The sequence below is a fragment of the Triturus cristatus genome, chromosome 3_2, assembly GCF_964204655.1.
Source record: "Triturus cristatus chromosome 3_2, aTriCri1.1, whole genome shotgun sequence".
Taxonomy (NCBI): Eukaryota; Metazoa; Chordata; class Amphibia; order Caudata; family Salamandridae; genus Triturus; species Triturus cristatus.
Window position 1 is genome coordinate 166,735,013 of NC_140584.1, and position 228,585 is coordinate 166,963,597.

General features: G+C 45.2%; 1 protein-coding gene across 1 annotated transcript; it reads left to right on the forward strand.

Annotated features, from left to right (window-relative positions):
- Positions 1 to 28,936: 28,936 nt before the first annotated feature.
- LOC146856963 (palmitoyl-protein thioesterase ABHD10, mitochondrial-like) lies at positions 28,937 to 207,170 on the forward strand. The gene is made up of 5 exons (XM_085647451.1): positions 28,937 to 29,033; positions 80,442 to 80,636; positions 95,827 to 95,938; positions 98,008 to 98,145; positions 206,800 to 207,170. Exons 1-5 carry the CDS (start codon positions 28,969 to 28,971, stop codon positions 207,154 to 207,156), a joined length of 867 nt encoding a protein of 288 aa, XP_085503577.1. The 5' UTR covers positions 28,937 to 28,968; the 3' UTR covers positions 207,157 to 207,170.
- Positions 207,171 to 228,585: the final 21,415 nt, after the last annotated feature.

Here is a 228,585-nt window from a genome sequence, read left to right on the forward strand (position 1 = left end):
ACCCCCCGTGTACGTTCGAGTCGAACCCCCCCGTGTACGTTCGAGTCGAACCCCCCGTGTACGTTCGAGTCGTACCCCCACCCGTGTACGTTCGAGTCGAACCCCCCGTGTACGTTCGAGTCGTACCCCCACCCGTGTATGTACGGTGCGTACCCCCCCGTGTACGTTCGAGTCGAACCCCCACCCGTGTATGTACGGTGCGTACCCCCCCGTGTACGTTCGAGTCGAACCCCCCGTGTACGTTCGAGTCGAACCCCCCCGTGTACGTTCGAGTCGTACCCCCACCCGTGTATGTACGGTGCATACCCCCCCGTGTACGTTCGAGTCGTACCCCCACCCGTGTATGTACGGTGCGTACCCCCCCGTGTACGTTCGAGTCGTACCCCCACCCGTGTATGTACGGTGCGTACCCCCCGTGTACGTTCGAGTCGAACCCCCCGTGTACGTTCGAGTCGAACCCCCCCGTGTACGTTCGAGTCGTACCCCCACCCGTGTATGTACGGTGCGTACCCCCCCGTGTACGTTCGAGTCGTACCCCCACCCGTGTATGTACGGTGCGTACCCCCCCGTGTATGTTCGAGTCGTACCCCCACCCGTGTATGTACGGTGCGTACCCCCCGTGTACGTTCGAGTCGAACCCCCCCGTGTACGTTCGAGTCGAACCTCCCCGTGTACGTTCGAGTCGTACCCCCACCCGTGTATGTACGGTGCGTACGCGCTGGGGGTACGCACCGTACATACACGGGTGGGGGTACGACTCGAACGTACACGGGGGGGTTCGACTCGAACGTACACGGGGGGGTTCGACTCGAACGTACACGGGGGGGTTCGACTCGAACGTACACGGGGGGTACGACTCGAACGTACACGGGGGGGGTACGACTCGAACGTACACGGGGGGGTACGCACCGTACATACACGGGGGGGGGTACGACTCGAACGTACACGGGGGGGTACGCACCGTACATACACGGGGGGGGTACGACTCGAACGTACACGGGGGGGGTACGACTCGAACGTACACGGGGGGGTACGACTCGAACGTACACGGGGGGGTACGCACCGTACATACACGGGGGGGGTACGACTCGAACGTACACGGGGGGGTTCGACTCGAACGTACACGGGGGGGTTCGACTCGAACGTACATGGGGGGTACGCACCTTACATACACGGGGGGTTCGACGCGTACAAGGGTGTACACACAGGGGGGGTCGGTGCGTACCTACGGGGGCTGGGGGGGGTTCGGCGCGTACAAGGGTGTACACACAGGGGGGGTCGGCGCGTACCTACGGGGGCTGGGGGGGGGGTCGGCGCGTACCTACGGGGGCTGGGGGGGGGTCGGCGCGTACCTACGGGGGCTGGGGGGGGTCGGCGCGTACCTACGGGGGCTGGGGGGGGTCGGCGCGTACCTACGGGGGCTGGGGGGGGGGTACAGCACGTACCGGGCACCTGTTTGGACGTCTCCGTGGTCGTTATGGGAGTTCGGTGCGGACGGTCTTTTCACCATACGGTTGTGCATTCGGACGCCCGGGATGGATCGTGATTCCCCGGTCGGACTTCACCTTTCACGTTTGTACGGTGAATCGTACGAGGACGTGTCGGACACATTTTCCGACCCGAGGACGTGTGCGGAAATATTCCGAATGCGGTTCGTATGGACTTTTTCCCATGCGAATCGTGATTGCCAGTTCGTACGGCACTTGTACAATTCGTACGGTAAAAAGACCGGATACGAGTCGCACGGGGATATTTTTTACCGGATCGTGATCGGCACCTAAGACTTTCGGTATTCACAGAAGTCATTTAGGAGTCCTAAAGTTAGGAGTCCTAACTTTACTACTCCTAAAATGAGAAAAATCCTAACTTTAAGACTTTCGGTATTCACAGAAGGCATTTAGGAGTCCTAAAGTTAGGACTCCTAACTTCTGTGAATACCGAAATGAGTAAGTGCATTCTGTGAATACCAAAATGAGTAAGTGCCTTCTGTGAATACCAAAATGGTAGTAAGTTTAGGATTTTGTCTTAAGTTAGTTCTGTGGATCGGGCCCATAGACTTTAGGGAATACTATTCTGAAATAGCAACTCCCATACTAGTGATCAGGCAACCTAAAATAGGCTTTGTTTCCACAAATATAATAAACTCCAGGAAATACTGGATCAGTTCCTCCTTTTAGTCCCCAACCCCCAATTACTAAGAATTTGTGTTCGCATTCACTGGAACCATTAAATACGTGGTTATACTCTGTTTTAAGCCTGTGGAGACAGATTTTCTCTTTCTTTTCAAAGTCCCGAGACATAGCAGCATGAGTCCTGCCAGTTGCTTAAAGGTCTTCCCTTTCAGCCCATTTGGGTATCTGAGGTTTCGGTTCAGAGGCTTTTCTTTGGAAATCCTGTCTCCTATTTTCTACTAGATTCAAAAATATCTTTTCTTCTTCGTGCAATTTACAGGTTAAGTTGCGATTATGTGCATCAGCTATATCTATTGCCTTCATTGTTAGGAAATATTCACCCTTGAATTGTGAGTCTCTAGTACTAAGGACAGGGTTCATGCTCTTTCGCATAGGAACTTTTGAAAATATTACATCTACATTTGAATAGTAATACGGCAACTTTCCAGTTCTATAAAATAAACTAGCCAGTAAACTACATGAAATTCCATATGTCAAGGGTAAATGATGATAGGTCACCCTTTCAGCTACTGAGCTTGGCAATTTCATACAAACGTAATAATCAGTAACTTCCATGGTTTCTACATAATGTACTAAGAGATTTGCAAATACATTTAAATCAGTTTCATTCTTTTCTACAGTGTGATGTAAATCTAGCTCATCTGGTGTTTCTAAATCTACTCTATCGCCTTTAGTGTTTGCAACTTCTGTATGTGTGTTAGTACTATTTTGTTTGTCAATAACCATCAGGTAGGCAACAGCTATTGCTAATATCACCCATATTATGAGGACTAATATTAAACTACATATACACATCCTACAACACTTCTTTATACAGCTTTGTTTTGGTTTTCCGGCAACATTATTATCAGATATCTTGGGCAAGAAGATTATATCTTCTTTAATTCAGGAGCTGATAAGAGATAACACCTTGAGTGTCTTCTCCCTTTCAAGTCGGTCTCACTTCTATTCAATTTGCTCAACATTCAACTCTTCGTCACTGTCTTCATTTAAATCGAGGTTTTTAAAGTCTTCAAGAATGACATATGTCCACTCAGGACCCTTGAATTTGTTATTCAATGTCTTCAATCTTTGACTCCTTCTCTTTGGTATTACTTTGGAAGGTTCAGATTGACTAGTTAATTTATTTACTTGATCAGGTTCTTCATTAATTGTCTTAAATCGATATCTCAGTCTCTTGATAATTCTTGGCCAATTATCACCTTTTTGACTTCTCTTAAATTTCACTGCACTGCCAGGTTCTTCAAGACTCCTTTTATTTTCTTTAAATCTTGGCACAACTTGATCAGCTTCGTCTTCAGATTCCCTTGCTATCTGACCTTGTCCAGGGCTTATTATTTCAGCCTGGATGGGTTCATCTACCTCAATCTGACCCTGTTCAGGATTAGTGATGTCTGGTTTTTCTTCTGTATCCTGAACTTGCGTTTCTATGCCTGTCTGGTCCTGTTCAGGTCTTTTTACCTCTTTACCTTCTTCTGCCTGAACGATGTCTCAAATTCCTGACTGTCCTTCCTCAGACTCTGGAACAGTGCTTTGGGTTTCTTCTGTCTGAGTATATTGTTCTCTCCTTATCTGTTCCTGCTCAGGCTCCCTAATAATCGAGTCCCTATTTTCCTGAGCGACTTCTTCTATTCCTGTCTGGTCCTCACTCTCTTCCTGTCTATCTAACTGTGTTTGACTTCAGTTCTTATAAGTACTTCGGGTATGTCCACCACTGGGATCCAGTCGTCCTGTTAAGTGCTTGGTTGATCTTGGGCAGCTACTTCAGGATCTTCTGTAGGAAGTTCTTCAGCTGCACAACCTTCAGCACCACCGATTTCTTGTTTCAATTGTAACTCTTCTTCTTTAGGAGCTGGCACCCTTTTGGTATGGCTTGCATGAATCCAATTAGGCAACCCTGCACACTTTACAGCTGTTGAGGAAGTCAGAATAACTTGATGCGGTTTATCCCACCTTGGTGCTAGGCACGATTCTCGAATGTGACTCTTCACAACTACCCAATCACTGGGATTCAGATCATGTGAGTGGCTCAGCTGTCTGTTGAAAGTATCTCCCCCAACCTGATAAGAGATAGAACGCACTCTGTCAGCCAACTCTTTGCAATACTCCAAAACCAAGTCATCAGTTATATCAACAGCTTGTGTCCTGGTACACATGCTTGTCTCATTGCTCTTCCCATGAGTATTTCATGGGGACTCAATCCAGTATTTCTGTCTGGGATACTTCTGAGTCCCATCAGAACAAGAGGCATAGCATCAGGCCATTCCAGTGGGGTGGATGCACACATCTTTCCGAGTCTTGACTTGATTGTGCCATTCAATTGTTCTTCCACTCCAGAAGTCTCTGGACGGTAAGCGCAGTGCAATTTCTGTTCGACTTTGAATGGTTCACAGATTAGTCGAATTATTTCATTATTAAAATGAGACCCTCTACCTGATTCAATCGTTACTGGAAAACCAAATCTAGGAATGAGTTCCCCTAATAAAAGTTTGGCCACTGTCAAGCTGTCATTTCTTTGGGTCGGGTATGCTTCCACCCACTTTGAAAATAAACAAACTATGACGAGTACATATTTCAACCCTCGACAAGCAGGCAGTTGAATGAAATCTAGCTGGAGTCTCACAAAAGGTCCCTCTGCCTTCCCAATCTTTCCCATACAGACCACGGTATTCCTGCTAGGGTTCATTTGTTGACATATTAAACATCTCTGGCAAAAGCTCTCTGCTACATTCCTGAACTTCGCGTTAAACCAATCTTGTCTAAAGAGTCGAATCATTGCATCCCTGCCCACGTGTATATCTCCATGGTACATTCTAGCCATTGGTGCAAGCATACTGTCTGGCATGACTGGTCTGCCATCATAACAAACCCACACCCCATCTTCTGCCCTTCTTTGACATCCTATTTTCACCCACTCTTCCTTCTCTCTCATGTCTACTGCATCCTGCAGACCTTTCACCTCCTCCCAAGTTCCCAGTCCTGCAAGTAGTATAAGTTGGCAGCTGATTCCACAAGTTTCAATTTTCTTATTTAAGGCAATTTTATGCCTTGCACAATGTTGGGCAACCTGGTCAGCATATCTGTTACCAGCTGTCACATAGTCATTTCCTGATTGGTGAGCAGCACATTTAACCACAGCTACCTCTATTGGTAATTGAATTGCTTCTAGTAATTCCTTCACTAATATTCCATTTTTAAAAGGAGTCCCTGAAGAAGTCAGGAAGTCCCTATGCATCCACAGTTGGCCAAAATCATACACAACCCCATAACCATATTGACTGTCCATAAATATGGTTACTCTCCAATTTTTCCCAATTTAGCATGCCTTAATTAAGGCGATCAATTCAGCAATTTGTGCGGATTTGACTTCTGGTAAATAGGATGCTTTGACTAGTCCAGTTAATGTACATACAGCATAAGCAGCACTTCATCGTCCTTCCTCGTGTCTTATGCAGGAGCCGTCTACAAACAGCTCATGTTCTGCATTTTTCAAAGGTTCTTCTTGTATGTCAGGACGTGGTTTGGTGCTAAGTTCAGTCACATCAAGACATTCATGCTCGACCTCATCTCTCACTTCCTCTTCATGTGGATCAGGTAGTAAGGTAGCTGGGTTAAGAACAGTACACCTCACAATTGTCACATTTTCAGCTCTAAGTATTATTCTTTCATATTTTGTCAGCCTACTAGGAGTTAGGTACTGTGTTCGGGTCCTGGTCAGTAGAATCCCCACTGCATGAGGAACATATACCTTGACAGGGTGTCCCATCACAATTGACTCACTCTGCTCTATGCTTACACAGGTTGCAGCCACAGCTTTCAGGAAACCTGGTAATGCACGAGCCACAGGATCCAAGGTAGCAGAAAAATAGGCCACTGGCCTTCTCATTAATCCGTGTCTCTGTGTTAGGACTGAAAGTGCACAATTACCCCGCTCATAGCAGAATAATGCAAATTCCTTCGAATCGTCGGGCCTTCCTAAATCAGAAGCTTCACACAAGCATTACCGCAATTTTCTAAAGGCTCCCATGCTTTTGTTATCCCACTCTATGGGATCTTTCATCCTTTTTCTGGTCAGCTGTATCAAAGGTTTAGCTAGTAACGCAAACCCCACAATCCACTGCCTACAATACCCTACAACTCCAAGGAACATTCTTATTTCTTTTTGAGTTCGTGGCAACTGCATTTGATTTATTATTCTGATTCTTTCAGAAGTCACCCTTCTAATTCCTTTCTCTATTTGATGTCCCAGATTTTTTACTGAATTTTTACAAAACTGAAGATTTTTAGGAGACACTTCATGTCCACCTTTTGCCAAATGATTTAACATTACAATTGAAACAGTAACACAGTCCCACCAATAGGTCGTCAATATACTGAACCAGGACTGACTCTCTGGGCAATACAAGAGATTCAAGGCTTCTTTTGAGAATCTGATTAAATATTGATGGGCTTTCTGTGTACCCTTGAGGCCCACGATTCCAAACATAAACATGCTCTTCAAATTTAAACGAAAATAAAAACTGGCTATCTGGATGCAGTGGAGTGGAAAAGAATGTATGACATACATCAGTCACTGTGAACCATCCTCCTTTCCATAGTATTTGATAAAGAATCACAGCTGGATTAGGCACCACTGGACAACATGGTACAACAATCTTGTTAATTTTCCTGAGGTCTTGAACCACCCTATATTTTCCATTAGGTTTCTTAATACCAATTATGGGTGAGTTACAAGGGCTACTCATTATTTCCTTTAGAATACCTTGTTTAACCAATCACTCTATTTCTGCTGCGACACCTGCCTTTACTTCTGGACTCATTTTGTATTGTCGGGTGTTTGGGTAAACAGCACCTTCTTTTACAGTCACTTTTATGGGATCTACATTTGCCATTAATTCTATCTCTTTTCCAGTAAAATCCCATATTTCTACATTTACAGTCAGTTTGACTTCTGCAGGCAATTCATTTTGTGTCATCATTGAATATAATTAATTCACTTCTGTTCCCTGTTTAGCTAACATGAACTTGTAAACTCCATCTTCATCTGGGGTTTGTATTGCAACACCATTCGGTGTGCAAAATATAGTGCAATTCATTTTGCACAACAGGTCCCTTCCAAGCAAGTTTACAGGGCTTGAATCGCAGACCACAAACTTTTGCATTTCTTTAAATTTGCTATTTCGCACCTCCATGGGGTCTGTGATTGGAGTGCTAACCCGTTTATTTGAAACACCTACTACTTGTATTTCTTCTCCCGAGAGGGGCAGGTTGGGAATATCTGCTGTTCTCACAGTAGACCTGGTAGCGCCAGTATCTAACAAGAAGGTAATATCATTTCCCTTTACTTTACCCTCTATGTAAGGCCCTGACTGATCTACCGGTAGGGATGCGCCAAGTACGCACTCCCCTTCCTCCCCCCTCGGGCACCGTCATTCTTGATCATAATCAATCAGTGGGTTCTGCAAAACAAACTGAGGTGTTACAAAAATGTTCTTACCACTTCCTTCTGGAAATCCGGCATCCACACTGTACTTGGCTTGACTCACAAATTTGATTTAGAGGCAGGTGGCAATTGACTCTGAAGATCTATACCCTGTTGCTGATGACTCATTAACACTTCATTCTGTGTCTGTGGATTAAAATGTTGATTCGGGCATTATTAACTTGTATGGCTTTACACTCGTTCTTCCAATGTCCCAACTTTCCACACCCGTGACAAGAGAATCGTTTCTTTGCCTCTTCCCGATTTAATCTTCCCCGTGGCTTTCCCCCATTATTATTATTTTGACCTTGTGCTCTTCCCTGATTGTTTACTTAATTGGAGCTCCTGCTGTTCGGCTAATTTCACTTGGGCCCACATTACCTTTTCTTATAATGCTTTTCGTTTGCTATCAATTTAATCCCCCACAATATTTTGCATATTTTAAAATGTCATCAATGGGCTTCGACTGCCAGCACAGCATGTGCTGCTTAATCATTTGAGATATATCCAATCTCAGCCCAGACACAAATCGGTACACAAAATGAGTTATGTCTTTATTTTCTAAACTTTCAAACCCACTATACTGTTTGAACACCTGTAAAAGACGTTTATAGTAGGCATGTACAGACTCATCCTTTTCTTGAGTTGTTCTGTCTATCTTTACCCAATCAGTTTCTTTCGGGGGAATTTTACTTTTCAGAAATGTGATTACCTGATGATACTTTTTCATTACATCTTCTGATGGGGCTCCTGTTTTTGCGTCTCTTGGACATTCCTCACTAGGCCAATCCACAGTAATATTACATTCTGTCCACAAATCTGCAGGTACTACAATGTCAAACAGACCATCCAGATCCTTCAATAAAACTTTTGAAACTTTCACAAACCTCTCAACTTGTCTGTACCATTCTACTGGTTTTTCTCTCAATTTTGGGAAATCATTCGTAAAACCTCTCAGCCTTTTCTGTTTCTTTCATGACATATTCAGATGTCGTTCAATTTACCTGTGTTTCTTCCTTTTTCTTTGCCCATCTAATGCTCCATCTTTCAAGATCTCCCCACTTTTGTAGCAGAAATAACAATTCCCTGATCTGCAACTTTCTTCCAGACACACTCATATTTTCTAAATCTTTATCAGAGAATTCTGCTCTACATGGTTTCTGCAACACCTTTGATTTCCCTATGTCAATTCCCATTTCCGATGCCAAACTAGTCATCTTTTCTTGGAATACCTTGGTATTTCGTGTAATACTTCTACAGATAAACAGTAATTCTTCTTCACTCTATGTGTTTAGCCTGTCCAGACCCACATTTCCAGCAACCATTTCTTCCAATTCTACTCTCAATTTAAAAATGTCTAATATTTTTGGCTGCGACTTTGGCTTCTCTATTTCTTGAGACCATCTGTCTATATCTTCTGGGGTTACTATTGTGGCACTTCTAGTTCCTGATGATGTTTCTAGTCTAACTTCCTTTGAACAACTAGGCAAATTTATTTTCGGGGTTTCCATTATTGGCTCTCTTACAGGCAAATCCATCAATGATATTACTGATTCACATTCACTGGCTTGATCATCTATTATTACATTTTCTTTTCTAGGTTCTAGGCTTAGAGTAGGCATTACAGGAATTTTAGGACAATTTGATTTTTCTCCCTATAATGGAACTACCGGACCTATTGTAACTGGTATGGTCAATGCTTCAGGATGTGCGTTTAGCTGAGCTATCCTCTGAATCAATTCATCTCAGTTTTTATTTATTGCTTCCTTTTCTTTCTCTTGAAGTACCCTGTCTGCGGTGTCATGTACTATCTGTGGAACCAAGGGTGTTCCTATCATCGGGGCACTAGGGGTCATTCTATTAAATCCATCATTATAGGGTGGAGGACTTTTCATCAATACATCCTCTAAATACCCTTCTTCTGATTCCCCGCTCTCTATCATGGTCAAGTGCTTAGTATTCTCTGTACATTTACCTCCCATCTGCTCTTCTGATGTTAACACAGGATATAAACCTTCTGCCACCATGGCCTGTCTCCATTGTTTCATTTGACTATCTCTAGTCTCTCGGGGAAATTTCGGGTAATTTTTGCTTAAATGTCTGTCACTTCGGGGCCTGTCACGTTCAAATGCTTCCATTTCCCATTCTTCTAAAGCCTCATATTGAGTCAATCAAGGTCTGGGCTCTAACTCATTCATTCGTGTTCTTAAATTGTACAGTATTCCTCCATTAAAACTTCCGTACTCAGGAAATGCTAATATACCATCATCCTTTGTGTATTCTACCCAATTTTCTAGACACACACAAGTATGATAACCTCTCTCCACCATCATGTATGATGCAGGCGTATTTGGAGGTGGAATGAGAATCCCCTCTCTACTCTTAATGGGTATGTCCTTTTTGAAATAATTTGTAACCTTTTTCTCTTTTCTCCGTACATTGCGTGTGTGGAAATTCAGTTTTTGCTGGACGAAAAGCTCCTCCATTTTGTGTTTCTCAGTCTCCATTTTCACATAGTCCTTTTCAGCCTGCCACCTCAGCACACATAAATCTGCACCGTCTGCACAAAGAAATGCTGGTATATTAAATGACCCCATAGCACATGTTTGTCTGATGATAGCGTGCAAGTAGAGCAGGGCATTGACATCAGGTCAATGACTCATTTGTGTAACTTTCCTACAGATTGAGATCATATGTATTATAGCTAACAAAAGACTGCTGATGATAACAAATTATTGTTGACACAAGAAATGTGACCTTTTTGTTCCAAGTAGATGATTAATGAAGTGAGCGCCTGACTTTTGTAACCAAAGGCGTGTCTATGTTTTATTTCTGGCACAAGTTATACTCAGTTCTGCTTTATTCCTGTTGACCATGGAATTTCTGATGATTGATGGAACTTAGTGAGCAATCTTATATTAGTGTTCTGTATGCCACATATACACATCTGCAGAGGAACTGGTCCAGACCAGTTCATCATATCGTCTGGAGATCATTAATCATCCTTGGCAGTTACTAATCTTTCCTACCTACTCCCACCTACTCGTTTTCCAGCACAACCATATATAAGGCCTCTTGTGACTGTGTAAGTTGTCCACTTCTCTCATAGCCACATGGAGCTGTGAGGTGGTGTACCCGCTTGAGCGCAATAAATCTTTTTATATTTCAGTTACCTCCGACTGCTGGTCTTCCTTGTTGTAAGCGTACCTGGGCGAGGTAGGAAAAGTTCCACTTCCTCAAATTGGCGACTCTGGTGGGACCTCTCCGTGGGACATCCAACGGCTAGTTGAGTCCGTGGTTGGAAGGTGCGACAGAGGACCGAATGATCGTGGGGGCCCCTGCACGAAGGAGACAGAGTTTCTCTACAGCAGCTGCCATCTGAAGTCCCGACAGGCCTTTTGACACAGGATTTCCCCGGCAGAGGTCCACGAGCTGATCCCTTCTGAAACAGACGTGTTGTCCGAAGACCAACAGTCGGACGATCCAAGGACTGCAAGGAACACCACAGATTGGTGAGATTGTTCTGTTGCATGTTTTTGGTTAAAAGATAAGGGTTAATTGAGTCCATTGAGGACTGCGGTAAAGGAATAGTTATAACTAAAAGAATAGGAACAATGAAGAAATGCATTTCTAAAACGTTCTGTTGTATGCGTTCAGGTTATCGGTTAGACAAAAGTGTCCCCACTCCCGTTGAAGATAGTCCTGGTTGGATATTAATGATAAAGAAAGGAGTGAATGTGAACTTATACAACAAAATATGGCATGAGTACACAAAAAAGGATAAGGAATTACAGTTTCCTATTGATGGTACCTTTGATTTAGCTAAATTACAGTATTTACAACAATGTATGATGGAACGAAAGGTCCGACCTGCTATGTTCGAAGTATTTCAAACATGGGAAAAATCTGCCAGAACACGAAATATGAAACAGAAAAGAGATAGGGAAAAAGAGCAGAATAAAACACCTATGGCCAAGGTAGCAGAATATAATAATATGAAGATAAATGAAAATATCGAACAGCATGACAGAGAATTTAGAATGAAAACAGACAAATGCTTCGTTGCAAAGGAGAAAAGAGAGCGTTCCCCGGTTGATGAAGTATTGGATGATGTGTTAGACAAGCCACCCCCATATAATATTGTTCAACTACCTGCACCTCCAGGTCTAGGGCCTGCCGGTCAACAAGTTAATATTGTTGCACAGCCAGCCCAACAGGTAAACCCACCCCCTGTTGTACCTGCTCAACAGATCATTCCTGTTATGCACCTACAACAGATAGCCCCTGCGGCTACACAAACTCAACAGGTAGTTCCTCCCGTTACTAATTTTCAGGGTACCCCACCACTACCTTCCGCTCCAGCATCCTCTAGTATAACGTCTCCTGTGTTGTTGACCCCATTTCCCACACTGTCTTATGCACAGGGTGCCTCTGGAGCAGTGGTTTATCAAACCCCAGTATCCTTGAGTACAATGACACCATGTGCTGCGCAGAGTGATTCTCCAGCCATAAACACAAGACAAAAGAGAAATTGGATGGATTCCCCTTCGGCACTTAGGGATAGTACGCCATCAGATAGATTGGTCAGACAACCTCGACTAGGCCGCACAGAAAAAGACACCATAAAAGTAATGACAACAAAATGGATGGATCTAGGAGAAATAACTAGAAGAGGAGCTAGGGAGACATTTGAAGGAATGCAACAGTTAAGGGCTAAAAATTTCGTCATTAATACTATGGTGCATCGACTGCTTGACCACTGTCAACTCTTGTCAGAGCACTGTGACATCAGTTGTAACATGACAGACAGATTGAATAGAATGTGGAGAGACAGTGACAGTTCCATATTAACTCTCGCACAGTGTGAGACAGCGTTTGAAAACTGTTATCATTTTCAAAGAGAATTGGATGCTCTTTCCTGTGGCGCCACTAACAGACACCTCCACCAAAACTATGGCCCAGAAGACAATTATGATAGCTCAGCTTACCCTATGAGAGAAATACATCCAATTCCGAATCCTCGAGGTGCAAATCACCCAGCTATTCCCCAGTATGTTCATACTCCTTGGAATAGAGCTGATTTGCTGGCAATGAAAAAGGAGTTGCCTGACCCTAGAAAGAATCCCAAAGTTTTTTATGAGCAACTTGAATCCGCCATTAACTTAACACCTATGATATTGAAAGACATTGATTTTTTGTTTGATTTTTTGGTACCTCAAGATGTGTGGCGTCAAGTAAGGGATCACGATTGCGCGACCATTAACTGGCAAAATATGATAAATGATGACGCTGGTAGATTACCGGGAGACCCAGTACCACAAACTATAAGGAACTTACCAGGGCTTATTATAACACGCATGCAGGAAATATTGCCCAGGGAAAAGGTGGATTGGGATAAATTGACTGCATGTCGACAGAAGGAGGGCGAGGAAGTTACTGATTTTTTTAGCAGAATAGAAGAGGTCTTTAAAGGACATAGTGGACAAGACATACAGACTGTACAGGGAAAGCGCATTTTTGCTAACCAGTTTGTGCATAATCTCTTATCTGACCTGTCAGACAGTATAAAAACTTACGAAAGTACCTGGACCGCTAAGGATCCAGCTGAATTATTGACAATGGCCTGCTATTATGAGAATAAGAGAAATTCAGAGAAGGGGAAAAAGGATAAGCAAATGAAGGAATTAAAAACAAAGGCATTAATGCAGCAAGCTTTTCCTGACAGAGGAAGGCCAAGAGGACGTACAAATTTTCAGAGGGGAGGTGGACGTAGTAGAGGGGCTGGTCGAGCTGCTTCAGCTCCGACGCAGCAGAGAGCAGGGATAGGGTACAATACATGTGCCAATTGCTATCGGGAAGGTCATTGGAGAAACGAGTGTCCGTTGCTACAGGGCCAGGGCCAGGATATGAGAAATAATGCAAATACTTACAGAGGGAATACAACACCCCATGCTGACAGAGGGAGAGGTAGGGGACAGCAAAGAAATTATAGCAACGACAACCAGGCAAATTATTTTGATCAAAGGAATAATGCGTATTTCACACAAGATTACTCACAAGATGATGACGGCCAAGATTGGACACAATAGGGGTGCCCAAGAGAGGACAGGGAGCGAGTGCAGATACCAGTGGATTCCTCAGGACCATATGTAAAAATGGTAATTGAAGGTGAAGAGAGGGTATTTCTTCTAGATACTGGTGCCACTAATACATCCATTTCCCACCGCCTGCTCCCCCATGTTCCTCTCTCGGGAAAATTAGATAAGTCGGTGGGATTTTCTAATGCCGTTGTCACAAGCCCCATCTCACGACCATTGGACTTCACAATTGGTCCCATAACAGGGAGTATGCCATTTGTATTAACAGAAAAATGTTCACTTAACTTATTAGGTTTGAAGGCATTGAAAATGATGCATGCCACTATATACTGTACACCGGATGGTGTCTACCTCACTTGCAAGAAAATACCACTCCCTAAACAAAAAAACCTATCTCGACAATATATGGTTACAGACGAAAATAACATTCCACCTGAACTTCATGATATAGATTCAAATTTGTGGGCACATGGACCAAATGATGTAGGGAAAATGGATATAGACCCAGTACGTATTAAAGTAAAAGAAAATGTTAGATTGCCTCGTATTCCCCAATATAAGACATCAAAAGAAGGTGAGGAGGGATTGAAAATTGTCATATCAGACTTGCTACAACGACAAATAATAAAAGAAGTCACAAGAAGCCCATGTAATAGCCCTATTTTACCTGTGATTAAACGAAATGATGGTACAGGAGAGATCAAATATAGGATGGTGGTTGATTTGCGAGCCATTAACAAAATAGTGGAACCCCAATACCCTGTTGTACCAGATATCACTGCAATGTTTTCATCTGTACCACCTTCAGCCCAGTGGTTTACTGTAATTGACCTCAAAAATGCCTTCTTTAGTATTCCAATACATCCAGATAGTCAATATTTATTCAGTTTCAGTTTCCAAGGAAGATCGTACCAATTCTGTCGCGCTCCCCAGGGTTATACAGAAAGTCCTAGCATCTATAGCCAAGCATTAAAAAGGCAACTCGATAATTGTGTTATGCCACCAGGTACAGTGTTGTTACAATATGTGGACGACTTGCTCATAACAGCTGAGACAGAGGACATCTGTAAGCAGGCTACGCATGCTGTTCTAACATTTCTTGCTTTGCATGGACATAAGGTTTCGCCAGCTAAACTACAGTATTGTCGACAGGAGGTGACTTATTTAGGTCATCTCCTGTCGAAAGGAGGGAGAAGATTATCATCTGACAGAATACAAACAGTACAGAACATTCCCAGACCTCGAACTCAAAGAGACGTACGTGCATTTCTGGGAATGGTCTCCTTTTGTAGGCAATGGGTACCAAATTTCTCTTATCTGGCCAAACCATTACTGTCCTTAACTCACAAAGATGTGACAGATCCCGTCCCTTGGGAGAAAGAGCATCAAGATAGCTTTATGGCTCTAAAAACTGCCTTATGCAATGCACCTGCTTTGGGCACACCGGACTACACTAAAGACTTTGCATTATTCGTATATGAAAGGGAAGGGTGCGCAATGGCGGTACTAACTCAGAAAAATGGAGAGAAGAATAGACCATGTGCCTATTTTTCCTCAACATTGGATCCGGTAGCAAGAGGCCTACCGAACTGCCTCAAAAATATTGCTGCTGCGGCTGCTGCAGTCAATCAGGCAGATTCTATTATCCTTGGACATCCAGTCATGGTTTATGTACCTCATTCAGTAGACATACTATTAAACAAAACAAAAACTCAGCATTTAACTAATGCTAGGTTAACTCATTATGAACTGATACTAATGGCCACCAACGTGACCTTACAACGATGTAACACAATAAACCCAGCTACTCTGATGCCTCTCCCTTCGGAGCAGGATGAAGTACAACATGATTGCGTGATTGTTACTGAAACTGAAACGAAAGGTCGAGTAGATTTGGTAGATGTACCTATGGCTACAGTTGATGGTACATTATTTGTGGATGGCTCTTGTCTAAAGAGACCAGATGGAACCACCTCTGCAGCCTATGCAATTACAACCAACAAAACAGTGGTTGAGACATGTAAAATACAACAGATGTCTGCTCAGGCGGCCGAGCTAATTGCTCTCACTAGAGCATGTGAGCTTTCAGATAAGTTAGTAGTAAACATTTACACCGACAGCCAGTACGCCTGGGGGGTGGCCCACAACTTTGGAAGATTATGGGCTGAGAGAGGGTTCATTACATCTGGCGGTGCTAAAATACAGCATGGCACCTTGATTACGAGACTACTAAATTCTCTTGCCTTTCCAACTAAGTTAGCCATTATGAAGTGTAGTGCACACAAGAAAATCACAGACCATGTAGGTCAGGGAAATGCCTTTGCCGATGAAACAGCCAGACATACTGCATTAAATGAGTACACCTTAACATATGTAGTGTCCAGTGTAGATGAGGAGAAAAATGAAATTGATCCTTACAAAGAGATAAAAGAGATTCAGGGGTTGGCAGATGAAGAGGAAAGAAAGAAATGGTTAAAGGAAGGATATCACTTTAACACACACTTTGGGGGATGGACGAATACACTTGGAACAAAATGGATTTTGCCCGATAGTTTTCTTCTACCAATGCTCCAGATGGTTCATGGTCCGGCACACCTGGGGGCTGATGGAATGACAAATACAATTGAAAAGATATGGGAAAACAAAAATATAAGAAAGACAGCTGTGAAACTTTCTAAGAATTGTATGACCTGTGCTCTTCATAATGTGGGGAAAGGGATACAAGTACCACCTGGTCATTTCAGATTACCAGAATACCCCTTCGAATGCCTTCAGATGGATTACATTGAAATGCCCCCCTCCAATGGCAAAAGATATGTTCTAGTTATTATATGCAGTTTTAGTAATTGGGTGGAGGCATTCCCTTTGAAGGATAACACTGCATTAAGCACAGCTAAGATGTTGTTAAAAGAGTACTTCCCCCGCTATGGTTTACCCAGAAGTCTGTGGAGTGATAACGGGGTACACTTTTCCAATAAAATAATGGACCTGGTCTGCCAAGGACTGGGTTTTAAACAAAAATTTCATTCAGTTTATCATCCAAAGGCAGCAGGACTTGTAGAACGCTGCAACGCTACATTAAAAAATAAACTGCAAAAAGTATGTGCATCAAGCACTCTCAGTTGGGTGGATGCTTTACCCTTAGCATTGTTCTCTATGAGGACAACTGTTACGTCCAAAAACAGGCTCTCTCCATATGAGCTTGTTATGGGGAAACCTGCAAATGTATATGGGTTTGCCTCTCCACCGAAGCTGCAGGAATTGACACATTCTGCTTTATTGGATTATTGTAAGGAATTAACTTCTGCTCTGTCTACCATTCGCCAACAGGTCAGAGACACTTGGTCCCCGCCGCTGGAAGGTGAAGTACATGACATCAAGCCAGGGGACTGGGTCCTGACCAAGAACTTTGTGAGAAAGAACTGTCTACAACCCAGATGGAAGAAGCCTTCCCAGGTTTTGTTAGTTACACAAACAGCAGTTCGATGTGATGGACACAAAAACTGGATTCATCTGTCAAATGTGAAGAGAGCACCACCGTTCTGGCCACAATTGCCCCCGGAAGAGGAACATTCTGACCGAAGGACTGCTGACTGCACTCCTGCAAACATTGACAATAAAGGAACTGTATCAGGATACAATCTACGCCCAAGGAAATTGAAGAGTGCTTAGGACGGAGCAAGCACCAACTGCCGTGCACTGAACAGTGCCATCTTTAAAGGACTAACTTGTGCAGTGAGGTTAGTAAAATAAGGACACTGCTGATAAGAATTTGACAAAAGAAGAAAGGAACACCTCCCAAGCCCAAAGACCCATAGGAGGAGAGGGTGTGAGGTTGAAGTTTTGTCAAAACTAATACTACCTGTAGAGCCTGTAACAGTGAGGCCTATAACGAACACTGTTGAACTGATTGTATATGACTAATGGTATTTTTATTTGGAAGACCAACAAGACACGTACCTTTGCGAGACATGGATGATACATATTCCACCCTTAAATTGAAGAAAGGCCATTGGTACACCAGATTAGGAATATTATGTCTGCTATTCTGTGTAATGTCTTTGGTCATTGGCTTACTATATCTTTTGGAGCTTTATCATCCTATAGCGCAAACAGCCCCGCTTCCCTCTGAGCTTCCATCTGACATTGTCCCCTCAGTTACAGTAGCACCTGAGGATATGGATCACAGGGAGGAAATGCGTCATAACTCCTTTCTTACCCTACTTCATCAGACCCATCAAATAATAGATAAAAATAATTGCTGGATATGCATGCAATTTCCCGCCTATGTAGATGAAGGAATACCCCTTCTACAAGTACCCCTGCCATTTGAAGCATCCTGCTATGCCTTACACATTGTAGTGCTGAAAATAGAGCTAATAGGAGTCCTTGACAAACTGGTCGCAGCCCGTTCTTCAACTAGAACGACAACGACCTCCCTGTACAACCGTTATGACAAAGACATCCTCCAGCCAGGGAATTGCACTGCAGTTATCTCGGACAATGCTACATTCCCCTTTTCCAATATATTTACCCCATTGTTTTTGGTAAACAATGCTAGTAGACCTCCACTTGATAGAGACACCATGAGAATACCTTTTTTGAAAATAAGGCAGCGTGGTGTGCTTGGGAGTATATGCATTCGAAGCAACGGTACTGCCAATATGGGAAATAGCACAAACTGCAATATGACTTTTGAGGTGACCTCTCAGGAAATGTCTGTTCCACTTTATGTCGGTGACTCCGTTTATTTCATTTGTGGTACTAAGGCCTATACTTGGCTACCAGTGAATTGGGGTGGTTGTTGTCACCTAGGACTGGTTACACCAGCTGTGTCTGTCAAAAGTACACGAGAAGTAAATAAAGCCTCTAAGACTATAAGGGGTAGACGGAGTGTTGATCAAGGGGATACGGTGTCTGAGATAGCTGGTGATGTGCTGACAGCGTTTGTCCCATGGTATGGCCCTGCCATAAATTCCAGAAACATTCGCAGATTGTCCCGTCTCTTGGAAGCCACAATAGAGGAGACTGCAGGGATTATTGAGAACATCACAGTGGAGCTCAAAGCCGTACGATTGGTCTCGCTCCAGAACCGGATGGTTCTAGACATGATGTTGGCAGAACGGGGTGGAGTCTGTAGGGTGATCGGAGCCTCCTGCTGCACGTATATACCTGACTCTTCCTCGTCAGTTAGGGAAGCTGTCAAGAGACTGTATGACATAAGAACCCAGGTCCATAGTGATGTTGGCCCATGGGATCCTGCAGGTTCCTTTTGGACAACTTTATCTGGCTGGGGCTGGAAAATAGGTATGTTCCTAGTGGCTATCTTCCTTATAGTGGTTGGGTGCTGTATTTTCATCAATTGCCTGCCCATATGTTGTCAGTGTATGGGGCGCTTATTGAAACCACCCCCAATGCCCCCTGTGACAGTAACTAATGCTCTCATCATGAGGGATGTGGTAGCACAGGAATTGATGGACATTGACATCTCGGATAACGCCCCATCAAGCGCCAATACAGTTGATTATGTGAATGAGCGCAATGCGGCCCACTATAGTAACAGCCGGCCTATTTATGAACATGTGCGTTAACATCGCAACAAAATGTTGGACCTTGCGTCCAAAGGGTCGATTGTGGAAATTCAGTTTTTGCTGGACGAAAAGCTCCTCCATTTTGTGTTTCTCAGTCTCCATTTTCACATAGTCCTTTTCAGCCTGCCACCTCAGCACACATAAATCTGCACCGTCTGCACAAAGAAATGCTGGTATATTAAATGACCCCATAGCACATGTTTGTCTGATGATAGCGTGCAAGTAGAGCAGGGCATTGACATCAGGTCAATGACTCATTTGTGTAACTTTCCTACAGATTGAGATCATATGTATTATAGCTAACAAAAGACTGCTGATGATAACAAATTATTGTTGACACAAGAAATGTGACCTTTTTGTTCCAAGTAGATGATTAATGAAGTGAGCGCCTGACTTTTGTAACCAAAGGCGTGTCTATGTTTTATTTCTGGCACAAGTTATACTCAGTTCTGCTTTATTCCTGTTGACCATGGAATTTCTGATGATTGATGGAACTTAGTGAGCAATCTTATATTAGTGTTCTGTATGCCACATATACACATCTGCAGAGGAACTGGTCCAGACCAGTTCATCATATCGTCTGGAGATCATTAATCATCCTTGGCAGTTACTAATCTTTCCTACCTACTCCCACCTACTCGTTTTCCAGCACAACCATATATAAGGCCTCTTGTGACTGTGTAAGTTGTCCACTTCTCTCATAGCCACATGGAGCTGTGAGGTGGTGTACCCGCTTGAGCGCAATAAATCTTTTTATATTTCAGTTACCTCCGACTGCTGGTCTTCCTTGTTGTAAGCGTACCTGGGCGAGGTAGGAAAAGTTCCACTTCCTCACGTGCTTGTGCTGGTTTAGGTACTGCTCGTAAGCAAACCCTACAAATCTTCCATCTGGTCGAGTCCCTGTTAAGGTTGGATCGTACATACAAACTCCACTATCTATTATTATCCTCGAGAGTTCTATTTTGATGACCAATTAAATGCTTGGTTTAATTCTAATAATTCTCCAATACCAGCGCGTTTTCAATTCTGAGTACCAATCAACTTTTACTCTGCTCGCTCGCTCAGCCAATGCTTGCGCGATTTTTCTGTGACGTCAGTTTCACTCCTTACTACTGACCCCTCTTTTACAATTTCGCATCAACTACACGCCCGCCGTTTCAACCAATCCCAGCGCGGCTTCAGTGACGTCAGTGCAGCACCCGCAACTGACCCCTCCTTCACAAGGTAATGCGAAAACTTATTTTCTCACAAACTTTTCACACAGTTTCATTAATTAACAACGTATAAACATTCGCTATTGTGTCTGATCCACTAATTCAAAGAATAGTAAGATTTCTTTCACTGCGAGTAAAACCTTTCTGCTTACTCTTCACACAAGCATCAGAGAAACTGCTACTCCTTCAGTATTACCCTCTCTAGGTGATATAATACCAAACTTTCACCAGCGAACTCCTCGCTATCAATTATTCTCACTAGCATACAATAAATTTTCCCTAGATTAGTGCTTCCGGTCCTGCATAACTTTCAGCACTTTCTCGATCCAGACCAATAACCTCACTGCAGTGTGGCTTCCATTCACCACCCGCTATTCAATATTCCTGGGAATTTCCAGACAACATAAAACATCACATAACGGGTTTTGGTTAAAACATAAATCAATAATTCAAAATTTTAAACACAATCCTCACCTAACTAACTATACTAACCATGCCTCTGCTATCAAGTAAAACTGATGCAGTGGAGTTTACCAGCTCTACACATTCATACACACAACACTCATTTGGGCCCATATACATTCATACACACAATGAGCTGGTAAATATCCACTGGACATCAATTTTATTTACCCTAGGAAACACCAGTATTCTTACCATTCCTGTCTCCTGAGTAAATGGAGGTTCGATAAGGTCTAGTAGTAGATTAGAATAGGGAGGAAAGACAATAATGCATTTGTTTTATTCTAAAGAACCACAGACTCAGGGGGAGTTTTAAAAGTTTATCTGAATTAATAATTTTGTGAGTCAAATCAAAATACACATGAATAGACCAGAAATCTCCATCAGGAATATAGTACAGTTAGCTTATAATTCAGTTTGCATTAATACATTCTTGCAATGACAGCACCTGAGGAGAGAAAGGGCAGAGAGCAAGTACGGAGCATTTATCCTATAGATATATTTACTTAGAATGGTGTGAGGACTCTGACATCAGAGAGTCTAGGAATCAGGACAGGGAAAGGTGACCTCTTATAGTGCAACGCCAGTGTTACACCCCTCTCTGGTGCTATTCTCTCTGGCTCGGGCGTGTCCGGACCCTTCCCTAGATGTGCCTCCTCGGTTGTTCTGCAAATTTTCCCTAGTGTTGGATTCTTCAGTCAGATTGCAGCAAAATCGGGCAGCATCTCAGCATAGCATCAGCATCTCAGCATCAAGTGTGTCTAACTATCTATACCTACCTCTTGTTATACCAAATTCAAGTGTTTGTTCCACCCCAAATGTTTCAATTCCATGTTCACCCGTAATTTGATTGGGTTAAGCAGTGGGGAGAGGACATCACACCATACCAAGTGCAATATTTTTCTTAAGTCTATTGTCTAATTCCCCGCCCTTTAATTTTAATACCCACAAGCTTTATTCCCATAAGCATTTCGTATTATGATCTATAATTTTAAGGTACAATGTTGGGGGGTCTTCCTCTCGTAGGGTCAGGAGTTTACGTTCTCATGTGCTTGCTGGGTTTGGGTTTTGGCAGTCCGTCAAATGACTTCATTGACTTGAGAGCAGAGATGTAGGGCGCATGCGTGGGTGCCACAAAGTATGAGGACATCAGTCACCCTCCAAGGCCCAAATGCGAACTATTAATAAAGTCAGAGAGAAACATGTTAGAATACAAAATTAAATGAGTTCACTGTATACCACTTACTTCTACTCTAACCCCATTTATTTAATAAATCTTTTGCATTAACAGCTTAGTAGTACATGCATAGGTTAGTTTCATGCGCATTAGTGTGTTGCTTTTGAAGCGGCCATATTAAAAGTTACTGCGCAGCTGCAAAGTTTCCCCCAAGCAACAGAAGAACGTCACACCACGTGATGTGGTAGACACATGCGCAAAAGAATTCCCGCCTTTTAGCGGCCCTTTTTAGGACACTCGAGTTACTTATTAAGACAGCACATAGACAAGCTTCCCCTGGATATGGTTATATGAAATGTGGTGCAAAATTAGTACTCATGGACAAATTGGTTATGGTATTTCAGGTTATTCGAGAGGACTGCATATAAGCAAGTTCTTTTGATGTGAAACCTTGCTCCATCACAATGGACAATCACCTAAGCAATCAGTAAGTTGATTGGTTCTCCCTCTTGTTTTGAGTACAATGGTCAACAGCGGCTCTTTGCTCTTTGTCGAGGGGAAGAGGGGAGAGTGGTGGGGGTAGAAGAAATAGTACCTCAAACACGTTGGAAGCAGTGGACAGCCACTGATTAAGTTGACTAATCCGTGCTTGGCCCCAGCTCCACTGAGGCAAACAGAACTGAAATTTGGCCTGTGCTGGCCAATTAGGAGGCAGCAAAGAAGACTGAAGCTGAAACTAGCAAATGGTAAGCAAGTCTGGGCTGCAAGTGCTTTAGTGAACATAAAAGTGGTGCAAGCAAGTGCATGCTCTCGCAGGCTTGACCCTAAAAAGCACATTTCTTTGACACAGAGGGTCATTTTACCTTAGTGCATGGGATTATAACACTGCATTGAGATCTATTAAGTAAAAGTGAGAGTGTTTAAACATGAACTGAAAAGCCTTGCTGCTCCTGCCCTGATGATAATGGTATAAGAGATCTAAGAGCTAGGTCACTGGATTTTTGTGGTAAGAAAGGGCCAAATTAGGTGGTAGGAGGATTTACTAATTTATACAGCAAGAAAAGTCAAATTATGTGGCATATTGCAGCACATTTTATGATAGTATTACCTCATTCTTTTTTTATTCACCCAAATACAGCAATAAGTAACAGAAAGGTGACCAGTTAACCTTTGCGAAGGACTTTACTTTGTGCAGCATCACATTTTGCTGCATTTTTAGTCATGTTTGATCCATTTGAGCTAGATAGAAACAAAATTATTTTTTGGTTAAAAACTGCAGACTTTGAAGCAGATGGCTTATGTGAAAAATGTAGCAAATCTTTAATTAAGAGACATGTCAGGGTTCATGTATACCTTATAAGTGGGCTACATTCTTATTAAACACGTAGCTAAATTATAGTCTATTACATCAAACACAATAGGTGTTGTACGGCAGACACCCTCACTGCACGTATTTGAATGTGCTCTGATGTGTAATAATGAACAAAATGGAAGTTAATGAAATAAAGCATTTCTTTAGGATCACACAATTTGGTCAAGCAGGGAAGACAGGATTGATCCTAGATTTTCCAATTTCTCACTGTGCAATTCAGCCACTACATGGGTATCTATCTCTTTATTGATCTATAACTTAACACTTCATCTTTAATTCTTGGAGGATGAGACTAGAATATGGGTGACAGGCAGGGTCCACATTGTATTTTTTGGCAGTTTTACATAGCATGAACATTGGCCATGGACATAAGAGCACTTCACAACAGACACAGACTACAGCATAGAGATTTTCCTGGATTCACAGGATGCTCAGCCAGGACTGGGATTGAAGCCGGGCTCCCCTTGATGCATGGGGAACAGCTGTAGAGACTAGGCAACATCGCCTCCTGTGAAAACTCAGCTCATTTTGAGCTTGGGGTTCCAGCAGGATCTGAAGCTGAGCAGAGCCAGGCTTCTGAATCAAGTTTTCAGTGGCTTGTTCCCCTATAATAGCACTCACAAGAGAGTAATTTTAGGAGTGGCAGAATCCATGCAAAAATGTAAACAACATTCAGAAAGTGTGAGTCTGGAAGGGGAGAGATGGATAAAAGGAAGAGAATGGCTGAAATAAGGTAAGAGGCTAGGGGGAGAAGAGTTGTAAAGAGCAACATATGGAGGGAAGATGTGGATGTAAGAGGGGCAGAACCAGCAAGAAGAGGCTGGGGAAAAAGAGAGATTGATGTAAAGGGGGTAGAACCAGCCAAAAAGTTGAGACAAGAGAAGGTGTGAGGCTGGTTGGAAAGACGAGAGGGAAGAAGTAGAACATTGAGGGGGAAGATGGATGTAAGAGTGGCAGAATCAGAGAGAAGGTAAGATGCTTGGGGAGAGATAATTGAACAGGAGATAATGCAGGGGTGAAGTGGATATAAGAGGGGGCTCAAGCAGCAATAGTAGGTATTAGGTTGGGCAAAAGATTAGGTGAAAAGTAGAGAAGGGTTGAAGTGAGGTAGAAATAAGTGGGCAGAATCAGCAAAAAAGTAAGAGGTTGGAAAAGAGATACAAAATGTTGTTGACCCAGTGCGTTCTGCTTACTCTGTTGAGCCTTCTGCCGAAATTTGCTTTTCCATATTTCTTTATTTTCCTGTAAAAGACGTTTAAAAAATGTTAAAAAATTGTCTTAGTTTTGAGATGCATGTGTCATCCTTCACTAAGTGTTGTGATCTTGAACCATCCTCAATGTGTCTGCTGAATTTCAGCCTACTCTCTGTGTACTCTATTACTGTTTGTGGACTTTCTATTAAATCTCACTTCATGTCGGACCCTTTCCTACACATGTCCTGACTGGAGATCCAGAGATCATAGATCCTGCCCTGAACTCCCTTTGCAATATGTTGCTTGCTTCATCATATGCTCCTATCAATGTAAAAACTAAACAGGCTGTGGTTGTTTCTCTGCTCAAAAAACTTTTAGCAGGCTCATAACGTCTCCGCATCTCCTGACATCTCTTTGCTACCTTTTTCTCAAATGTCCCAGACTATTTTTCTATAAAAGGAAAAAAGCTCAAGTATATTGTGAGATCTTTTCTTTTGGTCAGTGGCAATAGGTGATTAATTGGCTGCATCTGTGGAGGGTACCATTATTTACGATTGCTGTTTCAGATGACTATATCACTTCATTTGTTTAAGAGTTATTCCTTTTAGAAACTTGTCTCTCCAACTGTGCAATATTGAGCAGTCAAAGCTTACTCCAGACGGTGATAAAGGGTATTGGAACTCAAATACAGTATGTCACATTAATCATACCCGATCAGGACCTTATCCAGCCAGCCTATTTAGGCCTTTTAAAAGGGAATGATTTAGATGACAAGGTAATGGAATAAACCAACAAAAAATGTTCTCTGTGATTAATAGTCCCCCAAAACCCAACAAACGTCTTACAATATCTCTGTGTGTGCAGAGTGTCCTGCAAAATGATAATTGGCAGTAGTCCACCCTGGAAGACTTAAGTACTGCGAGGCCCAAAAAAGGGGCAAGATTCAAGTACGAAAGGCAGAGAATCCATAGTTGAATGATGGGCCTAAGGCCAGGCCACTTAGTGAGATGATCTTTGTCTTACTGTGGATAAACTGCTCTCCTTGCTTGTGCTGACTTGGCCGCTGGTGCACAACCCAAAAGTCATTCTGACTGCGCTCACACACAGCACGGTGCGAAGTGCACCTTCTCAAACAACAAATAATCCCAAACCTCAGGCAGTGACATCGAAGCCTGGGGACATGGCTGCTTTTCAGGGTTAGTATTGGCATCCTGTGGGAGGTGGGGGAATGAAGGGGCAGTGTACGGGAGATGGGACTGCGGTGGAGGAGGGGAGCTGAGTAGCAAGGGGGCATTCCGTAGAGCACATTAATGCACTTGGAGTGATCTGCCAAATACTGAGCCTATGCGAGAAGGTAGCCAGTAAGTTCAGGGAGAGAGATCTTGCATTGGAGGTTGGAAGATCTAAAGGGTTTGGTTGAGAACCTGAGCAGTGACTGAATTGACTTGTGGATAATAGAAATGGTCTTGCATTCATTTATCTCTTTAACGAAGATCCCACATATTTCCCCGAGGCCAGGCACAATTTGGTTATTACTTCTTACATTAAATATGAGTTGAGCTGCATGGTTATGGTCCCTTTGCAATTTGGCGAGTGTCTTCTCAGGTATTAATGACCTGTGACGTAAACATTTTCAAAAGGCGAGTCTCTAGTATTACTTTAGTGTTATTTTGCAACTCAAGCACTACCTCCCTCAACCTACCTATTCCACATTGCTGCATTACCTTTCGATATAGCTGTAAACTGCACGAATTGTATGAGCCTCTGCTAAATATTCCTGTCTGCCCAGGGTGCTATCCCAGCAAGCTACAGATCTAATTAACAATACGGATGTCTCAACCCCGCCTCCGCTTTCGAGTAGCAATTATTTCTTATTCTCCATTGTCTCCCTCCCTTTGCAAAATTAAATGTTTCGAACACAACACAATGAACTATTTGTCTTAACAAAGCATAGATTGCAATGCCATGCTTTCTCAGAATTTTAGAGACGGTCACGTTTTCTTATGAGTTTGAAAGTCAGGGGTCTTTTGATCTTACCACTAGTGGTTAATAATAAGAGGTTGGCTGTCCAATGTTTGTCACTTTATCAACCCTTTATACTGAAATGTTTGGCCAGTGGCAGAATGGCATGCATTGCAATTATTTCATGCACAAGCGTAATTATATTTGGTATTGTGTTTGAGAACACTACTTACCTCTTCCAATCATTCTGACACTGTTAGGCTAATTATTAGCGCATAGGCCTAACTCTCCAAAGCAATAGTGTTTACTTAATGTCAATTGCATTGACCATATGGTTAGGTTGGAAGAAGCCGATTTTCAGATTTCTCCAAACAGTAGAGCTGAACGGTAAAAAAACACCTTTCACCCATGTGACATCGAGGTAAGTGACATCACATGAAATTTTCAATTTTTGCCCTACCCTGGTACCGTACCCCTTTGACCCCATCACAATTGAACCTCCTCTGACTGCTCTTCAGAAGCACTGCACAAGAGTGGCACTGACCCAGCAAGACAGCAGCACTCTTAGCTATGCAAAGCTGTCAGGGGTGGGTCTGGGGTTGGGACTTTTCTGCATATTAAGGGCTCTATATGGGGCACTTCAGGCTCAGTGGGTGCTGGGCCTTAGGGGGTCTCTGCTCTTTGGAGCATATCTCACCATTAACGATACCAGGCATTGAAAACGCACTCGTCCAGGAGCTACAGGCCGATTTATAATACGGCGGATAAAGGTTTGGCAGTTAAGGCAAAGAAGTAATTTACTCCGTTGCTTTGACGGTACTTCCACCGCCAAATCATGAAATGACCGCCAAGCGGACAGTCGTTTCTTAAAGCATCGACAGGAAACGTCTTTGTGGTGGTTCTTTGAATGCTTTTTGCAGTTTGCTGTATGGATCCGCCAAGTATGATGGAGCTGTATGGCAAACTGGTTTTTTTGTAGTTTCAAAAAGAAAATACTGAAGTAATAATAATAATAATAATAATAATAATAATAATAATAATAATAATAATAATAATAATAAGCAAGCTTGTAAAGCGCATGGTTACACCCATTTAAAAAATGCACAATGCCCCCTTACCATAGGAGTCCTCTCCCATGGCAAGGGGAGCATTTTGTAATTTTCAATGCCCCTTACCACCGCAGTATTCCTGGAGGTAGCGTGCAGTGAAAATGGAGTTCTAATTCCGCCCATCTAAATTAGGTGAACAGAACTAAGGGTAAACCTCCGATGGCCCTTACTCAGGGCCGGACTGGGAACCACAACCGACCCTGGCAACGTGCTCGGCCGGCCCCCTCCACCCCCGGGAGGGGGGGGGGGGGCGGTGGTGCCGCCGAGCTCTTTGCCAGGGCCGGTTTTCGGCTGATTTTGTTACAGGGTCGATTTTGCAGCTATGCTGCAAAAACGGCCCTGTAACAAAAAACGGCCCCAGGGGTCAAAAACCGGCCCCCACCAGTGCGGCGCACCGAGGGATTGCCCGGTGCCCGCTAGTGCCAGTCCGGCTCCGCCCTTACTCTGTTGGGCCATCAGAGGGGTTTAATCATGGCTGAGACGGAGTAGTCTCTGCCGTAACTGAACCAAATGTCCACTTGCATTTAAATCGGGTCTTGGAACTATGGCTACTCGGTTGCCATTGCGACTGAATATCTATACCGCTAAGATATGAACCAGGCCCTACGTTTTCCACTTCCCTTCTATTAGAAAGAGTGAGAGCTCCTGTCCATCCCTAAGACTTCAGCACTCTTGACCTGAAGTTGGTATTTAATTCAAAACTTACATTACAGCAAAAATAATAACTGCAGTTTAGAAGCCCAGGAAATCGAACCGCACAGGGACTGTGTGAACACTGGGTACTACTAGAGTCGTATCTGATATCTATTTAACTATAAGGACATAATTACTTCTTTTTGCGTAAATGTGTCACTCACAGGGGAACATGGAAAGCACTGAAGTGGCACACACAATCACAATGTACACATGGAAATGTTACACATATGCAAGGTCAAAACTTGGCAGCAATGTAAAATAAAGTGTTATTCATTTTAGGCTTATGATTTTATGATTTCCTCTCCCTAAAAGTGGGTGTCTCCAACACACAGATTACTTGGGTTAATATTCAACTGCTGGCTCTGCGTCAGAGTGCATGGGCCATGCGTGTGTCAAGGTTCAGGGTGCGACATTCTCCCCATGTCACTGCACAATCACACTCATCCCTCTGCACATTGCTTTGAAAAGCAGAAATCCGTTCTGAGGTGAGTCAGCGAGCTTCAAACTGGGCCAGGTCTGGGGCAGGGTCTTGGTGGTTCAACGATGGACCAACCCCGATTTGGATGATCCTTTCACTGCCTCCGTAAAGGATTCCATATTGATCTGTGGGTGGGAGCAGTGCTTAATTTGTAAAATATGAAGTGCCAGGGCTCTGACAAGGAGGCCACTGCAGCTTGCACCACCCATCGCCCTTGTCATCGCTGCCAAAGCAACTACTAACCATCTCTCTTGCATGTAAATACAACAGTTCTGATAATTCCAGGTCCCCAAAGCTAAAGAAATGGCTGGGGAGGCAGGTATTAGCAATTGCAATGTATATTGTATTCCTAAACAACCCTTGTTCTGCTCATCCCCAAATTAGATGAGCAGCGCCACCATGTGGTAGACTGTTGTAAGTAAGGTGTTGACAATAAGGTTTAACAAGCATTGGCATAGCCAATAGGTCTCGCCTTTGGAATGTTATAAGTGTTTAGCCAGAGCTTTTGGCTTTGCAATTGTTTTTAAGCTATGCTGTAAAGCAGCATGAGTGTTCATGTTTTTGTTTAGTCTGTGATATGTGACTGTAAGTGTTTTTGAGGTCTTGGGCCCGATTCACAGAACTAACTTAAGACAAAATCCTAAACTTACTACCATTTTGGTATTCACAGAAGGCACTTACTCATTTTGGTATTCACAGAAGGCACTTACTCATTTCGGTATTCACAGAAGTTAGGAGTCCTAACTTTAGGACTCCTAAATGCCTTCTTTGAGTACCAAAAGTCTTAAAATTAGGATTTTTCTCAATTTAGTAGTAGTAAAGTTAGGACTCCTAACTTTAGGACTCCTAAATGCCTTCTGTGAATACCGAAAGCCCTAAAATTAGGATTTTTCTCAGATTAGTAGTAGTATAGTTAGGACTCCTAACTTTAGGACTCCTAAATGCCTTCTGTGAATACCAAAAGTCTTAAAATTAGGATTTTTCTCAATTTAGTGGTAGTAAAGTTAGGACTCCTAACTTTAGGACTCCTACATGCCTTCTGTGACTACCGAAAGCCTTAAAATTAGGATTTTTCTCAGTTTAGTAGTAGTAAAGTTAGGAGTCCTAACTTTAGGACTCCTAAACTGGGAAAATTCCTAATTTTAAGACTTTCGGTATTCACAGAAGGCATTTAGGAGTCCTAAAGTTAGGACTACTAACTTCACTAGTTAGTTCACTAAGTGTCTTCTGTGAATACCAAAATGAGTAAGTGCCTTCTGTGAATACGAAAATGGTAGTAAGTTTAGGATTTTGTCTTAAGTTAGTTCTGTGAATCGGGCCCGTTGTGTTTATCAACTGATCTCCATACCTAGTCTGTTTGAATTGTGGTGAATTGATGTAATTTTGCCTTCTCCTGCCACATAATTTACTTAGCCGTGCCGTATAATTCCAGTGGCCCTGGTCTTAGCCTTTGTACGTTATTGTGTGAATATGAAAGTATACTTCAATGTGTCTATTGTAGTGTCTATCTATCTATCTATCTATCTATCTATCTATCTATCTATCTATCTATCTATCTATCTATCTATCTATCTATCTATCTATCTATCTATCTATCTATCTATCTATCTATCTATCTATCTATCTATCTATCTATCTATCTATCTATCTATCTATCTATCTATCTATCTATCTATCTATCTATCTATCTATCTATCTATCTATCTATCTATCTATCTATTCTGGTAAATTCACATAATCTCCCCTTGCCTACCAAAAATAAATGTGCACTTGTGCAATGTAACTGGTGCTCACCTTTGGGTCAGAGTTTGTGCTATATAAAAATGCAAAAAAAGAGGCAATTTGCAAGCACAAAACCATTTTCTCCCAATTTTGAAAGCGTTTTGCAATTGTGAGCATACCTATTTGCGCTTGTGAGTTTCACTTATACATACATGCAAGGAGATTTAACAATGACCCCCTCCCCCCCCCAGGGAGTACCATGGAAGACTAAAAATACGTTTTTCCATCATATGAGGAAGGTTACTGGTATTACTAATGTCTAAAGTGTGACACCGGAAGTTATAAACAGGTAAAGAGAAGTACTTGTAACATTTGAAAAAATAATACTTTTAATTCCACTTCTTCTCAATAAGCATTGCAAGAACAAGAAAACTAGAAGACATTTTTTAAGTGAATTCTTTTTTTAATAGGGTCGTGCAGTTCTAAATAATGTCTTATTGGTTGCATATAAGGTAACAAAAATACTTATAAGACTTTTTTTATTATAACTTTTCAACATGCTGCACAGCAGCCATACTACTTTACAGCATAGCTTAAAGACATTGGCAAAGCCAATAGCTCTGGCTAAACACATAAGGTTCCAAAGGACTTAAGCCCTGACAGAGAGAAAGGATCTTTTGATGTTCCTCAGTGTACTTCACCAGAAACCCCATGTTCCAGTTCTGGCCTTCACTTTGACAAACTATAGAACTCTGGGAAATGTATTTACGCTTTAGTTCACCTGAACCCATTGCAGCAACACACCTGAAAACAATGTAAAAGGAAAGTCCAAGACAGAAATATGGTGTCCCTGATAACATGGGTGTCATCTGGTTACCACAGGGGAGTGTTAGCCAGTAGGTGAGGAGGGCAGAGGAGACAGCAAGGGGTCACCTCTCCTTGATGGAGATGTGCTGAACACGAGGCCTCCGATTGCACACTTCCTTCCCCAACGTCGTGCCTGTGGCCCGCAGGGGCTGTTTACATGTGGGCCACATGTTTTCCAAATTAATCAGATAGGTGTAATCCATCAAGGCTCTGGTGTGAAATCCCTTCAGACTCCGTTCTCCCCCACCCCACTCCCACCATGCCTTCACCATGGCACTCTCCACACGCCCCCCTGTGCACCTAGGGGACAAGGCACCGTTCCTGGGCTGTAGGGAAGCACCGTGACGGAGGCCGTGTTTTCTCTGGGCACCAAATGAGATTTTTCCCTTTGCCTGCCTTCGGACAAAGCGGGCCTGACGTTTGTAATTATGGCGGGTAAAGCGGAAATGGCCGTGCCGCTGCTCGGCAGGGGAAGGAGACAGGGGGCCTGCCCTGCATTGATTAGCTGGGCCTCCCCTGAAGCTTTTAAGGCTGTGATAATTCCACTCAGAGCTTCCAGGGAGAAGCAGGAAGGAGGGAGCAGGGCAACGAGGCAAGGAGCGACAGAGAGGAAAACAAAAGGAAGAGAGTGGGGGCAGGAGCGAGAGAGCGTGAGAGGAGAGAGAAAGCGAAAGAAGGGTGAGACAAAGGCAGAGGGAGAGAGAGGGGGAAATGAAAAGAGGGAGAAAATAAGAATGTGAAGAAGCGAGAGAAAAGAGAATAAGAGAAAAAACGGACACAGGAAGAGGAGAGAGGTAAAAGGGAGAGAGAAGGAAGGAGAGAAAGCGGAGAGAGCGAGTGGGAGATAAGAAGATGGCATGAAGCAGATGGGGTGATAGAGAAAATGACAAGAGGAAGATCAAAGGCAAGGGAGAGCGGTGGCTGGTAAAACAAGCGCTTGTCACACGCCGCTCCCGCACACCGAGCACGGCAGCACGGCTAACGCGCTAATTAACATTCGCGCGCAGGGGGCCATCTGTTTTGAATTAGCGTGATGAAAGCGACCACGCTAATTCAAGCTTTTCAAGCACTCATGCTTGTGTTCCACCTTGTGGGAGCGAGCAGCAGCGCGCGGGCCATCTGGTTTCAATTAGCACATGTGCCGCTGCTCACTCCCGCAAGGTGGATGCCAGCACAAGCACTTAAAAAGAGCTGACCAATTTCTAAAAGTCATCTCCTAGGTGAGCGCATGCACGCTGCCTAGGCAAGACCTAAAAATGGTTACATTAAAAACTCCTAATTAGTCACTGTCAAAGTGTGCAAGTATACATTTTCATTAGTTTGGATGTTAAAGGTCAGGTCTGCCTATAATGGCATATTAAGCAATTTTATTACTGCAGCCTATGTTAACTAACCGATTAGTCCAAGCTTCACCTTTCACTCACAATTTAACTGTTACATTTTCTTCTTCTTTGCAATAGATTGATTTTATGTTTGTTAGGGGATACATATGGGGTTCCGAGTAGTACACATATTAATAGTGTTTGGAGTATTATTTGAACAAAAATGACAGGAAAGCAGTAACACAAAATTCGCAGCAGTGCCTGAACGGAGGCTGCGATTGGGAAGATAGAGTTTAGCAAGGTCCTGTAGATATTTAGGGGCGATACCAGCTTTGATTTTAAATAGGTAAATCACCGAACCGAATCCGGTTTTCGACCCTGAGCCAGTGCAGGTCCCTAAGATGCTTGGTGATCCCAGCGGATCTGGGGATTCTGCAAAGCAGTCTGGCAGCGGCGTTTTGCACCAGTTGCAGCGTTTGAACCCAGGTACAAGATGTTTCCGTAGTCAAGCCGAGATGTCACTAAGGCATTGACTACGATCTTCTGGGTGGAAGGGGGTAACATCCAGGCAATTTTGCGAAGCCATTTAAGAATGGCAAAACATATGCCAGCCACTTTGTTGGCTTGCTGCGTCATAGATAAACTATCATCTATGATGACTCCAAGGTTTCTGACCTGAGAGGCAGGAGGAGGAAGTTTACCAAACGATGATGGCCAGTGGGGATCGCTCCAAAGATCTTTGCTATTTCCCAAAAGGAGGACCTCCGTTTTTTCCCCGTTTAATTTAAGTTGGTTAACTGACATCCAATTAAATATTTCCTGGAGGCCTATTTTCAGTGCAGATGGAGCAGATGAATCGGATTTTGAAAGAGAGAACAGAATTTGAGAGTCATCTGCATAAGTCATTAAGACAAGGCCAAATTTTTCAGCAAGATCTGCTAATGGACGAAGGTACAAATTAAAAAACAGCGGGCTCAGTATCGATCCCTGTGGCACGCCGTGAGGAGAGTGGAATATCTCAGAGCATGCCTCCGAGGAAGAGATCTGAAAAGTGCGGAGGGATAAGTATGATCTAATCCATTCAAGTGCCTTGCCCTCGACACCATTCTCCCCCAGCCTGTCAAGCAGTATGGAGTGAGAAATGGTGTCGAAGGCCGCACTTAAGCCCAACAGGACCAGTGCTACCATTTGGCCATCGTCCATGAGCTCCCTGATTTTTTCCGTGACCCCAAGTAGGGCCGTCTCAGTGGAATAACCACTCCTAAAGCCAGATTGGGACGAGTGAAGAAGCTCGTTTTTTTCCACATAGCATGAGAGTGCTTTGTGGATGTGCCTCTCAAGGATTTTTGAGAAGGCAGGCAGCAATGAAATTGGGCGGTAGTTGGCCAGTATCAAAGGGTCTGCGGCCGGCTTTTTAAGTAGAGGAGTGACCATAGCATGTTTCCATAGTGCAGGAACTGAGGCCTGCTCAATGGAGGCGTTCAGTATTTCCGCTATGGGAACCATAGCCGAGTCCTCTAGTTTACTTAGAATACTTATAGGAATGATGTCACGTGGGGAACCTGATTTGATCGATTTTAAGAGTTCCTTCAGTATATTCAGATTAATAGGAGGCCAGGCCCCGAGATGACAATTTCCTCTGACAACTTGAGGGATGTTGAAATGTTTATGCGTGGTTATGCTGTCTTTTTTGATGTTAGAGACAATATTATCAATTTTGTCAGTAAAAAATGAAGCCAAGTCTTGACATTGCTGGGTGTTAAGAGGGGTAGGTCCCGCTCTTGAATTTTCACCAGCCAGCTCTCTTACGGTATTGAAGAGAGTCTGAGATTTATTTACGGCCATGTTAATGCTGGTGGTAACATAGCATGCTTTAGCTTTCATGCATGCTGAATGATAGCTATTTCTGGCTTTACGGTAGACTTCTTTTTGATGGAGTTCATATTGGATTCATACAGTTTCTTTACACTTATTTGACAAATACCTTGTCTCAATCCTACAACCACACTGCAGTTTTAAAGGAGACACTTCCCAGACCACAGAGCACAGAAATGAAATATGCTTCCTCAATTAGAATTTTACAACAAAAGCAAACAATTTCTTAGTAAATAAAAAAAAGTTATCAAATTTCACCTTCTCTTAATACTGCACCCACTCCTCCTCCAGGAATCACATTTATGTGATCTGGCACAGAATTCGACCATACAGAGAGAGTCTACAGTCCCTGAAGTCACGTTGTCTGTCAAAATGAAAGTCAGGACAACATGTGCGTCTTAACTCACTCTGTTCTTTAATTCAACACAGCTAGGAATAAGATGTATGCAATATAAACCACAAAGATGTACAACTTCGGATAGCTAGATATTTCAGACTACAATGTTCTTTACAGCAGTCGTACTAATGATTCAGATCAAAATAGCAGATTTTTTATTCAGAAAGTAAATTGGCATTGCCCATCCTCTGTGAACCTTTGTACTGTCCCCCTAAATCAATTTATTTTCTAACGTACTACAGCGGTAAAACAGAATTTGGCAGGGGGAACACCAACACACACAGAGTAAAATGAAATCCAACTACACCTTCTGTTCCACCATGAACATGACAACTTCCCTTGGATCAGCATCTCAGGACCAGTGGGGACCTGATTAAATCTAACAGGCAAAATGTATGCACCTTCAAATGAGAGTATCCTGTTAAATTCTTGTATTAAAGCTGTGATTTGTCTTATCTGGGACAATATGGCAGATGGACATTACTATGCAGCTTGAATACATGTCTCTAAAACTTAGACGTTCCTAGCTTCACTTATAACTTGGCCAGCTGGAATTACAATTGAGAAGGAGTTACCCAAAACAATGTAAAGCCTCTTATCATATGCAATGAAATAATTTGGTTCAACATTACAAAGTATCCAAATCCATCTTGCTTGACTCCAATGTGGCTTCCGCTGTAATTATTTCTAAGATCCAGACTTTTCCCTTGAACACAGATACAAGTCTGCACATGATTCCACTACTAGACTTCACAGAAGCTTAGAAGAGCTCAATGACCACATTCTGACATTAATACCCACATGCATACAATCTGTTGTTTATGTTTTGTTTCTTTGTGAGCATGAACTCATAAAAAATTTTCTTGCCTCATGGGCAAATATTTCATATTAAAACTTTTTGAGCATGCTTGTGTTATTTTTAAATCTGGACATACCTTTTCGCCCATTAGTCTGTTCAAGAGTGAATTACATTTTGGTTACACAGGTCATAGCGTACATCACAGTGGCAGCCCACTTCATCCACTGGCTCTATTGGACTGTGAATGATAGCAATTTCATTGTGCACAACTGCCTGACAAAGAGTGCATTTTAGTACCATGTCTGGTGTGCCTGTGCTGCTGGGACACCTTTGAGTCTATATGTTTATACTGTATTCAAATATTTGTGCGTATTGCATACATTGACAAAAAAAAATAAACCATTGCACACTTGCCATGTCCAAGCCTACTAGCATTACCGATGTGTGTTTCCTAATGTTGACCATATCATACATGACAGCACTTGGAACAATGAATTAAGGTATATTGTCTTTCTTAAAAGGTGATATCGTTTACAGCATATGAGGACAACTAGAGGGTATTTTGCAGCAGAATCTTACAAGTGTTCATATTCTTTGGACTTTTAGAAGAAAAATATAGGTCCTACTCAGGCCTCGACAAATCTCTCGCTCACTACGTATGGCGAGCCAGATTTTATCAGGGCAAGCTATATTTAGGGCCTACTCGACCCTTCTGGCAAGCTCAGTGCTTAATTTGTAAAATATTAAGTGCAGGTGCTCACATTCTTTAGGTGACCACACCCACTTTACCTGACTCCAACCACTTCCTCCACTGGCTCCACCCACTTATTTGTCACCACCCACTTTCTCAACTGGCACTGCTGAAATCCCGGTGTAATACCCGATCAGAATTTCAGCAAAGGTGTGATAGGAGGTTCCCCCCGCCTGAGAAAACTTTGAGAAAAATGAATTCAAAACGTGCATTTAAAACACAATTTCATAAGAAATTGGCTGAAATGACTAATGCCCTGAAGGGGACACCTATAATTACTACCTCAAGGCTCCCGTCTTCCTATTGTTCATGCCTACGCTCATAAATAAAATGCCATTAAAATGCCATGCCAGAGATAATAGGGAGGGCTGAGTGCTGGCAGTTTAGTAGTAGCCATGTAGACAGAGGCAGAGAAAGGACTAACACTGTGAAGAAAGGAGAGAGAATGTCAGGCAGATGGTACAGGGCAGTGAAGTGTTTGAGTCACAGATGGTGCTAATTTTGAACAACAAAAAATCCAGGAGTTTGTCACAATATTGTTGTGATGCGCATGGGTTGTTCTTCTGGCAATCTGGGTTAGACAGTTCTTGAAAGATGCTGAAGGTTTCTCTTATTCGGTCAGACCTGCTAGATGAATTTTGTAAATTAAGACTTTTTGACTTTCTTTATGGCACTATGGAGGCCTTACAGGTAGCCCATAAAAACTTGCATTACAGGTTGAGACTGGTTTGTTTCAGTTCCACGGTCACCGCATTGGACCATTTTTAGTGGATTTAATGGCAAATGCATTGTTTCTTGTTTTGGCTGGGGCCAACCCCGCAGGGAGAACAGTGATGTATTGTGGTATAGATTGTCCAGTAAGTCTTCAGTGTCATCCTAGTTGAGAAAGTTAGTTGTCACACATTCTATGTTTTCTCAAGGTCCTCTGTGCTGACATATCTGTAACACCTGGATGGCATAATTGCATATCTTTTTCTTTCAAAGAAATGCAAGCAATTCTACAAACCTGTGTCCTAGTCCATTTGTGTATATCATATGGAAAAATCTGGCATGAATGGTGCAGGTGTCATCAGGTCAAACCTAAAAGGTAGCTGACTTAAGATGTGCTTAATGCTAATCGTTTTGTATGCGACATTTATGTTTTTGAAAGGCATCAAGGAGCTTGGTGGATTGAAGTTAATGATGACAAATGTAAAAAAAAAAAATGTACTTACTGGCTCCCTCTATGGCCATTATTTTCAGCCCAACACAAGGCATGTGTTGTTTACTCTGTATCAAAGTTTGATTGCGCTAAAATATGTAATCCAATGTAACTTCAATACATAGTGTTTGAATCAATGTAAATGTTCCCTGGCAATACATCGAGTGTTACAGCATCAGCATTGGTTTTTATTAGTACTCCAGACTCTATATTTACCCACATAAGCCTGATTTATGAAGGAGTTTTGCAGTCAAAAAGGCTGGAATTTTCAAAAAGGATGGAGGTGAGAAAAGGAAAAAGAATTCTTGAAAGGACAAGTGGAGAAAGAGTGACAAAGGGAAGGAAACCCCATTTATATCAGCCTCAGCAAATTGGAAATAAGTTTTGTGTTATTTCACGGGCACACATTCAGAAGCCATTTTTTGTTTGGGGAATCTCTTCAAAACCCTATTTTATCATTTGTTATATAAAAAAAGGGGTTTCTTGAGCATTAACTCCCCTTTAAACCTCCAGGGACGGTGTCCTGTTTTGTTCACTGGCGCCTTAAAGGGATGGTCAAAGAGGGAGATATTTTCATTTTCTGAATACTCCCTTGTCTGGCATTGATAAGCAGTGCGACAGGTTATCACAGGTGGGTTGTGATAGGATGGCACCAGAGGGAACCACAAGGAGCTTGCACCAGGGAAGTGCAAGGACCAGTCCTCATGAAACAAGCTTCCTAGGACCGGTTTCTGGCATTTCAGTGTCACTGGATTCAAGCAAGCCTGGCTGAAGATGGCTGAAATGCCAGAAACCGGTCCTAGGAAGCTTGTTTCCGGTCCAGGGAAGGCATGGCTTGGCAGTTCGGGCTGGACTGTTCCCATGAGGCACAGGGTCAGACTGATTTGCATATGGCCATGTCTGAACTGGGGTGGCAGAGTGGGCTAAAGAACGGTGATGGATTAAACCCAGATCTGTTGACTGGGTGTGAGTGTTTCATTGGTTCTGATACTCCGTCCATCACCACCCCCTTTTGTACCGCTTTGCTCGCCATAAGTTGGCAGGGTATGCTCAGACGTGAGTCCCTTGCTCACTTTGCCACTGGATTCAAGCAAGCGTGGCTGAAGACGGCTGAAATGCCAGAAACCGGTCCTAGGAAGCTTGTTTCCGGTCCAGGGAAGGCTTGGCTTGGCAGTTCGGGCTGGACGGTTCCCATGAGGCACAGGGTCAGACTGATTTGCATATGGCCATGTCTGAACTGGGGTGGCAGAGTGGGCTAAAGAACGGTGATGGATTAAACCCAGATCTGTTGACTGGGTGTGAGTGTTTGATTGGTTCTGATACTCCGTCCATCACCACCCCCTTTTGTACCGCTTTGTTCGCCATAAGTTGGCAGGGTATGCTCAGACGTGAGTCCCTTGCACACTTTGCCACTGGATTCAAGCAAGCCTGGCTGAAGACGGCTGAAATGCCAGAAACCGGTCCTAGGAAGCTTGTTTCCGGTCCAGGGAAGGCATGGCTTGGCAGTTCGGGCTGGACTGTTCCCATGAGGCACAGGGTCAGACTGATTTGCATATGGCCATGTCTGAGCTGGGGTGGCAGAGTGGGCTAAAGAACGGTGATGGATTAAACCCAGATCTGTTGACTGGGTGTGAGTGTTTGATTGGTTCTGATACTCCGTCCATCACCACCCCCTTTTGTACCGCTGCACAATACACAACATGCTGCTACTTCAGTTAATTGTTTCGGACTGCTGGTGCGTAATGCGTGTGTGCCTCCTCACGATAAGGCGACCCGTGGCAAATGAATTTGAAAGGTTACGTACGCTGCTGTGGCTCCTGCACAGAACCAAATCCAGCCTAATCAGTAGTCCGCCCACTGGCAACACTGATGGAAGTCATGGATTTATTTTTGGTCTCAGTTCTTCAGCGAAAAGAGAGTTTCAACAGTCCCTAACATTGTCTGACACTACCCACATTGTGCAGTCATTTATATGAGTTCGCCCTGGCATCTAGACCCGGCCCTGACAAATAAGTGCCGGTGCTAAGCACCGGAAAGCACCGGCACAAATTAAGCACTGGGCAAGCTGACAAACAGGTGGTGTTCTATTCACTCACAAAGTAAAGGAGCATTAAAGATGCCCTTAAATCTTGTCGTTAGCTTGTCACATTTATTCTTCGCTAAGAGCCAAAGGTCAAAAGTCAATTTAATCTACAATTACTTTTCTTTCTGATTGCAAAGTTCAAGGATTTTTTTAAGTGCACTGTCTGACAATCGTGCTGCACAAAACGTGTGAAATGAAAGGCTGTAGGATATCATGTTTTAGTCTAACACACAAATAGCTCAGAAGTGAACTGTACAAACATTTCAAAACAGATTTCAGCAGTAATGAATGAAATTGTTTTGTAATTCTGTGTGATTAAAAATATATTTTAATAGTATGAAAACAAATCATAACACTTACTTGGTGATGTGCACATGATAAATATGTTTTCTGAAACAATTTCCACAGATTATTGTTTATACACTATATAGTTTTATAAGTAAAACTGCATGCGGGTGGGACCGTTTTTGCCCATTTCAATGGAAATTGTACTGTCTGTAAATGGCAGTGCACTGCCACCTCATGCTTCAGTAATATATATTTTTTGAGTATTTTCAAGATGAACTGAAAAAGATTCCTGCCCCTGCCCTAACGGCAATGCTATTTGTGAACTAAGAGGCAAGTCAGGGGTCATGCATACCCCCTATATGTAGGCTAGATTCTTATTACACATAGAGCAAACGCTATTAAATCACCCCAACCGGATTGTTTTGTACAGCAGGAATGCTAATCTGCATATTGGAAGATGCTCTCATATGTGATAAAAAAAAGGTGGCTCTGCAAAATGAAACATTTGCCTAGGATGACATAATGAGACGAGTATCTGGGGCAAGTACATTTCAGTTTTTCGAGTAGATTATTGAAGTTACTAGACCTACAGGCCTAGTAACATTTTTATGATTTTTTGAGACCTGCTACTTAAGTGGCATGTATGCAATCCGCGTCCTACGTTATGAATGACTACATTTGTTATTCAACGGTTTAGTTCCATTTCCTTTTATATCACGTGTGGACTAACCACCACTCAGTTACCTGATAGTTCGAATAGTTGAGGATCCCGCTATATATCCAGAAGCCTTACTGCAAGCACTAAGACTAGAGAACATAAACCTAGTGCAAAAAGTTACGTTTTAAAAATCTGCAGATCATAAGCACAAGCGGAAGGCAAGGTTCAAGCGAAAAAGTCAGACATGTCATATGATGCAGACTTAATCCTAACAAACAACCAAATTCAGCACAAAATTGTTTGTGTAAAAAAGGACAGCGCTAACGTCAGTGACACGGCCACAAGTGAGCTGTTGGCAAATTGCTGCCAGGGTGGGGTATGCCCTGGGCTTGCTCAGCAATTCGGAAACAAGAGCTATTATAGTACACAGCGGAATGGAAACATACTGAGACCCAAAGTGGCAGCGAACGTGATACACAGATGACAAAACAAGATATGTAACACTAAAGTGCAGATCATGGGGTACATAATAAAAGCATTGATAGTGATGTTACCGGGGTCCTGGTGAACACCTGAAAACTGTCAAGTCTCAGGTTGGAGTGAAAAGTCCTAGAACTATGACAGCGCCATAAACTCGCAATTCCTTGCTACTCAACCCCTATTCCTTCAGCCGAAGCCGAAATAATGATGTCCGTATTCGGTATGGTTAGGCATAGTGTTTATTATAGGGTACGTACAGGTTACAACCACAAAAATCCAGGTATCCGCAAACACCACAGTGAACCCAGCCCAGGGCACTCACCAGTATGCGATTAAACAGCGCGTTCTCCTTGGGCGGCAGGTTAACGCTCGGCATCTCTGCTGCTCCACTTCCCACTTGGGTCGTGTGGCTCCAGCCTCTGCCCACCTCGCTCAGCACCCGAGGCCGCTGGCGGCGCTTCACGTGCTCGCTAAACAGAGCGACAGCAAGAACCAAAATGGCAGACACCCAGAGCTTCCCCTACCGGGTCACAGCAAGCCACACCGCGCCTGCTCGCTGGCCCCGCGTCACTCTGCGGCACTGGCGCATGGAAGCCTGGGGACGCAGCATAGCCGCCTTAGATGCGCGTACATGGAGAGTGGGTGCGGTGCGCGTATGAACATTAGCAGTTGACCGCCTGAGGTTTCTGGGCATTTTGTACGGGAACAGTTAGCTGGTATATGTTGTACTTTTTGTTGCCCTGCTAGAGGTGATTTTTTGCTGGAGGTCCTTTTCGGTGGCACAGCGTGTTGTCTCGACTACTCAAACCAGAAACAAATAATCCCTTTAGTGGAATGTACGTGTATGTTTGTAAGAGAAATGAAGGAAGCCTGTTAGATATGCTCTGATTACAAACTGACAACTGTAGTAATGAAGATGTTTTGCTAAAACGTAACAGCACAAGTACAAGCACGCGCGCCTCACGCTGCAGTAGGGGGGGAGAAAGGAGGGATCCTGTGCGATTCCCTTGCGAGAGCGAGCAGCAAGGCACGATAATTGCTACCATATGGCGCCAGCTGCTCGCTCCCGCAAGTGAATCTTCAGACGTGCACGCGTTGCCATTGGAAGCAATGCAACGCATGCATGTTTTTGCAGGGAAAGCTGTGCCGATGACTAAAGGTCTCTTTCCTAAGCAGCGCATGCGTGCTGCGTAGGCGGGACCTAAAAATGGGATGCTATTTTGCTGTGGGATATTGGCGCCTCCTAAGTAAGCGTAATTAAATACTGGTTTTCTATGAGCGGTGCAGTAGATGAGGGAAAACACCCTGAGCCCTCTAGATGGACCCAAAGAGACCACACTTTTAATCTAAACATTAAACTACGCACACGCTAATTATATTTCCATTTGCACTTAGTATACATTCTTTTGTTAATATACACAATCATAGGACATGGTCATATGGGTGCTCGTGAAGACAGAATGGCAACAGAGCGTACTCGCTAGGAGTCCGAGAATTGTGGCACCCACTGGATTTAAAATTTGATTATAAAGGGATAATCACCAAAATGAAGAGAAGCGTCTCGACTCGGAGACACAGAGCGAAGACTGATCAACTTACGGAAAATATTAATATTGATGTGAGGAAGAGAGAACTATTTATCAGCCGGAACGGAAGTAGAACCGGCGGAGAGAACTCATGTCAGGGCCATCAAACCACGAGTACTTAGGAAATCATCATTCAGGGTTAGGATATTACGAAATAATGTCCTAAAGAAGCGCAGTCCTCTCAGTTCACACAGAGATCAAAGGATTCCCAAGATGGCTGCCGAGATTAGATCGCCAGAACAGCAGGTTAGCGCTCTAGCAGCGCTTGACAATCACGATGTTACAGGTGCGCAGCCGTTACAACGGCGCACTTCACCAAGTTACTGAGGAGATTAGGTCGTGCCTCAGAGACGCGTCGCGAAGTTAGTCAGGGAATTAATTCGTCGCGTTCTAGCACTAGCAAGAGTCGAAGCTGAATCCTGAGAGAAGAAGTTATCGAGCATTAGAAGTTTCCAAGTAAGACTGTTCCTTTTTTGCACATTAATTGCTATTGAAGAAAAGAAGTACTTAGTTTTTGGTTCCAGTATATCATCTCATGCTACAGAATATTAAGCTTAACATCCAAGAGAAACTCAGCTCCTGCCCCGGAAAATATAGCGCTAAAATATAAGACTGAAGAAGCATATTAGGGCTGAGAGTTCAGAGTAGACAAGGAGTTTTCCCAGTAGAAGGAGTGTTATAGATACATTGTTCGATAGACACACAGAGCAACAACGTCCTTATCAAAACAGAATCCAGTTGAAGTGTGCAACCAGGGTCAAGAGGGTAAGGAGCTCACCTCCCCTAGAAGAAGGTTACAAGAGCTTAGAAAGGTAGTTGGGGGGAAGGTCAGAATTGCAGTAACATTGTTCCATATTTAGTTGCAGCAACAACTAAGAGATTGCAAGATAGAAAAAGCAAAAGAAAGAAGAGGAGCATTGGTCACAAAAGGATAGGGTAGGTACTCTGAGGGAGAATTCATAGTACACACACAAGACACCAGAGAAAAGAGGCACCAAGAGTATAACATTCCTTTTCTTTTTTTAGAGACGATAACACCTATCCTGTCCACCAGAAAATTAGATGGGCGATCAACCGAAGAATCGAGAAGGTTGAAAAGTGGCTGTCTCTTCTCTGTCCAATTCCCCTTTCCCCCTCCAGAGTTCCTCGGAGTCATCGCGTACTAAAGGCGTTGAGCACTGGGAAGGCTGGGAGTGGCATTGGGAACTTTCGACATTCTGCTCCCGAGCGTGAAGAATTTGGCATTCCTGACAGAGTGAAGTGCCCACGTAATTGTTCGCACCTGAGCAGAATGGCGGAAGGATTAGACCTAAAAAAGTTAGGAGATATCCTGGAAGGTATTCAGAGGGAGTTGGGTTTAGTGAGAGAAGAGAATAGGGAGTTGAAGAAAGAAACTACCGATTTAACATTTAAGATGAATAGTATAGCGTCTGGTCCTAGATTTTCCGCATTTTCAGAAGAGAGTTCCAGAGATGCACCAGACTCCCAACCAAAGGTCACCACGCAAGTCATTCACTCCCTGTCCCCTGTAATACCTCTCGCGTCGCCAGAGCGTTTCAGTGGAGACCCCCAAAAGGCGCAGGTGTTTTTGACACAATGTACGTTACACTTTATGTGTCGTCCAGCACTTTTCCCCGATGCGCAGTCTCGTGTGGCCTTTATCCTGTCTTATTTGAGTGGAGACGCCGCGTCATGGTCTATGCCCTTGGTGACCAGCAATGCTCCGATCTTGTATGATATAGATGAATTTAAAAAAGAATTCCTCCGAATTTTCGACAGAAGAAGAGTCTCCCAGGCCACAGATAACGAATTATTGGAAATAAAACAAGGCAATCGAGATTTGGTGGCATATTTAGCTCAGTTCAACAAATTGGTGGTGGAGACAGATTGGCCGGAGAACAAGAGAGCAGCGGTGTTCTACCGTGGGTTGAGAGATGAATTAAAGGATGCCTTAGCACAAGTACCAAACAGGCCTGCAGAGATTTCAGCATTAATAGACCTAGTCTTAGAAATCGATTTTCGCCAGAGTGAGAGGAGAGGAGAGAGAAGACGAGATTATCGCCCCAGTGTGGCCAGATTCGATCGTGTGAGAACTGAAGGTAGTAAAGATAATGATTCAACTCGTGGGAGTGAACCAATGCAAATAGGAACCATCCGAGGTCCGCTCTCTAAAGAGGAGAAGGAAAAACGGAGGGCAAACAAGCAGTGTCTTTATTGCGGCGCTTCTGGACATTTTGTCCGGGATTGTCCTAAGAGGCCAAAACTGAAGACGTCGGAAAACGCCTTGCACCACCAGTAAGTGGAGTTGGACTGGTGGTTGCTAATTCAGAAACAGCTCCAACCAAACACACCTTGGCAAACACCTTACAGTCGGCTGCCCCACATATGGTAATGATGATGACGTTAAGGTTTCGAGGAAGAACTTTAAAGCAAGTGACGGTCATGATGGATTCGGGGGCGACAGGCAACTTCTGTGATTTAAAATTTGCTGAGAAGATTGGATTAAAGGCAATCATGAAGGAAAAAAGCGAGGCAGTCAGAGCGGTCGATGGAACTAATCTTTCGTCAGGGCCCATAGTGAGTCATACGGAACCAGTGGAATTGGAATCTGAGGAAGGTCATCGAGAAAGTTTACAATTTAATTTAATTGATGCTCCACAATTCCAATTGATTCTGGGGCTACCATGGCTCACTGAACACAACCCTACCATCGATTGGGCTGCGCGTACAGTAACTCTAAACTCTAAATACTGTCAAGAAAACTGTTATCACGACCCTCAACTTCATCAAGTAAAGACGCCGGCTTTTCATTTGAGTGAAAGAGAATCCGCACTCTGTGTGATAAACACCATAGAACTGCCTGAGGAATACATTGAATTTGAGAAGGTTTTCAGTGAAGCAGAGGCTGAGAAGCTACCCCCACATAGGGGCTATGATTGTAAAATTGAACTAGAGCCAGGAAGCAATCTCCCTTGCAGCAGAATTTATGCTTTGACTGAGCGGGAAGATGAACACTTGAAGAAATATTTACAGAAGTATTTAGAAAATGGATTTGTCAGACCATCACAATCTCCAGTCTCTTCTCCACTTTTTTTTATCCCGAAGAAGAATGGAGAATTGAGAACGTGTATAGACTACAGGGCAATAAATCGGATAACTGTTAAGAATCGTTACCCATTGCCATTAATCTCTGTGCTGTTGGACCAGGTAAAGGAAGCTAAGATCTACACCAAACTAGACTTACGAGGGGCGTATCATTTGGTCCGAATACGTGAAGGAGATGAATGGAAAACAGCATTTAGAACCAAGCACGGGCTTTTTGAATATCAAGTAATGCCCTATGGATTGTGTAACGCCCCAGCTGCCTTCCAGCATTTCATTAATGATGTACTAAAAGAATTCATAGATCGAAACGCCATCGTGTACATTGATGACATTCTCATCTACTCGAACACAGTAGAAGAACACACAGAGCATGTGAAGAAGATCTTGCAGAAACTACAGGAAAACAGTTTGTTTGTCAAATTGGAGAAATGCGCCTTCAGTGTTTACTCGGTGGAGTTTTTGGGGTTTGTGCTAGCACCCAGCGGAGTGACCATGGATGAGAACAAGATTAAGGCAGTGTTGGAATGGGAGTCTCCTAAAAATGTAAAGGATGTGCAGAGCTTCATTGGATTTGCGAATTTTTATAGGAGATTCATTCCAAACTTTTCTCAGAAATTGATTCCAATGACTAGATTACTCAAGAAGGGAGTTGATTTTGAATGGACCTTGGAAGCAGATGAAGCATTTAATCAGCTAAAAGAAGACTTCACCACAGCACCAATATTACTTCATCCAGATCCATCTGAGCCATTTTTTGTGGAAACTGATGCCTCCAATTGGGCATTGGGAGGAGTGTTGTCGCAAAGACACAAAAGCACAGGACAACTGCATCCAGTAGCCTATCGCTCCAGGAAATTAACAGCAGCGGAAGCCAACTACACCATTACCGAGAAAGAGCTGTTAGCTATTAAGGATGCGTTCAAGGAATGGAGGCATTACCTGATGGGGGCAAGGCATGTTGTGACCGTATATACTGACCATCGAAACCTAAAGTTTTTGAAGTCAGCCAGAACTTTAACCCCCAGACAATTACGCTGGTCCTTATACTTTGCGGATTATGATTTTGTCATTACCTATCGTCCTGGTTCACAAAATGGTAAGGCCGATGCCTTGTCCCGAAGGGGAACAGGAGAGTTTTCAGAAGAAGTCAAGGTACAGACCATCCTACCAGCAGAAAAGATAATTGGGGCTGTTTTGAGTGAGTCACCAGAAGAACAAGATTCGGTATCAATGACTATGGTAGAAATGGAGAGTTGGGTCGCAGAAGATCCTGAGCGGGAGATACGAGGAGGTTTACCATATCATCAAGGAGCTCTTTACCTGCCAACCCGTGAAATGCAGCAGAAAGCTTTGAAAGAAAGTCATGATGACATATTGGCTGGGCATAAGGGCATTGCAAAAACTGAAGACTTGGTGAGACGGCGTTTCTGGTGGCCCAGTGTCGCCAAAGATGTGAGACAGTATCTAACCACTTGTGAGACTTGCGCTAGGGGAAAGTCGGAGCGGCTTGCGCCTAAAGGGTTTCTTCACCCATTGCCAACCCCCCCTCACCCGTGGCACACAATAACTTTCGATCTCATAGTTGATTTACCATCTAGTAAGGGGTATGACACAATTTTGGTGTGTGTAGACGCATTTACTAAGATGGCTCACTTCATACCTCTAAAAGGGGTTCCCACATCCGCAACCTTGGCACAGGCTTTTAGTCAGAACATAGTTCGGGCCCATGGTATCCCTAAAGTTTTGATATCAGACAGAGGTTCCCAATTTTTATCCCACTTCTGGAGAGCCTTTACACAAAAGTTGGGTATTGATACTAGGTATACCACCAGCTACCACCCAGAAACCGATGGCCAAACCGAGCGAACCAATCAGGAATTAGAGCAGTACCTAAGGTTGTGTTTGTTAGACCAGGAAGGTGATTGGCCGGATTACCTGTGGGCAGCAGAGTTTGCTCATAACAATGCAAAAAATATGTCCACCGGTTACTCACCTTTCTATTTGAACACGGGTAGGCATCCCCATAAATCTCTAAGCTTTCAAGATGTAGACGTTCCCGCAGTAACTGATTTGGTAGAACATCTAACACGAGTACATAAATCAGCCACAGATAATCTAACCAAAGCAAAGGCCAGTTATAAATTCTATGCAGATAGGAAAAGACGAAAGGAACCAGATTTACAGGCTGGGGATAAGGTTTGGTTAAATACGAAGAACCTTAGACTCAAGGGAGTAAGGAAATTTCAGCCTAGATTTGTAGGCCCTTATTTGATTGAGAAGAAGCTAAGCTCGGTTAATTATCAGCTTCAATTGCCTAAAGGCTTACGGGTTCACCCCGTATTTCATGTATCTCTATTAAAAAAGGTTTCAGATGCCTTAAGAGTAAAAAGACCCCCGAAACCCATCCAAACCGAGCAGGGAGAAGAATTTGAGGTACATCAGGTATTAGATGCTAAGGTACGAAAGGGTCAATTGTATTATTTGTTGGATTGGAAGAACTATGGGCCTGAGGAAAGATCCTGGGAGCCATCCTCTAATGTTCATGCACCTCATTTGATTAAGGAGTTTCATAGAAGATTTCCAAATAAACCCAAGCAGGGAGGAAGCTCTTTGAGAGGGGGTACTGTCAGGGCCATCAAACCACGAGTACTTAGGAAATCATCATTCAGGGTTAGGATATTACGAAATAATGTCCTAAAGAAGCGCAGTCCTCTCAGTTCACACAGAGATCAAAGGATTCCCAAGATGGCTGCCGAGATTAGATCGCCAGAACAGCAGGTTAGCGCTCTAGCAGCGCTTGACAATCACGATGTTACAGGTGCGCAGCCGTTACAACGGCGCACTTCACCAAGTTACTGAGGAGATTAGGTCGTGCTTCAGAGACGCGTCGCGAAGTTAGTCAGGGAATTAATTCGTCGCGTTCTAGCACTAGCAAGAGTCGAAGCTGAATCCTGAGAGAAGAAGTTATCGAGCATTAGAAGTTTCCAAGTAAGACTGTTCCTTTTTTGCACATTAATTGCTATTGAAGAAAAGAAGTACTTAGTTTTTGGTTCCAGTATATCATCTCATGCTACAGAATATTAAGCTTGACATCCAAGAGAAACTCAGCTCCTGCCCCGGAAAATATAGCGCTAAAATATAAGACTGAAGAAGCATATTAGGGCTGAGAGTTCAGAGTAGACAAGGAGTTTTCCCAGTAGAAGGAGTGTTATAGATACATTGTTCGATAGACACACAGAGCAACAACGTCCTTATCAAAACAGAATCCAGTTGAAGTGTGCAACCAGGGTCAAGAGGGTAAGGAGCTCACCTCCCCTAGAAGAAGGTTACAAGAGCTTAGAAAGGTAGTTGGGGGGAAGGTCAGAATTGCAGTAACATTGTTCCATATTTAGTTGCAGCAACAACTAAGAGATTGCAAGATAGAAAAAGCAAAAGAAAGAAGAGGAGCATTGGTCACAAAAGGATAGGGTAGGTACTCTGAGGGAGAATTCATAGTACACACACAAGACACCAGAGAAAAGAGGCACCAAGAGTATAACATTCCTTTTCTTTTTTTAGAGACGATAACACCTATCCTGTCCACCAGAAAATTAGATGGGCGATCAACCGAAGAATCGAGAAGGTTGAAAAGTGGCTGTCTCTTCTCTGTCCAATTCCCCTTTCCCCCTCCAGAGTTCCTCGGAGTCATCGCGTACTAAAGGCGTTGAGCACTGGGAAGGCTGGGAGTGGCATTGGGAACTTTCGACATTCTGCTCCTGAGCGTGAAGAATTTGGCATTCCTGACAACTCACCCAACTTGCTATTTTGAGGACAGCCCTGAAGAAGTCAAATAAGACCATTCCCCATGACGAAACACGTGTTGGCTGGGCAAATTCCTAAAAATTAAAGAACACGAGAACAACATAAAACACAACTATATTTATTTGAAGAGCTCAAGATACCATGTCCTATGAAAGTGTGTTGACAATTAGGTGCTGGTGCCGAGCACCGGAAACCATTTAAGTGCCTGTGCTGAGCACTGGAGAGCACCAGCTCAAATTAAGCACTGGGTGGGAGTGTTTTTGTGGATGAGCAAGCCCTGCCTCCAGACCAAACAAAGCAATTTACTGTTTTTTATGTTATGTTGTCCTATTAAGAGTAGTTTCTGGGCTAAGCAGATATGAGGGTGGGCATGCCCCAGGTGAGGCGCAGTAAAGTATTGTTGCATTGTGGTGTATGGAGATGGACTAACAGCCACATTCATAGGGATAGCCGAGCCAGAGGCCAGCAGGGGGTCTGGCTCAGCCCTCACTGCCAAAGCACAAGTCGAGACATCACAAATGTAATGTAAAAAATTATACAAAAATGCTTTCAAATTAAAGAAAGATTCTTTCTTTAACCTTTTAAGATTTTCAATTTAAATAGTGTCCTGCGTTACATTTGTTAAAAATATTTGTTTCTAAACGCAAATTTAGAAATCTTCAAGAAAACCTCTGTTCTCCCATACCACTGCTATCAATTAGCTAAGATAGATATTAATTTGTCACGTGTACTGTATTTAAGGTCAGTTCTGTTGTTATACATGAAACAACTTTATTGCCTAGTAAACTTTACAGGAGTGTTGTTTTTTGCTATAGCACATGTCTTATTTGCTTTGTGATACTGTCAAATTGTTTGCTCAAGCAAAACAAGCATTTGCAAAGCCATCAGGTCTCTCCTCTGTAAAGCAGTGCCAAACTATTGGCGTTGAAAGTGCTTGTTTTCTAAGGTTTGTTTAAAAAATGTGAAAGACTTATTGCCAGCAGCCTGCCATCACCCTTTGTGTGTTTGATGTACTGCCTTCCCTAAGTGGCATGGGTATGCCCACACATGAGTCCCATGCTGTGTCACTGCAACCAAGCTGTACCCACCTGATGAGCCCATAACTAGGGCGAAACCAGTCCTAAATTGCTTGTGTTCTGGTTTGCCAGTTCGGGCTGGACTTTTCCTATGAGGAGCAGGGTCGAGATTGATTTGCATATAACTGGGTCCAAACTGAGGTGGCTTGGTGCGCAAAGGAACAATGGGTTAGAGTGCTACCCTAAGCTATCGCCTTATAGACTTATTGCAATCAGCCTCCCATCACCTTTTGTGTGTTTCATGTACCACCCTGAGTAGCATGGGTATTCCCAGGTGTGGGCCCATGCTCACTATGTCACTGGACCAAGCTATACACATAACTAGGGTGAAACCGGTACTGGGGTGCTTGTGTTCCGGTTCAGGGAAGATCTAGCTTGGCATTTCTGGCTGGATTGTTTCCCTAAGGAGCAGTTTGCATATGGCTGGTCCAAACTGAGATGTCATGGTGAGCAAAAGAACAATGGGTTGGAGTGCTACCTCGGGATATTGCCTGTGGGTAGACTTATTGCAAGCAGCCTTTCATCACCTTTTGTGTGTTTCATTGCATTGATATGCCCAGGCGTGGGTCCCATGCTCACTGTGTCACTGGAACATAGCTGTACCCGGCTGATGAGCCCCTAACTTAGGCGAAACTGGTCTTGCATTGCTTGTGTTCCAGTTCAGGGAGGACCTGACTTGGCCGTTCGTGCTGGACTGCTTCCTTGAAGAGCAGGGTCTGGACTGATTTGCATATGGCTACTTCCAAACAGAGGTGGCATGGTGAGCAAAAGACTGGTGGGTTGAAGTGGTACCCCGAGCTATTGGCAGTGTTTAGACTTATTGCAAGCAGCCACTCGTCACATTTTGTGTGTTTCGAACTACCAAGGGAGATACATATTGAGGCACCAGCACTTGCACATGAGTGATGAATGGGGAACTATGACTAGGGATACTGACACTGGGGCATTGATACAAAAATTTCAATATAGATACATTGACACAAAAACACAGGGTTATCCATACTGACACAGGGACACTAACATTTACATTGTACATTTAAAAGTCCATTGCTGCCACTGCCACACTACCCAAGGTACTGTGACACCAGTGACACCAGTGACTGAGGGTGAACTCTGAAACTGGTGGGGCGTAAATCGGTGACCCTAACTAACAAGCATTGGCATATCCAATAGGTCTCGCTTTTGGGACCTTCTAAGTATTTAGTTATGCAGCACAATAACCTTGGTGCAACCGCATCAACAGTTGCATGGCTAAACACTTATAAGGTCCCAAAGGTGAGACCTATTGGCTATGCCAATGCTAGGTGTGGTTGTGTGTGTGGTTGTGTGTGGTTGTGTGTGTGTGTGTGTGGTTGTGTGTGAGTGTGTGCGGTTGTGTGTGTGGATGTGTGTGTGTGTGGTTGTGTGTGTGTGTGTGGTTGTGTGTGTGTGTGTGGTTGTGTGTGTGTGTGTGGTTGTGGGTGTGGGTGCGGTTGTGGGTGTGGGTGCGGTTGCGGGTGGGGGTGTGGGTGTGGTTGTGTGTGTGTGTGTAGATGTGTGGTTGTGTGTGGTTGTGTGTGTGGTTGTGTGTGTGTGGTTGTGTGTGGTTGTTTGTGTTGTGTGTGCGGTTGTGTGTGTGCGGTTGTGTGTGTGCGGTTGTGTGTGGTTGTGTGTGTGTGTGGTTGTGGTTGTGTGTGTGTGGTTGTGTGTGTGGCTGTGTGTGTGGTTGTATGTGTGGTTGTGGTTGTGTGTGGGTGCGGTTGTGGGTGTGTGTGTGGATGTGTGTGTGTGATTGTGTGTGTGGTTGTGTGTGTGTGGTTGTGTGTGTGTGTGGTTGTGTGTGTGTGTGGTTGTATGTGTGGTTGTGTGTGTGTGGTTGTGTGTGTGTTTGTGTGTGTGTGGTTGTGGGTGGTTGTGTGGGTGTGGTTGTGTGTGTGTGGTGTGTGTGGTTGTGTGTGTCTTTGTGTGGTTGTGTGTGTGTGTGGTTGTGTGTGGTTGTGTGTGTGGTTGTGTGTGTGTGGTTGTGGTTGTGGTTATGTGTGTGGTTGTGTGTGTGTGGTTGTGTGTGTGATTGTGTGTGTTGTGTGTGTGGTTGTGGGTGTGTGTGTGGTTGTGTGTGTGTGGTTGTGCATGTGTGTGTGGTTGTGTGTGTGTGGTTGTGTGCATGTGTGTTTGTGTGGTTGTGGGTGTGGCTGTGTGTGGTTGTGGTTGTGTGTGTGTGGTTGTGTGTGTGTGGTTGTGGGTGTGGTTGTGTGTGTGTGGTTGTTTGTGCGGTTGTGTGTGTATGGTTGTGGTTGTGTGTGTGGTTGTGTATGTGGTCGTGTGTGGGTGTGGTTGTGTGTGGTTGTGTGTGGTTGTGTGGTTGTGTGTGTGGTTGTGTGTGTGGTTGTGGTTGTGTGGTTGGGTGTGGTTGTGTGGTTGGGTGTGGTTGTGTGGTTGGGTGTGGTTGTGGGTGTGGTTGTGTGGTTGTGGGTGTGGTTGAGTGTGTGGTTGTGTGTGTGGTTGTGTGTGTGTGTGGTTGTGTGTGGGGTCGTGTGTGGGATTGTGTGGTTGTGTGTGTGGTTGTGGGTGTGTGGTTGTGGGTGTGTGTGTGTGGTTGTGTGTATGTGTTTGGTTGTGTGTGTGTGTGGTTGTGTGTGTGTGTTTGTATGTGTGGTTGTGTGTGGTTATGGTTGTGTGTGTGTGTGGTGTGGTTGTGCGTGTGGTTGTGGTTGTGTGTGTGGTTGTGTGTATGGTTGTGGTTGTGTGTGTGACAGTAATACTAAAAGCATCTCAAAATAAAGGAACACAAACATCGAGTTTGTGGAAAGAGAAAGCACGTTGTAAGTCAAACGGGCGCAGCAAAGCATTAACACAACAACAAAACAAACAAGATCAATTCGCGAAGACTGAGTGCTGATAATGGATACACACAGCCCATCATCTTAAGAGTTCGATTGCAGCCAATGTGCACTCAAACCTGCCCCCTCCTTGCAAGTTGCACCCGATATTTCATGAGTTGTAACTGCTGCACCCACCATGGCGCTTTGAGATCTAAAGCGCTACACAGGTCTAATCGATTAACCGGTCGCCAACATGCTGTGCTTTTAAAGAGAATGTGCCAAAAGTTTCCAGCTTCCTCATCATGTCCTCATGAAAGCACCAACGAAAGGACTCCCTGAATGGTGCAACGGACATGAAGCAGCCGCTGCGATCAGAAATAAACACTGTGAACGTTGTCCAGTTTCACAGTAACATTTCCTTAATGTTCTTTAAGTCACAAAACAGTAATTCTAAAAGCATCTCAAAATAAAGGAACACAAACATCGAGTTTGTGGAAAGAGAAAGCACATTGTAAGTCAAACGGGGGCAGCAAAGCATTAACACAACAACATGTTCTTTGATGTTTGATGTTCTTTCAACGAGAACATCAAAGGGGTGCCACGAAAGTGATCGCGGGCGAAAGTGAAAGTGATCGCGGGCGCTTAATGAGCATGACGAGGTTTGCCAGCCTCTGCTCCTAAGCGTGCACCCGCGCACATGCACTATAGCTCTAGGCTGGCCATGGTAGCATTTTTTGAGCCCACACAAAAAGTCTCGCCAAACCAGCGCATGCGCTGGGTCAGGCGAGACCTAAAAAGGAGTGAGCAGACCAATGCCTGCATTCCCCACCAAATGTAGAAGGCTAATTACATATAAAACATACACATAGTGAGGTTCGAAGTAAAATAATTTATGAGATGCAGCGGTGTGGGGATACTCTCCCTAGGTGACTGACACAAAATAGAATTATTTGTAAGGGTTTTATACCTTCTGATTCATCTTGTCTATTTAAGACAGCCAATTGGGCACCACGCAGTGTTGGGACAATTCCAAACATTTATCCAATCATTATTCAACAGATATTTAGCTATATTTGGGTACTGACTTATGAAATGTTCTGCAACTGAAGCAAAGTGGCAGTACACTCAGTCTCGTTATTTCCCTTATTTCTCAAGAACACAGCAAGCTCAGCACAGGACATTGGGCCTCTAGATGTTCTGCAAGCTCCACAAAATGGAAACTGGTATAAAATGGCTTCCACAAGCATAGCTGCCACTAAGTGGGTGTGGGAGGTCGCCTCTTTCTCCCAGGAAAAGTTTGTAAAAAATGAGTCCTCACAGTGCATTTTAAATTAAACATTTTAATGAATCTGACAAAGTGTCACAGGTTTTAGAGAGGCACTTCTAAAAATATTCCAATATATTTATGGTTTGGAGAAAAACTCATCCTCCACGCAAGTAATGGTGGGGATGGGGTGGAGGGAACAAGTTCCCACACAATAGAACTTTCAAACCCTTATGGCAATACAATAAACAAAAATTGTATAATACACCTTTTTAAACAGTGCTTAGTTTGTAAAAGCAAAACAAAAATATTACACAAAAAACCATGAGTGTAGAGTATCAGAGCTTTTTGGAAGGCACATACAACCGAAGCTGCCGAATGCCGGGTTTGCTGAATAACAAAGTTCTCTACCTTGATTCCACCTCATACCTCTTTCTACTGCCAGCCTATACTTCCTTCGCTTTGCCTCAACTGGAAAGGATGTTTTTCATCCCTGCTTTCTTCTTTTGTGACTATTTCCCTGTCTTTCTCTTCCTCCATTTTTTTTTGTCTTTCTGCCTTTCTCTTACTCTGGCCAAGCACTGATGATGAAAAATAATATCTCAGGTCCCAAGAATGAATGCTAATGCCTACTACCTACAACGGCCCACATAAATTAAGCACGGTTATTATGGGAAAATCCATTACTGTAACTATTCAACTTGGCACAGCCTGAGGTCATTTTTGAAAATGTATAAAACATTTTTGCCCCTTCTGTGGTCCAGTGTCTTACATAATTCCGAGCCATCACACAAAGAGACACACACCAGGAACACAAAGACAATCCTTTATTCATAAAGACACAAAAGTTCCAACCAGCCAAATTCATCTGACATTTCATGGGCCAGCTGCATTATTTTTCTTAAGAGTACCTCTTAATGTAATCCCATTAGAGACCGTCCAGAACGCCACAGCCAGACTCATCCTCGACATCCCATGACACAACCACATCACCCAACACCTCCACGACCTCCACTGGCTACCCGTCGAAAGAAGAATAAAATTCAAGCTGCTCACACATGCCTACAAAGCCTTCCACAATATCGGACCCCAATACTTCAATGAACAAATCTACTTCCACGTCCCCAAGAGAAACCTCCGCTCAGCCGACCTCGCCCTAGCCACCTTCCCTCATTTCGACAGGACCAGAGCAGGTAGAAGATCCTTCTCCTACCTCGCAGCCAAGACCTGGAACAAACTACCCCTTAACCTCCTACGAAGCCCGACATTGCACCGATTCAGAAAGGACCTCAAAACCTGCTCTTCGAATTACCCTAATGGAGCTGCTCACAACCGCCCCCTAGCATCTTGCGACCCCCACGAGTGAGTAGTGCACTCTACAAAACTCTGATTGATTGATTGATTGAGTGATTGATCACATAAAAGCAGTGTCACAAAAAATGTCAACCAATGACACGTCTCAAACGTTTTTACCAGTCAAAGATGTGTTGCACATTGAACTCTTCTTGTGCGTGTGATATAGGTGTTATGATCTAAAAGTTAAGAAGCTGGGGTGGTCCCTAATACCAACCCTTTCATATCTGATGAGAAATGTTTAAGAAAATAAATCCACACTAAAACAATCTTCTAAAAGCTTTAAGACAATCTGATAACGCACATAGGAAATATGTCAATCTGGAATTTCACATTAGCCTTCCCTGCTTTATGTGGATATCTCTTAAAACTATGGGTCAACCTTTGAGCAAGTGCTACAATTATGACTGCTACAAGAATTGGGGGCAAGGATGCAATGTGCTTTGCCTAGACCACACAACCTGATAATCAGGACCGGCATTAGGGCGGTACGACCAGTGCCACCGCACCAGGTATTGAGTTTGGAGGGGGGGGAGGGAATTTTCAAGTTTATTATGGTTTTACAGAACCTGCTGCCGCATTCTTTGTCTCCAGCAAATTTCCAGGCAACAGTAAAAATGCCAAGATCACTCCTGTGATTAATGTTCTTACTGAAGAGAGATATGAGTTTTGTCTAGTTAAGGTTTTGACTCACTGTAAGGTAGCACAGAAGGTTAATATGTCTGCTGCAAAGAATGTGTACCATGTAGAACAAAAAGGGCCTTATTTATGAAGCCCTGCGTCACATTTATGCCGCTGTTGCCCCATTTGAAAATACACATTGCTGTTTGTTGTTTTCAGACTCACCCCAGCAATGAGCTACTTTTGCACATACAGATATGTCAGTAATACTGATGTATCTGTAACCCCTTGCGACATGATGTGCCGTACTGTGAATCCAGCGCATCCATGGTGTCACAAGGAGGGCGCACTGAGAAGTGTTGCCTTGCTGCTTTGTCGCAGCGATGCAACACTTCTCATAAATGAGGCCCAAAGTGCATATTTGTAAATACGTCAGTCGGTGACTGCTTTTAAAATAGATATCCTTTTGTTACTTGCAATTTATAAGTAAAAATCCTAATATAGAATAGTGAGCTATTAGCTTTCACCAAAGAACTGCATGCACACTGCATAGTATAGATTAGAACATAGATTAATGTTGCAAAAAGGGTTAATTTGGGTATAAACTGATTCTTAATATTAAAGAGATGCCCCAACTACAGTTTTCCTTTTTCAATTCTGAGTTTGTGCTTCTCGAGAGTTTAGACCAAGCACTCTTGAACTATCCTGCGTACCAGTATGAATGACATGTCAATCCTACACCTTGCAGCCCTCTGGCTTATGCAACATTTCCTATCCGCTGATTTACAAATGTATGATTGATTGTCTCTCTGTAATGTATGTGTGATGCAAAGTGCTTTGACACCCTACACCGGTACGAGGGGTGCTATATAACTAATTAAATGCATCTACGAGGGCGTGGTTATGGAGATTTGAGGAGCACTGTTATAGGGTGGGAGTGAGGAAATCAGTAGTGGAGATCGCCATTGGGGGGGGCGCCAACAAACATTGTCGCACCGGGTGCCACCAGCGCTAAAGTCAGCCCTGCACATCATGCTTTGGAGGCTTGACTAGAGCACAAATCCTATCTCACCATGGACAACATGTCAAACAAACGTCCACTAGAGGACTTTGCCTGCAGGTGGTTGCCACCCTCTGCCTGACTACCACTGCCACACTCCTCCTCGCCTCTATCTCGCTCTCTCTCTCCCTGTCTCCCTTTCACCTCTCACCATGGCTTTCCCTCCATCCTGTCTTTCTTTTACCCTCTCTATCTGGGGTGAACTACCTCTTTCTCATCACTCACTTGTTCATGTTTCTTTTCTCGCTGTATCTACCACATGCTCTCCCCTGTAGCTTCTACTCGTTTAAATCCCTCATGCTTTCACACTCAAGCTCTTGCTTCCCTTCTCTCATCATCAACCTCTCAATCTCACCATCTATTTTCCTGTTTCTTAGTACACTTTCCCTTTATTTCCGCCTACGCTCTCTCTTCTGTTAATATGACCTTTTCCATTTCTCCCAAATTACTGTCTCAACTTTTCTGTCATTGTTTAATTTCCCCTCGGAGGGCTTCTTTCTTCTTATCCCTTCTCGCTTACATCAAGTGTCTATCCTTTCCTCTCTGTCTTGAGTACATTTTCTTCCACCCTTATTCACACTCCCTCATCATCTGGATGGGCTAAATGCCACCGGCTCCTATTCAGAGCTGATTAAAATTAGAAGGGAGCAAAGTGCAGGGAGCTGTGTTGCTATTGACTGCCTTTGTTTTCCAGAAGTTTAAAGTAAAACAGAGACAAAGGTTGCTTGTCTCGGCCACTGCAGGTAAGAGCGGTGGGACCGGCTGGGGGAGATTTCGAGAGACGACTACAAGGGAAAATTAATTATTCATTTAATTTGCCCTTGTGGTCATCTCTCGAAATACACCCACACAACGTTGTGTATAATTCAATACACATAAAAAAATGACCAATACCTGCCACCCAGACCATTCTCATAGCTTTGGAGGTCTGTTATATTCTGAATTGTAACACTTGTAGGAGTGCAATGGCTAGTGGTTGTGCTGGTACTTTTGTTGGCAGTGCTGGCAGGGGCATCACGTCCACCACCACCACCACATCCACAACCACCACGTCCACCACCACCACATCCACCACCACCATGTCCCCCCGTCCACCACCACGTCCACCACCACCACCACGTCCACCACTACGTCCACCACCACCACCACGTCCACCACCACCATGTCCACCACCACCACGACCACCACCATGTTCACCACCACATCCACCACCACTTCGTCCACCACTACCACCACCATGTCCACCACCACATCCACCACCACCACGTCCACCACCACCACATCCACCACGACCACCACATCCACCACCACCATCACGTCCACCACCATGTCCACCACCACGTCCACCACCACCACATCCACCACCACCACATCCACCACCAGCACCACCACCATGTCCAACACCACCATGTCCACCAACACCACATCCACCACCACATCCACCACCACCATGTCCACCACCACCATGTCCACCACCACCACTACGTCCTCCACCATGTCCACCACCACCACATCCACCACCACCCCATTCACCACGTCCACCACCACCACATCCACCACCACCATGTCCACCACCACCATGTCCACCACCACCATGTCCACCACCACCACGTCCACCACCAGCACCACCACCACGTCCAACACCACCACATCCACCACCACCACATCCACCACCACCACGTCCACCACCACGTCCACCACCACATCCACCACCACCACCACATCCACCACTACATCCACCACCACCACATCCTCCACCACTACGTCCACCCCCACCATGTCCACCACCACTACGTCCACCACCACTATGTCCACCACCACTACGTCCACCACCACCACGTCCACCACCACCACGTTTACCACCACCACATCCACACCACCACATCCTCCACCATCACCACATCCACCACCACCACGTCCACCACCACCACATCCACCACATCCACCACCACGTTCACCACCACCATGTCCACCACCACCACGTCCACAACCACCTTGTCCACCACCACATCCACCTCCATGTCCACCACCACGTCCACCACATCCACTACCACATTCCCCACCACCATGTCCACCACCATGTCCACCAGCACCACATTCACCACCACATCCACCACTACCACAACGTCCACCACCACCATGTCCACCACCACCACATCCGCCACCATGTCCACCACGTCCACCAGCACCACATCCACCACCACCATGTCCACCACCACCATGTCCACCACCACCACATCCACCACCACCACAATGTTCACGTCCACCACCACCACCACGTCCACCACCAACACGTCCACCACCAACACGTCCACAACCATGTCCACCACATCCACCACCATGACCATGACCATGTCCACCACCACCACGTCCACCACCACATCCACCACCACCACGTCCATAACCACCACCACATCCACCACCACGTCTACCACCATTTCCACCACCACCACATCCACCAGCACCACCATGTCCACCAGCACCACCACATCCAGCACCACCACGTCCACCACCACATCCACTTTCTGTCTCAACTTTTCTGTCATTGTTTAATTTCCCCTCAGGGGGCTTCTTTCTTCTTATCCCTTCTCGCTTACATCAAGTGTCTATCCTTTCCTATCTGTCCTGAGTACATTTTCTTCCACCCTTATTCACACTCCCTCATCACCTGGATAGGCTGAATGCCACCGGCTCCTATTCAGAGCTGATTAAAATTAGAAAGGAGCAAAGTGCAGGGAGCTGTGTTGCTACTGACTGCCTTTGTTTTCCAGAAGTTTAAAGTAAAACAGAGACAAAGGTTGCTTGTCTCGGCCGCTGCAGGTAAGAGCAGTCGGACCAGCTGGGGGGGATTTCGAGAGACGACTACAAGGGAAAATTAGTTATTTATTTAATTTGCCCTCATCGTCATCTCTCGAAATACACACCCACAACGTTGTGTATAATTCAATACACATTAAAAATGACCAATACCTGCCGCCCAGACCATTCTCATAGCTTTGGAGGTCTGTTATATTCTGAATTGTAACACTTGTAGGAGTGCAATGGCTAGTGGTTGTGCTGGTGCTTTTGTTGGCAGTACTGGCAGGGGCATCACGTCCACCACCACCACCACGTCCACAACCACCCCGTCCACCACCACCACCATGTCCCCACGTCCACCCCAACATCCACCACCACCACCACGTCCACCACCATGTCCACCACCACCACCATGTCCACCACCACCACCACTTCCACCACCACATCCACCACCACCATGTTCACAACCACCTCATCCACCACCACCATGTCCACCACCACATCCACCACCACCGTTGTCCACCACCACCACATCCACCACCACCACATCCACCACCCCCACCGCATCCACCACCACATCCGCCACCACCGCCATGTCCACCACATCCACCACCACCACGTCCACCACCACCATGTCCACCACCACGTCCACCACCACCACCACATCCACCACCAGCACCACCACCATGTCCAACACCACCACGTCCACCACCACCATGTCCACCACCACATCCACCACCACCACATCCACCATGTCCACCACCACCATGTCCACCACCACCACCACATACTCCACCACATCCACCACCACCACCATGTCCACCACCACCCCATTCACCACATCCACCACCACCACGTCTGCCACCACCATGTCCACCACCACGTCCACCACCACCATGTCCACCACCACCATGTCCACCACCACCAAATCCACCACCACCACGTCCACCACCAGCACCACCACCACGTCCAACACCACCACATCCACCACCACCACGTCCACCACCACCATGTCCACCACCACATCCGCCACCAGCACCTCGTCCACCACCACATCCACCACCACCACATCAACCACCACTATGTCCACCACCACCACGTCCACCACCACCATGTCCACCACCACTACATCCACCACCACTACGTCCACCACCACCCTGTCCACCACCACCACGTTTACCACCACCATATCCACCACCACCACGTCCTCCACATCACCACATCCACCACCACCATGTCCACCACCACCACGTCCACCACATCCACCACCACGTTCACCACCACCATGTCCACCACCACCACGTCCACCACCACCATGTCCACCACCACATCCACCACCAAGTCCACCACCATGTCCACCATGTCCACCACATCCACCACCACATTCACCACCACCATGTCCACCACCATGTCCACCACCACCACCACATCCACGACCACATCCACGACCACCACCACGTCCACCACCACCATGTCCACCACATCCACCAAATCTGCCACCACCACCATGTCCACCACGTCCACCAGCACCACGTCCACCACCACCATGTCCACCACGTCCACCACCACCACATCCACCACCACCACCACCATGTCCATGTCCACCACCACCACCACGTCCACCACCAACATGTCCACAACCACATCCACCACATCCACCACCACGACCACCACCACGTCCACCACCACCACATCCACCACCACATCCACCACCACGTCCACAACCACCACCACGTCCACCACCACGTCCACCACCATTTCCACCACCACGTCCAACCCCACCACCATGTCCACCAGCACCACCACGTCCAGCACCACCACGTCCACCACCACGTCCACCACCACCACCACGTCCACCACCACCACTACGTCCACCACAACCACCACCACTCGTGACAGGTAAAGTGTCACTGGAGGGCAGGGGTATTAGGAGTGTCAACCCTGGCTGTACATGGGACATTTAAGGATGGATTGGGTGCAAGAAGATGAGAATAGGGGCTAGAAGTATTACACCAGACCCAAGATAAATTTTGAAGAGGCGCAATGCCACAGGGGCTCCTGTAAAAGCACTCGCAGCATCTCTACCTCACAGTGGCATGCCTGCACGAGACACTCACTCAAAACAAGCATTGGCATAGCCAATAGGTCTCGCCTTTGGGACCTTATAAGTGTTTAGCCATGCAACACTTGATGTTGTTGCACCAAGGATATTGTGCTGGATAACTAAACACTTATAAGGCCCCGAAGGCGAGACCTATTGGGTATGCCAATGCTTGTTTAGAAGGTCATTACAGTGTTACTGAATGCCAGCAGTACCAAATACCTAGACTGCTTATTTTTGATTCCAACTCATGCCCCTTCCTTCCACTACCATACATTTCCTGTCTCTTTTCTTACTCTTTCAGATAATTTTTATCCCTGCCATCCGCTTTGTCACTGTTTGCCTATTTTCTCTATTGGCTTTGGTGTCCCTTGACCTCTTTTGGATTGGGTCAAAGTTTGATGATGAAAATTAAGTGTAGATACCAACAAACGAGTGCTTGTGCCTGCCATCTCCATCCACCTCCAACCACCCACAAAAATTACACACACGCCCAAGGCTCTGGAATGATGGATGGCGGCTGTCTGGCTTGTTCTAGCTCCTTTTGAATAGTTGAAGTTGTCACTTTACAACAGTTACTCCCTCAGCTATGCACACGTTCCCCAAATAACCTGTGCCTACCTTGTCTTTCGGTCATGCTGACTGTTCCATTAAGGTCTCCCCCAAAGGAGCCAGGTACCGTCATCACAGCACTGACAGACAGCGGAACCATATCTTTGTATACATCATGTCTGTGTACTCCAGTGCTTAATTTGTAAAATATTAAGTGCCAGGGCTCTGACCAGGAGGCCACTGCAGCTTGCACCACCCGTCACCCTTTTCATCGCTGCAAAAACAACTACCAACCATTTCTCTTGTATGTAAATGTGACAGTTCAGATTATTCCAGGTCCCAAAAGCTAAAGGAATGGCTGGGGAGGCAGGTATTAGCAATTTGAATGTATTTTGTAGTCCTAAACTACCGATGTTCTGCTCATCTTAAAATTAGAAGTGCAGCGCCACCATGTGGTGGACTGTTCTAAGTATGGTCTTGACAATTAGGTGCCGTGCCAAGCACCGGAAACCAATTAAGTGCCAGTGCTGAGCACTGGCTCAAATTAAGCACTGGTGTACTCACAAATGTTCCAATGTGTTTAGAACTGCCTTTAAAAGCTGTTCAATTATTATCAATGGCTGTTATTAAAATGTACCAAGAAATGTACTATATATAATAGGGCATCCCAATAATCCCCTAGGAGACTGGGTATACACTTAAACACAAAACACAAAGGACTCCTGAAGAAGTAATTTACAAAACAGTTGAGCCTGTAGGGTGGTCGGTATTAAAAGAATTCAATCACTGATAGCAATGAAAATGTGCAACATCAAATTCATCCATAACATATCGTATATATGGGGCATACTCTGCTTGAAAGGTAAATAAAACCAGTATTTTTTCATTCTATATTGGCAGTCCGTCATTTATTCATTGAATTTGATTTCAAATATGTTAGTGTAAATAAAACACACACACCTGCTGAGAATAACACAGAATGAATCAGCCGCCCAAAGCATGAACAAATATTAAGTTTAAGGTCAGAGAGAGAGAGATTCCTAAATAAGTGTGTCACAGTCTTCATCTTTAAATTGGGCAGAAACCTGGCTCTGAATAATGTGATGGGAGCAACCATCTTGAAACTGAAAAATCACAAGGAAACGCATTATTATACTTGAGTGTCTAGGTGAATAAACCAAATCAATATAAGTTTTAGTACACAAACAAATAGTGTGTACTGTGGTCGCCATTTTGAGCGAGGCTAACGCCTATCACAGGAAGGATGAGGAGAGGATGTGGTCTGACGGCTAGATTGCCGACTTTGGTGCTGGAAACCAAGGTTCGAGCCTCGGGGTCGCGTCCACATCTTGTGATTCTGGGCAAATCACTTAATCTCCCTGTGCCTGAATGTGTCCTTGTGTAAAGTAACCCGTGCTTATGTAAAGCGCTCCAATACCGTCGGGTCGAGCTCGCGCTACATAAATCTGCATTAAATATTTTATTTCTTTATTATTTATTTAATGCGATTTTATATAGCGCGAACATTACCCGAAGGTGTCAGAGCACTTTACAAAAGAACCAGTTGCATTACATAATGACTTTGGATTACATGAGTTACATAAGATATTCAAACAGAAAAAATTGAAAATGTACAAGTTGCAAAGTCACTCAAGGAAGAGACACAAACAGAAGAGAAAAAAAATTGCAAATGTACAAGTTGTAAAGTCACACAAGGAAGAGATACATACAGATAAACTCTAAAATCACATAGGAATGGTAGTAAATACAAAGGTCTACTACATATACTAGCGATTAGAGTTCTAAATATACAAACAGTAAAATCACTCAGGGTTATATTTTAACAGCAATTACGCTTGGACAATTATACATTACATATTTACATATATATATATTTATGAGTTACAGAAGCATGGCTCAGGCATAGGGAAAAAAAGGAAGGCGGTGGATAATGACCTCTTCAAAACATCATAAAGATCCAGGAATAATCGTGGATACACAAACCTGCTAAGTACACCTAAATATGATGTAAGAATATGATGTAATACAGATGCTATGTGAGTGTTTTACAGGATGCTGGGAAAATGAAAACGGCGACCGCCATCTTAAAGAGACTGATAGCAATAAGCAAAAAGCATCTAAAAAACATCTAATGAAATACAGCCTGAATTCCCATCCTAAAAAGTGTCTGAATAACATTCACTGTATTATTGCCACACACATGAAAACAGAACGAGTCTGACATCTCACTGCCACCTGTCAGCGCTACTATTAAGGAAATAAGTATTATAACATGGAAAATAAATGCCTTAGAGAAAGGTTTCTTTTCTCGCTGTATCTACCACATGCTCTCCCCTGTAGCTTCTACTCGTTTAAATCCCTCATGCTTTCACACTCAAGCTCTTGCTTCCCTTCTCTCATCATCAACCTCTCAATCTCACCATCTATTTTCCTGGTTCTTAGTACACTTTCCCTTTATTTCCGCCTACGCTCTCTCTTCTGTTAATATGACCTTTTCCATTTCTCCCAAATTACTGTCTCAACTTTTCTGTCATTGTTTAATTTCCCCTCGGAGGGCTTCTTTCTTCTTATCCCTTCTCGCTTACATCAAGTGTCTATCCTTTCCTCTCTGTCTTGAGTACATTTTCTTCCACCCTTATTCACACTCCCTCATCATCTGGATGGGCTAAATGCCACCGGCTCCTATTCAGAGCTGATTAAAATTAGAAGGGAGCAAAGTGCAGGGAGCTGTGTTGCTATTGACTGCCTTTGTTTTCCAGAAGTTTAAAGTAAAACAGAGACAAAGGTTGCTTGTCTCGGCCACTGCAGGTAAGAGCAGCCACGTCCACCACCACATCCACCACCACCACGTCCATAACCACCACCACATCCACCACCACGTCCACCACCATTTCCACCACCACCACATCCACCAGCACCACCATGTCCACCAGCACCACCACATCCAGCACCACCACGTCCACCACCACATCCACTTTCTGTCTCAACTTTTCTGTCATTGTTTAATTTCCCCTCAGGGGGCTTCTTTCTTCTTATCCCTTCTCGCTTACATCAAGTGTCTATCCTTTCCTATCTGTCCCGAGTACATTTTCTTCCACCCTTATTCACACTCCCTCATCACCTGGATAGGCTGAATGCCACCGGCTCCTATTCAGAGCTGATTAAAATTAGAAAGGAGCAAAGTGCAGGGAGCTGTGTTGCTACTGACTGCCTTTGTTTTCCAGAAGTTTAAAGTAAAACAGAGACAAAGGTTGCTTGTCTCGGCCGCTGCAGGTAAGAGCAGTCAGACCAGCTGGGGGGGATTTCGAGAGACGACTACAAGGGAAAATTAATTATTTATTTAATTTGCCCTCATCGTCATCTCTCGAAATACACACCCACAACGTTGTGTATAATTCAATACACATTAAAAATGACCAATACCTGCCGCCCAGACCATTCTCATAGCTTTGGAGGTCTGTTATATTCTGAATTTTAACACTTGTAGGAGTGCAATGGCTAGTGGTTGTGCTGGTGCTTTTGTTGGCAGTACTGGCAGGGGCATCACGTCCACCACCACCACCACGTCCACAACCACCCCGTCCACCACCACCACCATGTCCCCACGTCCACCCCAACATCCACCACCACCACCACGTCCACCACCATGTCCACCACCACCACCATGTCCACCACCACCACCACGTCCACCACCACATCCACCACCACCATGTTCACAACCACCTCATCCACCACCACCATGTCCACCACCACATCCACCACCACCGTTGTCCACCACCACCACATCCACCACCACCACATCCACCACCCCCACCGCATCCACCACCACATCCACCACCACCGCCATGTCCACCACGTCCACCACCACCACGTCCACCACCACCATGTCCACCACCACGTCCACCACCACCACCACATCCACCACCAGCACCACCACCATGTCCAACACCACCACGTCCACCACCACCACGTCCACCACCACATCCACCACCACCACATCCACCATGTCCACCACCACCATGTCCACCACCACCACCACATACTCCACCACATCCACCACCACCACCATGTCCACCACCACCCCATTCACCACATCCACCACCACCACGTCTGCCACCACCATGTCCACCACCACGTCCACCACCACCATGTCCACCACCACCATGTCCACCACCACCAAATCCACCACCACCACCACGTCCACCACCAGCACCACCACCACGTCCAACACCACCACATCCACCACCACCACGTCCACCACCACCATGTCCACCACCACATCCGCCACCAGCACCTCGTCCACCACCACATCCACCACCACCACATCAACCACCACTATGTCCACCACCACCACGTCCACCACCACCATGTCCACCACCACTACATCCACCACCACTCCGTCCACCACCACCCTGTCCACCACCACCACGTTTACCACCACCACATCCACCACCACCACGTCCTCCACATCACCACATCCACCACCACCATGTCCACCACCACCACGTCCACCACATCCACCACCACGTTCACCACCACCATGTCCACCACCACATCCACCACCAAGTCCACCACCATGTCCACCATGTCCACCACATCCACCACCACATTCACCACCACCATGTCCACCACCATGTCCACCACCACCACCACATCCACCACCACATCCACGACCACCACCACGTCCACCACCACCATGTCCACCACATCCACCAAATCTGCCACCACCACCATGTCCACCACGTCCACCAGCACCACGTCCACCACCACCATGTCCACCACGTCCACCACCACCACATCCACCACCACCACCACCATGTCCATGTCCACCACCACCACTACGTCCACCACCAACATGTCCACAACCACATCCACCACATCCACCACCACGACCACCACCACGCCCACCACCACCACATCCACCACCACATCCACCACCACGTCCACAACCACCACCACGTCCACCACCACGTCCACCACCATTTCCACCACCACGTCCAACCCCACCACCATGTCCACCAGCACCACCACGTCCAGCACCACCACGTCCACCACCACGTCCACCACCACCACCACGTCCACCACCACCACTACGTCCACCACAACCACCACCACTCGTGACAGGTAAAGTGTCACTGGAGGGCAGGGGTATTAGGAGTGTCAACCCTGGCTGTACATGGGACATTTAAGGATGGATTGGGTGCAAGAAGATGAGAATAGGGGCTAGAAGTATTACACCAGACCCAAGATAAATTTTGAAGAGGCGCAATGCCACAGGGGCTCCTGTAAAAGCACTCGCAGCATCTCTACCTCACAGTGGCATGCCTGCACGAGACACTCACTCAAAACAAGCATTGGCATAGCCAATAGGTCTCGCCTTTGGGACCTTATAAGTGTTTAGCCATGCAACACTTGATGTTGTTGCACCAAGGATATTGTGCTGGATAACTAAACACTTATAAGGCCCCGAAGGCGAGACCTATTGGGTATGCCAATGCTTGTTTAGAAGGTCATTACAGTGTTACTGAATGCCAGCAGTACCAAATACCTAGACTGCTTATTTTTGATTCCAACTCATGCCCCTTCCTTCCACTACCATACATTTCCTGTCTCTTTTCTTACTCTTTCAGATAATTTTTATCCCTGCCATCCGCTTTGTCACTGTTTGCCTATTTTCTCTATTGGCTTTGGTGTCCCTTGACCTCTTTTGGATTGGGTCAAAGTTTGATGATGAAAATTAAGTGTAGATACCAACAAACGAGTGCTTGTGCCTGCCATCTCCATCCACCTCCAACCACCCACAAAAATTACACACACGCCCAAGGCTCTGGAATGATGGATGGCGGCTGTCTGGCTTGTTCTAGCTCCTTTTGAATAGTTGAAGTTGTCACTTTACAACAGTTACTCCCTCAGCTATGCACACGTTCCCCAAATAACCTGTGCCTACCTTGTCTTTCGGTCATGCTGACTGTTCCATTAAGGTCTCCCCCAAAGGAGCCAGGTACCGTCATCACAGCACTGACAGACAGCGGAACCATATCTTTGTATACATCATGTCTGTGCACTCCAGTGCTTAATTTGTAAAATATTAAGTGCCAGGGCTCTGACCAGGAGGCCACTGCAGCTTGCACCACCCGTCACCCTTTTCATCGCTGCAAAAACAACTACCAACCATTTCTCTTGTATGTAAATGTGACAGTTCAGATTATTCCAGGTCCCAAAAGCTAAAGGAATGGCTGGGGAGGCAGGTATTAGCAATTTGAATGTATTTTGTAGTCCTAAACTACCGATGTTCTGCTCATCTTAAAATTAGAAGTGCAGCGCCACCATGTGGTGGACTGTTCTAAGTATGGTCTTGACAATTAGGTGCCGTGCCAAGCACCGGAAACCAATTAAGTGCCAGTGCTGAGCACCGGCTCAAATTAAGCACTGGTGTACTCACAAATGTTCCAATGTGTTTAGAACTGCCTTTAAAAGCTGTTCAATTATTATCAATGGCTGTTATTAAAATGTACCAAGAAATGTACTATATATAATAGGGCATCCCAATAATCCCCTAGGAGACTGGGTATACACTTAAACACAAAACACAAAGGACTCCTGAAGAAGTAATTTACAAAACAGTTGAGCCTGTAGGGTGGTCGGTATTAAAAGAATTCAATCACTGATAGCAATGAAAATGTGCAACATCAAATTCATCCATAACATATCGTATATATGGGGCATACTCTGCTTGAAAGGTAAATAAAACCAGTATTTTTTCATTCTATATTGGCAGTCCGTCATTTATTCATTGAATTTGATTTCAAATATGTTAGTGTAAATAAAACACACACACCTGCTGAGAATAACACAGAATGAATCAGCCGCCCAAAGCATGAACAAATATTAAGTTTAAGGTCAGAGAGAGAGAGATTCCTAAATAAGTGTGTCACAGTCTTCATCTTTAAATTGGGCAGAAACCTGGCTCTGAATAATGTGATGGGAGCAACCATCTTGAAACTGAAAAATCACAAGGAAACGCATTATTATACTTGAGTGTCTAGGTGAATAAACCAAATCAATATAAGTTTTAGTACACAAACAAATAGTGTGTACTGTGGTCGCCATTTTGAGCGAGGCTAACGCCTATCACAGGAAGGATGAGGAGAGGATGTGGTCTGACGGCTAGATTGCCGACTTTGGTGCTGGAAACCAAGGTTCGAGCCTCGGGGTCGCGTCCACATCTTGTGATTCTGGGCAAATCACTTAATCTCCCTGTGCCTGAATGTGTCCTTGTGTAAAGTAACCCGTGCTTATGTAAAGCGCTCCAATACCGTCGGGTCGAGCTCGCGCTACATAAATCTGCATTAAATATTTTATTTCTTTATTATTTATTTAATGCGATTTTATATAGCGCGAACATTACCCGAAGGTGTCAGAGCACTTTACAAAAGAACCAGTTGCATTACATAATGACTTTGGATTACATGAGTTACATAAGATATTCAAACAGAAAAAATTGAAAATGTACAAGTTGCAAAGTCACTCAAGGAAGAGACACAAACAGAAGAGAAAAAAAATTGCAAATGTACAAGTTGTAAAGTCACACAAGGAAGAGATACATACAGATAAACTCTAAAATCACATAGGAATGGTAGTAAATACAAAGGTCTACTACATATACTAGCGATTAGAGTTCTAAATATACAAACAGTAAAATCACTCAGGGTTATATTTTAACAGCAATTACGCTTGGACAATTATACATTACATATTTACATATATATATATTTATGAGTTACAGAAGCATGGCTCAGGCATAGGGAAAAAAAGGAAGGCGGTGGATAATGACCTCTTCAAAACATCATAAAGATCCAGGAATAATCGTGGATACACAAACCTGCTAAGTACACCTAAATATGATGTAAGAATATGATGTAATACAGATGCTATGTGAGTGTTTTACAGGATGCTGGGAAAATGAAAACGGCGACCGCCATCTTAAAGAGACTGATAGCAATAAGCAAAAAGCATCTAAAAAACATCTAATGAAATACAGCCTGAATTCCCATCCTAAAAAGTGTCTGAATAACATTCACTGTATTATTGCCACACACATGAAAACAGAACGAGTCTGACATCTCACTGCCACCTGTCAGCGCTACTATTAAGGAAATAAGTATTATAACATGGAAAATAAATGCCTTAGAGAAAGGTTTCTTTTCTCGCTGTATCTACCACATGCTCTCCCCTGTAGCTTCTACTCGTTTAAATCCCTCATGCTTTCACACTCAAGCTCTTGCTTCCCTTCTCTCATCATCAACCTCTCAATCTCACCATCTATTTTCCTGTTTCTTAGTACACTTTCCCTTTATTTCCGCCTACGCTCTCTCTTCTGTTAATATGACCTTTTCCATTTCTCCCAAATTACTGTCTCAACTTTTCTGTCATTGTTTAATTTCCCCTCGGAGGGCTTCTTTCTTCTTATCCCTTCTCGCTTACATCAAGTGTCTATCCTTTCCTCTCTGTCTTGAGTACATTTTCTTCCACCCTTATTCACACTCCCTCATCATCTGGATGGGCTAAATGCCACCGGCTCCTATTCAGAGCTGATTAAAATTAGAAGGGAGCAAAGTGCAGGGAGCTGTGTTGCTATTGACTGCCTTTGTTTTCCAGAAGTTTAAAGTAAAACAGAGACAAAGGTTGCTTGTCTCGGCCACTGCAGGTAAGAGCAGCCACGTCCACCACCACATCCACCACCACCACGTCCATAACCACCACCACATCCACCACCACGTCCACCACCATTTCCACCACCACCACATCCACCAGCACCACCATGTCCACCAGCACCACCACATCCAGCACCACCACGTCCACCACCACATCCACTTTCTGTCTCAACTTTTCTGTCATTGTTTAATTTCCCCTCAGGGGGCTTCTTTCTTCTTATCCCTTCTCGCTTACATCAAGTGTCTATCCTTTCCTATCTGTCCCGAGTACATTTTCTTCCACCCTTATTCACACTCCCTCATCACCTGGATAGGCTGAATGCCACCGGCTCCTATTCAGAGCTGATTAAAATTAGAAAGGAGCAAAGTGCAGGGAGCTGTGTTGCTACTGACTGCCTTTGTTTTCCAGAAGTTTAAAGTAAAACAGAGACAAAGGTTGCTTGTCTCGGCCGCTGCAGGTAAGAGCAGTCAGACCAGCTGGGGGGGATTTCGAGAGACGACTACAAGGGAAAATTAATTATTTATTTAATTTGCCCTCATCGTCATCTCTCGAAATACACACCCACAACGTTGTGTATAATTCAATACACATTAAAAATGACCAATACCTGCCGCCCAGACCATTCTCATAGCTTTGGAGGTCTGTTATATTCTGAATTTTAACACTTGTAGGAGTGCAATGGCTAGTGGTTGTGCTGGTGCTTTTGTTGGCAGTACTGGCAGGGGCATCACGTCCACCACCACCACCACGTCCACAACCACCCCGTCCACCACCACCACCATGTCCCCACGTCCACCCCAACATCCACCACCACCACCACGTCCACCACCATGTCCACCACCACCACCATGTCCACCACCACCACCAAGTCCACCACCACATCCACCACCACCATGTTCACAACCACCTCATCCACCACCACCATGTCCACCACCACATCCACCACCACCGTTGTCCACCACCACCACATCCACCACCACCACATCCACCACCCCCACCGCATCCACCACCACATCCACCACCACCGCCATGTCCACCACGTCCACCACCACCACGTCCACCACCACCATGTCCACCACCATGTCCACCACCACCACCACATCCACCACCAGCACCACCACCATGTCCAACACCACCACGTCCACCACCACCACATCCACCACCACATCCACCACCACCACATCCACCATGTCCACCACCACCATGTCCACCACCACCACCACATACTCCACCACATCCACCACCACCACCATGTCCACCACCACCCCATTCACCACATCCACCACCACCACGTCTGCCACCACCATGTCCACCACCACGTCCACCACCACCATGTCCACCACCACCATGTCCACCACCACCAAATCCACCACCACCACCACGTCCACCACCAGCACCACCACCACGTCCAACACCACCACATCCACCACCACCACGTCCACCACCACCATGTCCACCACCACATCCGCCACCAGCACCTCGTCCACCACCACATCCACCACCACCACATCAACCACCACTATGTCCACCACCACCACGTCCACCACCACCATGTCCACCACCACTACATCCACCACCACTACGTCCACCACCACCCTGTCCACCACCACCACGTTTACCACCACCACATCCACCACCACCACGTCCTCCACATCACCACATCCACCACCACCATGTCCACCACCACCACGTCCACCACATCCACCACCACGTTCACCACCACCATGTCCACCACCACATCCACCACCAAGTCCACCACCATGTCCACCATGTCCACCACATCCACCACCACATTCACCACCACCATGTCCACCACCATGTCCACCACCACCACCACATCCACCACCACATCCACGACCACCACCACGTCCACCACCACCATGTCCACCACATCCACCAAATCTGCCACCACCACCATGTCCACCACGTCCACCAGCACCACGTCCACCACCACCATGTCCACCACGTCCACCACCACCACATCCACCACCACCACCACCATGTCCATGTCCACCACCACCACCACGTCCACCACCAACATGTCCACAACCACATCCACCACATCCACCACCACGACCACCACCACGCCCACCACCACCACATCCACCACCACATCCACCACCACGTCCACAACCACCACCACGTCCACCACCACGTCCACCACCATTTCCACCACCACGTCCAACCCCACCACCATGTCCACCAGCACCACCACGTCCAGCACCACCACGTCCACCACCACGTCCACCACCACCACCACGTCCAGCACCACCACTACGTCCACCACAACCACCACCACTCGTGACAGGTAAAGTGTCACTGGAGGGCAGGGGTATTAGGAGTGTCAACCCTGGCTGTACATGGGACATTTAAGGATGGATTGGGTGCAAGAAGATGAGAATAGGGGCTAGAAGTATTACACCAGACCCAAGATAAATTTTGAAGAGGCGCAATGCCACAGGGGCTCCTGTAAAAGCACTCGCAGCATCTCTACCTCACAGTGGCATGCCTGCACGAGACACTCACTCAAAACAAGCATTGGCATAGCCAATAGGTCTCGCCTTTGGGACCTTATAAGTGTTTAGCCATGCAACACTTGATGTTGTTGCACCAAGGATATTGTGCTGGATAACTAAACACTTATAAGGCCCCGAAGGCGAGACCTATTGGGTATGCCAATGCTTGTTTAGAAGGTCATTACAGTGTTACTGAATGCCAGCAGTACCAAATACCTAGACTGCTTATTTTTGATTCCAACTCATGCCCCTTCCTTCCACTACCATACATTTCCTGTCTCTTTTCTTACTCTTTCAGATAATTTTTATCCCTGCCATCCGCTTTGTCACTGTTTGCCTATTTTCTCTATTGGCTTTGGTGTCCCTTGACCTCTTTTGGATTGGGTCAAAGTTTGATGATGAAAATTAAGTGTAGATACCAACAAACGAGTGCTTGTGCCTGCCATCTCCATCCACCTCCAACCACCCACAAAAATTACACACACGCCCAAGGCTCTGGAATGATGGATGGCGGCTGTCTGGCTTGTTCTAGCTCCTTTTGAATAGTTGAAGTTGTCACTTTACAACAGTTACTCCCTCAGCTATGCACACGTTCCCCAAATAACCTGTGCCTACCTTGTCTTTCGGTCATGCTGACTGTTCCATTAAGGTCTCCCCCAAAGGAGCCAGGTACCGTCATCACAGCACTGACAGACAGCGGAACCATATCTTTGTATACATCATGTCTGTGTACTCCAGTGCTTAATTTGTAAAATATTAAGTGCCAGGGCTCTGACCAGGAGGCCACTGCAGCTTGCACCACCCGTCACCCTTTTCATCGCTGCAAAAACAACTACCAACCATTTCTCTTGTATGTAAATGTGACAGTTCAGATTATTCCAGGTCCCAAAAGCTAAAGGAATGGCTGGGGAGGCAGGTATTAGCAATTTGAATGTATTTTGTAGTCCTAAACTACCGATGTTCTGCTCATCTTAAAATTAGAAGTGCAGCGCCACCATGTGGTGGACTGTTCTAAGTATGGTCTTGACAATTAGGTGCCGTGCCAAGCACCGGAAACCAATTAAGTGCCAGTGCTGAGCACCGGCTCAAATTAAGCACTGGTGTACTCACAAATGTTCCAATGTGTTTAGAACTGCCTTTAAAAGCTGTTCAATTATTATCAATGGCTGTTATTAAAATGTACCAAGAAATGTACTATATATAATAGGGCATCCCAATAATCCCCTAGGAGACTGGGTATACACTTAAACACAAAACACAAAGGACTCCTGAAGAAGTAATTTACAAAACAGTTGAGCCTGTAGGGTGGTCGGTATTAAAAGAATTCAATCACTGATAGCAATGAAAATGTGCAACATCAAATTCATCCATAACATATCGTATATATGGGGCATACTCTGCTTGAAAGGTAAATAAAACCAGTATTTTTTCATTCTATATTGGCAGTCCGTCATTTATTCATTGAATTTGATTTCAAATATGTTAGTGTAAATAAAACACACACACCTGCTGAGAATAACACAGAATGAATCAGCCGCCCAAAGCATGAACAAATATTAAGTTTAAGGTCAGAGAGAGAGAGATTCCTAAATAAGTGTGTCACAGTCTTCATCTTTAAATTGGGCAGAAACCTGGCTCTGAATAATGTGATGGGAGCAACCATCTTGAAACTGAAAAATCACAAGGAAACGCATTATTATACTTGAGTGTCTAGGTGAATAAACCAAATCAATATAAGTTTTAGTACACAAACAAATAGTGTGTACTGTGGTCGCCATTTTGAGCGAGGCTAACGCCTATCACAGGAAGGATGAGGAGAGGATGTGGTCTGACGGCTAGATTGCCGACTTTGGTGCTGGAAACCAAGGTTCGAGCCTCGGGGTCGCGTCCACATCTTGTGATTCTGGGCAAATCACTTAATCTCCCTGTGCCTGAATGTGTCCTTGTGTAAAGTAACCCGTGCTTATGTAAAGCGCTCCAATACCGTCGGGTCGAGCTCGCGCTACATAAATCTGCATTAAATATTTTATTTCTTTATTATTTATTTAATGCGATTTTATATAGCGCGAACATTACCCGAAGGTGTCAGAGCACTTTACAAAAGAACCAGTTGCATTACATAATGACTTTGGATTACATGAGTTACATAAGATATTCAAACAGAAAAAATTGAAAATGTACAAGTTGCAAAGTCACTCAAGGAAGAGACACAAACAGAAGAGAAAAAAAATTGCAAATGTACAAGTTGTAAAGTCACACAAGGAAGAGATACATACAGATAAACTCTAAAATCACATAGGAATGGTAGTAAATACAAAGGTCTACTACATATACTAGCGATTAGAGTTCTAAATATACAAACAGTAAAATCACTCAGGGTTATATTTTAACAGCAATTACGCTTGGACAATTATACATTACATATTTACATATATATATATTTATGAGTTACAGAAGCATGGCTCAGGCATAGGGAAAAAAAGGAAGGCGGTGGATAATGACCTCTTCAAAACATCATAAAGATCCAGGAATAATCGTGGATACACAAACCTGCTAAGTACACCTAAATATGATGTAAGAATATGATGTAATACAGATGCTATGTGAGTGTTTTACAGGATGCTGGGAAAATGAAAACGGCGACCGCCATCTTAAAGAGACTGATAGCAATAAGCAAAAAGCATCTAAAAAACATCTAATGAAATACAGCCTGAATTCCCATCCTAAAAAGTGTCTGAATAACATTCACTGTATTATTGCCACACACATGAAAACAGAACGAGTCTGACATCTCACTGCCACCTGTCAGCGCTACTATTAAGGAAATAAGTATTATAACATGGAAAATAAATGCCTTAGAGAAAGGTAACATCATATTGAAGTATGTGGGACCATCACAGAAAAAACACCACGCAGGCGACACAGTAGGGGAATAATCTGCTAAAAAGCTACAGATGTCCTATTGCAAGTGTAGAAAAACAGGGGTATAATGTAGCTAATAAATACGGGAAACAACGTTTACATCGCGGATTTTACTCCGCGATGCAAACTCAACGTGGTCATTACAACGACCGCATTGTTACAACGCACTACGTTTACAACGCAAGTCATTACAGCGACTTGCGCTAGATGGCGCTCTAGGATAAGGAATAGTATGATTTACTATTCTAACACTTTCCCTAGTGTTGCACACACTGGAGTTGGAATAGTAAATCATACTATTCTTAAGACCAGCGCGCCATCTAGCGCAAGTCATTGTAACGACTTGTGTTGTAAAGGTAGTGCATTGTCACAACGCGGTCATTGTAACAACCGCGTTGATGTAAAGAGATATATTCAATTAGTACCTTTCAACTTGTTACTTTAGGCCTTTTCTAACAGCGTCAGTTTGCCATATTCATCTGTTTCCTTTCATTGCAAGTAACCGATCCACACCATGTCTTATAGTAGAACTTATAGCTAATTTGAACCAGCGGGGTAGCGTGGGCTGCCAGCGCCCGGGGCAAGGCAAGTATCCTTCCACTTTTCTTTTAAAATTTTGTGCCCATATTAAAATTTTGCCCGCAAGAATTTTGCACCCAGGGCAACCGCCCCTGCGCAAACCCCACACTATGCCACTGATTTGAACATGAACCATTGAATTTCATTTCCAGAGTGATTTAAAGTTTTATATTGTTTCACTAAGGGTGCATTTTGTACATTACATCAAATTCTAGATTGTGGCATTGTCCCTCTTGTTATGTTATTCCAATGTATTTGGGGTTATACAGATATTCAGTGTAATATATCACATTTTTAGAAGCACAGGTTGAGTTTCCATTCTCTGCCATTGAGATTAGATGTTTTTACAGTTTGCATAATACTGCATACCAAATTGTTGTGTACTTGAAGGTTGCCATATATAAATTTGTTATGTTGGGAGCAAAAATTGCACCGATTGCCATATTTTTTATCTGTGCTCCAGCAACAAATGATGGATGAAATGCTGAATAAATTAAATATTCACCCCCAGTCAAGAGATCTAGGTTAAATCCATCGTTCTTTTGCTCACTACACCATTCCAGTTTGGACTCAGCCATATGCACATCAGTCTTGACCCTGCTCCTCATGGGAACAGTCCAGCCCGAACTGCCAAGCTGGGTCCTCTCTGGACCGGAAACAAGCATCTTGGGACCAGTTTTGAGGTATCACCCCTCGTCAGCCAGGCTAGCTTGAATCCAGTGGCACAGCGAGCAAGGGACAACGTCTGGGCATACCCATCCCACTTAGGGCGAAAAGTGGTGCAGCATCAAATGATGGATGGAATGCCGGATAAATCATTCACCCCCAGTCAAGAGATCTGGGTTAAATCAATTGTTCTTTTGCTTTTTCTTTCTAAGAAATCCAGCATTTGCACACATTTCCACAGAGGTGCCTTGATGGAGAATACACACCCCATGTATAATTGCATTTCTATTCTCTTCAGTTTCCATCAATTTTATTGTTCAGAAATGTTTTTTAAAAATAACAAACATTTCAGTAAAAAGTCCCAATGTTATTTTTTTACTGGCACAATTTCCTGCTATTTATCACAAATAGCTGTTATGGGAGAATACTGTAAAAACAATCCACCAAATGTATTGTGTTCTGTAAAATCTCACTCTATTGACCTTTTTAAAAATAAAAAGACATGGTGGGGAGAGCCATGCTCTTGCTCCACCCCCCCCCCCCACCCCCCCCAGAGACACCTTGTTATGCTACAGGTATCCTTAGATGGCCAGGCTCCCCAGAACATGTACCCGTGGCTGTGGGCCTGAACCCAGGTTTACTAGTAAAACACTTCAATTCAGCCTTTGGCAACAAACTCTCCTTTGGCAACACACTCCTTCGTTCTTCTATCAGCGAAATGCATACACTATGTTTAAAAAATCCATCCATCCATGTCTTTCTACTATAAAGTTAAGCATATAAGTGAAGGCAGGATATTTTTTTATGTTACTACTACTGACTTCCCACTTTAAAAAAACAGACCGATTTTAGGTGGGATTCAACACCTCAATGACAGCAGTTACACCAATTAGCAAAAGCAAAGAATCCTCAGAGATACAACACTGGGTGCTCTTTGTTATTGGTAGGTAAAGTTGTAATCCCTGGAAGGGAGTGGATCTGTGGGTGGGTTTGCCACAGTCCCCATTGGTTAGAGTACTTTTAAAGGCAACACCATGAGCCAGCCTCCGTAGGACCTCCCTCTTGATTTTAACTCGTAATATGGTTGGCGGTAGGTGGTGTGAGCGCGGTTTTCCGGTCCTTCAGCGGGGCTGAGGTATGGCGAAAATCCTAGCTGTAAGGGGCAGTAAAAAAAAAAATGCTCACCCTTGCCATGAGAGATGACGCCCCTGGCGATGGGGGCATTGTTTTATTTATTTTCAAAAACAAAATCCCACTTTTGGGTTTTGGTTTTGAAAATAAAAAACATCAAAAAAATCTGTGCAACTTTGCTGTATGGCTCTGCCACCTTTGACCGAGCAATATGTTAAAGTTACCAGACATTCATCTCAGCTGCTTTTGGTAAATAATCCAGTCTATATTCTAAAGCCTGCTTTCTTTCTTAATCTCATGCAGCCCAGCCGAATCCTGTTCAGCCATGTCTAAGATGCAGTTCCTCTCTAGGGATGGACTACCTCGAGTGGCCTATCACAAGCTTACAGGATGGGGCCCTGGCATCATGTACCTCCCTGGGTACAAGTCTGATATGAACAACGAGAAATGTCTGGCATTAGAGAAATACTGCTGCTCAATTGGGCGTGCCTTTGTCAGGTATTTATGCTTCCCAAGGTTATTATAATTTCTATTTCTTTCATTTTGGGCGATCCTAAGGTATTACACTTTCTTTAATTGATTGATAAAAATTACCCATACTTTTATTCCTAGAATTTCTCTATTTATATTCTATTGCCTTTCTTTTATTTGGAGCATTTCACTCGAATTACCCTTCCTTTCCCCAAACTGTTTCTAAAGTATCAATAGTTTTTCCTTTTTCAAATTGTTTATGGGAATTCACACTTCCTCCTTAGACTGGCTGTAAGGTTTTACAATTCATTCGTTAAGAGTGTCCTCTTTCATTGTGTTAGTGCTCTTAAGGCATGGAGAAGGGGGTACAGTGAAACCTAACTAACATCAAAATATACCAAAGAGATTGTGAGCCTGTTTTAGATGTTGGCGGAGGGGTTACTACGTCACAACAGTGATGGTAATCCCGTCTGCCGACATATAAATTCCATTATATCCTATGGGATTTATATTTCAGCGAATAGGATATTCATCACCCTTATTATTTGTTTATTTATTTGTAGGTTTATATAGCGCTAGAATCGACTCCAACTGGAGTATCTCTGAGCTTTATGGAGCCGGTAAAACAGAGGAAATGAAAGGTGCTAGATCTCATTTCTGAACAACACAGTTTTCAGGAGTTTTCTAAAAGTGAGATGTTCTTTACACTGTCTCAGATAAAGGGGAAGTCTATTCCACAGAGTAGGCCCTAAGATTGATAGTGCTTTACTATCGTGTCTAGATTTTTTTGGACGGGGAGTCACCAAAAGAAGATAGTTACTGGACCTAAGTGAACGAATTGGAACATAAGGAACAAATTTATTCTGAAGATAAGTAGGCCCTTGTCCATTTAAACATTTATGAATCAAGCAGCATATCTTGAATTTTGATCTCTGGCGAATAGAAAGCCAGTGTAATTGCTCCAGAAGAGGTTTGGACGCAGTTCTCGGAGGGGCATTAAGAACAAGACGCGCTGCAGTGTTTTGAATGACCTGAAGCTTAGCCAGCACTCCTTCGTTGGCGGAAAGCAACAGGCCATTACAATAGTCAATACGACTCAAAACCAATGTTTGGACCAGAGTTCTCCTAAAAGAGTCTGGTAGTAAAGGAAAAACTCTGCGTAGTAGGCTAATAGTATGGAAGCAGATTCCAGCAGTGTGGTTGACATGCTGTCCAAATAACAGGTCTTGATCCAGACGAATCCCTAAACTCTTCACAACCTGTTTGGGTTCCGGAGCTACTCCCAAATCGGGAGGCCACCAATCAGGGGTCCATAATAATTTGGCTTCTCCAAACAACATTAGTTCCGTTTTACTGACATTGCACTGAAGGAAGTTGGAAGACATCCAATGAGCCACCGCCTTCATGCCCGCAGAAAAGGAGCCTTTAATTTCAGCGGACATGGTCTTAAAAGGGAAGAGGAGCTGAGTATCATCAGCATATGATACTGGGATGAATCCATAACTGCGCATCACTCTTGCCAGGGGTGCCACATAGATGTTAAATAATGTTGGGCTTAAGCAAGAGCCCTGTGGCACCCCTTTAGTTATCTCCACCTCCGCTGATCGGTACATGTCCATGATGACTCTCTGGGAACGACCAGATAAGAAGCTCTTTAGCCAATCAATGGCTTTATCCTCAATGCCAGCGTTCGACAACCGGTCAATAAGAATGGTATGTGACACGGTGTCGAACGCTGCTGAAAGATCTAAAAGGACTAGGATTACTGAAAAGCCCTTATCCTGGTACATATGTAAGTCATCCATAACAGACAGCAGGGTAGACTCCGTGCTGTGTTTCGGCCTGAACCCTGACTGCGAGTAGTCCAGGCCGCCAACAAGTTCAATGTGATTGGACAGATGACAGTTAACATGTTTTTCGATCAGTTTCCCTAAGAATGGTAATAGGGATATGGGTCTGAGATTTGTTAAATCGGACCACGGGGTAGCAGTATTCTTCCTAATAGGCCTGATAAGAGCACGTTTCCACTCTCTTGGGACAGTGCCTGAGCCCAGAGAGAGATTCACCAACCTTTGGATCATGGGGCAGAGCTGTTCAGTCAGGACAGGCATAATCCTGGCTGGGATGATATCATCAGGACTGCCACTTTTAATCCGTGATATTAGTGCAGATGTCTCTTGTAAAGAGATGGGTGGAAAAGAGTTTAACATATATTTATGCAGTTTGGGATCAGGATCTGTTTTCAGAGGTGCCATATCTGTGGTCAATTTATTATTAGTGCAAACTATTTTATCATAGATTATATCTATTTTATTCGTAAAAAAGCATGAGATGTCGTCACACAGCTGTTGGGAGGCAAGTTCCGAGGATTCACATGCTGTCGGTTTAACAAAGGTTTGTAAAACTTGATACAAAACCCTTGAAAAATTCCCTGCAGCTGTAATTTGCGTTGCAATGTAGGTTTTACGGGCGACACGAATGGCTTTATGGTATGTAGATAGTGAGTCCCAATATTTATTTTTATCCTCGACCGAATGGGAGACTCTCCATCTCTTTTCTAGTTTCCTGGCATGTAGTTTTAACGTCCTAAGTTGATCAGTAAACCAAATTTCTTGTTTCTTTGCTGGTCTGGGTTTAAATTGTTTGAGAGGGGCAATCTTGTCAATACTTTTCATAATGGCTTTTTCAAAATTTTTAACGACCATATCAATATTTTCGTGAGGAACGAAAGGTGGACAATAAAAATTATTTTTAAAAATAGTGTCGGTAATTTTGTGCCACTGTCTACGTATCCTCGGTAATTGCTTAGATCGTGAGGAGATACGTTTAGAGTAGGGAGTAAGGAATTCCACAACATAGTGGTCTGTCCAATTAACCTGCCTTGCGGGCGGACAGGAGACCAGCATAAAATTAGAAAATATCAAGTCAAGGGTATGACCTGCCTGATGTGTGGGCCCAGAGTTACGTTTCATAAGGCCTAATGAGGACAGGTCAAGTAATAAGGATTGAGCCTCGCAACAATCCGGTTTATCACTGTGTACATTAAAATCTCCGACTAAAATAAAGTCACTGTCACTGTTGACATATGGGGCAAGTAGCTCAATCAGTAAGCTAGAGAAGTTATTGCACGGTCCAGGGAGTCGATATACTAATGCACCCTTTTGGTTATCATTAGAGGGCAGTATTATTTTAAAAATTAATAATTCAATTTCTGGGGAACTTATTTCTTCTATAACAGATATACTAATTTCCTGTTTATGTACTATAGCGATCCCACCACCAGTCTTAGTGGGGCGATCCAGTCTAACTATTTTGTAGTCACTAGGAACTCCCAAGGTTATAGCAGGAGTGGAATGTGGTTTTAACCACGTTTCCGTGAGGTAGCACAGATCGGGTTGTTTAGAAGAGATTAAGTCCCAAACTTCAGCACTGTGTTTAGAGAGCGACCTAATGTTACACAGGATGTTCTTCCTCCCTAAAAGGGTATGGTTACTTCCCGAAGTCAAACTGATATCTGGGTCGACTATCATGGAACGATCAATATCAGTCGCATCTCGGGAAAATATGGTGCTCTCAGTGCGTCGTTGTTGGCATGGAAGAGGCCCTTCTACCTCAGGGTGTTCAATTGCCCTGCCACCCTTTAACGATTGTAAATTATATCCCTTCAGTACCTGAGAGCTATAAGTAAGCCTCACCGGTGGAGGCCTTTGCGTGTAGGTCTTAACAGTCCCCATGGCCCCTGGCCCCGTCCTGTCGCGGACGGGCGCAGACGGGCAGGTCTTTGGCTTGTCTTCGGCGCTGACAATGGCGCCCTTCTGCGCGCAACCGCTGCGCGCTTTGGCCGACGAGGGCTAAATAGCCTGTGTGTAGTGCTGTTAGAGCGCTAACCGCTCAACTGTTCCGGGGTTAGTGGGCGTGTCTTGCTCTTGTCCACCCGCCTTCCGCTCAATGGTATTGGATACCGAGTCGGACCGGGGCGGGTAGGCTGAAACACTGAGCAGAGACAGAACCTGGCCCCTAAAACCCCTACAGTAGAGGTAAGATCGTCAGTGTGCTAACAATTAAAAGTTACAGATAGGCAGTTGATTGTCAATGCAATACAACACACAGTGAGGAAGATTATGCTTCAATGTGCAATTTTTAAATTTCGCCGCAAGTGATTATAAAATCTCCAATTATAATCCACAGTGAACACTCCATATGCTAGTTGCTCTGAATGCTCCGCTCTGGAAGTTACCTGACACCAAGCGGGGTCGGGAGACACTGCCACTGTCCTCCCCTTACCGCCTTTGTGATGAATTAACCTGTCCGCACACCTCTAAATCGAGCCTTGTGTTTGTACACAGTTCATATTGGCTGATTGCTATTGAAGAAAACTTTGCATTCTGTGCTTGGATGAATCTGCAAAATAATTGTATTTAAAAAACAGCATAAATCATAAATTTCAGGTAGAACAGCTCCTCTGACTTTTGCCCAAGAGAGGAGCTCCACCGTGGAGGAACATCACACACATTTAGAATCAAATCTAAGAGTTTCTATAGTAAGATCAAGCGGGTCTAGGTTTCATGCTTCCTGTGAGCAGGTGCGATTGTTACATTGTAGGAAACCGATAAACTCGGAGTAAGTGGTCCTCAAAATTATTTGTGCAGGAACAAGGTTTTTACATGCGCTGTACTTTAGGGCACCCCAATAAGGAAACAAATAGATGACATAGCAAAAATGTCCATGAACTATACTATTAGGAGCTGTTGAAAACTATAAATCACCCCATGAGATACTTAGCAAGTCGTGACAGCCACAAAGCAAGATACGACTTGCCAGTGGAAGGGCAGCTAGGCTCCCAAGTACACAGAGCTCCAAAGGAAATAGTGATAGCTTCATTACATAAACTCCTAGGGCCAGATGTATGAAAGGATTTAGAATTTCTTAACAGACCAAATTAAAATTTCGGCCCGCTAATAAATACTAAATTGCCTTTCCCTATGTACAAAGGCAGATAGGAAATCGCAAATAGGGATATCCTATTTGCTACTTCCCAAGAACATGTACAAAGCATTTCCTAAATGCAAAATGGGCATTTTGGAAATGCTATTACCATCGACGCCAAGCCGATGGTAACCATGTGCAATTTGAAAAAAGCATCCCAAACTGCTTTTTTTTTAAGTGCCATAAAGTGCACACTTGCCCCTAGGGCATTTATGCGCTTTACATATGCACCACTTTTTGTTGGGCATACCAATGGGTATGAATGATGTTACATTTCCAAATGTGCGATTTCCTAATAGCGATTCACTATTAGGAAATCTCTATTTTTGTCCATTCCATTTTGTATTTCCTAAATAGCGATTTCCTAGGATTCGCTATTTTGGAAATGCAAAAACTGAATTTTGTACATCTGGCCCCTGGTGTACAAGCATAATGAACAGGAAGCAACATGCGATAATAAGAGCAAAAGGAATAGAACATGATGAGTAGGCATAGGGCCAAGTGGATGCCGATCAAGGACACCAGAGAGAGGGGATAGAGGCGAAAGCCAGAGAGAATTTGGAAGAGTTAGTGAGAAACAGAAATTATGATTAATATGAATGACAACAGCAGGACAGTTGTGGTACACCCTAAAAAGGAAAGGTGCGATTTTTAAAAAGTAAATGTGTCTGAAGTAATGGGGCATAATATACCAATAAAAAGATAGAAAAAGACCTGCTTGACAATGCTCTTCATGCCTTGAGTTCTCCTCTTATTTTATTTGATGATGATAGGGGTTAGCACTGCTCCCAGAGGAGAGAGTATGAGACAGGTATAAGAGAAGCAATGGTGTGGGATAACTCAGAGAGAATGAGAGAGGAGGATACATGTTAAAGAGAGAGAGAGAGGAGTAATGAGATAAACAGGATAGAACTGAGAGGTCGGGGATTGGACAAATGGGCATTGATTAGGGGTTGCCACTGGTAACAGCTGCGCCTCCCAGACTGCCCTGTGCAACTCCTGGCACAGCTTTTGCCATTCCTTGGCCTCGGAAGTGGTAACATTTGTGGCAAGAACGCAGAGCAGTCACCCTTGTGGGCGGCAGGGCTCCTCTCTTCTTGTTTTCTGTCCATTTGTATTATTATATCAATAATGTATAATAGATTAATACTCACTATCTGTGTAAATAGAGCACAGGAGCTGTAACAGGACATTCACTGACAGCTGAGGTGAGTTAAGTAACATGAGTTTAAATGCATGTTGTGTCCATTGGGGCAGGTGAGAGTGTGTTTGTGAGAGAGAGAGAGAGAGCGCCTGTCAGTATGGGAGTGTTTGTTTCTATATATGAGCATGCTTGTGTTTGTGAGCGTGAAAGTGAGTGTAAGTGAGGATGAATAAGAATGAGTGTGAAGCGTGTTGGAGAGTGTGAGGGAATGTGAATGAGAATGAATGTGAGTGAGGATACATGAAAGAGAGTGGCAGTAAATGAACGTACCTATAAGTGAGAATGAAGGTGTTTGAATCAGCGAGAACAAGTGAAAATGAGTGACAACAAATTAGTACTAATAATTGTGACAGAGAATGTATTAGTGAGGGAGAGTAAGAGAGAGAGTGAGTGCGTACAAATGAGGAAGAACAAGTGAGTCAGAATGAGTGATATTAAGTGAGACGACTGAGTGAGAAAGAAGATGTGAGTTAGATGGAAGAGTGTGAGTGCCAATTTATGAGTGAGTTTGAATGAGTGAGTAAAAATGCGAGTGAGTAGGAGTGAATACAAGTAATTGAGAAGGAAGGAGTTTGAGTGAGTAAATGTATGTGAGCTTGAGAAAGAATGTTATGTTTGAGAGTCTGCAGTTGGCCGTGGCATACAGAAGGCAATTCTTGGCATACAGAGGGAACTACTACAAAAGGCCAGCACTGGTATACTAAATACAATTCTTAGCATGCCAGGAGCCTGTGACAAAATACTGGCATTACCATTCTAGAGGTAAAACCTGGCATCTCTGGACACCCAGGGAAACATTCTGGCATACTGGAGCAAATTCTTTGGCACAGGAGGCACCCATGGCACAATGCTAGGACAGGCACATTGGCAATAATTCTTGGGCACAGGGTGGCGCAATTGTGGCTTATTGGGGAGGAGGCAACCAAAATGCTGGCCCTGACGTACTAGAGGTAATGTTTAACATATGATCCACCCATGATATATGGAGAGCACTAATGGCAAAACACTGGCACTGTCATATTGTATGTCATTGTTTGCATAAGGGGGCACCCATGATGAGAAGCATATTTTTTTAACAAATTGTCGCTTAGTTTCATTATTGTGAATACACGAAAATTTATGTTTTTGGATAAAACCTTAAAATAATTTAGGCTCCCAGTACAGTTCTGTTTTTTGAGGCACTATATATTCTTGCAATGAACATACCAACCACGTAATATGTTATTATAATACAGAGAGAAAGGAGTATGGTTCCCCTGGCATAGCTGATCCACAACCTAATATAGGTGGTATCTAAAATAGAAATTTGTATTGTTATATTATTCATGAGGCTATTATGGAACTTCAGAGATGTCAATTATTGTAATCTAATCAAGATCATGTGACATAGCTTCGTGGGAAGATTTAGGTCACAATTATGTCACTTCTGTGATGTCATTCAGTTCAAGGAGTATGTGATGTCACTTCCGCTACTTCTGATAATTTGTTGATCGACGTCCATGAGTAAGCTCCTCAAGAATCAATTTTACAATATCTGCAAGACAGGAGAATTCCACGCACTCCAAAGACAGGCACCATAAGTTTCAATTGGAAGGCTTTTAGCTTGGTCTACTGCTATCAGCTCATTTGATGGTTTGATCTCCAGCTTGGAGGCAAAACCGAAAAGTGCCACAATGCTCCTTCCAAACTCAGAACTCCCAATCCGTTCGTGTGCTTTCCAGTTACAAGCTTCATCGAACGAAACCACCAAATAAAGAAAAGTGGGCACTGATCCAATCTTAGCATTGTTCAAATAGTAACCATTATTTTTCGCTCTAGTGGAATCATGGGTCATGATATGTGTTTTATTATAATTAATGCAGAGATCTAGATCCGTTATAAGCCTAGTAAAATGATTAAGTAACCTGTGAAGCCTTACTGAGGTTCTGACAACAAGTGCTGGAAATGGACCGGAGCGGACTCAAAGGGAATCTACATCCAACCTGACCAACTGTTTCTCAAGGCCGTTAATATAAGGAGAGAGAACAAAAAGAGGGCAGGTACACACCTCTGGTGAACTCTTTTTTTCTCTCTTTATATTAATGGCCTTGAGAACAAGTGTTATTGCCTCAGTCATTTCACCGTTCAGCCCATATCTCACAGTGGCAGTGACATCATTATGCAATTGCCTTAGAAAGCCAACAATATGTTTGTCCACCCCTGTGCTGGATATCATTTGCCCCTACATTGATCTATTTACATGGTCAAATGCAGAGCTCAAATCCATAAACGCAAGGTACAAATTGCCCAGCTTGGATTTGGAATACTTGCTAATCATTAAGTACAGGTTAAGACATTTTTCAATAGTACAGAGACCCAAACGCATACCATATAATAGGGCTGAAAGACCATGATTATACTGGGCCCATGTTTCAAGGCGATCGACTATTCTGTCAATAATTTTAGCTGTACTATCAATCAAAGATACGGGCTGGTAATACTTAGGGTCAGATTTACCCCCCTTCTTGAAAATTGGTACGATTGTAGCATAGGACCAAGATCATGGAAGGTCTTGCCTAGAAATTGCATTAGATACATTGGTCAGCAAAGGGGTCTAGAGATCAATGTCACCCTTAAATAGATCCACCCACCCTGTCTGGGTCTGGTGCCGTACCACTAGGGCACCTGAGCCTCAATAACATCTCATAATTCAATAACCATACTTCCAGCATCTCTATCCATATCCTGCCACTTGACATCAGAAAGATATGTATTGGTAGAGGAAACAGAATATAAGTTGGAGAAATAGATCACTCATTTACTAGGGGGCCCGGGGGGATAATGGTGTCAATTCCCAGCTCCTGGGAATCCCTGAAAAAGGCACGGGTGTCTCTGCACAAGCTGGCTGCCAATAGAAATTTGCATGCTTTCATTCTAATAGCCTTTTGCCTGCGATCATCTTCCTTATTTAAACCTGCATTGACGCACATCATCAATACTACAAGATACTGCTTGTAATGCCCCGAACCATGTGTTTGACCTACCCTTAGAACCCAGGAAAGTGACAGTCAGTATCTCCCTAATGGAGCTTGACAGTCTAGCATACAACCTCAGATTACAGTTCAGGCAATCAAGGAGTGCATCCTGATTCCTTGACACCAACTCAGCAAACAAGTTGGTCTTCTCAGCACATTCCCATTGCAGCAGAAATCCCTTGTCTCCCTCTACCATCAGGTGAGGTGGATTAACACTGGGCTGAGAAACCTTTAAAACATAAGAGATCGTTATGAGATTATGATCACTAAACGATCAATCAATCAGTGTTCTAAGTCGTGAGAAAATCATATGGAATCAATAATGCTACAGTTAGCACTCCTTAAAAAAGTTTTTAAGAACTGGGAAATCCCAATAAGAATCAAAAGATAACTTCAAACAGTGAGTTGTCAATAATAAATTTATGACGTCACCATAAGAAGTGTGCTGGAAGTCAGTAAACGTTTGACCGATATTATCTAAAACACCACTTGTGTTCCTGTTTGATAATTTACAATGTTGAATATTAAAACCACCCATCCAGACTACTGAGGGCTGGCCGGTCCATACATTAGGAAGCTTCTCCAGCTCAGCCCTCAACTATTTAATAATATCAATGTTGTTGGGATCAAAATTATTGTGGTAAAAATTACCTAGATCTATAATCAAATTTAAATATTTGAAAATGAGGTGAGTACCATCTGAAACCAGGGTAAGCAGCCTCCCTTTGGCTCTACCTGAGTTAGAGTAAATGTTAGGATTGAAATAAGAAGTAAAGCCATCCAAGGTGTAATGGGGCAGTAGCCCAGGTGTTCTGGCAGCAAATTACATTAAAATTGCCCTGCTATTCTGGCTTCCTACACTTGGTCCCCAATCCTGACACGTTCCATCAAACACATTTATATGCAATAGAGGGTCGGAAAAGTCATAATTTGATGATGGCACAGAAGAGTAGGCCATGCTCTTACGATCATAACTAGTCTGAGAGTTTATAGGGGTCACCAAACAATGGGTACCAACGCGAGTAAATCGCTTGTTGTAATTGGGTGAAGGGGAGAACCCTGTTGGTATGTTCCCTGTAACCAGTCAACAGCTATATCCTGTGCCAATACTGCATATCCAGCCGCGTCCCGTGCAGGTAAGAGTGGTGAGGCTGGGCGTGGGGAGTATTTCAACAGACGACAATGAGGAAAAATTGAAAAAATCATTAATTTTCCCTCGTCGCCGTCTGTCAAAATCCCCCCTACCCTGCCCCACCGCTCTTACCTGCATGGGCCGCGACTGTGCGTATCTGTTAGTTACTGGGGCTGAATAAGTTAATGAAGGAGGCTCTGCCTCGAGAAACCACAATTAGAGAAGGAACAAATTAGTGGAACAGGTCCGGGCCTATAAAAATAACCTAGGGGACCACCTCAATCCTACTGGGACCAAGGAAACTGAAAAGATATTATTGAAAATAAAGGAAATACCACCAGGATTCCTGAAGCTAATTACAAAACAATCAATACCACCAGACATCAGATTGTTCCCAATCCATGGGACCCGCCGAACCGTATTAATCTGTTTGTGTACTGAATAACCAATACCAGCTCGCCACTTAAACCTATGAGCTCTTTTATAATCTGTTTGCTTGTGACGCTCTGATTGTTGACGTCTAAGCAATGGAGCACCTTTAAAAATTAGAACATACAGGTGGCTTCTGGTGGTGACTGGAGTGAAAAGGCTTCCCAATTGTTTGAGTAGAGTTTATTTCTCCTTGTGCTGCCCGGGGGCCTGGAGGAAGAGGGGGCTGAAAGACCAAGCAATACCTGGGTTCTCAAAAGATTGGCTGCTAAGCATAGTGTTATCTAGTGTAGCTCCAGATCAAGTGGATGGAGCAGTAACTATCCAGTCCTTTTGAATACAAAGTGAAAGTAGTAGTAGGGTCAGCATTGGCGTTGCTTCCAATGACCTCAGACGCCTCTCATTTGGTATTGCCCAGTCTTTCTCCCACAGAGTCAATCTCTTGGTTAATTGCTCCCATTGCGGTAGTTATGAAGATAGCAATAGAGCTAGTTAAAGGTCGCTCCTTACTGGTGAAAGCTGTAGATTTCTTCTTCACCATTGTGCAAAGTATAGACACAAATCAATGCCGGGGGTCTGGCAGCGAAACCAAGATGGGTGGCATGGCTTGGACTCTTTTGGGCTGTGAGAGGCCTGATCTTGGCCCGGGCACAGCCTGTGTGTGTCCTGCGCCGCGAGGAAACAAGATGCACTATACGAGCTCAAGCCCTCCTACAGTAGGGCTCCTCCCATTTATTTTGTTCTGATTATATATATTTTTTTAATGTAGAACTTAAAAAGTTGCTACAGCACTATTAACTTAATTTTCAAATACATTTTCTATCAATGGTAATATATTAAAGTTAAAAAAAAATTCTGACGTTTAAATGAAAAAATGAAACCCCAACAAATGAAAACATATTTTATTATGCATTATTAATTCCTAATATGATGCACATAAATAATACAATAAATTTAGTAATAATTTAATAAAAATATAACTAAATTCATTTTTAATTCAAAATATGGTATTAAAATATTTTACAATTAATTAACAAATAGGTACTATCTGTATATATTTGATAACATTAAACTATATTTATTTACATTTTTAACTACTTTAAATAATTTAATTTAATTTGATTATATTTCCTATGGGGTTTTATTTTAATCCCTTACCACCATTGTTTTTTGTGGGAGAGTGTTTCAGTATCAGTGATTGGCCATATGTGACGCTGGACTTAGTACTGTTGTTTTTGTAGAAACTTAGACACAGATATTTTAAATTATCAAAAAGTAGTAAACTTACTCTAAATTGTAAATTGCTCGAAAGTGTAAGTTACCTTTGTGAATCTGGCCTCTAGTCTAGTGCCTGGAGAGGATTCACAAGGATTCTATGAGTAGATGTATCAATCATAACCTGATTTAATGATTAATTGAACTCAACACAAACGTTCACAGAGAAAATGTGTCAACTGTGTTTTGGCTCACAAAAACACATTTCATTTATGGTGTCTTCTCAAAGGCTAGGAACAAAGGGCCTCAATTACAAGAATATGACGCTGTGCGGCACTGCAAGCCTTTTTAGCTGTGCCGTGCAGCGTCATTTTCAAAACACAGGGAAGCATTAACAACACCATGATACATCCTTGAGCTTTCTGCTGCGCTGGCTCACAATTGCCTGCCATGTGCAAGCACAAGCACCCTTGCGTCATTTTGCAAGGGTGCCTGCGCTGCGGGGATGATTGTTTTTATGCAGGTAGGCACACCTTGCTGCACAAAAACAATAGTTAATGGCATTTTCCTCTTTCTATGCATGCTACACAAATGCACTATGCATAGATAGAGGAAAACACTAGGAGAAATTCAAGTATTTCTCCTCGTTTCGCCATTCCTACACCTCCCCTGGGGAACACCCACAGCAACACCCATGGAAAGCCCTTTTCATGTAGTGCTCTGCGTGAAAGGTACCCATATTTAAAAGGCTGTGAAAAGCCATGCAAAGTGGGTTTGCGTGACCTTGTAAATATGCTACGCTACACTGCGCCACCCGAGCATCAGAAAAGTGATGCCCTGGCGGCACAAAAGTGCAGCTAGGGCCTGGGTAATGTGGCCCAAAGTTGTCACTCTGGACTGACCATTAAGTTACTTGTTTTCCATTGACACCATGGAGAGAAAATAGTCCTGTTTTCAGACTATATCTTCGCCTCAAACGGATTATGACGACACATTTTCTGTTGCCTAGATGGCTGATATATGTTCTTGCGCTGAAAAAGGAGATATGTCACATTTGAATAATAGAGTAATTCTATGTAGTGGTGGCAAGCTATCTGACAGCCGAAAAAAGTCAGAAAATATTTTCAATGTAGTTTGCAAATTTTGAAGTTTGTTCTGAAATGTATACATGTGATAGAATGAGGAGTAATTCTAAATCAAATAGGTTATCTATGAAATCATTGTTAAAATGTCATAGTCTCGAAATTCATTCGTCATGAGGATGCACTAAAATGCACAGCAGTTATGTTAAAGTATGGTCGCCTAGGTAAGAGACTGAAATGTCACACAATCACTGGGCACAAGATTGCCCAAATTTGGTGTGAGGACGTAATTTTTCATATGTCTTTATATCTTTTTGTTTGAATTAGAAAATGTGAATTTGTTGTTATACCTGATTAAAGCACACAAACGCCTTAGCATTATTGCATACTTTAACACATTTTAAATGCATTGCCATTTTGTTAACCCATCATATACAATGCACATTCAGGCTAACTGTTCTAGTTAGCATAGCCTCGTTCTGAAGTTGGTAACAAAGCAAGAACTGAAGATTTTACCCTAGCATACTTTATCCCTGGTCAAGATCTTCTTGCATTCTTCCCAGGAGAAGAGCCAGACACCTGCTCTTTATGTCCATCTGTAGTTTTAGTTGTATTACATGTTCTTTCCTCCACTCATTGCACTGGGAGACAAGTGTATTAATGTAAAGCCAAAATGTACAGACCTTATCATGACATGCTCAAACTGACCGGTTGAAATAGCAATGTGCCTTTAGAAAATGTGGTGCCTGCTGGCTATTTTCGCATTAAACACGTGTAGGACTGCTATGCGCTTTCTTAAGTGTCTGTTTTCTTTCCTGGGTGTGTTAATGCTTGCTAGAAATGACTGACCAGGAATTCCCTCAGCGGGACCTACTACCATGCAAAATGATATTGTCTACCACACACTGGACTTAGGAAAGCACAAGACCTTCAGCCAGAGGGAGGAGGGATGTTGTGCCATGAGATTCAGAAAATCATAGGGAACACGGTGGACACCCATAGAGTGGAAGAGAGTTTTGGGATATTTATTTAATGTTTAAAACACATCAACGTCACTTCACAATTCAGTTATTGCTATGAAACAATGCTGCCTAGTCTTGCTTTTTGTGACTTCCATTTGTGCCATTCTACAACTGCAAACAAACTACAAGTGTAGAGCACAGATCAGGAAAACATTTACTAAACAATAGAATAGTCACACAAGCTCTACCCATTTGCTTGCTGTGGGTTTGCCTCCCGGGGCACCCTTTGACTACCTTGCTGCTCTCACCTCAAAGCTGCCACTGAAAACAACAAAAGGCTAAGCAACCTCAGTGGCGGCCAATACAGATAAGGAGTGATGAGGTGGATGGAGGGGGCCGGAGGGAGCACGTGGGAGGAGGAGAGCGTGCTGCGGGGAGGGTCGGGGGGGGGATACATTAAATTAAAACAAATAGGACTTAGCAACCTGGTGCTGCCGGCCACATTGCACTCCTCTATTCCTGGTCCCAGCAGTCCCTGGCACAGCATCCCGACTTCCCATTCAATCTCTGTGCTGCTCTCAAGCATGAGAGCTGCGTGGGGATTGGCCTGAGGTGCTGGAGCAATGCTTGCTCGGGCACAGGTAGTCTGTGCTGTTTCTCCAACCCGGCTGTGTTCAGTGCCCATGTCAGTTTGGCCTGCCTGAGACGGCCGGACAAACTGGCATGCGCACTTAAAAGTGCACATCTACCACTCCCCCCCTCCCCCGCCCCCCATGGTCCTGCCCAGCCCCTCTCTGCACACCCTGGCTCAGAGCCAGCAGCTAAAAAATAAAACAATAGTAAAATATTGTTTTATTTTACAGCAGCTGGCTCTGAGCAATTGGGGCGACGCTTCTACGCCAATGCGGATGAGCCACCGCTGAGCAACCTTCTCATTCGGCAGAAATGTGATGACTCTTAAAAGATGTATTGCATCTAAGCAGTTACAATACCCTGAGCTATGTGTAAAGAATTTCATATTTTCTAAAAGATGACATCTACTAACTCACAGCATTCCTAAAATTGCATCAGTGGTTCATTATCCTCTCCTTACTCTGCCTAGTACTTTCATAGCGATGGTGTTGACCCACACACCTAAATAAACAATCTCCTTGTCAATAAATAAAGTGAGCCATTTCTCTCTTCTAATGCAGGTTTGATTATAGGGGGTGTGGATGCTCAGAAGGAAACTTTGAGGATTCCTTGTTAGGGGAGTGGAAAGATGACGTCTTAGCAGTGTTGGATGAACTCACCACTGGCCCACAGGTAAGGAATTGGGCTGTTTCAGCACGTGTGACTCAATCACTGACAAACACTAACATTGAGATGAGAATGAAAATTTTTCTAGCCAATATAAATGAAAGTTACAATTCGTGTAAGGACATAGAGGCAAGGATTATCCTTCATTAATGCTTAGAGATACCAAAGTAACAACAAAACCATCGGCTGGAAACTAGAGAAATTGGTTGATATTAGAGCAATCAAAACAATATCTATCTAAAAAATAGCTCCACATCCTGTGATTGGCGGTGTATTTTATGTAATGTGTAGATGGCATTCTACTTGTTAACACTGAGGGCCTGACTTAGATCTTGGCGGACGGGTTACTCTGTCACAACGGTGATGGATATCCCGTCTGCCGAAATATAAATCGTATAGGATATAATAGGATTTATATTTCGGCTGACTGGCTTTCTGTCAACATTGCATGCCGAACACGTAATGGTTGGATCCTTGGAAGGTATAGGCATCATAAGAGACGAAGCAAAGACCCATGGAGGTGTGGAGTCAGGGTAGAGGCTGCTGGAATTCCCAAGCCTGCAGGAAGGGGCTCCTTCATGGGAAGTAGCGCTAAACATAAACAGCACAGCCTGCCTTACTGCCTCTAGCTGCACATGGTAGGTGCATTGGGTCAGAAATTCTGGCTTCATCATTTTTTAGCATCTAAATCTGCCCCAAAGACAAGGGCAATCCCAGTGTTAGAATGGCCCACTAACATCACCCTTTCCTCGAGGCAGAAGAGGATTTCTGCTTTCTTTGGTGCTTTTGGAGTTTTAGTGGAAAGGTTTTATAGGAGACTGCATCCTGTCAGGGGACTTATTGAAGGGGAAATAGGATGCTTTGAACATCCCTGTGGGTCTTGGCCACAGATACTTTGGCTCTCAGCTCTCTGACAGCCTTCAGGTGCATCAATGAAAAGGAGTCACAGGCTGCAGGGTCGATTTCAGAATCCAGGCACCACCTGCATATGTCATGCCGATCTGATAAGCGCATCTTTTTGTGGCAAATGCAACAAGGTTTAACCCTCAAGATCTTAGGAGGAGACATTTCACATAGTCATTGTTGAAAGCTGAGATATTTTTGATGATGAATTATGTAGAAGAGGTCAAGAAAAACAGAAATTCAGTGTACCAATTGGTGCTTATAGATTGGGATGTGATCTGTTCTAAATGGCTCCAGTCAGGTGGAGTGTGGCTGGAGCCATTTGGCTCCACCTTGCAATGCCGAAAAGCCATTTCTGGGGGGAAAGGTTTCTAGATCCAGTCTGCCTTCTGGGGAATATTCATATGGCGTGAAATCTGCAGGAAGAAGTATACGTCAGAGTCTTCCAACGTTAATGACCTCATCATACAAAAGAAGAAGAATTCTAAGAGATAAAAATAGTTTTTATCTTGGCAGCCAAAAGCTGCAACGAAAGAGGAAAATAGAAGAATATGCAGTCATTTTGTAGGCTGATATTGAGTCGATTGGTCTAATATCCACCATGTTTCCTGCAGTTTTCAGACCATGATTTCATGATTGTGTTGTGGTTTAGTTGTTGCTGGGGCTGCTAAAAATAGTTCTGAAGGATACAATGCATACTCTTAGCCTCTGGTCTCGTGCTCTCGTAGAATTGAGGCAGCTACTCACATATTTGTTCCTTTTTCACTGTCCTTCTTCCTCACCTCACAATTCGTTTCCTCTCCTGTTCTTGCCATCTTCCTTCCCATCCTGTATTGTCTGCAACCTCTTCATTGTCACTTCTCTGTTGTTGCAACATTCCTCAGGGGCATGAGTTACAGGTTGCAATGGCCAATCACTGGGAGTCAATGTCCATAGAATATTACTTCCTAGGATGTCATCATGGGTCAGAGGATGTGTCATGTTACTTCCCATGATGTCAAGCGGAGGACGATCACAGTGCCTGTGAAATCACTTTTTTTATCAAGTCATCTTTCAATGGTCACTAAATCTCATTTACTGTGATGGTATTGGTGGGTTAAAGGATGTGTGATGTCACTTCCACTTTTCTCATTTTAGTGAAATGAGGTCACTGAAGTTCTCTTCATTTTCAGATGCTCGTTGGCGCAAGTATGGGTTCATGGTTAATGTTCTTAGTCACTTTGGATCGACCGCAGAAGGTTGCTGGACTGGTCTGCACTGGGACTCCTTTTGATCCCTTTGTGAACCTGTATCAGTCCATGTCGGCAGAGGTAAGAACTGCATTTTTCACAGACCTCTTTACCGTACCGTCTGCATGTCAATTTGTATTTGAGATCAGAAATGGCAGAAAGGAGTCCTATGTTTAAACCGAGATGAGGTGTTGAACCTTGTTCTATATTCTATCCATCAATTGTTCTTTTTACATTTGTCACTCCGCGTAGGACAGGTATGCCCAGACGTGGGTCCCGTGCTCCCCATGCCACTAGAGTCAAGCTAGCCTGGCTGATGAGGCGTGTTACCCCGAAACTGGTCCCAGGATGCTTGTTTCCAGTCAGGGAGGACCTGCCAGTTCGGGCTGGACTGTTCTCATAGGGAGCAGGGTCAAGACTGATTTGCATATGGCTGGGTCCAAACTGGAATGGCATGGGGAGCAAAAAACGATGGATTTAGACCCAGATCTCTGTTCTGGGGTGAGTGTATGACATTGTTCTGCATTCTGTCCATCAATTGTTCTTTTTGAAGTTGAACCTGGTATAACCTCTTTAAATACGTAGAGAGAGTTAACAAAATGTGCTGGATGTATTTTTGAACTGTCAATCTTACTGTTAACTAATGTTTGTTTTCTCCTGGTCTTCTTCATTTCCAGCTTCAAAGTACAAAAGTGTTTATGTTGTGAAGTTCTCTGTTCTTCCTCAAATAACGTATTCAAAGATGACCCCTACTGAGTCTTTCTCACAAATGAAAGGATGCTGATAATGGCAAAAGGTATTTAAAACCCCCAGGGCCCGATTCACAGAACAAACTTAAGACTAAATGCTAAACTTAGTACCAATCTGGTATTCACAGAATGCACCTAGTACTTCTGGTATTCACAGAATGAACTTACTACTTTAGCGATTCACAAAATGAACTTAGGACTTTTGCTATTCACAGAATCCATTTACGACCACTAAACTTACGTCCGCACCCGGGCCGGATTTTCCGCCCTCGGAGCGGAGTTTCCGAACCCGGAGCGGGAAGTCCGCATGCGGGCCGGAAAGTCCGCTCCGAGGGCGGAATATCCGCTCCCGGGCCGGAAACTCCGGCCTCGGGCCGGAAATGCCGTTACCGGGCCGGAACATCAGAATTCGGACCAGACTACATTACTGTTGCCATTGATCATTTGAGCCAAGGGGAAACACCTGTTCAAGTCCCTACCATCCCCCACCATGCATCAGCTGACACACTCCAGCCAATCCTAGCTCGGCAGCACGTATAACTGCAGAGCAGACACACACAAACCCTTTCAACATGTCACTGAATGTGTTTGTTGCACTGCCCCTTGCCATGCAGCAAAACCAATTGAGGAGGAGGAGGAGGAGAGCCAGAGCAGAGAGGATCTTCAGACAGAGGATCAACTTATTTGGAATGTCCAGTCAAGATATAAGGGCCAGGTACCGTTTCCCTTCAGAAATCATCTTGGAAATGGTATGTGAGTGGGAGCAGGAACTTGACTCCGTGACCTGCTGCTCACATGCAATACCAGCATACCTCAAGATCCTATCAGCGCTCCATTTCTTCGCCACTGGCTCATTCCAAAGGGTCTCCAGTGACCATGTGGGCATATCCCAGGCAAGCCAGTCGCGGTGCCTGCATCAGGTACTGCGATGCATCACTGCAAGATCCCACCTCCACATACATATGCCACCGACACTGGCCCTGAGACAAAGGGCAGTACGAGATTTCTTTCGCATTGCACAATTTCCACGTGTGCTGGGTGCAATTGACTGTACCCATGTGGCCCTTCAGCCACCCCGCCACATTGCACACATCTTCTGCAATAGACACCGATGGCATTCCATCAACGTGCAAGCTGTCTGTGATTCCAGAGGGAGGTTCATTGATGTGCATGCGGTGTTCCCCGGCAGTACCCATGACAGCTTCATATTCCGCATGTCACCTCTTGCCCGGCGGATAGCTGCGGGAGAATTTGGCAACATGTGGCTACTGGGTAAGTACCAAGCGTTAGAAAGGAGGATTATGTGTTTTTGAAATGTCTGAATGCCCCCCAAAATTAACCATAGTACTTTAAGATTCATAAAGCTAGATACAGGGCCCACCTGACAATGCATGTAATACAGTATAGATCATGTCCTGTGCAAGTCAAAGAGGGAAATCTAACCAACTGCCCTTTCCCCTCTACTGAGGTGACGCTGGGTATGCACTTACCCCACATCTCCTCACCCCTTACAGGCGTGCAGACACTGTACCACAGCGTAGGTACAATAGGGCACACATACGGACTCGAGCCATCATAGAGCGCACTTTTGGTCTGTTGAAGTCGCGATTCAGATGTCTCGACCGTACAGGGGGGGTGCTGCAGTACTCCCCAGAAGTAGTGTGCAAGATCATATTAGCCTGTTGTGTCTTGCACAACATTGCCTTAACGCATGGCTTACAGATACCGCTGGAACCTCGGCTACCTATGAATCTGGGAAACCGGGCCATGGCACATAACCGAGGTCAGGGCATGCAAGTCCGTGAGCAGCTTGTTGCCACGTTCTTCACATGAGCAACCTGTAGTGGAATGGACCAAATGTGGATTGCTGTCTGTTGCCAATGATGAAACTTGGATATACACGACTGTGTCAATAAATTCCTTCCTGAGGCTACTTTGCAAGCCACACTAACTGCATGTTAATCACAGCTCTTGACAGTAGTCAAAACGTTGAGCCTGCATCAGCACATGTGCCCATGTCAGCGATCAGTGTAGTGGATGTCCCGAAAGAATCTATAGCCACAGATGCAAGATGATACATGTACTGAGAGACACAGCCGGACCTCATGAGGATGGGTCTCTTAATCAGAAAAGGCCATAACCATAGCATTGTCGGCCCTGTGCCATCAACAGATGTTACTCCCCCACAAATGATGCGCCCACGACGTGAGTGATGCAATGGGTCAATCAGACGCCATGGGGCAGATTAATGTGGGACTTGCGGCCCTTTCACGCTGCCGTTGCGTCACTTTTGTGACGCTGCGGTGGTGCAAAGCCAGCCCCATGCTGCGGGGAATGTACTATATGAAGCATCTGGGAGATGCGTCACGTTGTAAAGGCCTGCGCCACATGTAGGCGTTCTGGTGCAGGGGGGGGGCCTTCCGTGCGCAGAAACGCCTCCTAAAAATCTACAATATTTCACTCAGTCACTTTTAAGGCCATGCTGCGTCAAAACCCTGCGCCTGCTTGAAGCAGGCGTAAGGATTGACGCAGCATCATAGGGATAGGGCACCCCCGAGCCTTGCTGGAGCTGCGTTGTGCATGCGACGCAACTCCAGCAATGCGCCGCCTTTCCAACGGGGGATGCGTCACGCATCTGCACATCCGAGCTGCACGGTGCACCGAAATTTCAATGCCGCGCATCTGTGTTGGCGCACGGGTGGGCAGATGCATCGCAACTCTTCTGACACATCTCTGCTGATTAGCAGAGATGCGTCTGTAGCCGTAACTCTGCCCCCCTGTGTCTGTGATATATCCACACTTCTCAAACACAATGTTCTGGAACACATCACACAACTCTGCAAATGAGCACCTAATATGGACTACATGTACCATAATGCAAAGCATGAGAAACTGAAACAGAAACTGCAGACATGTCTTGAAATGGTCACTTCACCCTCTTGTCACATTTAATTAATTCTCACATGCACTGTCTTTTCTTTTTTATCCACAACAGAACAGCAGGATGGCAGTAGATGTGATTCCAGATTGTGGATGGATCTGGATGACTACAAAATGGCAGGCAACTACTTCCTGTGATGTATTTGCTGCCTCCCACTCCCTGTCAAACATTTCCTGTATGGAATAATATGTTCCGGGTCATTTTCGGAATTTGCGGCCAAAAAGCGGAAGCTCCGATTACGGAGCGTACGGCCCGTGTGCGGAAACGCCGATTACGGAGCGTACGGCCCGTGTGCGGACCTCCCGCTCCGGAACCGGAAACTGCGTTTACGGGCCGTAAACTCCGAAAATGACCCGGAACACATAATTTCATTCAGGAAATGTTTTACAGGAAGTGGGAGGCAGGAAATACATCACAGGAAATAGTTTGCTGCCATTTTGTGTTCATTCTGAGTCATCCTCTATCACAGACAGATCCTCTGACATCCTGCTGCTCTCATCCTTCTTATTATCCCCATAATGGCTGAGGGTTACGAAGAGAAGGCACCCCCTTTCACTGAAAGTGAGTTGGACATCTTGGCTGAGGGGGTGCTGGCCAAATTTTCTCAGCTATATGGGGACCCTGAACACCAGCTGAGCAATGCAGCCCGGGCCAGGCTGTGGGCCAACATCGCCGAGCGCTGCAGTGCAGTGGGAGTCCACACCAGGAGTGCGAGAGCATGCCGCAAGCGCTGGGAGGACCTAAAACGGTGGGCCCGGCACAAGGCTGAGGAGCTGGTGGGCCAGTCTTCCCAGCACCATGTGCATCGTCCTCGCCTATCCCCACTGTACAGGAGGGTCCTGCGATCAGCTTGGCCGACCCTCCATGCTCAGCTGGAGGAGCATGAGCAGCAGGGACATGGTAAGTGCATCATATGCTAAATGTGTCTGGGAGTATGATGTGAGTGAAACAGTGCTGTACCATTGTGTGTCCGATGCCTCCATTCACAGATTCCGTGTCCATGCAGCAGTAACCAAGCTTAAAAAGGCACACTGTGGCATATGGACTGTACAGGGCAGAGTGCATTTTGGGAGTTGGAGTCTCGCCATGACAACTGGCTAAATGAGCCATATTTGTGCATTTGGACTGAAATCAGCTCTTCCCGCACCACTACAATTGGCACTAGGAAATCATGTGTGCATTGGATGAGCAATGGTACAGACACTGTCCTGTGTGCGCATGGCAGGCCAAAGGGTATTGGATGCTATGACTTGCATAGCATTTTTAGAGTGTGGGTTCCAATTGTGACAAAACATCATGTGCCATGGAGTCAAGACAGACTTTGACATCCTTTCATCACTCTTAAGCGCTTCTAAATTTACAAGGGGTGTTCACTGACAGACGTCTCAGCCTCAGTGGCCTGTTTCACATTTCACATGTACAGGTAGCTGTCACTAAATTCCCCCAGTGTTCAGCGGTGTACAGCATTACCATATCAGTCACCAAAGCCAATATGTGCCACTGGATTGTCAGTACATGTGTGGGGACAGCCAAAGGCTAGACTCACAATTTAGCTACAGAAATAGGCCAGAGCCTCAGTGCATGTGTGACCCACATTCGCCAATTGTCGTGTCCCATACAATGCTAGGAAGCAGATGACACTTGTCCAGACCTTCAACAGCTGCGACTCCCTATGAATGGCCATAATCTGAGATTCGGGACTTCATGTTCTCCATTGGTGGACTGCTTGTGGAACCTGCACATGTAGCTGTGGCAGGACACACAGATCCCCAGAATGCCAGGTTGAGGGTTGGCCAATACAGTCGTGCAAGCCACACACATCCACGTGAGATGGCCATGTCAGACTCAATCCAGGAACTGACGGTGAACATACACGTAATGTCAGCTCATAGACACTGACAACTATTGAGTGTGATCAGAGGAAAATAAGTCTGACCTTGGCTCCTATGAATGTGTCTCGTCCTGCATGACACAAACATAACATTCGGATTTTGCTTACATTTCAGCAGGCACAGCTGGCGGAACAGAAGGGCAGCAGGACCTGGTCCGGAGCAAGAGGCCACCAGTGCGGCGGCGGCTACACCCACTTTCCACCAGCGAGGAAGAGGAGGATGAGGAGGGACCCTCAACATCAAGAGGCAAGGGGATTGCGCCCACCCAGACTGACAAGGGACACCCTAATGCTGGTGCCACATCCCGGGTGGAGGCTGCAGACATTGAATGGGGGGGGTGAACACGACACCTCGGACCATGAGGTGTTGGAGAGCGACTCTCCTCAAGATTCTTCACCTGTGGTCCCTGAAAAGGTGTCCTCGGGGCAGGCCAAAAAACAATCTGGGCCTGCCATCAGCCCCTCCCTACCTCTAGAGTTCCCCATTCCATCGGGGGACCCAGCTGCATCCCCTGCAACCAGTCCCCCTCATCGTAGCCGCCAGCTCCCCAACATCATTGGCTCCGGACCTCAGGCACCACATCCCTCCTCTTCCCCCCAGGCCCCTCCCGGTGTTGTTCCTCCTGTGGCTGTGCCAGTGGACTTGATGTGGATGTGTGAGGGTCAGCCAGACATGTCAGCTCGCATCGCGCTACAAGTGTGTATGGAGGTACGCATGATGCGAGAGGACATGCTCCGATGTATGGCCACCCTCACCACCGTCATCAATTCACTGCCCGCAGCCATGTCGTCTGTTGTCTCCCCAATCCCTTCCCATACCACTGTCAATGTCTCCCCCTGTCCGTTGCCCCACACTGTTTCCCCCCGTACTCCTCGTGTGGCACGAACCCAAGTGGTGCCTGTTCCTGCACCCGCCAGACGTGTGCCTGCATCGGACTCTGAGGATCTGGACATTGTGGTCCTAGAGGATGACCAGAAGGACACTTGACTTTAGACGTGAACAACTATTTCATTTTCCCCTTGTAAATAGACTGTTTTCCCTGACGCTCCCTGACGTGTTATATTTTTTTTGCCCCACCCCAATCCAGGTTCCCATCTCCCTCTGCATTAAGATCATCATTTGTTTTCCTTTCTCCCTTCCAAACGGACGGTTGTTCTTTTGTACCTTCTCAAAATACAATTTGGAATACTCATAACTTCCACTTGTTTAACTTCATTCTGAATGTCTGGTTCTGAATATGGACACATATTTGGTGGGTCATCTGCTATGCACATAATGGCTGGTTGCAACGATGGGTCACACTTGTAACTGTGTCACACACACACATACCTTCTCACATCTCCAGGCCACCTGCAACGTTACACAGGACATGATACACAACAGATTATTAGTTTTGGTAGGTGTTTATTTGGTGCACACACAAACACGTGATCACATTGTCCCGGGTTCCTGTCACTGGTGAGTGCGACGCCGCAATTTGGGGGGGGGATGACCGCTCCGAGTGCTCAGGTCTGGCTCGCCGCCTACGTGGAGGTGGGTACTGTCCAAGGGACTGTCCAGGGTCATCCACATGTGCTGTGGCAGATGGTGTTTGCACACTTGATGGCTGTACAGGTGGTGGTGGTGGTTGTGCAGGTGGCGGGAGTGACTGTACAGGTGGTGGTGGTGGTGGTTGTGCAGGTGGCGGGAGTGACTGTACAGGTGGTGGTGGTTGTGCAGGTGGCGGGAGTGACTGTACAGGTGGTGGTGGTTGGGCAGGTGGCGGGAGTGACTGCACAGGTGGTGGTGGTTGGGCAGGTGGCGGGAGTGACTGTACAGGGGGTGGTGGTTGTGCAGGTGGCGGGAGTGACTGTACAGGTGGTGGTGGTTGTGCAGGTGGCAGGAGTGACTGTACAGGGGGTGGTGTTGGGAGTGCCAGTTCAGCCCGCTGGTGTGGATGTCTCCCTTTGCTGTGTTGGTGTGCAGTTGGTACAAGTGTGGGGATGTGCTGTCCTGTGGGCAGATATGATGGCTCCCCTCCCTGCGTTGACCGTGAAGGGAAAGGTTGGCTCACTCTCAAAATGCCCTCCATCATCTTCATGGCCAAGGCATGGTGTCTTGCACTCTCTTCCCTCTGGATGGATAGCATGTCTCGCATATTTCTGGACATGTCCTGCCAAGTCCTATCCATCCTATCCAACACTTGGCTCAGCCTCTCCACCGCCTGAGGGAAGTGGACCATGTCCTGCAGGGAGTCCGACATGGTGGACAGGGTAGCCCCTATGGCACTAATGTCCTGCCTCACATCGCTCTGCTGTTGGAAGAAGTCCTGCTCCCACTGGTCATCACAGCCAGGTGCAGGCCCTCTCTGCAGCTGTCTGCCATGGATGGGATGTGCAGGTCCTACGGCAGGGGGTGGGGTGGGAGGTGGGAGCCTGTGGGCAGGTGAATGGTGCCCAGGGGATTCCAGCAGCACAACAGGGCTGGTACTACCCCCAGATGGTGGAGAGGCTGGCAGGGATACACTGTCTAGGGAAGAGTGGGTAGGGGAACCACCATGTTGGTCCTGGACGTGAGAACTGTGAGGGAGTGATGTCTGTGTTGTGATGCGTGTGTGCTGTGGCTGGTTTGCTCGAGTCTGGGGACAGGCCATGGTATGCCTGGGAGGAGGCGGAGGGACGTTGCTTGGCAGAGGAGTTGATGCCCTGACCGATTTAGCCAGTCTGGCACGATATCGCGCATTGGCATCTTCATCGTCAGACATGTAGTCCTCATCATCCACCAAGCAGAGGTCCTCAGGATATTCTTCCTCCTCCTCCTGAGCAGTGCTTGCAGCCGACATGACAGCTTGGAGGATCAGGGGATTCTCCCCTCTGATTCCACGTCGGCCCGCACTGGTCATAGGCCTGTCATCCTCGTCATAAGCATCCCCTGGAACAGAGGTTGCAACCGTATTAGGGATTGACCTGGTATGACATGTGGTGCAAAACAAGGGTTTGTATCAACTGTACTTTGCATCAACAGATGAGGATCATGTGACCTGTGTAGGGTACCACCACAAATGACAGCTCACACCATAGCACTGAGGTGTTACACAGATACAGGCAAACTCACCAGCTCCAGCCACAACTCTCTGTCCCTTGGTGTTCCCCCCTAGTGTCACCTGCTGGACCTGTCTCCTCACGGGCCTAGCTGTCCCTGAACCAGCAGCTGTAGAGGGAAGTGACAACATTCTCAATTATCTGCATCACCAATTGTCAGACAGGCACATGACACTCCTGATTTGTATTTCACTTTGTACACAACTGCTGATTACATGCAGAGGGGAATCAGGATCTCTGTCATGGCTTTGGAGTCGAAGCCAGTGACACACCTCATGCTAGACTTACCTGGAGGACGGCTGCGCGAGGGTTGGATGTCATACAGTCCCCGGGATGGTGCATGCTGCTGGGGTGTAATCCGGTCAGCAGCTGTGATAAGACATACAGGTCTATATTTTGCAACAAGAGATGGTAGCTCTGAGCCAACATGTCATTCTCAATGACCATTTGTGGGTAATCCAGAACGATGTGCAGCATGTTTAGCTCCTGAACTTTACATTTAGGCACCTGCTCACATGCAGCAGTTGCCAGCCGTTCCCTCCACACAGCAGTGACATCAATCAGATGACACATCAACAGACACCTCATGCTAGAATTACCTGAAGGACGGCTGCGCGAGGGTTGGATGTCATACAGTCCCCGGGATGGTGCACGCTGCTGGGGTGTAATCCGGTCAGCATCTGTGATAAGACATACAGGTCTATATTTTGCAACAACAGATGGTAGTTCTGAGCCAACATGTCATTCTCAAAGACCATTTGTGGGTAATCCAGGACTATGTGCAGCATGTTTAGCTCCTGAACTTTACATTTGGGCACCTGCTCACATCCAGCAGTTGCCAGCCGTTCCCTCCACACAGCAGTGACATCAATCAGATGACACATCAACAGACACACATGTATGAGAAGATTACTGATAGGAAGGGATAAATGACCCAGATTCCTCCCCATTACACTGCTATCACCTTTGCCATTCAGACTTACATATTTCCAGAGTCTCATGTTGTTTGTTGTCAAGTCAGAAAGGGTTTCATGTGTGAGATTTACAATTGTCAGGGACATGATGTTGCTCATTTGTGCTTCCCCACGCATGAAGTCACACATATTTGTATGAGAGAACACAGATGTCTTACGTCCGTCCTTTGAGTGTACTCTCTTTGCGTACTCTATTTCCCAGATCATGGTACTACTTAGCTGACGACGATTGGTGTCTTGTACAGCAGACATCCAAACCTCTTTTGTCAAACACTAACCTATACATGTGAATACAGTAGGAGAGGAGGCAAGCAGAATGTAACATTGCGGATAGGCTGAAAGGCTTTGATGCCTTCTGCCTGCACTGGATTAGCGTGTTGCTCTTCATCCTAGTCATTTAGCAGGTGTAACTACATGAAGATTCACCTTAGCAGCCCCTACATTCATCTCAAAGGTACACTACTGGCATAAGTGTTGGCCTCAGCCATGCTATTTTCATCGTGGTGTTTCCTATCATTGAATTGCAAGCCGGTTGTGTTTTGGTCACTTCATATGACTCATGGTACTATTGAATGTCCATTCTGCACTCACTTGGCATACATTTTGTGTCATCCTTTCATTAGCCACCAGGGTCTGATCTTGCATGAGTTCAAATGCCATATGTGAGCATATTTTGATGCAGGACAACAGTGTTGTAATACACATGCAACATACGGCGGACGTGAAAGGCACATTTCTTGAGCAGTCAGCCTGATATATTCTTGGGTTCCCCTCCCTTGGCCCAGCACCGGAACAGTGTGTGGGCCCTGAACAGATGTCACAGCCAACCTTGCAGCAGAAGTCAGTATGTGTCTTTGATTCTGGGAGGACCTCGTTGTACCTACAATGATAAGTGTGTTTTGCTACTTCACATTCCGGCAGCCACATGTGATGCACTAGATTTCTGGCACAAAGGATGAGCACAAGCAGTTGTGGGCACCAGCGTTGCATTAGTGTGTTATACGTAATATCATGATTGCTCCCACATTACTTCGAATGGGACCACTACCTGGATGCAACCTATATCACAATGACATGTCTACGGATCCTGATGTGCGGTCCACTATCGTGTTTTGTTGATGGCCAACACAGAAGCCAGACAATGTAAGTGGTACATGACCAGCTGTGTGGACTGGGCATTTGATCTATATTGGAAACATTCAAAGTTGGACAGTGTATGCATTGTCAATACTAATGACCCTGGGATCTAACTTGTTCATCATTGCCATATTTCAGTCAATTACTTTGATTGCTTACGTCTACAGACACCATTACAACATAGTGGGGACACCCTTTTGAGTAGTTGTGGCACTCGATAACAGGATTGGATTCCCAGGTCTGGGCCTGTTGCTGTAAAACATGTCATGTTCCGCAATTACGAAGGTTTGATGAGCCAAGACATGTAATATATTGTCTTCAGCTGTTCACAATTATAATTATCTAAAGGTGGATGTCCATTGACTACTCCAATAGTAATGCAGCGATTTGTACATCTCTGGTTGACTTTCATATGTGGGCACTACATGTCCCTCGGTCACTCCTGGCAATGTATGCATTTTGACCATCTCCTGGCCACTTTGACTTACCAGTCGGTGAGGGTGTACGGTGGCGATGCCTCCCAGTAGATGCAGGGACCTCCGCTACGGCAGTTGTCTGTGCTCTGGCTGAATGTGTCAATGGGTGAGAAGAGAGAAAACTAAACATCTGGAATATGTGCTTGTGGAACATTTATGTGATTTCCCCATTTCTTCTGCATGCTAACAGTGTTTTGCAGTACTGCTGCTGGCTGGGCAGGTAGGAGCAGTGGTGCATTGGGGTCGTAGTGGCGTGGCAGGGTGGGAAATTTACAACAGAATAGGTGTCTGACTTTTGGACCAGATGGTTCTCTCACCTTCTGCTTTGTGCTTTCAGCTTGCACGGGGTGATTTACTTCTTAGAGATTTAGTGGCATGTTTCCACGCCCCTTGTAATACATTAACCCCGCAGTTGCGTCACTTCTGTGACACAGCGGTGGGGTAATACAGGTGACACATTTAGACTTATTCCCAATGTTATGCATCTATGTTGATGCCTCACGGTGTGCGGGCCTGCGCAACATTAAACATGCATCAGCTGTGATTTGGCAGGGTGTGTGTTTATTTGGTTATGCCTCGTACAAGTGATGCATTGTAATTGACGGCATTTCACGTAGTCACTTTTCATAGGGTGTTGCCATGCAAACTTAAACCAGCTTGAGGCACCTGTAATGAGTTGCCCTGAGCGTTAGGTGTAGGCGGTCCATGGACATAGTTGGAGTTGCGTCACACTTGCGACACTACTCCAGCAGAGCATCCCCCTGATGCCATCAGTTGCGACACCCATCTGTCTATCCCAGCGCCACAGTGCACCGCATTGTCAATGTGACGCATCCGCGGTTGCACAAGAGTTGGATTGGGTGTGGCATTGTTACTGGGGCATCTCTGCTGTAATTTGTCAATTGCTACTTAGCATGCTGGTGTATTAATGCAACTGGACAGTGGCCATGTTTTCAGAAGTGGAGGAGGGATTTGCCATTTCCATCCCTAAGGATTGTGGGACTTGTAGTGCTACATACAGAGGGTGACACAGGAGTCTCTGACTTACGGATTAATTAATACACTTTGGACTACTTCCTTATTCACACTCACAGTGCAACACAGACCTTCTATTCATGCACTTTCACTTTTCATCCCACTTACCTGGTACCACGTAGCGGACGTCACTGACAGGCATCCCATGGACCAAGTGGGGGTGTATGGTCGTCAGGATGTCCTCCTCCTGTGTGGTGAGGCGGATGCGTGGTCCAGAGTGTGCGGCTGGGAGGATCTGTTGAGTATTTATCCTTTACCCACAGCCGCTCATCCTGCCATTTCTTTTTGACGTCCTGCACAGTGCGCCTGTCCTCCCCCAATGCTGTGACAGCAGTGGCTAATTGCTGCCACAGGGCTGCCTTCTGGCTCCCACTGGTGCAGTAGGGTGTGAGTCCATAGAGGCGTTTATGGTGCCTCACAATGAACTCCACAAGCATGGTGGTCTCCTCTGCTGTAAAGTTCCTCTTTCTCTTCATGAGCTCCATTTTCTTGGCCGGTCTCTGCTTGGAAATACAAACTGCGTGTGGCCAAACCGGTGCCTTCACTGTGTGCTGCTTTTAAATGTTTTTTGCTGCTGGTCAATCTGTGTTAATTGGCTTCAGCTGGATCATGGTGGGGGATGGTAGGCACTAGCAACATGATGGCTAACTGGAGCTGTTGGCTGGGATTGGCTGGAGTGCGTCAGCTGATGCATGGTGGGGGATGGTAGGGACTTGGACAGGTGTTTCCCCTTGGCTCAAATGATCAATGGCAACAGTAATGTAGTCTGGTCCCAATTCTGATGTTCCGGCCCGAGAGCGGAATTTCCGGCCCGAGAGCGGAGTTTCCGGCCCGAGAGCGGGTATTCCGCCCTCGGAGCGGACTTTCCGGCCCGCATGCGGACTTCCCGCTCCGGGCCCGGAAACTCCGCTCCGGGGGCGGAAATTCCGGCCCGGGTGCGGACGTAAGTTTAGTGGTCGTAAATGGATTCTGTGAATAGCAAAAGTCCTAAGTTCATTTTGTGAATCGCTAAAGTAGTAAGTTCATTCTGTGAATACCAGAAGTACTAGGTGCATTCTGTGAATACCAGATTGGTACTAAGTTTAGGATTTAGTCTTAAGTTTGTTCTGTGAATCGGGCCCCCTGAGATTAGGTTTCCTACTAGAGTTGCCACCAGTTCGTTTTTTAAGGGCATGACCAGTATTTTTTGTGTTCCGGCTGATGCAAAAATCAACTAAAGCCAGAATTGTTCCCTTATACGTTCATACTTCAAACAGTCAGCATCAGACAAAATTACTTTAAAATGTGTTGTACCCAGTGCTTAATTTATGAAAGAAATAGTACTGGTGCCTAAAGCTCTGCTCAGAAGCTGGCACCAGTGCAATTAAATGTCGGGGCATCCAATACCAAGGCTGCGTAGCATTTAATCCACTTCCAGACACCCCTTGCCACTTTTTCCCACCCTTGCATGCTCCTGACTTATCTCTTTGTTATGGTTTTGTCATTTTTCTCTTCCTCTGTCTTTCCAATATGTGTGTTTCTCCCTCTCTTGCACTCAGTAAATATGTGTTGCGGGGAAATAGTAGCCGGTGCCGCTCACCAGCAACCACCGCTCAATTAAGCGATGGCTACATCTGCCTTAATGTTCCCTGTTAGACCTGGCATCCTTGGCGTGGTTACCCCTGACTTATTGCCTCTATCCTCTCCCTTCTGGAAATTCTGCACTAAATCTTTGGGTATGTATACCTTACCCCCATGCACTGGCTGTGCGCTGTCACCATTTGAACTGGACTCCAGTTGCTTGGCCTTGATGACCAGTTCCCTCATGCTCAACTCATGAGCCAAAAGCAATTTCCTTTCTTCCAAGGCATGAGACCTCACCTCTGCCTTCTCCTTGAGGCTCATGACCTCCAGCTCATTCTCACTGATCCTCTGGTTCTCCTCCTGCTCCTCTCGGGAGAGACTTCCTGCGTAATGGACTCTGGCACCCCTTGAGGCTGCCCGTGGCACAGGCAAATCCTGTGACCCGAAACCATCCCCTTGTGCATCCTCATCCACTTCTCCATTCTCTGGCTCCTCTGCTCCTTTGGCCTCCCACCAGGCTTTTAAGGCCTTCTGTAGCTTCTTTCTTTGAGCTACTCCTCATGGGACATCCCAAATCATTGCAAAATTGTTTGAGTTGATCTACTTTGTAGGAATACAAATCCTCAATGGGAAACTCAAATACTGCCTTCTCACTTGCTGCTTTGTAATTTTGAGACATGATGTGTGGCTGACTCAAAGATCAGATCAAAAATAGAACCACAAATAAAACACAGTATGTGGTTGTATAGTGGTCTGCACTAATCTAGTGATGTACACCAATCACTGTGGGTCAAGTACAAATACAAGTTCAAATCCTCACCGCTGACTACCAATGTTAGAAATGGGGGTCTCTATTTGGTCAAAGGTACCTACCTCTGCCAACTAGAGACCCCCATTTCTAACAATCCCCAACTGATAATTAAAGTAAAAAAGACAGAAAATCCATGTTAAAAATGAATATAGGCGATTTTATACTAAATACTATTTCAGTATCTTCTCTGGCCCTCAGCTCTCTGATGGTATTCAGCTGCATCAATGATATGGAGTCACACAGCACAGTGCCATTTTCAGAACCCAGGTGTACCACCTGTATATCTCATGCAGGTCTGATAAGGGCATCTTTTGATGGCATCTGCGGCAAGGTTTGAACCTCAAGATCTTAGGGGGAGAAAAAATGGCTTAACAATATCTGCCTTAACGAGCCCTGACTGATAATTAAATTAAACAAAGACAGAAAAGCTATGGTAATATTGATTGTAGGCGATTTTATAGAAAGTTCTATTGAAGTATCTTGTTTCGGCCTTTGCAGAATCTTAAAGTGAGAACATATGTGTGAGAAGTTGGCCTGGCATATGCTGGTCACTAGTTATAGTGGCCACCTTGCACCAGTCCATTTTGACTCTTATGGTAGATAGGTTTAAGACAACCTTTTAAAGAAAGCTATCCTAGTGGTAGTTGTGGAGAGCAGCCTTCAGGCTAAGTCTCAGAGGAATGTAAAGCAGCTTGTTTTACCTTATAATCTCTTGAATTACCAAATGAAAGGACACCACACAGGTATATATATCAAATATATATGTATTTTTTTCTAGACACACTCTACTAATCACTTTATGAGATTAGAAGTCAGGAACACATTCAAATATCAATGTTTCACAATAAGTTAAGCACAAATATGGCTGGGGCCCTAGGGGCGTACCAGACCATATACTAAAAAAGAGGTTTAGGAAAGTCGACTTGCAAGGGGACAAGGCCTAAGGCCTGTAGAATCGCAGGGGCTTCACTAACCCACCCAAGGCAGGTAAGTAGGAGACCCACGGGAGACGCGTGCAGCGTGAGAACACAGCCGCGGGTTCCCTATTGATTTCAATGGAGCAAGTCGCAGTTGGATTTTTTAAGTTCTAGGGTACTTTGAGGAAGCCTACAAGCAAGCCACTTACAAGGTAAGTAATTCGAGAGCCAACACACACTAGGGCACTGGAGTGCACAAGTTACCTCACCCAGGGAAGCCGGGTGCATATGTGTCTTTTGGTGTCGGGTCGCGTCGCTTTTTTTTATGGAAGCCAAAGAAAATTTGCTGCTTGCGAAGACTGAAGAAGTGTCCGGTGGAATCCAAGGCTGGATTCAAGATGAAGATGACCTGAAAGCAGAAGGGACAGTGTTCACAGTCACTTGCCAGTGACCCGGGGGCCGGAAGATCAGTCCCACGGAAGTCAGTGATTTCAGGTGATCAAGGGTGTTTTGACTCTTCGCTCACGAGGTCCAGGAGGGATTGATGATGACCAGCAGCTAGATTCGGAGTGTCCCCACAACATCTGCAGCTTACTGATGTGTCGGCAACCGTATTAGAGCCAACAAGCCTTGGCAACAGCAAGTCTTGTGGAAAGTGAGTAAAGTCAGCGGTGCAGACCAGCAAGGTCTGAGGGACTCACCCTGCAAAGGTGAGTGAGAGCAGACCTGGAGCAACCAGGGAAGCCCTTTTGTTTGATAAGAAAGTCTTCAGGGGACCCACAAGCCAACGGGCAAGGGATCCCAAAGATGCCTCGTGAGAAAATGCTTTACAGGAGCCCACGGTCACTCGGGACAGGGTAGGCCTCTAATTTTCGCTGCAAAACCTGCTGGAGGCTTGGGCCATAAATGGTCCAATCCACAAGTTCATAGAACGTCGTGAAGGGGTTGCACTCAACAATCATGCATGGTACCCGGGTATTGCTGTTTCTCGTCACTCGTGGGGTCCACTCGCCACAGCTTTTCTGGGGACTCACAATGGCTGTCGAGAAGTCAGAAAATCCACATCCAGGGCTGCATGGACTTTGGACTCCGGCGGGAGCGGCAAAGTTTGCGACCGTTGATTAGAGTTTTTGGTGCCTGCCAAGCAGGGGAGTCACTCCTTGACTCCAAGGGAGATTCTTCTGTCTTCCAAAGGTAGTGGAACATCGAAGGGCCAGGATTCTTCTTGTAAAGCGTCGTACAGGAATATCTAACTTGCAGTGGCAAGGTTTCCCTATCTTATACTAAAGGTAGGGGAGGAACTAGCTCTATGACCACTCCTCTGGGAGGGTCAGGGTAGGGGGTGGTTACACCCACTTCCCTTTGTCCAGTTTCACGCCAGAGCAGGGACAGATAGCCCCTGAACCGGTTTGAGCTGGCATATGCACAGAGGAGCCTACTGCTCCTCCAGTGCAGGACTTCAAAGCACTCTAGAAGTGCACCCACCCAGCCCCAATACACTAAAACCTGTATGGAAGGTAGTGACACCTCCCTGTGACAGGATGCCTATTGTTGGGCTTTCTCGACTGCGAGTTTCGGTCAGCAGCAGGAGAGCAGCCCAGTGTCTGTGCTGGTGGCATCCATTTTGTGATGCCAGGGCTCTTTCAGATTTCTACCGTGTTACCACAGTAGATACATGTCGTCCCCTCTAGAAGGGTGGGATCATACTCCCACACCAGTTACTGGTGTGGGGGTATGATTCCAAGTTGTTTGACACCAAACACGACATGTTTTGATGCTGTCATTCCAAAGTTAGCATTTACCGTGAGGTTATAATGCACTTAAGAGTATATGGTTTAACCACATTCACAAACAGCCACAGAGAATAGACTCTGCCAGCTGCAGAGGGGTCCTGCTCATGCAGAGGCACCCCCTCACATTGTAAACCAAGCACCCTGCCCTCAGGATTGATAGGGCCTGCCATAGGGATGACTGATAGGTTTATATGTGTGTGTATGGTGAAATATAGGGAACCTATACCTCAGTGAGGAGTGCTAACACTACCTCACCCAGGCTGCAGTAGCAGGCCTGTGGTGTCAGATTTAGTCTGCTTCCCAGGGGTGGCATAATATATGCTTCAGCCCCTGGTAGGCCTGTTAAGTACCTATGCCCTTGGTACCTAGGGTACCATATACTAGGGGCTCATAAGGCACAACAGTATCCAATCACTAGTGCATCTAATATGCACTCCAAGTTGTTTAGAGAGACCAGAGAGGCTGGGGCCCTGATTAGCAGGGACCCAGCCAGACTATAGCCAGAAATCAGTGTATACATCAGAAAAAAAGTGGGGGCAACATAAGTGCAGATCCTACTCTCCTGCACAACCCCCCCCCTCCCCAAACGCAGGGACTCATATCGTAACGATCATTTGGTAATGTCAATGCCTGGTCTTGACATTACCAAAAGGTTACTCCAAAGGGAGATCTATTGGATTAATACCTTGCAGACCATGTCTCCTTTGGGGCTCAATGATCGTTACGATATGAGTTGTTTCCTATGATGTACCGCATTGCCTTAGCAGTATGTTCTTTGATAACCTTTCTTAAGCTTGTAATCCTTGGGTGGTGGGCTTTTTCTTGACCACTATATACATTGTTTACTCGCAGTAATATAATGTTAGTTACACACTTTCTTCATAATGTACTTTTCACAATCCCAGTAATTTTTTCATTTACTGTTCATCTTTCTCAATCCGCTTTACGATCCGTTATATGCAGCTATGACAGACCATCGCTCCTCTTCGTTTGTTCTTATCTACATACATTTTCTCCATTTCCACTCTATCCGTTTCCATTCTTTCCCACGTTCATCGCTATCAGCGATTTAGGACCCGAGTTCCCTTCATCACCAGTATGTTTTGGGCAAAGTTTTATTCTTGCGCATCTTATTACATATTTTCTTCACTTCATGGATATTTCACTTCATGAGTTTAGATATTCACAGTCGTTCGGTGCTATCGCATACACCAGTTCAAGATGTCTGACTCTCGTTTGAACTATTGCAGTCTCCTTTGTATATCCACACATGATTTGCTTTATCAGTACCGCCCTCCCTAGGGTAACAAGTAGGGTGACCAACCGTCCGTAAATTTCACGGACAGTCCGTAATTTCGGCCGTCTGTCCGTTGTCCGTGAAGGATTCTTTAACGGACGCTATTTGTCCGTGATTTTAACCGGGCACCGGTCGCAACACCCTAAGCCGGCACAGCTTCCACCCACCTCCCTTCTTGACTCCGATGCAGTACCAAAGCTCAGATACCCAGCAGCATTGGAGAGGCACAGCGGGAGGGCTACCCTCACACCTTCAGCCCTTGATGAGCTGTTAAGAGGTGCTTGAAGGTGACTAAGAGGGAGGGGCTGCAGCTTCAGGAGCAGGGGCATCTATTCAGATGCAAACAGCCCTGAATGCGTCATGTCTCTGCAATTTAGAGGGGCCTCACACATTCCCTTTCTGCCAAGGGCCCCAAACACCCTAGAACCGGCCCTGATTACACCAGGCAGCACGTGGTTCTCTTCACAGAGCTTAATTACTGTCACTAAATTGTAAGCAAACCTCGGTTCTTCAAACATGCAGTCTATAATGTAATAAAATAAAGAAATGGCACAATCGCACCCACTCTGATTAACAAAGTATGGAGGACAATCAGTTAAATCAGTTCTATTGGAGTATCTCCTTTAAGTACTGTACATCACAGTGAGGGATGGCAAAATTAACATTTTGGAAAGAGAGTCTGTCTTCTCGTTGTCTTGTCCAGGAGGGGTGAGGAGCCCTACCCCACCCTGGAAGAGACCAAGATGATACTAAAATTCTGCATGCCCACCCTGGTGGATCCTGTTCCCCCTCCTGCGATGGCTCCTGCCTCCCCCCAGCTATGGCTCCTGTCCCCCCATGTGGTGGCTCCTGCCCCCTCACCCACCACCTGTGATGGCTGCTGCCCCCCCCCCCCCCTCCCCTGTGGTGGATCCTGTCTCCATCCTGGGTGGCTTCTGTCCCAGCCCTGGAATAGCTCCTGCAGCGAGGGTGAAGTTCTTGATGGGCCTCTTCTCAAAAAGGCTCAGCTCAAAATTAATATGAAAAGGTGGGCGAGTGAGTAAGTGAAGGGATGGCTGGATGGCTGGATGAATTAGTGAAAGGGTGAATGGATGAATGAACGATTGAATAGATGGATAATGAGAGAGGATGGATGGATTGATGAGTGAGTGGAAGGATGGATGAGAGAAAAGGTAAATAGCTGGATGTATGGGTGGAAGGGTAGCTGGATGGGTAAAAGGGTGAATGGATGAGTGAAAAGGTGGATGATGAGTGAGTGGGTGGATGGATGAGTGAAATGATGGATGGATTGATGAATTGATAAGTGCAAGGGTGAATGGATGGACAGATGAGTAAAAGGGTGGATGTAAGGATGGATGAGTGAGTGAAAGGGGGGTAGATGGACAAAAGGATGAATAGATGAATAGATGAGTGAAGGAGTACAAGGATAGATGGATGAGAGAAAGGATGGATGAGTGATAGGGTCAATGGATGGATTCATGAGTAGATGAGTAGATGGATGGGTGGGTGGATGGAAGGAAGGATGACTAAGTGAAAGGGTCAATGGAGAGAGAAAGGAAGGATGGATGGATGACTGAAAGGGTGGATGGGTGGAAGGAGGAGTGACTGGGTGGATGGATGAGTAAGTGAAAGGATGGCTGGATGGGTGAAAGGGTAAATGGCTGGATGGATGAGTGAATGGATGGATGGGTGGAAGAGTGGATGGATGAGTGTACAGATGGATAGGGTGGAAGGGTGGATGGATGGATAATGGATGGATGAGTGAAAGGATGGATGAAGGGAAGGATGAGTGAAATGATAGATGGAAAGATACATGATGGATAGGTTTGCAAATAGTTGAATATGTTTGGATATGGCTGCAGTGCTTAATTTGTGCCGCTGCTTTCCGGTGCTCAGCACCGGCACTTCATTGTCAGGGCCGGGGCTATACATTATTTTCAGGAGGCAGTGGTGGTGAACGTAATAAAAAATAAAAAACATGAACAAAGGGGATACCCTGCTGCGCTCTTGTGGAGGTTTTTGTAAGGATGGATGTGATACTGCTGTGCTCTTGTGGCGGTTGAGACGTCCGGTCAGTGGTACCTGATAGCGTTATGTTGTAGGGGGGGGGTGTGTGGTTGCGTAAGGAGCCATGAGATGCTCTCTGTGTTATGTACACTTCACATGTGACGTGGGGTCATGCCTATTTACGGTACATCATGTGGAGTTTAACAAGGCCTTGCAGTTGCCTCCTGATAGGACGCCGCCTTACTATGCTAGCACGTTCTAAGGGGATGGATGGTGCGTGTTCTTGAAGGGTGCCGAGTTGCACCTTGAGGCATGGGTGATTACACAGTTTAGTGGTGTTCTGTGGGCCGACTATACTACAGCTGGAAAATAATTCCTTTATCGGAAATAGTATTTCACAGCTTTTTGGGGCTTCCGTTTTCTGTGAGCGAACTGGGAATTTAGTTTCACCGGCTGTTTTGCCTTCTAGTGTTGTGAAATGGCTATTTTGGTCATTGGCTGCATAATGTGTTTTCTTTTTCTTGAGTTGTAGAACTGGTCTATTTGTCTTGTGTATAAATTGTGTTTTCGTATGGCATCCTCCTGTTAAGAGGAAAGGGGTTGTGGGCTTTTGTTTAAGTCACAAATTTGAATCCCGGCAGGGCCACTCAGCCTTTCATCCTCCATGGTGAGTAATTGAGACCCTTTGACCTGGTAAATATTAACACCTGTTGTGTACAGATCGTAGAAAGGGGCAGAAGGGTGCTATGGAGCCGGAAACATAACTTTATTATTAATAAAACAGCATGACTTGCAATATATGCGTTGACCCACGAAGATTACTGTGCCCTCAAACTTCTTATCATATGAAGTAAATATTCTCCTTAAAGAACGTCTCATGCTTCTAAGCGCTGTAACTAACAAGTATCAGTGGTACTTGGTGGCATCTTTGCTGAGAGTGGATAAGGACATCAGGAGTCACTTGAGGCTTTGCCCTTCCTTATTGATGGCCCCTCTCCACATTTCACAGTGGAAATAAATAGCATAATACACTCGGCGCATCTGCATCAATGCTACATATATACTGCTGCAGTTTGGCCACGTTGTTAATATAGGTTCGGACTAGAGATTGTCGTGCATGTGACTGTCACTCAGTGCCTCAGGGAAGGGACTGCCATGAGTGATCATCACTCGATGCCTCAGGTACTACCATGAATGACCATCACTTGATGTCTCAGGTGAGGAACTGCCATGAGTGACCATCACTTGATGCCTCAGGCGAGGGACTGCCATGAATGACCATCACTTGATGTCTCAGGTGAGGGACTGCCATGAGTGACCATCACTTGATGCCTCAGGCGAGGGACTGCCATGAATGACCATCACTTGATGTCTCAAGTGAGGGACTGCCATGAGTGCCCATCACTTGATGCCTCAGGCGAGGGACTTCCATGAATGACCATCACTTGATGTCTCAAGTGAGGGACCGCCATGAATGACCATCACTTAATGTCTCAGGGAATGCCGTAGGTGACCATTACTTGGTGCCTCGGGGGAGAGACTGCCATGAGTGACCATCACATGAATGACCATCACTTGATGCTTGAAGTGAGGGACTGCCATGAGTGACCAGCACATGAGTAACCATCACTTGATGGATCAGGTGAGAGACTGCCACGTGTGACCAACACTGGAAGGCTCGGATGAGGGACTGCCATGAGTGACCATCTCTTGATGCCTTAGGCAAGGAACTGCCATGTATGACCATCACTGAATGTATAGGTGAGTGACTGTATGTGCATGACCAGCACTGGATGGTTCGGGTGAGGGACTCTATGTGCGTGAACATCAGTGGATGGTTCGGTCTAGGGACTGTATGTGCGTGACCAGCACTGGATGGTTTGGGCTAGGGACTGTATGTGCGTGACCATCAGTAGCTGGTTCGGGCAAGGGACTGTATGTGTGTGACCAGTGGATGGTTCGGGCGAGGGACTGTATGTGCATGACCAGTGGATGGTTCGGGCTATGGACTTATGTGCGTGACCAGCACTAGAGGGCTGAATTAAGGGCACTTTCATAAACGTAAACACTTGGTGGCCCATTGGTTTCATGTACTGGTTTCAAGCCGCCATCGTCCAGGTCATTGGATCACAGCTCGGCAAGGTGAGCCAGTTGGTTTCTGTGGCTAACTTACTGCCCGGCTGGCAGGTGGAAATCCAGCAGCGAGGACCCCCGCAGAGTTGATAATGCTCCTAGAGTAAGTGGGTGGAGTCAGTGAAGGAAGTGAGTGGAGCCAGGGAAAGTGGATGGTGCTTCCTACAAACATTTGAGCACCCGGACTTCATATTTTACAAATTAAGCAATGTCTGGGCTTACTTATATACTATTGTGCGACCTCCTCTGATGTGTCTGTAAAACGTACCTATTGTCCTGAAGTTTTGTCCTGAATTTGGACTTCCTGTCCTGAATTTGTGTCCTGAATGTTGACCCTTTGTCCTGAATTTTTACACTCACCGTCCTGAATTTGCACCAATGCCAGTTGGTCACCCTAGTAACAAGATCTCCGTTTGCAGCATGGCGTAGCGTTCGGTTCCCCCTCTGTGAGGTTACAAGGTAAGCAGCTAGATGCCCTCTGTATCATTGTGTTTTTAAACGCTGCGGTTTTTAAGGCCCAATTAACTCCGGTGCCTTTTTTCATTTTTTCAGAATATTCGATGTTATCCACAGTCGTCTTTACCAGCACGGTTACTCTTTTCCCTACCGGTGAGCCACAGCGATGTGTGATAGTCTGATTACGCTATTTGACCCATATATAACTATACATTATTATTCCCACAGCTTTCTGCTGAATGAAGGGTGCTTAATTTTATCTTTACGATCGGTGAGCGTTTTTTTTCTCATGTTCTCTTTCCTCTCTTAATACCACCTTTATTTCACGTGAACTATCAAAATCCGGTCCACGTAAACGTTTTCTTCTGCTCAACCCCCGTTTACCATGCCTTTAACACGACCCATTTTCATTAATGTTGCACTACCAACATGAGCACTAGTAAACTGTGCACTGTTTTCTGTTTCAACATTACTGCTTTAACGCGCACTTTTCATGGTTTCTCCTAAGCATTTCTTACATGCTGTATCACTGATTATTCTCACACTCACGTTCTTTCCAACTTGTGGCCCTTCACATTATGGTGATCTCTCGGTGTCTGGCAGCTACAAACAGATGCATTTGATCCTATTAAATGGAGTTTTTCTCTCATAGGTTTCCCCTGAAGAAGGGACGTGACAGTCCCGAAATGCATCGGGCATGACTACAAATACTTTTCATTTGGCAAAAGCAAATACTGTGTTTTGACGCTACTACTATGTTATTATGATGTGTCATGATTCTAATCATTGATGTCTGTATAAATCTCAAAAGTGCATTTACTTTGAATTGTTACATATGCAAGAATATGATAACAGTACTAAAAAGATATTTTTGAACTATAATTTTGTGCTCCAATTTTTTGTATGAAAGAATTGGTACCTTTTGAAAAAGGGTTGTCGCCCTATAGGAACAGTGAGCAGTGTTCATGACCACATTGATCATGTAATTTTTGTTTCATTGTTAACACTTGATTTGACAGCAAGTGTCACACTGCAGCCCCCATGTTTTAATCAAGCATAATCTGATTAATAGCTTTACACCGGAGTGCTCTTCCTCACATACTTGCTTAGTTTTCAATATTGAGACACACCAGCAGCTCACTAATTTCACTGCAAGTAATCTTTGTGACACCCTCTGACTTCTCAGTTGTGAGGTCCTGTTTGGATCTATTAGAAACTTTTTTTATGGTTTAATGCATGAAACGTAAACACAACTTTCCTCTGCAAAATGTCTGCAATAGACTCTCCCACATTAAAAATAAATGAAAAGAAAACGGTATTTAAAACAATGTGTTTAACAAATATTAAAGGACATCCGGGCAAAACTCTCTGAGAACAGAGCTCGCTCTATCCCCTGAAAGGCTGGGGAACTGGGCCAGAGCCCACTTTGCCCATGTCTTAAAACGTATCTGATTAAGGTTAGGAAACAATGCAGTAAAAGCCCCCAAACCACTTGAGTTAAAAGGATACAAATGGACAGGTAAATAGAAGAATGGCCAAATTCTGATTAAGGGAATCAAACATATGAATTTTTATAGTGTAATTCAAAGAGCACAGAAAAGCTGAAACATGTAAATATAGGTCACTTGTGGCCACTCTTGCACCAGAAATGAAAAGGAGTCACGCGCCAACTGTCCTGTCCTGCTGGCCTGAAGCAGTGTCAGTTACCTGCTGGCTGGTGCATTGAACTGCTTCCTGATTTCTGAGGCTATACAGGACGATTCCAAAGTAGCTGGTCGCTGACAGCAGTGGCAGTCAGGCTTAAGCACTCACTCCAGTAAGGGTTCAAACTAGGATCTCTGTGCTAACTGGTCAGCTGTTCATTCTTCCAAGATGCTCGTTTTTGCAGGGATATGCCAATTTAATAGTGCATATGTCAGCCTTTTACACATACGCACCATGCCCTTAAGGCCTCAAGGCACTGTTTATACGTTACTAATTTTAACAAGCATTGGTATAGCCAATAGGTCTCGCATTTGGGAACTTATAAGTATTTATTTATGCAACACAATATCTTTGGTGCAACAACATTAACTGTTGCATGGCTAAACACTTATAAGGTCCCAAAGGCGAGACCTATTGGCTATGCCAATGCTTGTTAACATTGCTATTTTAAAGTATCTAAGAAACATTGTACCAACCCCCAATTTGAGTGCTTGGTTTAGTGACGAAGTGATCTTCTCGTCACCTTCACATAAACAATAGTAAAGTGCATCACAGAACTGAAAAGATTGCCACATCAGCGAATTTGTTTTAATTTAACATTTTATTGCAAGCATTTGGTGGCCATATTTAGGTGGTGGTCTGTTTTTACTCTGTTTCTGTGAGATATTGTAGTATCTGCATATTAATAATAATTCTTATATGAGCAGAGATGCGTCCACCTCTGAAGGGTAGAAGGTTAGGAGTCCAAGCATTCCAACCTATTGTTGGGTGTGCTTTGTGTTAGTTGAACTAAGAAAGTTGGAAGGTTCTGGCGACGGAGTGCACACACACGGATGACTGTGCAGAAGCTTACAAATAAAGACATGGATATTAAGGTCTTCTGGATACTGTCATCACACACATGCTTGTAAGAAAAATGTTAAAATATATATATAAGTACATAAATACATAATCACTACATCAGACTGCCAAGGTCAGAACTATTGGATTTGCCAGTGCTGTTGGAAGTTCTTATAAATACTGATACAGATGGCGCAGATGGTTCATGTTAATGTAGCAGCCTGTTTTCTGTTTTCACTTCATATGTTATTTAATTGCAGTATTACTCACAAATAAGGTGTTTTGTTATCTTATAGATCTGGTCGAACCGTTTGCTAAATATTGTTCACAAAATGACCAATGTTTTTGCAAGTGAAACGAAATAACAAAAAGACCTCGTCTCGCTTTTCCAGGAGAAAAAAAAATGTATTTCTAAGTTTTACCATTCTCTCTCTGCCCCTCCACTTTATCTTTCCACAGCATCTCTCTTGCTATATAGCATTTCTCCTCGGAACGTATGAGATTGGGGGGGGGGGGGGGGGGGGAGAGATTGGGAGATTCTACAACTGCCTGAAAACAGGCTGATGTAGTATGGGAAGTGGGCCTGTTGTGTGTACTTCAACCGCTGAATTTCCCGTCTGGAAAAAAACAAGAGCTTAATAGATCTTTTTCCTGCTCGAGTTAGAACCTCCCTATCCAAGATGGCTCCCTGCCAATTCAAATACGAGTTAAAAATAACTAAGAGCTAAACTGGCTCTGCATTCAGAAAAAAAATAACCCTACATCTAAAAGAAAAGGAGAGATTGTAAACCGGAGCCTTTCAGCATTATTTAATTATTACAGGAAACGCAGAAGACCACTGCTGACTGTGTTTTGCATAATTCTAGTCTCTCTCTGGAAAGAGAAGAATTCAGTGGACCTGAAAAGCAGCAGCGCTGCGAGATTTCATTATTAGGTATCTTCAGCTGTATAGTGCCTCCTGTTGGTCAGAGTAATGGAAGCCAAAAGGAGGAGGAGTACAGGACTTTTCCTTCACAGACTCTGAGGTCAAATTTAGCACGCATTGGCAAATCTAGTAGGTTTGGCCTTAGTAAACTGATTCAATAGTATTCTTTTTTTATTAAAAACATATGTCACAAAAAGAAGCAAAAAACAGGCTTCAGTCTAAACGTGGGGCTATATGCGTGCAATAAAAAAAATCTTAGAAAACATAAGCCTCATTTGTAATTTTAAAAGATGTTAGAATAGATACAGAAACACTTTTTCGTTTTAATGCACAGAACAGGAAAATTGTATTCTTACTGGTGCAAAGAAAAGGTAACCTTGGCTTTGAATTATAGCCGAAGCACACAAAGGCCACTTAAAACATGAAAAGGGAGAAGGAATGGGATTTAAAGCGCATTAGTAAAGAATTGGCCTGCCAGCACAAGCCTAGCACTGATGCGTACTTTTTAGACAGATGAGACCTGGCAAATTGTCATCACTCAGTTTAAGACAGCAATGGTGGAAGCGGGCTGATCGATAACTCCAGGCTGTATGCTGTGGTGGGTGGAACAAAAAAAAATGAATGACAGCTGAACAGATCAATGGACGGAGAGGACTGCCCAAAACCCCTCTGTATATGTATTTATGTAGGTATTTTTTATTTATGAATTTTGTAGATTATATGATGCTGGCAAGGAGCTAGAGTGTTCTCAAAGCCAAATCTAACAAGTATTTGCATAGCCAATAGGTCTCGTCTTTGGGGCCTTTTAAGTGTTTAGCCAGAGCTATTGGTTTTGTCAGTGTTTTTAAAAATGACACAGCTGAAGACTGCATGAGGTATTATATGTCATCTACAAAGAGATGACTCCTCAGGGATCTTTAAAATAACATAATTTTAGAAAATTATAATTAGATCCCGAGATGCAGTTCATATTGCTTTTAAAAAGCATTTTTTCTCTGATGCATTGCTTATGTTGATTAGGAAAATCGTTAAAGATTACCAAGATGATTTGTCAGTTGCTACAATGTCAAATTAACACTGTAATCAAATATAAGAATGTGCTTAGTGTCTCAAAACCTAAGACACTATGTTGTGGTGTGTGCTGTGAATCCCCTCTTGTCCCACTGCACATCTCTAGCACAGTAACACTGTTGACACAATGTTTCAGAGCTCCAGAGTATCCTGGAGTCCATAAGTGAGTAGGTCATCCAGTCTAGGTTTTCTCATTGAATTATGCAATTTGCAGTCTTTGTTTTATACCCTGAAAAAAAAATACTTAAAAACGGAGGGATTCGGAATGCAAAAATAAAAACTTGGACTGAACGAGCAACTGCCATATGGCTGGGGAGGATTGAGTGCACAGCCTTTTTTAGGTCAAATGTGGAGGTGTATGAATAAAAAAAATACTTCGCTGTTTAAGCCAATAAGATGCTGGACTGAAAGCAAACAGGAGACTTAACAAAAACAGCACCCTAAGTGAATACAGCATGTCGCGAGACAGCGCATGGGCTGCCTAGGCTCAACATAAAAAGCAACAGAAAGCTGGTAATGCACTATTCCATATGGTATCCACAGTAACTTGCAGTTAAGTAGCACTTTTAAAGTCAGCTTGTTAAATGGACCGGTTCAATGAAGGCGGCGTGGCTCCCACGTGTGAAAGCACAACAAATAAAAGAGGAGCACCTTCACAAAATAACAATGCTCCACATGTAAGTGTCCTCCAATCTTGGTAGACCGAGTCCGTTTAGGAGAGTGACAGCTGGGTGATGAATAGAAGGAGGCAGGAAAGTGACCGACGCTGAAAAGAAGAAAGGCTGAAGGTCAGAGGCTAACTGAGGAAGGCGGAGGTGGTGGAAGGAGTAGGGTGCCTTCACCTCTTGCAGAGGCCGCCCCCGCAGGGGGCTCGAGGGCCGCCGCCATAATGGCCGCCAGAGCCCGACAAGGAACAGGAACTGGTTTTCACCAGCGGGAAGCGCCGCAGGGCAGAATGCCCTGAGGCCCCCGCCCTCTCCCTTCCAGGAACAATAGGAAGGGGAGATATAAGACGACGCTCCCCCCTGTGGCAGCCCACTTGCATATCATGGGAGCTGGGGGAGCGGCGCCAACGACTTTCGAATGATTCCAAATCGGTCATGGGCTCTTAGGACCAGCTGCGGCCTACACCGTCATGACCCAGGCGATGAAGGATCCAAGCTCGCAGTAGAGAACAGGGAACCCTGCTACCACATGAGGTGCCAGATCTCAGAGGACTACATGCCCGAAGCGTCCCCACCCCCGCCGGGGCACGGAAGATCGGGAGGGAATGGACCGAGTCCGAGACACCAGGCACGACCCCCAGCTCCCCAGGAGTTATGACGAGGCTCGCAGCGCCGGAAGCAGTGGCAGGGTAAGGGCTCGAGGAGTGGGTCACCGTTGCCATGTTATAATAACTTGCCTGCCGTGCCTTTCTTAGCAAGGGCGATGTGCGATCCATGTAAGAGTAAGCGCTGGTCGGGTGGCTCAGTGAGCTATACACGCGTTACAGATGTTCGCCGTGACCTCAAAGTCACAGGCACGAAAGGTAACTGAGTCACACTAACACAGCTCCCCGCTTCATCCTGCTGAGGTCACTGGCGTTAATAGAGCAATACATACCACGTGCGGGATTAGGTACTCTTTAAATGTAGCGCCAATCGTTAATATGAGCTGGAGGCGCAGCGGGCGGAGGGCTGTTATGCGCTCCACAACGCCGCCACCACAGCAGGTGCCCCTTCCGCGCTTTGGTGAAGCGTACGATGCAATGCGGCTTTGCCAACACCCCCCCCCCCCTACCCACCGCTGGCAGGGATCGGTGCCGAGGACGCGCGGCTAGGCGCATTCCCACTGCATAGCGGGAGTGGGGCTGAAGCGGGGTCAAAGCGAGGAGAGGTTGTGGCCCGCCGGCGGAGCTGCCGCTGCTAGGGAAGCAGGATCGGATCCTCGAGGTCGCGTCCTCGCCCTGTGATTCTCGGCAAATCACTTAGTCTCCCCGTGCCTGAATGTGTAACGGGGATGCGGGGCCATGTGAAGCGCTCCAAGGCCTTCCGGTCGAGTTCGCGCTATGTAAATGTACAAAAATAAAAACTCCGAGACACTCCAAGAAAATGAACTTAGCAAGTCAGGCCCAATGTATTGATGTCCCGTCGACTCTCCGTCTTTAGGCATTACGTGGAAAAAGTCCCGGTTAAACCGCAGTTAGTCCCACATGCAACCCGACCAGCCCCTCGGGCTGGGGCATCCTACCCCCATCATTCTACAGAGTTCTCAGACCGACATAGTTGGGGTAGATCACTTAGCCCCCGTGCCTGAGTGTGTGGCATGGCCGGCGCGCATATAAAGCGCTCCGGTGCCTTCAGTCGAGTTTGCGCTATAAAAAAAAAAAAAAAGTTGGGCGGGGTGCTTTGCCAACCCTGGCTCCTCTTGCTCGGAGTGCTGTGTGGGGCGCCATTAGTGCGGAGGGCGCTGGAGTCGGGGAACGGATGTGGAGAGTCTCTGGGCTGGGCCCCTGGGGGGGATTTGCCTTGGCCCCCAGCTGCGCACCTTTGTCCATCGGAGCCGTGGTGTATGTGGCTTGGCTTTTACAAGGTGGAAAAATCATATTTACATTGTCTTATTAGGCGAATGTTTGTGGCCTTCACGAGCGAATTAAAAAGTCATAAATTTAAAAAAAAAAAAAAAAAAATTGCAACTTTAGCCTTTCAGAACCGGTTTAGGGAAATCTCTCCTCCTGTTAAAACGTCTTGCAGAAATGCCTAGTTAGAAATGTGCGACCCCGTGGTTCCTCGTGCCACGTTAAAGGTGATACGAACTCTGAAGCAGATATGGACCGCTCTGTGCATCAGCAATGAAAACCGGGGCACGACCCCCGCACCCTTTCCCGGCGCTATCCGTGCACTTGCTGCTAGACCAGTTTCTATATTTAAAAATAACTGCAGAGTGTGCCGGTTTTTGATATTCAAGGGAGTTAATATGCGGCGCTGGCATTCAGCGCTGATGGAGGTATGCCCCTACAGAGCGGGGCTTCTTAGCGGCAATACCTTTCACGGTGCTTTCATGGGCTAATGGGTAAGGCGTCTGACTTCGGACTAGAAGTTTGAAGGTTCGAATCCCTACAGATCGGGGCTTCTTAGCGGCGAACATTGCAACTTTTAATCTCCCCGTGCCTGAATGTGTAATGTAAATGCGGTGCTACGTAAAGCGCTCCGATACCTTCGGGTCGAATTAGCGCCATATAAATGTGCAAAAAAAAAAAAAGTCAGAGGCAAGCCGTTAAAGGCTCCAGAAGGATCCGATAAGAGGCAGTTTAGGGAGAAATACACTACGAATATCTGCGGAAAAATTATTAAAAAAAACAAAAAAAAAAAAACGAGGAGATAAGATATAATTTAGGGACGACCAGCTCTGTTAACGCCAGACTGGTTCTGTTAACTAGCGGTGGTCGGCACCGGAAGTGAGCCACGTTGCGCACCTGGTACATACACCAAAGAGCAACCGGTGTGTCGTGTGGGCGTCTATCAATGTATGTAATAAACACCATCAATTTATATATAAAAAAAAAACAAAAAAAACAAGAAAAAGGAAAAAGAAACCCCATTCTGGCTGTCGACACAGAGTTTAGCAGCTATGTATTTAAAGCTGACATGCGTAAAAATGGTGTGTTCCCAAGGAATCTTGCCCAGGGATATTCATTCCATGAAAACCCAGAGAGCCATTTCCAGACAGAGCCTTTGCATGACCAGTAGGTGTAAGGATTCCATCCCACTGTAGAGGACTATGGGGATTGCTAAAGGCCCCCTAGGCGAGCTATCGCGCCCAGTATAGTCTAAAGCAGAGAGGCTGACATCATTACTAAAATATATACATATATATATATATAGCTTAAACACACTGAATTCTGGTTCTGGGACCAGGGTGCATAGTACGCTAAATGCTGGCAAGATTACAAAAAAAAAAAAAAAAAAAAAAAAAAAAAAGGACAAATAAATAAATGTGTCCTTTTGTAAGAGTTCATGCGAGCTGTGAAAGCGCCCCAATACCTGTGGGTCGAGCCCGCGCTATATAAAAGTGCCAGAAAATAAACAAAACAAAGTACGAACGTTTCGCAGACAGGGGTAGCATCACCCGCTATGTAAATCCGGTGAGAACAAGTAGGGCAACACCTGGCAGGAGGGATTAGCAGAATTAGGCAGGCGTGTGTTGCCTATAATCGCTGGGCTTCCCAGCCTCCTGGTGCCCGTGACAGAGTGAGGTTCCAGGAGTAGAAGTTAGCAAGTGTGGGTGCCTACCAGCGCCGTGCGTCCCAGCCTCTAGGCGCCTGTAAAAGAGCGCTTTCCGTTAGGCACGGATCTAGCACCAGACAGGGAGGGCCGTGCTGAAGTTACACAGTGCTTGGGTTAACATACCTGCTGCAAAGACCGCAGGTCACGACGGAAGGGCAATGTCAGATTTCAAAGCATAAGATCGGAGCATATGTAGTGCCGCCAGCCTGTCATTCTGGGAATGTCGCAAAAGGGGTCAATTGGCGGTGAAGTAGTCCGGGTGCAAAGAGCACCTCAAGCCATTGCGTAACACTGTAGATTCGGAGTTTGGGCTGGTCCAGAACGAGTACGCTGCAAACGTACTGCCTACCTGTAAGGTGCAGTCAGCTGAGTAAAAGATTACAAAACTCCTCTTGGAGATTCCACTGTGCCCCCCCTCCCCCCTCCCCGACCCGTCATGGTGTAGAGGTGCTTACCGGAAGAGCCTGCCAGGAGCAGGGGTGAAGTAGAGGATGGGATGGGAGCAACGTATATTGTATCATGCCACCACAAACTGTAGCTGACTGTCTCCCAATTTTGTTTTCATGATTTGGCCCATGGTGAGAGGAGACAGCGCCGTAAGACTCCGAGCAGGACGCAAGCGTCCCGCCTCGAAAATGGCGAGGATGGAGCAGAGCACCATGGCGTGTGGAGTGAAGAGTGCCATCAGAGCCTACCGGACGTCAGCCACGAGAGGTATGACCCATTGCGCGTGGAGACAGCACTGTGAGACATCGGAGTAGGATGCAAGTGTGCCAGGGCACGAACGGCAAAGATGGAGCAGAGCGCATCATTGCGTTTGTGGGAAGATTGCCGTCGGAGCTGACCAGAGTTGGGGGGAGCCGCAGGAAGACGTAAGCCTCCCTGGCGGCGTGGCGGAAACAACAAGTGTATTGGTATTGTATGGGAGCACACCAACTGGGCGGTGTGTAGAAGGAGGGCCACTCACTTTGGGATGCCGCACGGCAGGGTGAGTGCGCCTGACGAAATCGGGGTAGCAAACGGAGACGGCGCTCGCAGCCCAGCCCCCGCCAGACGGTGGGGCACAAAAGAGACTAACAAGGTAGCGAGTTGGGGGCCTAACTCCAGGGAAAAGGCTACCCCCCCACACGCAAAGGGGCGTGGTAAACAACAAAGAACAATCTATGAGCTGTCATGGTGATTTACGACCCTAGGAGTTGCAAATGAGCAAAAAGACAAAACAGTGATTTATGGCCAGCCGATGATTTATGGCTGATGATTTATGAAGCTCATGCAGAGTGATTTATGACAGCCGAATGATGACAGATTGTGACAGAATGATTAATGGCCTACCGGTGATTTATGACCCATGATTTATGATGTGTAGGCAAAATGATTTATGATAACGAAATTATGATGGCTTGTGACAGAATGATTTATGACCGATGATTTACGACCCATGATGTAGGGCTGCTGATTTATGGGGATCAGGCAGAGTGATTTAGGGCAACAAAGTGAGGGCCAATTGTGGCAGAATGATTTATGATGCATAATGATTTATGGCCCATGATTTATGATGTCCAGCTGACAATGCGTGACATCACATTGGTAATAATGTGTGACAACGATTTATGACCCCGGTCTCCAAGGGGTGTCAGGGGGAGTTGTACAAGTGTGATTATGTAATAAAACTGCGGCCAACAATTACCACCACATACGACGATTGTTGGCTGTTTTTCTAGTAATGCAGATGCACAAATATGGTACGGTTCCTGGAATGGGCGCAGTGCGGCCGTTATTGCAGAGGCCGCCCCCGCAGGGGGCTCGAGGGCCGGCGCCATAATGGCCGCCAGAGCCCGACAAGGAACAGGAACTGGTTTTCACCAGCGGGAAGCGCCGCAGGGCAGAATGCCCTGAGGCCCCCGCCCTCTCCCTTCCAGGAACAATAGGAAGGGGAGATATAAGACGACGCTCCCCCCTGTGGCAGCCCGCTTGCATATCATGGGAGCTGGGGAAGCGGCGCCAACGACTTTCAAATCCCACCCACCCACACCTTCGCAGTGCTGACGAAAACCAAAGGAACTACGGGTACAAAAGTTTGGATAGAGAGACACACCGATAGACGGTGTGTGTGAATAGGGCCACTCACTTTGGGATGCCGCTCGGCAGGGTGAGTTGGCCAACAACTGGGGAAGGTAACGGAGACGGCGCTCGCAGCCCAGCCCCTGCCAAGCGGCAGGGCACAAAACAGTCTTAACAAAGGTAGCGAGTTGAGGCCTAACTCCGGGTGAGGAACTGCCCCCACGCAACAAGAGCACACAGAGATTGCAAATCTAAACGGCAGAAACAACAAGTGTATTGGTATTGTATGGGAGCACACCAACAGGGCGGTGTGTAGAAGGAGGGCCACTCACTTTGGGATGCCGCACGGCAGGGTGAGTGCGCCTGACGAAATCGGGGTAGCAAACGGAGACGGCGCTCGCAGCCCAGCCCCCGCCAGACGGTGGGGCACAAAAGAGACTAACAAGGTAGCGAGTTGGGGGCCTAACTCCAGGGAAAAGGCTACCCCCCCACACGCAAAGGGGCGTGGTAAACAACAAAGAACAATCTATGAGCTGTCAGAGTGATTTACGACCCTAGGAGTTGCAAATGAGCAAAAAGACAAAACAGTGATTTATGGCCAGCTGATGATTTATGGCTGATGATTTATGATGCTCATGCAGAGTGATTTATGACAGCCGAATGATGACAGATTGTGACAGAATGATTTATGGCCTACCGGTGATTTATGACCCATGATTTATGACCCATGATTTATGATGTGTAGGCAAAATGATTTATGATAACGAAATTATGATGGCTTGTGACAGAATGATTTATGACCAATGATTTACGACCCATGATGTAGGGCTGCTGATTTATGGGGATCAGGCAGAGTGATTTAGGGCAACAAAGTGAGGGCCAATTGTGGCAGAATGATTTATGATGCATAATGATTTATGGCCCATGATTTATGATGTCCAGCTGACAATGCGTGACATCACATTGGTAATAATGTGTGACAACGATTTATGACCCCGGTCTCCAAGGGGTGTCAGGGGGAGTTATACAAGTGTGATTATGTAATAAAACTGCGGCCAACAATTACCACCACATACGACGATTGTTGGCTGTTTTTCTAGTAATGCAGATGCACAAATATGGTACGGTTCCTGGAATGGGCGCAGTGCGGCCGTTATTGCAATAATAGGCAAGCAAGGAGGGTGCTTGCCACAGCCACTGCTCAAGGTACTGTGTCACTGGCACCATGTGTTACATTACATGACATCATCGGCTCTCGGTCACCCGGTATGCGCATTGATCTATTTAGGGGATGCAGTCTGTAAAATATACACGCTGCACTCCTGTTTATTAATGTAGCTAGCTTCAAAATAGTAAAACAACGCTGGTTGATGTTCTTACCTGGATTTTCTCCGTATAAGAGTTTCTCAGTGATGTCTGTACAATACAAATTGCGCTGTGAGCAGTAATATAACACTTAAAGCTCTATTGAAATCATTTTCAAGAACACCTTTCCTGTACTCGGTGTTATTTTAATGTTATATGCACTGCTGATGGAAAGTGCACAAACAACGCACCACACTGCAAGGACAATTGGAAGCTTGCAGCAGTATCGGGGTGACAGCATACGTGTTTGGGTGCGTGAAGTAAACATTACATTAAAAGTGAAGAAGAGAGGGATGCAGAACACAGAGGCAGGAGAGAAAGGAAGTCGAAGGCAGGCAGCAAGACACACAGAGGTGAGGCAAGATAAGAGGGCTGGGTGGGGAGGGAGTGATATTCAGGAGAATGTAAGCAGGAGGGAAAGAAGGAGAATCCAACAGGGGAATGCGATGACCAGGGAACCTGAAGTGAGCTAAGGTCAAGTAGTGAGTCACACAGAGCCGCGAGGCAGGAAAAGAGGATTTTTATGAGAAAGTGAACAGATGCAAAGAGCGATCGGGAAGAAAGGCAGTCACAGGCCCAGGCAAGGAAGAAAAGGCGGGGGGGAGGGGGGGGTGGGAACCACACGAAAGAGGAGAGAAAAAGACACGGAGTCTGCCAAGCCAGATAAACAAGCAAAGTGAACAGATGCAAAGAGCGATCGGGAAGAAAGGCAGTCACAGGCCCAGACGAGGAAGAAAAGGCGGGGGAGGGGGGAACCACAGGGAAGGGGAGAGAAAAAGACGCGGAGTCTGCCAAGCCAGATAAACAAGCACGCGAGAAGAAAAAAGCATTGGCATAGCCAACAGGTCTCGCCTTTGGGACCTTATAAGTATTTAGTTATGCAGCACAATATCCTTGGTGCAACAACATCAACTGTTGCATAGCTAAACACTTATAAGCTCCCAAAGGCGGTAGAGAGGTAGAGAGAGAGATAGAGAGAGAGGTAGAGGGAGAGAGAGGTAGAGAGTTAGCAAGAGAGAGGTAGCAAGAGAGAGGTAGCAAGAGAGAGGTAGCAAGAGAGAGGTAGCAAGAGAGAGGTAGCGAGAGAGAGAGGTAGCGAGAGAGAGAGGTAGAGAGATGGTAGGGAGAGATGGTAGGGAGAGAGGTAGAGAAAGAGGTAGAGAGAGAGGTAGAAAAAAGCTTGAAATGAGACTTGGGAGATGGCATCCATGGTTCTGTGCAGCTGCACGCAAAGCTTGCTCATTCAGGGTGCAATAGTGAAGAGAGAGGACAGCTAGATGGGCAGAGAGGCTTTGATGGCCACTGCATAGAGAAGAATGCGGAGGCTGGGATATCTGGTGAGATGCAGGTGGCTCAACAATGTGACAAGCTTGTTTTAAGGTGCATTGTGATAAGTGTCGTCTGAAATAGAAGATGGCTGTTTAACCACTGCCCACATTGGTGACATGGAGTGTAGGCCTCCAGGCTTCACATGCGCAAAGCGATAGAGGCAGATTGCAAACCCCTCCAAGAGGAGCTCGCATGGAGAAACTAGGTGAACCAGAGTTTAGGAGTACCTGACGGGCCATGCGAGAAGACATGAGAATCTCAGCATGGTTATTAAGGAAGCAGAAATATTATAGAAGCATTCAAACACCAAAACAACTAGACATGGTTGAAAAAGCTACAAGTTGTTAGTGAAGAAGACAGCAACAGGAAAGAAACTTCATAAGATCCTGAGAACACATTTTTATACAATGCATACCCCAGCTGGGATGCTCGGAATAAGGGTGGATAGGCCTCTAGCTTAAGAGAATTGGGCCTGGGGGTTGCATAAAAGACACTTTTCTTTGCTTGGCGGACCGGGTGGAAAGGCAAACCGTGAATTCACAAACAATGTTTGGATACACAGGGGGAGACTGGGTTGTAGACAACTTGATGACTTGTCTACTGTGTATTTTGGGGAAAAGAATGTTGTAATAATTATGCAAATAAATATGCATATCAAATTGTGTGTATTTTGTTATGTTTTCTGAAAGTAAATCCGGCCTGAGATCGCAACCTTTTCCCAAAAACAACAACGTGCGTCTCGGGCTATGACCCAAAGATGGTTTTACGGAGGCCATCAACGTGGCCCCTCCATAAGCCTTTCTCGCATTTACAACTGCTGTTACTGTCTGACCTTCTCTTTTCAGTGCCATTAGGGCACAGTGGCCGCCATTTTGCTGTAGAAGAAGGCAGTTTCCTCCACTAAACGTCCCCTAAAGTTTACAGGCCTTGGATACACGAACAATTTTATTAGGTGGCATTTGCTACGTTCGTTCTCCTGATAAGGGAATGAGTCATGACATAACATTTTTTAGACAATGATGATGACTGAATGCTGTTTCTGACCTGTGCCTTCACTCCCTGCTGGCTCGAGGCAGTTGGGAAGTGACGGCAACTGCCGGTAAGAATGTGTGCAAGAAATCTGGTAAAGTGTAGAAATGTGGAACCGTGGCAGAACTGGCTGACCTATCTGATGGGTCACCACAGGTTCCGGAGACTACAAATTGGACTACACTACCAAGACACACGTGGGGTCAGTGGCAGCGCCAGGCATGGGGTCTGTAAACAGAGCTCCTGCTCTCTCGTCTGGTGGAGGGCCCCCCTGTTTGCCTTAGTGCAGATTTGAAGGAAACCAGCAGAGACGCCATCAGCGCACTGCTGTGTGTAAAACAAAAGAATACAAGCATTAAAAATGCAACAGGTCTCGGCTTTGTAAAAGTTAAAGCAATTCTGTTTGTAATTAGGTGGCTTTTTAGCTTTGGTTTTATTAGTGTTTTTCAAACTTTTATGTACATAACATGCATATGTATGCATATATATGCATGCATTTATATTTGTATTTATAAAGATATGCAGATGTATATATGTTTATATATGTATGAATGTATGTATATATATATACATATATTCACTGAAAAACCATAGGTTTCAGGGGTGTTATAGTTAGCTGGACATTTCCCTCGTACAAAACCCTAGATATTCCCCTGTTATAGTTAGTTCAGCTAACTATAACTCGCGCCCCCGCAATGCACTGCTGATGACGTCACATATTACATCACTCATGACATGGTCAGTGACATCACTGATGACATCACTGATGACATCTCAAATGACATCACTGATGACATCATCCATTGAGTATGTGTTTCTTAACAGTTTTATTATGTTTAATATATATAGGGCAAGGCCTGTTGAAAAATAAGTGGGTGTACAAGTGTGTGAATGGATGATTTTCTAGGTGCGTAACTGAGTCTATAAGTGAGTCATTAAATGTATCTTACTGCAGACTAGTGACTAAACTGTGTGAATGTCTGTATGTGTCTGTGTGTTGGTGTATAAGTGGCTGCATGGTTTTGTGAATAGCTATAGGAGTGTCTATATGGGTTATTGATTGGTTGTCTGAGTATCTGTATGGGTGCCTCAGTGTTTGTGTGGACAGGGTGTGTGTGACTCTGTGACTAGATGTGTGAGTGGGTGATTCAGTGGGTGCATGTTTTTAAGAGTGCATCTGATCTGTGATGGACTGTATGGTTGGGTGAGTGCATGTGTGGGTGTGTTAGTGATTGAATGTATATCTCAGTTGTACATGTGTCAGTAACTACATATGTGAAACACAGTGTATATGTGTGTAAGAGTATATAATTATCTATATGTGAGAGTGTGTGATTTTGGGAGTGGCTGTATGCGCCATAGTGCAAGGATATCTGTGTCATGTGCTTTTTGTTTTTCTGCAGGAAGACACAGAATGTGTTAGTATTTTTATGAGTAAGTGAACTTGAGTGTTTTTAACTGTATAGGTGAGTAAATTTTACTGTGATTAATTATTTGCATGACTGACTAGATGTATCAGTACCTCAATAGATGATTGGCGGTGTGTGAGTGTCTATATAGGTGTGTAAATGCACAGAGTGACTGTAAGTATGAGTGACTGTACAGGTGAGTGAGTGGAGATGTATGTAGACCTAAAAGTCAATGAGTGGGTGAGTAGTTATTGGTATTGGAGTATCTATGGTTGTCAAAATGGCCGTCTGAAATTTTGAGTCGGTGTATCAAAGGTTATATTAGGGTGTGAGAAGATGTACTAATTTATCACATGGATGACGTCATCAGTGATGTCATTTGAGATGTCATCAGTGATGTCATCAGTGATGTCACTGACCATCTCATGAGTGATGTAATATGTGACGTCATCAGCAGTGCATTGCGGGGGCGCGAGTTATAGTTAGCTGAACTAACTATAACAGGGGAATTTATAGGGTTTTGTACGAGGGAAATGTCCAGCTAACTATAACACCCCTGAAACCTATGTTTTTTTCAGTGAATTTCTAAGGTTTTTTAAATGCCAATTCCCTACTATAACTCCCCTGAAACCTTTGTTTTTTTCAGTGACTTTCAAAGGTTTTTTAAATGCCAATTCCTAACTATAACGTGCATGAAACCTATGTTTTTTTCAGTGAATTTCAAAAGTTTTTTAAATGCTAATTCCTATCTATAACTTATCTCTGAAGATATCATGAAAAGCAATTTTAGTAGGGTGCACATTAGTTTTGTGGAAAAGCATCTTTGCGATTGGTTAAGAAAAAGCAGTTTCAACGTGGAGTACATATCATAGGATAAAATTTGCTCAGCTCAACCACACCTGGTACTTACATTTGGAAGGCACTGTTCGAACTTAAAACAATCGTCAAATTTTAACCTGCACGTGTCATTAAATGTTCAAGAAAATGTTACAAAAAAAATCGTAAAGTTTTAAAAAATTTATGAACTTTTAACCTGCACGTGTTGTAGAATATTCTAGAAAGTATGCTGATAGAATACGTTGCACTTCTGACTTCTATGTGTTGTTGAATATTAAAAAAACGGTTTATATGGAAAATTAAAAAGAAACCAATAGAGAAGTTTTGAAACCTAAAAGAATCAAGGAACTATTCTAATTTATTCTTTACATGTATTTATGTGTGCAGCAACAAAATTATATACACAACAGCACCAGGAAGAGGAAGAAGCAGGGAGTGGGGGGATGAGGGGATGAGGGGAGATGGGCAGAATGGCACACATGCACAATTAAGTACAGCACAAGTATAGACAAACAATGGCCAAAATGAAACACACCAACAAGGAGCACAAGTCACACAACCCGCCAACATCACACCACTGAACCAAGCATAGAAGTGAAAACCACGCTGCATTCATACAGGATGTGTACAAAGGCCAGTCGTTGGTGTTGTGGAATGTTTGCGACCGTGGTCATCATGGATGAGATGCCCAGCAAGTGGCACATGGTCGAGTTCACTGTGTGTTATGTTGCCAAACGGCTGCTCCTCCCTCCCACGAGCCCCCACACTTTTGTACGGTGAGCTGTTGTATCTCGTGCACTCGTACGGCACGCCATTGTAATGCCTATTTGCGCATGTCCTGCTACATTCCAACAACAACATCACAGTGCCGTTTGGAGGTAGTACATGCCACTTTACAACATCGACTGCTGCGGCTCTTGTAGCAGGCCACACCAGAACACAGAGACACACTTACCGCACTTCCTGTACACGGACATGTCCGAGACACCCCGTTCCCCTTGCCGGATAGGCACACCCCTCCACTGACCAGTGAACCCCAGACCAGCACACGTCAGTTGTGCCTGCAGGAGGATGCGTACGTAGCTACACATCCAGGCTCACTGCCAACGCTGAGGTGACAGCACACTGTGATGTTGCAGGGCTCGTGCCTATCATGCTAAGACAATGACCACAGGGACACACTTACTAAGCTTTGGGTTTGGGGGCATTGGCAGTCCTGGAGTTGTTGAGATGAGTCTTCTGGCCCTCATGGGTATCCCTGTATCATGCTCATTGACTCTATGGCACCTGTGGGTGTTCTGGTGTGGCTCTTGGCTGTGCTCCCTTTCATGGTGCAGGTAGTTGTCCTGCTTAACACCAGCAGAAAGCAGGTGTAAAATCCCTGGTGCTAACGTGTCTTATCACCGGAATTTGTTTCGCATTGCAATTAGTGTGAAAGTTGTGATGTGATTTTTTTTCGTATGCAGAACAATATACGAACTGAGCAGTGTATCTCGTCAAGATCCAGCACCTGACGCACTATTCCCAATCAATATAAATACAATGAGATTTCTTAATAGATTTTGTGTGTACACTGTAAGTGCAGCCAATACCTCAGTGCAATACAATACAGGATTTTAGTACTTAGAATAAATCGCAAAGGTGCACCTCATGTCTTTTTGCACGGGAACGGCTACTCTCCATTTCATTATCAGCACTTTAACGGAAGTAAAGTTGAGATAAATCTAACATACTATTCAGAAGTTGGTGCAAACTGCAGCAATCACTAGTATTCCAGCGATAAGTGCCCCAAAATTTAACACCATGGTGGACTCCATCAAATAACAGTAATAAGAACAAGAAAGAGTCACACAGCAGTTAAGAGAACAACCAAAAACATTATTAATTTTTTTTTCAAACTTTATTTTTTATAATAATAAATATATAAACGATAAACTATTTTCAAACTTTATTTTTTTATTAACATAAATATAAACCATAAACTAATAAACAAAATGTAACAACAATAATACAAAACAACAAAGCAGAACACTCCTGTGGGATCCACGGATGTCGACGACAGACCTGGAAAATCAAAAAGATTGTTAAAAAACACCAACATGGTATTCTTAACAAAATACCACAAGAAACAAATCACAGATATATAAAATGTATACAGCTAACAAAATTTTATAAGTTTAACTTACAAAAATTGTAAATGTTGCCGCTTTAAAATATTTACTGAATCTGAGGAATTTTTTTTGCAGAAGGCACCACGCCGACAACGTTTTTCATCAGTGGTGAAGAAATTTTAAATTTTTTCCAAGGGGCAAACAAAGACCAATGCCACCTTCTTCATTCGCAAGATTTGCCAAAGAGTTCTGTTACGAGGGGATCCTAACAAAAATACTCGTGCGGCACAGCAAGTATGATGAAACACCTAAGGACCCTTCATCCAAACAATCTTGCACGAGAAGAGTGCAAACAGATGAGAAACACTCCTGTTCTGTATCTGTAAAAAAGAATCACAAATAAATGTATATTAATAACTTTCAAATTTATACTATTCCATTACTGTACAAACACATTTTATATAAAAACTGACTAAGAAACTATAGCCCTGAACCACAAGTGTGACGATAGTTAAAACACTACATGCATAGTGCATACTACTTTGAAGCAGTTCATGCCCTAAAGCCTACCTCACTAAAAGACTACATGCTAACTGACTGAATGATTACAGTACTATAAGGAGACACACTGGGTGAGTGACAGGGTGTTTGCTAGAAGAGTATGAATACTAACTAGAGAATTGAAGGTGTGAAAGACAACTGTGTAGGTGATTAGAGGCCTGCATCAATACTACATAGGCATTTAAAGCAGTCCATGTGCTAAGGCCTGGCTCACTGCATGACTACTTGGGTACTGACTGAATGATTAGAGTACAGCAAGGAGAGTGCCTAGGTGAATTTATAAGTGCTAGGATTTTCGCACAGGGAATGGATTAGTACTTGGTACTGAATGAGTCACTAGAGGAGTGCAAAGGCAGTCGCAAGTGCTGGACTGTATGGATACTGACTAGGAAATTGAAAGTGTGAAAGACAAGTGTCTAGGTGGTTAGAAGACTGCATGCATAGTGCTTAGGGGTTCGAAGCAGTCCATGTGCTAAGTCCTGGCTCAGTGTATGAATACTTAGGCACTGACTGAATGATTAGAGTACTGCAAAGATAGTATCTTGGTGAATTTATAAGTGTTTGGGTTTTAGCACAGTGAATGGATTAGTACATGGTGCTGAATGGGTCACTAGAGGACTGCAAAGGGAGTGAAAGGGTTTTCCTGGAAGTGTATGGATACTGACTAGGGAATTGAAGGTGAGAAAGACAATTGTGTAGGTGGTTGGAGGACTGCATGCATAGTGGATAAGGGTTTGAAGCAGTCCATATACTAAGGCCTGGGTCACTGGATGAGTACTTGGGTACTGACTGAATGATTAGAGTACTGCAAGGAGAGTGCCTGGGTGAATTTATTAGGGTTTGGCGCAGTGAATGGATTAGTACATGATGCTGAATGGGTCACTAGAGGAGTTCAAATGGAGTGACAGGGTGTTTGCTGGAAGTGAACGGATACTGACTGGGGAATTGAAGGTGTGAAAGACAAGTGTGTAGGTGCTTAGAGGACTGCATGCATAGTGGATAGGGGTTTGAAGAAGTCCATATGCTAAGACCTGGCTCTGTGCATGAATACTTAGGCAGTGACTGAATCATTAGAGTACTGGAAAGAGAGTGTCTTGGTGAATTTATAAGTGTTTGGGTTTTGGCACAGTGAATGGATTAGTACATGCTGTTGAATGGGTCTCTAGAGGACTGCAAAGGAAGTGACAGGATATTTCCTGGAAGTGTATGGATACTGACTAGGGAATTGAAGGTGTAAAAGACAAGTGTATGGTATGTTAGAACACTACATGCATACTGCATAGACATTTGAAGCAGTCTATTTGGTACTTAGAAACTGACTAAATAATCAGACTACTTCTAGGACAGTGCTTAGATAAAACTTTTAAATTTTCAGTTCTGTCACAGTGAACAGAATAGTACATGGTACTGCACCTTAGTGTCAAACCCTGACTCATTTTATCAATGCATAAGCAAAGACTAGCTTCTAATGCTACTAAAACTTGACAACATGAGAGGTTTTAAATTAGTTATCTGTCAGCAAATACACGATGTTACCAAATGCCTCTCTCACAGTGGTTCTCAAATGTACACAGACTCACAGTGTGATTCTAGACAAGCACCACTATCCTAAGACTTTACCAAAACTCATTCACTACTGTGGAAGGGGTAAGGGGACTGCACACAATCTACATATTTAAGTACAGCACATCAGTGTCAAGGCATGACTCATTTAATCAACATATAAGCAAAGACTGGATTCTAATGCTACCAAAACTTCACAACATGACAGATTTTAAAACAGTTATCTGTCAACAAATACATGATGTTACCAAATGCTTCTCTCACAGTGGTTCCCAAATGCACACACACTCACAGTGTGATTCTAGACAAGCACCACTATCCCTAGGAGTTTACCAAAACTCATTCACTACAGTGGAAGTGGTAAGGAAACTGCACACAATATACATATTTCAGGACTGCACTTTAGTGTCAATGCCTGACTCATTTAATCAAGGCATAAGCCATAACTGCCTTCTAATGCTACTAAAACTTGACAACATGGCAGGTTTTAAAACAGTTATCTGTCAGCAAATACACAATGTTACCAAATGTTTCTCTCACAGTGGTTCCCAAATGCACACAGACTCACAGTGTGATTCTAGACAAGCACCACTATCCCTAGGAGTTTACCAAAACTCATTCACTACAGTGGAAGTGGTAAGCGAACTGCACACAATCTTCATATTTCAGGACTGCACTTTTATGTCAAAGCCTGACTCATATAATCAAAGCATAAGCAAAGACTGGCTTCTAATGCTACTAAAACTTCACAACATGACCGGTTTTAAAACAGGTATATGTCAGCAAATGCACGATGTTACCAAATGCTTCTCTCACAATCCTTACCCAAATGCACACAGACTCACAGTGTGATTTTAGACAAGCAACACTATCCTAGGAGTTTACCAAAACTCATTCACTACTCTGGAAGAGTTAATGGTACTGCACACAATGTACATATTTAATTACACCACATCAGTGTCAAAGCATGACTCATTTAATCAACGCATAAGCAAAGACTGGATTCTAATCATACTAAAACTTCACAACATGACACATTTTAAAACAGTTATCTATCAGCAAATACATGATGTTACCAAATGCTTCTCTCACAGTGATCCCAAATACACACTAACTTACAGTGTGATTCTAGACAAAAAACACTATCCCTATGAGTTTACCAAAACTCATTCACTACAGTGCAAGTGGTAAGGGAACTGCACACAATCTACATATTTCACAACTGCAATTTACTGTCAATGCCTGACTCATATAATGAAAGCATAAGCCACAACTGTCTTCTAATGCTACTAAAACTTGACAACATAACATGTTTTACAACACTTATCTGTCAGCAAATACACAATGTTACCAAACACTTCTCTCACAGTGGTTCCCAAATGCACACAGACTCACAGTGTGATTCTAGACAAACAACACTATCCCTAGGAGTTTACCAAAACTCATTCACTACAGTGGAAGTGGTAAAGGAACTGCATACAATCTACATATTTCACAACTACACTTTAATGTCAATGCCTGACTAATTTAATCAACGCATAAGCAAAGACTGGCTTCTAATGCTCCTAAAACTTGACAACATGACCGGTTTTAAAACAGTTATCTGTCAGTAAATACACGATGTTACCAAATGCTTCTCTCACAATCCTTACCCAAATGCACACAGACTCACAGTGTGATTTTAGACAATCAACACTATCCTAAGACTTTACCAAAACTCATTCACTACTGTGGAAGGGGTAAGGGGACTGCACACAATCTACATATTTAAGTACAGCACATCAGTGTCAAGGCATGACTCATTTAATCAACATATAAGCAAAGACTGGATTCTAATGCTACCAAAACTTCACAACATGACAGATTTTAAAACAGTTATCTGTCAACAAATACATGATGTTACCAAATGCTTCTCTCACAGTGGTTCCCAAATGCACACAGACTCAGTGTGATTCTAGACAACAACCACTATAACTAGGAGTTTACCAAAAATCATTCACTACTGTGGAAGTGGTAAGGGAACTACACACAATCTCCATATTTCACGACTGCACTTTAGTGTCAATGCCTGACTCATTTAATCAACGCATAAGCAATGACTAGCTTCTAATGCTACTAAACCTTGACAACATGACAGGTTTTAAAATAGTTATCTGTCAGCATATACACGATGTTACCAAATGCTTCTCTCACACTGATCCCAAATACACACTAACTCACAGTGTGATTTTAGAGAAACACCACTATCCCTATGAGTTTACCAAAACTCATTCACTACTCTGGAAGAGTTAATGGTACTGCACACAACTACATATTTAAGTACACCACATCAGTGTCAAAGCATGACTCATTTAATCAACGCATAAGCAAAGACTGTATTTTAATCCTACTAAAACTTCAAAACATGACAGGTTTTAAAACAGTTATCTGTCAGCAAATACATGATGTTACCAAATGCTTCTCTCACAGTGATCCCAAATACACACTAACTTACAGTGTGATTCTAGACAAGCACCACTATCCTTATGAGTTTACCAAAACTCATTCACTACAGTGCAAGTGGTAAGGGAACTGCACACAATCTACATATTTCAGAACTGCAATTTACTGTCAATGCCTGACTCATATAATGAAAGCATAAGCCATAATGTCTTCTAATGCTACTAAAACTTGACAACATGACATGTTTTACAACACTTATCTGTCATCAAATACACGATGTTACCAAACACTTCTCTCAGAGTGGTTCCCAAGTGCACACAGACTCACAATGTGATTCTAGACAAACAACACTATCCCTAGGAGTTTACCAAAACTCATTCACTACAGTGGAAGTGGTAAAGGAACTGCACACAATCTACATATTTAACGACTACACTTTAATGTCAATGCCTGACTAATTCAATCAACGCATAAGCAAAGACTGGCTTCTAATGCTACTAAAACTTGACAACATGACAGGTTTTAAAACAGTTTTCTCTCAGCAAATACACGATGTTACCAAACGCTTCTCTCATAGTGGTTCCCAAATGCACAAAGACTCACAGTGTGATTCTAGACAAGCACCACTATCCCTAGGAGTTTACCAAAACTCATTCACTACAGAGGAAGTGGTAAGGGAACTGCACACAATCTACATATTTCACAATTGCACTTTAGTGGCAATGCCTGACTCATTTTATCAATGCATAAGCAAAGACTAGCTTCTAATGCTACTAAAACTTGACAACATGAGAGGTTTTAAATTAGTTATCTGTCAGCAAATACACGATGTTACCAAATGCTTCTCTCACAGTGGTTCTCAAATGCACACAGACTCACAGTGTAATTCTAGACAACAACCAATATACCTAGGAGTTTAACAAAAATCATTCACTACTGTGGAAGTGGCAAGCGAACTGCACACAATCTTCATATTTCATGACTGCACTTTTGTGACAATGCCTGACTCATATAATGAAAGCATAAGCCATAACTGTCTTCTAATGCTACTAAAACTTGACAACATGACAGGTTTTAAAACAGTTATCTGTCAGTAAATACACTACATTACCAAATGCTTCTCTCACAATCCTTACCCAAATGCACACAGACTCACAGTGTGATTTTAGACAATCAACACTATCGTAGGACTTTACCAAAACTCATTCACTACTGTGGAAGGGGTAAGGGGACTGCACACAATCTACATATTTAGGTACAGCACATCAGTGTCAAGGCATGACTCATTTAATCAACATATAAGCAAAGACTGGATTCTAATGCTACTAAAACTACACAACATGACAGATTTTAAAACAGTTATCTGTCAGCAAATACATGATGTTACCAAATGATTCTCTCACACTGATCCCAAATACACACTAACTCACAGTGTGATTCTAGACAAGCACCACTATCCCTATGAGTTTACCAAAACTCATTCACTACAGTGCAAGTGGTAAGGGAACTGCACACAATCTACATATTTCAGGACTGCACTTTTGTGTCAAAGCCTGACTCATTTAACCCCTTTGACGCTTGTGACGGAGCGGTTCCGTCACGTGCGTCGGTTGCGCTGTGCGCATGACGGAACCGCTCCGTCACGGCCCCGCCCGCGCACGGAATCTTCAGCGCGGCGCGGAAATCCGCGCCGCGCTGAAGGGGTTAATCAAAGCATAAACAAAGACTGGCTTCTAATGCTACTAAAACTTGACAACATGACCGGTTTTAAAACAGTTATCTGTCAGCAAATACACGATATTACCAAATGCTTCTCTCACAATCCTTACCCAAATGCACACAGACTCACAGTGTGATTTTAGACAGTCAACACTATCCTAGGAGTTTACCAAAACTCATTCACTAGTCTAGAAGAGTTAATGGTACTGAACACAATCTACATATTTAAGTATAGCACATCAGTGTCAAAGCATGACTCATTTAATCAACGCATAAGCAAAGACTGGATTCTAATGCTACTAAAACTTCACAACATGACAGGTTTTTAAAAAGTTATCTGTAAGCAAATACATGATATCACCAAATGCTTCTCTCACACTGATACCAAATACACACAGACTCACTGTGTGATTCTAGACAAACAACACTATCCCTTGCACTATATCAAAACACATTTCTTCATCTAGAAGTAGTACTACATTTTAGTATAGAAACATAACATAACTCATTTCACAAATTCATAAACAATGACTGGTTTCTAATTCTACCAAAATATAAAAACTGTACAGTTATCTGTTTACAAACACATGAAAAACACAAATGCTTATCACAGAATGGTTTCTACATGCACACACATTGTAGAGAAAAAAAGTACTCCCTACACTTTAGCAGGAAAAATACATTAGTCTGATTAAAATCAAAATAGTCTACATACATCCCCTCACAATTAAATAGCTCATCTTTCAAGTTCTTTTGTAGATTAAGAAGTATATAAATCACTCACCATATTTTCTTTTACAGAATCTCTGCACTGTGCACCTCTCAGCAAAAGCAAAGAATGAAAAAGTTTGCCTTTAATTTTCCACACATATACATGTAAACATCAAATCACAATCCTTCGCACATAAACTCAAGAGCAAACACACATTTCTATTGGTTAAACATTTCAACCCTTTCCAACTGAAATAAATTTCAACCCTTCCCCCAATCTGCCTTCTGCCTGTTACCATAGAAACAGGTCATGGAACACTGCACTGAGCTCACAGGTCACAAGTTCAGCACACTATGTTCCTACACAAGACAGGAAGTGTGCTTGACTTTTCAACATATCAGCTTATCCTATATTATGTTCCTTACAATCGGTTTTTGTTAACCAATAACAATCATACCTTTAAAAAACAGAAATATACACCCTACCTTTCAGTGTAGAAAGTTGTCATACAACCAATGATTTCTTGTAGTTTTTCCAAAAACATTGCTGTGGATCCGCGCACCCACCGCGAGAGGATCCGTGCATCCAACGCGATAGGATGCGCGCACAATGCGCGCATTTCGCCGTTTTTTTTTCTTTCAAAAAGGGGGTCCCAGGGGGTCCTTCTGGGACCCCTAAGCACCTCTAGAGGGTCAGAGTATTTCCACTCTGCCCCCTTTATATGTTTTACACACTTATTCCCCTTGCATCTTCAGCCTCGCTTCTACCGAGGCAGAAAATGGCCGCGAACAGTTCCTGGTTTCGAATGTAGAAAGACACTCGACAGCCAATTAGCATTCAGCCCGCGATCGGGAAGGTGCGCACTCGGTTCGGGGAGGGTGCGCGCTGGGTTCGGGGAGGGTGCGCTTACGGTGCGGGTAGGGTCCGCGATCCTCCTCTGTGGCCATAGATATTACTAACTTTTTTACCCTCATTTTCTCAGGAACTACTGAACAGATTCACACCATATATGCAAAAGGCACGAGTCTGAACTGAGGACTACCTCTTTGCCAAATTTGGTGTCATTCCGTTCAGCGGTTCGGGCTGTAGCTGCGACAACAGATCCTATGGGAAATTGCATGGGGAAAACGTGCTTTGGGACTCCCCTTTTTTCTCGGCCCCCGCTTGACGAATCACCGCAAAACTTTCAGGGTAGGAGCGGAGCGGAGCTGGCCAATAGTTATTCCAAATATAATGTTGCGGATATCCTTTCGAAAATAGGTCCTAACTATAACTACCTACTGGCGACTGCCAGTAGGTAATATAAATGAATATATATACATATATATATATATACATATATATATATATATATATATATATATATATATATATATATATATATATATATATATATATATGTGCATATGTGTGTGGGTTGAGAGAGGTAGAGGTAGAGAGAGAGGTAGAGAGAGAGGTGTAGAGAGGTAGAGAGTAGGGAGTGAGTAGTAGAGAGTGAGTAGTAGAGAGTAGTAGTGAGTGAGTAGTACAGAGTTGAGAGTAGTAGAGAGTAGTAGGGAGTAGTAGAGTGAGTAGTAGAGAGTGAGTAGTAGAGAGTAGCAGAGAGTAGGTGAGAGTGTAGTAGAGAGTGTAGCAAAGAGTGTAGTAAAGAGTGGCAGAGAGAGAGTGGTAGTGAATAGGAGAGTGAGTAATAGAGAGTGAGTAGTAGAGAGTAAGTAGTAGAGAGTGAGTAGTCGAGAGTGCATAGTAGAGAGTAGTAGAGAGAGTAGGAGAGAGTAGTAGAGAGAGAGTAGTAGAGAGAGAGAGTAGTAGAGAGTGAGTAGTAGAGAGTGAGTAGTAGAGAGAGAGTAGTAGAGAGAGAGTAGGAGAGAGTAGTAGAGAGTGAGTAGTAGTAGAGAGTAGTATAGAGTAGTAGAAAGTAGTAGAGGGTAGAAGGGAGTAGTAGAGAGTGAGTAGTAGAGAGTAGTATAGAGTGGTAGAAAGTAGTAGAGGGTAGTAGAGAGTGATAGAGAGTGAGTAGTAGGGAGTAGTAGAGAGTGAGTAGTAGTGAGTAGTAGTGAGTGAGTAGTAATGAGTACTAGAGAGTAGTAGTGAGTAGAGAGTATTAGAGTAGTAGCGAGAGAGTAGTAGAGAGTAGGAGAGAGCGAGTAGTAGAGAGCGAGTAGTAGAGAGTGAGTAGTAGAGGGAGAGTAGTAGAGAGAGTAGTAGAGAGTGTAATAGAGAGTGTAGTAGAGAGTGTAGTAATGAGTATAGTAGAGAGTAGCAGAGAGAGAGTAGTAGAGAATAGGAGTGTGAGTAGTAGAGAGTAGTAGAGAGAGTAGTAGAGAGGAGTAGAGAGTACTGAGTAGTAGAGAGTCTTGCTGCAGATATCCCTCTGAAGCCACGTGTTGTGTGTGCATACGGTACACGCTATTCACGGCTTGGTATCACGCCGCCCCCGAACCCTGCCCCCCCCAGCCGTAGCTGGGCCCATCCTCAACACTCACTGATTCAGCGGATTGCGCCGGCCGGTGGCCTCCGTCCGTTCTCCCGATCGGTTCTTTGGCGATTTATCCATACACCTTGGTGATAGAATGACAATGGTTATGTCCCCTCAAAGGTGTCGCCCGAGAAGTCCCCCTCTTTCTGGCGCAGCCTTGAATTAATTCTGCACCATGCTCCTGATCCACCCATGGTACCCCCCCTCCCATGGGCCCACCTAACGCTGCTTGTCATCCCTGAATACCTCTGTGAGTCTGCTGCCCTGTCCTGCTGGTTGCCTTGCCTTCGGCTGAGAGCCTGCACCTGGAGTCTGCACTCGCCGCCTTAACGATACTTTCTGAGGGTGGAAAAGACAGTATATGTTGTTATGCATTTGCAGAATCCTGGACAGTTTCCAGCGTCATATAACACAAGCACCACAGCAAACATGTTTGAAACATAAGTTCGGGAGGTGGGAGCAAGAGACCTCACTAGGTCGCTGTGGGCAAACACCTAGGGTTTGGGGGGGATTGAGGGAGCGCTGCCTAAATAACACATTAGTAGAAACATGAGGTATCGCACTTCGGCCCACCCGCATGTCTTGCCCCAATGCCGCGCGTAGGCAAAAGCAGCGGAAACCGGCATCTACGGCCAGACCCGATTATTTAAATTGTATTATATCGAAGTGGGCATGAGTGCGTGTAAACTAAGGCCAAAAAGGCTGCCCCGCAATGGCCCAACACGAGTGTTTGTTCAAACCACCTTGCACCCAAACTTCACCGGCAACAGGGCAGTTACAATTGCATGGCTATGCTTTTCATCCAACAATGCGCAACCACTATAAACTGTGCCAACATGAGAGAGGACTTAAGTGGGGGAGGGGCAGCCAGCCAGAGCAAAGCCCTAACTGTTTCTGCTGGGACTGGCCCAGCGACAACCTGTTTGAGGCCAAGAGTTTTGGTGTTATATTTACCCTTATATAACACTCTAACGAGCATTGCGCTTGAGGCATGCAATGCAGTTCTGCAAGCCCCCGGTTCCGAGGGCCTTTGAACACTGTCACCCACATGACCTTGTTGGTGCTCCATACCCCTTGACTCCCCCCCCAAAATCCTCAGCCAACCTCAGTGGCACAACCCGAGCAACCGACTGGCCCGGCACACTGCGCTCCAGTGGCATCACACAGCGCGACAATGCCCCCAAGCACAACATCGCACTGCGGAAAGCCTCAACATGCCGAAAAGAACATAATTCGGAAACGAGACAACGCCCTTAACACAGCTTCTCACAGCGGGTAGAAACTGGTCGCCTGCCTCTCGTACCCCCAGAAGAGAGTCATGATATGCTAATTTACCCTGCCGGGTGGCGCCCGCAGGAACAGCCTGATTGCGCTCGGAGCTATGGCGCAGTGGTGAGAACGCGGGAACGAAAACAGTGCGGTACGATGGATCCGTGCCACCCGTACCTTGGTACCCACATGCCGCTGGAATTACCTCGCACTCGCAATGCCGTGCTCACGCCCCTGTGATGTCTCGCACGTGAGAAACATTCACTACCCCCAACCAGGAAACTGAGTTTCTTTTAAAAACTGGGGCAGTGCCCTCAGGGTCCCTGAAAATGCCCGACGCCCGGTTCCCGCACCATGATATGAACAAACACTCTCAATTCACATCGCCTCATTTAAATTTCGCAAATTTAGTCAGGTGATCCGGCGTTGGCAGGCTTCGGACTAATCCTCCACCGATGTGAGCATTTCGCATGCTCCGCCATCCTAACTGCCGAGCTAAGTCCGCTCATAGCGCCTCGTGGATGGGAGGGGTGGTACTCGGGGCGCCCTATACTGCCCCCTCACTCAAGCGCCAATGCATGTAGTGTGCCTTTGCACCCCTAGGCAGCCGCGCTATCACCCCCCCCCCCCCCAGAAGCAGGATAAATGACCTCAATCCCAGCCGTCGGGAAACCTGGTGTGGCTGGTGAAGAAATCGAGGATGGAAATCTCCGGGGCAGTCTTGCCTGGGTGTTAAGGGGTGGGACGGCCTGGCCTGGCCAACGAGAGCCTGGGGGGAGCCAACCGCAACGCGCTACCTGTGCAGGCGACCCCGGCCTATTCCCCGCGAGGCTCACCATGTGTTTCTGCTTCAGGATGGCCAGCGCGAAAGAATTACCAGTTAGGGAGCTGACGGGCCGCAACCAGAGACACTGTGCAATGTGATACCAATGCTCAGGGGGCTGGCAGAGGGGGGAGAGAACGAAAGGAAGAGGCAAAGAAGGGGAGGGAGAGATCGTGCCGGAGCTTGTCTTTATGGGGCCTTGTGTTTGAAACACATGGCCCCATAAAGATGAGAAAGCTTTTGCAACGGGAGGAAGTTAGACGAGCCCGTCCAAGTGGGCTGTCTGAAAAATGGAAAAGTCTACGTCGCAAAGTGCTCTTTCCCAATGGCTGGCCACCGTTTAGCATAAACGGTGATGCCAGCCAATGGGAAAGAGGGGCGGGGCTTGAAGTCCTTTACAGAATTTCTTCAGAATCATTAAATCTCGCCGAGCGAGCTGCGCATATGCGCAGCCACGCTAGCCGAGACCTAAAAAAGGGGTGGGGTGGAAAGGGGGAGATGGAAACCTTGGCGCGCCATCAGCACACTGCTGTGTCTAAAACAAAAGATAAAAAAAGGGGCAGGGAAGTGGGGGGTGGAAAGGGGGAGATGGAAGCCTCAGTGCCCCGTGAGCGTAGGAAGTAGAGCCAAGAGGAGTGTGGGCAGAGGAGGGGCTGGGGAGAGAAAGGGTACAGTGAGGTGGGAGGACAGAGGGAGCAAGAGATTGGGAGGAAGGATGCCGAGGGAGGCGGGGCTGGCAGAGTGAAGCCAAAAGGAGTGAGGAGCAGAGTGGGGGCCAAGACATGCACGAAAGTTTGGCGGTGTGGGTACACAGACATCTATGCATCTACCAGTGGTGTGCCTGGAAGTATGTATTCATGCATCCACCTTGTATGAATGGATGGATGAGGGCGAAGGTTGAATATTTGCTGTGAGTACCTTGAGGGGTGAGCATGCGGCTGGTGTCCGTGTGCAGCTGTGTGAGTAAATCCTAAAGTGCTTTGGCAGTTGGTGGGTGAGTGTGCGCCTTTATACGTGTGTATGCTGACATTCTGAAGGTGTTGTGTGCATTATTGTGCATTGAAAGTGCCAGCAGTGTGCTCCTTCAAGTGTTGTGCGTGCGCCTCTGAATGGTGTGTGCATGCCTTGAAAGTGCCTTTGTGCTCACTGAACTGCTGTATGTGTGTTTAAGTGCACGGCCACGAGCTTTAGGCATAAGATGTGTGTGTGCTCATCTAGAAATGTACATGTGTGCGCCTCGCAGGTGGGTGTTTGTCTGTGAGCCCAGAATGTGTGAGTTTTGTGCAACAGGAAAGTGTTGATGCACCCTGAATAGCAATGTATGTCTGTGCGTGCCCATAAGCGTTTGTGAGTGGTAGCTGGGTGCGCGTCTGCGCCTAGAATTCCGTCTATAGCCAACATGAAAGGCCACGAGGCGGCGGCATCGTCCTCATAGACCACTGTTAGAGGTCAAAACATGAACACACATTAACCTTCCTATCTGACACGAACACGAATTATGCTGGTGTCTAGACGCTCTTCTTATGAGGCAATCAATATGAACATGAAATATCTCACGAAATTCCAGTAATGGTTTCATTTAACAAAACAAAAACAAAAAAAAACGCCATTTATATTATTTTATCAACTTTATTGTCAAGCGTTCGGACAAAAAATATTCTTTTTAGGCTATGAGTGCATACAACCCACGCTGTGCCTTCCCTTCTTGTGAACCGCAAGTTTAACATCTCAAAAGATGCCGTGTGTTCAGCATCGGAGTCTCAGAGCTGTGTGTATGTTTCTATGTGTGGGTGCGCGCGCACCTTTAAGGTGCATGTGGCCTGCCAAGGGGGTGACAACTCGTGGTCGATTTTCTGAGAAGTGATATGTCGCAGTCTGTCCGCCAGTAGATTCCTTCAGTGTTGAGTGAGCATTTGCACCTTAATGAAGACTGTGTGCTTGTGTGTCCGCTAATGTGCATGCACTTTGAACATGTAGCATCCACATTTTAATTAACTATAACATTAGCAGTATTTCCTGCCATGGACTGCTCTTACATCATTGGGTGTGCACGTTTCTGCACCCGGAAGCGTCGCATCTGTGGGTGGGCACGTGACCCGCAGCGCTTATTTGGCAGCGAAGAGACTTCACAATCCTTCACACATCCTTCCCTGCGGGTTTAACCCTGTAGACTCCTCAGTGTGGGCAGGTCAGACGTCGCTTGATGACTGCCAGGACCTGGTGTATTCATTGATACACGTGCACAGACAAATATGCCTCGCGCCGCAGCCATGTGACGGTAAAAGACATTTAAAACAAGCCCGGGATTTGTGTGCAAGCGCACTACAAGGCAAAAGTGAAAGCAGGCTGCAGGCTGGAAAATGGTGTGTGATGTGTGTGCGCCTTGACAGAAACCCACATGGTGGCTACGCGCGTCCACGTGCACACAAGCTTGAAGCCAGGAAAAGCCTCTGGTAACACTTTTAAAAGCCTGTTTACTAAATTTCTCACAGAGCAGCGCATGTGCTGGCTCAGCGAGACCTAAAAAAAGACGCGAGTAAGAAAAGAACAAGCATTGGCCGCACACGCGCCTTGCGCTCAGTATAGAGAGGCGGGGGTGGATGCCAGCAGAGTGACGCCATTGGTGGTGGGGGAGGGGGAGGGAATTGAAGCGCAGAGAGAGGACAGCAAGCTTAATGAGCCTTGACAGAAACCCACATGCCGGCTGCGCTCGTGCACGCAAATGTGCACGCAAGCTTGAGGCCAGGAAAAGCCTCTGTTAGCACTTTTAAAAGCCCGTTTACAAAATTTATCGCAGAGCAGCGCATGAGCTGGCTCAGCGAGACCTAAAAATGATTTGTTTTGATGTGCTGCCGCCCGCGGACATGTTTAGAATGTCACTTATGTGGAGCAGCGGTGTAAGTGTACACTGCAACCCACATGGGACATTTAATGTTCATGCCACGGATACAATATCTGCGCAATGTTCCTATGACTTTATGTAAAAGTAAAGTATGCAATTTGGGGTTAGACAATCTTTCACCACCCTTTTCGGGTGAGAGTGCATGCATTGGGTGGCTGTGCAGCCTTTGCCATAGTCACATTCACATTCGTCTTTATTCGATCTCTCGAAGGCAGATCATAAAAGATACATACAATAAAAAGAATCATACAATATAAGACACATATGTTAAAAGAGCTAAACATTATAAAATGATTTAAAATATGGAAAGTGACAGTGCTACATTATAAATCCAAGGACAACCAAGCTAAAAAGAGGATAAAATGGATGGAAAGTAAAGTGCCAAGAGACAAACTTACAATTTACAATACAAGGCCCACAACACTTTTTAGGTCGAGCCTAGCGCAGCGCGCATGCGCTGCCCTAGGAAAACGACCTCTTGGAATCACTCAGTACTTTTCACACACTTGTGCGTGTGTTTTTCTTTTTGCATTTTTCCTATTGGGCTGTGGGTGCGAAGACAGCACACAATTGGGCAAAGGCGGGTGCATGTCCCACCTTTCCCAGGAAATCGATCTGCCCATGGCCTACGGCTTGCTGTTACGAGCTGTGGCACGCAGTGTGCCATCTGTTATGTGTCAGATTTCACACGAGCGCGCTCGCACCACGCAGCTCGCATGTTGGTGACTTGTTGAACTTTTCTCTTTCGTGTCAGATTTCACGCGCGTAACCAGGAGGCTTGTGGTGCAATCTTGGCCTCCTTCGCTTTAGTACATCGTGTGATCTTGTTCTAGCTGCTTATCTGTATATTCTCAATTCCCATGCACATCGCATAAATAAACGCATTTACAAGTCACTTCTCTCTCAGGACTCGGTGTCCCAAATCCCAAAACCGCATAATTGTGCCCATTTCTACTGTAGCGCTGCTCTGTGTAAATTGCTATTAAAACGCAGCGAGTCGGGTGTCATCGGGTCCTACCCCTGTAACATGAACACAAACTAAAATAAAAAATGTGCTTTGATTTTTATATGATGTGCCAGTCTCAAGTTAGATAATGGAACTGAAAATGTGTGCAGTAAGCATGGCACTTGTAGGGCAGCGGGATTCAGCCAGGTCCCCATTGCCATCAGCCCCACTGTCTGTACAAACAACTTGTATGAAATCGTCCAAGAATAGCCTTCTAGCGCCAATATTGCCGAAGTCACGTGATATCCTTGTGCTGGAGTGCGGTATAGTTCGTACAAAATTATCTTTATTTTGGATTTAAAATAACGACACCTGTATTTATAGCCTCCCTATCATGGCAAATGACATCGTAGTATAGAGAGTCTGTGATGTCAAGGTGTGACTGCACAGGGTCTGAGATGTTTGGATGGGTTGTGGGTGCACGTTACTAAGGAAACAAAATTCATACGGAGGACATCTGCATATTTCGTGTGATTAGGATAAGTCCCGCCCCTGCTGGCGTGAAGGAAGAGGGTGAGATGCCAAGGCCAAGACAGCAAATGGAAATGGGAAAGAACTTGCCCACTCGATGAAACATACTCGACCGTGCATTTTACGAAATCCTGTTTTACAGGGACAGGTGTTGCCGGAGAATATTGGAGGGCAAGAGTGGTGCACAACCGCTTGGAGTAACTATAGCCCCTATGGACTCTTCCATTCGTACCACTTTTACAAGCTCCACTTTTTTAGCACCCCCTCACCCCAGAATGCCAATCTTTTACATCAATGTGCCTATTCCAATCTTTTCTGATTCCCAATGCCTCTTAGTGATTGCACCAATGACCTCTCTTAAAACACACCTGCCATTTGCATTACTTCTGCTCTGACCCGGCCTTCTCCCAGACCTTCCCTCTACAGAGCCTCAGGCCTTCCACTTGCTGTGCTCCCACCTTGACTTGTTTCTGCCCCGTGACCACGCACTCTCCCTAACTGAGCTTACTCGGGTCTCCTCACTTCAAACCCCTGATTTCTCACATATGGTCCTTTTAACTTCTCCATTGCTGTGGCACTAGGCAAACTCCACTAACTAGCCGGCCTGTCTTCTATGCTTCTGTTGTATTGGGGATATACTGATTATGAATATTGCTTTAAATAACTTGTATACTTTTCATAGTATGGTCATGTGTGCTCTGCTGCTCTGGTTTCCACTGTTGTCCATTGGGAATGTCAATTCGGACTTTCTGACTGGACAGTGGAGTTTCCAGCGGCTCCTGCCCGGTCTTCGTGGACTCTTCACTTTATCTTCATTCTACAACTAATAAATCAACTTCAAGTCTTTTACTGCACCCAAAGTGTCCCTTCATGGTGTATACATAGGGTGGACTGAAGCAAAGTGTTACTGACACTACAGCAAGGCAACGGATGAGGAGGGCTCATTGAATGATATATAGAAATATATATTGAACTTTTTAAATAAGAATAGCCATTTAGACATTGGCATAGCCAATAGGTCTCGCCTTTAGGACCTTATAAGTGTTTAGCCATGCAACAGTTTATGTTGCTGCACCAAGGATATTGTGCTGCATAACTAAATACTATAAGGTCCCAAAGGCGAGACCTATTGGCTAAGCCAATGCTTGTTAGAATTAGAGATTAAAACTATTTCGTCAAAACAACATGCTCCTTCTTTTTGCTAAAAAACACTTCAAGAAGCTAGCAACTGCGTAACATACACAGTGGTCATTAAGTTGGAACAGGTAAAATAGGGTGGCTTTACATTTAGAAAATGTATGTCTACGGAATAAGAATTTCCTTGTGTGTGGCAAATAAAATTGACAAAAGAAAGCAAAGTGTAAGATGGTTTGGCTAGAATGTAGACAAGTACATATAGAATCTGAAGAATACTGGCCGAGGGGAAAACAAATTAGCCAGCGCAAGGAGCCTAGCCTGAACCTTGCCAGCAGTGTTCTCTCGTGCACGTTAATCACATATGAAAAGTATGAGGCAGTAGTTGGCACCATTTGAATGATACAATAATCTCGGACTGCAGGTTTGGCCACTTCCATTAGTTCTCTAGTTGCTTGCTTATGCTTTAGAAAACAGTCCAAGACCCAGTTTCTATCTTTCTTCATGATGGTCTCAGGGTGCTCAAACAGGCAGGCACATCCCAGCGTGGAGAAACTCTCTTTGATATACTTTAACCACTGGATGGCCGAACCTTTCTCACAGGATAAACAATCCCTGATTACCATATAGAGCACCAAAGGGCCAAGGGTGCGGCGCTAATGGGGTCTTGAACATAACCCAAGCCTAGCTTCAAATGTAGAGGAAAATGCGGGGTAGAGGGCAGGAACCTAGTAACCGACGACAGAATCTATTCTCTTCCGTCTGCATTACAAGGGCATCCCTATATCCCCAAATTCCCATTCCATATGTCAAAATTGGCAAGCATTTCCGATTATAGATCTCTAAAATCGACGCAATAGGTTTTTTGCCGATGGACATGGCAAGCATAGAGGTGGTACCAAAAGCTTGAGTAAAACGTATTATTCTATTTTTGATACAGGTAGACCAACTACAGCCGTCATCAAAGTCCAAACCCAAGTAAGGGAAGGAACTAACCCTGTCCACAGAGCATAGTAAAGGTGTTTTCTGAGATTAGGCTCCAGACCCAGCTCTTTTATGAAGCTAACATATCTAAAAATGAGCCTCTTAAGGCTGTTGGCCGTCCTTGCCAGAAGCACAACTTTATCAGCATATAGAAGTGCTGGTACAGGCTTTTTCTCCACACACGGCACGTCTGCCTCAACGGATACCAGAGTTTTTTCCAGATCATTCGTGTAAAGGAGAAAAAGAATTGGGGCGAGCACGCATCCTTGGCGTACTCCCCGCTTAATACTAAACGATTCTGTATATTCACCAGCACTACCATACCTGACTGTTGCCATGGGATCATGGTGAAGAAGTCTTAAAAATTAGACTAGGCCCTCGTCGACACCCATATTCTCTTAAATAGACCACAGCTTTGTTCCAGATATGAAATCAAAGGCACTTGACAGGTCCATCAACGCCAAGTGGTTTAAACACCTTTAGCATACTTGTATTCAGCCACAATTAAGTGAAGGTTGAGGCACTGCTCAATAGTCCCAAGCCCCTTTCTGAACCCATACAGACTCGGGGCGAGTATTCCATTTTTATTAATCCAGTCAAGTAAGCGATCCAAGACTACCCTACCGATAACTTTGGCTTTGGAGTCCAAAAGGGATTATGGGCGATAACATTTAACGTCGTGCACAATACCTTTTTTTTAAAATAGGTACTATTATGGATGAACACCAAGACCTGGGCGCGCCCAAGCTGCAAACAGAGTTGAATACAGAGGTGAGGACTGGAGTCCAGAACCCTGGGTCCTTCCTAAAGCGATCAAGAGGGACACCATCTGGTCCTGGAGCCTTCTTGCACCTGCTATCAACAGTCGCTTTCAGAACGTCTTCCTCCTTGAACTCCAGGTTTAGCCCTAGTGGGACCAGTGGCTGGAGTACATCGTCGGACCCACAGTCAATGAAATACATCCCAGTAAAATGCACCAGCCAAGCCTCCCCTGGGATGTGAGCCGTAACTTTATCTTGCTGAGATGGAGGAGATAATACAGATCACACGGCTTTCCAAAAAGCCTGTGTGTCTTTTAGTTGAAAAGCACTCACAATGTATTCCCATTTCTACTCCTTTATAGCCTGTTTCCTTCTCTTTACTGCTTGCTGGTAGATTTACCTGCTAGCTGTAATGATGCTCTGATCTCTAGGAGATTGCTTTAAAGCCCTACGTAGGGTAACATTGGCGTATTTGCATTCTTTATCGAACCATGATTTAACCTGGTGGCATGGATGTGCATAGGGTCCAGACAGCTTGTCTTTTATCCAAAGCAAAAAGTTTGTAAAATGGGCTAGGATAATGGCAGGATTGCGACTTGCCTAGTTGCAGCTATTCACCAAAGCTGTACTATTACAAACTACCTGGGCCATGATGTGCTTCAAGTCTACAGTATGTTATATTTTATATAGGTACCTTATATGGGTGCAGATAACATAACAACCTTTCACCTATATTCTTCCCTATATTACATACATAACAGTTCTTAATAACTGACCTTTTCCCTAGATACGACACTGCATTCAGAACGCGGGCTTTTCCCTAGTTCGAATCTCATACATTATGCATGATGCTTCTTGGAAGCACAGCAGGACTGACATCTCCTTTATAATATCTCTGTATAAAGTTCAGGGCCGAAGTCATCCTTTAGCCAACACAGTAACACAGCAAGGTAGGACCCCTGGGGAGACCCGTGGGAATATATACATCATGTCTTGCTTAGAGAGACAGAGGAGACCGTGACTTCCCAGCTGACACACTGACCAAAGACGGTGAGGTTCCTGTATGCAGACACTTCAGCTCGCAGTGGTCGAACATCCCTCGCGGGGTGTCCAACTTGAGACCAGGACGGGGTCCCACATTCTCTAATTCTCAGGTAATGGAGTTGACTAGATCCTAGAGAGACCATTGGCATAACACCTACACAGATGCTAGATACATTTAGGTACATCTAGTTAGGGAGTACGCACTTATTATCATGCATTCTATATACTTATATATATTCATGATTACTGCAAGATGGTAGAACTGTACCAACCCTTTACTTTCGTAGTACTGCTAATCATGTATCTCTGCAACTGTCTAATGGCTGTTGCAGCTCATCTATTCTACACTAGAATAACAACTGTTCAATAAATTCTTATTGAAACGTCCAGCCTGTTTATTCTCTGCACAAGTGACTGAGCATAAAGTAGTACATTGTTTCCATGATCCTGGGGGATCAGGGTTGTCATGGTCTGAGGTTGCCAGAAACTATTCTTTCCCTTATAAGAGGAGATTCTACTGGCACTGTGAGCTAGCTGATACAGACAGGCTAACATACCCGGTGGTGGTGCACGGAATCAGTCTGCCACCAATCCCACAGTTTGTTATCCAAACACGCAGATCCTGTATAGGTAATATAGGAATTACACGACAAGTACGCCAGAACGATTTGCGCCCTGCATCCTTTATGTTTAAGTCCTAGGGTGACAGTAGCTTAGGATTCGTAAATGGGGTCAATATTCGCGTAACAATCAGATTATGGCCACTGTGTATCTGAGCTATGACCCTGCTGTGTTTAATAATTGAAGACATGCACCTAGAAGTGAAGATATAGTCTCTAGTGCTCCCCATCCCCCTCCCTGTAAAAGTTGGAATGTCACAGCCAGAGGGGTTAGCGGTTATATTGGCCATACCCCGTTCAGCCAGTAGGGAAAATAGGACCCGCCTCCTGGTGTCCATTGTATTGCAATCTGCTTCACAAATAGAGGGCTCAAGAATAATTGGGGATAAAGAAGGTGAAAACCCTCATTTGGCGTTGAAATCCCCTGCCACCAACAGATTGAGGGGACGTTCTGACCGAGCCTCAGCTTCCACTCGCCCTTGCTGGAAACATTTTTATTATAAAAAATTACCATGTAAATCTTAAATATATTATTCCAGCTAAGGCAGACAACTTGCGCCTCCTCCTGGTCCAAAAAAAAGGGAAAGATAGAACAGCCAATATTTACTTTGAACAAAGTTGTCAACACCCCTTGGGCTCTATCCACTGGAGACAGTGTCGCGGGCAGACTAAAACAAGTAAAACCATCAAATTCTGTCTCTTTCTTGTCCCATGTTTCCTACATAAAGACTATATCATGCTTCAAGTTAAAAATGTGCCAGTCTTCAATCAAGATTTTGGAAGCTAGTCCTGCCACATTCCAACTTAAAAATTGAATACAAGCTTGATCTAGACCTTCTTCTGCCATTGGGACAATCGCTTCTGGACCTTTTGGAGGATTAGTCTGGGTTGCATTAGTAATCTGTTGCGCAACAGGAATAAACCTAAGAGAAATGCCACCCTCAAGCAAGGAGCCCGAGCATTCGCCTACCTCGCACTCCTCGCTTGGCTGTCAATCATTGTCCTCTAGCCCACCCAAAACTACAAATCTGTAGGTACAATAAGAGGTACAAACAGATAGGAGGGTTCAGAGGGAAGCCTGGCAGAAACACACTTTGTGGCAACAAACCCATCAACATTACGGTATGAGGTGGAGAAGTGCCTATAAAAATAACCAAGTGGCGGAATCTTGATGGAACAGGTTTTAACCAGTCCAGCTTTGGCTCTCAATTACAACCAAAGGGTTACGAAAGTTAACCACAATATCATCCCCCGTGTACTCTTTTCCCAACATGCCAACCCCTCCCTCACGTCTTGCCAACAGTATCTCTTTAGATATGTGCCCATGGCTGGGCACGTTCGTGTTCAACAGTGGATAGTTTTATTCATAAGTCCCCTTGTATTTTCGATATTGCCAACTGTGAGTCTGGGAACATTTGCCAGGATTATAACGTAGGAGGTAAGTCAATCACAGGAAGCGTGCCTGTGCCGGAATCACATATTACTGGTGGCTGGGCAGCTTGCTTATCCCTGATGGAGTGTGCTTCCTTGATTCTGGATGTTCTGATAGAAGCTGGGCCGGTATCAAGGTCAGGGACTTGGTTATCAGCTGCCTCTCCACCCCTAAGATTGGAAAAATTAATTATAGGGGAAATAGAGGGAACAGTGGTACACTGAGTCTCCTGAGAACAAGTGAGTGCCATAGAAGCTGATCGCGTTGCTATTTTAGCTTCCAAGTGGTCCAAGTGATCAAAGATGGGAGGCAGTTTCGCATCCAATAGCTTGCCTATGAGACAACTAAACTGGGCCCAGATGGTCTTTGTGGCAACAGATGCTGGCACAAGTACCTCCTCATTACTGGGCCTATTTTGGTGGGCCATTTCAACTTTAGCAGCGGGATATTTTGTTTTTGTAATTTTAGCATATTTCCTTCTTTACTTAGGTTTTGGGCTGCTCTCTAGGTCAAACTCGCGGTGTTGATCGCTGCCCACAATGCCAGTAGGACTATTCTCAATGGCAATAGACTCACCTCTCTGTTTTTTGCTGGTAGCTCACTCCCCAGGCAGACCATCGTGATGTTATTAGATAGCCCTCTCTTCCATGATAAAATGTCTCCAGATAAGCCAGCAGGCGGATTTGAGGCCGATGTACTAGGTGTACTCAACCAGGCAAGTTCAGATGAACTTTGAGTATTAGGCTCTTGCGGAGGTAACATTAGGGCAAGCTCTGTGGGTGTAAGGGAGAGGCGTCGTTCTACCAGCCTTATTTCATTAGTGACTATGTCCACAGCTCTTGTTAAAAATGTATCAATGGTAGCGTGAGTACGAGGTGGTGGCAGCGCACTAGTAGAACTGGGGACCCCTTCTTTTTGCCTATACTTAAAACCGGCAAAATATGAAGAGCAACCAAGCAGATGCACACGGAAGGGTGAAAAGTTCAAACTACACGATACCTTTACTAGAAGGAATGAAGAAAGGAATAGGCGTAAGTGTTCTTGTTCGTGCTTCTAAAATATCAAAGGTCACATCTCAGGGGGGTGGCCCAACCCTCTTCCAGGCTATGATGGGTCCGTCTTGGCCTGGTATTGGCCCGGGCCGTGCCCAGGCACGCCAACAGGAGTCCCGCACAGCGTGAAGCCACAATGCTTTTTGTGGCGCACCAGTACCAGGTGTCGCGGCCCCTCCTTCAAGACTGGAGCAAATGAATGCGGCAGGATATGGCGCAGTGGGAGGACTCAATGCTTTTTATGAGACTCTGGTGCCAGTACCAGGTGTCATGGCCCCTCCTCCTCCGGGGCTGGAGCAAATGCAGCAGGATATGGTGCTCCCCTTTTGAGGTGAGAGTGCATGCACTGGGTGGCTGTTCGGCCTTTGCCAGAGTCTAAATTAGTAATGGAAAACAGGCAATACAATTGGCATGACAACTTGAAAAGATAGTCTTTCTCACAAATCTTCATCTGGATTCACCAGAACTCATCGGTGTCTGTCTGGTGATTAGTGGGTGCTATTTTCTATAACAGCTAGATTTCAAGTTAGAGGCACCTAAACGTTTAAGACATATTTTGGAAACACAGTGGGAGCTGGCGCACTCTTTTCCGCTGTCTCCAGATTGCAGCCAATGTACTAGTTTGACTTGTAGCAGGTCCTTGGAATCAAGTGGCTGAAGTGTGACCCCAAGAAAATACTATCATGTGTACAAAAGTTCAAAGACTCCTTCTGATACTCTCAGGGCCAACTATTTAAAAATTGCAACATTCAAGGACATACTACTGACAGCATTTTATTAAACAGACTGCTGAACATTATGAAAAAATGAAAAAAATATACAAACAAGTTACTTACCGTTACTAACACTCTGGTGGATATTCTCAGTGTAGGTTTCCTCACCTTATGAATATTCCTAGGCACCTAAATGGATCTGGAATGGCTGGGGAAGGAGAATCCCAACCAAAAAGGAAGCAGCGAACTAAGCATGAGTGGGGAGGCGGGGTGGGGGGGGGGGCCTGCTGAGCTGTGAAATGGCCGCTCTTTGAGCGAGCTCCGCCGGCCGAGACATAATCCTGCATTAATCCTGGCCTTTAAAGAGCTGCTGCCGAGCTAATTATAGTCCCGTGCACTCACAGAAGTGTGGTGCATCGTGTGGGCTGCTTTGTGTCCCTGCGCACGGCACCTGTGTCACGAGTCGAGATTGGAAGGAGGAAGGCCTGGCCCTGCGCGCTCGCTCCCCTGGTGGGTGGGTGGCCTGATCGGCGACTTGAGTCAGCAGTGCACCACATGCTAAGGGCCACACCTGGAGCGGGCGAAAGCTGACGGCCTCGCTGGCCGTGGAACTGGATGCCGGACGCCCGTGTCTAAGGAGGTGAGGTGCACGCCCGCTTCTGCATATCGAGCGGCACTGCTTTGGCCCAGTTTGTGTTGCGTGGACTCGGCGCAGCGGTGCCGTGGTGAGGAAGAAGGCTGGGCCGACCCGACGACTGGCAGCCTGAAGTATGAACCCGCTGGGCAGAGGTGTAGTCCCACGCCACCAGAGACGCACAAACACTGCAGTGGTCGGCAGCCGGGGTGTGCGTTGTGGCAGTTGAGAGCATCCTCTAAGTGCCATCTTGCACCCCTTACACGGAGTGAGTGGAGGCCCAGATAACGGCGAGGTTATTTGGATGCTGTGAGGCCTGTCGCCAGAATACCCCGCAAGACTTGTAGGAGAGTGTGGAGCACAAGCCCAGGTGCACCTGCGGCCCCTGTCTGGCTTTGGTCAGGCCTTATAGGCCGATCGCGCTAGCTGGTGGGGTTCGCTTTCTGGAGTTTGCGCGCGACCACCTCCTTGCACATCAGGGGTGTGAGCGCTGGGTCGGAGAGCTCACTTTTGCAAATTTGTATAAGGCAGAGGAGCATTGGGACCAGCTGGGAAGTGGCTGTAGCACTTATTGGACTGCAAGTGTGGCAGAGGCCCTGAATCGCGCACGCTGGCCACTTCACGTCCAATCAGTGGGCCGTGCAAGCACTAACAGCGATACCTGCCTACATCATCGGGAAGTAAAATGCGAAACAGCCGAAGTTGACCTTTGATCAGAGGCAGACCACGAGGCTAACGGAGTCCGATCCAGAAGCGGGCGCGAAGAGGTCATTGGAGTCGAGACAGAAGATCGTGGTGAAGATCTGCGCAATCAGATGCTCGAAATGAGATCTAGTTTATGGAATATTGATACCAAGCTGGACACATTGACTGCCCAACTGGATGCAGTCAAAACACAGGTGGGTTCGCACGAGACCCCGCTGGACATGTACGAAAATAGGGCCTCAGACTTCCATGAGTTCCAAGTTGAAACCAAGGAACAGCTCTTACATATGGACAAGGTGTTGGGCATAATCCGCACCAAGAATGAGGATTTGGAGGCCAGGTCAAGCCGAAATAACCTGTGAATCACGGGCACACCAGAGACGACAGCCATTGCCAAGATGGAGACCTACGTGGCTGACCTCCTTCGCGATCTCTTAGACACCCACCTCTCTATGATATTTGCTGTCTAGCGGGCACATCGCACCCTGGGTCCCAAACCCCAGTTGGAGCGACACCCAGACCCATCCTGGCCAAGATCTTGAACTACCAAGACCGAGATCTTATCCTACGCCTGGCATGGGAGAAGGGGACAATTACACACAAGGGTAACCAGATCTCATTCTACCCTTACTTTACACCTGCAGTGCAGTCGGCGAGACGTGAGTTCCTGCCTGCTAAACATCTCCTACTGCAGGCCCAAATCACCTACTCACTTTTATATCCTGCGAAACTCAAAGCCACCTATGATGGAACTGAGCATTTTTTCACAGATGCCAAGTCCGCCCTAAAATTTGCTAAACACATTGGGGGTAAGAAGTCCAAACAAGGTTCCACTGCTGCGGTCCTGGCGGAAGCCAGGCTGAGTGACAATGACTAACCCATTACAGCCTAGATATTTTCCCTGCCTTGTGCTGATGTGCCCTATATTGTGTAGAGGACCCATGTGATGTTTGCAATGTGGAGCTGGGGGTGGTTGTTTCATGTGGCTGTTTTTCGGATTTCCCCTGTTCTGGTGGGTATAATACCTTTGGGAGCTGATCGGTTTGATGCCACTGAACACACAGTGGGTGGGGACGTATTGGGACAGGCCAATTTTACACAATGATGTGATGTATAAACGGATTGTTCAACCAGAATATTCGATGTGATGGGGTGCTATCATTCCCATTTCTTAATTACTAGGCACAGCTCTTTGCAATTCTCTTGGCCACCCTATATTTGTAGGGGAGTATGCTGGTGGTACTGCGCCCCTATGGTGGGATTCCCTAATGTTCTCACTTTCTTTCCGTTGTTGGGAGCGGGTTTTCTACAACCTGATTGGGGGTTGATGTGGGAGGTGGGTTGGTGGGGGGGTTTGTTTATATGTTTATAGCCAGGCTACAACTACATGGATTTGTTGTCCGCAACTGGATGTCATTGATTGTGATGCGTCGCTTTGATCCTACTGTATTTGTACATTTTAGTGAATCGGTTGCCAGATGTCTAGTTTAAAGTTTTTAACCTGGAAAATTCGTGGGCTAAGTGATGGGAGGAAATCCTGGCTTGTTCATGCATACCTGTCAAGGCATCAAGTAGACGTTTGTGTACTACAGGAAACGCATCTCAATGCTGTTCCCTCCCCCAGGCTGAAACATAGTAGGTGGGGAACGGTGTACTGATTCGGAGGGTAGATTTATTATTCTCACTTGCACTCTGGGTGGGATGCCGGTGGATATAGTAGCACTCTATGGCCCTAAAGATGACTCTCCTAGTTTTTTCCAGGATATCTGGGCCAGAGTCAAGGCTTTGAACTGCGACACCATTATCTGGGGGGAAACTTTATGTTATGTTATGTTATGTTAAGTGATGCTTAGAGAGCGCACTGACACCGAAGCTTCCTGGCGCTGGTAGACAGAACAGAGTGAGGGGGGGGTGGAGGACCAGAGTCTACGTGGGGGTGGGAAAGAGGTGAGATTTAAGCATTTTCCTGAATTGGAGAAAAGAAGAGCAAGATTTAATAGAAGAAGGAAGGAGGTTCCAGAGCCCGGGGGCTAGGTGAGCGAACCGGCGGCCGCCGAATCTCTTGGTTTTGCTCCTGGGGGTGATCAGCAAATTGCGGTGAGCGGATCGAAGATTACGTGTGGGGCAGTAAAGGCGAATGGTAGATTTTAGGAAAGCAGGAGAGGGGCAGTGGAGTGCCTTGAAGGTGAGACAAGCCACCTTGAAGGCAGCCCTTCGCTCGACCGGGAGCCAATGCAGGTTCGTAAGCAGAGGTTTAGCGGATTGCCATCTAGGTGTTCCATGGATCAGGCGGGCAGCCTGGTTCTGAACGATTTGAAGGCGTTGGGTCAAGTATTGTGGCAGACCGTGATAGATGGCATTGGAGAAATCCAAACGGGAGAGTACCAGTGAGATGACAGTTTGGGTGAGTGCTGCCGGCGGGAGAAGGTGGCGAATTTTACGAATCCTCCGAAGTTGGAACATACAGGAGGAAACCACCGCTCCCACCTGAGCGCTAAGAGAGAGCTCGGTGTCAATAATGACACCCAGACTTTTTACTGATTTTGCTGGGACGGGGGGGGAGCCGAACTCCGGAGGCCAGAACTGTGGGCCCCAGTAGGTGGCGCTGAGTCCGGGAAGTAGGAGCTCAGTTTTGCCGGGGTTCAACTTTAGTTGGTTCTGGTTCATCCAGAGTTGGATATGAGACATGGCACCATGGAAAGTTGTGATGGCATTAGGTGAATTGAGGGGGAAAATGATTTGGAGATCGTCAGCATAGTTGTAGGTGACGATGTCCCATTTCAGAAGCGATTGAATGAGTGGCCGGAGGTAGAGATTAAAGAGAAGCGGGGAGAGGGAAGAGCCTTGGGGAACACCACAGGATGTGAGAGATTTTTTTGCAGTATAAGGTCCAAGGCGGACCGCCTGTGTTCTCCCGGTGAGGAAAGACCTGACCCACTCGAGAGCAACGCCCTGGATGCCCGCCTGTCCGACACGGTGGAGAAGGATGTCATGGTCCACCGTGTCGAACGCGGCCGAGAGATCCAGTAAGACGAGGGCTTGGGGGTTTCCCGCGTCCGCGTTACCTCTGAGTGTGTCAAGGGCAGCCAATATAACAGCTTCTGTAGAATGAGCGGGTCTGAAGCCGGCCTGGGTAGGTACAAGATAGCCGGAGGATTCGATAAACCCGGACAGGCAGCGAGTGACATGGGCCTCCATGAGTTTAGAAAAATAGGGGAGAAGGGAGATGGGGCGATAGTTAGATGGCTCCGTAATATCGGCGCCAGGTTTTTTTAGTAAAGGTACAAGGATAGCTTCCTTGAAGGCAGTGGGGCAAGTGCCGCTGCTGAGGGAGCTATTAAGTAGATGTAAAATACTGTCGGGTAGATTGAGACATATATTCCGCAGAACGGACGGCGGGCAGCAATCATTTGGGGAGCCAGATTTTACACGAGTGGCTAGTTCCGCCAAAGAAGAGGAGTCAAGGACCGGAAAAGAAGTGAAAGACAGGGGATTGTTGGGGGAGTGATCCCGTGGTGGCAGTTGGTGGAGTGAGGGAATTGATTTTTTGATGGAAGAAATTTTTTCAAGAAAGTACACGTTCAAGGTGTCACAGGCCTCCTGCGTGGGAGTCTGGGCTGGTAGGGTCCTATCATCTGTAGTTAACTCGTTCATAACTTTGAACACCTCCTTAGATTTATTAGCTGCCTGGGATATCCTACTGGCGAAGTGTTCGGATTTAGCTGAGCGAATAGCTATTTTGAATTCTTTACGAGCGGTCAGATAAGATTGTTTGGCTAGGTCAGAATAATCGTGTCTCCAGATGCGTTCCAGCTGGCGCGTTTTAAGTTTCCGGGCTTTGAGGTCATCGGAGAACCACCTGTGGGAGTTCCTATGTTTGGTACAGGGAAATTTGACCAAAGGGGCAAACAAATCGCTGGCCGACTCAAGCCAGGTGGCCACTTTTTGTTCCAGCCCGTCCATGTCGGTGAGGTCGGAAATCACCGGGGGGGAGTCAGCCAGGGCGGATAGAAATCCCTGGGAGTCATATGAACTCCATTTACGGGCATGGCCGCCGGCCATCAAGGGAGCGGCGATCTGAGCAGCAACCATGATACTGAAGGACTGGGTTTTATTAGGGCCCAGCGGTGCCAGGGAACAACACCTGAAACCTTCGTGGGTTACCTGTTCTGGCGTACAAAACACAGAGACACGGGACACTTCCAGCGACGTCAGAGATCAGCGTTTATTTACTGCAGGGATACAGAGGTCACAAGAAGTACACAGCGTGTAGGTTCTCGGAGACTGCTTCAAATTCGTAGAAGTGGGTCGCTCCTTTTATACACATTTTTGTCATAGGACAGTATGGCAAACAAAGGTTTAACTCAGTTCCCACAATAAACTTCAAAAGGGTCGCGTTCATGTTTCAGGAGGCCGGAACATAATCACAATCAACCTTGTCGGTTCCCAACTGTAAAAACATATTCCCTCCGCATAAACACATTTCCTCTCAACCATAAACACATTAAGGAAGGACGGAAAACAGAATGTAAGGAAAGAGCGAGGATGCACAACAGGTTAGAAAAGAGTGTTAGGGTAATAAAGGAAACTCGATAGAGGGATCAAAGACCTCGTGTCTAATGTATGCGTGACTGAAACAATAGACCGGAGCGGCAAGATGAGCCTCGAGCGGGGCCATCTGCCTTACTCGTGTCATTCCCCTCATCGTAAAGTCACCTCAAAGAAACACGTGTCCTTCGTACTATCTTGGAAGTCCCAGGGTCAAGAAGCGGACAAAAGCCCGTTCACTGGCTACTTGAGGGCAAGAAACAAAATGGACGTCGTATCTAAAATGGAACCCGAGGGTTCAGATGAACAAACACAAAAATGAGACGAACCATACATGGGTGTATTGCGAAACTTTGCACACCCACTGTACTCGTCATTTGCGGTTCATAGACACCACACTCGTCCATATTCGTCACCACTCAAAAAGTGCCGTCCCGTCTTACACGGAACCTCAGACGCTCCTTTTGCCCTCATGTAGGCAAGCACTAGTCTAGATCAGAATCTATATCGATATTCATCAGATCGTTCAGATGCTGCTGAAACATCATTCTATCCAGCAATGTCTCCTTGGTAACGGATGGTCTCCTTATACACGTCGTAGCACATAGGCCACATAAGGCAGGACCACACTGTACACAAAGACAACACGTGAACAGAAACGCTACAACAGCCCCTACAATCATCAGAATACTCCAACCCCAAGTTGACATCAGACCCCAAAACCATCCTAGAAGCGTCCAATTACCTTCGTCCACGTGTATGGACTCGGAAATCTTATGCAACTTCGAGATGGCTTGATATACAGTCGGAGCATTATCAGGGATGAAAATGCAACAACTAGAATGGATAATTTTACACACACCCCCTCGATCTGCAAGGACCACGTCTAGAACCATACGGTTCTGCAACGTCATGAGTCTATCCGCCTGTAGTTCCGCTGTTAGATTACCGAGGGCAGTTGCAGTAATATTAGCAGTCGACTCTACCACTCGGGTCAACTGTCTTAGGTTCCTACTATTAACCATAGGTCCCCAGAACGGCAGGAAACCCTTAAAGAAGTCTCCTGCTTCTTGACCAGCAGTATCCTCTTTGCTAATTACACCTCTCACAACTCTAGTTTTGTGGTAATCCGAAGCAACTGTGAAAGTCGGAGGTAAGAGGTTCGCAATATAACAGGTACCCGAGAAGTCGCGGGGTAACCATGTATATGCGCGCTCATAACACACAAAATAGGTGCCCTTGGCAGTCAGAAAAACAGGGGAGGAGAGCATTGGTAGGACATACGTTTCAGTGCAAGCACTGTTCCCAAGTTGTGCTCTCGGATTTCGACCCAAACCTTGCAAACAGAAATTACCAAGGTGCGGTACAATCCATATAGGGGACGAGCTCTTCAACTGTCTATCTCCCACTGACGTACCATACTCAGCCTCACTCAGATCCTTATAGGCCTGCACTTCTTCGTCTGGAATAAGCGATGCATCGAAAACATCTCTGTCCAGATCTGCTATGGCTATCGCCAGAGGCTTGTGGTACGGACCAGGACCAGACTTAACAGATCGTGGCTCTCGACTGGGGTAGGAGTCTAGCGCGCTACGAAACATTGTTTGAAATGCTCGAGCTGAACCCTGGGAGCTGTACGGAAGGACCAAGTACGGAATACCCCTATCCATGGTATGTGGCATTAACCCACATACCCAACAATTCGTAGTATTCACCACTAACTGATGCTGATGTAGGAGTTGAACAAAGGAATTATTCCTAAATTCCGCACGTCTAACCTGCTCGTGTTGAGGCAAAGGATGAAAAGAATGTGGGGAGACAGTGGTGAGGGAACTTAGGTTAGGAGAAAGGGTAGGTGTAACAGAAGGCATGAATTGCGATACCCCAAAATACACTCCGCCCACCAATAACATAGATACAGTTAGGAATAACAAAAACACCTGAACCAAAAAACATTTCGTTCGTGCGACCCTTAATAACTCTGATCTCTGTGCCAATACCCTTTCTTCTTCCACCAACTTCGAGAATGCCATCCTCTACAAACCGTCCGTGACGTTCTTGACGCACTTCGTTCTGAGCAGCGATTATCAATCCCCAGGAGTTCCCAGGAATCGACAAAAGTAACCAACCTAGCGTCAGAAACCTGCTAAACAGAAAGAAGTACCCGCACGGCCCTACGGTAACCCAGATGGCGAGGTTAAAAGTTATCACAAGTCTCTTAGCAGTGGAAAACACAGAAACCTACGAAGAAAGGATACAATTGTTAACATAATATTCGTAACGTCAAAACCACTATACTATCAATTTTTATTAGTCCTTGAATTCCTCGGACGAAGAAAGTATCGACTTCTTCCAGGTTGAGTTTGCTCTACGAACAATAGTTCAGGTGGCGCAGCAGTGTTCAATGAGGCAGATGACGAGTCGGACCTTGGGTTCTCTGCTACTGATGACTCCACTTGTGGATCTGGCAACAACGAATCTTCCACAAGTTGAGCGTCGCTGAATGGTACGAAACGCAAAGGAGTCTCAGTCTCTTCTGCCGGAATCCCAGTTCTCACCCAACCGTCGGTTGGTAAGGGAATCGGTACTTTCTTTGTATGACTGGCGTGGACCCAATGTCTACGGCCCTCCAGTCGAACCGCTGTCCTCGTCGTCAATAAGACTAGATGGGGTCCAACAAATCTTGGCTCCAGATTACGCTTCCGGCCGAAGTTGCGGGTGACAACCCAGTCACCTGGCCGGAGCTGATGTCCAGGACCCTCTGTCTGCGCCGGTAGAGCTTCAAAGACCTGTTGATGAATTAATCGTAGTTTAGTGGTCAAATCATACAAATAATCAATCAACATTGGATATTCGAGACTATCAAAAGCCCTAGGTCTCGGGACTCCCCAAATATTCGCAGGGCGACCGAACACGATCTCATATGGGCTGAGCCCTACTCGAGAGTGTACCGTCGCTCTGGTCGATAGGAGAGCCAGAGGCAAGGCGTCCGGCCATGACAGACCAGTCGAAGCCTGAATCTTAGCGAGTTTCAGCTTCAGGGTACCATTGTACCCTTCAACCAAACCCGCTGCCTGAGGATGGTTGGCACTGTGGAATTTCTGCTTAATTCCAAGGCCCTTACACACACTCTGCATTACACTTCCCACAAACTCACTTCCATTATCCGACCACACAATCCGCGGCATTCCATACCTAGGGAAGTACTCTTTCAGTAAGATTTTCGCTGTGGACAGGGCAGTATTATCTTTAAGAGGATAGGCCTCAATCCATCTGGAGAACGCGCAGACCACAACCAAAACATACTTCAGGTTATTGCATCTCTCCATATGGATGAAGTCCAGCTGGATAACCTCAAAGGGACAGGTAGGGGGAGCGAAATGACCAGGTGGAGTGGGGGTACCTTTTCCGGGATTGTGCATCAAACACACCATACAATTCTTAACCACTCTTTCGGCACACTTAGCAATACCATCATTCCTCCACACAGGAGACAAGAACTTGCATATTCCTTTCGCACTGATATGTGACAAACCATGAGCCATCGTCACAACAGCCAACACGTATGCATCTGGAAGCATCCATCTCTGACATTCCGTCAGATCAACCCAACATCCATGCATATCCAATTTCCCTGTACTTTCTTTCCATTTTGTCTTTTCAGCTTCAGTAGCTCCATTCTGAATTTCTTTCACACTTTCGACCGTGTTTTCACACATAGCAGTCTCTTCCGGCCATCTCACTGAATTCGTAACATACATTCGAGTCGCAAGATTCTTAGCCGTTTCTTTAGCAACCTCATCCGCAAATGCATTACCACGGCCAACATCATCCGTCACTTTCCGGTGCGCACTACATTTCACAATCGCCACTTGTTTAGGCAATGTAAGTGCATCCAAAAGATCATTCACTAGTTGCCCATGCTGGATCTTCGTACCATGCGATGTCATAAATCCTCTTTCTCTCCACAATCTTCCGAAGTTGTGCGCAACACCAAATGCATACTGACTATCGGTAAACACATTCACACGCTTCCCTTTCGACAGAACGCACGCTCTCGTTAATGCAATTAATTCTGCCGCTTGTGCTGAATTCTGGTTCAATCCCGCAGTCTCCACAACCGTTCTCAATGTCACCACAGCATACGCAGTCGTTACATCACCATTCGGCTATTTAAAGCGAGAGCCATCCACATACAAAGAACCATCGGGATCTGACAAAGGAGTGTTTTTCAGGTCCACACGACCTTTCGTTTCTTCCTCGGTTCGTAAATAGCAATCATGGGGCAATACATTATCTGATTCTATATTAATCGGCAACAATGTCGCCGGATTCAGTACATTACAGCGCTTAATTTGTATATGACTCGCCAAAAGGGTAAGCTCATACCCAGACAACCGTGCACTCGTTAGATGTTGAGTCTTTGTCCGATTCAAGAGCGTATCAACTGCATGCGGAACCATTACTATGAGCATATTGTCCATGACCAAACCTGCGGACTGCCTAATAGACGCCGCAGCTGCTGCCGTTGCCCTCAAGCAACTTGGCAATGCTCTAGCTACTGGATCTAAGATCGAGGAAAAATATGCACACGGACGCTGCTTATCACCAAATTGTTGCGTTAGAACACTCAACGCACAACCGTCCCTCTCATGGACGTACAATGTGAAAGGCTTACTGTAATCAGGAGTACCTAACACAGGAGCCGAACACAGTGCATCACGCAGTTCAGAAAAACTTTTCTGACATTCCTCCGTCCAAGGCAAAGGAGTCGAAACATCCTTGCACGTGAGAGCTACCAATGGTTTCGCTAACAGTGAAAAGTTCGGGATCCACTGTCTGCAGTACGATGTGATACCTAAAAAGGCACGTACATCTCTCTGGGTTGTTGGCACAGTCATTCGAGCAATTGCTGCAATTCTTTCAGGGGTCAACCTTCTTCCCGCCTTTGACAATAAGTGACCGAGGTAGGTAACTTCTTGACAACAATATTGTAATTTGGAAGGTGACACTTTATGATGTAAGTCGCAAAGATGCTGTAACAAAGACACTGTAGCAGATTGACAAAGCTGTTCAGTGTCAGCAGCAATTAACAAATCATCAACATACTGAATCAAGGCTGCACCAGCCGGCAACACAAATGCGTCAAGCTGACTTTTAAGAGCTTGACTGTAGATTGATGGACTCTCACAGTAGCCCTGTGGAGCGCGTTTGAATCTGAAGCTACGCCCACCTAATGAGAAACCGAACAAGTCTCTACTTTCCTCAGCGATCGGAATGCTGAAGAACGCATTCTTCAGATCGATGACCGAGAACCATGATGCAGTGGCTGGAATCAGAGTCAGTAAAGCCGTAATGTCTGGTACTACAGGAAACTGTGGAACAACGACTTTGTTTACCTCTCGCAAATCGATAACCAAACGATACACAGGAGGCTTGGAGGGATCCGTTCGTTTCAAAATAGGCAACACGGGACTATTGCACACATTACCTCGTGTCTCCTCAATAACATCCTTGCCGATCAAGTCGTAAATGATCGCTAATAATGCCCTTTCACCATCGAGGGAGATACGGTACTGAGGTATACGCGGCAAACGCGCACCCATTTTTAGTTGGACAACATAAGGTGGTATATCCAACAGGCCCACATCGTTGGGACCTGTTGCCCACAAGGAATCTGGAAGAGATCTCAATTCCGGGGGAATTCTGTCGAGCGACAAATACATGGGGGAAATCACGCTCTTACCCAACGTGAGCTCCACACCCGTAGGGGAACAGTACAAAGTTGCATGTAACCTTTTCAACAGGTCTAAGCCCAAAAGATTCTCACCACAACCAGTAGTCAAAATACACGGAGCCTCCAGCTCGTAAGATCCAATTGTAAGGGGCAATGGGCTAGAGACCGGATTGCTAACAGGGGCGCCAGAAAATCCAACGGAAACATTTGTTAAGCCAGACAAAGGCGCGCCAGGGAGTTTCGAATGCATGATGGAGCTTTTCGCTGCACCAGTGTCCAACAGAAAAGGCTCAACAACGCCCAAAGTGGCTACTGCAACATAAGGCCCTCTCTGGTCAACCGGAACTGATACTTCTCCCTTCCTTTGTCTATGGCTGTCCTAGTAGATACCATCCGTATCAACATCATATTCAACATAATGATCATCCACATGATACTGTGCCGACCGACCGGACAATGGTTCGCGTCGATCAAAACAATTTTGTGAATCCGAAGACGTCACAAAGCGTTCGGTCTGATTCTGGGCAATCCCGCGACCTCTACCACGAGAAGCCTGTTGAGGACCACCACGTCCTCCCCGAGCCGACACACCATTAGCCTTGTCACGGAGAACCGGACAATTGAACTTTAAATGGCCTTCCCCACGACAATATGCGCACTGATTATCTCCTAGCACAAAGCGAGGCGCAGGCGAAGCATTGCGCAACTGTGATCTAGAAAATTGTGGTTGCGATCTAGTCGGCTGCTGCGTATCACTAAAATTTGAACGAGGAGGATAAGCTTGCTGCAACAAGACCTTAGTTTTGAGATCCTTAGTTTTCTTTTCTGCACGCTCACTTTCCTCTTTCCCTCTATTCTCATAATATTGGGCCGTAGCCAATATTTGGGCAGTGGTAGAAACAGCCCACGCACTCTCAGAATTTTTTAGCTTGTTGCTCAAGTCGGGCAACAAATTCGATACAAATTTGTCAACGAACAACCGCTGACCACCCTCAGAACCCATGTCCTGACCACTATGATCGAGGAATGCTTCCTCAAACCTAGTAAAGAAGTCAGACACACTTTCATCCTTCTTTTGCCTACATGCTGATAACTTGTCCCAATTGACGCGCATCGCTGGCATAAGCGTCTTCATGAGGGTAATTATCCTCTGGGGCAAAGCCGCAATAATCTGCTCAGGTTTAGCCCCACCAACCTGTCGGGCATCGGCCGCTACCAGGGCAGCCCAGTCACCGCCTAACTCGGCGACATGATTCTCATGACGGATTTTCGTCCAAACCGGCTGAGGTACCACGTTACCAAACAGCATATCAATATCAGCTAAGTTCATAACTGTAGCATCCACCAATTGGGACAGCTCCTTATAATAACCCGCAGGGTTCTTACGAGGATCTGGTAGAGATTGCTTCACTTGCAAGACCTCCGATCGCTTCCACGGGAGGTGTATCCACACTCTCTGGAAATGCGGTGGGACAGGAGGGTTAGCGGCAGCATCACCTGGCATCCACACTGGGGGAACTTCTCGCATTGGATACTGACCAGGTTGTGCCATCCATTCCGCAGTCGCGTCCTTAAACAGTGCACGTGGCTGCACTGTACACCGAAAGGATAGCAAGCGCTCCAGAGCCTCTCGAACTCTATCACCTACAATGACACCCGCGGAAAACCGCAGCTGTAGCTCGGAAACCTCAGGTGGTAGATCGTCAGCCATATCATCGTCCCACTCCTCTTTTAATGACTTACACAATTCTTCAAACACAAATCGTTGCGTGGGAGCATTAAACTGAGAAAATGTTTCGAACACTACACGTGGAGTGTATCTAACAGGATTGCGAATCCATCTACGCGCAGTCTTTACCAACGTCTCACGTTCCCTATCATCGGGAAGCTGACTGCGTCTTTGAGCGACATCTGAAAGAGTCGAGCCAAGTATCGGCCCAAAGAACGGAGAATAAAGAGAAGCAACAGCAGTCAAGAGACGACTACGAACAGAAGGAGAGGAGGAAGAAGACGAAGGTGTAGCAGCCATAGGAGCAGAAACAGTAGAGGTAGATGCAGCAACAGGAGTAGCGGGAACAATAGACTGAGGAGGGACTTGGAAAGGCGCAACAGGGAGAGAAGCCGGAACAAGGGGATGTACGACCTGTGGCCCAAGGAGATTCGGAAGTACAGGAGGAACGGCAGGCTGACCAGCAGCCGCCAAAACAGCAGGTTGAAGAAGAGGGGGGTTAACGGGACACATAACATCAGGAGCATAAGGAGGTGGCGATTTCATCAGATAAGACAAAAGCGAATCTTCCACTGATTCTTCTCCTGTCTTATCAATCGCAGAAGGTAGCGACGGATAACATTTGTCCACCGACATATGGTGAAGTCGAGCACTAACCTCTTGCTCCTTCTCGTTTTTATCTAACTGGTATTGTTCTGCATTACGCATCACCGTAATGACACCTTCTCGTTTATTTTTCTTATTCTGTTTGATTTCTTTCTGCTTGGCCTCTTTCCGCCATAACCGGAAGGAATCAAACATGGCCGGCCTAGCTTTCTTCTTAAATAATTTCGCTTCCAAGTTATCTAAAATGGCGGTCTCGAAACTACCATGAGGTGGCCAACTAAGGACACCATCCTTTTTAGTATAGCGAACCCAATATTTATTATATATGATAGGACCCACGCCATGGCGACTATAGAGCTCATAAACCGGAGTTCCAACCGGAGGAATCGGGCAGGAATCCTCCAATCGGGAATCCATGCTGCAACATCTGAGAAACCCAAACAAAGTACTACGGCCAGGCATCGTGCACACTAGCCAAGTATCCAAACTTCAAGGGCTATCGAATTACGATGTCCTCGCAAAAATGCAAGACCCTCGGTTTTTGGCAATTGCAATCGTCAAATAAAACCCAACAACTAAGAACCAACAACTAAGAACCAACAAATGCAATGGAACCATGCAAACAACAAAGGAACACTGGGAGCGACCCACAAATACTTAACTGAGAGACCAATGGCGTCACCAGGAAGGCCCGTCAATCGTCTCGCCGTACAAAGGACTACGCCAGGCACCGAACAGGTCGACAGTCAGGGCATCGGTCCGTCGCAGCCGTCAGGGAGCGGGGATCTTCGCGGAAAGGACGTCGGGCCACTTATTTCGACAACTGGATCGATGAAGCGGGGTGCACCTTCCCTCGGAGATTTCACACGAAGTTCCTCACGATCGTCGGGCTTTGGACCGGTACCGTTGATGTCGCCCCACGTTGGGCGCCAACTGAAGGACTGGGTTTTATTAGGGCCCAGCGGTGCCAGGGAACAACACCTGAAACCTTCGTGGGTTACCTGTTCTGGTGTACAAAACACAGAGACACGGGACACTTCCAGCGACGTCAGAGATCAGCGTTTATTTACTGCAGGGATACAGAGGTCACAAGAAGTACACAGCGTGTAGGTTCTCGGAGACTGCTTCAAATTCGTAGAAGTGGGTCGCTCCTTTTATACACATTTTTGTCATAGGACAGTATGGCAAACAAAGGTTTAACTCAGTTCCCACAATAAACTTCAAAAGGGTCGCGTTCATGTTTCAGGAGGCCGGAACATAATCACAATCAACCTTGTCGGTTCCCAACTGTAAAAACATATTCCCTCCGCAATAAACACATTTCCTCTCAACCATAAACACATTAAGGAAGGACGGAAAACAGAATGTAAGGAAAGAGCGAGGATGCACAACAGGTTAGAAAAGAGTGTTAGGGTAATAAAGGAAACTCGATAGAGGGATCAAAGACCTCGTGTCTAATGTATGCGTGACTGAAACAATAGACCGGAGCGGCAAGATGAGCCTCGAGCGGGGCCATCTGCCTTACTCGTGTCATTCCCCTCATCGTAAAGTCACCTCAAAGAAACACGTGTCCTTCGTACTATCTTGGAAGTCCCAGGGTCAAGAAGCGGACAAAAGCCCGTTCACTGGCTACTTGAGGGCAAGAAACAAAATGGACGTCGTATCTAAAATGGAACCCGAGGGTTCAGATGAACAAACACAAAAATGAGACGAACCATACATGGGTGTATTGTGAAACTTTGCACACCCACTGTACTCGTCATTTGCGGTTCATAGACACCACACTCGTCCATATTCGTCACCACTCAAAAAGTGCCGTCCCGTCTTACACGGAAACTCAGGTAGTGTCTACCAGATGATGGTCAGACCAGGCACACGGACGTATGTCTGGTGGGGACAGCTCCAGGTTGCAGGTCCAGATCTGGTCCAGGACGTGTCCCTTGATATGAGTAGGTTGGGAGACGTGTTGGACAAGGTTCAGGCTTTTAAGCATCTCAAAGAGCTCAGTGGCATGAGAGCCGGCGTGGCTATCGCCGAACCAGTAGTTCAGGTCACCGAATATGGCGAGATGGGGGTGCGATGTAAGAAGGGAAGATAGTTGTTCGCTAAGAATGGCAGAGAAAGATGGCATGGGATGTGGGGGCCGGTAAAGTAAAAGAAGAGTGAGGGGCTCAGCATCCGTCTGCAGGTTGATGACTAGGTTCTCCACCTGAGGTAGGGGAAGGGAGTATGAAGATAAGGATTTAAGGCGTTTGGAAATGATGGCCGCCACCCCACCACCAGGCCGATCGCCAGGGCGGTCTGCGCAGAGGATGTAGAAATCTGGGGGGAGGGCTGCCAGGATGTCCGGCATGGACTCTGGTGTGAGCCAAGTTTCTGTGAGTAAAAGCATATCGGGGTTCGAACTAGTTAACAGGATAAAAATATCCTCAGAGTGAGCGGGTGTTAAGGTAGGATACCTTGAGAAGTGTGGTGTTCGCTGGTGCCAATGCTTGGGGTGTGTAGCCTTTGAGAAGGGGTTGGTTGGGGCGCATGAGGCCCGCCGAGATAATGCGATGTGAGACCATAGGAGATGGTAAAGTTGCAGTGTGCTGAAAGTCCCTAAGTACTTGAGAGGAATATGTAATAGGCAAAGCGGGGTGGCAAGCCCTCAGGCCCGTCCTGGCGTGGACGGGCGCAGACCGGCTTGCCTTTGGCGCACCTTCGGCGCGCCGCCGGCGCGCCCGCTGCACCCGTCCGCTGCGCGGCCGTGGGAGGCACATGGTTTATGCAAGAAGAGAACAGGAAGGGGCGTGGCCCGTGATGAAGGGGGCGTGGCCTGACCAGGCTTCCCCAGAATGACGTGGCAGTGAATGGCGGCCCGCGACAGCGTTCAAATCGGCTGTGCGGGGGAGGGAAAGTAGCGAGAGTGTTACCAAAGGTGAGGTAAAAGTTTTAAAAAGGTACACACAAGATACAGCGTAACTACAGGTTTCTTTGTGCGAGTTTCGTTGCTCCCGGCTTTCCGCCTCAGGAGTTCTGTCTATCTGCCAGCGCCTGTGAATTGGCGCGTTATAAGGCGGGGGGGGCGTGGCCCGTGATGAAGGGGGCGTGGCCTGACCAGGCTTCCCCAGAATGACGTGGCAGTGAATGGCAAGAAAACAGAACAAACAGTTCAAGCTGAGAATAACTCAACACAATCTTTTTGTAGCTCCTAAAAAGAAATGAAACTGAGAAGAGAGACATTACTTGAGCAAAAAATTAGGAGTAAGGTTGACAGATCGGTTTGTGTGACCACATTCTGCCCAAACAGCCACCAACTCCGCAAACTCATCCTGGGCAACTGGCATTTGATCAAGGACCTCCATGAGGATTTTTCGAGACCTCCGATGTTTGCGTTCAAAAAGGAGAAATGTGTAGCAAACTACATAGTACGTGCGGCCTTACCGAAACAAGAACAGCGCACATTGAGGAGTATGCTTAACTTACCACCTGTTTTAGGACACCACAAATGTGGCACATGCACAAACTGTGACCAGACCATAGAGGGGGACGTCTTTTCCTTCAATACCACGCATTGGAAACATAACTCATTCAGTAATTGCAAAACGAAAAATGTCGTTTATGCAATAGTTTGTCCATGTCCGAAGCTGTACATTGGAAAAACAACGCAGGAAGTGCGACAACGCATCATCCAGCACAAATCTAGGATCAGACGCCGAGTGGAGAATGCCCCTCTAGTCCATCATTGGCTCTCTCATTCACACAGTGAGACTGATTTGAGATGGACAGTCTTGTCCAAAGTTGAAAGAGATCCCCGTGGAGGTGATTTGGAAGGCCTATTAAGCCGTCGTGAGGCGTTATTAATCATGAAGTACAACACGGCTATCAATGGCCTAAATGAAGTCGCTGAGATTTTTAGACCACTTGCTTAAAGTAAAAGAACATCTTAACTTTGCCGCTGTCCTTCTGTGCGGGGCTTTGCCTGCTCTGCTGCATCGATCATTCTTCATACGATTATATAGAAAAGAGAGTTCCATCTTTTTCAGAGCCATGCTTTACTCCCCTCGTAGGGAAAGCCTTCCTTGTTGTTGAGGTGCTCAGCAAAGGAGTTGGTCCGATTGCTAAAAACAAAACTACACAGAAACCATAATACCTGGAAGCCACCTTCCATCGCCAATACTTTAAATTATCAGAATCTTAGCCACATCCCCCTTGTTTTAAATAACACACCTGTATGGTCATAGAACATAAACTACAAGTACCAGCAAGCTTTGCGCTTTTTGGTAGTCATAATGAGAGTTACACGCCATTAGTACCCACAAGGCTGTGTGCATCCTCACTCGAGGCACGACTACGGTGTGGACGGTTGCAAAATGTATGCCCGGTAAGCCTGCAATGATCACTCCGGTCTAAAGAAGAGGAGTTCTAAGATATTGGATTGTTTCACTCTCCGACGCATTATTTACACAGCCCATCTCGTTTTTTTAGATTCCGGCGCGGGATAAACATCATGAAGTAAACTGAAATCTTATCGAAGTAAGTTCCAAACTCCATTCAGTGGGCTGCGGTCCACTTCGTTGATTGCGTTTCTGAACGGTTGTTTTCAGTTCCATGAGATTACACTAGTCAACGGTACTCATTTCGTCCATTCTCCCTTCCTTCAGATACACAAGTATTTAATCTTGGACAGCCGGAAAAGAGGAAAAGTTCCCTTTCTCTAGTAAGTTGAGCGTACATCACCTACCTTGGTCTAAAGTCTCTTGTTGGTTAAGTGTTTTTTGTTTAGCGTGTGGCAGACAAGTTTCAATTCTGATATAGGTGGTTTTGGTTTGTTCCCTTGTGTAGGTCCCTCTGCATTGGAAACAAAATCCATTTAAGGCAGATAGATTTCTCCGTGCAAAGGTGGGTTTTGACAAGCCCGGTTGGTGCTTCATAGTTTTTCTTAGTCCGATTCCATATTCTAAAACCTTTCCATTGTTCCTTACAGAAATTGGTTGGTCCTGAGGAGAACCCACAACTCTGGGGTTCGAAACGCGTCGACCATTTTTCATTTCCTTGTGTCGCACCGCTTTCATAAAATTGTATTCCTATGCGAAGTTTAAAAACATGTTTGTCATATTCATTTTCGCAAAATAATAATGAAATGTTTTTTGACATTTGAATCGCAATGTAATCAATCGTACTAAGAAAGAAAGGTCGCCACAAGGACCTAGTTCTAGACAGTTTTTGTATGTATGCCGTGAATGCATGAGTGGAATGGCCATGAGTGTTTGATGAATGTTGACATTTATTTTCTTTTTGTGTTTCCAGGGGAATATTAGTTATGTGTTATTGTAATATATGCCTTGTAACATTTTGTATATATGACCTCAGCGCAACAAAAGAAATGGTTCTGCGCAAAAATTGTTCTTGCATCATAAAATAAATTTGAATTATTTCCATCAAATAATAAGGAAATTCATAAATCCCTCCTTCTCAGTTTCATTTCTTTTTAGGAGCTACAAAAAGATTGTGTTGAGTTATTCTCAGCTTGAACTGTTTGTTCTGTTTTCTTGTATCTTTGGCTCAGTTCAGCTGAGTAGTTTGAGCCACCACCCAGTGTTGTTTTCTAAGTGGCAGTGAATGGCGGCCCGCGACAGCGTTCAAATCGGCTATGCGGGGGAGGGAAAGTAGCGAGAGTGTTACCAAAGGTGAGGTAAAAGTTTTAAAAAGGTACACACAAGATACAGCGTAACTACAGGTTTCTTTGTGCGAGTTTCGTTGCTCCCGGCTTTCCGCCTCAGGAGTTCTGTCTATCTTTAACGCCATATTACATGATGAGTTAGACAGGAAAGGGACCTCACGTACGCTACACCCCTCCGCCAGTGCTGCATTACATGCCATTATCACAGATGGGAATTTGGTGGACATTTGGAGAAGTAGTCACCCAATGACTAAAAAGGGGACATGTATATCTGAATATCACAGGGCATGCTTACGATTGGATTTTTGGTTAGTGTCCAAGGATGTGGCCAGCTGGACAAATGAGGTCACACACCTTCCCAGGTCCCTATCAGACCATGAACCATGCCTCTTGCGGATAGGACTTCCCGACTCGGCTCCACGACTGTTCACCTGGAGGTTACCCCTGAACGCCCTATTAGTTCAGGCATTCAAGGAAGAGATCAGGGTAGACATTACCGACCATTTCACCCTTAATACCGGATCAGTCGACACTGAGGCCTCTCTCTGGGAGGCGTTTAAGACAGTTATCAGGGGCAAATGCATATCCAGGCAAGCGGGGGTGCTGAAGGCAATACGTGGTACGCTTGCATCTCTGGAAACACAGATCAAGGAGCTGGAAACCAAATTCTTCTCTTCTAACGATCCCCAGTCACTGGCCCCTCTGAAGGAGAAGCTCCTTAAATTTGAGGAAGAGGCGCAGCTTGAAGTCACACGTTCAAGCCAGGAGATATGGGGAGGGAGACAGGCCGGGGAGGACTCTAGCGGCAATGATTCGACCCCCCCCCCGATCTACTGCTTACATCCCTGAATTGAAAGGCACTCAGGGATCTGTCATCAGAGGCCAGACAGGGATTTTAGTTGAGTTCCACCGTTTCTACTCTGAATCATACACCGCTGCCCAGGAGTCGACTCCGGAGGGTCTGCTGCCCTTTCTCGACTCTCTGGAATTGCTATGGCTGACATGCTTCATCATTGGGTCCCCTCTTGCACACTGCAACCGCAAGGTATACAGTGTGGGCTACAACTCTCAAAAAAGGATAAGAGAGGAGCGTGAGGTGTTTTAATGGGGATACCAAAGTTGGCAGGGGGAGTAAGGGGCAGAGTGTGAATTTAAACAAAATGTGAGTAAATAAAACTAGCTACAGGGTAACAAAGTCAAATTTAATAATAGTTCCCATCAGCTAGAGTTAAAATGAGGTGATCTAGGATTGAAATAATATCCTAGTTATTGGTGGTCGACATGTTTCTGCCAGATGACTATTTGTTCGCGGCATTCATCAGGACCTCTCAATATTATCACTCTGCTCGTATAACCAAAATAAATAAATTACAGACCATACTCATTGGTAAGGTGTAAATGACAACAGGACCAGCTGCAGTCCGGTCCAGTGTCTCTGAAAAAAGATAGTTAATAAATTCAGTATCATTTCCAAAACATTAAGGTCAACCTCCACACACCAAAATACACACCACACACGTGACATGTGTTGCACACGTGATTAAAAAATGGGAAACAAACATCATTCAGGTAAGTCGATGTATTGTGTGAACTCACCTAGGGGTAATGTTAGTTTACCTCTACCTTTCGAAGAATGATGCTACAGAGCACAGATTACTAGAAAGATAAAAGACCGGTTCAGTATGGTTCTCCCATGTTGCACAAAAATGGACATATATACTGATAGATTAGTTTAGCTGTCATTAGATATCGTTATGACAAGCACAATCTGTTATTTACACAGTACACAATATTCAGGACAATAATAAAAAAAGTGAAAACTTTATTAACCACATGTCCCAAAAACGAGTAACTCACAGTCACTACATAGTCACGTGTAGCTGTTGGGGTGTATAACGTGTATTAAATGCTATCAGCAATGTAGAGACATTTAATATGTTCTGCACATAGCCAGACCAATTTATTCTGGTCTAGTGCTAATAAAAATGAGTTATAATACAACGAGCAAAATCTATTAAACTCGTCAGTATGCAATATTAAACCTGGTAACCCAAGCATCCCAAAGAAACGTGTTGGTCAATAACGCTACACGCGGGCATCCAGCTCTAAAGATTATACGGCATGCGTTCGCTGGTATTGGCTTAGTCAGTCAAAAACTGAACAAATAGGGTCAATAATCACTCTATCTAGACAGCGCACAAGCCATCGGCGGCTGCCCACACTCGCTCACTCCAATACCTTCAGTTAATCCGTGTCGTCCTATTCAGAGCACCAACCGAAGGGGGAGAGACCGCGCGTCTCACAATGTTTATAAATCAACCCATGCACCTTCATGAATGCGTCTACCCGGAAGTGGAACAATTAACGTCCGGGTTGCAAGGGATCAAGGGAAATGTAGTATTAGTCGTAGAGCTAGAAGTGGATTACGCTATACATGGTCGGAATACAACAATGTACGCCGTTTCTTGAACTTGGAAAATACAAAAGCCAATCCAGGCACACTGAAAATAAATAATGTGTCCACAATGTAGTGTAATGATTGATTTGTCATAAACGGAGCTCGACATCAAAAACGGGGCCATGCCATCAAGAGTTGCAAGGGATCACGGGAAATGTAGTATTGGTCATTCGAAAAATAGTGGATTACACTATAAAATGTCGGGAGACAACAGTCGGGAGACAACAGTATCAGCAGTCTCGTAAGCTCAAAAACACACAGACATCAGCCGCACTAAAGATGGGTAGTATGCCCACGGTGTACTGAGATGATAAATCAGTGATTGAGAGCTCTGCACCAGAACGGGGCCATGCCACCACGACGTAACACATCTAAATTAGGTGGCTTAACAGATGGAAATAATACATACATATAGTTCCATATGTAAAGCAAGATGCCAAATCACAATTACACATTGTTTGTAAATGGGTACATGATGCACATTAAAGACGGTGTATCCAATGAGATAGAAAATCGGACCAGCATGTGTAGAGAATGTGGAGGTAAATCTGAATGTATAATAGTATACATCAAGACTAAAGACAAGACTGTCACCATTAGGCTCAGGATCAGTCATAATGTTATCCACCATCTATGATTAACATCATTACTCCCATATATATGTGTTGTTAATCATCCAAAAATGTATTGAAACACTGTGGGGGACATGGAAAAGTTAAACAGAGCCCCAGGGAATATCCTCATTAAGACCTCTCAGATGGCTTTTAAGACGGAACACCCAACGTTGTTCCCGGCGGAATAAAACATGTTCCAAAGGTCCCATATTAACATCATAATGAGGTTTGTCAATGATGACCCATTGAAGGTCATTTTCCGTGTGACCCTTCTCAAGGTAATGTCTTGTCATACGTGTATTCGATTTCTTGCATCGAAAGGTACTGCGATGCTCAGTGATTCTTTGACGTACTTTGCGACAAGTCATTCCAATATAGATTAGTGAGCAAGGGCACTTGATCATATATATCACCCCACTGGTGTTACAGTTTGTGTGGTTATTCAATTTCCATGGTCTTCCCGGTAGAATATCCAGCTCCGTTACATGACTTGTAAAGGGACAGCAAGAACAGGATCCACATGGAAAGTGACCGATCACAGGATTAGTATTCCACAGTGTTGACTGGCTGTTGTGATGTACAACAGTTCTTGGTCGTGTATGTACCATGAGATCCTGTAAATTGCTGCTCCGTTTCAATGCAAATAGGGGCGAATCCAGTGTCAGCTTGCCTGTGTTAAGTATGTGCCAATTCTTATTGATGGCCCTTTTAACATTTGTAGTTAGGTTACTGAAAGTTGTCACACACACCAATCTATCTGATTTCGGTTTGGTATACGTTTCCAGGAGTGCCCCCCTCTCGTTGTTACGAGCTCTTTTGGCCGCTCTTTTTATCAGTTGTGTTGGATAATGTCTGGCAGCTAGCTCCTCAGTCAACTTCTTGGCATGTTTATGATACTGAACCAGTTCTGAACAATTTCTCCTTAGTCTTAGAAATTGACCGACTGGAAGATTGGTTAGTAATGCCCTTGGATGAAAGCTATGAAAACTCAACAAGGAATTACGGGCCATCGGTTTCTGATATAGCTCAGTGTGGATCCTCCCATCTTTAGGGTACAGTCTGAGGTCCAGGAAAGGAATGGAGAAGTTGTTATTCTCACCAGTAAACCTCAGATTCGTATCCCGTGTGTTAAGCCATATAGAGAAGTCTTCGAGAGACTCCTGGTCACCTTCCCAGATGACCAGGATATCATCTATATAGCGTTTCCACAGTTTGAGTTGATAATGGAAAGGATTATGTAGAGGATAGATGTGTTGAGTCTCAAAGTTATGCATATAGAGGTTGGCCATGCTTGGTGCACAGGTACTCCCCATGGAAGTACCAGTGGCTTGCCAATACAGTTGTCCTTCAAAGCTGAAAAAATGTTCTTTAAGTGCTAGTGTAGCACATTGCATAACCAAGTCATTGGGAGTTTGGTCATCACGTGGATTTCTATCTAGTAGATCCCGTATTGTCTCCAAGGTGGCATCTTGCGGTATATTTGTATACAATGCTTCCACATCGTATGTAGCCATCAGTTGACAATTGGGATCAAAAGAGAAGGATTCAAGATACTGCAAGACGTGTTTAGTATCCTGTAGATACGATGGCATTAAGGATACAAATGGTCGAAGAAAGTGATCCACGAATTTCGATAAAGGCTCTAAAAGGGACCCAATCCCAGATACTATCGGCCTACCTGGAGGAGGTCGCTGATTCTTGTGGATTTTTGGGAGAACATAAAAGGCTGGTATTTTGGGATTTTTTTGGATCAGGAAGTCAGCCTCATTCTTCGTTATCCAGCCAGCCTCTTTCCCTTCCTCTACCAATGACTTGATTTTCAGCTGTAATCGTCTAGTAGGATCTAATGCAATGCGTGTATAGAAAGTGGTGTTCTCTAGCTGTCTATGGCATACTTGTCGGTAGACCTCTGTGTCCAAAATTACCGTCGCTCCCCCCTTGTCAGCTGGTTTAATCGTGATCAGGGGATCGTTACCCAAGTTAGAGACACATTGTCTCTCTGAGTTGGACAGATTGCAAAATACTTTTTTGGTGTGGCTAAGGCCCAATTCATAGTCCTTCAAAACCGCCTTTTCAAACGTGAGGACTTCTGGAGGGACCTGTTGTGAAGTAGGCAAAAAAGTAGATTTATTGCGGAGTCCTGTATTTGAGCTCTCATCAAGTGTTTCTGTCTCTACATCACTAAAGAAAAAGCACAGACGTATTTTACGAAAAAATTCTGCCAATTCTTTATGGGTAATAAAATCGTCGCCAAGTTTTGTAGGTACAAAACCTAGACCTTTGGACAGAACACAGATCTCTAATTGCGTGAGTGATTTACTGCTCAAATTAACAATTAAGTTGTTAGCTCGCTCGTGGAGGCTGCCATGCTCCTCGTGATTCTCTGTTCCAATGCAGGATCCCAATTGACTCTGGGGGTCTCCGATGTCTGACCTCTGTTGCCTCTCCTGCGTCCTCTCCGTCCTCTGCCCTGTCCCAAAAAAGGTTGGTAGGACGGGCCACCGTAGGGTGGGCCAGGGTGAAAAAGAGGGGGTGGAAAAGACCATGGTTGTGGTGGCCACCAAGGTGTTTGTTGATTCTGAGGGAAGGAATAGCCTCTGCCTCTGCCCCTGCCTCGCCTTTGTTGACGAAAAAGAGATTGGTCCGTATCCGAGTCCGTGGAATCACTCCACTCATCAGAGTTGGAGGTCCACTCATCCGTATCTCTGCGCCAACCTCGTGTACCTTTCTTATTACCCTTTTTATTAAGACCTGCCTGATAACCATCAGCAATGTAAGGATATACCTTTTCAAGAGAGAATCTATCGAGATCTTTCTTGAGTTTGTCAATTTTATACTTGACCAGGTCGTCTTTGATCTCGTTCAGATTTTTTGTAATCTCATCAAGCTTCTTTTTGTATACTGAGATCTGTATGCCTGATTTAAGCTGCGTTTCCAGAGATTGGATTTCGATGACTAGTTGATCAGCTGTTTCTTTTGCTGTCGTGATTATTAAGACGAGCCAATCCCTGGTACAGCGCCAGGCTATTTTTGACCAATTAGTAACAAAAACTTTGTTATCTAGAAATAGTCTAGGGGTATTAGATACAATAAGGCCAGGAGGAGCTATATTCCCTCTAAGATATTCTGTCAGAATGGCGGCATGCAAAATGGTACGTACTTGTTGTTTTTTGATGTTACTAAGTTTCGTCCATTCTTCTGCATTAGATAAGGTCTGTGAAATATGAGTATCTAGGATGCTAGGTGTATCAAGTATTGCCTGTACTGTATCCTCATCGAAAGCCAAACCTGTGTATTCAGTCATGTCCACACAGGGGCTAATGCTAGAAAAACATCAAATAATCAGATAAAGTTATGTGTCCACTGCAACAGAACAACCAATCGAACCAATCAAAAACCTAAAAACACTAAGACCCACAGCAATTGCTGTACTAAATATGTATCACACTAAGGGGTTCGAATGGTGGAGTAAAACAAAGCATCAGGCATCACTAACTCCAAATGAATGTATCTCACTAAAAGTGATGAAATGCTACTGTCCTAAAAGGCAAAATCAGTGTGTGTAAAGAAGGGAGGCAAAAGAAATCTTTTCTTTTAAAGACGAGAACCCTCACTCACCCGAGGGTGACATGCTTCATCATTGGGTCCCCTCTTGCACACTGCAACCGTAAGGTATACAGTGTGGGCTACAACTCTCAAAAAAGGATAAGAGAGGAGCGTGAGGTGTTTTAATGGGGATACCAAAGTTGGCAGGGGGAGTAAGGGGCAGAGTGTGAATTTAAACAAAATGTGAGTAAATAAAACTAGCTACAGGGTAACAAAGTCAAATTTAATAATAGTTCCCATCAGCTAGAGTTAAAATGAGGTGATCTAGGATTGAAATAATATCCTAGTTATTGGTGGTCGACATGTTTCTGCCAGATGACTATTTGTTCGCGGCATTCATCAGGACCTCTCAATATTATCACTGTGCTCGTATAATCAAAATAAATAAATTACAGACCATACTCATTGGTAAGGTGTAAATGACAACAGGACCAGCTGCAGTCCGGTCCAGTGTCTCTGAAAAAAGATAGTTAATAAATTCAGTATCATTTCCAAAACATTAAGGTCAACCTCCACACACCAAAATAAACACCACACACGTGACATGTGTTGCACACGTGATTAAAAAATGGGAAACAAACATCATTCAGGTAAGTCGATGTATTGTGTGAACTCACCTAGGGGTAATGTTAGTTTACCTCTACCTTTCGAAGAATGATGCTACAGAGCACAGATTACTAGAAAGATAAAAGACCGGTTCAGTATGGTTCTCCCATGTTGCACAAAAATGGACATATATACTGATAGATTAGTTTTGCTGTCATTAGATATCGTTATGACAAGCACAATCTGTTATTTACACAGTACACAATATTCAGGACAATAATAAAAAAAGTGAAAACTTTTTTAACCACATGTCCCAAAAACGAGTAACTCACAGTCACTACATAGTCACGTGTAGCTGTTGGGGTGTATAACGTGTATTAAATGCTATCAGCAATGTAGAGACATTTAATATGTTCTGCACATAGCCAGACCAATTTATTCTGGTCTAGTGCTAATAAAAATGAGTTATAATACAACGAGCAAAATCTATTAAAATCGTCAGTATGCAATATTAAACCTGGTAACCCAAGCATCCCAAAGAAACGTGTTGGTCAATAACGCTACACGCGGGCATCCAGCTCTAAAGATTATACGGCATGCGTTCGCTGGTATTGGCTTAGTCAGTCAAAAACTGAACAAATAGGGTCAATAATCACTCTATCTAGACAGCGCACAAGCCATCGGCGGCTGCCCACACTCGCTCACTCCAATACCTTCAGTTAATCCGTGTCGTCCTATTCAGAGCACCAACCGAAGGGGGAGAGACCGCGCGTCTCACAATGTTTATAAATCAACCCATGCACCTTCATGAATGCGTCTACCCGGAAGTGGAACAATTAACGTCCGGGTTGCAAGGGATCAAGGGAAATGTAGTATTAGTCGTAGAGCTAGAAGTGGATTACGCTATACATGGTCGGAATACAACAATGTACGCCGTTTCTTGAACTTGGAAAATACAAAAGCCAATCCAGGCACACTGAAAATAAATAATGTGTCCACAATGTAGTGTAATGATTGATTTGTCATAAACGGAGCTCGACATCAAAAACGGGGCCATGCCATCAAGAGTTGCAAGGGATCACGGGAAATGTAGTATTGGTCATTCGAAAAACAGTGGATTACACTATAAAAGGTCGGGAGACAACAGTCGGGAGACAACAGTATCAGCAGTCTCGTAAGCTCAAAAAACACACAGACATCAGCCGCACTTAAGATGGGTAGTATGCCCACGGTGTACTGAGATGATAAATCAGTGATTGAGAGCTCTGCACCAGAACGGGGCCATGCCACCACGACGTAACACATCTAAATTAGGTGGCTTAACAGATGGAAATAATACATACATATAGTTCCATATGTAAAGCAAGATGCCAAATCACAATTACACATTGTTTGTAAATGGGTACATGATGCACATTAAAGACGGTGTATCCAATGAGATAGAAAATCCGACCAGCATGTGTAGAGAATGTGGAGGTAAATCTGAATGTATAATAGTATACATCAAGACTAAAGACAAGACTCACACCATTAGGCTGGCATTGATTCAATGAGGATCAGTCATAATGTTATCCACCATCTATGATTAACATCATTACTCCCATATATATGTGTTGTTAATCATCCAAAAATATATTGAAACACTGTGGGGGACATGGAAAAGTTAAACAGAGCCCCAGGGAATATCCTCATTAAGACCTCTCAGATGGCTTTTAAGACGGAACACCCAACGTTGTTCCCGGCGGAATAAAACATGTTCCAAAGGTCCCATATTAACATCATAATGAGGTTTGTCAATGATGACCCATTGAAGGTCATTTTCCGTGTGACCCTTCTCAAGGTAATGTCTTGTCATACGTGTATTCGATTTCTTGCATCGAAAGGTACTGCGATGCTCAGTGATTCTTTGACGTACTTTGCGACAAGTCATTCCAATATAGATTAGTGAGCAAGGGCACTTGATCATATATATCACCCCACTGGTGTTACAGTTTGTGTGGTTATTCAATTTCCATGGTCTTCCCGGTAGAATATCCAGCTCCGTTACATGACTTGTAAAGGGACAGCAAGAACAGGATCCACATGGAAAGTGACCGATCACAGGATTAGTATTCCACAGTGTTGACTGGCTGTTGTGATGTACAACAGTTCTTGGTCGTGTATGTACCATGAGATCCTGTAAATTGCTGCTCCGTTTCAATGCAAATAGGGGCGAATCCAGTGTCAGCTTGCCTGTGTTAAGTATGTGCCAATTCTTATTGATGGCCCTTTTAACATTTGTAGTTAGGTTACTGAAAGTTGTCACACACACCAATCTATCTGATTTCGGTTTGGTATACGTTTCCAGGAGTGCCCCCCTGTCGTTGTTACGAGCTCTTTTGGCCGCTCTTTTTATCAGTTGTGTTGGATAATGTCTGGCAGCTAGCTCCTCAGTCAACTTCTTGGCATGTTTATGATACTGAACCAGTTCTGAACAATTTCTCCTTAGTCTTAGAAATTGACCGACTGGAAGATTGGTTAGTAATGCCCTTGGATGAAAGCTATGAAAACTCAACAAGGAATTACGGGCTATCGGTTTCTGATATAGCTCAGTGTGGATCCTCCCATCTTTAGGGTACAGTCTGAGGTCCAGGAAAGGAATGGAGAAGTTGTTATTCTCACCAGTAAACCTCAGATTCGTATCCCGTGTGTTAAGCCATATAGAAAAGTCTTCGAGAGACTCCTGGTCACCTTCCCAGATGACCAGGATATCATCTATATAGCGTTTCCACAGTTTGAGTTGATAATGGAAAGGATTATGTAGAGGATAGATGTGTTGAGTCTCAAAGTTATGCATATAGAGGTTGGCCATGCTTGGTGCACAGGTACTCCCCATGGAAGTACCAGTGGTTTGCCAATACAGTTGTCCTTCAAAGCTGAAATTTTTTTCTTTAAGTGCTAGTGTAGCACATTGCATAACAAAGTCATTGGGAGTTTGGTCATCACGTGGATTTCTATCTAGTAGATCCCGTATTGTCTCCAAGGTGGCATCTTGAGGTATATTTGTATACAATGCTTCCACATCGTATGTAGCCATCAGTTGACAATTGGGATCAAAAGAGAAGGATTCAAGATACTGCAAGACGTGTTTAGTATCCTGTAGATACGATGGCATTAAGGATACAAATGGTCGAAGAAAGTGATCCACGAATTTCGATAAAGGCTCTAAAAGGGACCCAATCCCAGATACTATCGGCCTACCTGGAGGAGGTCGCTGATTCTTGTGGATTTTTGGGAGAACATAAAAGGCTGGTATTTTGGGATTTTTTTGGATCAGGAAGTCAGCCTCATTCTTCGTTATCCAGCCAGCCTCTTTCCCTTCCTCTACCAATGACTTGATTCTCAGCTGTAATCGTCTAGTAGGATCTAATGCAATGCGTGTATAGAAAGTGGTGTTCTCTAGCTGTCTATGGCATTCTTGTCGGTCGACCTCTGTGTCCAAAATTACCGTCGCTCCCCCCTTGTCAGCTGGTTTAATCGTGATCAGGGGATCGTTACCCAAGTTAGAGACACATTGTCTCTCTGAGTTGGACAGATTGCAAAATACTTTTTTGGTGTGGCTAAGGCCCAATTCATAGTCCTTCAAAACCGCCTTTTCAAACGTGAGGACTTCTGGAGGGACCTGTTGTGAAGTAGGCAAAAAAGTAGATTTATTGCGGAGTCCTGTATTTGAGCTCTCATCAAGTGTTTCTGTCTCTACATCACTAAAGAAAAAGCACAGACGTATTTTACGAAAAAATTCTGCCAATTCTTTATGGGTCATAAAATCGTCGCCAAGTTTTGTAGGTACAAAACCTAGACCTTTGGACAGAACACAGATCTCTAATTGCGTGAGTGATTTACTGCTCAAATTAACAATTAAGTTGTTAGCTCGCTCGTGGAGGCTGCCATGCTCCTCGTGATTCTCTGTTCCAACGCAGGATCCCAATTGACTCTGGGGGTCTCCGATGTCTGACCTCTGTTGCCTCTCCTGCGTCCTCTCCGTCCTCTGCCCTGTCCCAAAAAAGGTTGATAGGACGGGCCACCGTAGGGTGGGCCAGGGTGAAAAAGAGGGGGTGGAAAAGACCATGGTTGTGGTGGCCACCAAGGTGTTTGTTGATTCTGAGGGAAGGAATAGCCTCTGCCTCTGCCCCTGCCTCGCCTTTGTTGACGAAAAAGAGATTGGTCCGTATCCGAGTCCGTGGAATCACTCCACTCATCAGAGTTGGAGGTCCACTCATCCGTATCTCTGCGCCAACCTCGTGTACCTTTCTTATTACCCTTTTTATTAAGACCTGCCTGATAACCATCGGCAATGTAAGGATATACCTTTTCAAGAGAGAATCTATCGAGATCTTTCTTGAGTTTGTCAATTTTATACTTGACCAGGTCGTCTTTGATCTCGTTCAGATTTTTTGTAATCTCATCAAGCTTCTTTTTGTATACTGAGATCTGTATGCCTGATTTAAGCTGCGTTTCCAGAGATTGGATTTCGATGACTAGTTGATCAGCTGTCCCTTTACAAGTCATGTAACGGAGCTGGATATTCTACCGGGAAGACCATGGAAATTGAATAACCACACAAACTGTAACACCAGTGGGGTGATATATATGATCAAGTGCCCTTGCTCACTAATCTATATTGGAATGACTTGTCGCAAAGTAATGATGTTAATCATAGATGGTGGATAACATTATGACTGATCCTCATTGAATCAATGCCAGCCTAATGGTGTGAGTCTTGTCTTTAGTCTTGATGTATACTATTACACATTCAGATTTACCTCCACATTCTCTACACATGCTGGTCCGATTTTCTATCTCATTGGATACACCGTCTTTAATGTGCATCATGTACCCATTTACAAACAATGTGTAATTGTGATTTGGCATCTTGCTTTACATATGGAACTATATGTATGTATTATTTCCATCTGTTAAGCCACCTAATTTAGATGTGTTACGTCGTGGTGGCATGGCCCCGTTCTGGTGCAGAGCTCTCAATCACTGATTTATCATCTCAGTACACCGTGGGCATACTACCCATCTTTAGTGCGGCTGATGTCTGTGTGTTTTTTGAGCTTACGAGACTGCTGATACTGTTGTCTCCCGACTGTTGTCTCCCGACCTTTTATAGTGTAATCCACTGTTTTTCGAATGACCAATACTACATTTCCCGTGATCCCTTGCAACTCTTGATGGCATGGCCCCGTTTTTGATGTCGAGCTCCGTTTATGACAAATCAATCATTACACTACATTGTGGACACATTATTTATTTTCAGTGTGCCTGGATTGGCTTTTGTATTTTCCAAGTTCAAGAAACGGCGTACATTGTTGTATTCCGACCATGTATAGCGTAATCCACTTCTAGCTCTACGAATAATACTACATTTCCCTTGATCCCTTGCAACCCGGACGTTAATTGTTCCACTTCCGGGTAGACGCATTCATGAAGGTGCATGGGTTGATTTATAAACATTGTGAGACGCGCGGTCTCTCCCCCTTCGGTTGGTGCTCTGAATAGGACGACACGGATTAACTGAAGGTATTGGAGTGAGCGAGTGTGGGCAGCCGCCGATGGCTTGTGCGCTGTCTAGATAGAGTGATTATTGACCCTATTTGTTCAGTTTTTGACTGACTAAGCCAATACCAGCGAACGCATGCCGTATAATCTTTAGAGCTGGATGCCCGCGTGTAGCGTTATTGACCAACGCGTTTCTTTGGGATGCTTGGGTTACCAGGTTTAATATTGCATACTGACGAGTTTAATAGATTTTGCTCGTTGTATTATAACTCATTTTTATTAGCACTAGACCAAAATAAATTGGTCTGGCTATGTGCAGAACATATTAAATGTCTCTACATTGCTGATAGCATTTAATACACGTTATACACCCCAACAGCTACACGTGACTATGTAGTGACTGTGAGTTACTCGTTTTTGGGACATGTGGTTAATAAAGTTTTCACTTTTTTTATTATTGTCCTGAATATTGTGTACTGTGTAAATAACAGATTGTGCTTGTCATAACGATATCTAATGACAGCAAAACTAATCTATCAGTATATATGTCCATTTTTGTGCAACATGGGAAAACCATACTGAACCGGTCTTTTATCTTTCTAGTAATCTGTGCTCTGTAGCATCATTCTTCGAAAGGTAGAGGTAAACTAACATTACCCCTAGGTGAGTTCACCCAATACATCGACTTACCTGAATGATGTTTGTTTCCCATTTTTTAATCACGTGTGCAACACATGTCACGTGTGTGGTGTTTATTTTGGTGTGTGGAGGTTGACCTTAATGTTTTGGAAATGATACTGAATTTATTAACTATCTTTTTTCAGAGACACTGGACCGGACTGCAGCTGGTCCTGTTGTCATTTACACCTTACCAATGAGTATGGTCTGTAATTTATTTATTTTGGTTATACGAGCAGAGTGATAATATTGAGAGGTCCTGATGAATGCCGCGAACAAATAGTCATCTGGCAGAAACATGTCGACCACCAATAACTAGGATATTATTTCAATCCTAGATCACCTCATTTTAACTCTAGCTGATGGGAACTATTATTAAATTTGACTTTGTTACCCTGTAGCTAGTTTTATTTACTCACATTTTGTTTAAATTCACACTCTGCCCCTTACTCCCCCTGCCAACTTTGGTATCCCCATTAAAACACCTCACGCTCCTCTCTTATCCTTTTTTGAGAGTTGTAGCCCACACTGTATACCTTGCGGTTGCAGTGTGCAAGAGGGGACCCAATGATGAAGCATGTCACCCTCGGGTGAGTGAGGGTTCTCGTCTTTAAAAGAAAAGATTTCTTTTGCCTCCCTTCTTTACACACACTGATTTTGCCTTTTAGGACAGTAGCATTTCATCACTTTTAGTGAGATACATTCATTTGGAGTTAGTGATGCCTGATGCTTTGTTTTACTCCACCATTCTAACCCCTTAGTGTGATACATATTTAGTACAGCAATTGCTGTGGGTCTTAGTGTTTTTAGGTTTTTGATTGGTTCGATTGGTTGTTCTGTTGCAGTGGACACATAACTTTATCTGATTATTTGATGTTTTTCTAGCATTAGCCCCTGTGTGGACATGACTGAATACACAGGTTTGGCTTTCGATGAGGATACAGTACAGGCAATACTTGATACACCTAGCATCCTAGATACTCATATTTCACAGACCTTATCTAATGCAGAAGAATGGACGAAACTTAGTAACATCAAAAAACAACAAGTATGTACCATTTTGCATGCCGCCATTCTGACAGAATATCTTAGAGGGAATATAGCTCCTCCTGGCCTTATTGTATCTAATACCCCTAGACTATTTCTAGATAACAAAGTTTTTGTTACTAATTGGTCAAAAATAGCCTGGCGCTGTACCAGGGATTGGCTCGTCTTAATAATCACGACAGCAAAAGAAACAGCTGATCAACTAGTCATCGAAATCCAATCTCTGGAAACGCAGCTTAAATCAGGCATACAGATCTCAGTATACAAAAAGAAGCTTGATGAGATTACAAAAAATCTGAACGAGATCAAAGATGACCTGGTCAAGTATAAAATTGACAAACTCAAGAAAGATCTCGATAGATTCTCTCTTGAAAAGGTATATCCTTACATTGCTGATGGTTATCAGGCAGGTCTTAATAAAAAGGGTAATAAGAAAGGTACACGAGGTTGGCGCAGAGATACGGATGAGTGGACCTCCAACTCTGATGAGTGGAGTGATTCCACGGACTCGGATACGGACCAATCTCTTTTTCGTCAACAAAGGCGAGGCAGGGGCAGAGGCAGAGGCTATTCCTTCCCTCAGAATCAACAAACACCTTGGTGGCCACCACAACCATGGTCTTTTCCACCCCCTCTTTTTCACCCTGGCCCACCCTACGGTGGCCCGTCCTACCAACCTTTTTTGGGACAGGGCAGAGGACGGAGAGGACGCAGGAGAGGCAACAGAGGTCAGACATCGGAGACCCCCAGAGTCAATTGGGATCCTGCATTGGAACAGAGAATCACGAGGAGCATGGCAGCCTCCACGAGCGAGCTAACAACTTAATTGTTAATTTGAGCAGTAAATCACTCACGCAATTAGAGATCTGTGTTCTGTCCAAAGGTCTAGGTTTTGTACCTACAAAACTTGGCGACGATTTTATGACCCATATAGAATTGGCAGAATTTTTTCGTAAAATACGTCTGTGCTTTTTCTTTAGTGATGTAGAGACAGAAACACTTGATGAGAGCTCAAATACAGGACTCCGCAATAAATCTACTTTTTTGCCTACTTCACAACAGGTCCCTCCAGAAGTCCTCACGTTTGAAAAGGCGGTTTTGAAGGACTATGAATTGGGCCTTAGCCACACCAAAAAAGTATTTTGCAATCTGTCCAACTCAGAGAGACAATGTGTCTCTAACTTGGGTAACGATCCCCTGATCACGATTAAACCAGCTGACAAGGGGGGAGCGACGGTAATTTTGGACACAGAGGTCTACCGACAAGAATGCCATAGACAGCTAGAGAACACCACTTTCTATACACGCATTGCATTAGATCCTACTAGAGGATTACAGCTGAAAATCAAGTCATTGGTAGAGGAAGGGAAAGAGGCTGGCTGGATAACGAAGAATGAGGCTGACTTCCTGATCCAAAAAAATCCCAAAATACCAGCCTTTTATGTTCTCCCAAAAATCCACAAGAATCAGCGACCTCCTCCAGGTAGGCCGATAGTATCTGGGATTGGGTCCCTTTTAGAGCCTTTATCGAAATTCGTGGATCACTTTCTTCGACCATTTGTATCCTTAATGCCATCGTATCTACAGGATACTAAACACGTCTTGCAGTATCTTGAATCCTTCTCTTTTGATCCCAATTGTCAACTGATGGCTACATACGATGTGGAAGCATTGTATACAAATATACCGCAAGATGCCACCTTGGAGACAATACGGGATCTACTAGATAGAAATCCACGTGATGACCAAACTCCCAATGACTTTGTTATGCAATGTGCTACACTAGCACTTAAAGAAAAAAATTTCAGCTTTGAAGGACAACTGTATTGGCAAACCACTGGTACTTCCATGGGGAGTACCTGTGCACCAAGCATGGCCAACCTCTATATGCATAACTTTGAGACTCAACACATCTATCCTCTACATAATCCTTTCCATTATCAACTCAAACTGTGGAAACGCTATATAGATGATATCCTGGTCATCTGGGAAGGTGACCAGGAGTCTCTCGAAGACTTCTCTATATGGCTTAACACACGGGATACGAATCTGAGGTTTACTGGTGAGAATAACAACTTCTCCATTCCTTTCCTGGACCTCAGACTGTACCCTAAAGATGGGAGGATCCACACTGAGCTATATCAGAAACCGATGGCCCGTAATTCCTTGTTGAGTTTTCATAGCTTTCATCCAAGGGCATTACTAACCAATCTTCCAGTCGGTCAATTTCTAAGACTAAGGAGAAATTGTTCAGAACTGGTTCAGTATCATAAACATGCCAAGAAGTTGACAGAGGAGCTAGCTGCCAGACATTATCCAACACAACTGATAAAAAGAGCGGCCAAAAGAGCTCGTAACAACGACAGGGGGGCACTCCTGGAAACGTATACCAAACCGAAATCAGATAGATTGGTGTGTGTGACAACTTTCAGTAACCTAACTACAAATGTTGAAAGGGCCATCAATAAGAATTGGCACATACTTAACACAGGCAAGCTGACACTGGATTCGCCCCTATTTGCATTGAAACGGAGCAGCAATTTACAGGATCTCATGGTACATACACGACCAAGAACTGTTGTACATCACAACAGCCAGTCAACACTGTGGAATACTAATACTGTGATCGGTCACTTTCCATGTGGATCCTGTTCTTGCTGTCCCTTTACAAGTCATGTAACGGAGCTGGATATTCTACCGGGAAGACCATGGAAATTGAATAACCACACAAACTGTAACACCAGTGGGGTGATATATGTGATCAAGTGCCCTTGCTCACTAATCTATATTGGAATGACTTGTCGCAAAGTACGTCAAAGAATCACTGAGCATCGCAGTACCTTTCGATGCAAGAAATCGAATACACGTATGACAAGACATTACCTTGAGAAGGGTCACACGGAAAATGACCTTCAATGGGTCATCATTGACAAACCTCATTATGATGTTAATATGGGACCTTTGGAACATGTTTTATTCCGCCGGGAACAACGTTGGGTGTTCCGTCTTAAAAGCCATCTGAGAGGTCTTAATGAGGATATTCCCTGGGGCTCTGTTTAACTTTTCCATGTCCCCCACAGTGTTTCAATACATTTTTGGATGATTAACAACACATATATATGGGAGTAATGATGTTAATCATAGATGGTGGATAACATTATGACTGATCCTCATTGAATCAATGCCAGCCTAATGGTGTGAGTCTTGTCTTTAGTCTTGATGTATACTATTATACATTCAGATTTACCTCCACATTCTCTACACATGCTGGTCCGATTTTCTATCTCATTGGATACACCGTCTTTAATGTGCATCATGTACCCATTTACAAACAATGTGTAATTGTGATTTGGCATCTTGCTTTACATATGGAACTATATGTATGTATTATTTCCATCTGTTAAGCCACCTAATTTAGATGTGTTACGTCGTGGTGGCATGGCCCCGTTCTGGTGCAGAGCTCTCAATCACTGATTTATCATCTCAGTACACCGTGGGCATACTACCCATCTTTAGTGCGGCTGATGTCTGTGTGTTTTTTGAGCTTACGAGACTGCTGATACTGTTGTCTCCCGACTGTTGTCTCCCGACCTTTTATAGTGTAATCCACTGTTTTTCGAATGACCAATACTACATTTCCCGTGATCCCTTGCAACTCTTGATGGCATGGCCCCGTTTTTGATGTCGAGCTCCGTTTATGACAAATCAATCATTACACTACATTGTGGACACATTATTTATTTTCAGTGTGCCTGGATTGGCTTTTGTATTTTCCAAGTTCAAGAAACGGCGTACATTGTTGTATTCCGACCATGTATAGCGTAATCCACTTCTAGCTCTACGACTAATACTACATTTCCCTTGATCCCTTGCAACCCGGACGTTAATTGTTCCACTTCCGGGTAGACGCATTCATGAAGGTGCATGGGTTGATTTATAAACATTGTGAGACGCGCGGTCTCTCCCCCTTCGGTTGGTGCTCTGAATAGGACGACACGGATTAACTGAAGGTATTGGAGTGAGCGAGTGTGGGCAGCCGCCGATGGCTTGTGCGCTGTCTAGATAGAGTGATTATTGACCCTATTTGTTCAGTTTTTGACTGACTAAGCCAATACCAGCGAACGCATGCCGTATAATCTTTAGAGCTGGATGCCCGCGTGTAGCGTTATTGACCAATACGTTTCTTTGGGATGCTTGGGTTACCAGGTTTAATATTGCATACTGACGAGTTTAATAGATTTTGCTCGTTGTATTATAACTCATTTTTATTAGCACTAGACCAGAATAAATTGGTCTGGCTATGTGCAGAACATATTAAATGTCTCTACATTGCTGATAGCATTTAATACACGTTATACACCCCAACAGCTACACGTGACTATGTAGTGACTGTGAGTTACTCGTTTTTGGGACATGTGGTTAAAAAAGTTTTCACTTTTTTTATTATTGTCCTGAATATTGTGTACTGTGTAAATAACAGATTGTGCTTGTCATAACGATATCTAATGACAGCAAAACTAATCTATCAGTATATATGTCCATTTTTGTGCAACATGGGAGAACCATACTGAACCGGTCTTTTATCTTTCTAGTAATCTGTGCTCTGTAGCATCATTCTTCGAAAGGTAGAGGTAAACTAACATTACCCCTAGGTGAGTTCACACAATACATCGACTTACCTGAATGATGTTTGTTTCCCATTTTTTAATCACGTGTGCAACACATGTCACGTGTGTGGTGTTTATTTTGGTGTGTGGAGGTTGACCTTAATGTTTTGGAAATGATACTGAATTTATTAACTATCTTTTTTCAGAGACACTGGACCGGACTGCAGCTGGTCCTGTTGTCATTTACACCTTACCAATGAGTATGGTCTGTAATTTATTTATTTTGGTTTTACGAGCAGAGTGGTAATATTGAGAGGTCCTGATGAATGCCGCGAACAAATAGTCATCTGGCAGAAACATGTCGACCACCAATAACTAGGATATTATTTCAATCCTAGATCACCTCATTTTAACTCTAGCTGATGGGAACTATTATTAAATTTGACTTTGTTACCCTGTAGCTAGTTTTATTTACTCACATTTTGTTTAAATTCACACTCTGCCCCTTACTCCCCCTGCCAACTTTGGTATCCCCATTAAAACACCTCACGCTCCTCTCTTATCCTTTTTTGAGAGTTGTAGCCCACACTGTATACCTTGCGGTTGCAGTGTGCAAGAGGGGACCCAATGATGAAGCATGTCACCCTCGGGTGAGTGAGGGTTCTCGTCTTTAAAAGAAAAGATTTCTTTTGCCTCCCTTCTTTACACACACTGATTTTGCCTTTTAGGACAGTAGCATTTCATCACTTTTAGTGAGATACATTCATTTGGAGTTAGTGATGCCTGATGCTTTGTTTTACTCCACCATTCGAACCCCTTAGTGTGATACATTGCTATGGCTGAGTCAGAGGTATAGGGACTATCTGGACTTCCACTTTTCAGAGGAGGTCGTTACTCAGGTGATCAAGAGCTTGTAACTGGACAAGGCTCTAGGGTTGGATGGTTTGACCACCACCTTCTGCAAGACGTACGTGGAGAAGCTAGCGCCGCACTTATTAGCGCTATTTGAAGAGGCCAAGACTTCAGGCGTTGTTGCTGCCGTCCATGCGTGAAGCAATAATCATAACCTTGCTGAAACCCCGAAAGCCTGAAAACGAATTAGACTCATATACGCCACTGTCGTTAATAAATGTGGACGTAAGAATGTTGGCAAAGTTGTTTGTGAACCAACTACAGCCTCTGCTTCCTTTGGTCGCCTGCCCGGACCAATCGAGCTTAATCCCAGGGAGATCTACCTCCCACAATCTCAGGACCGTCTTTTCATTTCTACACTATCTCCACCCAGATTTGCAAGGTGCCGCGGTCTTTCTTCATGCTACAAAAGCGTTTGATACGCTTGAATGGCCATATTTATTTGCCATTGTGGGATGAATAGTGTTTAGCCCGCTGTTTATTAATTTGATTCGACTGCTGTACACGCGGCCAATGGCCCGACTTCAGTTGAATGGCCTTGTGTCGGCATCTTTTGCAATTTCGCGCGGTACGAGGCAGGGATGCCCATTGTCCCCATTGCTGTTTGCGATAGTGATGGAGCCACTGGCTGCTCGTATTCGGCAACATCACACCGCCAGGGGGATTGTATTTAGCTCTAGGAGCCTCTTAATTTCATTGTACGTAGACAACGTCACACTGTATGTCATAGACCCGACGTCGCACCTTGAAACATTACTCCAAGAGTTTAGTAAATTTGGCGCGCTCTCTGGCATTTCCATTAACTGGGCTAAATCAGCTATCTTTCCCTTAACTGACGCCACTGTTCCGGCCCTTTCCGAGTTCCCCCTAAAATGGGCAGACAAACCTGTTAAATATCTGGGCGTTTGGCTCAGCAGAAATATGCAAGAAATATGGGACATGAATTACAGCCGTGCCATAACTTGGCTGGAAGAGAAAGCCACAGCGTGGGCTAAGCTCCCGCCCTCCCTGGCCGGGAGAATTGCGCTAGTCAAAATGGTGGTGCTCCCGAAATTTCTTTATTTATTTGCCAACATCCCCATTCCCCTCACGCAAGACTTTTTAAAATCTATCAGCTCCCTGCTGGTAACACTAGTCTGGGCGGGTGGACAGGTGCGCGTCTCGTGGGACCTGTTAACGCTACCACTGCGACAGGGTGGGCTGGGTGCCCCAGATATGAAATTGTATGCGTGGAGCGCTCAGGCTCAATTTCTCTATCACTGGGTACACCCGACTCCATTTCAGCCTCATGTGACTGTAGAAACAGATGCTGCAGCGCCTGTCCCTTTGCAAGTAGCGTTATATCAACCCTATAGGCGTCCCAGAGATGGTGTAGACACAGTAGAGACCTTGCAGTGAGCATGGAATGATTTGCGGAAAAGAGCCAGTGCCCCTATATTGTATGCCCCTTCCATACCCCTGGCGCATAACCCTATGCTACCCAATATAGGCGACAGCATAAGCAAGACTGTAGCACAAAAATTGAGTCTGCACATTTTTGCAGACTTATTTCCTGGGGAGAGTTTCCGACCGCCCCCGGTCCCAGAGGAGGGTCAGACAGTGCCATTTCCGGACTTTTTATATGTTACAAACTCCGGGCCGCCTGCCGGTCATTACATGACACTTTCCCGAGCCCCCCGCAAGCCTTGCCTGCACTAAAAACATGCTAAAAACAGCCACTTCTCGCAGACTAAACACACAGATCTATACTCACATGCAGACCTCGGCACCTGTAACACAGCCCCGGACGTTTCTGGCATGGAATGAGGAACTTCCTTGTCCGCTCACGGACAACCAGTGGGTGTACTGTTGTGGTCAACTCACGGAGCTGTCCCCCAACTATAAACTTCGGGTAATAAATTTTAAGTTTTTACATAGATTTTACAGGACACATACTGGGTTTCACTGTATGGGACTGAAAGATAACGACAGCTGTTGGAGATGTGGTTTCACTGCAGCGGCCGTTTTACACATGGCATGGAGTTGTCCATGACTGGCGTCATTTTGGTCCAGTGTTTTCACTGCTATCCACCAGATAATTGCCATACCTGCTGACCCTAACCCCTTGCTGGGTCTGCTGGGATACGTGAGAGACACCCAGGTTAAGGTCCGTAAATTGCATGCTATGCTCCTTCTATTTGCAAAACGCCAAATTGCCATACATTGGGGTCGAAGGGGATTCCTTCTCCAAAATAATGGATTAGAGATGTAACGCTTGGCCACTTACAGCTGTCCACCTTCTGGGAGTTAATGCCCTCCACCTCCCGACCTAGAGACATATGAGAATCATTGGTACATGGGCTCGTGATCGTAGTGAGGAGGAAGGAGATGCACTGACGACCCCCATGGCTTTGTGATCTGAGGTGGGTGGCCTGGTTGGAGCTAGTGCCCGGAAGGGTAGATGATGACGTGGGGAGGGTAGATCGGAGGGAAGAGGATGTGGTCATTTCCATGCACAAGAATTAATATAGGTATGCGTAACCTTGGAGGGGTGGGTATGGATTTCCTGACATGATGTCACCTGTACTTTTGCTAATGGTTGTGATCATTTGTACTGTGACTAATCTCAATTCTCTTCTGTATTGCACAGTGGACTGAGCACTCGAACATAACATTTGTTATTGACATGAAATGCGGGATGCAGACATTTATGTCATGAGTATGTACTGGCTCGTTGGTTCTTTTTTGCAATGCTTGTTGCATTATATCAAAATGCCAATAAAAAGAAATAAAAAAACAAAATAAAAAAAACAACTAAGCATGAGTGGAGGAGAGAACAGAAATTAAAGATGGGGCAGGAGGACCAGGGTAAAGGAAGGAGGAAGGGCAAAGGCTATGGAGATGTTGTCTGTCTGTAATTCATTGTGTTGCATTTTTGATAACCCTCCATTATTGCGAGGTCTGTGATCTTTTTCCTCACAGACCTTAAGGGTATAGGGGCTTATTTACAAGCCACTTGTGCCGCAGTTGTGTCATTTTTAATATGGGGAAAAGTGACCTACCATTGGCGCAACAGGCTTGTAAATAAGCCCCATAATATTGAGGCCATCAAAGAGAGGGGTGAGGTGGGGGAGTGGAAGGTGTGCTTTGCCACGATTTCTTAAGAAACTATGATGTCACTCACTCCTTCCATATGTAACGCCTGTGTTTATTCTTGCCCCATCAGGTGAAGGAAGAAGCTGCAAGGAAAGGTTTCTACAGTTTGCCTACACCGCTCAGCACCACGGGCTTCTACAGGATAGGATACAGCTTCCTCCAGGAGGCGCAAAAGCACACCATCACACAGCGCCCCATCCCAATCACATGCCCGATCAGGATGCTGCATGGAATGGATGACACCTCTGCCCCATGGAGCAAAGCTGTACAGTTGGCAGAAAATCTTGAGAGTCAGGATGTCTCGGTTGTCTTACGTACTCAGGGTGGCCACACTCTAACAGATGATGACAGCCTGAGGCAACTGGTAGCCATTGTCCAGGAGCTCACAAAGACCATAGCCACCAGCAAGAGACCTCTAGCTGAATAAAAGAGCTAAAAACACCATGTTTGTGGGCATCATTTGGTGGCAGGGACTCTACTGCATTGTGCTAACACAGTGATGGGGGGCAAAGAACGAATGGCCAAGCGACTTTCTAAGATTGTTGTTATGAGTACACACTGGAAGACAGGAAGCCAATGCGAGAGCCCATTGAAGGCAATAAATAAGGTCAGAGGAGTATATGTAAGAGACTGCAAAGTAAGATCCATTGTGATGTGGACTGCTTGAATGAGGGACAATGCTTACCTGTACAATGCTACCAATGCAGAGAATGACTATGAAGCTGCTAAAGATGCTGTATATTTCTTCACTGAAAAAAACAAAGGTTAAACTAACATTGTAGTTAGCTCACAAAGTCACACACAACATAACATTTGAAAACCAAAAAAAAGTGAAATTCACCAGTTCAGTGAGCTAACTATAACTTTCACCCCACCAAGCATTGCTTAGGACTTCACATATTATATCACTCATGACATGTTAAATGGCGTCATTAATGACATCACTGATTACATCATCCAAGCTATTGCTAATCAAATTACTATAAACTAGAACTTGTGCCTGCACCAGCACTGCAAGATAGGTCACAAATTATAGTTAGCTAAATAAGCTATAACTGGCCCATTTCCGTGGTTTTTTAAACATTATTTCTTGTCTCATTTCAATGCCTAACTCTAACACCACTTCAACATTTGTTTTTATCAGTGAATTTCTATTTTTTCGTTTTTTTTAAAATGTAAGTTAAGGACCTAGGGCACAATTTAGAGTTTGGCAGTGTGCCTTCACCGAACTAAAGGTTCACCTGCCTAATTTCGAGTTGGCCAGACTTTGAGTATGTCCACAGCAGAGACTATTGTCTCCACCACTGACATACACCTCCGACGGCCCAACGGAGTATGGGCCGTCTGAGGTTTTGCCATTTGTCCATCCATCCGCCCACCCTGTATAGAGTGGGCAAACAAATGGCAAGTTTTCAATGTCCATCACCACCATGTAAAACCTGGCAGTAAAGGGTACTTAAAACTGCCAAAGGACCATCAAGCCCTGGTTGAAGACCCCTATAGTTAGGGGGTAATTGCTTCTTATATCCTCAAAAGATTTGTGATTTTGCTCTAGAAAATAAATTTAAAAAAATATTTGCTGTACGGCTCCGCCATGCAGACAGAGATGTCCGTCAAACCTTCAGTGCAATGATTCAGAGATTGCGGTTCCTGCCAATGCAAGAGATGTCCGCTGGGGCAACAGACATCTCAAAATTCGGCGGAGGTACTCGCTCAGGACAACAGCATACTTTACTCCGTTGCCCTACCTGGGTAAGGCCAGTCCCCTGAACTCTAAATTAGGCCCTTAGTACCTAACATAACTAACATAACTATAGTATCACTTTAACATTTGTTTTTCTGTGAATTTCTGTTTTTGTATCATGTTTTAAATTAACCCAGCACCTATCACTGCACGGGTGGTCAACCCCTGCTATGCACAAAGCTTGTCTACCAAACTGTACTATTTCTATATAAAAGTTACTATTATAAAATTAAGGAGCTGTTAAGTGACTGAGAAGGTGGGTAGGGAGAGTAAACAGACGTGGAAAGCTGTACTTCTGCAGGCATCTCTTTCTTTAACTATTTTTGGCCTTTTTAAAAATAGATCATGCCTCAAATGACTAAAAGTACATACCTCCCCCATATTTTAACCAATTGGTTTCATACATGAATTAACATTTTAATGTTCTTTAATTTCATCCTGCTCCTCAGAAAAGGCTTTAAAGTGAACAGCTCCTGTTCCAACAAAATTGTGTTCAGGAGTGGCTTAAAGAACAAATTACTTACCTTTGGTAATATCTTATCTGGTAGCGACTATCTAGCTGCAGATTCCTTTCTTTTGAATTATCCCCAGGCATCAGACTGGATCTGGAAGTTTTTTGTGAGCAGTACCCCTGCTCACTGGTAGGTGGGGTTGTTCGGTTTCATGTGGCATCGTCAGTGTCATCTGCCACCCCAGTTCGCGAATATATGATGTTACTTAGCATACCGTTACTCCGCAGGTATTTACTGCAAAGTTTTTACTTCGCAAATACCATTTCTACGCATGATTTTAGTGCGCATGCTTTTACTTCGCAAATATATACAAATACATTAAAAATGCTTTTACTTCGCAGTTAATTATTATGCATACCATTACAACGCGTTATTGGTACTTCAAAACTTGCCTAGCAATAAAAACAGACATTTGCCCCAACACTACACTAAATACTAAATACAAATACACTACCCTACACATAACAAACTCTAAAACACTAACCAAACCCTCAAACAATACACTACCCTACACTACTCAAACACGACTACACTACGCTAAACCCTAAATCACTACCCTCTGGACGACTCTTCCCCTTCCCCAGCCTGCTCTCTACACTAAAACACTACCCTGCACGACACCCCAACACTACCCTAAACCCTAAAACACTACCCTACACAACACCACAACACAACCCTAAAACACTACCCCCTGCACAACTCCCCTGACCCCCAGTCCTGTCCCTACACCCAAATACTACCCTGCACGACACCCCAACACTACCCTAAACCCTAAAGCACTACCCTAAACTACACTAACACCACATTACCCTAAACCCTAAAACACTACCCCCAGCACGACCCTGCCACTACCCCAGTCCGTTCCCTACACTGAAACACTACCCTGCATGACCCCCGACATTACCCTAAACCCTAAAACACTACCCTACACAAACACCACATCACTACCCTAAAACCTAAAACACTACCCCCAGCACGACCCTGCCCCTACCCCCAGTCCGTTCCCTACACTGAAACACTACCCTGCACGACCCCCCACACTACCCTAAACCCTAAAACACTACCCTACACTACACAAACACCACATCACTGCCCTAAAACACTACCCCCAGCACGACCCTGCCCTTACCCCCAGTCCATTTTCTACACTGAAACACTACCCTGCATGACCCCCCGACACTACCCTAAACCCTACAACACTACCGTACACTACGCAAACACCACATCACTACCCTAAAAACACTACCCCCAGCACAACCCTGCCCCTACCCACAGTCCGGTCCCTAAACTGAAACACTGCCCTGCACGACCCCCTGACACTACCCTAAACCCTAAAACACTACCCTACACTAACACCACAACAGCACCCTAACACACTACCCCCAGCACGACCCTGCCCCTACCCCCAGTCCTGTCCCTACTCCCAAACACTACCCTTCACGACCCCCAACACTACCCTAAACCCAAATACACTACTCTACACTACACAAACACAACAGTGCCATCACTTGTTAAAAAGATATTAATAATTCAGTTAATATGTTTCTTTTTATTCATCCCGTTTTGCATTAAATATTTTTTGCTTTAATTTGCACAGTAGCTCCATTATGCGTAGTAAGTGCATGCTAAGTAATGGAACATGCGTAGTAAATGCATGCTAAGTAAATGCATGCTAAGTAATGGCATCTGCGAACTAAAATATGCGTAGTAATGGTAATACGAAGTAATGACCGCGTAGTAAAGGTAGAATACCCAGTGCGCTGCCATCAGTTTCTTTGAAAGACTTTCCATGTCAGGAGCGCGGAGACACAAAGAACACTGATCACTGGTGTGGAAAACTAGGGCCCTGAAAGGGTGAACAGCCTTGACCCTAGAAATCTGCGTGCAGAGCGGGGAGGTGGGTCTGCAAAGCAATTTCACACTAACGTTCTGCAGGACCAAACAGGCAAAGTGCCTATCCCGGATTACATGACTGTCCAGGCAGTATTGTTTGGTGAACGTGTGCAGAGAAGCCCACGTTGCTGCCTGGCACACGCCCAGGACCTTAGCTCAGCTAGAATGAGCATGTAAACTCCAACGCCGATTCCAACCTCCCCTAAGCCCTGGTCCTTCTCGATCTGTCCGCTGCGTTTGACACGGTTGACCATTCCATTCTTCTCGCCCGTGTCACCGCAGCGGGCATTCGGGGGGCGGCCTTCTCCTGGCTGGCATCCTTCCTTCGGGATAGGTACCAGGCGGTTCATCTCTCCGGTTTCTCTGCCCCTCCCCACCCGGTCACTTGTGGTGTTCCCCAGGGTTCCTCTCTTTCCCCCCTTCTCTTTAATCTTTACATCTGTCCCCTCGTCACCTCTCTTCTTGAGCGGGGGGTCTCTGTGTATAACTACGCAGACGACCTCCAGCTTGTCTTTGATCTCTCATCTTCCCCTGACTCTCTTTCTAAGTTCAGTTCCACCTTAATCTTCATTTCGGAGTGGATGAGCGCCAATCATCTTAAGCTCAACCCCGATAAGACGGAACTTGTTCTCACGGGTGGTCCATCTAACCCCTGGTCCCCTGCACACTGGCCCCTCTCTTTTGGTCCCCCTCCTACGCCTTCTCCTTCTGTTCGCACCCTTGGCATCAAAGTTAGTTCTGACTTAACAATGCATAGTCAGATTAGCTCTGTTGTGTCTTCCTGCTTTCTCTCCCTTCGTCTCATCCGGAAAATCTCACGTTTTTTCACCACTGATGCACTCAAAACCATAGTCCTGGCTTTAGTCATCTCTCGCCTCGACTATGGAAATGGCTTGTACGTGGGCATTCCTGCCTACGAGTCTCGACGCTTACAGGCCATTCAAAACCAAGCTGCCCATCTTATTTTTTCCCTTCCTAAATTCTCTCACATTACTCCCGTTCTCAAATCTCTTCACTGGCTCCCTATCCGTTTCAGATCTCTTTTCAAACTAGCCTGCTTTGCTTTTCGTGCTCACTCCCGTTCTGCCCCTCCCTACATCAACTCCCTTATTTCATCCCACGTCACCAGTCGAACTCTTCGTTCTTCTTCTCTTTCTCTTCTGCACATCCCCCATTTCCGCAAACTCAGAACTGGTGGCACTCGCCTCTCCGTTTTGGCCCCCCAGTTCTGGAACAGCCTTCCACTTCATATCCGTTCCATCCCCATCTACACCCATTTTCGAAAAGCCCTTAAAACTTTTCTTTTCACTCAGGCTTTCTCTTCATAGGCCCCCCGGATTTCTTCTGTGAGTTCTGATCAGGTCCCCAGCGCCAGGAAGCCGCTTGGCCGCAGTGCGCTTTATTAAATACTTTTTCAAATTCAAATTAAACTTTCAGGGAGTTGCTCCTTGACCAATGCATTGCAGATTTTAATGCAGAGCACAATCCATCAGGAGATGGCCTAATTCTGCAAAGCCTTTCAGTTCTTGGATCCAACATACCCCACGAATAGTTGGTCATCCACCCCAAACTCTTTTGTGTGGTCGAGGTATAACAGCGCTCTTTTTGGGTCTAGTCAGTGGAGTTGTTCCTCTTCCTTAGAGGGATGCCGTGAAGCATAAAAGGTAGACAGCGTGCTGGACTAGCCTACATGAGAGGGAGTGACAACTTTTGTCAGAAAGGAATCTCTAGTGCAAAGAACCGTTTTTGTCTGGGAAGATGATTAGGTACCAAGGCTCAGATGACATAACCTGGAGGTCACTTACCCTCCGAGCAGATGTTATTGCAACGAGGAAGGCCATCTTGATGGTAAGAAACCTGAGAGGACAGTTGTGTATTGGCTCAAAAGGAGCGCATATCAGAAATGTAAGCACATGATTGAGGCGCATGATGAAGGTTGAAGGTGGAAATGTGTTGCAGACCTTTCAAAAACCTATTTACAACAAGCGATTTGAACAGGGATGGCTTACCTAGCAACCACAGAAAAGCTGAGAAGGCAGAATATAGCCCTTTAAGGTGTCCAAAGTAGAGCCCTGCCGGGCAAATCAAATATAGAAGGACCTGAGAAAGGGGAGCAGAAAGAGGGTCAACTTGCTTTTCTGTCCACAATGCCACACACTTGCCCCAGCAGCAGGTATATACCATCTTGTTGGAGAAACACCTGGCGGCCAGGGTAACATTGCAGACTTCGGGTGGAAGGTCAAAAGCTGTCAACTATCGCTGCTCAATTTCCATGCATGAAGACGGAGCGTTGACAGGTTCGGGTGGAGAACACTCCCCTGCTGCTGCAACAGCAGATCCTCCTGAAGGGGCAGCCTAATTGGAGGATCGATGGCTAACCTGAACATCTCAGGATATCAAACGCTCCAAGACCAGTCCGTAACCACAAGGATGACTTGGGCCCGGTCATTCCTGATCTTTTTGAGAACTCTGGGCAGGAGTGGTATAAGCCAGAGGGCATGCAGGAGGCCTGAGCTCCACTTGAGATGTAAAGCGCCTCTGAGTGAGAGCCGCCTTGGAAACTCCAGCACGCAGAAGTACTGACATTACACGTCTCGACAGTGGCGAACAGATCTAACCAAGGCCCTCCCCACTTCTGAAAGTGACCTTACAACCCCTCTGAATAGAGAAGCCATTCGCAATCCACTGTGCATCACTGGGTGACTTCATCTGCCCTGGCATTCAGAGAGCCTGCCAGGTGTTGAACCTCGAGGGATATGCCCTGATGATCCAGCCATGTCCAGAGGCACAAGGCTTGACAGAGGGTCCACAACCCAGCCCTGCCCTGTTTGTCCACGTTCCATATGGCAGTGGTGTTGTCTGTGAACACCTGCACTAGCTTTCCCTTGTCGGAGGGTAAAAAGGTTTTCAATGCCAGCCGGATCACCAGGAGCGCCATTAAGTTGATGTGGAGACCGGATGCCACTAGAGACCAGAGGCCTCTGATATCCACCTCTCCCAGGTGGCCGCCCCATCGCAGAAGTGACATCTGTCACTACTATCAGATAAGGTTGGGGAAGGGAGAAGGGTTTGCCACTGACCCAATGGCGGTTTGTTAACCACCACTGCAGATCTTTTGCAGTTCCGTCTGAGATCTGGAGCATGATTGAGAGATTCTCCAGATGCTTGCCTTCCTGGAACTTCAGGTCCCACTGCAGAGCCCACATATGCCATTGGGCATGTGTCACCAGCAGGATGCAGGAGGCTATTAAGCTCAGCAGCCTCAAAGTCAGTCCCACCAAAATCCAGGATAGAGACTGACACTTCGGTATCATAGCCTGAATATCCTGAACTCTTCGTTTAGGGGGAGAAGCCCAATACTGCACTGTGTCCAGAACAGCTCTGTTGAAAGGGAGCATCTGAGACATAGTCAGGTGTGCCTTTGGCATGTTGATAGTGAACCCCAGTGAGTGCAGGAGGTCCGCTGTAGTCTGGAGGTGGGAGATGACTGCCTGGGGCGAGCCCACCTTCAACAGCCAGAAGTCGAGATAGGGGAAGACTGCCACCCCTAATCGCGGCAGATAAGCTGCAACCATCACCATCACCTTGGTGAACACAGGAGGGGCACCAGTCAGGTCAAAAGGGAGCAATGCAAACTGAAAGTGCTCGTGGCCCACCATGAACCGCAGGTAATGTCTGTGGGTGGGCAGTATGGGAATGTGGAAGTATGCGTCCTGCAAGTCCACAGCTACTATTCAGTCTCCTGGGTGCAGGACAGACAAGACTTGAGCGAGAGTGAGCATTTTTTATTTCTCCTTTTTGAGAAAGAAATTGAAAGGGCGCAGGTTGAGGATAGAATGAAGGCCTCCGTCCTTTTTGGACACCAGAAAGGAGCATGAATAAAAACCACAACCTACTTCTGGCATCAGCACCCTCTCTAAGGCTCCCTTGGACAAGAAAACCGCCACTTCCTGGCAGAGTAAGGAGAAATGGCCCTCCATCAACCTGTTGCAAGGGGTGGCATGGGTGGACGGGTAGTCACAAGGAGGAGGGAGTAGCCCCTTTGAACAATCTGGAGAACCCGGCGGTCAGATGTTATCGCCCTGCAGTGATGCGGGTGATGGTGTATTTTGCCTCCCCCCTGGTTGCCCATGATGGTTGCAGGGCAAACTGAAGAAGTTTGGAGGCTGTATCTGCTGGGGGGTGGAGGACTGGCCAGACCTCTGGCTGTCTGATCCACAGGGTCTGAGGGGTACTGCATCCTCGGCCATGCAGAGGCTAGGGAGATTGCGTGCTGTGGTGGCTGGGTGGGTAAAAATGCAGCTGGAAGCCCCTTCTGAGGCAACAAAAGGCAGACTGGGATTGGCGGGGGCTTTGGAAAGGCCCAATGGACCTGGCTGCAGTTCTGCTATCATTGAAGAGCTCCAGCGCCGAGTCCACCTTGTCTCCGAAAAGACAGAAGCCATCAAATTGCATGCGCATAAGTGAAGCTTGGACATCCCCTGAAAAGCCAGTTGTCCTCAGCCAGACCTGGTGTCTTAAGGCCACCGACAAGGAAACAGCTTTGCTTAGCTAGCCAGTTGTGTCCAGCCCACTTTAGATCATAAACATAGCTGCAGCTCTCCCGTCTGCCAAAGCTTGGGAGAGTATGGCCCAGGCCTTCGCCAGGACCATGAGCAGGATCTGCGCAACTGAATCCCAAAGGGCATGGGAGTATGGCCCAAAAGGTACAAGGTGTTCACTGACCACAGTGCCAGGCTGGTGGAAAAAAAGATTTTCTTGTCTAAGGTGACCAACTTCTTGGATTCCACATCAGGATTTACACAGCAAGTGGATCACCAAGCTCTCTGGGATAGTATGTTGTTTGAGGAAACTGGGGTCTCTTGGGGCGGGGTGGCAGGCAATTGTCCTGAGCAGGACTTAGACCAGGCCCTGAGAAGGATGGGAGAAGCAGTTCTGATGGGGGTCACTCCCAGCTGAAGGTCCATAGCAAAAGAGGCTCCCTCCTCCATAGCCATGGTAAGAGGAGAGACCATGCTAGTATCTGGTGGGGTGTCCACTTCACTGGCATCCACCAAGCCCTCACGCCAGTCTATGTTTGGGTCTAGAGGCTAGTATCCTTCAGGATCAAGTGGATCCTCCCATTCTTCCTCAAGTCCCAGCCCATAGGAATAGTACTCAGGGTCTGGTCTGGAGGGTATGGCTCTAGGTGGCATCGGGCGACCCCGCTCCGGGTCTGTGTTGGAAAAAGGGATGAGAAGAGAATGGAGATGGTGCCAGCGGTGTCAGGAATGTCTACATCAGGACTGGCGTGGGGGAAGGTTGAGGTGGTTTCTACCGGCGCAGGTACGGATCCAAGGGGCCCGACTGGTCACGAGGGACGGACCTGTCAGCGGAGAACTACTGGGGCCCCTCCTGAACCCATGTGGCCCAAAGCCGTGCAAGCGGGGATGGGCCACCCAAATATGAGGTGTATGGCCTCATAAAATTTGTGGAGTTGGGCGGGGTTGCTCCGGCTCCCGAAACTCGGGGAGGCGTGGAGCCGGCCCAGGGGCAGGCTCAACCACAGAATCAGGCCTCAAATGATGACGCCCCCTTGTCATATGACTTTGATGGATGGGGAGAAGTTGAAGACTTCTTCAACTTCTTACTATTTTTCTTCATGTGGAACTTACCCAGATGACTTGCGATGTAGATCGAAGGTTTCACGACCGATCCTGGGATCTTCCTCTCGACTGGGATTGAGACCATTGCAGGGCCACATGTCCAGCGGCAAGGAACTTAAGGGACCGCACCCTCAAGGCCTTGTGGTTCATGACAAAGCAGCAAGGCAGGTTTTCGTGTCATAGTCACATTCAAGATGCCAGACAAAATGAGGTCCGTCACCGACATCTGTTGGTGACAGGCACCGCAGGGCTTGAAGCCAGCTTTCCTAGGGGACATCCCTGTCACACCAGGAGAAAGATCTAAAACAAATTCAACAAATAAGCCAAAAAAGGTGAGTCAAAAATTACAGGAGGTAGCTCTATCCAAATCTGTGCTGACTGGCGCACAAAGAAAAGAACTGAAGTCAGCGCACTGGGGTGGCACCTATATAGACACCACCACGAAACATCTGGTGCGGATGGAGCGGACAACGCCACACAGAGCCGAACACCACCACCTACCAGCACCCAGGGGTACTACTCACAAAAAATTTCCAGATCCAGCTGATGCCTCTGAATAATTCTATGATAAGGAATTTGCCGCTAGGAGTCTCTATCAGATTAGAAAACATAAAAACTCTAGTTGTTCCTTCGAACTTTGTGGTGAAGCTAAAGTTGTCACTAGGGAGTTAACCAAGAGACTGTTGCTGGTGTTGCAAATGCATGCTTCCCTCTGCATGTCAGAATGTTTTACAGATATGGATGAGGAAGATGATTGAGAATTCACTGCAAATGTGTCTTAATATTAGCTTTCTACAGCACTGACCATAATCTCTATGACTAATAGAAGGCCCTTATTCTGTTCATTTACTGCAGTATCCTCTGTAGGAAATGTTTGAAGTTTTACAGGTTTGATTCCATCAAGTTTGTGTTCAGGTGTGCCACTAGTATGTCAGAAATACAGTTTGCTAGTGCTTTAATTGTTCAGTAGTACACAAGGACACTGTGGGATATTGTAGTAGAATAGAAGGAATCAACTTACATGCTGCTACTGCTGTTGGAAGTACTTGTTTTATTCCGAATATCAGATTTTATTCTCACATGCCTGAGGCAGATAGAGTGAACTTAGCAGAAAATGTGCTCTTATCATAAAATCTGGGCACCTTCCATAACCTCAATGAGAAGATGAGAGAAAACCGATTTGTCTCAAACATAATTCATTAATTCTCAGCAGATAATTAGCATTTTTTACAGGGCACATTCACTTAAGAACTCACTGGAACTCCTAAAATTAGTATAACACCATCAACAAATGATTTATATTGTGACTAAAATCACCCTCCATATGTTATCAACCTCCATATGTGTTCCTTTTGGAAACCCGGCGAAACAGGCTTTAACTACAATGCATTTAACCCCTTCGATGCGGCGCCGATTCCCGCTCAGCGCTGACCGTTTCTTGCGCGGGCGTGGTCATGACGGAACGGTTCCGTCATGAGCACAGCTCAACCGACGCTCATGACGGAACCGTTCCGTCATGAGCACCGAAGGGGTTAAATGGGGAGTCCTGTAAACGTTGCCCCACATGCTGTCCATGTGATGGCCAGCCAATCAAGGGGGTGAGGTCAGTTTGTAACCACCTACATCCCTGCGTGGGTCGTCCTGGCCCCTAATATATATTTTTTAATTCATTTTCAGAATACAGAATGCTGAGTTCTGTAATGGCTGCCACAACATATTGTTCATGTTGTGGCCAGCAAATCAGGATTGGCTAGTCATCTTTAAATTGGCCACTTAAAGAATATTTTGGCACCAATGGTCCAGATATATCTAACTTTTTCACCGTTCATGCCCAACCCAAGCCCCTTGTTAAACGGCAATTTCTCAAAAATGGCTGAATGGACTTTCACCAGCTCACAAAAAGCACCCTTTCTAAGTAAAGTCCTATTTTTGGGTCAAATATGGTGTAATTCCATTTAGCCAATTTTTCCTGTATTGTAGAGTTAAGTTTGCTATCTGAATTAATATGGGAAATCACACTTTGTGCCCCTCCCCCTTTCTTGTGCCCCGCTTGACGTATCACTGCAAAACTTTCTATGAAGGAGCCGATGCGGTGAACATATTTTTTGGGTGAGTTTTGTGCAAAATTGACAAAACGGCATCAATGTTATTATTGAAGCAAAAAACACTTTTCCTATAGAAAATTTGACCTAACTATAAATATAAAGTGGTGACTATTATTGTGTAATACGCTCAGCTTTTAACATGGTTTTTTTTTTTTGTTTTTTTTCTTTTTTTTATTCCTCATATACCAAGGTGGGCATTCCAGATGGAGAAACCCGCCCCCTCTCCTCTTCCCGCGTTATTCCAATCTCGATGTTTAGGGGTCTGAGGAGAGATGGGAAGGAAGTACCCCTCTAGTAGCAACTGTTTTCTTATTCCACTCCATTCCATTCAGGCCATTTGACCCAATGTTTTGAAGGCAAAGAACCAACAGTGCCCAGGTGAAATCATTGGAATATGCTCATCTGTTCCGCCATGCCACAAGGGCCGCCCAGATCTTATCTTGGCTGGTACTATCACAGGCCATATCAAATTCACTTATATATATAAGGTACTTCAGACAGTCTGCAAAGTTTGGGGCATTTTCACTCTTCCAGGCTTTACATATTTCTCGTCGTGCTAGGATGATGACATAAAAGATAAATTTAGAAGCCAGATCATTCTGTTCAGCGTGCGATGTTACTCCAAACATGATCATCCTAGTAGTTACTACTAATTGTCTGCCTAGAACCTCAGCCAGGAACCCTTGTACTTTAAGCCAGTAATTTGTTAACATTGGGCACTCTACAAACATGTGCAAATCGTCTGCGGCTAACAGTTTGCATCTCGGGCAATAGTAATCTAAACTAGTTATTTTGACTAATTTTTTAGGTGAGATGTATACTCTATACAATGTAAAAAGGTGATTTCTTTTTAAGGGGGCAGACTTAACCACCGTATAAAGCATTGCAAAAGAGTCCACCCACAGATCTCGCAGATTAACGCCTGTACCAATAACATTGCCCCACAGCTTTTGGAGTTCAGGCTCGGTTACATCCTCCACCTCTATCAAGGCCCAATACCAGTAAGAAAGTTCTTTTGGCCATCTGCCCTTTTTATTGACCAGATCAAACTTTGGGTTTGGGATGTTAATATTCCATGGAAAGGTGGCCCACCACCCCGAAAGCTGATAATATTTAAATCTTGTAAGTGTTCCCCCGGTCAAACTCGACAGAGAATTCCAATCCAGGAGCTCCGAATCTCTCTGTAAATCCCTCCAGAATACTAATCCTGCTGTTTTAAGTGGGGATGAAAGGGTGTCTTTAAGACAGTCCGGCGTCCCTGGTGAGTCCCATATCGGGGCATTAGGGGCATAATAGGGGATACTCAATCTTTTCCTAATGAACATCCAGTTTTTTAAAGCCGTGTTTAGAATTTTTAGTCTCACCCTCTTGTAGTATTTTGGATCTCCAAATTTGAACAGAAAATATTCCTGTCCTTGTGGGATACCATGGAGAAGTGCCCGAAACAGAAGACCCAAAGAGGAGGCATCTGTCTCATCAGCCAGGAGTCTGAAGTTTTTAAAATGAAAGGAGTGGCAATATATGAGTAAATCTGGTAAAGCTAACCCACCCATTTTCAGGGTTCTCCTCATTTTCTTCCAAGAAATTCTTGAAGTCTTCGTATTCCAAATGAAGGAGCATGGTAATAACATTTTAGCTTACGTAAAACAACCCTAGAAAGTCACTGAATGAAATAAAGGTTAAAGTGATATTATAGCTAGATGTTGAGATGAGGTAAAAAAAAACATAATGTATAAAACACATAAATTCACCTGTTATAGTTTACTAAGCTGAATGTAACACGAGTCCCCGCGTTGCACTGATTATGACCTCACATATTACATTACTCATGACATGTTAAATGACAAGGGGTGACCTTCTTTCCATACCTAACTATAAAGTCTCTTTAACCTTAGATTTTGTCAGTGAATTTCAGTTTTTTTTCCAATCATACTCAGCCAACTCCCATGCTGCGCATGGCCTTTGGCTGTGCACAGTGGGGGAAGTTGGCCGCAGGGCCTGGCATCTGGCCGAACCTATAGCTGTGGACGACCTGTGGTCTAGTAAATTTCAGTGGTTTTGGCACAGTTTGTGCCAGAACCATAACTCTGATTTTTAAGTGTGCTTGGCAGAAGAAGCGTGGTCAACCTTGAGGTTATGGCCGAAATGGGCCCCCAAACCAGATATCAGTATGGAAACATTTGCTTGTGAATTGATTAAGAAATATCAAGTCAGCAGAGTCAGTAGAGTCACCTAGGGACCCATAAAACTAGAATTATGCCATGATTCATCTGATAAGAACTTCTGTAGGCAGGCTTCTCAGGCAGCTATGTCGAACCCCTGATGATAGGTATCTACTAGAAAGCCTGTGTAAAGAGGGAAGTCGCATGTAGAGGGAGATATGGGCCTTCACAAAACCAAGCAGGAAACACTGTGGGTACAGCTGTTACCTGCTTCAATAACATATGACTAACAAATTCTGGAAACTTATCGATGATATTGAAAAAGGCCCAAGAACAGCAAACATAAGTGAGCCTGACTGGGTCGAGTATCTAAAATTGCATTTTAAAGGAAGCGCCCATGATGTAGTCAGTCTGAATAGGCCTCAAAACGACAACGGGGCTTTTGGGCCATTGGCACACCTAGAATATACACAAGCAGAGGTAGTAAAGACAATTAAGAAATCACTGGCCGTCTGTGCCCCAGGCCAAAATGGGCTTCCACAAGCGTTCTTTGAACACTCAACATGAAGATGGGCATCTTTCTTGGCATCAATTTTCAATTACTTTCTAGTGAAAGGAGTCATTCCTGAAAGTTGAAAAGGCTCAATAATCCACCCCATCTTGAAAGGAGGACTGGCATCTTCGCAAAGCAACTATCGCTTTCTTGCACTTTTGGACGTGGATCTTTCTGCTTCACAATCTGGCGACATGGGCATTAGATACCGGCAGACTTCCATTCAACCAAACTAGGTTCACAAGGAGCCAAGACACCTTAACTTAACTAACCTCATGGCAGTGGGCCTGATACTCAGCTGAGTAAAGGCCACAGGTACACCTCTGTATATGTATTTTCTTGACTGCAAGGCAGCTTTTGACTGTGTCCCACGTTAGCAGGTTATGGGCCAAACTTCAACAATGGGGAACTCCCCCTAATAACCTGCAAGCAATCAGGCTGCTGTATTCAGACACGTGAGTTAAGATGAAGATCGGAAATGGTACCCACCAGTCAAGGGAAGTCAAAAACCTCTACTGGCCTAAAAGCACAAGTTACTTACTTGTGTAACTATATATCTGTAAGAGACATTAGTTAGTGATAGATTCCTTACCTTAGAATATCCCCAGACTGGATCCGGAAAACTTTCATCAGCAGTACCCCTGCGCGTCGGCAGGCGTCGTCGTACGGCTCCGCGTACGTCGCTGGCGTCATAGCCGCCGAGATGACATCGTCGGAGCTACTTAGACGCGCCCACGCATGCTGACGTCAGTTCTGTACACAACTTTTCCATGCCAGAAGCGCAGAGCCATGCCAGAGACCGACTCCTGGAGCAATAGAACTAGGGCCCTGAAAGGGATGACCTGAAGCCTAGAGAACAGTTCGCAGAGCGGGGAGGATGGGTGGGCGGAAAGGAATCTATCACTATCTAATGTCTCTTACAGATATCTTGTTACACAAGTAAGTAACTTTTGCATCTGAAAGAGACACGTTAGTGATAGATTCCTTACCTTAGAATAGATACCCAAGCAATACCAACCCCGGTGGTGGGTCTGCGAAGTGAGATTACACCAGAAAGTCACGGAGAATTGAATGGCCAAAGAAGCCGTCCCTCCGAACCTGACTGTCAAGGCAATAGTGCTTAGTGAAAATATGCAACAAGGCCCAAGTGGCCGCCTGACAGATGTCTTGCAGGGCGACACCACGTCCCAACGCTGTAGTAGCTGTCGTCGCCCTGGTAGAATGGGAGCGGAGCCCAACCGGAGGTTCCTTTGTAGCCAGAGAGTAACAGGCTTTAATGCACAAGACAACTCATCGGGAAATGGTGCACAGCCCGGCCTTTCTTGGCGCCCACGTAACCAACAAAGAGCTGGTCATCCACCCGGAACTGTTGTGTGTGGTTGAGATAGAACGAAAGCGCGTTTTGGGTCCAGACTGTGGAGCCTCTCTTCTTCTCTCGAAGGGTGCGGAGGCGGAAAGAAGGTGGGAAGAGTGACAGTTTGCCCGAAATGAAAGGCAGAGACTACTTTTGGTAGAAAGGATGGGCGAGGTCGAAGCACAACCTTGTCCGGATGAATCGCCAGAAAAGGAGGTTTGCAGGAAACAGCTTGGAGCTCACTCACCTGGCGAGTGGAGGTGATGGCCACCAGGAAGACAGTTTTCAAAGTTATTAACTGCAAAGGACAGTTATGAAGAGGCTCAAAGGGAGCGCACATCAAGTATGTGAGAACCAGGTTCAAGTCCCATTGAGGCAGACTGGATGATCATCAACTCCCTAAAGCTAAATGGTGATAAAACAGAGGTCCTGGTCTTTGGGAAAGACCGAGACGTTTGGTCGGGTGAATGGTGGCCCTCATCCCTCGGCATTTGCCCCACCCCCTCCCAATCAGCCAGAAATCTCGGCGTGGTTTTTGACACCTCACTCTCTATGGTGCCCCAAGTAAATAGGACAATGGCCACTTGCTGGGGTGTTATCAGGATTCTGAATAGGATCCGGGATTATCTCTCACCTCATGCTCGTAAGCAGATTGCAGTCGCCCTTGTGGGCTCCAGGCTTGATTATTGTAACTCCTTATATGTGGAGTCCAATAAGGGCCTTATCCATCGACTACAAATTGTGCAGAATGCTGCAGCACGTTTTGTTTTGGCCCTTCCTTTGGCATCTTCAGCCACGACTGCTAGGAGAGATCTTCACTGGCTCCCTGTTCAGTATAGAATCTTTTTTAAGATTCTTTGTCTTACATACAGGGCCCTCGTGGCTGGCCCTGAGGATGCACTTGGGTCTTTGCTTACTCGCTACATCCCCACCAGATCTCTTCGATCTGCTAGTTTATCTCAATTGGTAGTGCCTCGCACAAGACTAGCCAGATGGGGAGCGAGAGCTTTTTCTGTTGCTGCCCCTAAGCTCTGGAATTCTCTTCCGATTGAGTTTAAAATCCTCCCCTCAATTGATTTGTTTAAAAAGGCCCTTAAGACGTGGTATTTTACCAAGGCTTACCATTAAGAGATTACTGATTTGATCTGCAAGCTGCTTTATTTGATTTAAGCGCCTTGACGCCCATTGGGCTAAGTCCGCGCATGATAAGACTCACTTCATTCATTCAGGCATCACAAAACGAAGAGGAGGAAAAAGGTGAGTAATGCCTTTGAGAAATCTATTAACAACCGGGGACTTGAAAAGAGAGGGCTGATCAGGCAGCCTAAGAAAGGCTGAAAGAGCAGAAAGGCAGCCCTTGATAGTGCCCAGAGCAGAGCCCTGCTGGGCCAAAGAGAGAAGGAATAAAAGGACCTCAAAAAGAAGGGCAGGAAGAGGACCTACAGATTTCGCTGGGCACCATGCCACTAATTATTTCCACCGACAGGCGTATCCCGTTTGAGTGGCGGGACGCCTGGCTGCCAGAATTACATTACAGACTTCAGGAGCCAAGTCAAATGGAATCAGTTGTCGCCGCTCAATCTCCACGCAAGGAGGTGGAGGCTGGACAGGTTCGGGTGGAGGACCGTCCCCTGTTGCTGCAACATGAGATCCTCCCAAAGAGGCAGTCGGATTGGGGGATCCATGCTCATACTGAGTAGCTCGGGATACCAAACTCTTCTAGCCCTGTCCGGTGCCACAAGAATGACTTGGGCCCGGTCGCATCTGATCTTCTTCAGCACTCTGGGCAGAAGTGGTATAGGCGGAAAGGCTTACAATAGACCGCAACTCCACTCGCGACGAAAAGCGTCTCCGAGCAAGTGCCGCCTTGGAAACACCAACACGCAAAAATGCTGATATTGCGAGTTCTCTTTGGTGGCGAATAGATTTAACCAAGGTTCTCCCCACTGCTGAAAGAGACCTTGCGCCACCTCTGAGTGAAGATGCCACTCGTGATCCAACATGCACCTGCGGCTGAGTTTGTCCGCCCTGGCGTTCAGGTTACCTGCCAGGTGTTGAACCACCAAGGAAATGCCTTGACGTTCCAGCCACGTCCAGAGACGTAGAGCCTCCTGACATAGGGTCCACGACCCCACCCCGCCCTGCTTGTTGCAGTACCACATGGTGGTGGTGTTGTCTGTGAACACCTGCCCTACTCTCCCCTTGACAGAGGAAAGGAATGCTTTCAGTTCAATTAGGATCACCCTGAGCTCCAAAAGGTTGATATGGAGCTTGGACTCTGCTGGAGACCAGAGGCCTCTGATCTCCGCCTCTCCCATGTGGCCGTCCCATCCCAGTAGAGACGCGTCCGTCACTACTGTGTGCTCTGGTTTGGGAAGGGAGAGGGATCTGCTGTTGACCCAATGCTGCAAGTCCTGTACAGTGCCCTCCGAGATCTGGACGTAGTCGGACAGGTTCCCCCGATGCTGGGTCCACTGGAACTTCAGGTCCCACTGCAGAGCCCGCATATGCCATCTGGCATGATAGATCAGCAGGATGCAGGAGGCCATGAAGCCCAGCAGCCTCAGGCTCCACCTGCCCGAAACCCAGGACCAGGGCCGAAAGATCGGAATCATAGCCCGAATGTCCCGGACTCGCTGTTGGGGAGGATAAACCCAAAACTGCACCGTGTCCAGAACCGCTCCGATGAAGCAGAGCTTCTGAGAGGGAATCAGGTGCGACTTCAGCACGTTGATGGAAAACCCCAGCAAATGCAGGAGGTCGGCCGTAGTCTGGAGGTGTGAGACGACTGCCTGGGGTGAGCCCGCCTTCAATAGCCAGTCGTCGAGATAGGGGAAGACTGAGACCCCTGATCTGCGCAGATGAGCTGTGACCATCGCCATCACTTTCGTGAACACCCGAGGAGCGCTGTTAAGGCCGAAAGGGAGCGCGGTGAACTGAAAGTGCTCGTGGCCTACCGTGAACTGCAGGTAACGCCGGTGGGCGGCAGGATGGGTATATGAAAATAAGCATCCTGCAATTCCAACGCTACCAGCCAGTCTTGCGGGTCTAGAGCAGACAAGAGCTGAGCTAGTGTGAGCATCTTGAACTTCTCCTTCCGGAGGAAGCGATTGCCGTTCCGGAGGTCTAAGATAGGACGCAGGCCCTTGTCCTTTGGGACAATTAAAACTTTTAACTAGGGGTACCGCTCTCTCTCAGATCTGCGCTGCGGCGGAAAAACTGACGTCAGCGCGTGTGGGCGCATCTAAGTAGCTCCGATGACATCATCTTGGCGGCTACGATGCCAGCGACGTACGTGGAGCCGTACGCCGACGCCTGCCGACGCGCAGGGGTACTGCTGACGAAAGCTGCACGGATCCAGTCTGACGCCTGGGGATATTCTAAGGTAAGGAATCCATCACTAACATGTCTCTTTCAGATCAATACGTTAGAAGAACAATGGTTCTGGTGTGGCCAAATAAGGTCCAATTATAAAGTGATCCTAGGGAGAGCACTATGAAGTGATCCTAGGGAGAGCACTATGATTGGAGAGATGAGAATTAATCTGTCCAAGAGAGCAAAAACAAAAACAATGTACAGCGGGACAAAGCACAGTTCATGTGAAACATTTAGTTGCACAATAGCAGTATTCAGGTGCTCACACAATAAGTGAAAGAAGCGTGACGTGCAAAGTGATAGTGAGATTTAAAATTACGGCATCGCATTGACAACAATTGATGAAAACTCTTCAAAAAACTTTTTATACAATCGGAAGAGTTTTATGTTGTAAGGGGTCAACGGCGTTTCGATCTCAATTGTTCGAGATCATTATCAGGATATATAAGGTGAGCAAGCTGAATCTAAAAATGAGGAAAAACTGGCATTTTAATAAACTAAACTAAATGCTGTACAATTGTAATCAAATATTCATAGTCATAAGGCTCCATTATTTTAAAGAATAATAAATAAATAACCAAGGACAACTAAGAATAAAGGTCCAGACCCTATTGCTAGGTATACGTGTATGTCGTTGCATACTACATGCAAACAATTCCATTTTAACCATGCCAAAAGGTCAAGTAACAATTAAATTAGGGAGGAGTGAGTTAGCAGAGAAGTACACGAGAAGGTCACGACTCCGCATGGGGAAGGAGTTTTAAATCTACAGAATACGAAGGAATCAACCTGCACGTGAAAGCGCCGACACAGAATAATTGGTAGAAAGGCGCGCTACTAGAAAATAGGGGAAGGGCACGAATCCGCATGGGGAAGGTATTTAAATGAAAGAAACTGCACGTGGAAGCGCCAACACAGGATAATTGGTAGAAAGGCGTGCTAGTAGAAAAATGCGTTTAAAAAAAAAATTGCGTTTAATAAGAGCGTCCGAATGCACAGAAGGGGCTAGGGGGCAGTGCCCTTAAAAGAAGGACGGAGCCACTAAGTGGAGACTTACTGGTGTAATAATCCGTGAGACGAATTGCTGGCATACGAAATCAATTTGTAGCCGTGGGTGGATGAATTCAACCGGCTAATAGCATTACCGAATCTCTCAAGAGACTGTCAAATGCTGTCTAAACAAGCATTTACAATGCAACGGTCTCGGCATTGGTAAAGTTAGACCTATTGGCATTGCTCATGACATTATTTTTGTTAATGTTTTTGTTTTTAAAACATTTAAAGAAACGGCATTGTCATGAGCAATGCCAATAGCTCTAACTTTAACAATGCCGAGACCGTTGCATTGTAAATGCTTGTTATAATACTAAAAACATTGAAGCAGTGTTTGTGAAAAGGAGCAATCCGCAAATGTGGGCCACTTTTTGTTAGGGTGCCCTGGCCTAAACTACAAAAACTCCTACACAGGCCCATATGTAGGACTGGGGACGTGTTTCACTGGAGTTTCTAGAAATAAAACGTTTTTGCTTAAAAATGCCTGGAAGTAATTTTAGCCATTTAATCATAAAAACTATAAAACTCTAGTAGGTAGGAAACTATAAATCCTGGCATTCACTGCCAGGCAGTTGGAATGTTTTCATGGTTTTGTGTGTAAAAGCCATGCTGGCCGCAACTGTGTAATAATAAAATAGACGCTTGCTCCTAAATGTCAGGGTATAACTGACCGAGCGCCTCGGTGAGAGCTGGGTGCTTGTCTCCCTGGCAGTGGCGTTGCTGTCCTCTGTGTGGGGGAATGCTTTGCCATGCAGTTCAACGAGAAGCTTTTACAGCCCGACATGAAAGGGCACCGACGTGACAACGAACAAAAGCCTCCACCCCCTCCTGCTTGCTGGGGGCAGGCCGAGCAAAGCAAACTTCACACAAAGCTGCTGCAGCTGAAGTGAGTCACAGAGACGCGAGGCAAATGCAGAGTAAAACAGTCTCAGGTTTTTGCCACTCATCCATTGACAATACAACTGATTTCCTGTAAAGGGTGATTCACACGAGGGACAGATGCGCGTGAGTCCCAGCGTTTAAAATGTGGGTGGAGGAACATTTTGTGTGTTAGTCAATTAACAGAGGGGGCAGAGCCTTATGCAGTGCTGACACCGAGCGTGGTGACTTATAGTTTAATCGCACAACTCTCAGGACCCTAGGCGCTAAATTTTCGAAAGGGGAGGACATTAGAAGTAGTTACTTATGGCTTTGGGCGCTGTTTGGGGTGGAAGCAGGAACGTTTCCCCATACACAGAACAAGGAGCAGCAAGTAATGTTTCAGATGTGGGTATTGCGCCGGGATGGGGGTTATCTAGGCGCTTGTGCAGTACACGGAGATGAAATGGAGAGCGACAGGAAGCTATGACAGGTAATGTGGATTGAAGACTTGGCTGCCGCCCACCCAGGGGGGCACGAGCAGTAAAGCGGTGCGGATAGTTGGGCCACCCCCCTCCCCCCACAACAAGACGAAGTGAAGC

Excerpts from the sequence above, each read along its gene's own strand:
- LOC146856963 (XM_085647451.1), top strand. The coding sequence starts at position 28,969 with ATGTCACTGCACAATCACACTCATCCCTCTGCACATTGCTTTGAAAAG. Across the intron at positions 95,939-98,007 it reads AACTCACCACTGGCCCACAG|ATGCTCGTTGGCGCAAGTAT; the intron begins GTAAGGAATTGG and ends CTTCATTTTCAG. Across the intron at positions 98,146-206,799 it reads ATCAGTCCATGTCGGCAGAG|GTGAAGGAAGAAGCTGCAAG; the intron begins GTAAGAACTGCA and ends TTGCCCCATCAG.